Here is a 267,384-nt window from a genome sequence, read left to right on the forward strand (position 1 = left end):
GTTTGTTTGTTTGTTTTTGCTTTTTCGTTTTAAATTGACATGCTAAAAAGGAACGAAAAGGTCTACTCAGAGATGGGAGCGCGCAGTTGGCTTAAATCATTTTTCAAGGGCAACAGGGAACAATGGAGAGTGGAAGGCGATGGAATACCACAGCAGGAAAAGAGATTTGAAAGCAGCTTTATTTCTAATGTTACGCGAAGGTTTTAAAAGAATGAGGATAAAGGAAGATGGAAAAGTAAGTGGAGACCAGAGCCCTGAGAGAGCCTCTGAAAATCAGGGTGCACTGGAGGCCCCAGCAGATTTCACACTGTGTAGCAAGGTTTAAAAATCACCCTTTTGGTGTATAACTTAGGAAGTGTCAACTTGACGGTGCCAACTCAAACTACTGGTTTAGCAAGGTCAGCATCCAGAGGCCAATATTCACTTCTTCAGAAGAACACCTGGAGTGCCTTTGACCTCTTGTGCAATGCTCCACAGGCAGGGAGGTACAGCAGCATGGCCTACTGGAGAAAGACCCCGGGGGGGGGCCAGGACTCCTGGGTTCTTTTCCCAGCTCTGACATAGACATGCTGTGCAACATGAGGCTTAACCTCTCTATGTTTGTGTCCCCATCTGTCAGAGGGATGAATGATCCTAACCAACCTTTGGAAAGCGCTTTCAAATCTACAGAAGGAAAAGTGATGAGAATTATTAGGGGAGGAGGGAATTCCTTCTTGACCTCTCTGGGTGATTATTTGATGCTCTGAAGCATGAAAGCTGATTCTTCCTATTTTAATGCATAACAAAATACATTACTGTTGGCCATACAATTTCCTACCCCTTTAAAACCTCAGTCCCATAGTATGTTGCAGCAGAGCGTTCCACCTGTTTTGTGAGGATGTGTGTGTAGGCTGTCAATTTCATCCACCCTCTCCTAATTCTTGGATTACGTACTAGTGTAAAAAGTGGGGAGTCATTGTTTAAAAATGTTTAGTAGATCCTTAAAATAATCTGAAATCTATCAGGCCCAATCATTGATCCCCTGCAGCTGGGATTTCATCAGATTTCACCTACCAAACAGAGTCTGGCCTGGTTGTTACTTGGATGGGAAGACCCAAAGGAAAGCCCCAGCTGCTGTAGCACATGGTGTTGGTGACTGATTTTCCTCTGAATCAGCACTGAACCCACTTCCTCAGGATGATGCAAGGAGCTCTGTGTTGCTGATTGTACCATCTGATTGTTGCTGATTGTACCCAATGCACAGCTACAGACTCAGGACCGAATGGCTAGGCAGCAGTTCCGCGGAAAAGGACCTAGGGGTTACAGTGGACGAGAAGCTGGATATGAGTCAGCAGTGTGCCCTTGTTGCCAAGAAGGCCAATGACATTTTGGGATGTATAAGTAGGGGCATAGCGAGCAGATCGAGGGATGTGATCGTTCCCCTCTATTCGACATTGGTGAGGCCTCATCTGGAGTACTGTGTCCAGTTTTGGGCCCCACACTACAAGAAGGAGGTGGATAAATTGGAGAGAGTCCAGCGAAGGGCAACAAAAATGATTAGGGGTCTGGAACACATGACTTATGAGGAGAGGCTGAGGGAACTGGGATTGTTTAGTCTGCAGAAGAGAAGAATGAGGGGGGATTTGATAGCTGCTTTCAACTACCTGAGAGGTGGTTCCAGAGAGGATGGTTCTAGACTATTCTCAGTGGTAGAAGAGGACAGGACAAGGAGTAATGGTCTCAAGTTGCAGTGGGGGAGGTTTAGGTTGGATATTAGGAAAAACTTTTTCACTAGGAGGGTGGTGAAACACTGGAATGCGTTACCTAGGGAGGTGGTAGAATCTCCTTCCTTAGAAGTTTTTAAGGTCAGGCTTGACAAAGCCCTGGCTGGGATGATTTGATTGGGGATTGGTCCTGCTTTGAGCAGGGGGTTGGACTAGATGACCTCCTCAGGTCCCTTCCAACCCTAATATTCTATGATCTTTCCGATAAGGCCTAAAACTCAGGTTCTGACCTCTTGTGGCCAATAAAGAACCTGTGGCAGTTTTCAGCCTTGGTGTCCTGATCATATTCCAAAGTGGGTGACTATGTTGTGTTGATCTAAACGTGCCCGGAAATTTCACCTGAATACAGTATTCTTCACTTCCCCCCCTAAAGGGTTATCGCATTGCTGTGTGATGGTAAATGTGCTCCTGTCCCAAAGGTGGCTGCATTTCCTTGGCAAGGGAAGCAATTCCGTATACATGCCCTGTAAGGTGCTTGGCTTTTGGAAAGCACTCTGAGACGCACTGATGAAAAGTGCCATAGAAGAGTAGGTAGTGTTACTTGGTTATACTTTGTAGCAGTGCCCGATGGGGACATCGGGAAGGGGTTTGACGGAGACTGGCTGCCGTCTCTCCCATGTAAGCTATTCAGTACCGTGTCTGGCACCGCACTCCGCAACTTGAGTGCAGATGCATTTTATTAAATAAAAAATATATTTAATTAAATTAAGCTTTGATGCTGGCTGGATGCCAAAGGCAGGCCAGCGACTGCCTGCCCCCTCCCTGTTTTTCTTTCGGCTCCTTAAACCCCAGTGCTTCTCAAGTACTTTTGTTTACTTTTTCTTTTTTAATTGAGAGGATGCTCCTGGAGCCAGCAGATTTGAACTGCAAAGAGCCAGAGCTTTGACTAGCCTGTGGTGATGCCTTATTGGATCTACTCCTACACTAACAGCCCCCCCGCCATGTGGGTGGGGAGAGAGGGAATGGGACGACAGATGGGGATTGTGCCAAGGAAGGGGGAACCCAACTGAAATTGAACAGGTGTTGGCCAGGGGATGTCCCTGGCCCCTTTGCTGGCAAGAGCTGTGATGACAGAGAGCCACTTCTTGGAGAGATGCTGTTAGGGAGCATGCATGCCCCACTCCATGTAACTGGGGGTCACATGTTTAGTCATCTTAAAATGCCACCCTTGGAATATGGGAGCCTAGGAAACAAGGGTCTAGCTACAGGAGCTCGGCTCCTCCAGCTGCACTGGACCTCCGGACCACCCCTTCGTGCCGCACTGGACCACCGGTGTCAATATTGATTCAGAAAGATACGAGTCATCCATGTCTGTTCCCTGCATCTCAGTGCCCCCCACAGCACTGATTTTGAAGAAAGACCATAGCCGATGTTACTTCCTGCAGCCCCTAGGTTTTCCCATCCCACCCCCACCAGCAAGGCACTTATCCCAATATCCCTGTGTCAGCATGGCTCTGTGTCCCCCATAGGGAGGAGTAGGGAGGGCACCCATGTTGTGGGGCGTCATGTAGTTCAGTCCGTTAGAAATGAGGGAGAACTCCAGCGAGTATCCAAAGGGACAGCAGAGTCCCCAGAGCAGGTCAGGTTTGGCTCTGAGCATCTTCTCTATGTGAGCCAAAAAGGAGACTGCTCCTGGATGGACACTGGCTCCAGCACAGTTCCCCCCTTCCTCCTCAGTTAGTTTGCCATATCCCCATCTCAGGGCTGCATGCATTTCCACTCACGCGTCACGTGGGATGATCAGTCCTGAGTTCCTGTCTACCCAAATTATAACACTGCGGCTATGTAACTGCTTACTCAATGGAGGAGGTGGAAACCTGCAAGGAAGAGAGCAATGCTGTCCTTACCAAGGCGGGCAGACTGGAGGGCCTGACAGAGTTCCCCTTCCCTAATAATAGCCATGGTTCTTGTTGTGTCTTTTGCTCTTTGCCTAACAGGAAGGAACAAAAGAGGCTCAGTGGGGTGTTTACTGACTATACACAACATGCAAAGCTTAGCTATGTACGCACACTTGCTCTGGCAGGGTTCTGGTGGCTTCTGGAACATAAAAGACAATGAAGTCCATTGGAGGGCTCACAAACTATTTAAAGGATACGACCCATTGTTGCGCAGTACATATGCCTTCCCCCTTAATGTGTAAGGGCATAATTTTAAAGAAGAGTTACCAATGCCTTACTGCCATTAAATAGACAAGGTGCTCCACTTCAAATCTGAGAGCTGGATTATGACTTCTCTCTGGAAAACGTCTCATCGGCATCACACCAGTGTCTGGAGCCATGTCTGCACTTTGTGGTGTAGCTATATCAACAGCATCTTCCTGCTCTGTAGTATTAGGGTCACTTTTAGGAGAAACAGGGACCTGAGGCTCACTGGTGCTATCACAAGGCACCAGCTGCGGCTTTATTATCGGCTTATTTTCACTAGGCCTCCCTGGGATAGATCATCAGCTTGTAAGCACGCATTCAACAGGGCGTGCATGTCTTCTGCATGACATATTTGGTGCCACTTCTGCCTGCTAAGACAGGGGTCTCATCTGCGATGTAATTGCTCCAGGTTCCTATGAATTATCTTGAAAGTATCTTCATTTTCTCCAACATGAAAACTGAACTCTCGGATGTGACTACTTGTGGCAATTCAATCAGGCTATTTCTGTGAATGTTCCCTTCTAGATCAGCCTTTAACGAGTTCAGGTGAGACCTTAAATTACAGCCGTAACCAACAGAACTGGAGTGTAATTTGTAGTAGCATGTGCCGCATTCCTAGAGGTGAAATAAAAATCTGTACTCTTACGTTGTATACTACTTTTATCCGAAGCCAGAGCATGAATCGCTGGCTTGAATGTGTGGATAAACCTTTCCGCTAATCCATTTGTGGCTGGATGGGAAGGTGCTGATGTGACGTTCGATACCGTTTCTTTTGACAAACAATTGAAACTCTTCAGACGTGAACTGAGCTTCATTGTCGCTTACAATCTGTTCGGGAACTCCCATCCATGAAAATAATAGTCTTAAGCACTTCCACTGTCTGTGCTGAATTAGCTGAACTCATACCGAATACTTCAGGCTATCTAGAATGGGCATCTACTACAATCAAAAATATATGTCCTATTAATGGTCCAGTGCAGTCTATGTGGATTTGCTGGCACAGAGCAGTTGGTTGCTCTCAAGGATTCCAAGGAACATGTGTGGGCATGTGTTGTGTTTTGTTGATGACCTTAACATTGTTTTGTCCTTTCCTCTATTTGTGTATCAATCTGTGGCCACCACACAAAACTCCTGGCAAAGACTTTCATTTTTACAATTCCCAAATGGCCTTCATGTAATTCTTGGAGTACACATGACCTGAGCTCCATAGGAATAACCAGGCTTGGGTCACACCGTGATATATACTCTACTGTGCTTTACAGGCAGAGAAAGCTGGAAACTGTTGTTTGTGTACATAAATCCATCCATTCATCGTAAGGTAGAACTGAGTGACCATCTCTGATTTCACTTCCATAGCCTTACCTGCCACTTCCAATGGCAAGTGTAACAAGCAATCTGCATTCACTCGTTGGTTGGTGCTTTTGAACTCAGCACTAACAGAGAGTTCCCAGGAATATTGCCCATCCCCATAATTGTGCTGCAGCCATTACTTGTACTGTCTTTGGGTTAAAAATTGCAACCAGAGGTGGTTGATGTGTAGCCAAGAGTAAACGGTTTCTGTGGCCTGGTGGGGTGGTTGTGCTTTTTGCACTGACCTGCATGTGAAAATTTCTGTGTGTTTCTACAGGGCTTGTCCTTGAATCGACCATTATTTGCATGGTGCGACTCTGTCTCACAATGAAAGCATTTAGTCTTTGAGGGTTGTCCGTGCTGTGCTTTCTGCTTGACCCCAGTTAATTTGTTGCACAGATTACATGATGTCGTTATAGTTCCCTGGCATCGTTAGTAGCTGTTTCTATTGATACAGCAATTTTTAGAGCATGTTTGGGTGTCAAATGAGCCTCAGTCGATAGTTTTGGGTTGTTTCATTTTGAATACCACACACTGGCTGGTTCCTTAATGCATCATTTAAACACTTTCCATACTGGCAATGCTCTGTTAATTTCTTTAATCCAGCCACATATTCAGAACTTGTTTCATTTTCTTATTGATTCCATTTCTAAAAGCAGAAGGGCTCTGCAATCACCAGTGGCTTTGGGGAGAGGTGATTTTGTAAAATTTCCAGCAAACAATCTCAGCAAATGTTTTGTCTGCAGGTTTAATAGAAGCTGTTAGGTTACGTGGTGGGTTATAAATCTTAGCCCCCATTACGCTCAGTAAAACCACCACCATTTTCTCATCAGTTATACTATTAGCTATTACTATATACTGTTCCAGTCTCTCAATAGAACTGGGCCAGTCCTCTACTGAGCAATCAAACAAGGCCATTTCCCTCCCCAAAACAGACAATTTTAGTCCTTTTTAAAATTATTTTTCTGTAAATGAGCAGGTTACTCACAGTCCCAGAGGCTGCAGACTAGAGTTTCCTTTCCATGTCCCCTTGGCTTCAGGAATCACTGTCTAATTCACTGTGTTCCTGGCTCAGGAGCTCATCCTCCTCGCCAAGGAGTGTGTCTTTTGCTTTTTTCACAGCAAACGTCACAGGAAGGAACCAGAGGGCAGAGTGGAGTCTAAAGCCCAACTCCAGTTGAAATCAGTGGGAGTTAGGCACCTGCATACCATGAGCATCTGGGCCCAAATAACCTATACACCACATGCAAGACCTAGCTACCTATAGGCACCGCTGCTGCGGCAGGGTTCTGGTGGCATCTCAAACGCAGAAGGCTCTGAAGGACACTAGAGGGATCACAAACTATTTAAAAGGGAGCTCCAATTCCTGTACAAGGAGACTGGGGGCTTTGCAGAGAGCTGCACCAGAAGGGGCTGTGATGCTTCGCTCCCTATGGACTTAGAAGTATCAATGTGGTGCCCCGTCAATCATGTGGTCCCGAGTGGTGTTATGTGATGAACATCCCCCACATGGCACTAAGGCCTGGAGCGCCTCAAGCACTTGCAGATGTTAGTGGCATTGCGTGCCTGAGCCTGCTTGGTCTCCTTGCCCATCCCATGCCCCTCGCTCCCCACATTAGCAGCAGGCAGGAAGGGAAGAGATTCTCATAGAGACGGGGAGGGCAGCAGTAATGTAACCTCACTAGAAAGAAATGAAATCCTTGGCGGAGTTCCCAAGACGGGTGGGAGGAGCTTGACTGTGCAGCCCCTTAAGGGCTTGGTCTAAATGTGTGTCAGTGGCCACCTGGCAACAAATCAAAGCTGCTGCACTTGTCACGGGGCTGCCATGCTGTAATGTCCCGCTGAGGCAGGCAGTGCAGCCACCAAGGGGCCCAGGCTGTCTGCGAGCTGAGCTGCTACGGGCACAGAATGACACAGGCCTAGTCCCCCTCTTCTGGGATTGCAGATCATTAAACTGCTACGGATGCTGCTTCTCCGCCCTGGAGCACGGTGCTTGCTCCCAGGGGTTCGGGGCAATCCTTCTGTAGGCAGTGCCCAGGCGTGCGACCACACTCGCACTTCAAAGTGCTGCCGTGGGAGTGCTTTGAAGTTTCCAGTGTAGCCATGCCCTGAGTCTCAGAGCCTAGGTCAATTGACTCGGCTTGTGGGCCTCGGGCGGTGGGGCTAAAAATAGCAGCGTAGACATTCCTGGTCAGGCTGGAGCCTGGGCTCCAGGACCCTCCCCCATCGCCAGATTTCAGAGCCTGGGCTCCAGCCCGAGGGGGAATGTCTACACTGCTATTTTTAGCCCTGTGAGCCCAAATCAATTGACCTGGGCTCTGAGACTCGGTGCTGTGGGTTTTTCTTTGCAGAGTAGACATACCCTAAGTGGCCTAACCACCGCCAGGGAGAGACAGGGTGCCACACGGCATGGGCATGACTCACACACCCATAACACACCCTCTCGCTCCATACCACCGAGACCTCCATTGCATCCCAGCCAGGAAGTTAGGATCAGAAGAAACACAAGAAGTGATAAGAGCAAAACTTGCACCAACCCTATTCCTGGAGATGAGAATGAATTAGTCTCTGTATCTTCAGAGAGAGGTGGGTTGCCAGAAACAAGAGCTCAGCGCTGGGGCTGGGGCAGACCAGGTTTGGACTAGGTGAGACAACCTCATTGGACCTAATTCACCACTGCATTGCTCCAATTTTACGTCTGAGTAACACAACATTGAATCAGGCCCCTTTCCCTTTAAATTCACCTTGAATAATCTTTTGAGTTATTAGAAGAGTCCTTGTGACACAGACTTAAAAGCCCAGCATTTGTTCTGGAGGCTCCAGGATTTCCACAACAATAGAGACTCGCTTTATTGAAAGAAAAACATTGATTAGCTGGAATGGGCCTGGTAGCACTTGCCAGACCTCTCAGAGACGTTATCACTGCATGCGGAGATCATTTTTAGAAATTGAAGAAGGACAGACCTGAGTCACAAAGGTCAGATTGGGAGCCAAAAGTTCCCAAAGTTCAGTGGGGTTCTGGTCTGGGGGGTTGGATCAGCTCCATCTTTGCTAATAACTGAAAAAATTTGCTCTTCAATTTGTCAGACATCACCCTGGGCAGCAGGTCTCAGTGAGGGCTAGTGCATAAACACATGGGAAGGTCGTCTCTGCAGTTGCTTTGGAGTTTTGGATGAGCAAATAAAAGCTAGTTTTCATCCTTTCCAAACTCTCAAAATGGCTTGTCCCATTAACCGCAAATTTTCTAGACACCCACGCAATCCACCTGTCTTATGGACAGGAGAAAGCACAGGGAAAGGAGCTTTTAAGATAGTTCCGGGGAGAGTGTGCAATTCTTGGTTTATAATTGAAACCACCTACAGACTTAGCTGCAGAGTGACTGTCATGCGTTCAGAACATCCACCAGGCAGTTTTTTGTTCAGGGATATTGAACCAAACCACTTTCTGGCTGGTCTGAACCTTTCTTATGCTAGAATCCTGCCAAAAGAGGGAGTCTTGTCTCTGGTGTCAAATGAAATGGCTCCCTCTTGATTTGTGGATGGTCCCAGTTTAGGAGTGGGGAGAAAAGATTTGCACTTCAACAAAATTCACTCTTTTCTGTGTTCCTCTCTCCCTGTGATTTAGAATGCAGAGGTCCCCCTAAGGGTTTCACTGGGGAGATGGGCTCATCAAATATCCAACCCTTCAGTTTTGCAGTGTGATAGCTCATGGGACTGGAGCTGTTCATAAAATGCCCTCCCCTCCTCCGGACTCTGAGGTTTCTGTATAAGCGAGGCTGTACTAACACACAAGCTGACAGCTGCAGGTTCCTCTGGCTAGTGGCTCCAGCACCAAGCAATTTCTATTAATTTACCAGGGAAGATACAGCTGGTACCAGTAGATGCTAGGGATTAGGGTCCAGATTTTTATGTTTCTATCATGTAAATCTAGATGTACATTTGATGCAGTCCAGAGAGTCATAAGGCACAGAATTCGATATCCCTGGTGCTAATATCGCATAACACACTAGCTTAATGCATGCAGTCGTGCCTCTCTCTAGACACTGGCTGGCCTCAGTGATTATAGCAGGCTGCTAGTTATTCACATTTAATGGAGTTACTCTTTCAGCTCAAGTGGCAGGTGCCAGTGCCGAAGGTCTGAGGTTTGATACCTGCTGATGATGAATGTGTGGCCACAGTTTGATACAATTGCATAAAATAATGTAAAGCTAGGGGCTTTTAATGGAACGCAGTTAGCAGATTCTGCTGTTCTGTAGGAAGTTGGATGCAGCTAAAGCTATTAGTGATGCAAGCTTCTGCTAGCATAATCCTGCCAAAGCTGCCAATTCTGGATGCTGCTGCTTCTGATACCAACCTGATCAGATTGCAAACACCACTCGATGGACGATATGAAAGGGGCTGCTCTGATAGAATGGCTGGGGTTGGCTTAGCTTTTCTGATCATCCTCCTCCCATGACCTTCTACTCCTCAACAGATATTCCTTCTGTTCATGGAAGCAGGTGCTGTTGTTGATTTTTCCCCACTGACATGTGAGATAAAAAGACGCCAAATGAGAAATGCAGAAACAAGGAAAGAAGAAATTACTTTTTTTTATCATATTTAAATCCTGAAGCAGATTTAGTTTGTGGCCAACATTAAAAACAACATTTTCATTATGTAGAAAAATTAATCTCATCAGATTCTCAGCTTAATCTCCTCTGAATATTCATGTAATGGTCAATCTGTGTGCCTTCTGATATTGACATGCCAGCAGCCCACAGCTGAACTCATCAACCCCTAGGATTAGGAGCAGAGGTGCAGAGAACAATCCTGCACTCTCTGTGTGGGAGGGACAGATGCCCCAGTAGCTGGACTCTTTTACGTAACCCTCAGCATTTCTAATATAGCCCATGGGCACCATCTTTAACTTCTCTGATTCTATGACTGTAGCTCATCTAGTCTGGTATCCTATCTCCAGCTGTATGCTGGAGGAAAGGGTAAAACCCACAATATTCCTTGATTATGCCATCTCAAGGCTCTCTGCTGGGTCTGTCCGGGACAGAAGGACTTCAGCAGAGAGTGCAGGATAATGCTCTTTGGTTCTCTGCCTGCCGGTTAGTACAAGGCTGACACGAGGTCACCTTGTGATTGAATCACCAGACATCAGGACATGCCATTTGGTATTGACCAGGGCTGGGTGAATGGCAGAAATATAAGCCTGGGTGCCTGAGCAAGGTGTCTTCCCCCCAGCTTGGGGGACTCCAGATTCGGCAGGCACAGCATCTGCCAAGGGTTCTGCCCTCAGGATCTGCAGTCAATGCGTGGTCTTCTGATGTAATCCTTTTCCCTGGGGGTTGGCTGGTTGTGTTGTCACACAGTGTCCCTCTGCAGTACTTTGAGCTGGTTTCTCTGGCTCAGAGAGAGCACCTACCATCTTGCTCCTGGAGTTGAATTACATTTCTATTCCAGTTAGTATCCGGACTCAGAAATAGTAAGCTCCAACCACAGCAGTGAGAGAAAGCAGCAGCTCAGTGCAAATGCCCTTACAGTCCTATGCCAGCCCACAACTGACTAGTGCTCTGGGAGCCTGTTCGGGAGCATGCAGAGGAGTTACAGATTACATTTGTCAGTCACCCAGTTCCCTTAGGTTTAGATGAGCAAATAATCCTCACTTCATTCTATTGAGAGCCTCAGAAGCTGTCATCACAGGCGTGAGGTGGAATATGTCCTCCTTGTCTCACTCCAATGAATTGTGATTGGCTGTCTGGTGTGTGTCCCACTGCCCCCTACTGGGTAGATCCCACCAGAACTGCTCAAAGTGTTTCTCCACTCCGCGTAGCGGCAGAACTAGCTGACTTTCCGCACAGGTCAGTGTGTTTTGGAGGTGAGGGTTGGGAGTTCCGTTCTCTGCAGCGACATGTCTGCAGTTCTAGGGACCATTCTGTCCATGCAGCTTTTCAAAGAGGCAGTGCTGTCTACTGGCGAGGGCACTGGGCTGGGAATCAAGAGAGCTGGGTTGTAGTCCTGGCTCCGCCACTGCCCAGGAGCATGAGTTTGTCACCTTTGTTTCCCCTCATACCCTTTTTCTGACCTGTCTACTTACAATGTAAGCTCTTCCTAGCAGGGACCGTCTCTGGCTGTGTGTTTGTACAGCACCGCTGGGACTCTGATCTCAGCTGGGGCATCTAGTCACCGTAATACAAACGATTAATAAACCGTTTGCAGCCCCAGGTGATGCGCTATAACTAATCACACATGGAACGGCTGAGAAGACTTTGATTCTGGTTTTGTTTTAACTGGGGCATCTCAGATCTCCCCTTCAAAAGGCTGGGTGCCTGCAAACCAAGGTTGGTCTCACCCACCCCACAGGGGGCAGTGGATATTAACCTCTTCCTCACCCCTTTTGGCACAAGGGAAGGAAATGGGATTCTTAAAGTTCCTTCCACATGGCTGAGCCAAAGCGCCGTGTGAATCTGGCTGCGCTGTAAGTCTTGCTCTCTCCAGCTGGGATCATGCTTTGGGCTCAGAGTTTACTATCTGAAAGCTTCCTTTTATGCCAGCCCTCTGGTCTGAGCAGGGGCCTTTGATCCTTCAGCCAAGTAGATCAAGCGTCTAGGAAAGCAGTCCGTCCATGTCCCATGTTGCTTTCCCCTGCACTTTCTTTCATAGACGGATTTCCCTGCCAGCTTGCTTTCCTCCCACTCCTTCCTCTTTGTGCAGCCTGTAACTATTTCACTGGGGGGAGGGTGAGAGAGAGAAGTCTGAATGGAGGGGCCCTGGCTGCAAGATGCAGACCTGACTGGCTCAGATAGGTAGTGGAGCCCATGTAGGACTGAAATCCCACGCCAGTCAGTTGCCCTAGCCCCAGTGCTGCAGTTGCCCTATGGTGGTGCCCTGTGCAAAAGGGCCTGTCACTCCAGAGGCATGATGGGTTGGGAGGAGAATTCCCTCACCTCAGGAGCAGTGTAGCCCAACATGAGCAAGAAGCAGGGACTCTCTGAGGTGAGTCTCTTGAGGTTCACCAGTCTTTTGTCTCTGGTAATGTTCTGCCAGGTAAATACAGGTAGGGGTCCCATGTCCTGCCTATGCCGTCAGGTCTAGGTCCCCTCCCAAACCTGCACTAGAATAGCCCACTCTCTGCTGTGCCAGCCCCGCAAGCCAGAGAACTGTATGGAGAGAGAATGAGGCAGAGCACAAATGAGTTGCTGGAGGCCCTGTATCTGTAATGCAGCTGAGTAGGGAGCCAGCCACAAAAGCTGCTGAATGTTTTATGGTGTATTTAAGACCAGTGCAAAGTCTGGACACTGCTCGGTATATCTCGTTTACTAGAAAATAACTCTTAAGGGAGAGCTGCTATGGTGAGGCACTAGCCGGGGAGTGCCAAGGGAAGGTGTGTGGGGGCGAAAGGGTGGAGATAGATGAGGTGGAGCTCGGTCCTCGGCAGGATGTGGTGAGCAGGGATGTGAAAGTGGTGCTCGTGGCCCAGAGGGGACTCAACAGTTGGCAGGGTTGAGGGATTTCGAGACACTGTGGCCAAGCGTCACATCAAATGAGGATGTCGTATCGATGTGGGGGATATTGAGGCTCTCTCTTCGCTGCCCCAAACCACATATATTTACAGCGGGATGGTTCACACTGCAAATAAACACCTTTTCTGCACTGAAGACAAAACCTCAGTCAGTTTGTAGAAGGGGTGGTAAGGGTCTGTATTAGCCAGTTGGGGGACCATGTCACTGGGAGGGGTCCTGCACTGGCATGTGTAGGGGCATGCAGGACCACACTGTGTATATGGGGAGGCTTTTGGTGTTCCAGGAGCTGCAGTTGAGGGGTTAGGTGGTGTTGGTATTACAGCAGTGCCCGTAGTGTGCTCGGCCTTCTACAGCTACATAGGGGGAGACAGCACCTGCCCTGAGAAGCTCACTGTCTATGAAGACAAGTAGAAGAGGAAGGGTTTGGGGGGGGAAGGATAAAAGAGGGCAAAGTTGTACCAGACAAGGCCAATATCCATCTAGCTCCTTCTCTCATCCCCAACAGTAGCTTGTGTCTGATGCTGCAGAGAAAGGTATAAAAAGATCCATCTGGCCACCTGTGCAATGATTTACCCTGGAGCGAAACTTCTCCGCTGATCAGCTTACACCTGGAGCTCTGAGGATGGAGGACTGTTGTCGGTTGTGTTCCGGCTGGTGCTGCTGCCAATGCAATTCTCGCTAGCAGAACTCTCCAGCCTCAGCTAGACCCTTTTCATTCTGAATCATTCTACACTGAGGTCAGGAGGGTGAGACTCATCTGTGTGTCAGAGGGGCTGCACTGCTAACAGGTTCTCCTTTGGGGCCTACACTTTCATGGCAGGAGGATCTGAGCTCTAGTTCTGTTGTCACTGTGGAGTCACGAGAGGCCGCAGTACCTGTGTGCAGCATGACAGATATGATAGCACAGAGAAGAGGGTGGCATAAGTACCTGTACAGATAAAAATCCAGGGTCCTAGGCGGGCATGGATCTGTTACAATGTACTCACTGTCCTGTCAGCTTTGCATCTAATAAAGGCAGCTGTTACTTTTATGTCCTGCTCCAACAAGGGCCAGATTTCAGGGTCCCAGCAAAACCTCTGCAGAGCTGTGAGCCAGGGTAGCAGAGCGCTCACTCTGTGCGAATCCCTGCATGCTGCAAATAGATCAGCATCTCACAGAAAGAACTGACTGCTCAGTGGATTACAACAGATAACAAAATGTTAATAAAACTCCACTGCAAACAAAAGAGAGAGGCTCGTGGCATGGAGAGGCCTGATCAGAATGCAGAGAGCTGTGAAACCTTATTTGATACTGTCCAAAATGAACACACAGAAGAGGGCTTGATGGCCAATGTTTACTGGGAATAACCCGAGGCTGTATGTTGAGAGACCTGCTCCTACCAAATTCCCCACATACCCGTCTCCCCACAAAGAGGGAGAGGGCTGGATCAGAACATGTCTGATGTGATACACGCCTATATTCCCAAGCGCCTTTCCAGGCCCAGAATGAGAATGCGTCACTTCACCAGTAAGGTTCTCTTGGTTTCATTCAGCGAAGGGCCCTTGCTAGAGCAACTGTACCAAGGTCCAAGGCTGTCAGTCCAGATCAGGACTAGAACTAGGGGGTGGAGAAGAAAAGCGTATCTAGCTAGTCTCCTGTGTGTAACCTGCTAGGCCTAGCTGGTGTGGCAGTGAGCAAGGAACGAGGATCAAAGGGGCTCCATGCCAGCACTCAAGAGTCAGCAGGACAGCTCCGTACGGGCCCCTGCTTGCAGAGAAGGTGCAACCCCCATTGTCCTGGGCCTGTAATAAAATAGTTGTGATGTCACGGTTCTCGGGACAAAAACTGCTGTCTCCATCTGGAACAAACTAATCCTGCTCAAATAAGTGATGCCCTGAACCTTTGCCCCAAACCAGAGCCCCGGGCTTTCCTGAGGTTTGGAAAATGCTAGTTGACTGTTTTATAAAAGATGAGGGGAAAGGTAAATATTTCCCTTTCCTACGTTTTTCCATTTTGCGGGTTGCCGACCTCCAGGTATTTCCAGCATCACTAGAAACAGGACCTCCCGGAGATCTCCCAGCAGAGCTGCAGGCCCCAAATGCTCTGATTGCTTGGGGGTGAGTAACTGAACTTTGAGAGGCTTATCAGACAGAGCCTACAAAGCTTTTGTTCCTGGAACAAATGTCTCAGGCCTGTCTCGCTGATGATATTGTCTGTTTCAAGAGAGCCAGAGGGAACTGCAAAATACTGTGTGTTAGGTCAGTGAGAGAGAAGCAAATGAATTGGTTTTGTACAGTTTCTGTTGATGCTTCTCTTTGTGGTGAAGGTTACCCTCTGTGCAGATGGCCCCTGCAGGCCTGTGCACCACATAAGCCCTGACTGAAGGGGGGAGTTTCACCCTATGACAACTATTTGCTTTCCACATCGGGGTGCTTTGCAATATTGTCCTAGGAAATCTGGTGGCAGATCAGTGGCCCCTGCTTGGTGGGATCAACTTGGGGGGTGGGGGCGGGGTCTCAATCCAGTTCCCAGGGGGCAAGTGTTCCCTTCACAAACGTCCACCACCATTGCTGACCTTCTTGTTGGTTGCCTATGCGGCAAGATGAAGGACTGAATTGGGCTATGTAGACTGAGCTCCCCTCTCACTCTTAAAGGAGAAGGTCCCTCCAGTGATATATGCAAAGCTTATGACCAGCTCTGCAGATAAACTGGACTTCATTCTCCTGGGAAACTAGGCATACATTTTTAACAGGGAAGGTAATTAGCTATTGGGACAACGCACCAAGGGTCATGGTGGATTCTCCATCACTGACAATTTTTACATCAAAATTGGATGTTTTTCTAAAAGATCTGCTCTAGGAATTGTTTTATGGCGGTTGTCTGGCCTGTGCTATCCAGGAGGTCAGACTAGAGGGTTGATCGCCGTGGGCCCTTTCGGCCTTAGATTCGATAAATCTATGACTGTCATTCTAACACTTTTCGTTCGGGATAAATTTCCTTGGTGGTGGGGAAAAAAATTAAAACCATATTTTTAAATTGGAACAAATTGTTTTAAAGCTCAGATGGGGATATGTAACACTTGGAAAGTGCAGAGTATTTCAAACAGATAGAAATAATGCCCTAAATATACCCGCCTAATTAGATGTACTTTCTCTACAAAAACACAATTCTAATGTTCCTCCTCTCTCTGTAATTAAAGAAGCATTTACCATGCATTAGAACTTTTAATTAGGTCTAACATCTAATAAACTTGGAGTAAACTAAACAAATATTTTCTCCATCAGTGGATAGTTTTTAATCAGTGTCTGGGAGCGTTAAATTTGAAATAACAATCATCAGCCAGTGTCCTGAAGGAGCTGATGAATGATTTCAGTGTAGCCTATTAAGTACCTGGGAATTATTAGGATCAAACAGATTTGAAAATAAAAACCACCCCCCTAAGGGCATTAATGGGGTAGTAAGGAGGAAATGCGACCACCCCCTTCACTCCTTGGTAAAGCATCTGCTTTAGTGCTAGTGGGTGAGGCTATTTTGCAGTCTTTATTGGAAAACTCCCATTGATTTCAGTGGGAACAGGACCAAGCTCAAGTACACAGCAGGTAAGCTTCTCCTAGGATGTGAAAATCCAGCTGTGTTCTCCACAGGTGAAATTTGCCCCTGCACAGAGAAGCAGCACAAGCTCTGTTTCTGAGCTGTCAGCATAGAGGGTCATCTTCCAGTGAAGGGGAGGCTGCAGAGGCTGGGAGACGAGAGGTGGGGGCCCGGATTAGAATTCTTGCTGTCTGGACAGAGAGAGAAGGTCACCTCTTAGGGAGGAGGAAGTCAGGAGTAGTGGCAGGATTTGGACACAGCCTGGGTGTGAGTGTTGAGGGAGATGGAAGAGTCAAAGGTGGCTCCCAGGTTACAGGTCTGAGTGAGTGACAGGGAGGAGGATGTGTTCATGGGTGACAGAGAATGGGAGAAGTGGGGAGGGTTGGTAGCAAAGATCAGTTGCTCAGTTTCAGCCAGGTTGAGGTCAAGCTGACAGTGAGACACCCAAGAAGAGATGTCAACGAGGTCAGGTTGCATGATTGGATGGGAGGGACTGGACAGGCAGACTCGTGAGACATAAGGTATGATACTTGTGATCGAAGGTGTATGAGCAGATGAGATTGCCCAAAGAAAGGGTATAGAAGGAGGAAAGGAGGGGGCCCAGGACAGAGTCCTTTGGGATCACCACAGAGAAGGGAAGGGAGGGGGAAAGAGGAGGAACTGCTAAAAGAGACACTGAAGGACCGACCAGAGAAGGCAAGAGACCCAGGAAAGGACATTGTGACAGCCCAGGAAGCACCATATGTTGAGAAGAAGGATGTGACTGAGTGTCAAATGCCATGGAGAAGTCAGGGAGGATAAGGATGGAGTAGAGGGCCTTACAGATGGCCAGAAAGATGATTAGAAACCTTGGTGAGAGCAGTTTTGGTGGAGTGGAGAGGACAGACAGGATCCAACCTGGAGTTGGAGGAGAGAAACCTAAGGCAATGTCTATGAAGAAGGTAGCTCCTCCTTTAGCATGAAGAGCAGGTGCTTGTATTTTTAGAACAAAAGGTCATAAATTGTCTGTGAAATCTCATGTGTCCAGGAAACTATCATCATATGACTTGAAGTTACACTAGAAGCAGACGATAGGAGTGAGTAGATGCCATTTATAATTATAATAATAAACCTTTGCATTTCTATAGCACTCTCTAGCCAAGGATCTCAAAGCACTTTAAAGACATGATTACATTAAGGGTTACCACCCCATCCCCGGGGAGGTAGGGAAGTATAATGGCCATCCATTTTACAGATGGAGAAACTGAGGTTAAGTGACAGAGCTCAGACTAAATCCCAGATCTCCTGACTCCCAGTTCTGGGAACAGCCTTCCCTCCTCTCCTTATACAGCATCAACTTCCTGACTGCATCACTGTCCTGGAAGGTGAAGGGTGTCAGCACCTTACAAGACAGGTTCCTTTGGATTGTAAGTTCTCTGGGGCAGGGGATCTGTCATCTTATATCTTTGTAAATCACATGCTGTATAAATAGGGCATGCACCTATTCATGGTGGTTGGTAGCACTTTCGATGCTGTATATATCCCACGAGTGCTCAAACTTGGAGCTGTGACATATATTCACAAATGTCCTAACCTCTTCTCTGTGTGAAACTCACAAGCCATTAAACAGAGCAATGTCTTTGGTGCCACTATTCCAAACCCTCTCGTGAGGGGCCCATAGGGCGGGAGCCCTTTAAGAGCACTCTGTCAAGCTTAACTGGGATCTGAGAAGTCCTTTCAGGCATGAATCACTATCAATCAATCTGCCACGGAAAAGCGGGTGCCTGGATTTCCCTCCTCCAGTGCTAGCCAGTCCAAGGCCAGGGGACCAGAGACTGAACTGTACAGCCATGCTCCTGCCTGAGGGGGCAGGGCCGTGGGAGAACATGGCAAACTCTATTTCCTTTACACTGGTGCTCCAGGGGGACTGGCCTGGCCAGTTGTCAATGGGTCACAGGTTCACATCTGACCCAGACTGGTGGTGACCACTCCAATCTGATGGCTGTTCAATGACCAGTGTGAAATGTGTTGTTTGGGCCTCAGTCCAATATCCCTATTGCTATCGTCACCCATCTCATTGTGCACTAATGCCCAGGTCCTCGGCGGTATTTAGACTCCTGATTTTCATTGATTTCCATGGAAGTTAGGAGCCTTTAAAGATCAGGACCTAACTGGACACGTTCGTGTTGGCAGTCCTGTCGTTGGTCAGTACTGAAGGGTCCTGGAGACTGAGCGCTCCTCTAGGTACTTACATGGCTCCCATCACTAGAGTATCTGGGCACCTCCCAGACGTTGCTTAATGTCGTTGTCCCCACAACACACTGGTGAGGAATATTATCCCTACTGTACGGCTGGAGAAGTGCGGCAGAAGAGACTTATATTTATATTTCAGTGGGAGCAGGCCCTAAGTGGACAGCACCTAATTCATGACTTCCCCCAGGCCACAGAGGAAGCCCATGGCAGAGTGGCGAATTGAACACAGATCTTCTGGGTCCTAGTCCAGTGCCTCAACAAGACCATCTCTCATCTCCCCTCTTCATCTGTCTTGCTCCCAGCTGTGAGCCCTGAGCATGACATCTGAGCACCCAGAGGTGTTGCCTTTAGGAGAGGGTTTGGAGGCACACCGGGGCGGGGGGGAGGAAACGCTGCTGGGCGGGAAGCTTGCTCTGCCCCTGCCTAGGCTGTACCTGTTCAGCGTGGCTCCGTCTCCAGGGCTGTCCATCCAGCACCTTTCATCCGTGCTAAAAAAATGAAGCTGCACCTCTGGCCGGGGGAGGAGCTGGGGCAGCTGTTGCGACTGAGCTGGGAGTTATTGCTTTGGCAGTCGTGGGGCATGTTGCTGTGAATCAGTATCTCACCGTAATTACCTCATTTGCACGCGTTTTGAATTAGATAACAAGGTTGAATCCTCAACTAAACCATCCTTCATCCTTAGACTTTCCCCCTCTCCGGCAGGGGAGGGGGAGCCCCTGTCTCATTAACTAGCAGGGCTGAAGCGGGTAGGCTGTGTTAATGAAATCTTCCAGCACCTCTGCAGGAATGCCTGGGCATCTTCCCGCTACCCTGGGGCGATGCGGGGTGGGACGGCAGGCTGGGGCTGCCCCTGTCACCCCAGCTCAGCAAGGGTAGGCGGCTGCTGTGTTGGGATCAGAGGCAAAGGAGAATGAGATCACATGCTGTTCAGACAGTGACATTTCCACGGGGCAGGGCTCATTCATCATGAAAGCGCCGCTGATGCTGTTACTGACTCAAGCTGTTAACTGCTTACAGCCTGCTGGCTTGTTTGCTGGCTCACTCGCCTGGCTCATGCTCGCTCCACAAGTGCCAGCCTGGGTCCTCCTGAAGCGGGAATGCCCAAACGGTGCCCGGGAGCAAGGCCCAGCTGAGAGGGGAGGGCCCTCGGGGAACGACACGGGATGGGTCTGAGCGGGAGCGGTTCCAGCTTCATGGCGGCAGGAAGGGCAGGTGCATCTTGGGGTGCTGCTCTCAGCTGGACTCAGACCCCAACCTTTGGAGGCTTGCCCATTGCTCTTGCAGGCACGTCTAAGTTGGTACTTGTGCACGTGGGCTGGGCTGTGTCCGTGGAACACTTGCTCTGCGGGGCTGGGGAGCGTGCACTGATTGCCAGGCAGGCAGGAGATGACACATCTAGCCATTGTTCCAGCTCCACCCCCGAAGGCGCCTGGGCTCAGCAGGCCCAGTAACGTTGTGACAGGGTCGGTGGGGTGTTGTCCCCTCTCAGCACTAGGCAGGTCCCTGCTTCACCTCCACTCTTGAACCCTTGTTTGGCAGCATAGAGAGGCAGTTCCAGGCTTCTGCTTCCTCCACCAAGATGCCCTGGCAGTCACTGACGGGCGGGGCCCAGCACCTCCCAGCACAGGAACGGGTCTCATTGGCAAAGTACTGACGATCCAGAAGTCCAGCTGAGGTCAATGGGAGCTGCAGTGCTCAAAGTCGGGCCCACTTTCAGACCAGACATAATTCTTGCTTCCATCAGACCCCATGGGGATGGGAGGAGGGGAACCTGCCCACACATACCATTAACCCCATTGATGCCACCTTTCTGGGCACTGGGATTCCTTCCCAAGGGCTTGATTCCTTGTTGAAGCTATTAAAGGGCATTAAAAGCAAAGCAAATGCCCCCAATTGAACAGCTCATGGGCTCCTGTTCCTCAGGGACTGGACAGATGTGGGACTTCCCCATTCCCCTCTGTTGCCTTTCCTCCCCACTCCCCCATAGGTGCTGGAACTAGGGGTACTGGGTGGGCTTCAGTACCCCCTGACTTGAAGTGGTTTCCATTCTATACAGGGTTCACAGTTTGGTTCAATGGCTTTCAGCACCCCACTATACAAATTATTCCAGCGTCCCTATGCTCCACCGCTGGGCTCAGCAAAGGCCTGCAGTCTGCCTTTGGGCTCCTGGCAGCACAAGGTGAGACTCGCTTAGGGCCAGGAGGTCAAGTGGCAGTGGGGTTGAGCTGGGGCCCTGGGACTGCAGCGTGGTAGTGGCTGGCATATCACGGACAGCAAAGGGAGCCGCTTAGTGCGGAGCTGGTGACAGTCTCATTTCCCCGCTCGCTGGCAAACATGCAAAGTGCTCTGCCTCTGTGCTGAGGAGCAGAGCTCGGAAAGCAGCAGCTGGGCTCTTCAGAGACTAACTGGACCCCGTCACCCCCTTGCTGCAGCTTCTAAGTGACTTGCTTCACAGTGTAGATGGGAGCAGAGGGGCTAAGCCTGAGGAACAGGCACGAGGGGGGTGGGGAGCCAGCTGGGGCTTAGGGGCATGCTGGAGCGGAGGATGCGGGGAGGGGGAACAGGAGCAGGGAGACTGCTGACAAAATCCTCCCTTCCAAGCCCCCTTCCTGCATTATTGGGAAAAGGTCCTGGGGAGCTTGGGCCGGTGATAGGATGTTTCCTCCTGAGCATGGTGTTGGGGGCAGCCTGGGCATGTATGGAACCTTACACCCTGCCAGCCATGCGCCGGCCTGGGCCGCTGGTGAGGGACGTGGTCTTATCTACCTGTTGCCAACCCAGAAATACATGGTGGTTTGTGATGAGAAGCCATGTGTACAGTCAGCCAGGCCACGAAGCGGTTCCGAATGCCACTAGAAGTTGCAGTCTGGGCAAGGCCTCATTGGCTTAGACTAACCAGGCACCTTCCACTTCCAGCTTCAGGGCCTCGCACAGTTAGCCTCCCACCTCATCTCCACCCAAGCCATGAGACTGGCTGCTCCTCGCATTCACTTCTTCCACACTGGTCCCCTGAAACCCCTTCCTGACCCCATCTGCCTGGCCTCCACACTCTTCTCATCCTAAAGGCCCTTCTGACAGCAAAGGGTCACCTAGTCAGATGGCCCAGTAGTCAAATTAACCCCCAAACCCAAGCTGAGCCTGGTGGTCCTGGGTCCCCTCAACTGCTCCCCACTTCCCCCTGCCCATACACACAGTGTACTTGCCCAGTGTCTGTAAGGAGGGTCTGTGACTGACCATAAGAGGCAGCAGGCCTTCTTCTGGACCCCTGAGATCTCCTAGGGGAGGATGGAGGGGAGGGTGTGGCTGGTGTCTCATGGGCCCATCTTTGGGGGTATGATGGGTGCCCCCAGGAAAGATGCAGAATCCCACTCCCACCAAGGAAGGACATGGAAGATCCATCTTCCAAGCCCAGCAAGAGGGACAGTATGTCCAGAGAGCCCTCCTGGGCAGACGAGTAATGACGGGGTCATTCTGAAGCGATGTTCTGTGCTGCACTGGAGCACGCAACATGATGCATTTGAGTGGCTGGCTCTGAGCCCCGGGGGTGCAGCTGGATTCAGGCTTGGTTATTAACACCATAAATCACAGAGACAGTCATGAAGAAGGCTGATGAGGCTGGTGCAGGCATCTAGGAACGTCGGGAGGGAGAGGTGGTGGGCACTGGAGTTGCACGACTTCTCCGTGCTGCACGTTATTTTAAGAATCTTTCATTTTTACGCCTTTGCTGTCAGCTCCTTCGAAAAAAGGGACCAAATGGTTTCAGGCTCTTTGATTTCCTCACGGCCTGGGTGTGAATTCCTAGCTGAGGGATCTTGATGAAGATTGAGGGACATTTAGCAGAACTGGTGGAGTTGGGGTGGAACTGGAATAGCAGGGGGGCTGCAGGTCAGGGGTGCGGGGCACTGGCAGAGCTGGGTGTGGGGAGCCCAGGGCTGGGATAGTGGTGGGGGGGCTGCAGGTCAGGGGTGCGGGGCACTGGCAGAGTGATGTGTGGGGAGCCCAGGGCTGGGATAGCGGTGGGGGGGCTGCAGGTCAGGGGTGCGGGGCACTGGCAGAGCGATGTGTGGGGAGCCCAGGGCTGGGGTAGCGGCGGGGGGGGGGGCTAGCAGAGCTGTGTGTGGGGAGCCCAGGGCTGGGATAGCGGTGGGGGGGCTGTAGGTCAGGGGTGCGGGGCACTGGCAGAGCGATGTGTGGGGAGCCCAGGGCTGGGGTAGCGGCGGGGGGGGGGGCTAGCAGAGCTGTGTGTGGGGAGCCCAGGGCTGGGATAGCGGTGGGGGGGCTGCAGGTCAGGGGTGCGGGGCACTGGCAGAGCGATGTGTGGGGAGCCCAGGGCTGGGATAGCGGTGGGGGGGCTGCAGGTCAGGGGTGCGGGGCACTGGCAGAGCGATGTGTGGGGAGCCCAGGGCTGGGGTAGCGGCGGGCGGGGGGGCGGGCTAGCAGAGCTGTGTGTGGGGAGCCCAGGGCTGGGATAGCGGGGGGGCTGAAGGTCAGGGGTGAGGGGCATGGGCAGAGCTGTGTGTGTGGCACTGGAATAGCAGGGGTGGGTCTGTGAGTCAGGGTTGAGGTTTTGGCAGAGCCGAGGAGTGCTGATAATAGGAATTGCTCTTTTCAGGCTTTTTTGTTTGTGTGTTTGTTGTTGTTCCTGAAAGCAAGAGGCAGTTTTCACTGGCAGAACAAAGAAAAGATGGATATTAAGAGCGCAGCCCAGAGGATCTGAATATGTGGAGGCTAAAAACGGGGCAATCCCTTCCCAATTCTGGCTGCTAGAGCCTCCTGTGCAGCCCTCTCCGATCACACGCCAGTGTCTCTGTGAAACGCCGCTGGCTAGGGGCTGGACGAGAGTCCTGGGGAACTCCATGCAGACAGAGGCCAGCTGTTTTGGTTTGCTTGCTGTCGCGTCAAGCCTGCCTCTGACCGAGAGGCTCCCGCCCTCTGGCCCCCCATGGCGCCCCGGGTGGCAGGGCAGGGCGCAGTAGTTCACTGTGTTCTGAGGTAAGTGCTCGCGGTGTGAAGACTCTCTCCCTCTGTGGGAGGTGGCTCGCAGCATGAGGGATAGGCCAGAGCAAAGCAGAGCCCTCCTGCCACCTGGGCAGGGCAGGGACCCTACACTGCAAGGAGGTAAATGGGACTCCTTGCCTGGGAGTGCAGGCCTCTGAGGCAGACAGCCGGCACCGCCGAGCTGCACTCTGGCCTCTTCTTTCCTCGCTTGTATGGGGGTAATGGCTGGTCTGATATTTCCTGGGGCCTCTGGAATGACCTTAGGCCATGGTAGGGGAACCACACCCAGTACCACCCCATCAGTACCTACCTTTGGTGCTAATGACCCCTGCTGTAACGCATGCGGCAGCGGAGTGCTCTCAGCCAGGGGACGCTAGCACGAAAGGCAACAGCTGGCAAGGGACTCACGCTCTGCACCTGGGCTTTGAGGGCAGCCTGTGCACCCAGCAGGCGAAGAACTTGAACTGGATTTCCGGCATGAACTCGGGCAGCTCTCACGTTCCGTTGCTCCCCTGTCTGCAGGCTAGGGTCCTGCTCATGGTGACTTATTCCTGTTCATCTTGAGATTGCAACTGAACCCTTTTGGGCCCAGCACTGAGGAAGAGCTTTTGGATCCAATCAGTTACAACAGTGCACACCCCTTAGGATGGAGCTAACCTAGGGGAGCTGTAGTTTGCCAGCTGCTTTTCCTGACAGATGATGCTGCATCTGTTAGTTGTAATGCCTGACTGAAAATAGGCCAGAGAGAATGGTTTCCCTCCTCCTTTTTATTCTCTTCAAAGGCAGCCATAGCTCTAGAGAGGCAGGGAGAGGTGTAGCTGCAGAGAACAGACCTGGGGGTGTGGGGAGGAGGGAGGGTGACAGATGGATATGGCCACCTAAGAAGCTAGTGTCTTTTGCATCCTAAAATTCAGAGGCTGTGGGTGAAAGGACAGAGATGGAGCAGAGTGGCATTAAGGGGACTAAGCCAACTCCCTCTGTTTTAGGAGGTGCTGGTCATTTTCTGATAATCCGTAGGCACCTGTGTAAGTGTAGGATAGTGACTATGTGAGACGGAAGAAAGGTGGAGCCCTAATTTTGGTCTCCTGGCTGGCTGGTTCTATTGGACCCGGCGTCTGTCCTACAATCAACTGACCAGGTGCCTTAGCCCCTGCTGCCCACATGCTTGCCTCTCCCTTCCCTAGGAAAAGTGTTTTGGGGCTTGCTGCCAGATTGGCCCAACGTCCCTTCCTAGAGGTTCGGCTCCCGCCATGGCGTGATCTGTGCTGCACTGCTGCTCCCCTGCAGTCATTGCACAAGGCTCCGAAGGGGAACTTTGCTGGAAAACAGCATGGCGAGCTGAGCTGAGGAAGGAACGTCTGGAACCTGGGGACAGATGGAACCGATGCTGCAGCTGGGAGTCTGAAGCCAGTGCCCGAGAGCAAGGCAAAACACGTCCTACCGCTGGAGTGTTGCACTCATGGCACTATGTGGCCCTACTAGCTCTCCAGGGCTGGGTATGCGGCAGGAGCTCAGGGATGCAGCCGCATTGTTCTGCAGAGAGAGGCTCTGTTGTGTGGCAGACCAGTGACTATAAGGATGTGGGATGATCTTGTGAGAGTCTTTGAAAAGCATGACCACCAAGAAGGGAGAGGCAAGGGGTGGCGTAGGCTAAGACGAATGGGATGAAACCAAGCAAAGGAAACCATGAGCTGCATTAGGATCCACTCCCAAGGGAAGTGGTTGAAGCCCCATGGCTTGCAACAACTAAACCTTGACTAGCCAAAGCTGTGGGTGGTTCATCAGTAATGATTCCATGGTGACTTTTGTAAGAGTCAAGGAGTTAGCCCTGGGTAAATTACTGTGCATTGCTAAATGCATCCCAAAGCTCCAGTTTGATACAATAGTCTGTTTTACTTCCTGTCCTAAACTGTTACGTGGGATCGCTATGCCCCCTTCAAATCATCTACCACTTGCTTCACCCCAGAATTGGCTGCATTGCAGTGGTGGACTGAGGGATTTGCATATCAGTCTAGGAAGTGCTGTGGCAGCCTTTGAACTTGCCAGTACTCTAAGATGCTGGATTGCCAGATGCTTTTGCTTTTGCTAATGCTCCCCTCCGGCCCACCTGCCAGTTTTAGCTGTTGAGCTGCAGAGGTAACATAACTATTACCAGCGGCTGTGTGAGAAATAGCAGCTCACCTCATCGGGGTTTACCCAGGATGCGTGAATTTCTCGCTCTGATTGGAATTGGCATTGCCCTGTGCAGGATATTACTGCACACAGGCATGTGCTCACGGATGAGGCCTAATAGATCGTTGTCAGTGCAAGGAGCCAAGTCCTCTCTGGCAGCGATTTCCCCTGGAGGAGGGACAGGGAGCACAAGCCTGCACCTGGCCGGCACAAAAGTATCTTCAGTCCCTGCCAGGAATTTCCCTAACAAAATGCTGCACATGCCTGAGGACACAGTGTGCAGACAGAGACCACTCCATTCCCCCTCACCGCGGTTGTGCACTGGTGTCCCACAGCCCAGCCCGGATTGTCGCGCTTGCCACGCCTCGCTTGCAACCAGATGAGATGTTGCTGCTCTTGGCTGGGATCAGCGCCCTGGAGTGGGACACAGGAACCTTCCTTAAGTTTCTGTGCCCTGATCCTTTGGGCACATGGCTTCAGTGAGGGTGTACCTGGAGCAGGGGTTCTGCAGTTCAGCCCCACGCATGTGAAGGAGGTTGGGTGAGCCTTTTGTCGAACTTCCCAAGGGCAAATAAGGTTAGGCAAGAATCTGTTTGTCGCAAGGCTGAGCGCTCTTCGCTCTCCCTGTTTGTTCCACACAGGGACTGTGTGATCACCACCCTCTTGCCCTCACACCGGGGACTGAACCAGGGACCCGATGACCAAAAGAGTAAGAGCTTCTCTAGCGTGAGCTCAGGAGCCAGTCCTCCCTGGCTGTCAGCTGTCACAGCTCACATCCTCTGTAATGTACGCTTGCCCATGGGTTACACATGCTCCTCCCTGGCCCTGCTGGCGTCTTGCTTTCTCTCCCCCTTCCTGGTCCCACGGTCCTCACCTACCCACAAGCCTAGCATGGCCCCATTGTATGACAGCAGCCGATGGTGACTCCAGCCTGAGACCTACAGGTTTTGCCTGGGGAAACTCCCTAGTAGAGAAGTTGTGGTTGCACCACCAGTGTCCTGACCTGCGTCTCTGTTGTGGCAGCTTGCAGGCCCCATACGCACACCCCCAAGGCTAGCTGCTGTGTGGGGGATGCTGCTGCCTGGGCCTGCCAGCCAGGCAGAGAATCAGTATTTCTCTTGTATGTTCCAGCTTCAAGGCACCAAGAGTAGCTGATGCAGCCCCCCCACCTCCCGCCCCGTGCATTATCCCCATGTTACAGCTGAGGCACAGGGAGGGGCAGGGACTTGCCCTCAAGGGTGTGCAGTGAATTGGTGGCAGAGTCTGGAGTAGAGCACCCAGGTGTCCTGGTTTCTACTCCTGTGCTGAGTCCCCACCCCTCTAGTCCAACGCACCACCCGAGGAAGGCAGGGCACCTGAAGGGGGTGAGTAGGGTTGCCAGTTTTCTAATGGCAGAAAACCAAACACCCTTGCTCTGCCCTGTCCCTTTTCTGAGGCCCCGCCCCCGCTTTCACCATTCCCCCCTCCTGCCATTGCTTGCTCTCCCCCACCCTCTCTCACTTGTTAATTTTCACTGGGCTGGGGCAGAGGTTTGGGGTGCAGGAGGGGTTTTGAGGTGCATGGTCTGGGCAGCGCTTACCTCAGGCAGCTCCCAGGAAGTGGCTGGCATGTCTCTCTGGCTCCTAGGTGGAAGCGCGGCCAGGAGGCTCTGCAGCTGCCCGTCTGCAGGCGCTGGCCCCGCAGCTCTCACTGGACGTGCTTCACAGCCAATGGGAGCTGCAGAGCCAGTGCTCATGGCAGGAGCAGTGCTCAGAGCCCCTGTGGCTGCCTCTATGCCTAGGAGCTGGAGGGAAATGCTAGCCGCTTCCGGGAGCCATGCAGCGCCTGGTCGGGAGCCTGCCAGCCCAGCGCCAACTGGAATTTTAACGGCTTGGTCAGCAGTGCTGACCGGTGTCACTAGGGTCCCTTTTGGTGTTCTGGTTGAAAACCAGAGTGGGTGTTCTGGTTGAAAACTGGACACCTGGTAACCCTAGGGGTGAGAGATGAGGCACATGCCATACCTTCCCCGCCAGCATCCAGCCGTGATTTGCTTGAAGCAGCTGGAGATATTTTCTCTGGTGAATTCCACACCGCTCCCCCTCCCTCCCACACACCTCCCCCAACTTTTCTTCCACCTACATCGGGGCCGGGGAGAGACGGGCTGAGGCACACGGAGCCCCAGTGAGGCTGACTGAGCAGGGTAGCAGCACTGTAAAATCTGTGCCCATCCTGTGGCACTTGCATGCTCTGCAGAGCCAGGCCTGTTTTTTTGCTGCCCATGCCGCTTAATGCCTGTAATCGGTTTGTTTGACAGCTTGCCTCCCGCTGCAGCCGCCTGCGTTTCACATCCCAGAAGGCACCAGTCCTCTTGAAACACCCCACCTGGGTGCTGGTGTGACAGCCATTGCCTGAAACCCTCTCCAATGCCAGTGGGGGCCTTCTTTACTGTGGAAGAGATTCGGGGAGTGTGAGGGACCCCTGACGTAAAAGAGGCACATGCCATGCTGCTTACAAATAAGAATGGCAGTTGCTCCTCTGATTCAGGGAGCTGGGGTTGCAGGGCTGGGCTTGGCTTTGCAGAAAGGGGCCGAGCACCTGTGGAAATGGCCTCAGCCACCATTCCTTTGGGGCCAGAGCTCGTTTTACCTATTGTGAAGTGCTTTGTGCATCTGTGACACTGGAGCTTTGCCTTGCAGCCAAAAGAAGCTACGTAAAGTGGCAAAATCAAGCACTGGAAAGTTTGGCCAGACCACCTTAATTCAGGCATGTCCTAGCTTAAAGCAGCCCCTGCATGCATATGCATTATGATACACTCTTTAATTACATGATCACCTACTGTTTTTAATACTGGACCGCTCCATTCACATTCAGTGCACAGCATGGATGCTACTCAATTAATGTCTAGTTAGTCAATATTTCTTTTTATCCTCATCGTTCAATGTCTGGCCCCAGGCCTTATTTACATACACCATCCAATCCCTGCCTGGAATAAACACTTAGTAATATCATCATGGACACTTCTCTGGTGCATTCATACTGTTCACAAACTTTAATGAAATTAACATCACAGCAGCTGCTTGGGGGAAGTGATGTTATTAGTATCACCTCCATGTTACACACGCAGACCTGCAGCCCAGCAAGATTAAGGTGAAAACCGTCAGCGTGAGACTCCCAACATGAGACGCGTTGGACATACTGTCTCAGACTTCTTAGCATTACATTGCACTTCAGCTGTTCAAAGCACAGCTCCCACTAACTTCAGTTGCAGGTGGGAGTGCTCAGCACTTCTGCAAATTGAGTTCCAGGTGTCCCAAATTGGCTGCCTCGAAAATGAGGAGCAAACAACTAGTGGCCAACTGTGAAAAGTTTGGTTCAAGTGACTTCACCAGCAACACAGAGGAACTCTGTGGCAGATGTAGAGAGAATCCAGTTCTCTAGGGCAGCAGTCAGCTGTCTTCACCATCCTTTCTCTTCCTGCAATCCCCTGCCTCATTCACTACGCACCTTCCAACTTCTGCAGTGAAGGAGGCAGGGGTCCTACCTACAGCCGTTTCCTTCATTACCCACCCCTGATTCATCCCCAGAGCAGGTCCAGCCTGTGTGCTGAATGAGGCAGAAGTGGTCCATTGGGGAAAAAATAGTGTGTGATCATGTCATTAAAGATTTCAGCTCCCTGTGCCAGAGCATGGAGGGACTAGAGCTTCTCAACTAAGCAGCTGTAAGAATTTTTAAACTGGACAAAACAATGTTTTTTTTCCCTCCTAGCCTCAGTCTCAGAAACAGCTGAACTGTTTGAGTTGAAACTTAAAAAAAAAAAATCCACCTGCCTGAAGCAGACACCGCACGTAAGAAATTTCAGCCTGCGCAATTAACATTTAGTAAAGTTATAACCAACTGAAAACAGGGCCTAAAAATGGAAAGTGTTAGACAACCTTAACTCTAGGCAGCATGACCGGCTCCACCTCTAAAGATGTAAATAGTTGGCATGTGTCTGTGTGTGCATGTGCACACACACCCTGCTGCCCTCTGCTGGATGGAATTAGAACTGCTCAATTGCATTTCATGTGTCCTGTACTGATAAGAGCTAATGAGGATTTTCCTATAGCACACGTGTTAGTGGGGCTGTGCTTTTGAAGCAGGAGGGTCTGAGTTCCATCGGTGCCAGAACTGTCAAATTCCAAGTAGCTGTAGTGTGTACTTTGAGCAGGGGGTTGAACTAGATGACCTCCTGAGGTCCCTGCCAATCCGGATATTCTATGAAACTCCTAGCTGGCATTGAGTTAATGTATTAATAATACAAAGGTAGTCAGCATGGCTATTGCTTAAATAGTCTGCTTGTCCCCAGTTGGAGCAGAGATGCCCCTACTGTTTGCCATTAGTCTTGTGGGTGGGCACCTTGCAGTTAGCAGCTATGGCTTTGTCATCTACTAAGCCCCAGGCCAGTGCATCCAGCTCCCGCTAGCCCAGGGCATGAGAATCTGAGCACAAGCATCAAGCCCAGGTCTCTTGGGTGGCAGAGTGGCGCTCTACCCACAGTGCCCTAATAAAGCAATGCACACAGAGACAGGCCTTTTCCCTGGGTAGGGAACAGTCGTCTCCCCCTGAGAATCCCTCTTGGGTGCTTGGGCCATGGGGATGTAGCACCAGTTCCGTACAGGTAGAACAAGGCCCAGCGCATACGTGACCTGGTCCCTTGGCAGAAGATCCCTGCTGGGGATAGCGCTGCTATAAAGTCAGACAGCCCCATGCTTGTTCCACAGACTAGAATGTTTTCGAGCTGCTGCCCAGTCCCTGGTGGGCGAGGTCTGTGTGCGAGAAAGAAAGAGACCTGCTACTGCTTAGCAACAGCAGCAACCGCACAGCCTCTGGCTGGGCAGCTGGGGCAGGAGCTGGGGCTTTGGAAGAGAAATCTTGTCAGCACCATGTGTTACAAACGTGTCAATGATGTGAGCCCCCCCGCCCCAACATTTCAATGGGGTGACTCGGATCTAAGCAATCCCCCAATAGCAGCTCCCCCAAACCTTTGAGTGCATTCCCAAGAGCTAAGCACCCCCCCATTAGCAACACCCTCACACATTGCAGTGTGGCCCTGGAGCTAACCCCCCTTTGTGTTCCCAGACCCAAGTGCTCCCACGTGTCTGGAGGTATTAAGCTCCATGCACACCCAGCACAGACTGACACACATGCGCGGTCATTTGAATACTGCAGCTTTATTTGAATGAACCAATCCACGCTGAGAATCTATCCGTTACATGGAGGGGAAGAAGGGCGGGGGATTGTTTATAAAACATCTCACCCTGTTTCAAAGGTTCCTCCTTCGGTCCCTTTGTAGTTTGTGCTTTTAGAATTGTGACCTTTGATGTTGCGGTAGGTGCTGGCGACAGGCCACCCCACGAGGAACAGAGTAGGAGCATGGTCTGATGTGGCTATGAGACGAATGGCGGAAAACGAGGCCGTTTTCCCGGGATCCACCCAGGACGCCAATGGGAAAAACAACAGACATCAAAGAACCTCCCCAGTGCCCACAGAAACCCCCAAATACACAGAGTCTGTTTGTGGCATTGTCATGGGTTTCTAATGCTTTGGTCAGGTCAACGTGTTCTTTCTACTGGCCATGATGACCTAGAAGCAGAAGGGTGGGGGCGGCAGAGTCTCCCTGCTCCAAATCCCACTGAAGTGGCTCACAGTTTGGCCTGAGCTGATTCTGTCCATCACTCCTGCAGTCGAGGACAGGATTTTGGTGTGATCCCCTTTGTGGGACGCAGCAGGGAAGTTTTCCCCAATCTCTCCGGACTGGAAATGAAATGGCTGGTGACACAAATTCGGGAGGAGGGAATGTGGAATGCTGGTTGGAACATACCCCCGCGGCAGCCAGTTCCCCATGGGACAATCGCTTGTCGGGGTGACAGCTCTCCGATGCACCCTGCTTTGGTAAATGGGCAAGGTTCTGACTGGAAAAACAAAACTAACCCCACAGGGCCGATCTTCCCGACCTCAGTGGAGACATTTCTCAGATCCAAAAGCAGGTGGTTAATGTTGTCTAAGGATTTTCCATTTTGGCTGCTTCTGCTACAGCACAAGGGTGTAGTCGGGACTCACAATACAAAAAGGCCACATTCCTGACGCATTTCTGGCCTGCACTGCAAATGGCATCAGAGAGCGTGAGTACGTACTGGGGAGAGCTCCAGCTTGGTTTTGCAAACCCCGGGGTTCTAAGAGCAGGGAATATAGGTCAAAAGCTAATCTAATTGAAAACATTTCTGCTAGGCAACCTTAATATCAGTGTTGCTATGGTTCCACCTATAAGGATACACCTAGGAGGTGTAAGAAAAAACATCCAGGTTTTGGGGGACGGGAGGCAGGATTATCCCTGGTGAATGTTTGGAGATTCCTACTACTCCGCTCAGTAACAAACAAAGTATCCATAAGGACAATCAGAAAAATGCATGAGAAGGTTTCGGGACTCCCTGCTGTATGACCATTTCCCCGGCATGAAAGTCCTTCTAACTCCAGCAGCTCAACGTCCCAAGGGAAAATCTCTGCCTTTCTGATCATTTCCGCCTCGGTGGTGTATGCAGAAGATTTACAATATGACAGCTCGCCAGTGTTTGTGGCGTTTAAAAGATACAGAAATTGATCTGCTCTCCCACTAAAATGTGTGCACAGTCTGACGAGAATACTCTGCAGCATTGCCTGGTTTAGTGAGTGCTGCAGTGGGGTCTCAGTGTTGCTCAGTATTTATCAAACAGAAATGGCACTACAGTGGTTTCCTGCCACTGCTCTATGTGCCAGTGTTGGTAGGGCAGCTTTCTGTGACTGGTTCCCTACCCTAGTGCCCAGTCATGCAATGTATTAAGTGCCCCCGGCCGCAGTCTTGCCCGGTAAATTGGCACAGGGGCCTGGAATAGTTGCTGACAATGCTGCCTTTGGATGCATCCTTTCAATCCCCTGCTTGCAGTCCCTCCCCAGTGCAGTGTTAGCAGCAGCTGTCCGTCAGTTCCCAACCCTGACGCCCTCGCATGCTGTCAGCAACTCTTCCATCCCTTTACCTGTCCCGCAGAGGCAATGGCAATACCTGCACCCAGCAGGTACGACACTGCCTGGGTTCCCAAGAGAAAACCAGCCAGAACTGATCAAGGTGAGCCGTGTTTGAGACGCAGGACAGGAAAGAGGCAGACGGTCTGTTCACGGCTGCTTTGAGACCTGGTTGGTTGGCCTGACTAGACATTCATCTTTTCCTTTGAGAGCACAGAAGGCACCCCTCACCGGAAGCGTCCAGACAGGGACAGAAGGTAAGGGCTGCTAATGTCTGGCCCATTGCAGCTCCTACTCAGGGCCTGTTCCCCTAGCTTTGCTGAGCCCCCGGGCAACAGTTCCTGGCTCTAAGCTCCTGGCACCTATGGAAAAATCCCTCTCGTAGCACTTAACGCTGTAACACATCACTGTTCTGCAAATAGCAGCCACAATTACTGACTGAATCACAGCCAGAGCTGGGAGCCAGACTAGAATCCAACTCCGTCAATTAAAGAACTCCTGGTGGCAGAAGGAGGTTTCCTATCTTCTCGGCGGGCCCAGCCATGAAAGGGTGCATCTCTCACACACACAACCCCAGCTGATGCAGCCCTGCCCTCTGCTCATTGCTTAAGTTAAAGATCAGGCAGTTGCCACAGCCAACTAAAGCAAATGATATGAAGGGCTGCAGGCCAGTTCCCTGTCCTGTGCTACCTTCTATGGGCCACACTGTGTCTCAGCCATCCTAGGGGAAGGATTGTGCTATACACGGGCTGGCGGGGAAATCCCCTGTCCTATGACTAGAGCTTATGGCGAAATGAGGTTCCACCTCCTCCCATGGGAACACATGGCTCCTAAGCCAGCCCAAACCTAGCAGAACTGGCTAAGCCCTAGGCCTTCACAGCTCTGCCCTCAGAGCCCCCCCCCCCCGTTTGCCAGGCTCTCCGTTCCTAACAGCCCCGGCCATACCCTGACTCTCGCTCTTCTGTCCCCCACACAGCAAATCTCCACCATGAAAGGAAGCAGGGTTAGCGAGAGCACGCCTGTGGCTGCGAGCTCAGCTCTAACTCCCTCTGCAGTTGCACAGCCTTCCCCGAGGCCTAGTCTGTACAGGCAGTGTGTTGGTGCCACGTGCTCGCAAAGGAAACGCTGCACGGCTCGCTACCCGGCTGAGTGGGGCTCGAGGAGGGGGTGAGGTGGCTTATCCAGCAGGTAAGCCCCTGCTCCCTCCTGGGCACTGCCACCCCAGGGAGTGTGACTACCGAGGTGGCATGGGGCCCCATTTGCTAGTCACTGAAGTGAGGCCTGCGGTTTGATTGGCAGCCAGCTTAGCACTTAACAGCTAGGCCTGAGCTGCAGACTTTGCTCAGAGCTCCTGCAGGGATGTGGAGTTTGGAGCTGGGCATTTGGGCCAGCCCATTTTACCGGGGGCCAGCTGGGAAGTTCAGATTTCCTTACTGTCCATCACCTCTCTAATCTTAGAGCTTCACCATTACAACGCACCTTACCAACGTTCCCTACTCCCGGCACACCCACGGGGGCAGCTACAATCCTCCTTTTACCAGTGGGGAAACTGAGGCACCAAGCTATTAAGTGACTTGCCCAAGGCCACAGCAGGGGTCCAGATTTGAACGGAGGCGTTCCTGGCTACCAGCCCCATCCTCAATCATTAGGTAGTTTAAATGACACCCTCAGGCCAACACAGGCTAAGGCAAGGCTAGGAGGCAAGTGGGAGGGAGAGCTTTTCTAACATGGGGGTCCCACACCAAATGAACGCAGAGCACAACACACGCTGTATGTGGCTGCAAGTTCACTCGGCCACACAGCCTGCGGTAAGGCTGGCAAGCAATCCTTCGCCTGGCTAAACTGCTCTGCCTCTCTCTGGCTTCCCTTCTTTTCTGTAAAGGATCTCTGCTGAAAAGGCACCTGCATGCTCAGGCTCCCTCCAGCCTTAAAGGGCGGGGACTGGGGAGCTGACTTCCTGCCACGCTGCAGCCCATCAGAGCTGGAGGGATGTAACATCCTAGTTTAGGAGGGACCCAAAGGTGAAAGCAGGGTTCACTTGCAAATTAAGCCCGACCCCAGGATTCCATTGCTAAGTATTGGGATCCTCAGAGGCCACACCAAACTAGACCGAAACGGAGCAGATTGCTGCTGCTCTCGAATGGAGGTGCGGCTCACAGAGACAACAGTTCCCAACATGCTACCTTCTTTAGCAGCCTGAGCACATGGCCTACAGTAGCAGTGTTTCTGCAGGCCCCCCCAGTCATGTTAAAGATGAAGGCAGCTCAGGGCTGCCCTATACCTCCAGAGGTCAGATGTGGCCTTGGGGCCACACTTTGCTGCTGCTGGGTTAAAGCAACACTGCCAGGCATTGAGTTGCCATTCACAGCCCCCAGAATCCCACTGCACAGAAACAAAGTGATGGACTGACTCTGGCACATCTCCTTTCTGATGGCTGGGAGCCGACTCACTGCACGCCCTTCAAGGGGGACTCAGCGGCACTCGAAGGCCCTTGCCCTCATCGCAGGCTGCTGAGTGTATTGGTGCTATCAGCTTCCTGCTGCGAACCACCATCTCCTGGCTATTACTGTGGAGCGTAAATTGGGGCCTGTTAAAATGCAATTTCCAAAGCACTGTGGGACTTGTTTCTCTGCAAATGTCTTGCTCATTTATTTAGCATCGTCCAAGGTCGAACAGGGCAAATGCAAAAACAATCGGACAAAGGTAAAACTACAAGGGTTGGCAGCTCCAGCCCTACTGGCACATGCAGGTTTCCAGCTGCAACATGCTCTGTGCTTCTGAGAGGCAGAGAGCGCTGTATGCAGGGGGCACCCAAGAAGAGAATAGTGACAGTGTGATGCAGAGAGGGATTGGAATCATGAAGAGGGGGTTCAAGGAAGCATGTGGAGTGGGGGCAGGGCTGCTGGGTTTCTTGGGGAAGTTGGTGCCTCTCAACACTGCCACCAAAAAGGCAGGGGAAAGCTTCCAGGAACAGATCTCAGTTGCCTGGAGCTGCAATACCACTCCCCACAGAACCCAGCCTCCAGGGGCAGAGCCAGCAGTGACCGGCCTGTCCCGTCCCTGGCCCTGGCGGCATGGGGATACTGCAGTCTGGGGGAAGGATGGGTGTCTCTCATTGGCAGGGCTGCAGCATACAAAGGGGATCAAAATAACACCACTCTGAGCTCCTTGTTCAGCTCTGGCTAATCTCATCTGCAAACACAAATTCAGCTGCCGGGTCCCTGCTCATGATGACCAGATCTACCTCTGCTCCAAAGATGTCTCCTTCTGTCCATGGTAAAATCTTGGCCTCTCCCTTGGACATCTCCTCATGGATGTCTAGCCATCAGCTCAAGCTCAATGTGCGTAAAACACAGTTCTCAGTTCCCCTTCCCAATCTCTCCTTTCTTGATTGCTGTAGGCAGCACCACCATCATGCCCGTCACTCAGGCCTGTGAGGTGGCGTCATGTTTAACTCAGACCTCTCTCCAGGTTCTGACATTCAGGCTACGTCCCAATCTTGCAGATTCCCTCTGCAGATCGCTCTCCAGTCAACCCCTGTACTCTACCCACGACAAGAAGAGTAAGGTAAGTCGACGGGAGAGTTTCTCCCGTCAACCCCCTGTGGTGCGGACCCCATGGTAACTCGACCTAAGGTACGTCGACTCCAGCTATCAGAGTAGCAGCCGTGTTAGTCTGCATCTGCAAAAAGAACAGGAGGACTTGTGGCACCTTAGAGACTAACACATTTATTTGAGCATGAGCTTTCGTGAGCTACAGACATAGCTGGAGTTGTGTACTGCGGTAAGTCAACCTACGCTAATGTAGACATAGCCTAAGATGCGGCTTTTCCTATCCATCCACACAGGTAAAACTCTCACCCAGGCTCTCATCCCCTTGTGTCTCAGTCACTGCATCATTCTTCTCTCTGGCCTTGACAACTGCTGGCTTGCCTGTAGCCATTCAGAATGCTGCTTAGCCCATCATTTCCCTAGCCCATCCCTTTGACCACGTCACCCCTCTTCGCATCCCTCCACTGGCTGCCCCTCCCATATCATAACAAACGTAAGCTGCCTGTTTTCACTTTTAAGGCCCTTCATGGCCTGTCCCACCCTCTCTATCCTCTCTCATTTACTATTGAGACGTCAACTCTTGCCTCTGATCAGCCCATGCTGGCAGCCTCTTCCACCGGCTTGTTCCATTTTCAAACAAGCCAGCACGCCTCCTCTCATGCTGTCCCACATGCTTGGCAGGCCACACACTTTAAACATCCAGAAAGCCACCTCTGTATCCTCCTTCCAAACTCGTTTTTGCCATGAGGCCTGCAAAACACATGTCCGTGGCTACGCTGCAGGTGTGCAGACACCATTGCCTGTCACGCTGATCAATACTGGTTCCTCGTACTCCCCCTGTTGGTCTGTCTGTTTGCAGCCACTGTCTCTTGCCCAATACACAGACTGAAAACTTTCTGGGTATGGACCATCTTTTTGTTCTGTGTTTGTACAGTGCCTAGCACTATGGGGTCCTGGTCCATGGCTGGGGCTCCTAGGGGCTACAGAAAAGGAAATAATAAATAATAATTAAGGCAAAAGCCCCTCTTTGAGTGGGGTGAGGCACAGATCCATTCATGCCCTTCTACAAAGGGTCCTGGGGCCAGTGCTTTGGGCACCTGTCAATGCCACTCTGCACAGGGGGTCACTCAGAGCAGCAGGAGGTGCCATCTTTCCCCCTTCACCAGTGCAGGCTCAACTTGCTGCCTCAACTTTGCTGGGAGCGTGGGAGAAACAGGCACTAGCAACTGGCCCCTGCCAATGACTGAAAACAGGGACTGATTCAAAGTGGAGACTCAGTGCTCAGTAGTGGATTTTCTAGCTATATGGCAACATCCAAATGGACATCTTGGAACAGAACCTGGTCCATAATCACCAGTGCCCATCCCCTCTACAGGCAGGGCCGGATTAACCTTTTGTGGGCCCGGTGCCAAACATATTTGCAGCCACCATAGGGGCAATGGAACATGGTGCGGGGAGATCAGTCCCCGGAGCGAGGGGCTGGCCAGGGGCATGGTACGGCCGGGGCGGCCCCACTCCGCCCAGCGCAAGGGCACTATTTACAAACCGGCAGTTGCCAGTTGCACAGTGTCCCGCCTGGCCCTGTGCTGCCAGCGTGCCCCTTCCCGTCGGGGGCGGGCCCATGCCATGCCACGCAGCCCCCCCACCCGCTCCCGATGACCAGATCCCGCCCAGACTCGCTATGTCTAGCTCCCCTCCTGGGCCCTCCCACAAATGCACAGTGCCCTGCACAACACCACTCCTGCCCAGCGCCCCCCTGCCCACAGCCCCACCACAACTGCCCAGCACCCCAACACACACATCTTCCCAGCACCCTCCCCTGAGAGCCCCCCGAGACCCACTCCCCCACCCCCTGGTCACATTCACCAGCCCTGCTGGGAGGCGACTGTGTCTGCTGGGCTGAGCCAGCAGCGCAGCCAGGGCTGGTCCCGGGGCAGGGAATCGCTCTGGCCCCTCAGGAGTGGCGTGATCATCCAGGCCAGGGACTGCCCCGGGCCAGGGCTCCCTCAGGACCCACTTGCCTGGAGGGGCCCAGCCAGCCCCCCACACTGTCCCCTCCTTTCCCCTCCGACTGCCCGAGACTGGCCAGGCTTCTGTACCAGTCCCAGGAGGCTCAGCTCCGAGGAGACAGGTGGGGTCCCACAGGCGGTGGGAAGGAGAGACTGCCCGGAGCCGGAGGTGCGCTGGAGTCCGGCCAGGGGGCAGAGAGGAGTCCGTGGCGGGCAGGCCAAGAGGATCAAGTGATAGAGTGTGGGGGGAACAACGGGCTGGCAGGGTCTTGGGGCACAGTGCAAGCAGAGCAGGCCGGGGCTCCTTCTGAGCATGGGCCCAGCTCCATGGCACCACTGGCACCATTGTAAACCCGGTACTGGCTGCTGGCTGAGAAGCACAAAACACCAGTCCAGAGATATAGCAGCTTTCCTGGTGCTGCTGGCTTGCAGGGACTAGGAACAGACCAGGCTAGGAGGTGAACTAGAGTGCCTGCTCTCTCACAGATACTGAAGACTCTTTGCAGTGTTTCTGAGTGGGCTGGGGCCCAAAGGGCCTAGTATACTAAGAAGTTAAAATTTCAGTGGCCTTGAATAGCAGCTGGGAACAAAATGCCATTTGTAGCATGGATTATTAATACATATACACACCATCAATCAGCCTTGCAAAACTGTCATGAAATGTACCAGGCTAAACCTGTGAACAAACATTTGTATTGTACTGCTTCCCCAACACTTCCCCCACCCCGATAAAACTGCTTCCCCAAGGGTAACATTTTTTCAAGACTGATACTTAGCTTGTGCGCTGAGAGAAGATAGAGTTAGATTTGCACACGTGTCAAATGTAATGTTTTAAACTTCAGTTGTTTTTGAACTTGTTGTGAGTTAAAAAAAAGTTTGAATAATTTTTTAAATAATGCAAAAAAAGACGTATTTCTTTTCCTGCTCGCTTTCATTCCAAAGTGGCTGGAAAGATTTTCCCTCAGACTTTCCAATGTACTTGCTCATGACCTGAGATCAAATGTAACATGCCAGTTGTGTTGCCTTCTAGTGGCTGAGCTATATAAAAGGATAAAAGTCTACTACTGCACCAGCAAAAGAAGTTTCACCTGCACCAGCAAAAGAAGTTGCACCTGTACGGCCAGGGGTGATAGCGCACGCTTGCAGAGCTGAAAATCCTAGGTTGGTGATCTGTGACTGGGGCTGTTACTCAAATGTGGGAAATTACAATAAAAACGAAATTTTTTCAGAATGCAATGAGCAGCTGCAGAGAGGTTTCAAATAAAACTTCCCTTGCAAGCCTAACTATACAATATCACTCACGACATCTGATACCTGCAATCTATGCCTGTGCATGCACATTTTGTTTCATGTACTGAAAAAAAAAGGGCTGAGTATATATTGGATTACACCCACATAGCAATTGCCCTACTTCATCTCTACACCTACCTACCAAAGATTGCCCTGTAAATAAACACAGTCACGAACATAGATATAAGCACCTTTTCTCCTGCAGGGGTTTCCCAACTATAGCGAGTAATAATCTGAAATGCAGCCACCTCTGGAGTGGAACTTAAGAGTCACACAACAACAGTGAAGGTCAGAAAGTGAAGGATAATGTATCTAATTGAAACTGCATCAGAAACTGAAGGAAGTACACTAATGAAATGTAAGGATTATAATTTGCCCAGGACACTGGGTTTAACACCAGTGTAAAGTGCCAGGCGATCTTTAATGACATGGGATACAGAATATAGTTTTAGACCTCTTCCGAAAGCACAGTGCAGAGGCTGGGGTTAGTACTGACCCCTAACCAAAAATACTATTTCCTGCAGGACCTGGAGGTTCCACGGAGTCTCCCATCTATTTAACACAACCCAGCTTAGCTTGTGAGGTCCCAGGCCAAGGTGGCCAGGCCTCTAAGGAATAACAGCATGTTCCCATTCTCATGTGCAGCCTCCATCCCCCTGAATTTAGGCAGCCTTGCTGCTGAACTGGCTCCTTCCTCTGCTCCGCACACTCACCACTGCTGACAGTGCAATGAATTCCTTCCTTTCATCCTTAATACATCTGACAAGCTGAGGCACTTGGGTTAATGAATCTCTAGTAAACACAACACCAGCTGCTTTCAAGCCACACATAAAGGGGAAAGGAATCTAGGAAGGGAGGGATGAACAGGGGCTCCCTGAGATTTATACAAGGGCAAATTGGCCAAAAAGCAGTGATCATTTGAGCCCAATGGCTGGAGAAGGCAATTGCTGTCTAAAGGAAAATCTACGCTGCTCCAATACCACGGACTGGACGGTGACCTTGAGTGTGGTGGGTCAGCTCAGTGGCTCTGGCACATTCCTGTGTGTGTGGTGAATGGGCCAGATGCTGCAGCAGAGCAGGGACGTAGAGGTCACAGGTTTCCCTTTTTAGAATCAGTCCATTCTCACCTATGTCTGCTTAGGGATAGTTCTTGCTCAAGACCTTGATCCCTCTCCTCCACCTCCCCTGCCAGCTCTGCAGGATGCCTCCCGCTGTTCCTCTTCAGGGGAACGTAATCACAAGAGCTCACCCCACATCCCCCGAAAATGTCAAAAGGTGCAAATTCATGACCTGCCTCCTCCCCACCCCCACATCTAGAAAGAAATATGGGCTCTCATGGCTAGCTCTTTTGGAAGGGAACATACTCCACCCCACTCCAAGGCCTGCTGCAACATGAGAGGGAACTTTTGCAGCTGACCCAAATCATTAGACAGCACTAGGCCCCTGCACTGCCTGGGGAGAGCACCAGCTCTCCTCCAAGGATTAAGATCAGACCCCCTGGAAAGCATACAAGGAGGAAAGAAAGCTGCTTCCTGGAGAGACCACATTCCAGGGCATAGAATTGAAGGAGACTTTCTAAAAAGCTGGGGGCGGGTTGGTTGCATTCCCTGGTGTCTGCTGGCAGTGGGGAGAGGTTACTCTGCAAGGGCCCCACTGCAATACCTGGCCAATGGTACGATGTTCCCTTGCTAAATGTTCACTGCGATGAAGATCTTGGCTCAGGAGATGGAGGGACTAAGCAGATGAAAAGAGCAGAGTCCTCAGTCCTGGAGAGCAGGAAAACCATCAGTTAGCCATAGAGGGAATGGAGTTTTGGAACCCCGTGGCTGGACCCTTTGATATCTTTTGGGAAGTCCTCTGTGAAGGATCTCCTCAACCCAACACCCTTTTTTTTGGCTGAGGATGACTGGATGGGACTCCCTTTGGAGCCCATCAGCACACCTCCTACGCTGGCCACAAGGGTCACTGCAGAATGACTCAAGATGTCATCTCCTAGAGGCCTGGGGAGTGAGCAGTTGGATCCAGTACTGGAGGATGGGTCTCTTGGACAGTAAGGTAGTGCACTGAACACAGGCCTCCCCACTGGGTGTGAGGGGGAAGCCAAGCCTCAGACATTTTGGGAAGCCAAGTACTGCAGAAGGCTTTGGGCAGGTGATACTTTGAGTTGATTTAGTGACACGCTATTGTCCAGAGAAGCCTAAATTTATGATAAAGTCATCAGAGAGGGTGGGATGGGGACATGTGTGCTGTTGACTCTACACCTGAGACAGGTCAGTGTACCTCTGCTGTGCCCTGGGAGTAACATGCAGACTGGGTGTGCCTCAGAGGAAAGCATGTCACCTCGCTGAATCTCCCCAGCATGCACTGATGCACTCCCCCTGAGAGCCATCCACACAGGTACAGCTAACGTTATTCTTCAGAGGGAGGGGTGAGACCAAGATAGGCCCAGAGCTGTTTCCAGCCACAACAAGGTCAGCATGGCTCCTACTTGGCTAGCCTATGGGAGACCTTGCTCCTGGGTTCACATGGTACAGCAGATGCCTACCCACCACGTCATCCCCAGGCTAAGCCATGGCTGCTGTAGGGAGCAGAATGGATCTGGCTGGAACAGGGTCAGAGCCAAGAGGCAACTCTCCTGAGACATTGGCTTTATTCCTTCATGGTGGCAGCATGAACTCCATGACGAAGAAATCCCAACTTTCTCCCTACCTGCACCCTCTTCCCAGCAGCCAACAGAAGTGAAAACCAGAACGATCCCCGCTTTGGGATCCAGCCACCTGCTCTGCCCAGTTACCCAGGAGCTTTAGTGCCCATTCCATCCCCTGGCTCCTCTGTTACTCCGGCGAAGGGAACACAGCTGCCCCCCTGCACATCTGGGGAACCACAAGTCCTGGGAGCTTGAGGCAGCAGCTGCAATTTCAGATCCATTCAGCGGGCACAAGGGTTGGAGACTAGGAGAGGCCTGTGGTTTGGGGTGGGGGGATGTAAAGGGTGCAAATCCATGCCTCTCCCCACAGTCTGAAAGGAAATAGGAGCTTGGGGGCAGGGAAGGCTAACAATGGAATGAAGAAAGAAATAAGTTAGTTAACCAAAAAAAGCTGAGAGGAGATCCTGGCCCCAAGGCTGCTGCAGCTCCCACTCCAATGTCCACTGACTGACAAGTGCTGTCCGCACGTCACCACCCTGCCAGCTGCAGCTTTTGTTTGCAGCCTCGGCTCCATCATCAGAGTTTGCGCACCCAGCGGTGGGAAGTGAGAGATGCAGAGAGAGAAGCACCTGGGAGCGTTCGGTGGTTGGTGCTGCAATTGGATCGACCCAGGGTTTTTCCACCACTCATTACAATCCAGATGATGGGTCCACTCCGCTGTTGTCTTCTTTGGGTTGGAGTCGGGGCGGGAGGACACAGAGAGTGGGGGAAGGAGTGCGGTGTGGATTAAAGCAAATCACACATAGACAGTTGAATACATGGAAGTCTGGAAGATGCAGATGGAGACACTGAAGCACATGCAGCATGGAGCGAGAGGCTATGGCCAACCAGCACTCGGGAGGTGAGCTGCCCCAAATGGAGGCAGGTGGGATGTTACCGTAGGCGCACTGCAGCTGGTACACGGTAGCCAGAGCCAGAAGGATAAAGGTGGAACACGGAGAGCCAAAAGGGGAGCGCTGCGGTACACCGTCTCCTAAGCTGTGGGCTCTGCAGTAAAGAAGGTAACAGTTCTGGTAGAAATTTGTGCTTTAATATATATATATATATATATATTTTGTTTAAAACAAAGTTCCCACTTCCCTGAGGAAGTCCTGTCCGATGTTCCCAAGGAAACACGGGGAGGGGGAGTTTCCTCCTTCATTCGTTCTTTACATTTTTGTCATTCCCATTTTTCTTCATTCCTTCTTGTGTGATTGTTTTTTTTCTTCCTTCCTTCCTTCCTCTCTCTCTCTCGTATTTTCTGTTTTTATTTATTTATTTATTTTTAGACATTATGACTTTCTCGAGGAATCCACCAGGTCCTGAGCAGATCCCTTTGCGTGGTCATGCTTGTCAGTCTTTGGTAACGTATGGACACTTTGGTGTGCCAGTGAGGAGGGGGAGGAAGAGGAGCAGAGGTGGCTGAGTAGGAAAGGAGCAGGAATGTCTTGGCCAGAAGACCGGAGCACTTGCTTGCCATCATCTGAGCAGCACATAAAGGAAAAAAGTCAGTGGCCCACCGAGAGAAGACCTGTGCAGGGTTGGAACGCCGTTCCCTGGAAGGGCGACTGCTGCAGGCCAGAGAGAGAGAGAGATTGGTTATGGAAATGAGACATACCCTGTAGAGCAAGTCAACCAATGTCAGTGCCAGCTGGCCCCACAGGAAACTGCAAGCTCAGCATACACTGGGTACCTGCCATCCTACCCTCATTCTTCTCTTCTTGGGGATCCAGTTGAGACCGTAGCTGGGACTAAGCTCATAGGACACCAGCATTCGTGCTCAGGGACCGAAGTCAAGGCAAAACCAACGTCCCTCTTTCCCAGTGCAACGTGGCATCAAACTGGCTAGTATAGTACAGCCATGGCTGCACATCCTACAGCCAGGAGGGAAGGATCCCTCTTTAGACACCTCTCATGTCAGGAAGATATTGGCAAACTGGAGAGGCTTAGAGAAGAGGACCACAAATGATCATGGGGCTAGAGGGGTTTATTTCTGAGTGAAGATGAAAGACTAAATCTTTCTTGCCAAAACAATGACTGAGGGCGATGTGAGATCCACCTACTTGTATGTGAAAGGTGCATTTTGTAAGTAACAAGAGAGATTGTTCAGAGTGGGATGGGCTGTATGGTGAAATAAAGCCAAGTAAAACATTGGCTGAATATCAGAATATATTTCCTGACCGTAAGATTCATTAGGCTGGGAAACTGTCTCCTCGGGGAAAAGGCACATTGCTAAGGACATTTAGAATGAGACTGAACAAGCAACCCTGGCATATACTCTAGGGAACAGTCCTGCCTGGGCCTCAGAGGTGGACTAAATAGGCCCCAATACAGCTACTTCTGTCCAATCTCAAAATTCTAGGATTCTCGGGTTAGCTGGTACCCTCTGTTCTGGTGCAGTCTGTCCCTCATTGCAGGACTTGAGCCTTAAAGGCTCAAAGAAGATCTACCCCCTCTCCAAGGCTGCTCAAATAACTAGTGTTAACCCGCTCCACTGGTACAGGATCTGTGATACTTCATAAGCCTCTCCAGAAACTGCCCAAAACCCTGGCCAAGACCGTGGCATATTAATACAGAGTTCAGTGCCCGGTTGCAGGCTTCTGACCAGCTAGCAGGTCCAGCAACACCATCCATATGGATTCTGCATCATTCTTTAAGGTCACGTTGACCCTGGGCTGTTACTTGCCAGTTCAGGGTTTAGAGGTTCTGGAGCAACCCAACAGCAATGTCAAGTTGACCATGAGAGATCTCTGTCCTACCCTATCAGGCAGCTAAACCCTCCTCCCCTTTCCTGTTGGAAGGCTTTGCTTTAATAATGTGTCATCATACACTGAGCAGTAAACCAAATACTTCCCCATAAAACCCTCCACACCCTCCAACTCAACCCTCCCCCACAGACCCAACAGACATCCAACACCCACCCTACACACCACCCACCCAACACAATCCCCCACAGATCCAACCAACACCCAACAGCCACCCTACACACCACCCACCCAAAGCAACCTCCCCCACACCCAACCAACATCCAGTCACCCTACATGCCACCCATCCAACACAACCTTTCTGACACCCAACCAACACCTACCTTACACACTGTCCACCCAACACAAACACCCACACAGATCCAACTGACATCTAACACCCCTCCCAAAACCCATACAGATCTAGTTGATATCCAACACCCCCCAACATACCAGACACCCAATTCTACATACCTCCCATTGCACTAGCATCCACTCAGACCCACTTAACATCCAACACCCACCCTACAAAAACCAACCAACATCCCCTCAACTCGAACACCCACACAGACCCCATTGACAACCAACACCTACCCAACACACCACCTACCTCCCCAGCACACACACCAACCCACCCATGCCAAGCAACACTGACATAAAAACACCACAGCCACAAACATCCCACTAACACTCACTGAGCGACACACACTGTGTACTTATACTTACACATGCTCCCTCTCTGTTCACTGATACATGCTCATATCAACGCATCAGATCCCCCCCCATGCCCTTTCTTCCTCTAGCAGCCCCCCAGGTGCCCACTCACATGCATACTCAAGCCTGGTCACATACTTACCTTTATTTGGGCCAATCGGCTTCCTTGGGCAGTCTCCCGTTTTCAGAGTGACATCATCAATGGCAATATCCCCCTCGTAGCTTGTGCCGCGCACGCCTTCAAAGATGATCTGCCAGACGGAGACAACGAGCAGTGAGGGGGGCTGCCCCGAGACAGGGGAATGGCCTCACTGACGGGCCAGGCCCATGCATACAGAACAGGTAGGACACAGGGTGCCACGTCCACAGACACCAACTGCCCAGCAGAGGTGCCATGACTGTGAGGGGGTCCCACCGCCAGCCCAGGGTCCCAGGCTCCTGTAGCCCACTGGTCACCCCCCTGAACAGTCTCTGTTCCCTACAGCAACAAGGCTGCCCCCCTGGCTGAGCCCCCTGAGCGGGATTTGTTGCTCTCCCAGCCTTCTGGTCACTCCCCCACAGGCCCTTGGCTGTTCCCCATGGGGCCCTCTCCCTCTCCAAGCCCCCGCCCCCCGGCTGCATCCGCGTGGGGTTCCTTGTGCTCATCACCTGACACGCCTGCACTGCGCAGAGGGTCCCTCTCCTAAGTGCCCCTGGGCAGGCCAGTGCGGGACCTAGTGTCACCAAAGCCCTGGGGTGGGAGTAAGTTGAACTGGGGCAGCCCCTGCTCCCCACAGATAGCAGACAGCGATTCCCACTCCACCTTTGGGGCATCTCCATTTGGGGGCTGTAGGGCTCCCCTCCCTATGCCGCCCACCCTGGTCAGGAATCCTGGAGAGACTGGCTCCTTCCTTCTCAGAGCCTGTCATTCATCAGCCTGAGCTCCCTCTTCTGTTCCCATGGTTACCAAACTCTGCCGGCAGCCCAGGGGCAGAGACTCAATCACTACCTGCTGGCGGCAGGGAGGACACAATTGGTGCCAGCTCTCACTCACTGTGCAGAGGGGTAAAACCCAGCTTCGGGCTCGTCTCCTCTTCTGCCCCCACCCGCACTAGTCCTGCACGGCCACTATAATCCCTGCCCAGCTACCCTGGAGAGAGCACACATGCCCTGCTCGCCCCTCAGCACAGAGCTGCACGCAGACTCACGTAGTTACTCTCATGAGTAACTACATTCTTCTTTGTGATTTTATAGCACCCCAAAGTATAGGCCCTTCCTGACTATACAACAAATCAATGCACACAGACTCAGCACTCACAAGTAACCCTACAACACCAACCCAGCATGCAGGGCATTGCATTAAGCACCCTACAACAACTAATGGGTGCATGCCCCTGCACTCAAGCCCCAAAACAGTGCCAAGCCCAGTGCTCACAAGCAACCCTACAACAACAAAGCAGTGTGCGTGGCTCCAGAGCTCACAACCCCATCCCCAACAACAAGCTCACAAGTGCTACAGTAACAGCCCAGTGCGCACAGATCTGGCACTCACAAGCAACCCAGCAGTATCAGACCAGTTCCCAGGCCAGTGTTCAACCACAGATTGATAGTAACAAATCTGTGCTTGTGCATGATGGAATTGGGCAAGAGGTTTGCAGAGGCATGAAACTCCATTCTCTTCCCTCCCTGAAACTGGTTGTGACTTTTAATACACTCCCTCCCCACAACCCTGGGAGTGGGGAACTGCTCTGTGCCCTCCCCTGTACCTTACATACCCTGAGTCCGTTCCCTGTTAGGGCTGTTCAGGTAATGGCTCTTCCTGGACATACCATGCACCCGAGATGGGGGGAAGGGGGGGCATCTCTAGTGCCTGCTTACCTGAAAGGGTCCTGGGGGGTTGATGGGGACGTGTGCTTGTTGCCACTCATTTCCTCTGTTCCCGCTGAGCGACCAGACTTGGGTGTCAATGGCCCGTTTGTTCCGCAAACGAACCAGAAGATTCAAGGAGCCTGCAAGAAAGAAACTGGACACTGGAGGCCTGGGTCAGGCTCCATCAGCTTGCAAGTGTCCCAGAGAGTCCTGCTGACATTAAGGACCCTTTGTCAGTGGCCCAACAGAGCTGCCCAATGATTTCAACAAGGGTCAGTTGCCTATACCTTTGAAGATCTGGGCCACAGAGACCATCCAGGGCAGGACTATGCTCCTAGAGCAAGAGGACAGAAGGGGATGGGAACTGGGGAGGTCTGTAGGACTTGAATAGAATCGTGGCATCTCCAGCCCCCTGCACTGAAGGGCTGGGCTGAAGCCACTGCTGCTCCTGAAGGGCTGGGCTGCTGTGTTCTGACCCGGGTACTTCACTCTCAGAGGCATCAGGCACAGGGCAGGGAGGGAGCAGCCCCCTTCCATACAGCTCTGGTCACACTGCACGTAGGAGCATTTCATTCGTGGCAGCCAAGTCTCAGAGGTAGGCTGGCACATAGCAGCTGATGTCTCGCTCTCTCTCTCTGGTTGTGGAAGGACCCCATCAGGGTGCTGCACTGTCAGAAAGCTATCAAGTTGGAGGATGTTCAGGGATGTGTAATAAAGATGATGAAACGTTTAGACTTGGAGTGGCTGACTCACAAGGAAAGGTTAAAAGCATGAAATATCTGTAACTTGGCTAACACATCACTACAGGCACAGCGGCACTGCAGCCGGGAGCAAGCCTCCCAGCCCAGGTAGACAGACATGCACTAGCTTAGCTTGAGCTAGTGCGCTAAAAATAGCAGCATATATGTTGCAGATCCAGCAAAGATGTGAGCTACCCACCTGAGCTCAGACCCAGAGGTTGGGTGGGCCTGGGAGACTCAGCCGCAACTACAATGTTGCTTTTTTTAGCAAAATAGTGCAAATCTGTCTACTTAGGCTGGGAGGCTAGTTCCCAGGTGCAGTGTAGACATACAGTAAGGGGGAAGGGAGAGAGATTGCCTAGAAATGGCCAAAGAGTGTCAGCATGAATGGGGAAGAGGGATTGGTCAGGGAGGTTCGAGGGACTGGTAGTAGGAGTTATGGGATTATAACAAGCTGAACATCAAGAAAAAGTTCCCAACATGGTGAGACACAAGACTGTGGAACAGTCTCCAAAGAGAAGGAAAGGAAACCCCCATGTCTGGTGTTATTCAAACATCACCTTGGGTTTAAGCCAGGACTGGTGAGGAGGCAGGATGGATCAGCTGATCTAAACATTCCATCTCTAATTCCTAGGAGGAAATTTGAACAAGTGAGGGGAAAAAAAAATCCTTCGAATGGTAAGAGCAGATTCTTTCCCTGGAGGCGCCCATTTTGCACTTGGATTGACACCAGAGCCGAGGTGACATGTGACCCAGCACATCGCTCTCTGGAGAGGTCAGCTGGCATTGCGTGACCTTGGGAAGACTGAAGCTTGGGAAGCTCTCCTCCGTGGAAACACAGAAACTGGAATGAGGAAAGTCACTGTGGGTGTCTCTAGCAAAAGACAGCTTTGAGCCACAGGTGTCCTTATGTCCTCCCTGCCCACTGGCCTCAGAAACTCCCAGTGAAGGAATGTCTGATTGAAGAAGAATGAAGCCTGAATCTCATTGAGGATGTAGGGTGAATTGATGGTCCAAGCAGGAACTAAATAGTCTCATTGACATTGATCTATGGGGTTATGTTGAGCGCAGCTAATTACAGCCACTAGAGCTGGGAAGGTGAGAGGTGCAGAGAGAGAAAAGAATTAGCATGAAGCTGCCAGCGAGGCAGGATTAAAAACAGCCACCCTCTATTCTAACCTCATTCAGTGACTGACGCTAGGATCTGCCATGCAAGAGCCTGGCTGAACAGCCACCGGTGGGACAAATTGTTCAGTAAATGGATTTTGGTGCCCTAGGAAAAAAGAGAAGGCAAAATGGAAAGGGACTAAAAGGAGCACTGGAATGTGAATTGGTGCCAACTAAGCACTGACTGTGAACTCCTGGTCGAGGCCCAAACCAATCCTGAGCACACTCCTGACTGTCAACTCCAAGCCTCTGCTCTGCAGTAACAAGGGAAAAGGAGCAAGGCTATTACCTTTTGCCCAACAAAGATCTCCAGTAATAAAAATAATACTAATAAAATAAATAAATAAAATAATAATAATTAATATGCACTTCCCAGATGATGATCTCGGAACATTTTACAAACATCTGTGAAGCCTCACAACTCCCCTGTGAGATGGGTCAGTATCACTAGCCCTAGTCTACAGAGGAGGAAACTGAGTCACAGAAAAGCTAAGTCACTTGCCCAAGATTACATTATAAATCAGTGTTAGAGCTGCGAAGAGAACCAAGGTCTGCTGACTCCCAGCCCTGTGCTCTAATTACTAACCCACGCTGCCTCCCTGAGCATGCCTGGAAAGACATTCCCCTCGCCGGTCTCGGTGACTATGGCCTTCTGCTCGCTACTCTGATGGATTCATAGGGCCACGTTCAGACATGGCAAAAAGAGTGCAAGCCCTTTGAAATCAACAGGGTTGCAGCTACTTATGCCAGTTCTTGATCTGGCTCAGAGTCATAGAAATGAAAGATTTGGAAGATTTATGAGGCCTTCGAGTCCATTTCTTCGCTCAATCAGTGCTGGTTTGTTTCCTAGAATGCTCTCCAGGTCCAGCCTATCTTAAATGCCTCGTGACGGGAGTACCTCCTCTTGGCAACAAACCCTTGGCTCTGGCCTCCAGATAGGACTATCTGGTATTGTTGGTCCTGGGCTATAAAAAGCAGTACAGCTTCCATTCTAGTGTAACAGCTGGGAATACTTAGCTGGGAAGACAAGTGGTGGAGCTCCACTGAGATGACAGTGGTGCCTCCTGCTCCACCCCACCCCTCGTCTTCTGATGGGGCAGCCGGGGCGGCATGACACACACAGACGCCCTCTGCTGGGATTGTGGGGGACTGAAGGTTCTTTCTTCCCAGACCAGACCCCAGCTTACTTGAAGAGATGGAACAACAGGCTGAGAAGGTAAATCCCAGCCAGCCTGAAGATCAGCAAAGGCAGGTCTGCTCCATGCCACCCCAGCAGATGGGCTGTGAACATATGCGGCCCACTGCCAACAACCTTCTGCCTAGCAGAAGCCTTTGTGTGTATGGGGGTGAGGAAGGCACCAGGAGAGGGCCCTGTGTCGTGAGCCACGCTGATCCTGCCCAGAGTGCTGGATGTGATCAGTGGAGCCCATGGCGCACGGCCTCATGCTTTCCAGGATATTTCTCTGAAAACAAACTCTGCGAGCACGACCCAGCTGAAATCCACAAAGTCCTGACCAGTGACCACGTGCAGCTCTGGTGACTAGGCACCTCTGTGTAACAGGACACTTCTCTCATCCCTTCTAATCCTCCTTACTCCCTGCATAATTTTCAACCCCCTGATAAATACTTCAGATGGGTTCAGGTCAAGCCAAACACCTTACGCTTGTAAGGGGACCAAATGTTCTTCTCCTAGAACAGAGGCTGCATGTCCAACCAGTTGTTTATAAAGGCTGCCTAACAGCTCCAGGTGGGCATTCCTCAGTAGCAGACACTGTACAGTTCCTGGGATAAGGAAGGATACTCTGGTGGTTATAGCACAGGACAGGGAATCAGGACTCCTGGGTTCCATTCCCAGCTCTATCCCTCTATGACTTGCTGTGAGCTCTTGAGCAAGTTACTCCCTCTTGCTCTGTGCTTTAGTTTTCCCCATCTGTGAAATGGGGATAATGATATTAACTCACTTCACAGAGCAGAATTATGAGGATTAATTAATACTTTGCAAATGCTTTGTGATCCTTGGGTGGAAGATGCCAGTGAGTGGGAGAGTAGTAATTATACTGACTTTCCAATGGCTCCACGTAGGAGAAAAATCTAACTGGGAGATGCCTCCAGTCCTCAGCTCACAGGCACCAGAGATGGGCAAGGCCTGTTCTGTTCATTCCCTGGGGGCCAGTGCAGGATGGCTGCCTGCAGTTAGGGCAGGACAGGAAACATTTTTCCTAGCCTATGAGAATTTTTGAAATTTTCCCATCTCAAATTGGGATGCAAAGTTGAAATCTTGAAAATTTTCACAAACAGAAAATCTGAAAAAAAAAAATCGATTCGGGTCAATCGAAACGTTTCGATAATTTTGAAAGGATGTTTCGATTTTGACATTTTTCCTTTTTTTTTTTTTAAAAGTGTAGATTTACTAATATTTCCAAACAAAAAGTTGTTTCAAACTCAAAACCCCCAAACCTTCTGGTTCAACAAGCTCAAACTTATTTTTGTTACCAAAACCGTGTTGAGTCGAGTGCTTCGCGGTCTCTGATCCCGGTTCACAAAGTGTGTTGGTCTTGCCGAATCAGCATTTTTCAGCAAAAAACGTTTTGCCAAAAAAATTCCCGACCATCTGTACTTGCAATCTAGCCACCAACCTCGTTTTATTTTACCGTGATGTAGTTTCTCATTTAGAAATCCACATTCTTACTGGTAGTTTTGTTGCCTCTTTTCATTCCTCCACCTCCTCCCCATCTGTTTGACCTTTCCTCAAAACACCTGCTAGCGATACACAGATAAGGGGAGGCCAGGTGTCTGTTGCTAGAACGTCGCAGCAGGTCGGAGCCCATAGTGACAGAGAGATACAGAGGAAATCCCTGGGCACTGCCAGTCTCATTGGTATCTCCCTCCAATGGGGCGATCTTGGTATTTTATTTGTTATCTGTATTATTTCATCTTTTCTAATCAGAGGGGAAAATAAAGACCTGTAATAAATGAGGAGGAATCAATTACTGTGTGAGTAAGCTGTGCCTTCTGCTGGCTCCTTTTAGCCCAGAGCTGGCATTTCAGAAGAGTGGCGTGTACACAAAAGAGCACCAGCTGGGATGGCAGATACAGTAACCCAAGGGGATGCTGCTAAATGTTACCTGCTTGCAGGATGAAAAGGTCTTATTTCAGTTGCCATGGGATAGAAACTTCACTCTGTCGGAACCGCGACAAAAGTTAGGAACAGCTGGCACGGGTGGGCCAATGAGCCAGGGAATGGGGGTGGGCACAGTACCTGAGGACAGGCTCAACCCCTTGGAAAAATGGCAGCTTAAGCAGCAGTGTGGCATTTTCCACAGCAGTTTTAGGCAACACAGAGCTGTACGGCGAGACTAACATACTAACCAAAGGGATAAATGATCTAAAAAGTATGGTTGGAAGGAAGCAAAGTAACTGAGAGATGAGGTCTAGCTAGGAAAAGGAGGAGGGCACGGCGAGTGGAGGGAGACCCACAGAGTAGTATGCATAATACTGTATCCCTCTAGCTTGATGGAGTGGAGTGTGAAGCCAGGTGGTGTTTGGGATCACAGAGCAGACCCAGATTAGCTGTAGGTGTGGGTACAGTTTCAGATTCAATGGTGCTGAAACTCAGAACAGATGTCCCTGTAATATTCCAGCCCCAAAAGGTGGAAATCTCATGAGATCAGCTGTTCATAGGCGATTTCGGCTGCAGCCAGAAATTAGACTTGGGTCCAACGTCAAACCAATCAAGTCTGGGGATTCAAATCCCAGAAATTCAAAAGGGGGTTGGATTCTATGTTAGAGAAACAGAGATGTAAATAACAGAGTGAGCTACCATACAGTAGATGTACAGGGTAGAGCCAACTGTAAGCCTCACACAAGGGCCACAGACCTTGACCCAGCCCAGAGAGACGAAGCCCTTCCTCCTGTAACCAGGCCTCTGAGTGCATCCCTGGCACTGTTGTTTATTTTAACACAGCTGATCATAAAGCAAGCCCAAAGCTCAGAGCAGGCAAATCCCTGGAGCGAGCTAAAGCCCTCAAAAGGAACCTATTACTGTTCATAATCCCGGGAACAAACACAGGCCTTTCTCTTTCTCATTTAAATGAATGATAATGAAAAGCAATCAGCGGCAGGCTTGCGTTCTCATTATGGTGCTGTGGCGGAAAGTTACCACTCAGAGGTGAGACACAGAGTGGGGAAAACGATCATATTGGTGATGGAGGGAGAGAAATACTATCAAGCTGCACTGAGCTGTAATTTATAGGAATGTAATTTGTCTCTGTGCCATGATAAGAGGTATTTACTCTTCCATTGTCTCTAATGATGCTTTGTATAGCAACATATGTGTAATAAACACAATTACAGGCTCTCAACAGCCTCCCAATCCTGCTTGCTCAATGCTTCATTTCACTCCTATTTTAATACATGGGATTCCATCCAAGCTCTCTCGAGCCCTAGTCCTGTCTGTTGGATCACTCACACCAGACCCAAGGCTCATTTACAAAGCTCAAACAGAGCTAGGTGTAGTGGGAACTAAATCTGTCTTGATAGCAGATTCCCATTTCCTGTCACCAGCTTGGGCCCATCCTTGGATGCCCTCAGAACAGTCGTTTGGGCTTATGAATCTGTCAGTCTCTTCTGGAGCTCCCCTCCCTGACAGGGACAAGGAAGGCAAGAGAGGAGGACAGAGCCAGCCACTTTCTCAGCTGGACACTTGATTATTTACAGCCCAGCAATGTGGAAAATAAAGAGCAACTTGAACTGAATGAGTCTTCAAACACCTGCATTCCCCCAGGCAGCCCGAGGAAGGGTTGGGAGAGCCTCGATTACAGCTCTGTATCTCAGCTGGCGTCATTGGAGACCATACCTGCTCTCTACCTCTCTCAATAGGACTAGCCTCTATCCCTGATGAGTTGGAGGTGCTTCCTTCCCCTGAGATAAGGAATTGAAGCTCAGGGCCCTCAGGTCACTCTCAATGTCATGAAGAGCTGAGCCTCCCCGTACCTTCTCTGTGGGCTGCTCTGTGCTGCCAATGTGCTGACACAGGCAGATTGTGCCTCTGGCCAGAGTTGTCATTCCCTCATGGACCCCACTTCACACCAGCTCCCCCTAGATACTTCCAATCAGCTGACGGCAGGCTCAGGACTGGGTCCCAATTGCAGTGCTGCTGTTCTTTTAGTACTGAGCGTACTGGGAGACAGCATCCCTACTCAGCAGGGCTCTCAATCACCCTACCATGGTATTTTGGATATTGCTAATAGACCTGTTCCTGAAACATGGCTTTCCGCTATACATTGGACATATGATATTGTATAGCACCTATCTACCAAGAGCCCCATCCATGATATCTATTATCCTTTTAGAAATGCCATAGTCAGGGAAGGGACGGCATTTCCATTATAAGGAACTATTGTCCATATACTACAGTAAATAGCCTTTTAGTCTTGCTCGTCTTCAGCCCAAGTCAGTTTCAAGGGTCTAGTTGTCACTCCCAGAGCTCTGATGAGGCTAAGGCCCAGCTACTTCAGGGACCGCCCTCCTTCAGCATCCCTGATCAACAATCTAGAGGAACATTGATTCTGAAAGAGGCCAGGCTGGTATTTGAGCAGAAAGCCCTAGACTGGAACTCCAACTCTAGAGATTAGGAGGAAAGGGCGTCACTGGGTTTAGGGCTTGACACGGCTCCTATTGAAGTCTATGGCAAAGCTCCTCCAGCAGGATGAGGCCCTCACATCACAGAGCAATCTTTCCATACCCCCATCCCGCTCCAAAGCAGGCTACACAAAGCAAGTATGACTGTTCCTGCTCCTTGTGATCTTTCTCCAGTCTAACCCACAGCCATACAACCTATGGGGGGAAGGGGAGGGGAGTAGGGGGCAGAGAAAATGGCCCCTCCCCACACAACGGGAGCTACTTTTCTTAATTACTGTATTGGGTGCCTAGATAGCGCAGTGACAGACAAATTAGGCAGATGGATCAAATTCATCCAAAAAAACATTTTTTTAAGAAAAAAGCCCTGGCGTGGACCCATAGTGAAATAAAATATACACCCGGAGGTGCAGACTGTCATGGGAAGATTGATCATGGTACAGAAGAGAGAAATTGGATTTTTACCATCAAAAAGGACAGACAGCATGCCTGCATGCAGACCCTGATGCCAGTTCCTGACACACCTCCTTTCAAAAGGGCCACACATCCCAACCCACACCAAAGAAAACCCACCCCCCTGCCTCTAGTGCCTGCAATGGCTTCCCCCAACCCTCCACTAGGTTTATCTGTAATGCAGCTGATCATCAAGCACAAGCCCGAAGCTCAGTGCAGGGTCAATCCCAGGAGCGAGCTGCAGCCCTCAAAAGGACTCTATTACTCTTCATAATCCTGAGAACAAACATGGGATATCCTCTGGCTCATTTATATGAGCAATAATGGAAAGCGATCAGCACCAGGCTTGTTCTCAACTGCAGCACCATGGCGAAGGAAGGGAGGAAGAGAAATAATTTCAAAACGCCCTTTGCAGGGCACATATAATGAATCCTGGGGGAGTGGGGCTGGCTGCCAGCACCATGTGCTAGATCCCCACACAGATAGGGAGTATGCCCAGTCCCAGTGGACTCTGCAGGAATTTCTGTAGGGCACCTTAGAAGATTCACAGGGTGGAGATTTGCACCAGACTCCAGTTCTGATCTGCATTTTATTACCTAGCCGGCCACCTTTCCTCGGATCTAAAATGTCTCTCCAATGGCACTGCCATCGAACCAATGTGGAGCTCAGCTTTCACATCCTGTTCAGGGTAGCGGGCCAGAACACCAGGTACTGGTAGACACTACTTTGGTTTTCTCTTCACCCTTAGGCTGTTTTTACCCATGGAGCTGGGGATGTGACTCCCCGCTCAGGTAGACATACTCAGGCTAGCTCTTTCATCCACCTAGCACTCTGAAAAGGGGAGTGTCACTGCAGTAGCATGGGCAGCAGTGAGCAGGATCCAGGCCGGTTTGGACACGGGGCAGCTAGCCTTTGCCACTGCTATTGATTAGTCAACTGGAGTACAGTATTTTAGGATCTCACCTAACTTGCTAGCTTTCTGCTTTTCCAGTTAGGCAGCCCCTCCTTGCCCTGGCCTGGGAAGCGGACTCCAGGCTTGCAGCCAAACTGCCTTGCCTTGCCCATCAGTCCTGGATCAGTCCTTCCCCTGCACTGGGCAGTGTACGATTCCTATTCCAGTCTGCTCACACCTCAGATCTTTGTTTCCAATTCAAATCATGCAGCTTCCACATGTTCTCCTTCCCCTGGCTGCCAGTTGTTAACAGTTAATGGCCAGTCATTGGTCTTCCATTATATCTCCAAGGCAACTCCAGTCATCTGTTGACAGCCCCTGATAGTTCATTCATACCAACCCAGACTGCCTACAGGACCAACACCCATCTCTTACTCTTCCCCCCCACCCCCGCCCCCATCTCAGAGAAGAAATTAACACCTCCAGACCCAGTGGGTAACACCACAAAGTGAGTGAGTAAACAGAGTCACACATTGCTTTATAAAACAAATACAGACACTTCTCACATTCTCCACAATGGGTGATCTGGTTCAGAAATCACAGGGGCCCTAGTTCTAGAACCAGGCCCTCTGGAGGGTTTTGAAAGGTTTATCTTCCCCCACACTTTGCTTGTTCCTGTGTGTGGCACCTCTGGACCAGGAGTGTCCCAGAAGTACTGGATACTAGCAGAGAGGAGAGATGTTGGGGCTGTTTCTGCCAGGAGGGGAAATGGGCAGTACTTGCCAAGAGGGAGCCTGTGCTCAGAGGCTGTCATGCTTTGCAGGCGAAGAGGCTGGGATCGAGCCAGCGGGAACGCGGGCCCTTCTCAGGCCTGCCAGTCACTCGTTCACCCGCTGCTTGCTCCAGGACGTGTTCAGTTGCCTGCAGGAGAATTCTCCTTGGCCGCGCAGCGCAACACAGAGCCCTCCCTCGCTGCTTTGATTGCCGCCCCTTTCATCTCTGCCATAGGAGACAGCCAGGCCCTCGCTCCCTTCATGTTCTCAGCTCCCTTGGCCAGAGCACGGCGCTGGGCTCACTCTCAGTCTGGCTGAAACAGAAGTCTGCTTCATTAAGATACAGAGGGTTCAAAAGAGCAGAGCAGCTGGAGGCAGAGAGAGAGATAGGGGCTTGGATGCTTCACTTTCAGGCACTGCCTTAGCTGGGTCTTTAGTCACAGAGTCAGAGGGTAAAAAGCTTCCTGGAGCCTGCAATGAGCAGGCGGAGATGGAACTGGGAACATACCACAGACCAGGATGAAACTGACTTAAGTTTTACTGGGGAGGATTTGCCCATCCCTGTTCTCTGCCTGTCAGCATCCTTCTCCCGCCATTTCCTCTAGGCCTGGGCTATGGGTCACATACTCGCATGTAGCTCCTGGCACACTCCACCTTGCTTTGTGGAGAGTAGCTCCCTGCACCTTCAGCCACTCAGCCAGCCACTCAGTGGATGCACAATTTACACACTGCTTGGGCTCCCTGTGGTCTCTCAACCCCAAGACCAGAGGCCAAGTGCAGGACAGTTGCTGGGCCCCAGATCTGTAGCAGCTGGTGCATGCCAGACGGCTGGGATGGCTCAGTGCAATGCCCCAGCAGGCAAATAGCGGGGAGGAGCAGGTGAAAGAAGAGCAGGAGGGAGCAATTATCTTTGCTGTGGAACTGAAGGTGCTGCTCCAAGTCCACTCTCTGTCTTCCCACTCACTCCCCACCCTCAGTAGCCAATCAGAGGTAAGCCTCACCAAAGGACAGCATGCAGGAGAGGGTAGCGGCCTCATGGTTCAGTCCAGGGAGGATGTTTTAACATGTTCCAATTTGTTCTACTTCTGGTTTTCTGGCAGGATCAGATTATAGCAAGACAGACCCTTCCCATTCTGGGCTGCGACTGGAAATTCTGCAGGAGACAGGCTGTTCTGATGGGATTCCCACCCTGCTCCTGCAACCTCAAAAGGTTTAGATGTTGGGGTGCCTCCCCAACCTCTTAAAGCCTTTTACTAGCTGGGCAGCCATGACTGGAAGTGATGGTGGTAGCTGCACCTGCATCAACAGGTTCATGTATTTTAGGATTTTTCATGTAAAAAGTGCTAATTCCCAATGCACAATTGTGCCTCCCTAAGGCCTGTTGGAAGATTTTAGCCTCAGCAGCCAAAAGGCAGTATTGTACTTTGATACACCGGGGACATCCAGCTGGTGCAGCAGGAATGAACACTAGCACATCTGGCTGTTCTGCTGAAAGGTACCTAGATCAACTAACTACAGGATAGATGCACTCTTCATTGACATACCTCTATCACTGGGCAGTGGTGAAGCCATTAAAACTCCACTTAGAGAAAAGAAAGGTGGCCTAGAAATACTTAAGGGGAATGCGACTGTGCAGGTAGATCTCCCACGTTCTTGTTATTTCTCTTAAATGCTTAATAAGTTTTGATTAGAGGGTTTGAATAATTGAATAATAAAACACCTCGTGCCCTGGAGAGGTGGTTGGGCTGCAGTTATAAACAGCTGCTCAACCTGGTGCAAAGGTTCTGTAATCCTAAACCAGGGCCATACTTGGAGACGGAGTGGGGTCTCCTCTGAGCAGCTGGGGGTGACTGGGTTAAGCTGCTTCCCCCAGGGACACCCTTCATGGCAACTCGAAGTGGGCGAACAGTGCCAAAGGCAATCTGCAGATATTCACTGGTGTCTGTAGGTGAATCTGCATTGCCTGTTTGTATCCGATGACGATTCATTTCCCACTGATGTTCCTGTAAACAAATTCCCCAGCAGGAATGCTGCCAAAACAGTGAATTGTAAGCAAACATGAGAGCATGTCTGAAGAATACAAATGCTGAACGTGTATTTGTATGTGCACTGGAAACTTGATGCTGTGGGACCACACGTTCAGTGTGGGGGAGCACAGGGGAGTGGGCAGGTAAGGGCAGAGGGATTTATGGTAAAAAGAGGGAGGGGAGAAGGGGTTTTAGTCACAGAATTAAAAATCAAGTGAATCTTTTCTTTGTCCTTGATTAGTTCTTTAGTTTTTAGACTCTAAGCTCTCGGGGCAGGCGACAGTTTTGTTTTACATCTGTAACGTGTCAGGCACACTTTAGGTGCTGTATGCAAATAAACAACAATAAGAATCAAGCTCATCCAATCAGAGGATAGACACATACTAGTTATTGGGCTCAAGTTGGAGTAACTGGATTTCTCAGTCTGTGACATAAAGGAGGTCAGACAAGATGATCTATTGGTCCCTCCTGGCCTTAATAATCTATGGTCCTAATCCAAAACTCATTGAAATCCACAAAAAAACTCATATTGACTTCAATGAGCTTTGGGTCAGCCCCTATGTGTTCAATCAAGAGAGTCTGAACAACATTGTACAAATATCTGGTTATCTTGCCAAGTATTTATAACCCTGCTCCTCATCATGACATTTGAGCAACTTCCAAAAAATAAAATAAACAAGCAACAGCTGCTATCAGAGTACACTGAAGTATAGCAGAGGATTGAATGCTCCTTGCCCACAGCAAGCAACCTGTGAACTGATATTTGTTTGCATAAAATAGTCAAATACATTTTGAACAAACAAATATATCAGGGAAAGGCAGATCCTATTTAGGGATGATTCGTGAACAAAAAAAGGGTTAAATGTATAGAATAAATTATTCATTACAAATTGTTCACTCAGCTCCTACTGCAACTTATTTCCCAAGAGCCTTAAGGGATGTGAATCATGCCCATGTGGAGAAATATGCCTTCTCTAGTTCAGCTCAATGACAGAATCTTACATGAGACAGTGCTGTGACCTCTGGAGATAATTCAACATGTTTCAGAAACGATGTGTTATCTAGTGGGACCCCCTTCACCCACTAGTAAAAAGCAGCCACCTGCAGGGTGGAAAGTAGCAGCTGTTTTTAACCCTGCTCAGTAACACTACACAACGCAGGAAGTGATGAACATACAGGTCTACAGGATGAATTTACCGACCCTGCAGCCTGGTCAGGAGCCTGGAGGCTAACATCCTGAATCTTGCGACAAGTGCCCTGGGATCATTAATGCCTGCAAATATCAGGGCCTCTGTTTCATCTGAAAGCTGACACCTGTCTACCTAGGCACCTCTCTGGCCCCCATCCCTGTACCATTGTTTCAATACTGACCCAAAAAACCCAGCTCCCGCTGAACCACCAGCATCACTTCACGTTTCCCTTAGAGGCGTCCCATCCAGCTAATGGCCAGGCCAGACCCCATTTAACTTGGTGACCAGACTGGATCACAGTCAGAGGTGGATTGGATTAAAAGCACCTTTAATACGGGTCAGCTGATAGGAGGAGGGGTATTTCCCACCCTCCCTCTCTGTGACCACATCCCACCATGAGCTCGGATGCAGACCTCACATGGCAGTGACTAGCACTGGTAAAAATGTAGCAGAAAACCTGAACATTTTGACCCTGGCTAGCAGTGACATCATGAATCCAAAGGCAGGGGAAAAAATCCCTTTCACTGATTGGATGAAAGTAGTCATATGACTGGCTATTCAGCCCAAGCACCTCCAATGTGTGCACAGTTACTGCTTTATGAGAGAGGAAGCATTCTGGGCTGGAGTCTGGGCACTTGATCGTGCTAATGAAGCCACCTACCATGGTGGCCCCACACATTAAGGTGCTATGCCTGAGAGGAGCCAAATCCCCTGCTCTGAGAGACCCCCAAACCATTCACCATCTGGGACTGCAACGGACAACACGAGTAACTGAAGGAGGCATCCCAATCTTCACTGTAAGGTAGAGAGGTGTGTGTGTGTGTGTGTGTCAGGGGAGAAGAGACCTGGTGCTGTCCTGGAACAGTGGATCATTTGCACAGCACTGATCGGAAGCCCAACCACTATTACAGCAAGAAGCACCACAGATAAATAGCTGTGGATCTGGATATGATTAGTCATGGTAAGAGAGACTGTTGCAGCTCCAGCAATTAATCTCTTATGCCAGTATCCTGTAGGGAGGGAGCTTAGTGTAATGGCTGAAGTGGGGAACTGGCAGTCAGGACTCCTGGGTTTTATTCCCAGCTGTGGCACTGACTTTTCGTGATACTTTGGGCAAGACTCTTCTCTGGTTCTCAGCTTCCTCTGCTGTTAAACAGGACTAATGGTACTGAACCCCTTCATGGGGTGTGTGAATTCGTTCATTCATGTGGGTGAAGTGAAATGTAAAGGGATCCTTGAATGAGACACACCAAAGAAGGGCTAAGGATAATTGTTTTCTAGATTTCCTTCTACTGCAAACAAAATGCTTTGCCACCCTGCATTGTAGAAAGGGGATCCCCCACCTCTAGGTTCCTCGGGGCATCTCAAGATCACAGGACACTGGGAACCCTAATTCTGAGGCGTGTGTGTGTGTGTGTGTGTGTGTGTGTAAGAAGCAACAGCCAAATAACTCAAGGGGAATGGGAAGTGCCCCCAGAGAGCTCCCCTCCATCCAGCTCTCAGCTCAGCTGAGAGACAGTCAACATTGCCCTGCTCTGTTAGTCACTGAATATTTTATACCCCGGCTACAAACTCTCCATTTGTATTCGGTTTCTCTCCTTCATCATATCTATTATAAACGAGCAGTGGCTTAGAACTCTCCCAGGGAAGATTTGCATGGATGGCTATGGATATTTTATAGTCAAATTGTGAGAGTAAAGCAGCTTCCAAGTCCTAGTGGTGGGGAATAAAAGGTAATAAACAAGTGATTAAAAAGAAATAAATGTTGACTTTTACCCCTCTTCTTTCCATGGTGGCAGAGGGCTGCATGGCACCGTGGTGCAGGGCCAGCTGCCAGGAGAAGCTGGGGCTCATATGCATGCTGGCCCTGGGCCTGCTGTCATACTTCCGGTCATGCAAATGGGACACAGGCTGGCACTGATATGATGGGCCTGTGCTAGTGCTGGGTCTGGTACAGCTGTGCTGGCCCGGACATAAACACTAGTGTGCACGGTGCACATGGGGACAGCTTAGGGGGAGTGAAAGGAAAGTGGCTCAGATGTGCAGTGACTAAGTCATCGCCATCAGATTGTCAGGTGTGACACATGGCTGGGTGGGAGGTCTCAGTCCAGTTCCTCATTTGGCACAACAGGTCCCAGTGAAGAGACCAATGACTGAATGAACTGGAAAGCTGGAGCCCTGACTGGGCTGGACTTGCTCTGTGGCTGGATGACTTCAGCCTCAAGGGACATCACATTTGGCACCCTTCAGCAGTGCTAAAGCTGCAGGGCCTGGCCGCACTTGATTCCCTGATCGTGCAAGCAAAACTGCTCTTAGAGCAAGAAATACAGACTGGAACTCAAGATTTAACCACAGAGCCTGCTGTCGGGAACACAGTGTGTCCTTAATGGGGGAGATTAGCTACTGCCCAGAGAGCCCTCAGGCTGGAGGGCTGCTGAAGGCAGGGGCATCCAGGGAAGGATCAGGTGCAAAAATGTGGTGGATACTAGTGGAGATCCCCAATGCTGGGTCAGATTCCAGAGGGATGAGAAGAGGAGCTGGTGACATGCCACCACCGGAAGACTGGTCAGCTTCATGCCAGCAGTAGGGAAATTGACCCCAAAGTGTAGGCTTTAGTGGTAGGTCACCTTACAGAACAAGATTTGGTGAGACAGGCAGGGCAGTGTTAGGGTTAGTGGGTGCTCAGATTTATGGGGAACATGCTGATTTTGCCCTGGTGTCCCAGCAAATTATACTGAAGCCAGAATGATTCGAGACTGTAGTGATGAGCACTACCCTAAAACAGAGAGAAGGTAAGTATATGAACTCAGATTTATGGAAGGATGCATTGTTGGGCCACAGCTCCATCAGGCAGAGGGAAAAGAATTCTCCCTCATCCTCTCTCCCCTCTGACTCTATCCAGTCAGTCTGCATTTTAAAGAATCAATTCACCGTCAGCTCAGCAGCACCCACCCTGGGAAATCATCACATACCATTAACATTAACCAATCCAGCCACCTTGCACAAATTTAACAGCCCCTTTGGGGGGCAAGAAGGGAGCGGGGACCAGACAGGAAGGATCATATTAAGTCTGAATGGAGAAATGAACAGAAGCTGAAAGATTCCTGAGGGTGGGGCATGGAAATGGGACCCAGTGGTTTTCCCAAATCTCTGGAGTCACTGAGTCTTTCTGGCTTCTTAGTAGCTGGAGTCAACGCAGAAAGGGTTAAAATGCCCATAGCAAAAGAACTCCAGTGCATCTGTTCCCATCTGCATGCATTTCATCCTCTCTCCAAACCAAACCCAGACCACCGTGTTAAATGTGGGTGCTTCACGGTTCCAATGGGAAGAGGGTCTTTTTCTGTCCTGCAGAAGGGGTTTCTTGTAGTGCCCTGTATGAGGCACAATGCCCTATGCCCAAACTAAGCAAGGCCGGAGGAGCTCTCTTTTTCCCCCTGCCACTCCTCCTTCCGCCACTGGTCTGTCTCACTCTGCGCTGGACTGATGAAGGGGAAAAGCCTTCTAAGGGTTTGTCTGCACTGGTGCTTTACAGCACTGCAACCTTCTCGCTCCGGGGTGTGAACAAACACCCCTCTGAGTGCAGCAAGTTTCAGCGCTGTAAAGCGCCGGTGTAAACAGTGCCCCAGCGCTGAAAGCACGGCAGCACTTTAACATTGCCAGAGGAGACTAGCCCTGTGATGTCTGGAGAAGGGCTGGGTGAAAACATACACTGATCAGTCCGCAGCAAAAGCTCCTGATTCACTCAACAGGCAATTGTGGCTGACCTGATCAGAGGAGGTCAGGATCGTCCATGCACAAAGCCATGCGAGTACCCTGTTATGACCCAATCGCTGTGGAGTGATTGGAGGAGTCCAGCAGGCACAGAAAATCCTGGTGTGAAGTGGGACTGACATGGGTGTAAATTCAGCACAACCTACCCCTGAGAGCACTAGCACAGTCCAGCCCACTCATACAGCAAGTATGAGCATATTGAGATCCCGCTGAATCGTCACGACATTGAGAGTGCAAGGCAAAATCATAGACTCATAGGACTGGAAGGGGCCTCGAGAGGTCATCTAGTCCAGTCCCCTGCACTCCTGGCAGGACTAAGTAATATCCAGATCAGTAGCTCTCAACCTTTCCAGACTACTGGACCTCTTTCAGGAGTCTGATTTGTCTTGCGTAAGCCAAGTTTCACCTTACTTAAAAACTACTTGCTTACAGAATCAGAAAAAATACAGAAGTGTCAAAGCTCACAATTACTGAAACATGGCTTACTTTCTCATTGTTACCATAGAGTTATAAAATAAATTGACTGGAATATAAGTATTGCACTTACATATCAGTGTATAGTATATAGAGCAGTATTAAGTCCCTGTTGGTATGAAATTTTAGTTTGTACTGACTTCACTAGTGCTTTTTATGTAGCCTGTTGTAAAACTAGGCAAATATCTTAGATGAGTTGATGTACCCCCTGAAAGATCTCTGCGTACCCCCAAGGGTATGTGTACCTCTGGTTGAGAGCCACTGATCTAGACCATCCCTGAGTCCTCATTGAAGGTCAAGGGGTGGACACCTTCTAAGTGACTGCTGGGACAACCTTCACCTCCTCATTGCTGGGAAGCAGTTCACAGCCACATAATCATCCAAGTCAGGCAGGAAGTGCCCAGATCCTGCACCCCAGCCTCTTCTGTCTTGCCACACACAGGAGCCATGGTGTAAGGAAGGGACTGGTCCCTGGAGTACGTTCCATGCCATTGACCTCAATAGCGTTGAGGCAGAGCTGTTAATTAACCCCATTTACCAGGAGGCGGACACACTCCTGTCTGGGCTGTGATTTTTCAGTCAGGCTCCAGTCCAGCAGGTGATTAATAACCTGGTGCACTCTGGGAAGAGTGCATCTATTATTCAAATTAATGAAATTATAATCAAGAGGTGACAAATTAGCAATTACTCCATGACTGTATATGGAAACTCATTAGCGTGCCAGGCTCTTCCATGGTGCTTGCTAAGCACATGGGCTCCAACTCAGTAGTCAGAGGAGCAGGGGGGGGAAGATACCCCCTCAGAATAGCTTTGCCTCAGGATACCACCCCCTCCCCGCAGATCTGTCATCCTGCCAGAACTGGCTTCCGCCCCAAAACCACTCCAGCAACCACGGAGCCCCATTCTCCCCTTATGTCCCACAAAGGGACAATACGCCCTTGATACAATTCCCTCTGCACACCTCCAGGCCCACAGTCTCTCCTGTGATATCACACCTCACTGTTACAAAGGGAGAGATGGGAACACCCACAGCTGGCCAAGGAGGGAATGAGGGGGATCGTGGGATGGCTGAGGTGTGGCGAGAGAACGAGAGCTCAGATGCAAGGGTGTGACGTTATGCTCCAGTGCTGGGGATAGAAGAGCAGGGGTGAGGGGCTGCTCTAGGGGATGGTGATGGGGAGCAGGTATTCTACAGCAAGGGGGTGATCAAGGGAGCACAGCACTGTTTCATGCGGGAATGCGGCATGCTGCTGGTGTGGTAGGGAGGGCGAGACTCAGGGGTGGAAGGGCTACTACAAGGTACAGGGTAGGCACTGCAGGGAACTGGTGCCCTTTTCAGAGAAGGCTTTAAATGCAGGGCTCACAGCCCCATTCAGCTCTGCACTGGGGCATTGGAAAAGGACTATTTGTGGATAACAGAGGATCACAGAGCAGACATGGCTGGAAGACCCTCCCCCATGGGGGATTCCCACCCCAGGCCAGTGTTGCCCCTTCTCAGGTGACTCACCAATGTGCTTCCCGTACATGTGGTAGAAGAAGGAGACGCAGAAGTACTTGGCGGTGATGTTGTATAGGGGGCTGATGAGCCGGGCCTTGTCTCCTGTCACCCGGGGCCGGGAGGCCTCAATGAACATGTAATAACCTACAGACCAAGAGGGAAAGGTGGGGAAAGGCAATGCACTGGGTCTCCCTCCTTGCAAAGCAAAGGAGATGCTGACAACTTAGAACCAACATTTAGGGCAGGCTCTGAACTAACTTAACATGGAGAGAAATGCTGGGAGAAGGAGTCAGCCTTGCCCTTCTCGCCCCTGGCTGAGCAGCCTTTGCTTTGAAAGCACCCAGCCATGTTCTTGGCCAGCTGTGCCCTGCTGATCCTGCTCAGGTGGTTTTCACCTGCCACTGGAGTGTACTGAGGAGTGGCAGCAGGACAGTAAACTAGATGGGCCAGCAGTTTGAGCTGGCATAGCAGAGCTCATGCCTTTCAAATTTTGGGATGGGGCAGGGCGGGGAAGAGAGATTAAGTCCTACCCCTGCAGCACTGGGAACCCCAAATCTGACTGCTTTGTGCAGGAGGAGAACTGGGGAGCGAAATGGATGAGAGAGAGGAAAAAGTGAAACTGATCACTCTAATTTCACTGTGCCCAGTTGAGTGAGAAGCTCCAACAAATTTGCCCTGGGTGGCAAGATCTTTAAATAACAATATCAGAGGGGTTCTTAGAACTGGTCTACACTACAGACCTATACTGGTAGAACTCACTCCAGGGTGTGAAAAATCCACACCCCCGAGCAACCCAGTTATACCAACCTAGCCCCCAGTGTAGACAATGCTATGTCAGCAGGAGAGCTTCGCCTGTTGCCATAGCTACCATCTCTCGGCGAGGCGGCTTAGCTAAGCCGAGGGGGGAGCGCTCTCCCGTTTGCACAGAGCGTCTTCATTAAAGCGCTACAGCGATATGGTGTTTTAAGTGTAGGCCTCCTCTTAGTAATGCAGGGAAGAACAACAGCTTTACAATGCAATACAGATTTAGAATCCAGCTGTTTATTTTACCAGTGTCCCTTTCATGCTGGAGAACAATTACAGGACACGCAATTTACTTGGATGGTAAATGGGTGATTCCCATGTGCTCTTGGTTCAGATATTTGTGCTCATTCCCCTTCCTACGGAAGGAGGAATGTAATACTGCTAGGCTAAAACAGCAGAATATGCTCCCTGCCCACCCAGGGGGCTCCGTCCACATCTGCACTGCACCAGAGACTTGGCAATCAGAGGAGACCACAAAGCAGAGATAAGGAGGCTGTTCCAAAGCAGGGTGCTCAGTACTTACCCTCACCATTCACATTTATAATCCCAGCCTTCGAGGGCTCACCCAAACCGCTTCCAAGTGGATGCAGCACAGAGGAGACTTGGTGGGCTGGTGGCCTCACTGGGTTCCCTCCTTAAGATAACATCTGGTTGGAATCAACTTGGACATTCCTAAGTACTAGAGCAGTTTCCTACTTTCTTCTCCCTCTGTGACTTCAAAACAAGCATCAGATAGGACAAGGGCATTTTGCAGCGGGCAATTAGCTGGTAACGAGCTCTCACTATTCCTTTAAACAAAGTTGTGGGCGTTTTAATTGTATATTTAATGCCAATCAGTAGCATGCAAATTAACTGCCTGCTCCCTGCACCCCATGCAGAGCAGACGCGTGTGCCTGGAAAGCAGATCAGCACTCCATCCTCGGGATCCTGGGAATGGGGGTGGAGGGGCAGGGGGCTGAGGCTAAGGAGCCCCTGACAAGGGTTTGGCAAGACACAGTTCAGTGGCTCTCCACCCTCACAATATGCACAGAGCTGAGCAACAGGAAAACTGGAAGCCTGCATACCTTCTTGCGTGCCACTGATATCTGTGGGCGGCCCTGTGTTGACAGTGCGCTTGGGGTTCTGAGTCAAGGCATTCTGACGGGTCCAGTCAAAGTTGTCCATCTTGTCTTGCATGAAGCCACAGATCTTCTCGTCCTCAAAGCGGCAGGTGTTATCTGCGAGCAGAAAAGGGGCTATTCAGTTACTGAGCTTCACCACTCCCCAAACCTGCTGGGTTGGCTTTTTCACTTGGGGGGAGTGCGCAAGTCAGTGTCTGTGACTCTGCACTGTAATGCTGCGTCAGGGCAGAAGGAATCCATGTCACCACAGGGATAGGTGGGCAGGGTACTAACCAGGGAGGAAAGCTTAATCAGCTTAAACACATATAGCTTGGGTAGAGGATGCAACCGTCTACAACAGTGGAATAAGGGTATTAAGACCAAGGAGAAAGGAGAATCAGTAGGTGCTCCACAGGGGAAGAGCTATAGAAGGGTAAAAGGAGCATGTAAGCTAAATATACCAGAAAAGTTTCCTGAAAGCGATATCTGCTAGGTTGTGGAATCATCTCCCAGTAGAAGCCACATCGCCAGGGTATTTGAAACCAGACTGGACCAAACACGAGCAAATGTACCATAGGGAAGAATCTTAAGCCAGGTCTACTCTAGAAGAGGTTTGCAGGCATAGCTATAACAGCAAAGCCCCCTCGTGGAGACACAACTTGTATTGGCAAAGAAGTTCCTTTGCTTGTGAAGTTAAACCACTTCCCCGAATGACATAAAAGCTACATCGGCCAAAGGGCTCTTTTGCTGATATAAGCTGCATCTACACAGGGGATTTTGCCAGCACAGTTGTGTTGATTGGAGAATGATTTTTTCTCGTCACTCTGTTATGGCAGCAAATCTTTGTAGAGCAGATCTGGTGTGAAACAAGCTATACAAGCAAAAGCACTTTTATGCTAATGTAACTGCCTGGACACTTTTGCTGGTACAGAAATGTTTTTTTAAAAAGTCACCCTCCTCCCGCAACTGACAACACTACTCCACAAAAGCTTCTAGCATAGACCTGACGTTACATTGGTTCCCACAGAGTGGACCAAATGGGACCTGACAAGGCTTCGCCACCTTTAACTTTTATGATAAAGGACTAGTCCCAGGTCAAGGAGATCAAGGCCCAACCACTGACGTTGGATGCCTGCACTGGGATTCTGTTGAAGCCAATGGGAGCTGTATGTAGGAAAGAAATAGAGCAGAAATAGAACAGGGTCCAGTGATGGCAGGTGAAATGATTAGAGGCTGGAGAGAGAGATCCATAAGTCAGGAAATTGGATAAGACTGCAACTGCTCAGTTTAGAGAGGAAGCAAATTGGAGGGAACACAAGTGAGGTATAAAAACTAGTGAATGGTGCAGCAAAGGTAAATCAGGATTGTGACCCTGACAGACCAGGTGCCAGCTCATGCCAAGGTCATGTTTCCACTGAACACTGACAAATACATTGCTAGAATCAGTCTGCCTCACTTGTGTCTTAGTATTGTTAAAATAGGTATTAGAATTAGAAGGATGTGTTTAGTGTTTCAACATGATCTCACTTATAACATCAGTATCCCATATTGCAAGGTAATATTTGAGCATTTGCATTGTAAGCCTCTGTAACTGTGTAAATACCAGACAGGACAGAGACATAAACTAGTGTGAAACACAAAGCATCCAACAGAAGCTGTTATGTCCTGACTGTCAAGGAAGGCCCATCAACACCAGAAGGACTAGAGTGGAACATTAAAGAGGACAAAAGATGTTGTTGTTTACTCTCCCCTGCCCACCCCACAAAGATGAGTCATGTAAGTGAATTCCTCTCATGAGCTGAGTTTGCAGCTCAAAGCAGATAGGGGTGGGGGAAAGGGAATAAAACCCCCTAACAAGGAGGAATGATGTCTCTGCTGCTTCGACTTGGGGGGTGGGGGAGAAGGTTTCTAGGCATAAGCAAGGGATCCCCAGCTGCTTAGCTTCGGTTAGACCTAAAGGACATATAGAACTTGCTTATTATAGAAGCTTCTATTACCTTTTGAATTTTAAGATTGTAACTCATTTGTGTACGTATGTTCACCTGCTTTAATCTTGTAAATAACTCATTTCCTTTCCCTAGTTAATAAATCTTTAGATAGTTTAGTATAGGATTGGCTACAAACATTGTCTCTGGTATGCGAGCTGAAGTGCAACTGACCTGGAGTAAGTGACTGATTCTTTGGGACTGTGAGTAACCTGAATATTCCTGTGATTCATGGTGTATCTATCACAAAGGCAGGCTTACCTGGAGTACTGAAGGGGACTGTTTGGGACTCCATGTTAAGTTATAGTGCCTGAGGTGTTTACACTTGATAATTGGCTGGTGAAATCGAAGTATAGCACTCACAGCCAATGGGGGGTTTGTGTCCTGGTTCTTGACAGTCTGCCCTGAGCTACTGCAGGAGAGCTCCACCAGGAGCTCCTCTCTACAAGGGGCACCCAATGAAATTGGGAAGCAACACGTTTAAAAGGAGAAAATGACAGGGGCTAGCAATCCTCCTGCTTTGGGACACAAGCTGAGCACTAAGCACCAGCAACACATTTCCCCTATGGGTATGTAAATGAGAGTTGTGCTCTGACATCAGTTCCTATGTTTCCAAATTCCTGTATCCCCAGCAAGTGTGATTCCAGATGTGGCTTGCTTCAGGAACTGGCTGGGAGAGAGCCCGGGGTCGTGTGGATTTCAGTGGCTCAGTCAGTGTCTCTGGAGACCTCATCTGGAGTATAGAACTTGGGGCTCTAAACTGTTGTCCCCTCTTTCTACTGTATGCCTGTCTCTCCTTGATGGCACATCACTATGGGGACTGGATAGCACCGACCTTGTTAGACTTGGGAGGGTTAAAAGGAAGAAAAATTGACCTCTTCTGAGATCCACTGGGATCCACACATGGTCCTTACTACCACCTGAGCCATATGCTCTGTCCATGAGGGACTCAACCACAGTGGTTCACTGACCAGGGCAGCTGGGTTTTGCTGCTGAATGCAGGCCCCTGGAGCTCAGCAGGAAACTGCCAAATGCAGTCATAGGGAGCTCGGCTGCCCATTTAACTTCTGATTAACCCTGGCTAAGTGTTCTCCGTTCAGTCCATTCATTTCTAATTAGCATCCTAATCCAAATTAGCTATTGCTTTGTAGTGCTGAGCGCAGGGGGCTGCTCTGCAGCTGAAGCTGGAAGAGGAGGAGGGAGAAGTGGGGACTGGACCTGGCAAGAGCCTGGGAGATTGGAGGCATGGGGATCACTGTCATATGTTCTCCATGGCTGGTTTATCTCCAGCGCCAAAAGGCAGGGGAAGAAGCGAGACAGCCACTGCTTCGTGTCCTTTCCAGGGGGTTATGTGAATAAGATGGCTGAGATCCAGACCTGCTGTGCTGCTGGATGCGCTGAGACCTTCAGATCATGACAGGGGAGGCTGGTACCCACCAGTATCCAATGTGCTTAGGTTGTACCAACATGCCTGGCTTCACCTCCAGCAGGCCCAGCTCCCAAACCAGCACAATCAGTCCTGCCAGAGTGAACTACTTGCCATGGTTTAGCCCCTGGCTAATCCCAACTACAGTTCACGGGTTGCTGGTTGTGGTTCGCTGAATGCAAGGTGTGCTCATTTGTGTGTCATTACCCAAAACATACTTCCCCACTCAGAATGACTAAGCAGGCAGGCTGGTGTGTGACACAGTGAAAACATGGAAACGAACAGCATCTGCATTGTGGGGGACACCCTTAAGGGCTTGGGGGTGCTGGTGAGGACTCAGCTCCATGTCCACCTGTGCCTTGTGGCTGTCTGGGCACAGAGTTCGCTTTACAACGGCATTGCCTTACATGGTGGCATCCACTGAAGTTACATCTTTGTAAATGACTGTGTCAAGGAACAGCTCCATGGAGAAGCACATTGGCAGGGGCAGGGCATGCTAGGAGATCGGGAAGCCCGTCCTAGGAATGGGCAGAGCAATTCCGTCTCTGGGGTGACAGGCTGCACTTTTCACCAGCACAAAATTCACTGAACTTGAACATGGGGACCCCCCCCCCAAAACCCCTCAAGATGGCAGAGGGGTGGGAGGAGAGAGCAGAAAGGCAGATACTGCACTGTGACTTGTCAGGGCCCAGGGAACACTCAAGACCAGGTGCGGCTAGTACAGATGTATGTGGAGTCACCTTTCTGGGTGGCTCTTAGAGCTAGCTGGGCCTCTGACGGTGAACAACAGGGAGTGCCCAGGAGCCTGTGAGACCAGGGTCGATGGTGAGGAGGGACAGAATTGCTGTGAAAACAGCCATGTGAATGGAGTCCCTGTGAGATGAAGCCCCTCACAGAATGGGACAGAAAACTTGAGCAGTTAACATCAGAAACTACTATTACTGTTCCACGGGGACCACCTGCCACAGCCCAAGACATGGATTCCTGGGCATGAAACAGAACTATGGCCTGTAACTCCTTTAATATTAAAATACCCCCAGGCTGGAATCCCTTCCCCTTCACTGAAATGTAGCCAGTTCTCAGGTTGAAGGAAGCACCTCTCACACCGGGGCAGGGCAGGAAGTGAAGAACCATCCCATAGCCAATAGATACCAGAACCTGACAATGCTTGTGAGGCATGCATACGCAGGCTGCTGAGAATCTGTGGTGGGGACCTTAATATGCGTAATACTTTGCCAGTCTCTAGCACGTCTCACCTGAGGCTCAAAGCATTTTTCAATTATTAACGAACTAGGCCTTTCAGTCCCTCTCTGAGGTAGGGAAATATAATGATCTCCATGTTATGAATGGAGAAACCAAGGCGCAAAAATAGGATGGGACTCATCCAAGGTTACAGACAGTCAGAGGCAGAGCTGAAAATAGGACCCAGGAGTCCTGACTCCTAGTCCTGTGCTTTAAAATAGAAGACCATGCTTCCACTCCATCCAAGCCAAACAGCAAAACCGAGGAACCTCTGAAGAGGTCAACATTTCTCTGGGCTCTGAGACAGTTCTCTGAAAACATCTGCTCCATGGGCAGCAAGAGTCAAAAAAGCTAATGGAATGTTAGGAACCATTAGGAAAGGGACAGATAATAAGACAGAAAATACCATAATGCCACAAAATAAATCCACATCTTCAATACAGTGTGCAGTTCTGGTCACCCCGTCTCAAAAAGGATATAGTAGAAGTGGTTTGATGGCTAAGACATGGAACTGTCTGGAGCTGGGTTCTATCCCCACTCTACCACTGACTTCCTGTGTGACTATAGACAAGTCACTTCCCCTCGGTGTGTCAGTTTCCCCAGCTGTACAGTGAGGACAGTGATGCTTAATCGCCTTTTGTAAAGTGCTTTGGGACGCCAGGATGAAGAGCACTATATAAGAGTGTTCAGTATTATTAGACCCATAATGCATTCCACTTAAGGATCTCAAAGTGCTTTATAAACATTCATTCAGTGAGCTTCAGAACACCCCGGAGAGATACGTAACCATTATCTCCATATTACAGGTGGGGAAATTAAGACCGAGCACGATGTACAGCCTGATTTGCACTCATTGCACAAAGAGCCAATGACAGAGCAGGGAATAGAAACAGGAGTCTCCAACTTCAGTCTAGTGCTCGAGCCACTAGGCACACATACTCCTTTCCCAGGGCTGGGCACAGAACTCGAGAAACCTGAATCTCAGACCCATGCTCTAACCACTCAACTCATTTCTTACTCCCGCACATTCACAGTATGGGAGGAGGTTCAACTTTCTCCAGAGCATCTGCCATTGGCCATTGTCAGAGGCAGGGCTAGAAGCACTAGGTGTAAACAATGGCCTGGATGACTCAATCTCCTTAGGTCTATTCAGGCACGGTAAATCCTATGGGCTAATCACCCTCTATTGCGTGCAATAGACGACAGATCGCATTAGCACAAAGTGCATTGAGACTGGAACACTGCTCCTGCTCAGGAAGGGGATGACCTGTGGCAGAGAAAACAATAGTCTCTTATATTTCACTAGGAATAATTTCCAAGGATGTCAGAATGCTGGACTGGACATACGAGGAAATCATTTCACCAACCACTTCTGGAGTGGAACATGGCAGCTGTTTGACTGCACACACAAGCTCTGCACAAGAGTAAGAAGAGTTTAGACTAGGAAGTGAAGATTGTAACCAACTGAACCAGCAGGAGGAGTTCTGGGAGAAAGAACAGACTCACCCGAGCTAGAATTTGGCCCTGGGTTAACACTCTTAGTCTTACAGTAAGTGCCAAGAGATCTTTACTGACCACAGGGAGTTAGGGATCCAGTAAAACAACAGAAGGTATCACTTAACTTCTTAGAGTTGGATGTATTTTTATTGGTTATGGTCACTCCTGTCTCTAACCTCAAAGTGCATGAAACTTAAGTATCCCATCCCCTCCCTTTGAATCGCTGATGCTGTATAACCCCAGCACCTGTAACCATGCCACATGCATGCATGGCCCAACATCATTAACATCTTATTAGGCCAGAAGAGAACATGCATGAAGAAATAATTATATTAAGTGACACTCCAAGTCTGTACATTAATCACCATTATGTGCGCCCTAGATCAGGCTGCTGTGGGCATTAATCATCTCATCTTTGCCTTTTGCTCCAGACAGCTGGGCATTCGGGAGGGAATTCAAAGTGGAAGGAAGGAGAATTAAGGGCAAAGAGGCACACTCTGCTGATCTGTGGAGCCAGCAGCTCCAAAGGGTGGGGTACCATTCTGGGTTATCATCTTTGCAGCATGGACACAAAGCTAGCAGCCTTCGTGACCATATTTCGCTGGTCAGCAGGTCTGAAGAGAAGGGGCGTTGTTATAAAGTGGGGATGGCCAAAGCAACGACAATGCAGTTGTTCTCACATCTTTCATGCGGTGGGCAGGACCCAAAAGGAGCAGCACATAGCTCCCAGCATTCAGTGCAGCTTGCCTCAAGATGGAGCACACCAGTGGGACCTGCGACTGTTCTCCTGTATTGAAATATAAGGGGGGCTGTAACCGTACCCATTTGCATCAGGTCTGTTTTAGTCTTGTGGCCCTTGTCAAGCAGCCAAAATGGCAGATTTTGGAGGCCCCACTTCTCAAGTGCCCAAGGACATGGTCACTCTTGAGATAGAGGTCCCCACAGGATTTCCCGAGAGTTGTGTATACATGAAAAGAAGTGGCAGAAGGAAAGATTTCCCCCATTCACTGAGATGGGATCTCTCTCCAGGCCAGGTGCAGAAGGGAACATGTTCTGGATGCACAGAATACAGGACCCTGGCAATTTGTTTAATGTTTCCCAGTGCGTCTTCACCAGAGACGGCAAAGAGCTGGGAGAAGGGGCAAAGTTGCAGCCCTCACTCAAGAGATGTGGGAATTGGAGGCACATGAGACACTTGAGGTGCCACGCTGCAGCGTGTGGGAAGGGACATGCTAGTAGGAGGGAAGTTCCAGAATCATACGAATTACAGACAGAAAAGCCTATGACTAGATAGGAAGCTATTGCCCCTAGCTAGGGCAGAACCCTTTCCTACAGAAAACTCCCTAGCGCAGGGGCTCAAAAACCTCTTCAGAGTGTGGACCACACCTTGTTTCATTCATTTCATTTCATTCAATTTGGCAGCTAGAAACAAGGAGGAGGCGCCACCACTACGGGACCAGCCTGCTCTCTGTGGACCACCAGTCAGTGCTCTGTCAACCTGGGAACTTCTCCCCAGTTTACCTTGCCAAGTTCCCTGTGATTCAGCCAGTGGGGCATCCCCTCCTCCACCCGGAGGAGATGATTCCACCATTAGTTCTAACTTTCTGGGACCACCCTAAACAATCCTCTCTCAAGAACTCTGGGCACCGTCCTATTCCTGTTAAACATCCAGGGCCCGATTATCCAGAGATGCTGAGGACTCTCAGCTCAAAGTCAACGGGAACTATGGGTGCTCAGTACCTAAGAAAAATCAGGCCCTGCAGCCAGCTCTTAAAGCTTTGGGCTGGAAGTGTATCCCCCAGAGGGCATAACTGGAAGAGCAATTGCTGGGCAAAAGAACAATGCTAGGAAAGGAGAATAAGGAACAGGGGTGTGGGTGTTTGCAGGGGAAGAAGATCCATGCTGGAAAACATTCTCCAACATCCCGCAGGGGTATCAGGCAGCTCCCTTCCCAGTTCAGACCAGACGGGTTATTCCGAAAAAGCCAGACATTGTTGGGACAATGCCGAGTTGCTGATGCCCCTCTTGATAGGAGCATGTGCCGTATTTCTCCTGTCGACATGAAGGGTTACAACAAAGAGCACTTGTTGGTGGACGAAATTTTCAGTGCTTGTAAATTTCATGCTGTTTTAGGGGAACGGAACTGGCAAAGCCACCTGTGCCACACAGCACCCCAGGCATGGCTGCAACCTCCCCATTCTTTCTGGCAAGTCTGGTAGTTGCCCATGGCTGCCCCAGCAGGTATTGCTCAGTATAGTCAAAAATAAAACTGGAGGCCTCGTTGCTTACCTGCCGGGTTGGGATAGTTAATCGCTGGGAAAGGAAACAGAAAACAAGAGGGTTTAGAACAGCATGTGTTTCCCCAAGGGGAAAAAAAAAAATCAAAACTGAGAAATGTGACTAATGCCCAAAGCACCCACAGCCCCTAAGCTGCAAATGAGAGAATCCCTGTGTTTGGGACACACCAAGGTCCTGAGTTTGTGGGTTCACAGTTCTATTTTCAAAATGCAGACAGAACCCCAGACGCAAAACTTTTGTTCAGCGTAACATTGCTTAACACCCGGTGGAAAACTGAGGTTGCTCTTAGAATAGGGTCTGCCACCCTGCAGGAAATCAATAGGGCCTAGGTGCTGGTGTGCAACTAAAGGGGACTGGAATCCCTAGGGAAACTAAGGCACAATAGTACCCCATGGAAATGGAAAGTTGTGCAAAATCACATGGAACTGAAATAGGTGGGTTTTGCATGCTGAACTGATGGGGCCCAAACTCCTGAGTGAAACTGAGAGGGCAACTATCTGACAGCATATCAAAGCAGCTTGGTGTCCTGCAGGAATGTGGTGTGGGAGCGGAGTGTATGTCCAGTGATCTGCAGGATCAGGGAGAGGGCCCTGCGCTCCACAGGAGTTAGAACACAGCTACAACACATTGGCTTAGCTACGAAAAGAGTTGTGGAACAAACTGCTCCAAGGCCCCCCAGATCCTCTCTCCTTTGTGGTCAGTCCGGCTACAACACAATGCCCATGGCTTCTGCCCTAACATGAACGGAGGAGCCTAATATCATCCACCAGCAAAGGGGCCATGTAGCCTGACTGGGAACAGGCTGGAAGTCAAAGAACATAACATTATGTAAAATGAATTCGGCCCCCTACCCCAAAGTCTTTGCATGGGGTCCCATGGTGAGGAAGGCTGCAGAGCCACGGTCAAAGGGCAGCGATGGCACTGCGTCACCACAACATTGCATCACCCTGAGACTCCCTCCCGTAATCATAACCCAACGCTGAAAGGGACCCTGACCCTGCTCTGTTGGGTGGGATGTAGGGGGAAGATACCTACGTTCCATGTATCGGATGATGCGGGCAGCCATATCACCAGCCCCAAAGTCGGTGATGGGCGTCAGGCGAACCTCATAGCTTTGGGGAACCTTCAGGTTGCGCAGGATGTGCTCCAGCAGCAGGCCTTTCTCCATCTTCTTCACAGGAATTAATGTTTGGACAGTGTTCCTCTGATTCAGCTACAAGGAAAAAAATTAGAACTCATGGAATCAATGTTAGTGTCCTGCCAATGAGAGTCTGAAAGGCTCTGTGGGCCATCCAGCCCAAGCCTCCGTTCCCTCACAGTCAAGGCCCTGTGTAATCTACGGCCATAAAATTGGCTGTAGAAATCACTTCTTGCCACCGAACTGTGCTCCAGAATCTCAGCTTTCATTTAAAAGAAAAGAAACTTCTAGCCCTTACAGGTGGGAAGATAACCTCAAAAATGCGACAGAAAACCTGAAACACTGGTTCCGAGGAGAATTGCCCCATTTTTCTCAGTCAGGGCCCATGGACTCCATAACTCCATGCGCATGGAATATGGCCTTTCCACAACGTAGCACAGAACTCAGCATTTCTGCTGCGCATTCTATTAAATTGCTGCAACCAGGCGCACCGGGCATCAGTTCCCGCAAGCATATCTACTGGACAAGCAGTACAGGTCAGCTGTTCAAGCCCCACACCCTGGGTTTGAAATAAGAGTTTACAACTTCTTCCTCCTTTATGGAGGGGAAAAGGGAGAGACATGTAGGAAACTGAAAAAGGAGAAAGCACCTGGACCAGATGAAGTCTGAATGTGCTGAAGTCACTGGGAAGGGACGGCATCAAGGATTTTACAAGTCCGTTCCATGATATTCTTAAGAAAAAGAAAATGCTGAATGAATGATGTAAAACCTTTGTGGTGCTCATGTTTAAAAAGAAAGGAGATATTACACTGTGTATTAATTATCGCCCACTTAAGTGGACGTCACCTGCTATGAAGGTGTGGGAGACGATTACTGAAAAGTATCCATGAGGAAGAGTTGAAATTTGGAAGGGTCAGCACTGCTTTATGATGGAAAGGAGCATAGTTGATGCCATATTTGCTTTATGGATTGCCATGGAGAAGGTCAGAGAAAAGAGACGGCAACTGGGCCTGGTCTGTGTGGACTTGGAGAAGGGGTATGGTCATACTCTAAAAGAATTAGTTTGTGATGGAGAGGTGTACTGGAAGGATATGTCCATCTTATCCAGGATACGTATGATGGAGCGAGTACTGTAGTCAAAAACCAAATGGGGCGACGGGAGAGAATTTCCAGTAAATGTTGGACTGCACCAGGGTCTGCGCTGAGTCCGTTTTTGTTTGCAGCTCTCCTGGCTGTGATAAGTGAGAATCCCGGAAGGGAACTGCCTTGAAAAATGCGATTCGCTGATAACTTAGTGATATGTGCAGAAGATTATGAGACCCTGCAAACCAACACTTAACAGTGACAATACAGTTTTCAGTAGGCAGGACTTAGTGTGAGCATTGGTAAGGCTGAGGAAGGAGGACCTACCATAAAGGATAGCACAGGCAGAGAGCTTAGAAGAGTGGAAGAACTGAAATAGCTAGGATCAATGGTTGTGGACAATGGTGTTCTCCTGAGTGATGCCTGGCATCGTACCAAAGCTGCTGGGTGCAAAATGCAGGAGCTGACCCCAGTTCTCAGTGATACAAAGATACCAGTAAAGTTAAAAGGCAGAGAGTACAAAACTGTAATTCGACCCATTCGAATACATGGAACAGAGACCTGGCCAGCCACAAGACATGAAATCAGTGTGCTCTCAACCATGGAAATGAAGATGTTGAGATGGTCAAATAGTTGGATGCTCTGTGATAAGAAATGAAATAAGGTTGGGAGGGGTCTAATCCAGGTTGGCCCAACTGAAGATAAGTTGGGTGAGGCTAGGCTGCATTGGTATGGACATGTCCAGCAGAGACCTGAGAGTCATATTGGTAGGATGGTTCCTGCAATGATCATGGATGGGAGACTAAATCAGGCTGCCTAGATAACATCATGATGCCTGAAGGCAGCCCAGAGTGCTGGGACCTGTGGAGAAATGAGCAACAAAATCCATTGTCAAAAATGCCTGTTGCTGAAAACGATCCCTGGTGAATGATCTATCATATGAGTGTTTTAAATGATGACGCATAACGGTGTGTGTTTGGGTGTCAGAGGGGTGGGAATGGAGTGTATGTCATGGAAATACATTAAATTCACTAACGTTGCTGAGCAATGTAGGGATTCTTGATGCAGAATTTAGGGGGGCCCTTGGTCACAAAATTTGGTCCCATTGTGCTGCAGAGAACATGGGGCCCTGCTTATAGTCTCTTCAACACTGCCTTGCCCACTCCGGTGTTCAATGTCCCAAGCAACGGGGCTTCCTCCACTTCCTTTGATTGACTATCCCACAACCTGATATTCAGCCTACCTGTTCAGTTTTAATTTTGAATTGATTGGACTGGAATAGCAGAGGGGTGGAGGTGGGTAGGGTAGGCTGGGGCCGAAATATATGGGCAAAGTTGTGTGTGCCGCACCCAGACTTGGAAGGTCAGGGGAGAGAATGGGGAGCCATAGGTCAGGATTGAGAGGCAGGACAAGATTAACACGTAGGCAAACGAGGCACATGCTTAAGGCCCCGATTTTTTTTAAAAACCGATGTGGGTTTGCCCCTGACCTGAAAGAACTTCATATACTTGAGTTAATGGTATAGCGAGCTGGAACACAGTGTCACGCCACCACTCAAATTTGGCCCGGACATTCCTCCACCATGACAAGGGGTTAACCAGGCCAAAGCTGAGCGGCATTGTGACCCCGTGCTTCAGGCTGCAACGCCGCTCACTCGAGTAAGTGAAGTTCTTTCAGCGTGTGCACAAATCGGCCCCAGTGGCTGGGCTGGCAGAGGAAGTCCTAACACCCAGCTGAGCCACACTGTGCCATGCCCAACAGAGCCAAGGGCACTGAGTAAACAAACTGCTCTTTCTCCAACATGGTAGGGGCCCAGAAGTGAATGTTTGCCTAGGCCTCAGGAATGGGTTACTCTGGCTTTGGTGAGGGGCCGCAGCAGAGCTGTGTGTCTGGGATCCAGCACTGGGGGCTGCTGGTGAGGATTGCAGTGCAGTAGCACAGCTGTTGGGAGAGAAGGCCTACACACTCTCTTCTCTATCAGGTTCCAGCCCCTCACCGACAGACACTGAATGCACTCATAGAATTCAAAACAGTGGCTACCACCACAGTGTCCTTATGCCAGAGCCCGGTGCACTCCTGGGGTAGCTAAGACCTAGTTCCTTCACCCCAGGTTGTTTGGCCACAGCTCCCAAATGAACATTTGGAAGACTGGTCATTGCATAATCCTGCTCAGCTGCTGGAATTGTTGCAGGTACAAGCCCCATTTCGATTCCCTCGTGTGTAAGGCTCCTCTTGTGTAAGAGGCAGGACCGGGGTAGCCTCTCTTGGAATAGAGCGTGACCTGGATGCTGTCAGGATCCATTTTGCATTAGTAGTGGCGCATCTGCACACGAGCACACTGGGGGCTGATCTAGCTGGCATCCCTACAGCTCAGCCCGCCCAGCTGTCAGCACCTCTCCCGCGTGCTCTGCCAGGCTGGAGAGTACCCAGCTCCCAGTGGCAGTGACCCCACATGCACTGGCTAGTGCCACACCAGCAATTCCATGGAAGCAATGGCAGCTCATGAGCCAGAGGCAGGGGGATGTATGATGCCAAAATGGAAAGATAAATACAGTCATGAGCTGGGGCTCTTTGATAAGGGGAGCCTGATCCAAAGGCTAGGGCCAGCTCCTCCTTTAAGGCTGTTGTGTTCACCTGCCTCAGTCCCTGGGCAGACACAGCCAGCCAGGAGACGGTGGTCAGGAGCCAGGGATCATTTCCCTGTTCTAGCCATTCCCTTTAGTAGAGAAACAAATAGAAAGGTAGGACTAGAGAGAAGCCAAAAGACATGAAAATACCAGGGCACTTTGGCTGGTCAGGGGGTGGGGGTGGGGTGGTCCGGTCCGAACTGCATGGCTCTCTACTGGGTTGGGCATTGACTTGCAGTAGAGCCCACCCCCTACTAAATCACCAGCACTACTTCCTGCAGCACCCAGGCTGTCCTTCAAGGGTTCCTATCCAAGGGCAGAACTGGTCCGGCCTTACTCAGTTTGTGAGGCCTGGTACGATCAAAGCACAGTGGATGTCAGCCAGTGACATCTGGGGTGTTTGGAGATCTTAGCTTTTCCCTAGACATGAGAGGGAGGGGAGGAAAACAGCACACAGGGGCCCGCTTGCTTTACTCAGTTGTTTGAAATGCACTTAAAAATACTTTGTTTCCCCACACTGCCCCACCAACATTCCCTTGCCCTGGAGGGGCCCTTGCCAGGGGTGCTGGAACAATTTGTATAGTGGGGGTGCTGAGAGCCATTGAACCAAAGTGTAAACCCTGTATAGGATGGAAACTGCTTCAAGCCAGGGGTTGCAGCAGCCCCCTCAGCATCCATAGTTCCAGCTCCTATGGCCCTCGCTAGGCGTGAGAGGGAAACTCACTCTCCATGGCCCATTCAGACTTTGGTTCCTCTGCTGAGACTGTCCACAGTGGGGCCAACAAGTGCCATTGTGTGGCGGCAGTTCTCAGGCTGTGGACCCCTGTTCCTTGGGAACTGGGCTGACCCAGCAGCAGGGTCCTATAGTCTTTTAATAGAATACCCTGGGAGACATCTACAGAATGCTTCAAAATTCCTACAGCCAGGAGGTCACAGGCAGTTCTGTCGGCATTTAGAGCAACTGATATAGAGCCCTGGTCATTTCATCAACATTATCAGTTTCACAGGCATCAACCAGCACATTTCACACAGGTGACATAAGTGTTACAAGGGTAGATCAAAGAGAGCAGCCCAGAGCTGCTGCAGCTTGCTAGGATTGTCCGGAGGTGCTCTGGGTGGAGGCAGGTGCCACTATCTTCCCTGCCAATGATCCTGAGTTTTCAAACACCCACCCTGGCAAGAGACATCCCCCTCTATGTCCTGGGGTGACTGGCAGGAATGGGCAGAGCAATTACTCAGCAGCTCTCCTTTCAGCCTCCTGCTGGCCCTCATGCAGCCGGGGATCAGTGGAGCCCACTTCTGCCAGGGATCGCCTCCTACCTCCTGCAGCCCCAGAACTCACTAAGCACCCGCTCTGCAGTCCCCACGGCCTGGGATCTTTGCAGAATTGACCTGGCACAGTTTTTGGAAATACGGGTGTCTATGCGTCAGTGGCAGCACAAACCCAAACTTGCTACGAAGGAGGGGAGGGGCCATGGCCACTGGTAAAAGGCACCGTCCAAAGTGCAAAACTGCAGCATGAGCGAGACCAAGGGCTGGTTCCAGGCAGCCTCAGCCACCCATTTGCTCTGTAAGCCTGGAGCAGGTGCTTGGTAATGATGACCAGCTCAGGCCCAGCGGACAACAATAGCAGGGCGGAGGCCGGATCCAGCTCTCCGGAGTGCTTCCACCCAGGACTGACAGCAGCAGTTCTGTGCAGAGCAGGTTGCAGCTGCGCACAGCAATCTGGGAGTAGTTTCTGTTATTCTTGCATTGGAATGCCATGCTGCCAGCTCCATTCTCCCCTAAATCTGTACTCCACTGCATGCTGCTCTGTCTCGCTCTCTCCCTTCCACTCTCTTTTCTCCTCCTGCTCATGCTGCCCCAGTGCTGTGAGCTAATATCACTCTGTGCCGTTAACAACGCACGCGCACCAGCATTGAGGCTGGCCCCCTTATTAGAAATTCCCAAGCCGCGGCGGAGAGGAGCACATAAGACTCAGCAACGAGCTCATTCATCACAGGGCACGGGAAGCTGCCAGGGGAGCCAGAGCAATGCACAGTCTCATCTCTGCCTTCACCTCCTTCCATTTACAATAAGGAGAGGGAGGAAAAAACATACCATTCCCATCAGCCTCCAAGTGCCTGCTGCAGACATTATGCAGGCTGATGTGGGGGGAGGGGAGAGCACATGTGGAGAATGGTGCACCAAAGTGCTTGGGAAGGGTGAAGTCACCCATACAATCAACATGTGTGTACTCACAAACAGGTGCACACACTTGCACACATTCCTGCATTCATATACACGTGGACAGATACACAGTCATGAATATCCCACAAGCATATAAATGCCCTGTGATGCTGGCTCATGCCAAGGTCCCCCTGTCTCCACTGAACACGGACAAATACATTGCTGGAAGCAGTCCAGCTCACCTGTGTCTTAGTATTGTTAAAAGAGATATGAGAAGGAGAAGAATGTGTTTAGTCTTTATACTTTACTGAATGCTTGCGAGTTGATGCATGAATTAATCTTACTTCTAACGTCTCCATCTCATATTGTAAGGTAATATTTGAGCAGTTGTGTTGTGAGGTGCTGTGACTGTGTAAATCACCAGACAAGAGTGTGACACCAACAACAGGAAGTGTTAGACATTTCCTGTTGGGCAGGATATATCAACACCAGACAGATGATTGTGGGACGTGAAAGAGGACAAAAGATGTTGGTTGTTCTGCCCTCCCCGCTTTGAAGACAAGTCATGCAAGAGGATTCCTCCCATCAGCTGAATTCACAGCTCAGAGCACAAGGGAGGAGGGAATAAAAACCCTTAACAAGAAGGAACTGTATCTCTGTGCTGATTGAATTTGGGGGGTGGCAGGGGAGTGCAAGGTTTACTGTGCATAAACAAGAGATCCTCAGTGCTAACTCAGGCGAAGCACTAAGGGATATATAGAACTGGCTTATTACAGAAGCTTCTATTACTTTTTGAAACTTAAGACTCTGTGTGTGTGTGTGTGTGTGTGTGTGTGTGCGCGCGCGCTTTCACCTTATACATAACTCTCTGGTTTCTTTTCCTACTTGGCACTCATGCTCTTGAGCCATTGCAGGAAGCTTTACATACCCAAACCCCACAAACTGACAGCTGCCTGCACAAGAGCATCCAGGACTGTGTCTCCTAGTTCTAATCCTTCACCATCACACACTGCCAGCAGGTCCTCCAGGCTTGTCCCCTGCTAAAGAACCAGTCCTGTCCCTTGACTTAGTACCTTTGGCATTTACAAGGTGCAGATTCCAGCATGGCCATTGGGCAGGCTGACTGAGAGGACAGACTCCATGTTCAGGGGCTTCAAATTGAGATGCATGGAGTTCGGCTGGTTTAGCTTATCGCTCCCAGCTGCTTAAAAAAAAAAATCACACAGGGACATGTTGAATGCAAGAGGCCCATTCCTTGCCATTTCTTCTGCTTGCAAAGCCCATGGCATTGTGGAGTAGGGGCTTTTCTTTTCAAATCAAATTATGTTTTACTCACACATAAATAAATAAAATGTCTGTCAATAGCTAAGTGCTACAAATGATCCTACAACAAGAAAACGGCGTTCCTGGCCAACGCTAGCAGCCCTACAATAATAAACCCGTTTCTGTGCAGCACGGCACTTCTGAAGAACCTTGCCAAAACACAAGAGTACATTCAGCCTAGCAGTCACAAGCAACCCTATCTCAAGTCAGTGAGTCATCCCGATATTCTTGCACGGCTCTGTAATAACAAACGCAAGAGCACACCGGACAGCCATCATGAGCAACCCTACAACAACAAATCTGCATTTGTGTGGGTTTGGGATTCACGAGCAACCCTACACAAACAAACCAGGGTGTGCACCAATACAGTAAGCCATACAACACGCAGTGTGTGCATTCAACCCTACAATAACGTAGCCATAACTAGTGCTGGCGAGTCTCCCTACAGCAGTATATGCAGCCTCACAAGCAATCTTCTATTAACAAACCAGCAGTGTGTGTGTGTGATGGAGAAGCAAGCAAGCAGTAAGGAAACCAGTTTCAGTCCCAAGCCTCAGAGGGATTATCAAAACCGACGAGAAAAAAAAAAGTATATTAAAATTTTGCTGAATACACGACAAGCAGATTAGAGCAAAGGGACACAAACAACCACAAACATCATGATTCCCAGAGTCATTACTCATTCCTGCCACACTCTGTCCTTATTTGTCCCAGCTCCCTGCTACGTCTCAGCTTGGAGCGTGAGCCCTAGCCCTCCTCTCCTATATCTCCTCTCGCAACTCTTTATCTCTTGCCTCTGTTCTTGAAATCATTCTAATTCTCCTGGACATTCCTTCCTAGGCAGCAAATGAGGAGAGGGTGGCTGAATGCACACGATCATCAGCTGAGCACATAGCTAGGGTATTGGGAAAAGAACTCCCAACTCCCATCTCCAATCACACGGGCCCCTGTGCAGGGAACGAAGGGAGAGAAGATAGATGCATAAACACAAGCTGGTGCAAAACCACAGGCACACAGACACCATTCAGTCTCGTTCCCTCCCCCACCCAGTCTCTCTCTCTCTCTCTCTCTCTCTCTCTCTCACACACAGCTCTGTAGACAAACCGTCTCTCTCAGGCATACACACACGTGCAATGTGGTAAGATGCCCATCTCTCTCCACTGGACTGTTAGGAGCCAGCTGCCTTTGGAGCTGCCCTGCTGGCAGTGATCCTGTTACGAGTAAGCAGCTGGGCTCTCCTGAGCTGATCTCAATCGAGCACAGACAGGAGTGATAACAGAGCTGGGGCCAGGAGAGTGCGAGGCCTGTAATTACTCCTGCCTGCTGGGGAACAGGCTGCTCAAAGGGGCTTGGAAAAAAAACCCCCATCAGCAACAGAGCTGAGTAAATAACACCCAGCAACCAGTGCTGCCTCTGCAACAGCCTCTTTGCAACGGTAGGCAATTAAGAACTGCTTCAAATGCAACGATGCTGGCAGCGATGGGTCCGGTTTGTCTCTCCTGCATGCCCACTAGCGCCTCACAGCCTCAGCCAAGCAGCCTATTTATGTCCAGTCCAGGAGTAGCCATGCAGGTGCTTGGGCTGTGATTGAGAACAAGGTGATGGCAGCAAAGAGGGACTTTTACTCTGAAAGGCTGCACAAATCAGGATGCGAAACAGCCTCCCCCTTCCAGTTCAGCCTGTCTGAGTGGAGCAGGAGAAGGACCCATGATACCAAGTGAGCTCCTTCCCCTAGGGCTGTGATCTCACAGGCATTCCTGCAAACCTTTCCTTTGGCTGGGAGCTTAACAGAACAAGCGCCAGCTCAGACAAACCCAGTGAGTTCCAAGTGGTTCCCCATATATAAAACCAACAACGCTGTAATGAACTGCATCACGGCCTTCTACAGGAGGGACTCAGACCCACCCAGCCATGCGTCATCAACCCTTTGCTGCTAACAGCTGATGGAGAGTCTCCTTTGGCTTGTGGTAGAGTCGCTTCTGTTTTGGGATGTGGAGGATGCAAATGCCATTATTAATCATGTTTATTATAGTAGTGCCTAGGAACCAGTGAAGGACAGGGCTCCATTGCCAAGGCATTGTACAGACACAGAGTAGACAGGCCCTGCCCTGAAGTTCTATTCCGGCTGCTGCTGTGAAGCTGAAAGGAGCCCTGTAGAGGGAACTGTGAAGCTCCCAGGTGTTCATGGCCTTGTTAAAATTAAAATAAGGAATTTGTATAGCTTTACATCTTCAAAGACTTGTTCACACTAATTAAGTCTCAGCATTCTTTACGACAAGGGCACGCATCCATATTTCCTAGATGGGGAAACTGAGGCACAGAGTGGGTAAGCAACTCGCCTACAACCACATACAGAGTTTAAGTGATTATTGCTACTTATTAATGGTAGGGCCCATAATGTGCTGGCCACTCTCCAGACATTTCTATATAAATCAACTAGATTCATTGTAGGCAGCACAGCAGCAGTGGGATTTTAAGGGACTTAAGCATGGACAGGTGAGGGGCTTTGCTGAGGAGCTCGGAGAAGTTGTACCATGCATAAGGGACCATGTGGAAAAAGGCCAGGAGGCACTGTGCAAGAAGATGACAAGCAGGCTGAGGAAGATGGGAACGCTGGTGGAGTAGGGGGTGACAAGCTCAGCAAGAGAAGATACGTATTTGGGGTAGAGTTCTCTAGAGCTTTGAAGGGGACAACAAGAAGCTTAAATATGGCAGATGGGGAGCCAGTGTAGGGATTCAAAGAGCGGAGAGACATGATCAAATTGATGGGCTAAGAGGAGGAGTTTGGGCAGCTGCATTCTGTATGGACTGACTTGTTAAAGAAGGCACACAGTGAATCAATGGCAAAGCTGGGAATAGCAGTTTTGCTCCAGACCGAGCCTTGATTCACCTGAAAGGTTCACGAATCTCAGAAAACATTCTGACTGGAGATGGGAGCTAGAACTCCCCAAATTCTCAGTCCTGACGCTATTTTCCCATATCTTTAGAACTTATCCAGTCCCCCATTACAGCAGTATCTAAGCACCTCATAATCTTTACTGTATTTATCCTCAGTACCCCTGTGAGATAGTAACATTGCCCTATCTCCATTTTACAGATGAGCAACTATGACCCAGAGAGATTAAATTATTTACCCAAGGTCACAGAGGAAGTCTGTGTAGGGTAAGGAACTGACCCTGGGTCTCCCAAGTCCCAAGCTAGCGCCTAACAACTGTGTCATCCTTTCTGCTTGTCCCAGACTAGAACAAGTCATTGTGTGGCTCAGTTTCCCCACCTGTAAAATTCCCTCTACGTTGTGAGCATCTAGTTAATGCTTTTAAAATATTCTGAAGACAAAGTTATAGGAGTATAAACACTACATCAAGGGGGAAAATAAGGAACATTACAAATGGAACACATGAGGTACATTTAAAAACTGCTTCCTATGGAAGTTGTAACATGTTACAACACTTGGAAGACCACAAACAAAAAAAGTGTTATTCTTGTTTGGTTTAGAGCTACAAAATGCATGAGAGAAGCTTAAACACAAAAAGCTATACTTACGTATTTAAGTAGTGTTATTTTGTGTAATATATTTTATATTGGCCATAAATACAGTTGAAGTAATCTAGGTAACACTGTGAAGTTAAACTGCAGCAGATAGCACAGCTTCATAAAGCAAACAGATTTAGGCCCCAATCCTACAAAAAAATACCCACATACTTGAAGCCAATGGGACTACGCACAATGCATAAAGTTAAGAATATGCTTTAAGTCTGCAGAATGAGTGTTAATTCACTGCCATGCTGTCCTCTTGGATGGACATATGTCAAGAGAAGAGGTCCCAGGACTGGAGGAAATTTCCCAACTGGTTTGGTTTCCATTTCCCCCACTGGATAAGCATGATTCAAATTATAGGCTTTAGGGGGAAAATAATCATTGCTTACAGATATAAAATCCACTTTGCACAGACATGCACATGGGTGAACTAAAAATTCATGTCTTTCTGTTTTGTGAGCTCTTGATCTAGTCAAATACGATGGTTCGAATGTTGCTGGTAAGCGAGCACGACATCCAAAGCAAATTCATTATCAAAGCCAAATGAATGGTCCCGAAACATATTTCAGCTGGCAGTAAACTGTTATTAGGAGAGTTATTCCCCTCCTGGGCTGAGTAGAAAAGAAATCCCAGTTCCAAATGGAAAAGCCATTGTGATCTTCAGCTGGGCTGCAGGGGAAGGACTGAGCCAGTGAAGGCAGGAGACAGTCTCTCTCCTGCTCTCTCACCCACACAATCAGCTGCCCATCCTCATTAGGTGCCAAGAGCAGCAGTTTACAGCTTCCCAGAGAAGCCAAATTGGTGCTGTCATGAATTACTGTAACGGCTTGTTCCACACTCTTCAATGATGTCTTTCATTAGGGACTGATGAGAAAGCAATATGTATTTTATTAACATATGTCCCCCATGTAAGAAAAACAGACCTAATCTTCACTTCTTCAGGAAGAGAATCAAGTGAAATGTTCAGCCAAGCTAAAGGATGCCTGGCAGCTGTCTGAGCTCTGGGCCTTACAGAGACTGCACCACACCACCGATCCCGAGGTGAGCGGGAGCCTTGGGCTGGGATAAAGGTATCTGGGCAGACATCAGGACAGGAAAGGAGGGAAAACCACGGACTCCTGCTCCTTCTCCCCTTGAATTTAAATGAATTTAGTGCTAGTGAAAGCCAGGTGTGATCCAAGCATGAGTGGGACCTAGCTCAACCAGAATGTTGGTGCCCCCAAACTACCCCACCTCCCCATCACAGAAACACTTCTTTTCAGATTGATCCTCCTACCCCTGCGCTCCAACAGGCTCTTCCTCCTCATTTCTCCCTATGCTCCATTATCTTTCTCTCTCAGTGGGCCCTGCTGTTTGGGCTAGGGCCTCTCAGACCACAAGGCCAAGATCACAAGATCCTGTCTTCATCTACCCATGCTGGGAGGTGCCCGAATTCACACCACACAGCCTGAAGTTCTCACTTTATCCCCAGCAGAGGCAGAGCCCGGGTCAGGGCCACCGCTGCACCAACGGGCTCCGCTCCTGCCAAAGAGACACGACATCTAGGAGTCAGAGGGGAATGCCATTGGCACAGCCTGCCTACTTGGCCTCCCTGCCGATGACAGAATCCATTGTGGGAGGGTTGGCAAGGAGACTTATTTTAAAACAAAACAAAGTGCAGAACTGTTTATTATTCAAGCCCAGCGTGCCTTAAATGGAACCTGCTGGCACACCACCCGGCCTAATGAAACCACTTACCCAAGTCAATCCTACAGCAGGGCATGCTGGCAAATGGCTGGGTCCCCAAGGGCCATCCCTAATTTAGTTGCAATTGCCCTCACCTTTAGTACAAAGGGAGAATACAGAGTCCGGCACAAAATCCTTCTTGATCCAAGCCACCTGCCCAATTGGCTCAAGATGGAGCTTTACAGGCTGGGATTGTCGTCCCCATGGGCCTAACCTGGATATGAAAGGTGGCTAGCCAGAGGTCTCATTATTGAGTTCTGTGAGCCGCACTTTGGGAACCCCTGGGCTATGAAGATTTTTAGTGTTTTATTTGATGGGAAAAGGTCATTGTACATAATTGCAAACAGTTACAGAAAGCAATTTCTAGCAGTGATTATAACCCTGCTTCCGGGCTGTGAAAATCCAGCTACCCAGCCTGCAACCGTTTCATAGTCCAGCTCTAGAGAGGAGGATTTTTTTCCTCTTTTTGACAAGATAATGTACTCTTCCACCAAAGCATAGCCACAGAGTATGTTCCTCCCCCAAGGCACTCACCTCGCTCTCTTACAAAGAAACACCTCTATGCACCGTGGGGAGTATGCACCTGGCTAGCTGATACTTGCTACGGGAGAGATTGCAAACCCCAACGTGCACTCCCCCTGCTTTGGCTCCTCTCTCTCCTCCACAGCCACACACAGCCAGCTTTCATGAATCAACCAGAGGAGAGAAAAAGAGAACAAAAAGAAAAGGAAAGAAAGTGAGGGGAGGAGAGGGCAAATATAGATGAAAAAGGCCAAGAAGGGTGGGCGAACAGTGGAGGAAGCTATTGAAAATGGTAAATGAAGTAAAGAAAGGAAGCATCCCCAAGCAGCGTCCCAACCTTCCAATAGGGACTCTCAGAAAGACTCAGTAACTAGCGTGTACTCCTTAAAAGCACCAAAGGGAGGGGGACAGGGGGATAAGAGATAGGCGTGAAAGGCTCTCTTGCTTTTCTCTTTGATGCCTGGCTTGCATTTCTCTTCCTGTGCTCAGCTCTGTACAATACAGACCGACTATGTGAACAGCCAGCTGGACAGGAACAGCCAAGGTGGACTCAACATCTCACACCTGTAAGGCTGGCATAGGGATACAGTGCGGGTGCTCTTCGCTCCCCGCCGTTCCTGAATTAGCACTGTGCCAAAGCCCCAGCAAGGAAAGAACATAAGAATGGCCATGCTGGGGCACACCAAAGGTCCATCTAGCCCAGTATCCTGTCTTCCGACAGTAGCCAGTGCCAGGTGCTTCAGAGAGAATGAACAGAACAGGCAATCGAGTGATCCATCCCCTCATCCACTCCCAGCTTCTGGCACTTGGAGGTGCTGTGCTGCTGAAGATAGACAGGTAGACAAGGCCCTGCAATTAGCAGTCACTGGAGAGCATATGGCCCTTTTATAAAAGTTGGAGCATTAGTTCTATTGTCCTAGTCAAACTCTGATAATAACCCAAATTAGAGTGGAGCTAATGATGGAAAAAAATTATCCATAATTATTTGTTTGTATTAGAAAGTTAACCCACTTTCTGTGTTCTCTCTCGGACAATCAAGCACTTCAGTTTTACTAGCACAAATACTCATGAAAAGTGAATTTTAAGATCAAATTTTCACTGAAAAGTAAATTCTGAATTGCTAAATAACACCCACAAGTTACTCTCTGGGCTGTGTAGATTAGTTATAGAAATCAGCCAGTCAGAGAACAGAAACGCCACAGAACTGCTGTAACTAACCTGCACAGCTGAAATTGCCAGTGTTCCCAACTAAGCACTTGCAAACGAGCTGCAGACCCAGGATTATTGGCTGCATACCTTCCTGAATCACATTCAATAACGAATAAATCTGACCGTTTAATGATTGTTCATGAGCAATTTGTGAATAAAACAAGTCAAAATTAATCAAATTATTTGTTGTGAATAAATTTGCTGAACTCCTCCTAGGTGCACTAAAACAGAATCTCACTAGCAGAGCTGACAGATGTCAGGCTGGTCTAATGTCGGATTTACCTCCCCTGGCCCATCCAACAGGAACCAAGCTGAACCGGTATCAGCTTGGAGATGCTGCTGGCATACAGGATTCTGCAGTAAACTGCTAAGCTTGCAGGTATCACTCTGAGCCTCTCCCTGGCAGAGCCCTTTGGAACCATAATGCATTATTTAGCAAACACCCTCCTACCCTCATCGCGTGGCTGCAGTGAGCCAGCCCCAGGTGGGAGTCACCTCCCCTGGCCCCACTGTGCTAGTCCCAAGTGGAAGCAAACCTTTGTGGAGTTAGCTAGCACAGAAATTGGTCCGCATAGCATATATATTTGAAACTAGACAGGAGCTCCCTCCTCTCCCAGCCCCAAAATACGCAACTAGTTTGGAGTCTTTCCAACCCTTCAGATCTAGCAGAGAAGCCCGCATGCTAGCAGCTGCCCTCACACACACAACCCACTGACAGACATCCCGAGTGGAAAGCAGAGAAGACTAAACACTTGTCAGCAGACGCGACTGCAGCTGCGTGCCCAGTACTGAGCAGTGGTGGGAGCAGATAGAGCATGATCCTGCCCCCTCTGTTCCCAAATATCAATGGGGATGCTGCTGCTTTTCCCGGGGCCTGACACAGAAATCTTATTATGCTTCAGGAGGAGTCTTGTCCATCATGCGCTATTGATCTCTGCCTACAGGTCCCCTTTCGCCCAGCACAGCTGTCACTCAATTCTACTGAGCATCCCAAACCACTTTTCCTCTCGCGGACCTTAAAGACGCAGTCATCTCCTTCCTGCTTTTTCTGCCTCATGGCCGTGTGAACCAAGAACTTCAAACCACCCCCACCTGCTGTTTACCCTCCTCCAATGGCCTCTGCCTCATTAAGGGCTTTGTCCGGCACACCCTTAATGTAGTCTCAAGAAGGCAATGGTGCTAGAAAGTGAAACTGACCAATCTAGTGTCACTGACTGAGCAAAAAGTAAACAAATTGCATCAATGGTGGAAAGTAAATTAGATCTGAGAACCTTCTCCAGGTGTTACTCACTGCAGGGGAGGACATTTTTGCAGCCAATGCAATTTTTACTTTGATGGTGTCCTATTATAGCAGCACTTCATGAGCAGATACCAGCCTGGTGGCTAGGGAAGGCAAAAAGGAAGTTGATAAAAAAACCTTTCCAGAGTCATAAGCCATCCCATATATGAGACGTCTTTATGAAACTCAATCTCGTGCCTGCACTTGGCACTTTGTGGCCAGGTATCTGCAGTTCCCAGTCCTCACCACAGCTGTATGGGCAAGGGAGGTACTGGCAAGCTGATGAAACTGACTCTCAATCTCGCTTGTTGGAGTTACTCCACTTTGTATAAATGAATATTCATTGTACGTGAGAGAAGTCTAACTCTATAATCCAGTGGTTAGGGCACTCCGCTGGGGTGTGGGAGGAGACCCAGGTTAATATCCTTGCTCGGCCTGATTCAGAGCAAGAATATGCATCTGGGTCTTCCACATCGCAGGTGAGCATTGGCAATTCTGGGGCTAGTCTGGGTCTCTCGCTCTCTGGTTTTGACCAGAAAGTCTACCCTGGATCTGAGATACCTAGATGAAAATTCTGTCAAAACTTAAATTTAAACGTTTTGACAGAAAATTGTTTCATTGAAATTTTTTTGATCAGCTCTAGAAATGACCTTCTCAACCCACAAAGCAATGAATTTATGCCCTGAGCTGTGATTACCTCATAACTACAATTACTGGTCACAAAGGGTACGGCTGCACTGCAGCGACAGGTGTGATTGCAGTACGTCTAGACACACCCAAGCTAGCTAGCTCAAAAGGTAGCAGTGAAGCCAAAGCAGCAGCATGGGCTGTATAAGCCTGCCTGGGAGTGTACTCAAGTGGCTAGCCTGTGCAGCCTCAGCTTCACGGCTAATTATTATTGGCGCTAGCCAGATCAAAGTTCGCTCGGGTGTGTTTACATGTGCTGTGATCATACCTCTGACTGCAGTGTAGACATACCCAAAGCTATGTAGCTTTTCGGTGTGGGACTCAACCACTTCCAGAAGTAACTCTACAGGCAGACGACCTACCGTGGGCCATACCCATTCCATGTATAACTCTAAGTCGGCTTAATTCATTCTTAGGTGTAGAACTTTTACTTGTGTCTTTGTAAATTTACCAGCCACTGGTAAATTCTCTGACCTCTTGTTCTAACATTATAGGATACTACTAGGCAAAAGGGACTGATCGATTTTCACTAAATCCTACTTAAATTTAAGAACTTGAACTAGGTTCCTCTGACTGTGCTCCGTTCCGTTCCAGTCCTGCAGGGACTCCTGAGATGAAAATCCTGTCAGACACCAATGTGTGGGAGAGCAGACTGTGGCCCAATATGTGCACAAGCAATGAACCTCAGGATAATTATGTTATGGACACAGGCCTATCATTATAGCCTCATGTGGTGTCGTTTCCTTGGTGATGATCATGGTGTTGCCTAGACAGCGCATAATCCCCAGGAGCTGGCAAAATGTTAGCCTGTTTTTATAAAGCGAGTTCAGACACCTGAGTCCGTCTTAGGACGAGTTTCAGTTTTTGTAGCCCCAAGGTAACCCTTCCCCCTCTCCCCTGCAAGACATCTCGGTACCATTTCCAGAGCAGTTTCACCCGAAGCGGCGACCATGTCTGGAAAAGGGGCCTGGTTCATCTCCTGGCCTTGAGGGCCAAATGCTAGGAGAGGCACCCACCACCGTGTTTTCCTTCTTTACTGGTTCAGAACCCTTCCTAAAGCATGAGCTCTGAACCGAGCCCTGGTTTATTACTGTTTGTGAGTGCTGGGCTGGGCCCATGGGGTTGTTATTGAAGGGTTGTCTGTACCTGCTGGGACGCACACATTAGCTGGTGAGTGCCGGGACATTTATGTTTGTTAGGGTTCAGTTGCTCATGAGCACGGGGTTGCGTACATGAGCTTGTCACTCTGAGGTTGCTCCTGAATGGGGAAATACATACACTGGTGGGTTACTACAGGCTGGCTTGTGTGCTGAGCTGAGAACTCTGGTTCTTAAAATGAAAGCAAACAGCATGGAGGGCTGGTGACACCACACTTTGGAGCTCCAATACCACGGCTTCAGTCAGCCAGCAGGAGGAACTAGAGAGCACAGTTAAGGGATCCCCTCCTGCCCCTGTCCTGTCTGCCCCTGCAGGGGCTTTTGGCTTTCTGCACTAACGAGACAGAAAAACATCTAAAGAGACACTGATCGCGTGGGGTTGGAGGAGGGTAAAAACACATTGGAGGCAAGAAAGAAAGAGACCATGTTACAGTAAACAGAACTCAGTATACACCTCCTGCTGCGCTGCAATGGTCATCAGCAGAGTTAACCTTCCACTCTAATCTCCATCATTAAATCCCTGCTAACGCCCCTGTCCTACGTATGGCTTAGCGGCTGTCTGTCTGTCACCTCCAACGTGGTGAGCCTGGCTCCCCACCACCTTAGCTCTCATTAACACCCTCTGGCTGGCTGATGGTGTGAGCAGCAGCTGGCTCCCAAGCCCTCCTTAGTTTTGTAGACAACTGAGGAGGTTTATCAAACAGGGAGAGGATGAAAGCACCAACAAAGAGAGAGTCACTCCCCCCCCCCCCCACTCCATCCACTCTGATGTTGCACAGGGCTGCTCTCATTAAAGCCAGACTGGGCTTCCTGGCAGGAATTAATTGGAGATGGCCACCTGGTTAGCTACTTTAGTGTGTGGGTCTAGGAGGGGAGCGCTCTTTGGAGTTAATGGGGAAGCAAGCAGCCTACATTGCAGATGGTTGGCTGGCACAGGCTGCTGAGGGGATCCGAGGAACACTTTGCCAGGCAAATCTGAGGCTGTTCTAATCAGAGGAATAGCAGAAATGTGTTAAACTTCCCCGCTTTTGGTCTGAGGCCATGCATCAGAATTTAAGGAGAAAACGTTAGCCTCAGGTCCCCCTGAGGGGCTGCATGAAGATTAAATGCTCCTTCTGCGCTGGTACCTTCTCCTGCCTCTTTCTCCCTCGACCCTCCCTCTCATTGAGCGCACAGTAATTCTGCCATTGTCCCCTGTAACCACCAGCTCAGCTCCTTCCTCCAGAATGCAACCTGCACGCAATATTAGAAGGCTTTTCATTTCCCTTTAATATTAGAGCAGAGCTGTGGGAGGGTATAAACCACACAGAGAAACAAGCAACTGAAAGGGTTGGTTTTTTTTTTTTTTTTAAATATTTTTTAAGCCAGGGTTTGGTTTGAGTGGGCTGCTCCAAATCCCCAAGTGATGCAGGAAGCTTTCAGAGAGAGCCTGGTGCCTTTCCATGCTATAGGAACATATCTATGCTTGGAAGAAAAATAACCCTAGGCCTTACAGTCTGCCCATAGTCAAGCCACCTGAGGCTGCAACTCACTAGACTTCATAAGCAGGATCGACCTTGGTCAGCACTGAGAGGGGATACCTCCTGGAGCAAGAAATAAAAAAAGAATCCCCCAACAGAACACTGTAGGGGTTTGCAGAGTCTTTGGTACAGAATGAGCTTCCCTCCAAAGCACTAATGAGGCCAGTGCTGCTGCATGGTGCAGTTGCGTGGTGTGCTGCTGGAGGAGTGGTTGTTCAAGTGAGAGAAAGAATTGAGGCTTTTCAAGAGGCTTGAACTGCTACTACTGGTGCTGTCCCTGGGGGTGGCTCCAAGCTCTCAGGCTATTTTTTAAGTTTAGGTTAATTTGTATCCAAATTGAACTGGTTTGCCTGTCATTATAATCATCATCAGCAGCGCCCTGAATGATTAAATCCCATCTAAAATGCACAGGCCTCCTGCGTTGGGAGTCCCCGTGCAGTAAACGCCAGCATCTCTGAAGTACTTGATTCTCTTAGATCCGTCACCCTGGAATGCGCAGCCCCATCGAACCCTACTGTCTGTCCAAAGCTGCTGCACAGGAAGAGACAGAAGGCTAGGAGCCACTTTGCCAGTTGAACAATAAGCAACGCTTCTACTCCCACCCAACAGAGTTTAACAACAACTGCAGTAGGCAATTTCAATTCAAGGGGTCCCCGGGGCACTGTAGAGCATGCTGCTGTTTAGGGATCTTCGCATTATATATTACACTCACCCCCCGCCCCAAGAGCCCTTAAACCAAACTGAGGTGACTGAAATGAGACCCAGCAATGATGATTACAATTTACTCCTTCTGCACCTCCTGTAATTCCAGCTCAGCAAGAGTTAGTCATCGCCTGGCTGCCCCTCACCAGTCAGCACCCAAAAATCCCCTCTCTTGGCTCAGACGTGTTCAGGGTGTGTCATGGTGCTGAGGAATGAATTCTGACAGGCCAGTGAACCCAAGCAGCTCCCAGGATGCTGAGGAATTGATGAATTCCAGCTGGCTGGTAAATTAGGATCTCTAATTAGGAATAGCTGACTGATGAGTACCTTTTTCTTAGGCCTGAAGAAGAGCTCTGTGAAGCTCAAAAGCGTGTCTTTCACCAACAGAAGTGGGTCCAATAGAAGATATTACCCCACCCACCTTGTCTCTCACGCCCTAGGACCGACACTGCACATGACTGATCAGAAGGCATATTTTCTCCAAGCAGAATGTTCCATCACAATGGGGGAGGAGGGAAATCCTTACTCTCAGACTTCCCATAATAGAACTTTCATTCCACCATAGGTAGCACCTTGAAGCTAGGTAGTATCCAGGGAGAAGAGTTCACAGACAAAACACACTCTTATAATTTATCCACACAAATTTTCTTCCCTTAAGGGCTCTTCAGGGGAAGCACCTTTTTTGCTTTTCACAGTTGTATTCACCAGCATCCTCATGTTCTCCACTAGGTGAGGAACCCAGGAGATTACATCAACATCTTTTTGCCTTGTTGTTTACCCTGCCATCCCCCCTTGGGGAAAACAGCATAAACAAGTAAGGAGTTGAAGATGGGACTCCCTCCTGACAGGCCCAAGTGACAGGGAGCAGCATGGCGTTGCAGTGACATAAGAACTGGAAGATGGGCAGGGCTTCAGAGGACAGATCGGAAGCTCTGTTTTGGCCATGTTTAGTGTTAGCTGATGATGAGAGATCCGGGGAAAGGTCAGAGAGACAGGCTGAGATGCATGGACTGGATGCAGAGAAACAAGTCGGGAGTGCAGAGAGAGATCTGAGAGTCACCAGCATGAAGATGAGAGTTAAGAACATGAGAGTGGATGAGATCACCCAGAAAGAGGGTGGAAAGCGAGGGGAGGAACAGAAAGGTGAACCCCACTATGGAAAGTGGAGGAGGAACACACCCACTGAGCGAGAACACTGATCAGCATTGTGGGAGAAGAAGAACCAGACCAGTGCAGTATCGTGGAAACTTATTGCCTTCCACTCTGTCTGCATGTGTCCAAGCACTGCCTTGAGTGGGGAATGAACAGTCTATCTTTTACTCTCCCCCCGGCCCCCAAATGTTCAGTGCCTACTCCTTCTCCCCCCCATGGGAGCTTTAGCTATTGATGCAGCATTCAACCAGTAATAAAATGTATGCAAACGTGTTTAGATTGCAAATGCAGGAAAATATTCATTATAAGAATGTAATGATGCCAAAAAAGAGAAACATAATGCTAACAGCGATATATTGTGAAATGCAGACAAAGACAATAGCACTAATTCTCCTTTCCACAAAGGCCTTCCTACCACTCCAGTAGAGTAAATGTCATTTTCCTCCTCTTCCAGGCAAAGGTGTAAAGGGGCCTCAGTGTAAATGTAGTCTCAGATCTGAGACTACATGTTCTCACCTTATAGGTGGAGAGGAACTTGGTTGAGGATGAAAAAGAATGAAAATCCTAAATTATTTCAGAGAGTTGCAAAGGCGGAAATGGCAACTCTGGTTACAGTGAATCTCATTTTACAGTGAAACTGTTCAGTGATAAAGTGACTTCATTATAAGAAGGCCCCCTGTGTCCTGTATTGTGGTGATTATTTGCTAAGCATGGAAAATGTGCTCTGCGCTGTACGAGAAACAAATATAAGAAGTCCCTTCCCTGGAGAGCTCACAATCAAACAGAGACATAAAGATGAGACTCGCTATGTGACCCAAAGGAGGGAGGCACTTGGATTCTTTAATTATTTTGTTTTGTATGTACAGTAAATAATCTTTTACTCCCAAACATCACGCAAACACATTTACTACCAGACCCCAAGAAGCACCAATCTTAAAAACCTGGGATTTGTAAAACACTGGAGAGATCTGGGCATTTTGCCCCAAATAAGGCGGCGAAGCCTGGATGGAAGCGTCCTGTGATACTTGGTTAGCTTCCCACACTCTTAAAAGTGTCAAGCTGTGATCCTTTCTAGCCAGTGCCCTCTCATATCTTCCCCTGATCCTCTCTGGCCCTCCACAATTGCCCTTGAGCCTGTACAGAACTAGAAACCAAAACCCCTGCTGAGTTTATATAATTCCAATGACTTCATTACTTTGACTGTATGAAAGTCCTTCTGTAACACAAAGAATGGCTTTTCCCTGCAGTTCCAGCCTGGAGAGCTCGCCACTTTATTCCCTTTATTTTAACTAGTGAAGAGGCTGAAATTCCACTTGCCTGAGTCTCCAACCTATATAATCTACACTACTTTACTGATGACTGGGGAGGGGGAGGGAGGGTATTCATATTAAAACCCCATTCAGAAGATAGAGCATGAAAAGACCAAGAAGTGGGACCTTTTAGCTCTCAATCCTTCCCTACAACAGACTTGAACGTAAACACTGACCTCACAATTGACTTTCCTTTTCTATTTCTTAGAGGAAAGAATGGCTACTTCTGGCTATTCTGCTAAGAGCAGCTCCCAATCTGCAGGTAGTATCGGAGGTGAGCTCCTCACAGCTCTCACTGAAAGCTGGTCTTCCCAAGTACGAGCATGGTGCTGGAGAAGAGCGATTAGGGATCTTACCTGCCGGACATCCAGCCGGTACTTGAGAATGGGATCCACTGCGTCGGGTTCTTTCTGTGTCCACTGCAAGACATAAGAGTAGTTCTTGGATTGCTTCTGGCTGTGGGTGGGGTTGGGAGTGTCGTAGTAAAACTCTGGGTTGTAAGCTTTTGCTGGGAAAGAAAAAGAAAGAAGAGAAAGGGGATGGGTGTGGGGGTGGGAACTTAAAAGTTACAAAGTGAGATGGCAAGGGTGGTGAGACTTCACTGACCAACTCATCAGCCCAACTGCAGCTCAGGAGGTCCTCTGTGCCCAGGGGCACAGGCTGGCATCATGCCAAACACCTCATTTACATTTTAAAAGCCATTCAAACCATATGTTTCTATGCTTCCATTTCCACTGGCTAAGGTACTGGGGGGAAGGTAACAACCCAGTGAGCCCCAGCACACCATGACACCGCACCAGTGAAGGTGGTAATGGGTTTAGTTCTGTGGTTGAACTAACTCTGATCTCCGATTGAGGCAACTTTAAAGTAGTATTTTTGTAACTCCTGTTTCATCGGCTGCTTCAGAGAGCCTCCTGCTAACAATTCTTGGGAAAATACCCGTTGGCCAATAGATCATATTTATACTTTAAGTGGGAAAGATAGTGTTTCTGAGCCAATGACTCCTCCTAGAAAATGAAGAGCTGCACCAGAAGAGAGAGAGAGAGAGAGGGGAAGGAAAATATGCACTAGAAAGAAGCTAGATAGTTGGTAACAGAAGGATTTTCCATGGGGGCAGCAGCAGCCCTTTATCTGCCTCTGCTTCCACAGATAAGATCAAAGTGAGCTGGCTTTGTGGTAGGAACTGGGTTGGGTCAAAGACCCAACCCAAAACCTTCCTCAAGATTGCCCCTGAACCCCTTTCCTCTGTGCTCCTGGTGACAATCACCAAAATACCACATGGAAAGCTGCTTTCAGCTGCTCTCCAGCCTTGAAGAGTTTGAATAGGATTCAGGGAAGTGTCCAAACTTTCAAGGTCTTAATTGAATGGAATCCTGTGCCTCATGAGGTTCAGCCATCACGGGAGAGCGCTGCCCATCCTTAGATGCCAATCAAGGCACCAGGGCCAGAATGTGATTTTGAACATACAGATTCCAAGGCCAGAAAGGACCATTGTGATCATCTAGTCTGACCTCCTGTATAACAGGCCAGAGAACTTCCCCAGAGTAATTCCTAGAGCAGATCTGTTATAAGAACATCCAGTCTCAATTTATAAAAAATGTCAGTGATGGAGAATCCACCAGAACCCTTAGTAAATTGTTCCAATAGTTACAAATATACACCTTATTTCCAGTCTGAATTTGTCTAGCTTCAACTTCCAGCCATTAGATCATTTTACACTTTTCTTTGTTAGACTGAAGACCCCATTGTTAAACATCTGTTCCACACATAGGTATTCATAGACTGGAATCAAGTCATCATTTAACCTTCTCTTTGCTAAGCTACATAGATTAAGCTCCTCGAGTCTATCACTATGAGGCACGTTTTTGAATCCTTAATCATTCTCATGGCTCTTCTCTGAACCCACTCCAATTTATCAACTTCCTTCTTGAATTGTGGGCACCAACTTTTCCTGGCGCCAGCGGTGCTGGCGTCTCTCTGCCCCAGCCCTGCCCCTACTCCATCCTTTCCCCACCCCTGCCCTGCCCCCATTCCAACCCCTTCCCCAAAGTCCCTGCCCTAACTCCACCCCCTCCCCGCCCCTATTGGACCCCTTCCTCAAATCCCTGCTCTGGCCCCGCCTCTTCCCCGAGCGCGCGCTGCATTCCCCCTCCTTCCCGCTCCCAGTGCTTGCTGCGCAAAACAGCTGTTTCACAGCACAAGCGCTGGGAGCTAGGGGGAAAAAGTGGGCACGCAGCGCGCTCCAGGGAGGAGGCGGAGGAGAGTTGGGGGGCAGGGCAGGGAACTGCCAGTGGGTGCAGAGCACCTACCAATTTTTCCCCATGGGTGCTCCAGCCCTGGAGCACCCACGGAGTCGGTGCCTATGCTGAACACAGTAGTCCAGCAGTGGTTGCACCTGTGCCAAATACAGAGTTAAAATAACCACTCTGCACCTATTCAAGATCCCCCTGTTTGTGTATCCCAGGATTGCATTTGTTCTTTTGGCCATGGTGTCGCACCAGGAGCTCGTGTTCAGCTGATTATCCATCACAACCCCCAAATCTTTCCAGGGTCATTGCTTCCCAGGATAGATTCCCCCATTCTCTAAGGATGCCCTCCATTCTTTGTTCCTAGAAGACGACATTTAGCCACATTAAAACACACATTGTTTGCTTGCGCCCAGGTTACCATGCTATCCAGATCACACTGAATCAGTGACCCGTCCTCTTCATTATTTACCAATCCCTCCATTTGTGTCATCTGCAAACTTTTTCCAATGATGATTTTACGTTTTCTTCCAAGTCATTGATAAAATTATTAATAGAGTCACTGCACCCAGCTTAATGGAGTAGCTCCAGATTTACACTGTCGTGACTGAGCTCAAAATCTGGCCCCAAGAGTGAAAAGGGGCAAGGCAAGAGATGGCCTTGAATCAGAACTCTCCCTGGACTTTGGGGGAGTCCAGATGCCGGTGTGAATTTCCCAGACTTGGGCCATCTCTAAATAGCATAGACTGCTGGGAGTGCAGAGCATAAATATCACCCCCCAAACACTCCCATTGGCAGAGCACACTCCTGTCACTTTACACTCAAAGCATGGGTCCCTGTCATTCTGTGGAGGTGTAATCAGACTTAGAAGGATTCCGTGTTTTCTGTTAAACATTCATATTATCCATCAGAGTTATGTCCAAGTCTTTTTTTCTTATTATTTTTATCAACAAATTTTGCACAAGCAAGAAGTTCAGAGATTAATTACTGCATATTCAACTTTGTATTGACTGTGGAAGTCACGTTTCATAATGGATCCCGAAATGATAATTACCATCTTGCATAACATTAATTCCTTATTAATTGACTCTGAGATGGAAGTGGCAGCAAAGAGGGAGGAAAAAAGAAGCCCTTTAATAATGACTGCAGCATATCAGATACTTTTAAAACTTCACTTCTGGAAAGTTGAACTGTTGGTGGATTTTTTTCCAACTGTTTTTGGGTGAAAGGAGAACCAGACCAGATACACATTCAGATCATATTTTTGGGCCTTATATGTAGGTGAAGCTGGAGAGTGGATTAGCACTGACCAGATCACAGGAGTGTGATGGTAGTGCTGCTCGCCTATACAAAGGTGTGGGGGGAAGGGAGGAGGCATGGAATGGGTGCGGGACAGCCTAGAAGTCACATTGTACCTGTAAAACTTTGTAACAAAGCTAAATTTCTTAGCTGTGGAAGAAGCTAACACCCCCATACACCCATCCATTTTAGGTACTTACATGGCCCCCATGACCACAGTATCTGAGCACCTCACAATCTTTAATGAATCACAACACCCCGTAAAGTAGAACAGTATTATCCTCATTTTACAGATGGGGAACTGAAGCACAGAAGGGCTAAGTGATTTGCCCAAGGTCACGCTAGAAGTTCGTGGCAGAGCAGGGAATAGACCCCCAAGTGGCCCAAGACCTAGACTCATGCCCTAATCACTGGGCTATCCTTCTCAGATATATGTGCTAAGAAAGAATTCAAAAGTTTCAGGCAGCTGTATGAGTGCCGAGGTTTTCCCTTGGACCTGTAGATGTTTGGTCATAAGAATGGGCAAAGAAGTTTGGAATCCGAAAGCTAGCACTAGAAAGCTATGCCCTGGCTGTTGAGAAAGGCTGGAGAAGAAGGAACACGCTGGCTGCTAAGGGGATCCTGTCTCATGGGACCGAGCACCACAAACTGAATGGCATTAATCCATTAAGTACCAGCTCCAGAAAGGAATCCATGTGCCGGAAGCATTTCCAAGTCCCCTAGGAATGAGTAAGCTTTCTAGAGTCAGAGTTCTGTTTGACAGAGCACAATGGATTTCATTTCGCAGTGATAGCATAAGTGCTGGCTGCAGGCTAGTGAAGAAAGGGGCATAAGTTACGGAAAGAAACCTAATGCCACACAAATGTGCAGAGGTCTGAAAGGATAGGGGAGGGGTCACTGGAGAAGGGGATGTAGCTGGTCAAAATAGGATGTTCTGGGAGCGTGTCAAGGGAAAAGACTAAGGCCAGCATGGTACCAGTGCCTGAGAAATGACTAAGTGGAAGGTGTGAAATAAAATAGATCCCACCAACCTTCCAACCGCTCCCTGCCAGCACACACACACACACACACACACACACACACAGGGCTTGTCGGTACAAATACTTAATCTGCCGCAAGATGGGGTGTAAATCTACCTCTGTAGAAACTGAGGCCCAAGTCAAACCTCAGGTCAAGGGAAAAACAGCTTTAACAATCAGCAGAAGTGGCTGGATCAGACGTGTGGTTTGAACTCAAGCGCCACTCCCCCTTTTTGCTGCCCATGGAGTCGGAAAGGATTTCACTCACTGTACATGCTGGATTTGCACAAATCCCAGCAGCAAATCCACCGAGTAACAGCATTAGACCCTGCCTAGTTTTTATCTAAGCAGATGTCGCTGCACAAAACTTGGGGGAAACACACTAAAAGAAGGGTTTTGTTTTAAAAGAAAAGGACTGGAGGGTGATGGGATGCCGAGTCTTACACGCCTGCCTGGTCAACATTTAAATCTGATTCAGGTTGTCTTTAGCTGAGAGTAGATACCAACAGATAGCTGTACAGTGGCCTACGTGAAATGAGTTTGGTGTTTGTCACTCCTGTTCCTTTCGAGCAAGTGTTCACACCACAAAAATGCTCCAACCCAATTGGCACTAACTAGCCCCTTTCTAGGCAGTGGCAGCAGAGGCACCAAGGACTGCATGAGCCGTGGAGGCCGAGCTCCCTACTCAGTCCTAGAGGGAGTCCTCCCAGAACACAACTGAAGCACTCTGGTGGGGAGAGTGCATGGTGGAAGCTTGCCTGTACTGTATCCAGTCTACAGAGAGAGGGCGTCTGTCTCCAGGGCTCGCCAGCCACCAAACTCGCTATAAGCAAGTCAATTAAAAACATAAGGAGGAGTCAATCTGTGAGGCTTACCAGACACCTGGAAGAGGCAGGTGGAGACCCCCACATCGTTGGAGATGCTGCACTCGTAGCTACCACTGGTCTCCCGGTTCACGCTGTCCACCTTCAGCTCCGAGTAGTCCTGCTGCTCTGTGGGGAGCAGTGTCAAGAGGTTCCCATTGAAGCGCCAGACGGCTGTGGCTACCTTCATGGGGCTCCCCTTCAGCATGGTACACCGCAGGGTGACGCTGCGGCCCATGCCCTGGCGGATGTCCTGAGAAGTTGGTTCCACAACTGGGGGGACTGAAATCATAATGACAAGAACAGGAAGAAAACCCGTCATTGGAGCAGCAGTCTGTCTCCTAAGCTAGACCCTCACCGGCTGCCATATCATCTCCCGGTACACATGCCCCTGCTACTCTTGACTGCATATTGCTCCCCTTTGCTAGGGTGTGCCCAAGCAACAGCTGCAGTTGCCATTTCCCAGCAACTTGTGACTGGGCTGGAACAGGTTGTAGCCACCCTCATATACAATATGTAGGGGCGGCCCATGGAGAGCACAGGTCCTAGGATACAATTCTTCATCTACATCCACTCTGCCAAGGTGGGACATTGTATGCCGAGTCCTGGGCTATCAGCAGGCTGCACCTTCGTATTAAATGTACAGCCCACATTGTTAAGCTCCACAGCCGGCATTTGCCCTGCAAGCCCTAAATCAGAACAAGAGCAGCAGTAATTCCTCCAAGCCAGTGTGATCTGCAATCACAAAGCATAGTGAAGTAGCTCCTAAACACTGAAATCGGTTTTCTCCTGTGCAACTTAATACAGAGGAGGGTTAAAAAAAAATATATCAGCTATATAAAATCCCTGTCCCTAGTTAGGATAAAACCTGTCCACCCTCACAGAACACAGAGCCCTTGGGAGGGCTGTGGGGCATTAGAAGGCTAAAATGGATGCAAGAAGCCAGAGCTATGCATGACAGCGCAGTCTAGTGGTTAGATCAGGGGACTGGCTGTCAGGACTTCAGGTTCTGTTTTCATGTTTACCATTGACTGACTGACCTTGAAAGGCAAATCACTTCCCCTCTCCATGCCTCAGTCTCCTTATCAGTCACAAGGGACTAACAACATATATTTGCCTTCCTGGGGTAAGAAGGCTATGAAAATCCATTAGTGTCTGTAACACTCGGAGACCTCTGGAATGTAGGAGTGAGGCATGCAGATGGGACATGGCATAGGGGTAGTGTGAATCACCATTGCGTGGGCTGTACCTATTTTATGTATTAACAGAGGACTTCAGTCGCCAGGGCTATCAATCCAGCACCTTCCACCAGCATGAAACTTTTGATTAAGAATAAGAGAAAACACAAAAGCTCTCTTGCTAAAATGAGTGGGGCTGCCCCAGTGTAAGTGAGGGCAGAATCTGGCTCTGGGACGGCCTGAGCTCCAATAGAGAAAGCAGAGATGTCTTTATGTACATCTAGTACAATAACTACTCTTCCTCCATGAGCCTGGTATCCTCTACAGTCCTGTGGGCAACATAGACCCCCTAGATGTCTAACGTGAAAAGATCTCCTCTGCCAAGCGGGGCAAGAGCGTCTCCAGGTCTGGTACAACAGCACCTCCTCTGCCAGGTCACTCTTGCTTGACAGTAACCATCTTATTTTCCAGGTACCTGGCCCAACTCTCAGCTGTTTGGTCCTTCTCTGCAATTAAATGGATTAAAAACAGCCCTGGATGGAGCGTACCTTGCCTTGTTGAGTGGCATGGTCAGCTCATTACAGATGGCTTGCTAGTGGCGTGTCTCAGCAGGCGCTCTGAGCACTGACTTGCCTTTGGCTTGCCAGTCTCCCACCTCAGAGTTATAATGTGAGATGTTGTTTGATTTGACCTAGTGTCATCTTCATCCCCAGCTGCTCTCCCATTTCTTGGGTCACATCTGCTCCTCAGTTGAAGCCAGCAGGGCCTCATGTTCTAATCGAGACCGGCTGGGGAAGCGAAAAAGAGAAGGCTTCAAAAGTGACGTGGCCGCAACAGACACTCAGCCAAAGCAAGTGAGCTAGCAGGGGGAGCCGCCATTTCATAGCACTAAGGAGGCTATGGAGGTCTGTGAGATCTGTGGAAGCAGTGGAGGTCATTATGCTGGAGAGGGGGGCTAGGAGCTAAACAAAAGGTCCCCTTCCTGGCTCCAGGGACACCCTGTGCCCTAGTAAAGAGGGACTGTACGAGGGCAGAAGAAGGACAAGGGAGCAGGGGCAGGGCTGGTAGAATCCAGCTCTTTCCTCAGGGCCCAGGAGCTGCAGGGGCTACTACAGCTCTGAATGTGCAGAGGATGCTCTGGGTCTCTGCCACCATTCTGCAGCGTGGGGGAGGGAATGAAGATTCCCTACTCAGACTGCAAGGCAACCAGAATCTGTGACCATCACTCTCTCGTGTGCGCGCGCAGGGGTAAAATAAGCTGCTGCCTCTAATCACTTTTTCCCCTGGATGGAGATGCCCACCTCCTCAAACACAAAGCAGCACCTCACAAACTTTAATGCATGGGGCTGTGGGAGCTGTCCTGCTAGAAGTACCATAAAGCCAACGTCCTGGCTGCTTGTGGCCATTCAGCTCAGCTTACATGCTTTAGGGAGTTAGAGAGCTAGCCCTGGTTTCCTGGCCAAATTCCAACATGGGCAACTACATACAGGTTCCCTAAACTCCCTTCCATTTCTCCCCTAAACCTGCTTGTGTAGTGCTGGTGTGCGCTGTAAAGCGCGGGCTATGTTCCACCCCAGGGGTGGCTGCATTCAGCACTGGGTGAGCACTCTCTCCATACGCAGCATTCCAGGATACGTTTGCATGAAACGCGCTATGCAAATGTACAAGGACTATTGGTTTCCTCTGGCGCCAAATAAATGGGAGAACAGCAACGTGGTGAGAAGTATTATGAAACGGGTGAAGAGGGCAGAGCATTGCCCTGCCAGCCAGCATTAAAGCAGCAATACTTCTCCAGCAGGCTTGTTCAGATGCTGCTGCTGCGAAAACACAGGGCAAGGCAGCCCGCCTTAGCCACAAAATTATCGTGCAACAGTCAAAGCCATAGTCACTCACCTGCTCGTTAGGAACAAATAAAACCAAAGTAAAGTGGCTTCACTCAGTCATCCCAGGGATTTGAAAGCCAAGAGAGACCCCAGCCAACATCCTCACAGCAGCCAGTCTGGGAGCTTTGCAGCAAATGGGGCTGCTGGGGTGGCAGGGCTATTTTTAGAAGACGTCCCAGGGCGCTCATGGCAAAAAAGAGCAGAAGTCAGGGAAGCAGAGTGAAGAAATGTCAAGTGTTCAGGGTGGAGTGTATTAAGCAACACAAAGTAAGAAGCAACTAAGACTCTTCAGATCTCAAAGCACTTTACTAACACAAATGAATTCTCTACAGGGCTGCCTCAGAGCTGGTATTCTCACTATTTTACAGATAGGGAAACTGAAGCACAGGGCAGGGAACTGACTTGCCTGAAGTCACACAGTCAGCAGCAGAGCTGGGAACAGAGCCCTGAAGTCCTGCTATCTAGTTCTGTGCTTTAACCACCACACTAGGCTTCATCCCCTCTCACAGAATACCCATTTGGAGCCTCTTGAGGTATGTCTACACTGCAATAAAACATCCACAGCTGGCCCATTTCAGCTGACTTGGTGTCATGGAGCTATAAAACTGCAGTATAGATGTTTGGGCTCAGGCTGGAGCCCGGGCTCTGAGATCCTTCCCTTTGGGGGGTCCCAGAGCCCCAGCTCTAGCCCAAACCCAAACATCTACACCGCTATTTTACAGCCCTGCAGCCTGAGCCCAGTGAGCCTGAATGAGCTGAAACAGGACAGCCCTGACTGTTTTATTGCCTTGTAGTCATGCGTTTAGAAAATTCTTAGTTCTTATTCAAAACGTACAAAAATAAATTCCAACTGCAAGTGATAGAAATAGCAAAGTCTCTCTTGATTAGGGAGCAGTTTTATTCTCCACAGCCCTCAGACGGCTCTGCTGCACAACTCTCCCTCCAAACTTAGGCCCAAACTTAAAATGCGAGCTGTAACCATCTACCCTAGACGCTTACAGCCAATAGGAACAAAGCAACTCCTGCAGATTCCATATTATCCCACGTGCCTGAGCTGAGATAATCCAGGAACTAAGGGGTCAGTTAACACTGCAAAAGAACAAACCTAACCAGGAGCGGAATTACCATTAAACACACTGTGTGGTGGCACGGAGCCCCCCAGTGACAGGGACCCCCCAAAATGCAGCAGTGCAGCAGGGCTCAAGCAGGCAGGCTGCCTGCATGCCGTGACTGATGGCCCTGCGCCGCTCCCGGAAGTGGCCAGCTGCTGGCATGTCTCTGCGCGCCTCTGATGGAGGTGGCTCCATGCACTGCCCCCGCCCTGGGCAGCGCTCGGAGACCCGCTGCCCCCTCCCCCACAAGGGGCGCGCAGAGACGTGCAAGCAGCAGGGCTAAGGCGGTTCCCTGCCCCCTCTGCCTCCCTCCCTCCGTGCCACTCCCGGAAGCGGCCGGCTTGTCCCTGCTGTCCCGGGGGGAGGTGGGGGAGGGGGAGGGGTGATGTCTCTGCATGTTGCCCCTGCCCCGAGCGCCGACTCCACAGCTCCCATTGGCCAGGAACTGCCCCGCCTAGGAGCTGCTGCTGGAGGGGTGTGCGTGCCGGTCGCTTAGGGAGCTGCACCGCCCCTCTGCCCCCCTTCCACATCCCATCCCCCTACCCCGGCCCAGAGCCCGCACCTTGCCCCTAAACTCCCTCCCAGAGCCTGCATGCCTCACCCCAGCCCCCTGCCCCAATCAAGCTACCACACTTTATTTTCGTTTACTTCCTATTACTTATAATATAGGAGGAGGATGAAGAAAAAAAGAATGAAAAACGGGGGGGGAGGGGGGAGGGGGCCGACGAAAATGAAGCTGCGTACAGGGCCCCACTAACTCTAAATCCGCCACTGAACCTAACACCCAAACTCCTGTGAGAAAGATTGCCCTTTCTGGAAAGGGATGGTTATGAACTGGGTTTTGTATTACACAAGTTATCCCAAGTGCTTGCAAAAAAAAAATCTATGAATGGAACTTCTAACCGTGGCAGGGAAACCAGCATGTGCCCATCTCAGGGCCTTATTAGACACACCTGACCCCATCCATTTCTCTCCTAACTTGTGAGAGGGAGCTGCCAACTGCCTGGCACTCATTACATACACACAGTGGCTGCCTCCTCATTTTCTGTTTGCTGATGTTCAGTATTAACACCACCACCCAGTTTAAGGTTGCTGGGGCCTACCAGCTGACCTGCAGCACAGCATACCAAGTAGTGAAATCAAGCAGGAATCCTCACTTCTATCTGTAGCACCAGATCACAGGAAGGCAGAGAGGCCAGGGGAAGGTGGAAGGGAGTCTATGATGATCCTACTCCTGTTGCTGTGGCTACTGCTATATGTGCATACTGGGCCCTAGGATACATGGAGCTCTATGTAACTGCTCATAGCTGTCCTATCCCATGCAATATTGTAACAAATCCATGGCCATCACAACACTGTACACTGGGGAGCAGCAGAGATAGAACTCATTCTCCTGTTCCAAAAGCACAGACCCTTACCCTCCTGAGCTAAACAGGACTTTGGTTCTGTACTGCTGTGACACAGAGCTGAGCCGTTTGGCTGCCATCCAGTAGCGCACACATGCATCTAAGCTAATGCTAGTAAGGCACACAAGGTCCCAACCAAAGCAGTTTTCCATATGGAAACAAATGCTAGATTGAACGTGCAAATGTCCCTCACATGCTTGTTTAGTAAACTAGGAAATGGTACTGCCTACTGGTTAGAGCAGGGGAGCATCAATAAAGCTCTCTCAGTTCTAATCTCAGCTCCAACACAGATGCTCTCTGTCGTTTTGCAAAAGGACACAAATCAGATGTCAAGAATTATAACATTCAAAAACCCAGTTGGAGAACACTTCAATCTCTTTGGTCACTCGATTAGAGACCTAAAAGTGGCAGTTTTTCAACAAAAAAAACTTCAAAAACCAGACTCCAACAAGAGACTGCTGAATTGGAATTAATTTGCAAAGTGGATACAATTAATTTAGGTTTGAATAAAGACTGGGAGTGGATGGGTCATTACACAAAGCAAAACTATTTCCCCATGTTTATCCCCCCCTCCCACCCCCCACACTGTTCCTCACACGTTCTTGTCAACTGCTGGAAATGGCCCACCTTGATTATCACTACAAAAGGTCCCCCGCCCCCCCCGCCACGCTCTCCTGCTGGTAATAGCTCACCTTATCTGATCACTCTTGTTACAGTGTGTATGGTAACACCCATTGTTTCATGTTCTCTGTGTATATATATATATATATATATATATCTCCCCCCACTGTATTTTCCACTGCATGCATCGGATGAAGTGAGCTGTAGCTCACAGAAGTTTATGCTCAAATAAATTTGTTAGTCTCTAAGGTGCCACAAGTACTCCTTTTCTTTTTGCTGATACAGACTAACAAGGCTGCTACTCTGAAACCTGTTCCCCGCTCTGTGACTCAGTTTCCCCATCTGTAAAATGGGGATGATAATAATAATGCTCACACAGTGGAGTCCTAAGGATTGTGTGTCCGTAAAATGCTTTGAAGCCAAGCTCTAAGAATTGCCATTCTTACTAACACAACAAATCTGTCTAAGCACACTCTCTGTTTGGAGCGGGGGGGAGGGGGGGAGGCTGGAATTCAGAGGAGAGCAGGGTTGTCCTAATGCCAGTCACGTGCTTCTCTTTTAAAAACATAAGCAAGTTAAAACGTAGGCACACGCAGGCGGAATCTCAGCTTTCCAGCTCTCTTCTTCTACAAACTGCCAAAGCCAATTAACTCAACTAGTCAAATCTTATTGTAATAAAGATTTTCTTTAGTGATTTACTCTGCAATTAGCTGCAGTGCTTAGTATATTACACTGTTTCCCACAGCAGGTGTTGGAATAGAGTCCATTCTGGGTGGGAATCTCCAGGCCTTTTGCCCCACATACGCTCCTCCTAAAAGGAGACCTAGTCCAGACATTCTGGAACTCTGCTTAGAATGAGTGTCCAATTAATTCATGGTAACGAGACACTACACAAACAAGTACTCCCCTGCAGTGTAAAGCCACATCATTCCCATGGCTCTGTTACCTTGAAGTGCTAGGTTTCACCACACTTGGTTTCCTTAATTGAAAAAAAGTGAGTCAAAAAAGATCGAGCAGGCACGCGCACACACACAAATGTATACAAATAACTCCCACCATCACCAGATCAGAAAGGGCATGTATGCAAGAGAGAAAGATTAAAATAATGAATATACCCATTTTAGAACAAGACGCAGAATGCTAGTGTCTTAGTTACTAGGACATCAATGGCATAGAGCAAACAGAGGATTTTAGCACAAATTTAGAGAGAAATACTGTAACCAAACCACAGTCAATTAGGGCTTCGCTATTTTGCTAAATGCAGCTACATGGAACTTCATGGCAACAGCTGGGATAGAACTCTGATTCACCTACCCTGAAAAACACCCACGTTTGCAACTTTAGCAAAAGAATCTCATTTGGCTGTTAGCAATATAGGACCTATGACACACAGTCAAGGTTCTGTTTCCATTCTCTAGGAGACATTTGTGTACATGCACACACAGGCATGCAAATTCATTGTAATACCTTTCTAATGTCACATCAGGATGGTGATAACCTTCAACTCCCAACAGTCTATGTGGTGTTTCTACCCAACTACTCATTAAACATCAACCAATTATATTCTACCCAAAATGTTTTCCGAATGTGTCTCTCTCTCTCTCTAGATTAGGACAGGAAACACTTCATCCTGCTTTTTAATGGTGCATAGGAAAGCTACATGACCAGCTAGGGTCAGGAAGTAAAGAATCCCAGTCCCAGCTGAAACTGCAGGATTGAATTCAGGGAGGCAAATGGGATCACCCAGACTAGAATTTGGCAAGATGCCAGGCCTGACATGCCTATGAAAGTGTCCCAATGTTAGCATCCAGTCTTCTGCACAGCAAGAAGTTCCAAAGGCCAGTGCCCTCCACACAGCATGGATGAACACCTCTGTACCCCAGCAAACCCAGGCTGGCAGGCAGTGCGGTTCCTATGGAAGAACTGAAAAGCAGCAGCCCCAGCTGCATTCACAAGAAGCACCCGGAGAAGCTCTCGGCCACATTTCACTCTGACTATCCAAGCCCTTGACAAGGTCACTCTGGCATTTATTCTAACTCTTTACATTTCCTCTTTCCCTCCTCCTCCCCCTCTGATCGTCACCAACCAGGAGCACAGCTTTATTTTATATTCCGGCTTAATTCTCCCTGGGGACATACATGGCCTCGGAGTTTTAAATGCCAAGAGTCACATACAAGGGAAAAAGAGAAAAGAAAGAAAATTGAATGTGCTGCTCTATCTGACTCTTCTGAGCATCACAGAGGGCTGCAGGGAGCCAGCACTCAATGGCTGCCAGAGATTGATGCACAAGACCCAGCAATAAGGGCAACGGTTGAGGGTAGCTGATACCATTTCCACCCTGTGAGAAGAATCACAGACAGGGAGTATTTTATGCTGAAAGTGGGGAAACTAAGCCCCCAGCACTAATGTGAAGAGAAGGTGAAAGTAGACCCTTTAATGTCTAGTGTGTCAGATCCAGGGACAAGCCCCACCAGATTTCCAAGCAGGACTTTGGAACAATGGGAGAAGAGACTGGTAATCTTCCCAGGTTTTATACTGAGCCCATTGCTTGCTGAGACAGGACTTTGGGCAATTAGCGAATGATGCTGGGATACCCATGCAACACAGACCTGATCAATAAAGCTCATACTTATGCACCTCCCTGTGGAGTTTCAGCACCTCGATTTAAGGAATTCCCCAGTAAAACGGGACATAACTTGAGTCTGAACCTCAGGCAATGCTTCCTGCTGTTGGGAACCATAGGAGCAGCCCTTCTGTATGCTAGTCTCCTTGCACACAAGACATCACCTTTCATCCAAACCAAATGACAAATCTTGAGCAGACCGTGGAAGCCAAACAATCAGCCAATTAGCACCATCTGTGGGTTTGATTTCTGTGGTGTATTGCTGCCTACTAGGAACTGGGCTGAGACCGCCTGGTCCCCCACTACTGAATTCCCAAGGACCTCAGAACAGCCATTAGCTAGGAATGGCTCTTGGTCATTGCTGGCTGGATTCAAAGTAGCAATGTGGAAGGGAAAGGTTCTGTATCCCATTACCAGCCACCGGGCATTCCAATCCCCTGTATGTTTGGGCCTTTTAATAAAAATCACTGAAAGTTAAAAGCAGTGAAACTGCAGGTAAACTGCTGCTGAAAAGAGCAAACCTGTCATAAGGGAGGAGAAGAATTACTGCTGTAAAATACAATGATCCTCAAAGCTATAAGTGGTCAGAGCCTTTTGCTTATAACTGGGCTATAGCTTTACCTTGCTTTCTGTTTTGAGTCTGCATGCTAAGTTGGGAGCACTAGACACTCCCTAGCTGCTCCCAAAACAGACAGAGGAAGTGAGGGGAAAGCAACCAGCAACACAAAGTTATTAAAAACCAGAGTTGTGTCAACTCAAAGGGTGGGGCCTAAAGTATGAAGGGGCGAGGTCCCAACCCAGGAAAAGTCTGGTGGGGAAGGAAAGCAGTTTAAGACAATTATAATAGCATAATATTGACTATTAATCATTAATATGTTGCAACAAAGTTCCTCCTCTGCCTCGGTGGGTCCTGCACTTATTGGCAGATTTGCTTGCCTCAGAGATTCACAGCAGCCCTCAGTTTGGCCACTTTTGCTAGTGGCTCAAGCCTGCCATTCACGCAGCTAACCTCATTACTGGCCAGTATGGGGAAAGGGAGGAGAACAATCCCTGCAGTCTCTGCTGACCCACCTAGTGGGTCAGGGGATAGGCCAGGGACCTTCCCCTCTGGTGGGACCCACAGTCCACGTCACCTCCTCTTGTCTCAGATAGGGAGTTGAGGGGGATAGGGGGGCAGGGGGGGAACCCAGGCCCACCCTCTACTCCAGGTTCCAGCCCAGGACTCTGTGGATTGCAGCTGTCTACAGTGTCTCTTGTAACAGCTGCATGACAGCTACAACTCCCTGGGCTACTTCCCCATGGCCTCCTCCCACCACCTTCTTTATCCTCACCGCAGGATCTTCCTCCTGAAGCCTGATCACACTTGTACTCCTCAGTCCTCCAGCAGCACACCTTCTCGCTCCTTGCACACGCTCCCCTAACTGATGGGAGGTCCTTTTTAAACCAGGTTCCTGATTGCTCTAGTGCAGCCCCTGCTCTGGTCACTAAGGGAACAGAAAACTGTTCATCCAGTGGCCAGTATATTTGCCTTCGACCAGACTCCTGTATTCCACTGGTCTGGGTCTGTCACAATGTTTAATTTGAATTCTTAGCCATTACCTTTTATACAGATAAGATGTAGAGGCCAGGTGCTAAGGGTTAACAACAACAGTCCCATTTATCTACAGAACAGGGACAGAGCAAGCTTCCGCCATACCCCACCTCTCTCCTCAGATTGGGTTTCAGCCCCTCGTCTGGATCTTGGGGCAATAGGGAAGTTCAGTCTCCATGACCCTTTCAGTCCTTGGGCTCTTTGTTGAGGCTTCCAGGAAAAGAAGCTAATCAATGTCAGCCCTGGAAGTGGTGTTTGTCTCGTGGATCTGTCTTCATGGAAATTTTCAACTTGGTTCTCATCAGGCATTAGATGGTAACACCTTTTGGACATTACTAATGTGGGAAGAATTGTCAACTGGGGTATTACCAGCACCACTTAGGTGGGTACAGAGAGGCAGACGGATTACATGATTTAAGGTCACACAAGGAGTCAGTGGCAGAATTTGGAATAGAATCCAGGAGCCCTGACTCCAGGTCTAATTGCCTGACCCTACTTTCTGGGCTTTCAGCAGGAGTCAGTGTCACTGCTGGCATTAGAACTCAGGAGATTCCTGGCCCTCAGTCTTGTGCTCAGACTACTAGCAAATGCTGCCTGTCTCAGAGAGGAGCAATGAGCCTTGTGATGGGGACTCTCTTGCCAAAGCTGTGACACTTGACATATTCTCTCCCTATAACCGCTCTTGGACACGGTTTCTACAGGGGAGGAACATCCCAAGCCCACTAGCGAAACTCTGAAGCACCTTACAGCAACTGGCTTTAGCTGCATTATTCAGAGCTCTGTGGCTTCTGACAGCTGCAGGCATTGTGCACTCATAGAAATCATTCTTATTCAGGGTTGTCATAAATATAAAGGGAAGGGTAAACACCTTTAAAATCCCTCCTGGCCAGAGGAAAAACCCTTTCACCTGTAAAGAGTTAAGAAGCTAGGATAACCTCGCTGGCACCTGACCAAAATGACCAATGAGGAGACAAGATACTTTCAAAAGCTGGGGGGAGGGAGAAACAAAGCCTCTCTCTCTGTCTGTGTGATGCTTTTGCCGGGGACAGAACAGGAATGGAGTCTTAGAATTTAGTAAGTAATCTAGCTAGATATGCGTTAGATTCTGATTTTTTTAAATGGCTGAGAAAATAAGCTGTGCTGAATGGAATGGATATTCCTGTTTTTGTGTCTTTTTGTAACTTAAGGTTTTGCCTAGAGGGATTCTCTATATTTTGAATCTAATTACCCTGTAAGGTCTTTACCATCCTGATTTTACAGAGGTGATTCTTTTTACTTTTTCTTCTATTAAAATTCTTCTTTTAAGAAACTGAATGCTTTTTCATTGTTCTTAAGATCCAAGGGTTTGGGTCTGTGGTCACCTATGCAAATTGGTGAGGATTTTTATCAAACCTTCCGCAGGAAACGGGGTGTAAGATTTAGGAGGATTTTGGGGGGAAGATGTTTCCAAACGGACTCATTCCCAGGAACCGGTGTTAGACGTTTGGTGGTGGCAGCGAAAGTCCAAGGGCAACAGGTAAAATAGTTTGTACTTTGGGGAAGTTTTAACCTAAGCTGGTAAAAGTAAGCTTAGGAGGTTTTCATACAGGTCCCTAGAGTTCAGAGTGGGGAAGGAACCTTGACAAGGGTGCTTTCTGCAGCAGAGGGCAACGGAAGGAGACCAGTGACAGAACTGGCATCCACTTAAGGACCGCTGTCTGCTGCCCACTCCCGGTGCCTGCTTCCCTCATCCTCCCCATCTGGTCAACAGCTCTGTCTCATTTCATCTGGACTCAGACCCAGAGAGAGATTTGTTAGCCCACTCACCAGATAAACACGTTTTGACATTTGATTTGCCAGACTCCTTCAGTGACAGACTTCAAACTGGGCTGGCATCAAAGGAACATCTCAGAGGAGCTGAGTCCACTTATCGCAGAGGCAGCAGCACCTCACACAGTCATCCTTTTAATATCAAGTGGAAGGGATTTAATCTGCAGCAGAGGGGAGCTTGCAAGGCAAGGGGCAGGAAGTACATTTCCCAGTGACAGACTGGAGCGCTCTCGTGTTGCTTTTCTTTCCATATTCCATCAGGGCATGATGGATTTTATTCCCGGGAGGCAATGATGGGGGTCCATGCTACAAAGCATCAATCACTCCCATTCCTGGCTCTTCTGATTACACCAACAAGAATTGCCATACATCCCCCATTCTCACCCCGGACACCAAAACTCAGGATTAGGTTCCAGATTTGAACCAGTTCTTCAGCAGTTCTTATCTGGACGGCTGCAGTTATCATGCATTCTGTAATATGGCATCCAGCTTTTTGAAACCTCTTTGTGATGCCCCTCATTGACTGGGGCACCTCTAGCACTCAAAGCACTCAGCAGTGACGATGGCATTTTTATGAGTTTGGGTAACATATGTCGATTGCCAAGCCATCCCATCAGGGAAGGGCTAAACCTGTCTGGGGAGAACCCACCTGGGATACTGCACTCAGATCTGGGAACCTTGGTCTCAGAGGAATCATGTCCCAGATCAGAGTGTGGAGAGCCTTCACTCTACAGCTCTCGGGGAAACTCCAGCTCTCTGTTCTGAGCACTTCATTACTATAACGATAGTGAAAGTGATGCGAGTTTAGAAAAGAGCAGAAAAATGATCAAAGAGGTGGAGGGACTTACTTACGGGAAAAGATTAAGAGATTTAAATATATTTAGCCTGGCTAAGCTACAGCTGGGGGAAGGGAGGGATAAGTTGACGTCGTTTGCAAATATCTGAAGGATATAAACACTAAGGATAGAGAGTAATTTAGCATGGACCAACGGAGGGTAACCAGGACTAATAGGGTCAACTTAAGAAAATAAAAATTTAGGCTGAATGTCAGGAAATCTTTTAACTCTTTACTGATTTAGGCAGAATTATGGAAAGACCAATATGGGATGCAGTTAGTAAAGAATTTAAAGATGGCAGCATAATTAATGCCAAACTTGGTTTTCTGGAAAAATCACTCTTGTCAAATACATTTTATATTGGTTTTTGAAAAGATCACAAATTTGCTTGAGAAAAGTGAAGTTGTTGACATAACACCCTTAGATTTCTGTAAGACAGTTGACCTAGTCCCGCAGGACATTCTGATTTAAAAAACATTAGCACTATAGAAAAATCTATATAGCCCATGTTAAATGGATTAAAAAGTGGTTAACTAATAGAATGCAAAAAGTAATAGTAAATGAGAATGTTACTAGTGCAGTCCCACAGGGATCTCTTCTCAGCCCAATGCTATTCAATAATGCTATCAATATCTTTGCAAATTTTAACGACAATGATTTTATATTATCTTCCAGTTAATTGGTAGAATAAAATAGTGGCATGGTAAATAATGATGTGGACAGGTCAGTAATACAGACGAACCTGGATTGCTTGGCAAGGTGGGTTCATTTGAACAATGTCTTTTAAACACAGCCAAATGCAAGGTCATGTGTCTCAGAACAAAGACTATAAAGTCACACATAAAAGAGCTATCCTGGAAATCTGTCTCTGAGAACGACTTAGGGGTCATGATAACTAACTGAACATAAGGTCTCAATGCAATGCTGTAGCTAAGAAGGCAAATGCAATCCTTGGCTCTATAAGCAAGGGAATATCAAGTAGGGAGGTGGTATTACATCTGTATTGGAGACTATTAGTGGAATACTGTGTCCAGTAACGGTGTTCACACTTCCAAAAGGCTGTTGACAAATTGGACAGGATTCAGAAGAAATACAAAAATGATTAGAGGCCTGGAAAACCTGCATTATAGTGAGAAACTAAAGCAGCTCAATCTATTTACTGTGTTAAAGAGAATGTTAGATGATTTGATCACAGTCTAGAAGACCTACATGGGAAAGAGATTTCTAATAGAAAATGGCTCTTTAATCTAGCAGAAAAAGAGATAATGAGCTCCAATGATTGGAAGCTGAAGCTAGACAAATTTAGATTAGAAATAAATCACAAAATTTTAAGGGGGAGGGTAATAAATCACTGGAACAACTTACCTTTGAGGATCTGGACCCATGTCCTGAGGTATTTGGGTGCCTAGCTCCTAGGCCATTGTGGATTCCCCCTCATTTGCAGTCTAAGTCAAGACTGGGTGTCTTTCTAAAAGATACACAACAGCCCCTGGCTGCACAGTGCCATTTCAAATGAGGGGAACCTCACAAGGGGGCGTCCTGCCCCTGCAGAGGCACTAGAGAACAAGCCTGCACCACTACTTACCCCACAGTGGTTCCTGTCCTGGCTCCTTGTTTTGCCTCATTGGCTCTCACCACGGCTTGCAGGCAGGGCTGTCCCCCGTGATGCCCTGACCTGCCCCTTTCCTGGTCCTTGCATCACTGGGTCACCTGCCCCAAGCTGGGTTGCTGTGGGCCAAAAAGTGATTGGGCAATGGCCTATGTGCCCCCCCCACCTCTGTGTCCTATGGCTATATTTCAAACAGAAGTGATGGCTTTGATGCAGCGATTCCTGGGTGAGGGTCTTTAGCTTGAGCTATGTAGGTGGTCAGATTAGAACATAATGGTCCCTCCTGACATTAAAAATTTTTTTTTTGAATCTATTAGATCCGTTAGTGAAGAAAAAGTTATTCTTGGCAATTAAATAATTTTTCCACCTGTGCAGACAGCAGAAAAACCTCAAGGTGAGAATAAACAATCTTTTGCTTTCTCACAATTCTGCGGAAGGTGGGCTTCCACCCCACTATTTGCCTGTGAGGAGAATTTGGGAGGCACAACTTTAGCCATAAGGAAGCCCAAATTTCTAATGGGTTTCCAACAAAATAGCTTCATTTGTGTGCACAAAATACTTTTCATGTGCACATGCAAAGTCACTGATGGGTGCCTATGCACCAAACTAAAATGCACAACTGCTTGTGTCTATATACAAATGCAGATTTTGCATGCACAAACAAGTGCAAAGCAAAAAATGTGGCAAATCACTACTGGAGGCCTAATGAAAATTGGCCCCCGCGTGTCCCGGTATTTTCCTCAGACCCAACTAGCGATTGCTATTGTCTCATCTCTTCAAATTCTCCTTTATCCTGTCATCAGCAAAACATCTTACACCGAGTGCCACTTCCTCTCTCTTCTTTGCCAGAGCCCCAGTCTCCCATTTCACAGCACAGCAAGTAATTGGCCAGGAGGCCATGTACTATGCATGTGCTATGAACTATTAAGGAAATCCCAGCAGGGCCATCACTTTTGAACCCATTTATATTGCATTAAACTGCTATTAGCTACTATATTCTGGCTCACAATTAGGATGGTAAAGTGTCTTCACTATACACACTAAGTACGGAAATCCCTGATCAGTGCAAATGCCGTTTTCATTTATTGTCCCTTGAGCTAGCCCTCAGCCACTCTCTGGAACCAGCATTAGTTTTGGCATGACAGCCAACTCCTGCTATCAGTTGCACCCAGAAGACTTGGGCCCACGTTTCAGCACATTTGCAAGGGGTGAGATTTATGGAGCTCATCAGATCTGAAGCAGAAATAGGTTGCAGCAACCTTCCTTGGACTATCGATGACTGGCTGGAATGGTCGTCAGAATGACTCACCATTGCCACGCAATGTTCAGCCACATAGGTCACTGTGAAGCAATGCAAGATTTTCCCATCCCCTTCTGAGCAGAGTTTTCAACCCTCCCTGACTACCTTCCCTCCCCGCACCCCAGGAGCTCAGAAGAGAAGAATCCAGGCTTAGAGACAGGATTCCACCCAGTCAGTTGCAATGAGAGGTTTCCTAAGGTCGGTTGTGACCAGAGCTGTGTGAAAGTCTCAAAGTCAAGCGTGAAACCATATGAAATACAGTGGGTCTGCATAGAAACATAAGACTCAGGCCCTGGCTGTCAATCCCTGCGTCCAATGCGGGTTCTGCTGTGAACTGATGCAAGATATGCAGCCTCACTTGGGGCTCACCAAGTTACTTGCCAACTTTATCTGATTTTTGGAGACCAATTAAACCCAAAAATCACAGCTGAAATTTGAGGATAGGAAGAAGAGGAGACTGTGCGGCAGGGAAGTGGGGGTAGGGGTGGAAATTAGAACCCACGTGAGCAGAAACAGGAAAATGCCCTAAGATACAGCCTGCAGCTAGGACAAGGACAAAGCTACAGACATACCCAAACTGGTGAACTCCAGCAACAAGCAGTTACTGCTCCTCCCTCAGGGAAACGTAGGTGTTCAGGCTAGCTGGGTTTCAGCTCTCAATGTCAAAGTCCCAGTGGCCCTTCTTCCTAGTTTAGCGCCTAAGGGCTTGGGTAGGGAGTATCTGCACTGTGCCTGAGGCACTTCGGCAGAGCTTGATGGTTAGTATTGGGAGGGGACTTCTTTTGGAGACTCCCACATTTTCCTTTTATCTCCCCCAATGACCTCCTCTTCCTCTGCTCCCACAACATTTCCTGAATTGTCGTGGCTCTCCTTCCAGACTCAGCATGGCTCTCTCCAGGGCGTTGAGAATTAGCTGGGGTGCATGCAGCATTCAGCAATAGAAAGACATACCCCTCTTTCCCCTGCCTTGCTCCCAGCCCTAGAGAATGAGGGCCAAAGAGCAGCCTCCCAACTCTCTTCTCTGGCATCCAAGTGATGTTAGCGCTACAGATCAGGCCACAACACAGGAGATGGCCCGAGCCCAGACAGGCCCTGAGACCTGGGCAAAATGGTGGTTCCTTCTGTGGGGGAGCTCATCAGAGGGCTGAGTATGCTACAAAAATGGGCCAGGGAGCCTTTCCATCCTGGGAACATTCACATAGATTAGAGATGGGTGCCAGCTGTGTAGTTTCTATTTAGACCAGAACTGAACATCCACAAACCCCAGGGGAGCTGATTTCAGATTCCAGTTTGGGGGCAAAGCTTCAAGGAGGATCCGGGGGCTTATTTTAAACACAGCTGGCTCAGCCACAGCCCAGGGAAGAGAGCTACTGGAGCATGAATCCCCACAGGGCTATCTGACACGACGGAGAACTGTGAGCATTATGGCAGCACCTAGAGACCTCCACTACATGAGGGCCCTGTTGTACTAGGCACAGTATGAACAGAGACAATGACAGTCACCGGCCCAACCCAATATCTGCAGGGTGCTCTCTCTCTCTCGCTCTCTCTCTCATATAAAATTAAATCCTTTTTTGCAGGAGAGTCTGGCCAAAAATTAGGATCGAGGCAGTCTATAGAAAAGTGTATTTGTCCCCCTGCCCCATAACCAAGAAATAGAACAACAGATTTAAACCAGTTCTCATCTGGAACCGAACAAATATAATCTCTCAGCGCTGGGAATTTATACACCAAGTTTTGCCTCAGTCCCTCATTACAACCACAACGATATTTAGGGGCTGAACAACAGTCTGCATAAGGGTTTGAACGAAAGCACTGGCAGGATGCTAGCCGAGGAGCAGTCATGTGTCCTATTCCAGGGACATTTCCCCCTGCCCTTCCTGCTGGCATCCAGATATAGATACAGGGCTGCCATATGGTGTCTTGTACCCACCCCGACTAGGGTATGTGGGCAGGGGCAGCACTAATCTACCCAGAGCCGTGACTTGGGTATCAGGAGCAACTAAGAAACTCCTTCCCTCGCAGCTGCCAATCAGCCACTCAGCCAAGAGCAGCAGTGACAGTCCCTTTACCTCTCTGAGTATAATGTATCTGATGCTAAGCTTGGAACATGCCAGCTTTGCCAAACTGCTTTCAGAGGCTCCCTCTCTCCACTGCTCGTGTGTGCCCCCTTTAGGCCATTTGGATGCCCCTTTCTTCGCCTTGCCCCACGTCCAGTAACCCCCAGCCATAGCACTGTCCAGACAAGCTTTGCTGGGTCAATTTCAATCACATAAAGAAAACCAAAAGAGAGCTCACTGCACAAAGGAGGTTTCCCAAGAAAATTCCCATTAATGGTAGGGTGCGTGAACCTTTCCATGAAGCAACAAGCAGAGAAGAAAGAGACTGAAATGCCCCTCAGAGAGTTCTAACGATTACACACCAAAGAAAAACATAATTAAATGAGTCTAAATCCTCCCAGTTCTTATGCTGCAAAACTCATAACAAACTGCCTCCAAAGAGCAACTCCCTGGCACAGCTCAGCACAGCACTGAATGCCAGAGACCGGGAACTGGCTACTCTGGGGATCCTGTGGTTTAGACCTGCAAAGGCTATGACTGCAAACACCATAGATCTCAGGGACGGAGCTTCTTTCTTTGCAGAAAGGGCTACAGGGTGTGGAGTGCAGTGCGCCGGACTAATGGAACACCTCTCCAATGCCATGAGGCTGGCAGGAGGGTAAGGCTGACGATGCCTTATAGTCAGCAGGAGTTACATCCACCAACTCCCAGATTTGACACAATCCATTTCTAAAAGTCAATCCAAAATGCCAATGGAGCAGCTGTCAAGATCTCGGTCACCTACACCACAGGGCTGCTGGACAGTACATACCTTCCCTGACTAGCATAGCAAACCCACGGTCACCTAAGTTTTCATGGGTGTCACTATGCTTTGCACCGTGGCCATCCGGAACACCACTGCAATAGCAGGGATGGAACTGAACCCTACCCCAGCAGGGCAAGCCACTACAACTAGAGCTAAAGGAGAATCTCCGTAAGCTACTAACAACATATGGCCCACGGCACACAGCTGTGCAGTCCTAATACTATTCAAAGGGCAGTGGTACGTGCATTTGCACGCACATACACAGACTCTGGGCAGTGTATTCCCAGGCACAGAAACTGGGTGTTGATCACGGCATGTTTAGTCAGAAGCATAGGGAGTAACTAAACTCTCGCTTAGGAGAGGCATTTACATATATCACTCTCGAGAACAGTCTGCTCACTAAAACCATGTAACTCACCACTGTAGAGTGTGGCCAGGGGATGAACATGGGGAGGTGTTCATCACAAAGTGGGACTGGATCACAGAATCAGACTTTACATCTGCTGTGAGTAGCTGCCATTCTATTTAAAGAGTACCAGTCCAAGGGCATGCATGTGAGCATAATTAATTTCTCCTTTGCACTAAGAAAGTCCCCTGGGGTTGCAAACACTTTGGAGGCATATGAGGCACGATTTCCTCATGGCTTTGAGGAAAGAACTTACTTCCCAGAACCTCAGCTGGTCTTTAATCATGTGGATGCTAAAAAAACAACCCCAGAGTTTTGGGCAGGGGTCGGGGGCTCTCAGACCCTCAGGGTCTCTCTTGTGGAGCAGGTATAGAAAGGTGGGGAGGAGGGCCATCTTCCGACCCTCGTTATCAACATACACATCACAGCTTCCGGCGGTATAAGTTATCTCGCTCAGGGTGTGAAGAAGCCACCTCCCTGAGTGAGGTAAGTTACACTAACATAAACACCAGTGTGGACAGCGCTACATCCGCGGGAGACCTTCCCCCGCCAGCATAGCTACCGCTGCTCATGGGGCTGGAGTAGTTAAGTCGACAAGAGAGCTCTCTCCCATTAACTTAGAGAGTCTGCACTAGGTGCGCAAGAGTGGCACCAGTGCAGCTGCGCCACCGTAAGGTCTGTAGTGTAGCCATAGCCCCATGGGAACGGTCACCAGGAGAACTGCTTTGCTGCAGCAGACTACAGACAAAGAGAATTAAAAGGATAATACAACAAATAAAACAGCCCAAGGCTAAAATTCTTAGCAGGTGGTTCCAAACTCCAGCTCAGATGGCCAAATCGAGTAAGATGGAGAAGGCAGCTCTGAGTTGGAGATATGGGTCACCTCACCAGCAGTCATGCATCCCAGATCTGGGACATGGATTCATGTCTCTGCAACTAGCTGCACATAAACTATCACAAAAAGCTGTTGGAAGTTTATGGGAGCCAACAGCCCAGTTCTAGCCAACCCCCAGGATAGGCTCCATGCCAGGAAGTCTTGAGAGCATTTTAATGGAGCAATGAATAGCCACGCTTGTGGTTTAGTGGAGGAAGGGCACCAGCAAAAAGCTCCGACATTGAGGGATTGCTTCCAAAGCTGATCGAAGCAGAGTTTAATGCATTTCCATTTTCAGTTGTGTTTATCTACTGATGCTTTTTTACTTATTTACGGTTTTGCCCCTTTCTTCCCCTTGTGTGCTTCTGTTAGTACCACAGATAACAGGTCACATTGATGCAGGCTATTACTTGCCTGATGTACAGCACTGCAAACTGCTTAGCAGGATTCCAAAAAGGGATGAAGCAACTGTGTGTCACCAGGAATAACATTTGAAGGTGCGTGAGCTAGAACAGGAAAACGTATCTGTGCTTACTTGAAAATTTCCTTTGAGTAATAAGATCCACAGACAGTTACAATGGGCACTTCAGCCTGCTTGCAGGTTGGGGGCAGAACCAGACCTATGTATCATAGGTACTTATCTGGCCCCACTGTAGTAGCCGAGTGCTGCAAAACCTTTAATGTATGTATCCTCACACCACCACTAGGGAGGTAGGGCAGTGCTATTTGGGAACTGAGGCACAGAGAAGTTAAATGACTTGCTCAAGGTCACACTAAGTATGTTGCAGAGCAGGGACTCAAACCTGGGTCTCCCAAGTCCTAAGCGATTATCCTAACCACCAACTAATCCTTCTTTCTTGTTGCTAGTATTAGGGAAATGCCCTGCCTCTCTTCTAGTTGCGATAACTTCTACCACCAGGCTAATTCAAATCTTCTTTAAGTTACAGATTGGGTTTGATTTGGGTTGAGGATAAATTCTCCCCAACAAACCCAAACCCTTTGGATGTTACTTTCCATCTCTATTCTCGATGACCCATCTGTCTCCCAGATGGGCCAGATCTCTGGACCTTATTACTCAAAGAAAGGAAATTCTCAAGTAATCATGGATAAATGTTTTTGTTCTCCCTCATACTAAGCGCCACAAATCCATTATAATGGGATTTTCATAGCAGTGTGCCTCTAGGGTGGGAAGCAGGATTATTCTTTAACTATGGACATCCAAAATGAGGGAGATTTATACATAATTATTCCACCTTCCTCTGGGCACTAAGGCATGAAGAAGAATTCTGCCAAAAGAAAGGAAAGGCATCGGCTAAGGCTGGATGACCAATATGCAAAATGTGGTGAACTAATGGCCATCTAATAGGTCTCAATGCAGCAGACACGACTGCTCTGCCCTGAGACTGTCAGCGTTCCTTATGACTGGACTTCGATGCTTAACTGAAGGAGGAGTATTTCTTGAATTTACTTCAGGAATGAATGCTGTGACAGCTGAAAGGACTACCTGCCTGAATTCAAAGTACAACTCTGAGGTGAGTTTTAAGGAGAAGCTCCCAACGTGGCAGCCTGCTCTACTGTAGGGGTTCCATCTGGGTAGTGCTGCATAGAGGTTCCAACGTCGGTCTCTATGAGTACGCAGGGTTGGGAATAAGGTGGATGCACTAATGGAGCATTTAATGGAGAGATTTGCACAAACTGTCCTCTCTTGAGTACGTTGAGAGTATTATACTAGGGAGACTTGACCTTTTCGCTTGGACGCTATTATACACCCACAAAGCCCTCTTGGGCTACGGCCACACAAGGCTTTGCTTCACTGGTTTAACAATGGATGTTTCACCAGCCAGTAAAGTAAGTTCTATTTGCTGATTTATTTTTGATAGTCCACGAGACCAATAATCAGTGCATCCAAGTTTTCATTTTCAATCCTTCCTACTTCCTTTCCTGCTGGGGTCAGGGGAGGGGACAAGACAACCCCCACCCAGTCAGTGCTGCATCTTGTCCGGCAGAGCGGGCCTCTCCGGTTTAGCCTGGCTCCTCTTCTGCTGGGGAAGGGGCCATGGTAGGAAAACTGTGGCCTGCCCAGAAAGCGGGCCACGCTCCCTAACGGGACAGTCAATAAAGGAGTGAAGCAGGAGACACAGCCCCTTCCCCTCTGGCTTTTCTCAGCTCGCTCCAGCCACTGCAGATGCTTCCGAGGGGAATCGGAGCTGAGGGGACAATCCCCCCAAAATGCAGCCCTGGGACACAGCTGGGAACTAGACACATTATTGAGCCAAACTGTTCATCTAAACACTGGATATAAAGTTTGGCATTTCCCTCAGAAAAGTGCTGCAACAGGGAGGCCTGGCTGAGCCACCAGCTGCTGTAAAGGCAGAAAAAAATGGAGGGAACTTCAGGGAATGGGGTGTTTCCCTGCTGCCAGGGACTGAGTGGTCTGGTTCTGCCCCCAAGTTGTAAGTAGGCTGAAGAACCCATTGTAACAGATCTGTGAACCTCAGCATGAAAAAGAATGACAATTTAGAGTATAAAGGTCAATAGTTCTCCTGCATAAGCTATTGACTTGTGGGGTCCAGAAGGGAATCCCCAAACACATGGTCAGTTGTATTGTAGGGTGTGATGGGGCATCCACCCACTCTGGCATGCAAGGGAGGGCCCTAGGGAAGCTGCACAAGAAGCAGCCAATAGTAGAAGGGCTGTGAGGAACAGCCAATCAGAGCTCAACAGGGCAGTATAAGACTGTGACCTGTCGGGAGGGCTGTGTCATGAAGAGGATGCCATGGACCTTGGAGTGATGGGGGTCTGGGAGCAGAAGTGACGGCGGGTAAAGCATTACCAGAAATAGGCATACCAACCTGCGCAGCTAATCCTCAAGACAACCAGAAGGTGGCACCAGCATGGTAAGTGAAGCCCCGTCACATAGGGCAATATATCTTGCTCTGAAGTGCCAAGTGTAGGCCACTACCAGGGGCAGTTGAATTAGATGGACAACTGATCTTATCCAGTGTATTAGCTGGACACATTCTGGAATAGATGTTCTGGTGTCATGTGGCATGTGGGTGGAAACTGGAATAGGTGGATTCAGATTGTGACAGAGCTGTCCTACATCTTACAAACTAGGCATGGCTTTCAGGACCGGAAAATCTTTCGGATTAACTTAATATTATCCCGGCAGACACCGCACCCAGGATATAACATCATACAGTTTGCTTTGTTACATCTTGGTGCACCACCACAATGCAAATATCTAACAAAATGTCATGTCTGTGGACATAGGACAATAATTTCAAAGAGGTTAGAACTTAAATCAACCTCTGCCATTTTTGGAAACTGTAAAGACTCTTTGTCTTACTTTTAGGATACTTAAAATCCAGAGGTCAAATAGTTTTCATGATTAGTTACTTTTATGTTATTGCTGGCTTTGGGATGCGTGGTTGAGACCAGATTCTAGTTACTGCTGCTCTCTGTTTGAGATGGCCCGAATCACACTTTGGATTCTAAACACAGCTGAACTTTGCAGAGGTACTAACCCAGGCCCACAATCTGTGGATCAGCCCTATCTCTATCTGAACCTGGTTGTCTGTCCCTAATTTTAATATGCATCTATGACATATACTGTGCTTAACTGTGCTTCTTCAGAAAGTGACTACCGAGCCTTGAAACAAGCCGCTAAACAGTTTTATATTTATTATAATAATACTTGGTCCTTCTATAGCCCCTTTTATTTAAGGATCTTAAAGTGCTTTGTGGCATTAACTCTCACCTGGTGCGGTAGGTCACTTTCATCCCCTTTTCAAAGAGATGGGAAGTGACTTAGTCACACCAAGCTGTGACCCAAACCCTGGAAGTCTTGACTCTCCTACTCCCTTGCTCTCACCACTATAGCATATTTTCTCAGCCTAGCCTTAGAGATGAAAGCCAGAAAGCACTCTTGTAAACCTATTATTCCACTAGAGCTGCTGAGTCCAGGGAACAGACTGTGTGGCCTGTCACAGAGCTGCCCTTAGCCAATTCCAGCATGCACCATGAAAGGAGAACCACTTTTCCCACTTTCACAATATATAAATAAAAAAAGGAATCAAAACACCACTTTTTTGGCAGCAGATTGGTTTGTTCCCATCTCTTTTTCCTCTCTCCCATATTGCAGCACTGCTAGCAAAGCTCATTTCTGGGCTGTTCGTCTCAATACGGAACTATATGGGTAAAAAAAAAAGAAAAAAGAAACAGAGAAACAGGTTCTGACATCTAATCAGATCTGCCGTATTGATTTTGCAACTTTAGCTTTGGAACAAATCAGCAAAACAACCACATTATCACCCAGAATTCACTCTCCCCTGTGTAAGCTGGTTCAAAAGGAGCTCACACAAACAAACACCCCCCCCACCCCAAGTGGATTCTCAGATGGAAGGAGCAGGCTCGGCGGGAGGGAGGGGGGGAACACGCTCATCATAGAGGCTTCAGAAGCCACACGATTCCCATTTCCAACAAGATTAGAATTCCAGAGCAAGCCACAAAACTAATGAGCTGCCCGCACTGGAGAACAGCATTTCAATTAACCAGAGCAAGCCCCTGCTGGGGCACCCGGCTCTTTCCACAAAAAGGGAGCTGGATAAACAGATGGGTCGTTTGTTTAGCTGGGAGGCAGGGGTGACTCTGGGCCTTGCTCCACTTTCACTAAAAACAAACCTCAACAACTGGAATTTCATGCTGGTAAAAGGAGCCAGATGGACAGCACCGGAGACTGAAGTCCACTGCTTAGGCACAAAATGGACAGGCAGGCAGTGGCATTGCAAACTTCTGCCATGCTGCTCTGCCTCGGAGAAACCAAGCTATGAGTGGGACTGGTGAGTTCAGTCCCTGTGACCCATTCACTATTTAGCCAAGACTGCAGTCTTGAAGAAGTGGAGGGGGTGGGGTTAATTTCTAGGCTCATGCATGGCTTCCAGTGGGATTTGGGTCAAACCCGAATCCAAATAAAATTCACTGTTGCTTGTCCTTACATGGAGCTGACGGGAGATGCCGACAGCAAGAAACTGAATGTGTGTGTCTGCTCAGCTTCGTCCAGGTTATTGGAGTAGGTTTCACCCCTTCTCGAGCCATGACAGAGGGAGGATGGGGGAAAAGGGGTTGGTGTTTGATGAATGACTATGCTAAGCACTTAGGCGCTTTAGTCACAGCCCATGGATGGTGCAGGCTAGCGCAAATTAACATTCGCTCCACCAATCCCATGCTTGCCACATCATCAAGAGGACTTCACAGGAGTTCAGTACTGAATCTTTCCTGATGAGACTAGCTCTATGGTCAGGGTTACCACCCTGGCCTCAGCCCTCCAACCCACTCACTATTATTCAGCACAGTCTTCACTTTAATCTGGAAAGTGAAAGGAGCTAGGCTTGGATTCTCCTTATCTGAATTCTACCCAGTGCAGCACTTGACTGATGAAGATACTATTACTAAGAGAGGAGCACAGATTATCCCAGACCCCTACCTGCTCCACACATCAGAACATTGCCAATACCTTCTAAACACTCCAGTCTGGGATTTGAACAGCCTCACTTGTCTGCCGACGGAGGTATCACTGAGCAACAAGGCAGCTAAATAGAATGGCATGACATGGGCACCAGCAAGGATGGCAGTACAGGGCAACATCCCTATCACCACTCAGTACTCTCCTGCTGCCTGTTTATGTGTGTGTATATATATATATATATATATATATATATTTTATAGGTAGGGTTGATAGCATGGTCCATTATTATTACCTGAACTTTCCTATTTTCAGTTGCTTGCAACTTTGCCAAACTTTAACGATCTAAGTTGAAATTTTCCATACCAGTGCCCTGCCTCAGACTGATTTGGCGGGGGTGGGGGGAGGGGGGAAGGGAAAGAGAATTCCAGCCAAAATGGATCTGCCACATCCAAGAACCAGGCTTGGAATAATTCATTGTTTTGCCCATGTTAAGTTCTGGCAACCTCTCTTTGAGACGCTTTAGCACCCCCTATGCTTTGGAGCAGGGACTTCAAATTTGGCCTTTTTAAATCAAAGATGTGCCTTCCACTATCCCCATGAAAATCTGCCCAAATTTGGCCAAGATATAAGCCTGGGTCGGGGTCACAGTCTGCACATGCTCAGTAAAGACAGAGTTTTGGCAGCTACATTTCCTGAAGATTCCATCTGCACCGTGCATGTTCATTGCAGGTCTTAGTAGGACTTTTCCTGCAGCTGCAGCTCTGGGCAGCTGTGGGCCATACCAGGTCCAGGCATCTGAACGAAGAAATCAGGGAGCCTCTATCTCATCTGCTCTCAGTGGTCCCCCTGCTAGGCCCAGGCAGTCTGGAGGAGCAAACTGTCTGATTCCAATGCAGAGTAAATAAGAGCTGGATCTGGGAGGGCAGGGGAGAACATTAGGACAAGAGGACAGGGTGGGGGTGGAATTTGGGACTAGAGGCTGGTGGGGGCAAGAGGGAAAACTGGAAGATGAGATGGGGGAGACTGGGACTGGCTGGGCAAGGGGACTAGGAGCCAGCAGGTTGGGGAAAACAGATACTGGCTGAGGAACCAGGATCGGGGAGGGACTGGCTAAGCCAGGAGACTGGGACTGAGAATTAGTAGGGTTGAGGGGAAGAATTAAAGGGTGGGGCATACAGATCTGACGAGGTTCTACGGTTTTGGGGGAGAGCTGGGACTGGCTGGGCAAGGAGACAGGGATGAGGGGTGGAGATTGGAACTGGAAAGGTGAGGACAATGGGGACTGGGACAAGGAGTGGAAGAGATAGGACTGGTACAGAAATAGGTTGAATAGGATGGAGCAGAAGGGTGTCATGCTTGGAGGGAATGGGGGAAAGAGGACTCTGTGTTCAGTCGAGCACACTCCCTTCTACAGAACTCAAGATTCCGGAGTCTCACCATTCCTCTGCTGTCAACAAATATCTGTGAAACCCTCTGGCAATGTTCACCATCCTCCTCTCATGCTGGTCCACAGAGAGGATGACAACCAACTACTGCTGTCAGTTATTCTATTAGCTCATGTGGCAAAGGCCTGTATGGTGGATCTAAAGGTTAAAACCCCGCTGATGACCCATGTGGGTGTCAATATGATGCCACACGATGGAATTTCTTCCCTCCGCCCTTTTTTTAAAAGGTTTCTCTTTTAAAAGCTAGGAAATTACACACACAAAAAGCGAGGTTAAAAGAACAGTATTAAGGTCGCAAAGTCAAGCACTCAAAATTTGAAAATGCCAGAATTAAGACTGCCTGTGCAAGCTTAATTTGACCCTCTTGTCCACATGGGTTATGCTACAGTCTTTAATTACACGACCACATGCTTTTTCCCCCCCCCACAGGATCCCTGCCTCATTCAGTGTGCAGAACAGACAGTGCTCACTTCATGAGTAAGTATTCAAGGTTTTGTTTTCTCCTTGTTGTTCAGTGTGTGGTCCCAGACCTCATTTACTGCACACTATTCAGACCCTGCTCTGAAGACAAATTTCCTCATTGGTTTTCCTATGGGGCTCATCACTGTAGTAACCAAGTGCTTCACAGATATGAATGAATTTATTTTCACAACACCCCTGTGAGGCAAGTGGGTGGCATTAACCCCATTTTAGAGAGGGAACTGGGTCAGCAAGATTAAGGACAAAAGTATTCACTAATTTTGGGTGCCCAAATTGAGACACCTAGGACCTGATTTTTAGGAGTACCTAGCATTATATAGCAGTTTATATGTTCAAATCACAATTCCCATTGACTTCAGCTGCAGCTGTGCATGTTCAGCACTTTTGCAAATCACACCACAAGATGTCAAGTCAGGCACCTGGAAAATGAGGAACAAACCATTAGTGACCACCTCTGAAAAGTCTGGTTTAAGTGACTTGACTAGCATCACATAGTAACCCTGTGGCAGAGCCAGGGATAGAATCCAGTTCTCCAGAGCAGCATTCAACTGTCTTAAACAAAAGACTATCCTTTCTCTTCTTGCAGTCCTCTGCCTCGTTCACTATGCACGTTCCAACTTCTGCACGAAAGGACGCAGGGGACCTACCTACAACAATTTCCCTCATTACACAACCCTGATTCATCCCCAGAACAGGTCCATCCTGAATGGGGCAGGAAGGGTCCTATAGAAGTAGTAATATATGATCATGTAATTAAAGACTGTATCATAATGCAGATGTACAAGAGGGCTGAATCAAGGTTGAACAGGCAACCTTAATTCTGGCATTTCCTAGCTTCTGAGTGCTTGTCTTTGCAACCCTAATAACGGTCTTTTAATGTAATTTTTGTGTGGGTAACATATATGCACACACACACAGGCAAGTGCTACGTTAACAAGTGAGGTAACCCAACCAACAGTGGATCAACAGGCCCCCACGGTTGGCTGGCATATGTTGTTGGTTGGCTAGCATATCTCCTCGTGTGTGGACGTCAGGTAAATAAACCCTTCAAAGTCCACAAGATGAAACACACTCAATCCAAAAAAGAGACGTCAACCCTATTGGAGAGCAGCGCCATAAGCGTCATCTGCCCAGACTTTAGCAAGATGCCAGTGCATGCTGGCACAGAGGTAGGAGCTACAGAATCATGCGGTTATACTCACACTGCACGTTGAGCTGTACCAAGGCTTCCCGGGGTCTGATGTTAAAGCCATTGTACCTGGCTGTCTGACACTTATAGGTCCCGCTCATTTCTCGGCTAACACTCTCCAGGCGCAGCTTCCCATCGTAAGTCTCCACTGTCATGGCACCTGAGGGCATGGGGGCCTCCTTGTCTACCCGGGACCAGATGATGGGTGGCTTGGGCTTCCCTCGAACCTCGCACTGCAGCTCGGCCCTGGAGCCCTCCCGAACGGTGATGGTGGACTGGCCTTTGGGGACACTGATGGTTGGAGGCACTAAAAAGAAGATAAAAAGGGACTGTTTGTCAAGGTAACATCCTTCCAGCAGAGCATGAGGGAAACCTTTGAAGGATGGTTGCACTTGTGGGGAAGGATGTTATACTGGCAGCTCTGGAGACTGCAGCCCTCCAATCAAGAATGGCACTGGTAGTGCCAGAGCAAAGCTCCCCATGCTCTGCCCCAGCCAATGTCAGCCATCCCTTGGAGGTTCCACCTCTAGGTGGAGAGTAGTGTTTCATCCCCATGACCTCTGAGAGTGCCAGCACCAACAAAAAGTGCCAGCTGTGACAGGACACCTCAACTCACTTCACGTACATCAGTGAACTACTATCAAACACTTCCAGTCACTATCAGCCTAAAGCAGGCCAGAACCGATAATCTAGAGCTGGAAGACTCCACATCCTAGTCTCAATCTTGTTAGCCATTTAATTCCCCATCTGTACCCAGAAGCGGGAGGCCAAATCCAATCTCTTTATACGGGCTGGATTGGAGACAGTGGCCTACAGGCGCATGCTTCATATATTCCACTCCCAGCCACCATAGACATGCTTCATATATTCCACTCCCAGCCTCCAGGGCCACCTCAATCCAAACTGGCCACTATTTCTCAATTTACCCTCTGCCCACGAGAGAGCACTGGGACGATTTTCAGACACATACAACACATAACTGTATTAAGAGCATATTTAAGGTGGCTCTGGCATCAGTCTCCTTTGGTAGCGACCTCTCTATGCAACAGAGAAGTTGAGTTTTCAATTTACAGGTCCCCTGTGGGCCATGGAATCTCATCAGATGCTCTCCTGTTTGGTGTGAAGAGAGCGCTGCCCCCCCCCGCCAGTCAGCACCGCCAGCAAATGCTCACCTGGCGAGAGGCAATTTTCACCACAGGGAAAAACTGCAAATTGTATTTGGAAATTTTTTTTAATTAAAGCCCTCTCTTCTGAGCCTCCCACTGCAGACGGCCATCTCAGCGAATGGGGGCCTTTTTTGCTGGGTGGCAGCAGATGGCCAGGGAATGCAGAGCAGTTTCCACCTTGCTGCTTAAATACCATGGCTCTGGGGAAAAACTCAACGGGTTCAAGCCAAACACGAAGGGGAGGAGGGTCTTTATTGCTCCTTAAATGCACACAGAGGGCCAGATACCCCAGCGTGAACAAACACCCCCCATTACCCAGTGTGTGCAGAACAGGGGGGATTCAGTCTGAAGGGAGGCAGGTGATGGTGCTGCTGCCTGCCCTCACTTGGGGTTCTGGCTGGGGACAGCAGCTTTACTTTCCCTGGCTCCAGAGGAGCCCAGCTGGCAGTGACTATCGATGGGATTCCTCAATCAGCCTCACCATGTTCTCTTACCAGTCAACCCCCATGTGCTCTGCTGGCCCTTTCTGCTCCTGCTGGTGGAAGCAGGGTTGTAGCAACTTTGGGCTACCACAGCCACCTTCTTGTAGATTTTTTAACTCTTGAGCTGGTGCCTACATATGGGCCAGCAGATATTGTCCAGCCCTTGTAGTGGGGACAGACTATGATCATACAGACCTTTGCCATCTTACTCCTACAACCTTATAGCTATTACATTGTAAAGGAGTGGACTCACCCCTGTGGTGCCTCCTGCTGGTCATTGGGGAATTAGCACTTATCAGCATAGAGCGCCCTCTGCAGGCCAGTGATCCGCACAGCTCTGGCCCCCATGTCCCTCACAGACTCTGGTGCTCCCTTCTCTGGGTTCTGCCCCCTGGCAGGACCCCCACACTCTGCCTCTGGGTCTCCCCTTCCTGGGGCACCCCCAACCCACTATCCCCACCTTGCCTCAGTCTGGGCTACTGCCACTTATCACCAAGCCCCCGCTCCCTAGGTCAGACTGCAGTGTAAAGGCCACTCATCATAGGCAAGGGGGTTCGGACCTGCTGCCTTCCTCTGCCGCCCAGTACCTCTATGGGCCTTGGACCAGGCCCTACAGCCTGGAAAGTTGCCAGCCTGGAGTGCCCCGCTCAGCCTGCTCCTTCCCCAGCCCTGCTTCATTCCCAGTACCCTGGCAGGCAAGCCCTGCTCTCTCCCAACCTGGAGAGAGACTCCTTGGGCCTCTGGCTCACAGCCTTTTTATACGGACAGCTGGGGCCTGATTGGAGCGTGGCCCAGTTGCAGCTGCTTCCCCAATCAGCCATCCCCAGCCACAGCCCTCTCCAGGGCTGCTTTTAACCCCTTCTATTTTAGGAGCAGGGTAGCCACCCCGCTACACACATTCTATTAGCTCTTGGGGGTTGGTTTTTTTGGAGAAGTATTCTCTAAACTCCACTGCTACAGCCAGATCTGGCTTACATTCCCAGCTCTGTCACTAACTCACCATGGGATCTGAAGCAAGTCATATCGTTTTGTGCCTCAGTTTCCCCAACTGTAAAAAGAAGAGAAGCAGCATTCCCCTGCCTTCCAGAGCTGTTAGGAGGATGAATTAATTAACTTCTTTGATGCTGAAATGCCCAGTATCTCATTATCACAAAGCATCAGGGGGCATTCTCTTTGGAGCAGATTGCTAAGGATTTTTGCGGAGTAGAGAGGCTGTCAGAAAAACAAGAGCCAATTCCAACACTTTCTGCTAAGGGCACAGACAAGGCAGGGAATCAGATAGGTCAAGGACAGGACTCGGACCAGCCAAAGCTGGTTAACATCCCTATGAAAAAGGAAACTTTCTGGAGCAGTTTGGAAAAATCAGGACAGATTCTGCAGCCAGTTGACTTCCCTCAGGCTCTCTCACCATTTAGCTACAGGTAGGTGCAGCGTTGCTCTCAGTCACACTTGAGCAATCCCAGGGAAGGCAATGGGACTGCACGGGTGTATCTGAGAACAGAATCTGACCTGATGTTTTGCTAGCACAACCGAAAGAGTCTTGATCTGTACGTTCCAGCTCTAAAGAAATGACTGACAGATTTGGGGCTCCCACTGAAACCAGTAAGAAAGTTCTGCCATTGACTCTACTGGGAGAAGGGAAAAGAGGGCGAGATTTATAGTGTCTGGGCTCCTGCAGAAAATATTCAAGAGATGTCCTGAGGATTAGAGTTAGGACACTAAACATTAAAGCTGTTCATGGGATGAAGGTTTATGAGACCCACCACACTGCTCCCACCGTACACTCCCATGGACACAAGCCAGGTCCTTCCATCTCAGTCTCTGGAAAAATATCAGCGGGAGTGTCTCTTCTAAGCCATGCAAAGAGGTGAAAGACCACTACCTCCTTCCCCACAACCATCAGCGTTGGGACATTTGGTAAAATCCCATTCCCTCGCTGTTCCTTCATGATAAGCCCTTGGCCAGGGCTTCTTCAAAACCATCTCCTTCCAAGGTTGGTTTGGGCTGCAGTCTGGGCCTTCCCAATCCATAATCAGACATCCTCAGTCATGTTGTGCCTTAGGTCACTAGAAGCCTGAAACTAACCCATTGAGACTCCATATTAAAGGAAGGAACTAGCTACTTTAGAACACACCTATCCCAGCTGGGTCACTGGCCACTCAAGAGACATGCCCACAGCATCCAGCCCAGCACACACTGGCTCCCGCATAAAATGTGGCATGCTGGGGCTGCTCTCTTTGGTTTAGTCCAGCCTCCTCATCAGGAACATGAGAGGGATCATCTGAGGATACTACAAGTCACACAGCATAGCTGTCATCCCAAATGGAAGGAACAAGAGCTCTTACACTTGCAGTCAAGGCTCATTTGAGGGCCTTCGAGAGCTCAGGCTGGAAAGAATATGTTGGTTTCATGATTCTAATCCATATTGTGACCCCCGACCCGACTCCCTCAAAGCCCCAGGCCTCCATGGAGGAGGCTCACCTGTTTCTGAAGAGATGTTCACCTCAACACTGAGGTCTGGAATGGGGGCCCCCTGGAAGGATGCAATGCACAGATATGTGCCATAATCACTGAAGCGCAGGTCAATGATCTCCAGGCTGCTGGTCACTGGTGGGAGCTCAGGGTCATTCCTAGAAACAAGCAGTCGGTCCGAGACCCTGGCTGGTTTCCCATTCTTGTACCAGAAGTAGACGACCTTCTCTTGGGGGACGGCATCCACGTGGCACGAGAGCTTCAGGTCCTGCCCTAGCTGGATGCTCTCACTCTCTTTGATCACGTCAGGGGTGATTTGGAAGGTGGCGTTCTTCATGGCTGGGATGAACACAGGTGCAAAGCCAGTTAGTGAAGACAAAATGCCCTGTGCCCAAAGGGGATTCCCATGTGAGATATCTACCCTTTGTCCGATGGGAGGCAATGGCTCCACACGCTCTGGGCAAAGGGATGCCCCAGGCCTATGCCCAAATGAGATCCCCATGTGAAGCAATGGCCCCACGCCCCCAAGGCCTGCTGTGGTGTTGCATGTCAGGACCAGGAAGCATCAGCAGAGCTGTGAAAGGACAGGACTGGAATAATCATGGGTGCTGTGAGTCAGGAGTGAGGTGCATCAGCAGAGCCGTAGGTGGGGAAGCTTGCACAGTGCCTTCTCCAGTCAGTGCTACCAGTCCCTTGCTGGAGTAGCACATTTACCCCCTATTTAAATGAACAATGACGTTTGCTGGTAACCCAGAGTCTCGCCCTAACAGTGCATGCAGTGGAAGGACGTACATCGCACCAGCAGATTCACTGTCTTCTTAGCTGGGTTCCCCACATTGTTGATGGCCGTGCAATTGTAGTAGCCTGAATCTTCCATGCGGATCCCCCAGATGGTGAGGTTACCCTCTTGAATAAGGCTGTTGTGAGGCATAGGGTTGGGTGAGTGAGACCAGGCCACGTCAGGCAGTGGGTCGCCACCTGTCAGTGAGCACTGCATAGTGACATTATCTCCTGGGTTCACCACCAGGGTCTCATTGACAGACAGCTTCAGAGCGGGTGGAGCTGGAAGAGAAAAATGGGAACACTAGTGAGCTCTGAGGAGACTCACACCAGCCTGGGCTTCGCTCAATTCTATCTGAATGGAGAGACTCTCCGTTTGTTCTTGGGAAAGAGTGGACCAGGCTGGATGAGTGTGGGCTGGACATGAGTTCATTAAAAACATGATGTGTATGAATCTAGGACCCCATCAACACTGCATCTCTAACCAAGTCAGGGGACCAGGCCATAACAGGGTTAAAAGGCATAGCGTAGACAGGACCTCATGGAGACCCAAAACTGAGGACACATCATGGGGTGTGACTGCAGCTGGGGTAGACATACCCGAGCTAGCTTGAATCTAGCTAGCTCATGGTCCCAGAGCAGTGAAGCTGCAGCAGTGCATGCTTCAGCATGGGCTAGCTCCATGAATAATTACCCAGAGTTCCAGTGGACTGAAGCACGCACTGCTACAGCTTCCCTGCTCCAGGACTGAGCTAGTGAGATTAACAACTTGCTTGGGTATGTCTACATGAGCTGCAATGACACCTTGTGATTGCAGCGTAGACCCTGAACAGTCCAAGCTTTAGGAGTGTGGTTAGGTCCCATCTACACTGAACATTGTAACAGCATGTTAACTAGGTGCTCTGGCTCTGTTATAGATGTAGGGCCCAATTCTCCACTCCAAATCAGAACAGTAGTATTTTACACCCATTTTGCATAAGTACAATTGGCAACACAGAAGCAGTGGAGAATCTGGACCTAAGGCTTGTTGATTTTTGCTCCCAGTTCAAGTAACTGTGGCTTCAGATGGACATTACCAGCCAAGATGACAAAGAAATGGGGAACCAATGCCAAGTTTATTTTCACAACAACAATATCAAAATCCCCAGCACACAGGTTAATTTATTTTGCTCTTTCTGTATCAGTTTCCCCCATCTTTAAATGGGGCCTGCAGACGCTGAGATGGAATAAAAGCTCAGCTACTTGCATTGTGGCTCCTATCTAAGCTTCTGCATACCCCCTGCTGAAAATGTTGTGTAAGTCACTGCAAATATCTCTATGCCGCCTACAGAAACAGCACACCGGAGACTGAGTGGAAGTAGTGGTGGTGGGGAAAGATATGAAAATAAGAGATTCATTGAAATAGGTCATATTAACCTTGAGGCAAGCACTCAACCTTCCTTCTGATTGCTATGGGCCTGCCAGCTCAGCCCCAAGGGATGGAAGAACAGAACTTGTCCGGATCATGAGTTCCCCAACTGTGGTACATGTGCCACTGGTGGTACGGGAGCTTGTCGAAAGTGGTATGCTGTAAAAGGGTGGTCTGTCCCCTTTAAAGGGGAGTGGGTCCCAGGACCAGCCAAGCCCTGTTTCACAATATGGCCCCTTTAAGGAAGCAGGTATTCAAGGGAGCAGCAGAATGGGGGCAGGTGTCAAGGAAGCAGCTTAAGAGATTAGCAAAAAGAAAAGGAGGACTTGTGGCACCTTAGAGACTAACAAATTTATTTGAGCATAAGCTTTCGTGAGCTACAGGTGACTCCCAGGAGTAGTAGAGGGCAGAAAGCCTAGACAGAAGAATTGCAGGGGAGCACTGAGTTAAGAGAGGTTTCAGAGTAGCAGCCGTGTTAGTCTGTATTCGCAAAAAGAAAAGGAGGACTTGTGGCACCTTAGAGACTAACCAATTTATTTGAGCACAAACATAACATGCATCCAATGAAGTGAGCTGTAGCTCACCAAAGCTTATGCTCAAATAAATGTTAGTCTCTAAGGTGCCACAAGTCCTCCTTTTCCTTTTGAGTTAAGAGAGGCTCACCAGAATGAGAACCAGAAGGGAGATTGGTGGACTGGGAAAGCCTGCCTAAATCAGAACCCAGCCCTAAGGAGGAGGGCTGCGGGGAGGCCTGAAGCAAGGGGAAGAAGTGTGTGAGTCCAAGGACCAAGGGAGGCTCTGTGGAATGAGGCTGGAATCTGGATACTGGTGGGCTGGAGAAGCCTGCTTGAATCATGGCACAGCCCCATGAAGGAAGGCTGTGTTGTTCCTTACAAAGGGAGCAAGAGTTGGGTCCAGGGACCAGAGAAGGAGGAAATCTGTGTGAAAGGTTCTTCAGAGAGGCCAAAGGCTGCAGTGAGACTGGCAGAGTTCCCTGGTTCAGGAGGAACTGAAGGGGAGCTGGGAACCTGAAGCATTGGAACCAGAGTGAATTCCACTCTGCTGGGAGCTGCCTGGTGTCCAGGTGAGGTTCAGGGACCTATTGTCAATGGAAGACGACACCTTTGTATTATCTTCCACAATAATCCAAGTAAGAATTAGCAGAAACTTTGAATTTAAATGAGACAGATTAAAACGTGAAGCCACCGGCTTCGTTTAGCAGCATACCAAAATATATCAGGTCATTTGACAAATGTTTTGTGTTACTTAGATTACAAGGAAGACATAATAATTGATTATTCTTTTTTATTCGCGGTCTAAAAACCTGAGATGTTTAAAAAAATGCTGTAATCTAACACTTCAGACTTCTGTAGGAATCTATTTTACTATGACTCCAGAAACGCTTATGCCTATTAAGGCCTAAAAGAAGTGGGCACTAAAAGAAGAAATTTGCTCGTGATATTTCAAATATCACTAAAGAAGGCTGCACGTAAGCCAATTAAGTTTGGGAACTGCTGGTCTAGATCATTCATGGTCCTGTATCCCAACCACCAGCTGGTGCTAAACACTGTGGCTCCCCTCCTGGTTCTCTGCATGTATCAAATACATGGTTCTACACACTTGGGGTACAACCCAGATGGCCTCCCCTTTATGGCACAGGTGAACACGTTGGGCCAATTCAAAGTGCACGCGCAGCTCCTCGTCTTCTGGATGCTCACATCCTTCTGTTTGGTTTCTTTCATTCCTGCTCTCCCCAGGAACTGATCTCAAAAGCTTTCCTCTGCCTTCTCCACTTCATCTCAAGAAAGGCCCTTTAACGCCCCTTGTCAGCTCCATCGCTGGCTCCAGACAGAGCTCAGAAAGCAACCGGCGACAGCACAAAGGCTGAGAGTGCTTTTTAAGTAACGGCCATAATAATGCAAAATAAGATGTTGTTACATATTCATGAAGCCTGATTTAACAGCATCATTATTTCTGCCTCTCCTCTCCCCGGACTCTGCGTTAATGAGCTGTGCTGGATCTCTGAATTACGGCTCATACAAACAAGGCTAGGAGGGCTGCTCTCCCCTCCGTGCAGGCGGCATAACTTAGCAGCATAACTACGGCCAGAAAGCTCAGAGCACTGCAGCCTGGTGTCCTGTCTCTAACAGTGGCCAACGTCCCTCTTGTCACATGCACAGGGAGCAGCTGGCTAACTGTGCAAGTGCTATATGTTTGTATGGGGGGAGGGGGGATTGTCATCTTTTGTGGCCAGCCATAAGGATCAGTTTGAGGCACAGGGTTTAATTCCTTTGATTTCTCAGGGCCATGGCTGAAGGTCAGGTCCCTTGAAGGTCTCTCAACATGGAGTTTTGGAAAATAAATATCAAATCCAGTGTATAATAGGGAGCAAAAATGATTTGTGTATTTGCCAGTGGCGACTTTAGGCTCTGAGGGGGCTTCACACATCCAAAGAGGCCCCTAATAGGGTGACCTGGCTCATCCTGGATGGACAAACCGCCACAATCTATGCAGACATGACACAGAGTACAAGATCATCCGTAAGGCTGCCCTGAGCCAAGAGACCTTTGGTCTTGTCCAGCTGATACTGAATAGTAGTCACCTCCCCTGACACTGAACTGGTCTTGGCTGGAAGTTGCTTCTCCTTGGCCAAGCTGGTAGAAACTGCACTCATGGTCTTGGTAGAGAGTATCTCCCCCTGAGCAGACCTGGAAGGTGGCAGAGATCAATTTCTTGAAGGAGGGGTTTTTTGGGGAGGAGGGGGAGGGGAGGAAAGGGAGGCAGCAGTGAAGCATGAGTCAGATCTCATTCGGGTTCTGGTAAAGATTTTGGGCTATTCTTTTAGTTTACCTGAACTTATCTGACCAGCCCTAACTGCTAGAATCCTGTAGGGTGAGGACATTTTCTGTGCAGGGTAACTCAGAAAATATGACCTCGTGGGGCAGCTGCTTCCTCAGGGCAGCTTGTTGGTGTGTGTAACCAGGAGAGGAGGAACCTTTGAAATGGCCATCTGCACGTTTCAAGGCAATGCTTCTCCAGCATGAACCCAGCCCCAGCTCTGGGAGCTGAGATTGGATCACATCCTCCTCTAGTCAGCGGATGGACGATAACAATATGCAACCATTGTTATGCAGGAGATGAATCTCATTTATTTGTAACCCGTGGCGATTCCTTTTGTTCTCGGCTCAGAAAACCTGCTGGCAGAGTCTGCTGTGGAGCAAGGGGACCATTAAAAACAAAGAGTCGCTTTCAATTCCCTTTGAAGTCCAATTTGCTGCAGTAAAACTGCAGGAGAATTAACCAGCTGGGCTGCTTAACTTTTCAGAAATCAAAAGAGAAAATGTCAGCCATTCCCCAATCACAGCTGGATCCCAACACACAGGCTGCAATAAACCGGCCCTGAGACAGGACTGAGTTCTGCAGCCAGACCCACTGGGTCAGCCTCAGAGCTCTAGAATCTAAAAGCATCATCAGGAAGGAGGAGGAAGAGGAGGCAGAAAACTCCTGCAAGGGGAGGATGCACGTAGAGAACAGGAATTGAAACTGGTGCTGCAGACATTTGTGCTGCAACCACAACACTCAGCTGCTGCCCAAGGGAACTATCGAAGAGCCAAGCCAGGAAAAAAAAAAAAAAAAAGATTCCTAACCCTCAGGGCCAAGTGCAGGACTCTCTGGCAGGGAGAAGTACAGATCTGCACCACAGACAACCAGTGGCAAGGGGCCCCGATGAATCATAGGAGCCACTTTTATAGCCAAACGGCAAAGGAGCAGCAAACAAGACGGGGAAGGAAGATTCTCTGACCTGACCCATCACTTCCCCTCAAAGGTCCATATTATTTGGATCTATAGATACTTAAAAACTGATTTCCACGCACCTCTGTGCTCCCTGAGTTTTTCTCTAGGTGCAGAAGCAAAGACATCATGAATAAGGCTGTTCAGAATTCTGGACACAGCCAATGCTACAAGGAAGTTACTAATGCATGAGCAGAAGAGGGGAGGAAGAGATTTATGCAAGATCAGAGAGAATCTAAAAAATTATTCACACATATACAGAGAAAGACTTTATATTTGTGTGTGTATAAATATGAATACATATCTATATATAGGAAGAGAGCTACACACATCTACTGCGTGGGCCAAATGTTGATGTGGTGCAAGTAGCTAAAAAGTTGAGTCAATATAGCCATGTACTGCACATGTACTGGTACCAGATCTGATCAGCTTGAAAACCCTGCTTTCTTGTTCACTCAATAAAGGGGCTGAAATGAGAAGAAGGATGCTTTCTTTGCATTTATCTGGGGACCGTGGTTCTGAAGAGGAATGAGATTCTATAAATCTATAAACATATCGTCTCAGAAGTCAGAGCTAGAAAAGCTGTATGAGACCCCATTCCCCTTGACTAGGGCTGGATTGTGTCTTATAATGAATGCTCTACTGTTCTGTCCACTCTAGTTTGAAAGGACTCAAGTGATGGGGCTTCCACCTTTTGAGACAGTTGTAGAGATCTCACTGTTAGGAGCATTTTCCCCTAATATTTAACCTAGGTTTTTCTTTTCTTAAGGTATTTAATTATTTATCCATAAAAACATTTCATTGTCTCAGCCCCTAGGCTCAGTTAGATCAATAAGCATATTTTTCTACAGTATTAACTATTTCTCATCAACAGTTGGCACCATCAAGAGTTCTGCCTTCATTGTACAGAGATGACACAAGGGATGTAAACTACTTTGTATTATATTAGAGCTCGGTGAATAGTACATTACATGACATTACAGAAATTAGTTCAGCCTCTTCTTTGATCACAGAATATCCCAAAGCAAAAAAAAGCAATTTTCTCATATTTATTCATTATTTAAAATATTTGACAATTTTTTGCTTTTTAGTTTTTTATTAATCTGTTGGTTGTGACCAGCTATCTGCAAGGATTTGATATACGATATTCTGTTGTTAATTAGTCAGGACCTCTCTGAATGATCACATGATATTTTTTCTGTTCCTTGACTGGATGATCACTCAAACATTCCTGTCATGAACATTTGTGCATGTGGTTGTGAAATTTGTTTTGATATCTGCTTTCCACAGACATCCCTGCCAGTAGAACTTGATGGCTTGAGTGGTTCTGGAAAGCAGCCGCACAAGGGGTGTGAATCAGGGTGGAGCAAAATCATTCAAATATTGTACGGAGTATTTTTGGGAAAGTTCACGCAGCATTTTCCCAGGTATCAACTGTACAAAAAGCAAATCAGGAAAGTTGCTTTTATTTTTGTTGGCTAGTTAAAAATCTACATAGTTCCCTCAACACCCAAATGGAGACTGTTCTCATGACATCCCACCAGCCATGGCAGCTGAGAGCTCACAAGAATTCCAAGGACTGCTGGACACCTCCTGCTCCAACTCTTTGTTTGGCTCATGCTAAGTTTTGTATTGTGGACTTGATCCCATGCCTACTGAAGTCAGTGGGAGTCTATCCACTAACTTTAATAGGTATTGGATTGGATCCCACTTCACCAGACCCTGGAAGGAGGACAGCTGATCAGCAAGCAAGAGGTGCTCAGGACCCAGAGGCATTTCTGTTGCTGCTCTCTTACCTGTTGTGTTAGTGAGCTGGAAAGTGATTGACTTGTCAAGGATGCCGCAGACATTCCGGACGGACACCTGACACGTGTAACTGGCATAATCCTGTGGCCTCAGGTTTTTCAGCTTCAGAACTTTGGTTTCACCCTGGGAATTTGGAAAGAAGGGGAACAGAATAACTGAATGATAGATGTACAACGAACAGCTTTCGGCTACAAATCTGTGATCTGATTCTGAGAAGTGCTGATCAATGGGAGTTGAGACCGCCCAGGACCTCTCTGTATCAGCCCCTCATTCCTTTGTAAAAGAAGCAATAAAATGTTCATGCTGATAATTCCAACACTAGTCATTGTCTAAATAAATAAATAGAATCAGCAGCACTACCATGTAACGTGGAAGCATTACTGAGCAGCTTTATAGATAATCTCTTGTCAATTGCTGTCAGGATCATCTTGCAGGATTGAAAGGATCTTAACTACTTAGAGCTAGATTCTGATCTCACACTGGGATATCCAGCAATAGCTCTAGTCAGTGGAGTCACAATGTCATAAAACCAGGGTAACCAAGATCAGATTCCAGCCCTTAGTCTTTTAATACTTGGCTAAATATATGCTCAACAGTTAAACTGTAAAAATTTGCAGTAGAGGAAAGAAAGGGTAATTAAGAGAAATATTAAAAGAAATGATCAAACCTTTATTTTCTCTTTGCTCAAGATTTGAATCTCATTTACACTGGTATATTTCCAGAGTAATGACACTGTCTTTAATGGAGTTGCCCTGGATTTTTCATACAAGTTTAACTAAAATCAGATTCTGGCACTGTCAGTCACTGGCACAAAGCAGAAACAGAATAACTCCGTTAAATGCACATGATATGGGTTCTGTATATTTACAATTATGAGACACGCTTATGGGAAGTTCTGAGATGCACCCCATGGTTTGTACCCTCTAACTCGTATGCCTTTATGACAGTTCGCCTTTGTCCTTTTATTTGTGTAAATCTTTTTACAGATTTTTTAAATAAAAATCTGTAAACGTGAAAAGATATCAGCTTGACAAATCCTCCCGAGATGACTGCATGGGACAGGACATGGAGCTCACAAACATTAATATACATTGAACATGTAGTATCTGACCTGAGTGAATTAGAAGATAAATTCCTAGGAGACCAATACCCAAGTGAAAAACACTTCCCTGGAGATCCGTTGCTATGCTGCATGAACAAGGGCATTTACAATGTGCATGTCAACTAGTGATTTACACATGGTTCATATGCATCCAGTTTATTGATCAGTAGATATAGGGTCGGGTAAATGTGTATAAACCTAGATTGTAAATCAGTTTACAAAAGCATAAACTGTTAAGCCTTTAGCTCATTTGTAAAATGTCAGCCATCTAAACCTTATACTGACACCCGTGTATGTGGCCTGACTGGCTGAGAATACAACAGTACAAGTGTAACTGAACTGTGATTTGTTAAACATGAGGCTTCTGAGTGACAAGACTGATTCTGCTATCACACCAGTTTTATATCCATGTAACTTTGCTAACTTCAATTTCTGGCTTAAGCCAGTAGAAAGAAGAGGAGAATCAGGGCACCTCTGCCTAAACAGGGCAATCCTACACCACTTTCCCTCTAGCTGGCATTTGTAGGAATGACCCATGCTGGCAGGGACATCCGTTGACAGGAAACCACAGATGCAACACAGAAGAGAATTTCTTTGACCTGTACTGTTGCGGAGGGCACTATTCCACAGCCTAAGATCTCACCATTATCCAGTTTCTCCTGATAGTCAGCCTCAGACTCCCTGAAAAGGGAAAGCCAGAGGAGGAGGTGATGTTCTAAGGCCTGGAAATTCCTTACTGGACATTAGACAGCACTGGACTAGATGGAAAATCCCCTCAAGACCAAAGTAGCAGCACTGACCTACAATATATTTTTTAAAAAAATCTATCACAGACCCACAGTGCTGTGCTCTCTCTGTCCCAATCTCTCTTTCGGTTTTTCTTCCAACTGCCCATTTCCATGGCATGCAGGGAAGGCTTGTTACAATAAACTATGAACAATGCCTCAATAACTGACAGCTTGCCTGGGACATGGCTCAAAAAAAAAAAAAAAAAAAATCAAACCTGGCCAGAATCTGCTCCAGGCCCAGTTGCAGGGGCCTTGGGTTGGCAGCGAGATGTGAGGGATGAAGCTGTCCCCTCAAGAACTACCCTTTGGCCCCATCTCCTCCTCATTGCCTCATGGCGTCGTTTTGCCTCATTAAGCAACTTCAGCAGTGTCAGCAAGGCAGTCACTGAGGGGTGTTGAAATCCATAGCAGATTTTAGGGCACCATTTCCCAGAATGCTTTGGATGGCAGACTACCCAAGAGCATTCCCTTCCACCACCACTACAGTTGCAGAGAAGAAAAACACTGGAACTTAAGGAGCAATGTGTGGAGGGGGGAGGAAACAAGCATAAGAAAGCGTGAGGAATTTGACTTGCATATTAAGGTGGGGGGAGAGGGGGAAAGAGAGAAACAGAGAGGAAGAGTACATGTGTATTTGGGCTGCACATGCTGCCATTCGGAAAAGCTCTTCATTATTAGCACCGTCAGTTCCAGCAATTACAAACACCCATGCTTATTTCCAGACAAGAAACACTCTTCATAAATAGGAGACGTAGGGTATCCAATCAGGAACAGAAACAGTGCCACATGACTTAGGGAACCAATCACATGGCCCGCTCAGTGAATCATCTCAACCATTCAAATTAATTTCCACAAACTCTTCATTTAATGTTAGGAGTAACTGACACAAACATGAAAACCTTGGCCTGCTCGCAGGCAGTTTGCCAAAAGGGAAAAGGGCTAAAAATCTGTTGGCTGTGAACAGTGCACGCGGCTCTCGGAGCGCATCAGCACGCGTGCAGCAATGGGAGGCTAGGGGACGTGCAGTTGGAGAGATGGGAGGACAGGGGAAGAGTACCGGGGGCCTATGGACTGGATTCCATTTCTCTCTTTAAGGAACAGAACCAAACAGAATAACCTGGCCTCGATTCCTGAGGTTTCCTGCCTAGCCATCCCTGGCTCCATCCCCAAAGAGGCCGCAGTGCCCCTTGGGCACAGGCATCATTCTGATGGTGGGACAGGAAATTACCAGCTATGATCCTCCCTCGTGCTCCACTCCTCTCCCTTTGTCTACACTAAACACTTTAGGGGAAGCTCTGCAGGCGGAGGAGTCCTCTTGACCCATCACCGACTTCTGTATTGGGAGTGCTCCTTGCAATCCACACTTCTCCTACCACCCTCTCCTTAGTATATGCAACAAGCCAAGAGGGGAGAGAGAAGCATCACCCACAGACAAACTCTGCAGGGATCCTGGATTATTGGGGAACTATGGTGGGTGCCAGGAGGACGACAACATTTCCCCTCCAGGCATGGTAGGGATGGACCCATGATGATCTTCAGGTCCTGGTGGGTGATTTGCCAACACAAGCCAGTGGTGAGGTTTGGGGGTGGGTGATGTCTCTCTCACCTGTGTGTAGAGTGGCTCATAGATATCCACTCCATTATCCTGGCTGTGGGAGAGTGTCTCAGCACCCCGTTTCCAGATGAAGCGAGCAGGAGGGTTAGAGTTGACGGTGCACCGGAGGAAGACCGTCTTCTCCTGGTAGAAGCTGCCACGTACATCGCTGATGGTCTGGTGGACGGTGAGAATGGGCTCATCTAGATCTGGAAGGGAGGGGGGGGAAGGTCCGTGGGGGCCATTAGCAAGGTTCAGGCCAGGGTATGCGCAGCCTGGTGAGCAGACAAAGCTCCAGGAGAGAGGAGAAGAGGGGAGACCCCACATACACACACTCAGTCAGCCAGTGAAAACACTAAGCTAGAAGTGGACCTGACTCAAAACCTGGCACCTGAAGGGAACTGATGGGAGAAACCAACCTTCTCCAGTCCACTCCACAACATTCCAGGAGCAGGAAATAAGCTCCGATTTGCAGCCTCCAGCTGGCAGTAAGATGAACTGATTAGCTATCTGGCAGGACCCGAATGACATCATTCATGCTCCCAGATCACCTCCCCCCACTCCAGTCTCAATCCTCTGTTCTAGCTGACAGGCAAAGGGCGCCAAACCCCAGGAACTCTCCTCTCCCACCCTTGTTCCCGTCTGCTCCCACCCTTTACTTCCATGGCCTCTGTCCCTGAACGGGAAGGGATTTCTCCTGGGAAGTTGGGGCTATGCGTTCTCTTGGACATGGCCAGACAATGCAAAACAACATGAAAAACCCTAAAGCTGAAGAGCAAATGGGAACAGACAGACAGACAGAGATGGAGATTCATCTCACAGACAGGAAAGAGTCTGGCAGGATGTCCACCATGGGAACATGGGATGTAAGAACAGAGAAACATCTGGATGCAGCCTCTTCTCTCCCATTAAAAGTGTACCCCAACCCCTTCTTCCTATTACCATGTGCACAGATCCTATCTCCCCTCCACCATCCCCTCCTCCCCTTATTAAAAAAGCACTGTAAATATCTTCCTTCCCTACCCCAAAACTATCCCTTAGACTGTCCTCTTCTCTCTCCCCTCCCTAGAAAAAAACACCCTCCCAAGTCCTCTGTCACTTCCCCTGCACCAAAATCATGTGAATCCCAGCCCTCTCAGCGATGGGATTAACCTTTAATTTAAGAGGATCTGAAGAAGAATCCTGCAGAGAGTCCCATTTGGGGAGCTCGCCATGCTGGCAGGCTTTGCCCACTGCAACCTTCCTGCTAGAAAGGGGCTTCTCAAACTGTGCCCCTGCGCTGTGAGGGTCTGGTGGGGGAGCAGAAAGGGAAGATGGGTCTCCCTCAGACAAAGGGGCTCCCAGACTCCAGCAGCTGGAGAACCCCTGGACTGGAACATCAGACAGCATCACCGTTGAGATTAATTGACATTCAGACCCCATTTAAAGTTGTACTAATTTGGAGAGATGGGACCAAACTGGACCCCTGAATCTGACATGCCCCCAACCCCTCTCACACACACCCCACATTTTGAGGGGAGGGTGGCCACTGAGCTTAGTGGAGTGACTCTGGATACCCCCCCATCACCAAGCTCAGAATCAGGTCCCAACTTGACTGTGAATGCTACATCTGAGGTAACTATCAGGTAAAACTCATGCACACTGCCTTCATTTGTGCCTCTCTGTGACTCCCTCCACCCCAGAGTCCATGAAGGGAAAGGATGCATTCCCATCACTCCTTGTTCTTACATGTCTCTGCATCTTAAAATATTGGTTCAGATGTTTGCAACTTTGGAAATCTGGCTACAGAGGGAAAAGGTTAATCGCTGTTAATGCGCTCTCTGACTAGCATGCCTTCCCCACAGAGATGTGTGCATGGACCATTCTATTTACATATTTTAATGAGGCGTGTGTTCTGAAGACAGCATTTATAATGGGAGCCAAGATTTGTTAGCCTGACAGCACCATGGCTCAGGGACATGAGCAGAACTGCTGAATGACAGAAAGAGAGAGAAGAAAAACAGAGAGACGAGACCCTTCTCTACACATGTTGTTAACAGGAGAGCTAACTGAATTTTATACTATCCTTCCCCTTCATTCATGACCCTGGGCAGAGCCTACCACCACCCCACTCCTCCATTTCCTTCCTTTATCCCTCAAGACATTAGAAGACTTGAGTTACAGCTAACATCCTTCCAGCCTTCTAATGCTTAGTCAACGGGAAGCAAGAGGGTCATTATTACAATAGGAGATGTTCCTCCAACCCCCATGGACAGAGCACACCAACTCCCCAAAACTCCCAGCCCCCGTCCAGTTGCGCTCTCCCCATGGTAGTGCAGAGCGTTATCTTCCTTTATATTCCTAGATTTCCTCCTTCAAACCCTCTTTTAATAGCTGCCAGCCCTTGGTCCAGCCCTCCTGAGAGAAGCTACAATAAGTACCAAGGAAACACATACGTCCCTGGTGTACAGTAACTCCGCTGAAGTCAATGGAGTTGCACTAGGGATACATTTAGCACTGACCCAACCGCATGGAATGCTTCAATAACAGCATCTCCCTCTTTCCATTTGTCTTCCCTTTCCCCAGCATGGAACCGCTCCAGGAAGCAGCATCCCTGCCTAGTGCAGTGAGACCTAGGAACTTTCTGCTGGCAACTGCAGCTTCCTAGATCCCCCTGCCCAGATGGCTGGTTGGCAGCCGTTGATACTCAGCTGCACACTGCCTTGCTTTCTCCTCAAAGGAAGACTTATTTCAGTGAAAGTCAAAAGGATCGGGAGCTCTGGAAGATCTGGGTGCATAAATGACAACCTACGCCCTCCATCCATGAGACTCGGCCTCTTTAGGGCTTCAGTCTCCAGGTCAGTTTAGAGCTTCCTTCTCATGAAAGCAAAATGCCTTCCGAACCAGGACTGGCACATACTAAGCATGACAAGGCCAAATCCATGCCTGGTGCAACTCCCTTCAGGAGAGTGACACTAAGGGTGGATGTGGCCAAAAGTGTGCTTGTGTTTTGCTCTTCCCATAAACCACTTGATCTTGACCCAAGAGAGACTGACACACCCCAGCCCTCACCAAACCAGGACAGGGAGCAGCTAGCCTCCTGATTCTGGCCCAAGGCAGTGGGATCATTCACTGAAGGCTACTGTACCCTCCTTGGAACCATCTGCATGTGCCTAATGGCACTCCCTGGGCAATCTGCAATACACCCTACTGAATGTTCCAGAGTGCACCAGTGAGCACCAGGGCTGGTCACTGAGGACACTAAAACCAAGAGCAGCATTGAGATTATGGGGACTATTTCCAATTATGTATTAGGAGGGAGGGAAAGAAGGGTATGGTTTGAAATTCTGGCTCAGCTGACTAAAGGCTGGCCCTGGTGATCCCTCAACTGACTACCTGATCTTTCCTAACTGCTCCCTTTTATACATAGCAAATAGTGAAAGAAAGCGGACTCTTCTCCCAGAAAACACACAAACAAGAGATGCATTACCAAGTCCATGTGCAGAGTAGATGTTAGTATCAGAAAGCCCTTGGCCACCCCATTGGCCCCACAGTTCTAAAGGTCAGAGATGCATGACGAACCATAGGACTCTACATCACCCTACTTCCAAACTGCACCCCAGATGCAAAGGGACCTCCCACAATTTACAATGCCCATATCAAGAGTCTTCCCACAATCCCATTCCTAAAGACACAGAGCCCAGACTAGCTGCTGTGCCAGGGGCTCAGAAAACCAAAGTTCCCTTTGTAGGGGAGCAATTAAATGCCTGAACTGTATACATGAAAGGGGAAGGGTGGACAAGCCAAGAGTTCCGAGATGGTTTGGGAACTTCTCAGAGCAAAGGCAGCTAGAATCCATGGAGAAACAGTGACCCCACCCACAGCAGGATTAGCTGCAGGAAGAGTTACATATGTCCGCTGCCTAAGTAGTAGGATGGTACTCACCCAACACTGCCCAGTGGGGTAAAGCAATGGGGCAAGGTGAGGGAGGAGAGAAACTCAAACCAAAGCAGAAGGCAACAGTCAAAGCTGATTTAAAATAGGAACCTGCCCAGGCTGCAAGATACAGTTCTGGGTCCTAATTCACCCAAAGTTGTGGGGGTGCTCAGGCCCATCTCTAATGTAAAACTTTACTTAATGTTTAATTAGAACCTCAGAACTGAGGTCAGCGAGGACCTTGGTTTGGTGCCACCAGGATTTGAAGGGAACTGCATCAGTTGATGGCCCCACGCAATGAGCAGAATTCCCACCACACAAGGCAGCAGCTTGATGGGAGTCTGTGCTGTACTGTGCCTGCCTATTCGCCGCAAAGCAGAAAGTGTCTACCTAGTAAAGTTCCCTCAAAATTGTGCTGGATTCCAGGTCTTTGGTCTCTCCCACAAGGGGGTACCCACCCAACAGCAGCACAACCCCATTCTAACCTTCCTCATAACTGGCCACAACAGCCCATGTATAAGTGTTGCCCCCTACAAGGGGTAATAACTGGAATCTCAAAGGTGAGAAAGACCCAGGTAGAGTAGTAAAAGCCCAGAGGAATTTCAGATTATATCTCTTCCTTTATGGCTTAAATTGAGGGATTCTTGGCTTCCCTCCTATGCTCACCCCTTATTTAGCCATTCACAATTCAGCCTCCTCAGGGGCATCCCAGAATCCTTTGCTCTGTTCTGACAGTGCTTCAGATGAGGCACAGTGGGAATCAGTGCAATGGTTTCTGAGGTGTTCCAGGCATCTGAGGTGGATCCAGTTTGGAGAGGAAAGCAAGTCAATGTCAAAAAGGAGAAAAATGAAAGGGAACAGAAGCCAAACACCCTCACCACCCCAGACAACCACTGGGGACCCTTGGGGGGATCATGGTCCCTCGGCTGAGAGGGGTTGGCTTAGACAGGCAGTCATCTTGCCCCACAAAGGGTATAACATCCCAGGGGGAAGTGTGTTCCAGAGGTACCACTTTGGTCCCTTTGTCCCTAAGGGGGTGAGCATGGTTCTAGGTTCATGTAGAGTCCTGCTGGTCACGCAGTTAGTTATAGACACACAATAGAGCTGTGGGATGCTCTGGGCTGCCGCTAAATGACTTACACTGCACATCTACTCGAATGGACTTGATGGCAGGGACCCCAACCCCATTCTCTGCTTTACAGTAATAGCGGCCTCCCTGCAGCCTCTGGATCTTCTCAATCCGAAGGGTCTCGTTAAACACCGATGTCTCCTGGAATTTGTCCGAGGCACTGCCAGCAGTTTTGGTCCACCTCACCTGCAGGGGAATAGGAGAGGGAGGGAGGCAAACACAGCAAAAGGCCACACAGATGGACTCAGAGCTGTGGACACAGCTCTAAGACCTCAGATTACAGCAGCACTCACCTTTGTGCCCCTCATCTGAGAAGGCAACACTCCCCACCCTTTGCCCACACAGTCAGGCACAGCTATGTTCACTGGAACCTAGGCAGGTCTAGCAACTGATCCCAAAATGTCCCTGCCAGATGGCTGCACCTGCCCATCACCAACCCCCAACACACTTGTGCCCTGCAGTGACCCCCAAATGTAACAGCTCCTCCCATCTTGCTGTGTGTTCCCCTGCCATTAAACTCCCTCTACTATTCTCAAACGTGCATTGCATTTGCTCACTCCTGCACAAAACCTTTGCCAAACCCGGTTTGCTTGGTGCTCGCACTCACAGGGCTTTCTGTGCCAATCCTTGGAGGGCAGAAACTGGCTTGCAAGCCAAGCGTACGTGGCCAGGAAGGGGGGGGCCTTTCAGGCAACTAGCTCATGGCTACAAAGCTATTATCACCACTTCACTTGGCACCTTTTCATCATTCTCCAGATAATGGAGAACAAATAAACATACAGAACATATAGCAAATCTCCAGAACACAAAGACCTCGTAGTAATGGCGGACTTTCACTACCCAGACATCCCTTGGAAAAGTAATATAGCAGAACACATTTCCAGTAACTTTTTGGAACGTACTGGGGACAACCATTTGTTTCAGAAAGTGGAGGAAGTAACCAGGGGGACGGCCAGTTTAGACTTGATGCACACTAACAGGGAAGAATTGGTTGCGAATCTGAAGGCAATTTGAATGAAAGTGATCATGGAATGACTGATTGCATGACTAACAAAAGAAAGGAGTGAACAAAACAATGGACTTCAAAAAAGCAAATTTTAACACACTCAAAGAACTGGTAGGTAAGGTCCCATTGGCAGAAAATCTAGGGGATAAAGGAATTCAGGAGATCTGGTAGTTTCTCAAGGAGACAATATTAAAAGGCACAACTGCAAACTATTCTGATGCAAAGGAAAGATGAGAAGAATAGTAGTAGGCCAATATGGCTCCATCAGAAGCTCTTTAAAAAGTACCTGAAAAATTATAAAGGAATCCTACAAAAAGTGGAAACATAGATGAACGGCTAAGGAGGAATGCAAAAGGACAGCGCAAGCAGGTAGGGACAAAATCAGAAAAGCTAAAGGGCTTGTCTACGCTTGAAACGCTGCAACTGTGCCATTGTAACAGCAATGCTGTTTAAGCGCTTCCATGCGGACACTACCTAATTCTTCCATCGAACTAGCACTGTCTACACTGGGGTTAGTTCAGCTTAACTATGTAGCTCACGAGTGTGGATTTTTCACACCCCTGAGCGATGTAGCTGGGTCACCCTAACTTTTTAGTGCAGACCAGGCGTCAGGCACAAAATGAGTTACACCTGGCAATGGACATAAAAGGCAATATGAAGAGGTCCTTTAAATAGATTAAAAGCAAGAGAAAGACTTAGGAAAGTGTAGGTCCTCTACTTGGCTGGGAAAAAGAGCTAATAACTGATGACATCAAGAAGGCTGAGTTATCTAATGCCTATTTTGCTTCAGTCTTCACTAATGGTGACCAGATACTCCATACAATTAAATATTAACAACAAGGGGAAAGGAACACAAGGCAAAACAGGGAAAGAACAGGTTAAAGAATATCAGGATAAGTTAGAAGTACTGTATTCAAGTCGATAGGGCCTGATGAAATTCATCCTAAGGTATTTAAGGAACTAGCTGAAGCAATCTCAGAACTGTTAGCAATGATTTTCAAGAATTCATCAGGGATGGGTGAATGCCAGAGGACTGGAGAAAAGCAAACATAGTTAACCATCTTTAAAAAGAGGAACTAAGGGGACCAGGGCATTATAGACTAGTTAGCCTAACTTCTATACCTGGAAATTTACTGGAACAAATTATTAATCAATCTATCAATTTATAAGCACCTAGAGGATAATAGGGTTATAAGGAATAGCTATGTCAAGAACAAATCATGCCAAACCAGCTTGATTTACTTCTTTGACAGGGTTACTGGCTTAGTGATTGGGGGAAAGCAGTAGACATGGTATATCTTGATTTTAGTAAGGCTTTTGATGCAGTTCCACATGACATTCTAATAAGCAACGTAGGGAAATGTTGTCTAGATGAAACTAATATAAGGCAGGTGCACAGCTGGTTGGAAGACCATACTCAAAGAGTAGTTATCAATGGTTTGCTGTCAAACTGGGAGAGCGAATCTACTGGGGTTCTGCAGGGGTCAGTCTTGGTCCAAATACTATTCAATATTTTCATTAAAAAACTTGAATAATGGAGTGGAGAATATGCTTATAAAATTTGAGGAGGACACAAAGTTGGGAGGGGTTGCAAGCACTTTAGAAGACAGGATTAGAATTTAAAATGAGCTTGACAAATGAGAGAATTGGTCAGAATTCAACAAGATGAAACTCGTAAAAGATAAGTACAAAGTACTACATCTAGGAAGGGGAAAAAACCAAATGCACAACTACAAAATGGGGAGTAGCTGGCTAGGCAGCAGTACTGCTGAAAAGGGGTTATTGTGGATCACAGATTGAATAGATGAGTTAACAATGTGATGCAGTTGAGAAAAAGGATACATATTTTGAGATGTATTAACAGAAGTGTCATATGGAAGACATGGAAGGTAATGATTTCACTCTCCTTGGCACTGGTGGGGCCTGGAATACTGTGCCTATTCTGTGTGCCATACTCTAGGAAAGCATGAGGAAAAACTGGAGAGAATCCAGAGAAGAGCAAAAAGAATTATTAATAAATATAGAAAACTTGACCTTCGAGGAAAGGTTAAAAAACTGGGCATGTTTAGTCTCAGGATGACATGATGGGGGACCTAACTGTCTTCAAACATTAAGGACTTTTATAAAGAGGACAGTGATCAATTGTTCTCCATGTCTACTGAAGGTAGGACAAGAAGTAATGGGCTCAATCTGCAGCCTGAGAGATGTAGGTTAGATACTAGGAAAAGCTTTCTAACTATAAGGGTAGTTAAGTGCTGGAATAGGCTTCCAAGGGAGGTTGTGCAATCCCCATCATTGGAGGTTTTTAAGAAAAGGTTAGACACACACGTGTCAGGGATATTCTAGGTTTACTTGTTCCTGCCTCAGCACAGGGGGCTGGACTTGATGACCTCTCAAGATCCTTCCAGCCCTACATTTCAGTGATTCTATGAATGGGGATATTTCATCTGTTTGGCTTCCAAAGTGAGAAGTGCAGCTACTGCTGTTAGCCTGTTGTCTCCCTCTCTGGAGGGGGCCCCACCAGTGGTTATTTTTGAATAGTCTCTCTTTTGTAGTAAACACACTTTAATAAAAGAAAAAGAGCCCTTCAGAATTCAAACTATTTTCCATTTTGTTACATGTTTAGTCTTCAAACACCACCTGCAGATTTGTCGGTCATTTCACAATGAACGGAGGGGCTGGAGAAACGTGCCCCAAGAGGCTGAAGTCATATCTGTGTATCCCATAAAAGGTACAGCACAGGCAGCAGCGGTGCAAGCTTCCCCCTACCCCAACCCAGAGAGCACGAAAGGAGGTCACTGCCCAGGGCCCGCTTGTTCATTTGCCTCTCAGTCTCCTTTGGTGGCTGCCTCTGCTCTCAGGGTATAGCTACACTGCAGCCAGAGGCGTGACTGCAGCACTTGTACACATACCTGAGACAGCTTTGACCTAGGTAGCTTAAACAACAATATTTGTGAAGGCATGGCCGCACATTCAGTACAAGCCCACCCAGGACTCCGGGTATGTACCTGAGTGACTAGCCTGAGCTGCCACGCATGCTGCTGCAGATTCATTCCTATTGCTTTTCAAGCTAGCTAGGGTATATCTACACACGGCACAGTCACACCTTTGACCAGGGGTGCTGGAACAATTTGTACAGTGAGGGTTCTGAGAGCCATTGAACCAACCTGTAAACCCTGTATAGGATGGAAACTACTTCACACCAGGGGGTGTGGCACAACCCCCAGCACCCCTACTTCCAGCACCTATGGAAAAGTTATTTACTTGTTCCCATAATATAAGAACTAGGGGCCACCAAATGAAATTAATGGGCAGCAGGTTTAACACAAATAAAAGGAAGTTCTTCTTCACTCAGCGCACAGTCAACCTGTGGAACTCCTTGCCTGAGGAGGTTGTGAAGGCTAGGACTATAACAGGGTTTAAAAGTGAACTGGATACATTCGTGGAGGTTAAGTCCATTAATGGCTATTAGCCAGGATGGGTAAGGAATGGTGTCCCTAGCCTCTGTCTGTCAGAGGGTGGAGATGGATGGCAGGAGAGAGATCACTTGATCATTACCTGTTAGGTTCATTCCCTCTGGGGCACCTGGTATTGGCCACTGTCGGCAGGCAGGATATTGAGCTGGATGGACCTTTGGTCTGACCCAGTATGGCCATTCTTATGTTCTTTTGCCTTTGACTGCAATACTGTAATCCCCGAAGCACCAGTTGCTATGGTAGCTTCCGGCAATCTGGACACCTAACCCCTAGCAGCTGGGTTGAGATCCACCAGATCATTTTGCACTGAACACAAAGCAGACGGTAAAAGGACATTCATTCACGACTGACCTCACGCTAGGCAGAGCTGCTGGAGGGGAGCGGGCACCTTGGTCCATGCCCACCACCAGTAGACATGGGGCTGAACTGGAGCCATTGCTCTAGAGATGGCAGGATTCTACAGCCCACTCCTCTGCTGGGCAGATTTGCTCAGCTAATGGCCGTCTGTGATGGATTCATTTAGCCTTGGTAGGCTTATGCTGAGATCGATTTAGGGCCCCAAATCTCAGAGGCTCTTGTTTGCACAGCCGCTTCAGTCAGCTCTTTAATCTTTCCCCAGCCTTTTCATTTCAACCTCGTTTAAATATCCGGACTACACGTTAAAGCTTTAGTGAGTAACTGGAAGAAAGGGAGGGAAAAGATTAGACAAAGGCTAAGAGAAGAGCTTTGATCTGGAGTAGTGGGGGAAATGGGGGAGAGCATGCGTGGGAGTGGGGTTAAGAGAGAGCTGGGATGTGGGCATAGCTCCGTGTAAGCCAGTGTTCCATGTCTGCCTGCCCTCTTTGGACACACACGCCAGTGTCCCGTGTGCACACCTGGGCTCTGCACGTGCTAGTGTTACACACAAACAGGTTCTGGGGATGCCACAGCTTCTTGTGCAGCAGTGTTCTGTGTGCACCAATGGTACATCATTGTTCTCAGTCCTGCCCGGCTCAGAGCGCCCATGAGCTGCACAAAGCCTGCAAGCTCTACATGCTCCCAGGCAGAATGGGCACCAGTTCTCGCCATGCCTCTATTCTGCACACCCAGGATCTGACCACTGTGCACGTGATCAGTGTGCCCAAGTGCCTAGGCTAGGTGATCCTCCACAATGACACTTGAGAGGCTCTGTTGAGTGGCCCGGCTGCCCGACATCCTGGCTCAGATTGTCTCCATCTTTTTGTTTTTTAAAAGACATTTTGTTGGCTAATTCTAACTTGAATTCCTTGGCTGAGCTGCTCTCTCCCCTTTCCTTTCCTAGCAGCCAAGGCCCTAGAGACATGTAGCACCTCGTCAGTTAGTGCAGGGAAGGGGTGACTGGCACACACAGAACTACAGCTTATCAGCATCAGTGCCTACGGCTGGCAAGGCTGCTGCAGGGGCATCAGGAACCGCTGAAGTTCTCACTAACCCTCTTATAACCCTCCCCTGGAGAGCTTCATTCCCAGTGTAGCTCACTCCCCAGGGTTGATTCTGGCCCCGAAGGCCCAAGTTTAGCCACAGTTTTACCCATGCTCTGGGGTCATTTACACACACCAGCTGCTACGTAAGAATTTCCCTGCAGTCCTCTCACCTCTACGGCATGGGTCTGAATCCAGCTCTGGACAGCGGCAATCAAAAATTACCACCACTGGCAGCTGCTTGGCGTCCACCGTATGAAATGAGTTGATGGGTCCCAGTCCAGGTCATCATGGACAAGTGTCCACATCAGAAAAATACCCCTCCCGCAATGTTACCCAAACTGAATGATCCCCTTTGCTGGCCTGGTCCAAGAGGCCAAGGCTGAACAGGCCATAAAGGTTCGATTCCACTCCTACGTTGGTGAGGTGTGAAGGGGAAGCTTGCGCTACCCCTGTCCAAGCTGTGCCTGTCCTGTGGAGAGAAGATTGGAGTCTCTAGTGTTACCTACACCGCACTGAATTCAACACAGCCCATGTTTTTAGTTCATTCTGGCCCATTAGAATGGTAGGCGCTCTGGAGAGAGCCTTGTGCTACCAATATACAGAAACACAGGCAGAACTGGGCAATATTTCACCTCAAGTCCTGTTGCTCCCAAAACACAGTTCCCATGAGTACTCGAGCCACAGGGGAATCTCCATATGCTGCACAGTGGTAGGACTTCTAGCCTCGTTGTAGGCTGCAGCCCTAGCTCCAGAGGACACCAACTCATCCAGTGTCTCTGCTGCTCAGCCCTTCCTTTCTTTTGTTACAGCTGCTGCCCAGGAAGCCAGGAGAGAAAGAGAGGAGAGGAACCTACCTCCAAAAATGTAGAAGAGTGAAGGTCGTGGGGAATGGTGTCCTCCAACCACCCCCAATGTCTCCTCTACGAGGCAAGATTAGAGTGAACCCAACAGAGAACCACAGGGGTGAGGGTGACTGGCATTACAGAAAGGTTACCTGTGGCCGTGGGTGTCCGGTGACCAGACACTGCAAGACCAGAGTGTCGCCCTCCCGGATAGTGTACACTCGTTCACTGATGTTATCTTCCTTCACAACACAGGCCTGCCCAGCATGGATGATCTGGGCCTGAGCTGGAGCTGGGAAAGAGAGAACTAATTAGAAAAAGGAATGCCAGCAAAGTATAGGTGGAATCCAAGTCCTCACAAAGCTGTTGGACTTGCCACACCTCGCCTCAGGAGCAACGCAACTTCTGCTGGGCTGCAGAAGGTGAAAGCAAGACTGGAGAGGCAAGGGCATCATTGCTCTGAAAACTGGGGAATTTCCTCCCTCCCCTGGCAACAGTGAATTTAATCTGGGGGAAGAAACTAGGATTAGCAGCTCTGGAGACTGAAGACTAGAGTACACTGCCCCTCTCCAAGAGATAATGTAAGCTAGGGATCCATAGGAACCAGGAACTTCTGAACTATATTCCTAGCTCTGAGAAGGAGTGTTGTCTGGGACTGGCTGTGTGACCTGGTCAAATCAGGAGCGCTCTGTGCCTGTAGAAGAGGGATTATGATTGTGATTTACCTTGCAGTGAGGTTATGGGAGTTAATCAGCCAGTCACTCCAAAGGGCTCTGCATTGCTGTATAAGCACTGGCTATTAGTACTTATCCCCAGAACAGGTTACAGCACAGGCCACGGTAGGTACAAGTCTCCCCCATGCTGTCCCATCAACATGCCTTAGCCCTGTTCTAGAGGGATCCTCCTCTAGGGGTGAGAGAGGACTTCATTTTTTGTGGCTCCTTAAATCCCTGAGATTTCTGCTGAGACTCCAACAAGGGCCAATTAGCGACAACACTAGGAACTGAACCGAGACCACCAATGCTTTTCATGGAGGCCAATGCAGCAGCATCTGAAAGGAAAGATTTTTGGTCCCCAACCCCCCACAAAGAGGGAAGTGGAGGTGAAAGGTTCCATATCCCATTACCAATTCCTTAAACAAACCAATGCCTCACCCCAAACCCTAACAGTCAGTCCTGATCAACAAGAACAGGAGCCATTTCTACAAGTAGTAAGGGGGAATATATAAAAAATCTGGCTTGAGAGGACCTGCATCAACAACCATCTGGTCCACATGCTGAGAGCGCTCATGATCACTGCAGCAGCTGGGGAGTGTTGTATGTGACTGTGCGCATGCCCATGGGATACCAGTTCTTGGCCAGGGAGAAAACTGCAGCCTAACTTTAAGGCATAAATAAACCTGCCGATGTTACTAGTTCAGTGGGGGCATGTCTCCTTCCTGCTGCAGCACTTCCCTGTGAATTCAGCTCCTCAGCCCTACCACCCCCAGTGTAATTCAATACAGGACAACTTTGAGAGGGAAACGAAGAAAGGGCTTAAAGCAAAGAATTTTATAAAAACTCTCCAAACCAAGCACAGGGTTTGCAAGGAAACCCCGTTACAGAGGCAGAGTTAAATACCAGCTTTGGCACAAAGTTTGCTGAGGTGCAGGGACTTTTTGAGTAAGCCACAGATCCCGTCACCATGCAGCCACCAGGGTTGAAAAATCAAAATATTGTTAGCCAGTGCGAAATGAAAGCACTGCTTTGTGCAGCTCTAAACAGCCAGCTCCATATTCACTAGCAGCAGAGGCCCAGGCCAGGTTGGGCTTGGAGAGTGGAAAAGCGGGGTTGCAGTTGTGTTACTGAGACCAAAGTTGGTGTAAGTTGGGGCAACTCCATTGCCGTTAGCCCAACTATGCTAATTTATAATAGCGGAGGCTCTCACCCCCAACTGGGAAGGAGGGTTGCATTTCAATGACTGGCTACCGTGTTCCAACAGGTGACCATTTATAAAACACATCAAAGGTGAAGGCTGCAGTGCTGGACAGGGTCTGCATGCTGGGTGATCATGCCCCCTCTATCATCTTCTCTCCTCTCTCAGTCCAGTTCAATGGCAATTTATTTGCAGGATCATCAGATAAGTATTGTCCAAACAACTGTGAGCTAATAGAATCAATGCATTTATTGGAATGATATTACAGCAAATATATGGACACTCATCTCTGCCACTCCTTCCCCCTCCTACATATAGCGTCTGGAGAGATCTCCTGGGATAGCTCTCACAAGAGTCTTATCATTAAAAACTAAAACACTGAAACCAGGATACAAAGCTACATTGATATGACTGAGCAGATGAGAGACTTGCCTTTCCTGAAAGGTTGGAGGATTATTATTCGCTAACCATGTCGGGAGAGGGGAGAAAGTGGAAGCACTTTAAGAAACAGAAAGGGCTTGGTATCTGTAAGGGTAAGCTAGCACTATGGCTAGTGAGGGGTAAGAAAAGGTGGTGCAATCTTCTCACACACAGCTCTGCCATGTCCCCTCCGTGCTGACCAGAAGTCCTTTGCTCTGCTATTCCAGTCCTGGGCCCCCATCCCCAGCTCCAGACTTGCCAGGGCACCTCAATCCTGACTCTGCAGCACCGACTATCAGTCACACTGATTGCGCCCAATTCTGGATTCGGGAGGAATCTCCACTGCTGATTAAAACAGAGACACCCCTCCAGCCCCAATCTCATCCTGAGTTCTCTCCTTGAAGCTGGGCTGCCTGCATTCCCACAGACTCTTCCCGTCTCGGAGCTCTTTAGCTTGTGGTAACAGCTCAGCTTCTGTCTCGTTAACTCAAATGTTTCCCTAAATTCCTCTGTGCACCCTGCTTACTGTATAGTCCAGCTCGCTTTAGATCTTCTAATTTCTGTGGCTGTCTTCTCTGTGGTTAATGCCCCACTGAAGTCTCCGCTTTTTTTTGCTCCTCTCTGATTAACCATTTCCCTCCTGCCAGCCCTATCTCCAAGACAGCCTCCATGGGCTAGTCTACGTGGAGAATTTTATCAGCACAGTTATACCGGTATAACTTCCCATGTGGAAACACCTACTCTGGGATAAAAGTGCCTTTTTCAGGTTAGTTTATGTTGCTCTGGAAGTGGTATAAGATAAATTAGAAAAAAGCACTCATTCTGGAACAGAGTGCCCACGGGGGAGTTATACTGGTAACTATAGTGATAAAATTATGTTGGTACATTTCCATGTGTACACGGTCCCTAAGACATGTTCCCTGTCCTCTGTCACTCCACAGAGCTCTCTCTAGTCCAGTGGGTTTCCATAGAGCTCAGAAGCAAGACTATATTTTTAGCTTTATTGGTAAGAATCAGTAACTTGGTTGAGCCAAGGGGTGCTGGAGCAGCGGGCCATGGTTCTCCCACTTTTTACCGGCCATAAGGACAAGACACGGGGAGGAAAGAGGGGCAGGGCCTCAGGGAGAAGGGGCAGCATGGGAGGGGCACTGTTGAGCACCAGTGCACCCCCCCCCCTCGCACTGTTAGGAAGCTTCTGCTGCCCCTGGTTGAGCCTCTTTGCAGCAGGACCCCTTCCCCTGATCACAGAGAAGGGCCCTTGGGAGAGTGAACCACTGCTGCTGATAAACCCTGGTCCAAACAAAGCAGTAGACTCTCTCCTGCAGTAACAGCACTGAGTCTCCAGCAACAACAGTCATTTCATCTGTCCTCTAAACCCAGTTTGAGCCCAGATCTCTGAAAAGAGAGTTCAGAAAACCAGCTGTACCATCTGCAGACGGCTTGTGAAAGCACTTGGCTACCACATAATGGGAATCTGATCAGAGAAAAAACTTTGCCATCAGTTATGTCTTGACTTCAGTGAGACAGCAGGGAGATAGCCAAGGACAAACTCTACTCTCAGTGTTTTGCAGGAAAGATATCCTAGTGGTTAAATCACAGAATTAGAAGCTGTGAGATCTGGGTTCTGATCTCAACTCTGCTGGGATGTGCTGTATGGTCTTGGGAAAGTCACTTTGTCCCTCTGTAAAATGGTCTGATGAGGATTAATTACATTTGCAAGGTGCACACATGGAAGGAATATTATTATTTCACATCATCCTGGGTCCCAAGGTGTTTTTAGCACACAGAAAGGTTACAGGTCCCCAGTACAGTAGACAGGATTACCTCCCTCCTCAGGTGGTGGGACTGCATCTGTCACAATAAACAAGGCTTTGTGGAAGCCACTTTCTCCTGGGAGGAACAGGAAGATCAGACTGTGAGGCAAGGGGGCTGGTGCTTGGGACTGAAGCAGTCATCCCTGTGAGAGTCCCATAAAGTATGAGCCCTGGGGAGACACAATCTATTTTGGTGGATTTCCCTAAACCTGGATGCCTCTTTGAGTGTGCAAAATGCAAAGAACCACACGAGACAGAAAAGGAAGTGCTCCAATGCGTGCTGGAGGCGGGGGCAGGATTGTGTCCCTAGTCTTTTCTCCAAGGCTTTCAGTCCACTTTTCAATGACCGAAGCAAAGCACATCCTAATATTTCCCACTCTTGAAAGGCCTGGCCCACAGGGCGCTTGGTCTCTGCACTGAGATTTCAAACTAGCCTTTCACTTGATATATTCACACATTAAAGTGAAAGGAAATTCGAGAGGATAAAATAACTTTATGCCAGTGCAATGTACTGTACAATGTTGTCACCATAATGTGGGAAGTTTACGAGACACCTGCTCTTTAGAGGTCAATAGTGTTAATAATAAGTAGCAGAGGAGAGAGAAATGGTCTTGTGGGGAAGGCAGCAGCCTGGGACTCAGGAGATCTGGGTCCGGTTCTCTGCTCTGCCACACTACTTGTGTAACTTTGGGCAAGGGATTTAATCTCTCAGTGCCCTGGTTCCCCAGCTATAAAAAGGGGATGACATTGCTTCCTTATTTCACAGAGGGGGTTGTGGGGATCAATCCATTTATGTTTACGAGGCTCAGATAGTACAATGATGGAGGCAACAGAGTAGTGAGGGCTGGGGCAGCAAAAGAAAGACACCCAGCGTGCACTCAAGGCTATGTACTACTCAGACCATACAACTTAATGGGAAGAACGCCACACTTCCTCATATTAGGTCAACATTTTTCCTCCAGACTCTATTTCATGACAGGGCCCTAAAACCAACCTGGAGGAGAGAACCTACTGGGTCAGCTGGCTGGGGTCCGGACACTGAAGAGGCTGAAGTTTTATCCAAGTCCCTCATCTTGTACCAGACAACTGAGTGGGGCCCCACAGCTTAAGCTCCAAAAAGAAATCGGAGCTGGGTCCAAGCCCAGCAGTTCTGTCAGCTGTACTAAAAGGAAGCCTCCCCCAGCAGGAGCTTCTTTGAGCTGGGAGTCTTCTCCCGCTGGGCTGAGTTTATAACAATGCCAGCACAGCCTGCCAGGAGATGACTCTCAGCTAAGACCTGCTCAGAATGGCTCCTACTGGTTTGGCCCAAGGCAGTTCAGTGCAGTGTCGGCTTGGAGTCAGCTCCCTTGGGGCTGAGTTTGTCAGGTCTGCTGTGCTCTGAGCGAGGCTTATGTTATAAGCTGTTCTTCACAGATTTTACACAAAATCCCCTCAGGCTCTTAGTTACATCAGCCAGGTGAGCAAATGTGACCTGCCCTTTTGTTTTCTCATCTCCATGGGCTATTGTGGGGGCACTTCCCTCTGCAGTCTGCTCCTCAGCCCAGATGTTCGATATTCTTGTTCTAAAAAGGATAGAAAAATCCACACAAGCAGCCTTAGGCTCAGGAGCAAGCCTAACAGCAGCAAACCTGCATCCATCCACCCTGGATTGCCGTTCAGGCCAGAGAAAATGGATAGGTTACACACTCCATTGTCTCTGAGTAGGAGACCACAAGTGTCATCAGCTCAGCTCCTCTGCAGCACACATTCCACTCCTAAACACAGATCCCAGGAAAGATCTGAGGGTGCTTCACAGGGGGACTGGGGGGACAACTCATCCTTACACACTGTGCTGCCCTGCCCCCACCTTCGCTGTACCTGTCCTGGGGTTACCTCCTTGGATAAAGAACTTCAGCCCCCAAAGCTGTTAATTCAGCACCAAAAATCCACACGTCAGGTACAGCTTCCAGTCCCGTCCCCCTCTGGTGTGAAGTGGGTTGTTTTGCTCCTCCCTGCTGCCCCCTGTAGACTAGAGCCTCCTGCTCCTCATTGACACAGTTCTTCAGAACTACTCAAGACACCAGTTTTGCCAGTCACATGACTCTCTATGTACCCTGTGCGATTATAAAGCATCCTCTTTTGCAAGTAGGTCAAACTATGAAGGCAGAGCCCTTTCCCTGCCTTGTTGATCTGTCTGGGTCAATCTCCCTGGAGTTAAAGCAAACATGGGAGTGGGGAGAGGGCAGTGTTGAACACTCACTTCTAGTCTGATTGGCACCATCTGCTCAAGCCCTGAAGAGCCAGGCAGCTGGCTGCCAACCAGATTCTCTCACATCTCCTGTCTCGCACAAGAGGCAGCTAGTGGATGAGCTTTGCAGTTGGTGCCAAGAAAGAAGCAGAAAAATCCTAAAACATGTTGCATCAAATGGAGGGTGTAGGGGTTTATTGGAATTAACTTATAAATCATTCCATTTTTCTTGCTGAGATAGTATTGTAATCAGCTACCCAGAGTCTAAGTATCACCATCCTCTCCGGGATGGAATCACAACTGATCCACTGTGTGTCATAAGCCTTATACTGCTAACAGCTAAGGAAGATTCTCAAGTGGTATGAGCCTCTGCTTTGGCAGCAATAGACAGAGTCTTACCCCAATTTTGCTACAGAGTTCAGAGCAACCACAGAGACCTTTGCACACATGGCACAGTGACATACACAAAGACCTAGGTAACATGCTGTGGTGTTACTGTGGCTTTGATTGTATCTAATTAAAGGGTGTGGGAGAGGACAGTGGGAAAAGACTGTTGGTTTTAGGTTAGACTGATACATACAGAGCATCTTAATTCAACTCAATCTATGTTAATTATGTATCTAATAAAGATTTGTTAAATTACTAGCTATGCATTATTATTATTAAGAAGAAGACTAGTGGATTACTTGAACATAAAACAATACATGGTAACAGGAGTGAAGGAAATGATAAAAAGCTGGAAGAAATTTAAAAAAACGGAGGTAAGAGTTACTCAGAACTGAAAACAAATTTGAACGAAATAAGATGGATCAATTAAGAGTTCTCACATTTCTCAAAATGTCAAGAAACGCTGCAGAAAAATTGGAAAATGTTTACACAAGAATTTGATTTATTTTTGAGGGCATCCAGATCTACTCATAAGGAAGATGAACAAAAGATTGCCATCTTTTTGACTATTGCAGCTACAAAAGCAATTTCATTATCTAATTCATTTGAGCTTAACATTAGAGAATGAGCCAACTAGGATTTTGTCTTAAAAATATTTGAGGAATACTGTTTACCAAAAAGAAATGAAACATTTGAAAGATTTCAGTTTCACTCAAGGAATCAAAGGGAGGAAGAGACTTTTGAATAATTTTTAAACAGATCTAAAGATAAGAAGTAATTTTCAGAATCCGAAAAAAATGATAAGGAATCAAATGATGATGGGTATAAAAAGGTATCTGTGTAACAAAAGAGACTGTTAGAGTCAGATCTAAATCTAGAAAAAAGCAGCGAGAATTTGCCAAACTGCTGAACTTAATTAGCGATTGCAGATTTTAGAAAGAAAACAAATTGATGTGAATATAGACTTGTTAAGGAAAAGGAAACAAACAAGTCTATAGCGTGTTAAAGTTAAAACATATGAGCATATGAAAGAATGTTCTAGATGTGGAAGGAGGCACTAACCTAGACAATGTCCAGCATATGGTCAGACCTGTCATAGCTGCAAGAAACAGAATCATTTCACAGAAGTTTGTAAACAGAGAAGTCTGAAAAAATATAGATATTTACATTTAGTTCAAAATTCAAAAAAGTGTCAGAGAAGACATCAAGTAAGGAATACAGAACTAACATTACAAATGAAGAAAACTGGTTTCTGGGTATTTTGAAACCAAGTCACTGTATAAATTACAAGAAGAATTGGGCACTTACACCATCTTCTAATGGAATATTTATTTTGTATGCAATAGATACAGGTGCACAAGCTACTGTAATTTCAGAAGAAATTATAGGAGGTCTAAAGTAATACCTGTAGAAAGAACAAATACATATTAATTTATAATCTTTCAGTGGTGAAAAAAAATCAAGTTATGGGTATTAGTGAATTACAGGCCTTAGTTAAAGGCAATTGAGAAAACATAAGATCTGTAGTAGTTAAGGGACAAGATATTTCTAGAAACACATTTCTCTCTAGATCTAACTGGTAGAATTCAGACTATTCAAAATTCTGAAACACTGGAAATTGAACATCAATTTACAGAACTATGTTTTGGAATTGGTAAATTGAATACAGTGTATAAAATAGAGTTAAATGAAACAAAAAAAACAGTTATACATGCAACTAGAAAAATATCCTTAGCTTTAAGAAGTAGGGTACAAAAGGAATTGGAAAGGTCAGGTAATTTAGATATAATTAAAAGAATGGAAGAGCCAACTGAGTGGGTGAATTCATTAGTAACAGTAGAAAAGAAAGATGGATACTTACATTTATATTTAGATCCAGAAGACTTAACTAAGTATGCTAAAAGGGAACATTTTAAAATACCTACCAGGAAGAAATATTTGGACAAGTGTAAGAAGCAAAATACTTTTCTTTTTTAGATGCTTCAAATGGATTTTGGCAAATATCACTGGAGCAAGAAAGCCAATTGCTATGTACATTTAACACACCTTTTTGGACATTACTGTTTTAAAAGATTACCTTCTGGCTTATGTTCAGCTCCAGACATATTTCATAGAGCAATAAAAAGATTTTTGAAAACATAGGTAGCAGACAAGGGCACATAGAGGACATAAGAATATGGGGAAGAACTTTAAAAGAGCACGATAGAAGATTAACTAAAGCATTATCTAGAGCAAAAGAAGCAGGATTGAAGCTTAACAAAAATAAATGTAAATTTAGAGTGCAAGAATAAATGCTTCTAGGAGACACACTGACTCATAATTCATAAAGATTCATAAAGAATACAAGCCCTTGATAATATCAAAATATAGATGTGCCCAGTCTAAACAACCTATGACATTTATTCAAGAAAACTTAAGACCCTGGTCTAAAGTAGATTTAGATCTATTTGAATATAAAGGATATGCATACATTATAGCTCGATTATTTTTCACATTTTCCTGAAATATCTACACTAGAAAACACATGTGCCAAATAAGTCATTAATAAAATTAAAATCAATTTTTGCAATGCATGGCATTCCCAATAGGGCAATAACTGAAAATTGATCTCAATTTCACAGTCAAGAGTTTAAAAGTTTTGCATAGCATATATTTCAGACATATTACATCAAGTCCACATTACCCACAATATAATGGACAAGTTGAAAATGGTGTTAAAATAATAAAAAGATTACTAACAAAAGCTGAAGAAATCAGTACTGATTTATGTTAAATTATAGAACACTGCCATTATGACAAGGTTTAGCACCTGCACAGTTGTTACGTAACAGGAAATGTAGAAACAGATTACCTATGCTTTTTCAAAAGGGATATAAGGAAAGGAATAAGTATAAATATTAGTCAAGTTTGTATCAAAACAATGATTATGATAGAGGATCACATAAACTACCTTATTTGAAACCAAATGATTGAGCACATATCTAGAATGGTAGAAATTGGGCTCAGAAAGCCACTGTAACAAAAGATGTCGCACCTCAATCTTATGATGTCATGACTAATAATGGCCAAGCATATAGATGAAATCGGAGACATTTGCAATTGTTACCTGCAAGATCAGACTTGGCTGAAGGAAAAAATGATACAGGGCAGCAACAAGAGCAGCAAGAACATGAAAATGACTTCATTCCTCTAAGTGATAAGAGCCAGCGAAGATAGAAGTTAGATGGCCATTGGCTCAAGGGAGACCTGATAAATGACCTCTAGAAAGCAGTTAAGATCATTCTGATATACACATTCAAATAAATTTGTGCTAAAAAAATTTTAAAAAGACAGGAGAGGTGGTGGTACTCTGGCTTTAATAAAGTGAATAGAAACACCACACAGGATTTGCGCTAATATTGTAGGAAATGCAAGTATTTCAGGATAGCAAGCAGAGACGAACATGGAGCAGGGGCGTCTAGCACAAAGGGACAGTTTTGTATAGTCATGAAAATGCACCTTCAAGATGAAGCCCTGGATAAAACTTGCTCTGGGAAGGGATGGCAAATGCTGTGAAGGAAGGTTTGGGGTTTTTCGGGTGGAGGGGCAGTGGGGGGACCAGGGAGGCATTCTCTCATTATTCAGCAGGTGTCATTGATTAAGCGATTAATGATAGAAACCAGAGGCTCCACTGAAACTTTAAACAAAACAAATCAGGCTGGCTCCTTCCCCAGAAGGCCAGAAAGCTGGGCACAATATCGATAGAGAATTTGCAAAGGAAAATTCACTCCGACTTGAGGCTGATTATGGAAATAATAATACACTATCAGTATCCATTAACGCTGTCATGAGTGCTGTGAATCAATAGCATATTAATGGCTGGAGAAAGACAGGGCTGTGTCTGTCAGAATTAACTCTGCAACACAAATAGAAGAAAGGGAGGAGGCAGCAGATGATATCTAATTGAAGCCAGGTGGTGGATGTCTTCATGTCACCTCTTAAAGGAGGAGTCTGATTGGTCAGCACTACCACCACTGCCTCGTGAACAAGTCCTGGGTGCCTGGTGCCTCCTCTGCAGCTCTGCTCCAGTGACACCCTTAGGAGGAGATCCCTGCCAAACCAGACAGTGAGTTAAATCCTAATGGGGGTGTGACGTTGCACTCCATATGTTTATGGAAATATGCTCCATGTTTGTCTCTGCTTGCTATCCTGAAATACTTGCATTTCCTACAATATTAGTGCAAACCCTGTGTGGTGTTTCTATTCACTTTATTAAAGCCAGAGTACCACCACATCTCCTGTCTTTTTAAAATTTTTTTAGCACAAATTTATTTGAATGTGTATATCAGAATGATCTTAACTGCTTTCTAGAGGTCATTTATCAGGTCTCCCTTGAGCCAATGAGTGTAAATATAATGTAACTGGAATATGCTTTATGCAAAAGGCCTCTTGTAAGGTATCATTACAAAGCTTATAATCTACCGAGTGTGTTCATCCTATTTGTATGAATGTATCATTCTTATATCTGAAGCTAGAAATATGAACTATTACTCTGAAGTCCTATTGTAACTATGCAAAGTGTGGGCCATTAATGGTGGTTTAGAATCTTGATGGCTCCCATTAACCAGGACAATGGGTTGTAAATGGCTCTGTTTACTTGCAAGCCTTCCTGTGTTCATGTGAGTCAGGCCAGAAAGAATGGAGGCTTGGGGTCTCACAGGACATGTGATCATGTCACCTGGTACTGGAATCCATCTTAAACCTGGTGCTTTTCCATTTATAAGGATGGGTGGGGATCCAGAGAGATAAAAGATTCCCGCTTTGTGCCAAAGCTATAAAAGGGGGTGGAACAGAACAAAGGGGGTTGCCAGTCATGAGAAATCTTCTAGTTACCACCTGAGCTGGAACAAACAAGAACTGTACCTGGGGAAAGGATTGGGCCCAGACTAAGAAGAAGTCTAGTCTGTGAAAGAAGCTTATTGGAACATCTCTGAGGGTGAGATTTACCCTGTATTCCATTTCTTAAATGTATTAGGCTTAGACTGGTGTGTTTTGTTTTATTTTGCTTGGTAACTTACTTTGTTCTGTGTGTTATTACTTAAAACCACTTAAATCTTACTTTTTATACTTAATAAAATCACTTTTGTTTACTAATTAACCCAGACAAAGTGATTAGTACCTGGGGGAGCAAATAGCTGTGAATATCTCTCTATCAGTGTTCTAGAGGGTGGAAAATTTATGAGTTTACCCTGTATAAGCTTTATACAGAGTAAAACGGATTTATTTGGGGTTTGGATCCCACAGGGAGCTGGGTGTCTGGGTGCTGGAGATGGGTGACGTGCTGAGCAGTTTCTGGTTAAAGGCTGCAGGTTTGGGGTCATGAACCAGACCTGGGTCTGTGTTGCAGCAGGCTAGTGTGTCTGGCTCAACAAGGCAGGGTTCTGCAGTCCCAAGCTGGCAGGGCAAATGGGCTCAGAAGTAATTCCAGCATGTCAGGTGACAGCCTCAAGAGGGTCTCTGTGTCCGAACCCATCACAGGGGGTTTTCAGAGTCCCAGCCAGGAGTAGCCTTGAGTTGAGGCAGTCGGGTACTTCTGAGTCTAGTTGGTCTCAGACCCTTAACACCAAGAGAGCTGGGTTACTCAGGAAGGGGGTGGGTGGGTGGGGGGGGGAAGAGGCTCACTAACCAGATGCCAAGAGAGGGAGTTCTGGAGATATAAGAGTTTCAGGGTCTTCATGCTCCCTCCCACTCCACCCACTCATTGCCCTGGACCTTTTTTCACATCTCCCCCTCTGCCTGGAAAACCACTGCCTCTGGGGGGCCTAGTGACCTTGCTCTCCTCTGTGTAAAGTGTGCCACAACAGCTGGCAGACTTGCAAATAAAATTTCTCCTGGGTCACTGAGGAGCACATTTCAGACTTGCCTGGGGGAAAACTTCCTCTGATTGGCCACTTTCCATCCACCAGAGGTGTAAACAGCCAACCAGAGCTGCTGAAAGAAACAGGCAATGTTTTCTACTCCTCCCCACAGGAGCTGTTCTCAGGACAGAGGGAGGAGGGAACAGAAAGAGTCCAGCTACTTAGAGCAGCTCCGTGTCCTCCTCCCCTCCTGTGCGCAACAGGGACCATTCCGCTGCTCCCCTCCCTGCAACACCCAGGCTGGCAAGGGGCAGGGCAGGGCTGCCATCTGGCCAGTTTTTGTCCTGGCTTGGCAGTTGCTGGCAAAAATATTTCATGTGTCAAGTTCTTCCCCACTTGGGACCAACCTTCCCTGAAATTTGTGTGCACATGCAGCGATCTTGTAACTGCCCTGCAGCTGGCACCTGCTGTGCACACCAGGCCCTCAACCCATTGAAACCACGGTGGCTCCTCTCAGGGGCCAGGAAGTGGGATAGACACGAGGCTCACCAGCGGGGAGGGGTGAGAAGAAGGGTGGGGGAGGCAGGGGCTCATGACTGGGGGTGGGGGGAGGGAAGAGAATCAGCTGTAGTTAGCACTGGGACCCTTTCTATGGGTGGGTGAGTAGCCAGTGGCTGGTTTTTTTTCCTGCATCTCAGAGGTGGACAACCCTAGCAGAAGGGATAAAGAGCCCCTGGAGCTGCTCCCCTGTCTTGGAGGGGGAGAAAGACACCCCCCCCCATTGCAGCCTCCCCATCCTGGTAGAGGGGATGAAGAGCCCCTGGAGTTGCAAGAGGAGCAGAGGTGAGGCTGGGGATGGGGGGGGGTGTGGAACAGATGTGGAGGGGCAGCATTGATGTGGAAGAGAACAGATCAGGGCTGGGGGGACAGGCAGATGTGGTGTCACTCATTTCTGTAGAAAATGAGAGACCCTCCACTTTTTCCACTTCTTTAAGCACTGACCAAGCCACTCCTCTAAACTCCTTTTAAACTACCCTTCCAGCACTACCCTGACTCTGATGCTCTGCACAGCTGGCTCCACTCAGGAGAGGATCACAAAACAAAGCCACCATGATGCTAATCTAACATGATAATGCTAAGGATTGCAACCCAAAGAGTGTGCAAAACAAAGCCAAGCTCTGCTAAGCACGTCTCTTTTCCCAGCGTGCCAGCCATCTTATCCCACCCTGAACCCCAAGTGCTCGTGCCAGCTTTGCTCATTGGATTGTCTGCTTATATTCAATTACAAATACAGTACTTTGGGGGCAGGGAACTTGCTTTACTTCATCTGGAAAGTGCCAGATGCCTCTGTGGCATTTACATAAATATACAGGAATCATTCCACCCACCACAGAAACTTAGCTGTCGCGGAGGTGCACAAAGCAACATCTGCCTGACACTCCAGAACACTACACAACAAGTGAAGAATATTGTTTCTGATGGAAACTGCATGGAGGAATTTCAGGGATGTAGAATGGAATCAGCCAGGAGGCAAGCTAGCCACTTATAATATGGGCTCTTTAAGACTCAGAAGTGGTCAGAACCTTAGCTTTACATCTCCAAGCAATGGCACCTCCAGCAAAACGTCGCCCCAGCAGCATGCTGGGAGAACCCTCCGCTGAAACACCAGTGACTCTTCCGGCAACATTGCTCTTTTTTAAAAACAAACAAAGCAAACAAACAGGAAAAAAAAACCAGCAGGAGTCACAGAACGTATCACCCAGAGAGTGTGACCCAGAAGGCTTGGCTTGGTTTTGGGGCAACGGCATTAGATTCGTTTTATAAGGAAGGATATTGTGGGCTTCAATGAAACATTTAACCGTCCAAGCAGGACACATCCCTTCCCTTTGGCCTGCAGCAGCTCAATATTTATATCCCTAGTGCAATTCTCTAGGTGGGGAAAATGACTTGCTTTCGCTTGCATTAAGTACTGTTTGTAGAGGTTAGCTATATTCGGATCCTGTTGTGCAGCCACATTATACTCAGACTCCAAACAACGAGTCTGAAGAATGTCTCCTCCTCTGAGCCCAGCCATGGAAAGGATTCAATCCTCCTTCACTACCTGGGCCTTGCTTCCCTGCCTGCAGAAGCAAAGCTTTGCCATATCCCTGTATCTCGCTGTAGCATCCACAAAGTAAAAGGGATGCAGCAGAGGATATGCCGTGGCCCAGTTGGGTTCCACTCCAGCTGCAATTACAAACCAATTTTTTTTAACTTTTTAAAACATTTCAATTAGATGCAGCACTGGTGAAGGGTTGGAGCCAGCACAGACAGTGGAGCACTCCCTTGCTCATCCATCCATCTTATTTATAGAATCATAGAATATCAGGGTTGGAAGGGACCTCAGGAGGTCATCTAGTCCAACCCCCTGCTCAAAGCAGGACCAACCCCAACTAAATCATCCCAGCCAGGGCTATGTCAAGCCTGACCTTAAAAACTTCTAAGGAGCTTCATCCCCTGCAGGAATCTCCTCTAGCAAGGAAAGGGGAGTCCAGCCTCCATGTCCTATTCAATCCTTAGCTTCTCTATGGAGACTGCCAATGTGGGGGGAGGGATTAATGCTAGTAGTGATGGTGGTTAGTGATGGGCACCAGTGCCCAGTAGGAGCTGGGTTGAGACCCGACTATTCATTTCACACAGGCACCTCCATACAACCACCGAATGATAACAGTCAGAAAACCTCTCAAAGATCCTTCATTTCATGAGCCATCCTGCTCTTAGGCTGCTGTCTGCATCTTAACATACTGCCATTGTATCCCATGGCAAGCAACCAGGTCCATTCTGCTCCCATTGACCACCATGCTGCAAATGATCTGACAGCAACAGTTGTGCCTGGGGAGCCGGAAGGGCTAAACCCACAGGACCTGAACAGGACTCAGCTAGAAGCCAGCTACTCTGTGCAAATCTCATGCCCTCTGCTTTCCTGTCTTTCTTCTCCTTCCCCTCCCAATGGCGGTGACTGAGACACCTGCAAGTCTTGAGAGTCAGCCAGGTGCACAGTAACTGGACAATGCAGGTAGTGGAGTTTAATAGATGAATGTCCTAAGGAAAACTGTCACTTGATGCTAATAACCTTTGTAAGAAAGTGTGTTTTGCTCTAACCATCCCAAGGGTTTTGCCTCTCTCCTGTCATCCCTGCATTTGAGATCAGCTCACTCCCAAGGTCACTGCTAGCATCGTTTGTTTTATTTCCTCTCTTCTTTTTTCCCTTTTTTTTTAAAAAAAAAAAAAACAAAAAACCCACACACTTTGGCACAACAACTGCAATGTTTCAACAAAGACATCTGCGGCTATGGATCCAGAAAGCAGAGCACTTTGAAACTCCGGCTGCTGTTTTATTGCTAGACCATGTAACAGAGATGAAAGGCAAGCTCATACATGCAGCCTTCAGCCCTTCAAAAGGGAAAGGAAAATATCAATTTGCTAATCATCTGTCGACTGGATTAGCAGCGAAGGTGCATGTGACCTGATCGATGAGGGAGTTTGGGCTCCTTTTCATATAAAAAGTCATCGGGCAACAGCTGTGACTTCCAAGTTGGAAAGAGAACAAAAAGGCAGAGAGAGAACAGTACCATACATGGTTCCCTGACAGGCAGCACTGAGAACATTTGGGGACAAGTGCAAACTTTCACCACCACAATCACATGTCCACCCCCAAAACACAGAGACACACAGGTACAGACTCAACTAGCAGGTTTATTTTTAAAAAGAACAAGGTCCAAATAAAGGAGACCCAAACCATACATTTTTTTTACGAATGAGGAAAGGAGGCTTCGAAAAACAAATCAAGATTTGATGGGTTTCTAAAAGATATGCTCTAGTTCAAACAGAAATTAATTCCGGAAAACCCTACAGCCTCTTTTATACAGGAGGTCAGACTAGATTATCACAGTGGTCCATCTGGCATTTTAAATCTATGAATTCCCTACACTGAATAGGAATACGAAAGTTTTCACGCAAATCAAGCCACGTCCTTCAAAGTGAGAGATAATAAAGGACCAATCTCTTTCAGCTCGGTGGAGCTTGGGATCCAGAAGAAATGTAAGAAGTGGATAGGAGACGGAAGGGAGGAGAGAAGGAGAAGGGAATTGTCAGAAGAAAGCGAGGGACCTTCTGCAGAGAGAGCTGGAGGACACTCATTTTCTACATCTCCTAGTATATTCAGCGTCAGCTCTAAGACAGTGTGACTGTCTCAGAAGGAGAGGTACAGATAAACGAGGTATGGGAAGGGGGAGACTCCTAGGTATTGAATGTGTGCCACACAGGTTCACCTGCAAAGTACAGCTGAAAGGGAAAGATTCAACATGTGGCCTGTTTACCCACCACTGGACCATACCTTATCTGAAAGTCAGAAGCCATTTAAACCCCTGTAATGGAGGGCAGGGGACGGGGGAGAAGGAGATTCCAACCAGAATATGTTTAAACCCTCCTTTTTTCATCTCACTAGGGCCTGAAATAGCTGAAACTAAAAATGTTCCCTTAAATTCAAGTATTTCCAATCGGGGTTTTCTGCTGCAGAACAGTATGCGGCAGGGACAGAGCATTTCACTCTGTCCGGCGCGGTGTTTACAGAGGATCTAAGCACACTGGTACCTAGGTCTGAATTCAGCCCAGATCAATAGTGACTGAATTGTTGCTATCTGATTAGTGTTTTGCGGCTTGCGTGAGGGAAGCTGGTTGATCTCAAACCAGCTCCCAAGGGACTGGTGTTCACATCACAAACCCAACACAACTGGCATTAACCAGTCCTCTTGCTGGCAGCACTAGTGGAAAAGTGAAGAATGGAGTCAGCGAAAGAGACTGAACTCCCTCTGACATCTAGACACTGTCCCTTCAGGGCAGGATTGCCGAGGCACATTTAGGGATGGTGCAGGGAAAGCCTGCTCTGCCTCTGCCCATGCTTTACCCATTCTATGGAAACAGAATGATCTATCTACTCAGACAGCCCCTGTGCCTGTACTATCCGAGCACCTCACAAAACCTGGGATTATCCTGAGATTGCTGCTGTCAGGTTGGGAAGTATCACCACCACCCTTTGCCAGATGGGGAAACTGTGGTACAAAGAGATTAAATGACTTGCACAAGGTCACACTGAAAGTCTGTGACAGAGCAGGGAATTGAATACACCTCTCCCAATTCCAGTCCAATGTTTTAATGGCGAAACCTGCCTTAAGTCTCCAGGGCTGTTTAATCCAGCACTAAACTCAGTCACAAACAGAAAAATGTTGTCATGCAGTTTCAGGATTTTTTTTTATTATTAAACAAAAACTGGTGTTTTCACTGGGTTTTCCCCACCCACCCTTCCGGCACATGGAACTCCAACCCAAAAGCAACTATCAGCAGTGAAATTGACAGAAAACAGAGACACACACCACAGCCCAGTTTCACCATGTAAATAGAGTGGAATTGCAGAAAGGAATTTTCCAGAGGTGCTGAGGGGGCTGTGGATGCTCAGCACCCCTGGAAACCAAGCCAAATAGTTTTCATCTTGATAGCATCCCTTTAAATCCCTGCAAAGCCTTTGGTGTGAAGAGTCCTGTGCAGTCCTTAATTCCTTCCCTCTCCTGTGCCAATAATGAATAACCACAGCCCGACAGGCAGGGGAGAGATTCCCTCCAGCTCCGATAAGAGGAGCTGACATCTCCCTAACCTCAGCCAAGTCCATTGTTTTATTCTCTTTGTTTATTGATCCTTTTATGCACATAATACAAATTGACATTTAATAATTCAGCCAAGTTAATGGTGCTTAAATATTAAAAGGCTTTTCTCTTTTAAATAGCTGTAGCAAAAAAGTCAAAGGAGTGCTAGAGAGATATCTGTTTAAAGGGCTCTCGTCTGAGTTCTTTTGGGCCTTTTTGCCAAGAGGGGTGAAGTTGAAACTGTACAAGTCTCCTGCTGCCTTAAAAAGACAGAGGCATTTCCAGAGGCTTTGATTCACAATCTCAGGAGTTTATTTATCTTTGTCCGTTATTTATTTTCTCCCCACTTCCCCTTTTCTCTAAATAAAGATGGAGGGAGGAGGAGAGAAAACTTCCCTTGTAAGAGTTGCCTCCTGTGCGAGGGGGGATTTGGGATGCCCACAATGCAACGCGGTGCAGTCAGCTTCACGACAAGAACCAGTGTTTAAAAGGTGTTAAACTTGAAAGTACGCAAGTAAATTAAGGGTTAAAGTACAGGACTGCCTTAATTATCCCTAAAGCAAACATTACACACCCAGGAAATTCAGTTACACTTAAAGAAAGTCAATCATGTCAGGGTACAGAAATGCACACTTAAGTCTGCCCTATAGTGATGCCATGAGTCAAGAAACATATGGAAGAGAAATAGCATCTTTAAAAATCAATTTTAATCTAATCTGGGACAACAAGCACAAATATCCCTCAAATCATAATGGCAAGGTTATGATATGACAGTAAGAGAGGGCAGAGCTAAGGCTGTTTGGGCATTTTAACTGTGCATATACATAGTCTAACTAGTTTGGATTTCTTTTCATTGTAATCTTAACTTTGAATTTCCTGGTTTTGTAATGCTTCGTTTTGGAAATTACAACATCCCTGAGCTATTGACCTGACCCTGCCTGTATCCCATATACTCAGAACAATTAGATAAACTAAGTTATTAACAATTATTGTAATTATAACCTACTTTCTTCAAATATAATCCAGGCAGAAGATTTAATGAATTTTAATTATATGTAACATTTGAATAGTCTGTGCTTTTCCATTATTAAGATAATTCAGGACAAAGACAAGACTGACAAATGTTAAATTTCTTAAAAGGATCGTTTTAAAATGAATCTTAACTCAAATTAATGGATTTACTTGTAAGTGTTCAGTAAATTCATTCTTAGCTCAAAGAGTAGTGCTGTAATTCTGGAAAGGGTATGCTGCATTTCTCATACATAACAAAGCGATTAAATCCCTGTTTTAAGTGTAAAGTCAAACTCAACCTTAACGACAGAGCTGCAACCAGCATCTCCATAATGCACACAAGTCAATGCAACTAATATGTCCCTGGCCACCACAATGCCACACCATAACAGGGTGGCTTTTCACAGCCAAGATGCCCAGATCTAGCCCACCCTGTTTCATTAGCCCCACCCTGACACACCTGTGCTGCTCTGGATATAGGACTTAAAAGAGATGAAGCCCAGCAGTTCTGGACGGGCTGTAGAGGAGACCAGTTGAGCTGGGTTGTGGCTGAAGAGCTAAGCCACAAGAGTGGAGGGTCAGCTTCTGTGGTGGCCCCTAGAACAAGGGGCCAGACTCCAGGGAGGAAGTCCTGGGGCCAATGTACTTTGAAATTCCAACGAGGCGTGGCAGGGAGAAGCCCTGGAACCTGCTGCTCTGTGAAAGGCTGATGTGATTCTCTTTGCTTTGGAAGGACTTTGCTGCTGGCCCAGGAGAAGCTGGATGAAGAGAATCTAAAGAGGTCTACTGGGAGAAGCCAGCCTGAGGTCTGTCCAGTTACAGCTGGACTTGGATGCCCTGGAAGAGGATTGAACTTTTAAGTAACCTGGCTGGAGGGCTAGGCCATGGAAGACCCAGACAGAGGCAACAACCAAGGAGAAGGCCCAGCAACACCACACCCACAAGGAAGCACCAGCCAGCGAGATGTTTCTGTGGCATATGAGGCTCGCTTGGGACGGGACCTACAAACATACATGCTATGGACATTCAGGGACTTATGATCATTAGTGGGGACAGAACTCAGGTCCTTCTGCTCCAAAAGCATAGCCCCTTCCCTGTGTCACTAATGGAGAGTGTCCCTTTAAGTGGAGCAGCAAACGGTTTATGAGACAGACTTGTGCATGTCTAGCATTTCACCCAGTAGAGGAGCAGGGATGCATGCCTAAAAGCTAGCATGTTACAACTTAAAGTTGAGATTTTATATTTCACAAGAATCACAAATTCAGAGCTGAGGCTCCTACCTTAATCTCCCCTTTGCCCCCTTTTGTACAATTGTAGGAATGGGATGTTTCTTTACCTGATCACAAACTCTGGGCATCGTTCCATACCATTCAGCATGATGTAAGCAGAGTCAGGATGGGCTCCACCCTGACATCTGGTGGTGAGGTGTGGCAAGTAGTGGAAAAGAACTTCAGGGGCTGATCTCAATTTGCATAGGCACACCCACCCCGCCTAGAATGAGGCCATAACTGCCCAAATGGTCACTTTGGCTGTTGTGGGATCCCCAGTGTCTCTGTTATTGGGGCGGGAAGAGTAAATTGTTATTACCCTGATTATGGGAACTGTGCTTGGAACTGTACTTGGCCTTTTGTTATGATGGAGGGACTCACCATCAACTGAGTAGCACTTGCTAGGCAAGGGACATGGGTTCCAAAACTCTGTGAAGGGAGAGAGACTTGAGACAGGTATTAGTACCTGGTGGTGTGGGCCCCTTTGTGAGGGCCTGAAGCACCAATTGCACCTCTGTCTCTCTCCACTGTGGAATGTCAGAGCTAATTTTGGGTCTATTAAGAGTCTTGCTACAGGTACTGTGCTGCATTCACTTTGGCCTTATGGTGCACCAGCACTAAGGCCCCCACTACTATGAGCTGAAATCACTAAGAGCTGAAATCACTGAGCACTGTGTCAAGTAGTGGGGAGCCGGAAGATCTAGAGTGCAGTGGTGCTGTTCGTGAGACGGCGAGCTGTGCAGAGCGGAGCCGTTCGCGAGACGGCTAGCTGAGCAGAGCTGTTCGTGGGACGGCGAGCTGTGCAGAGTGGAGTCGTTCGTGAGACAGCGGTGTGTTCGCGAGACGGCGAGCTGAGCAGAGCTGTTTGTGAGATGGCGAGCTGTGCCGAGCGGAGCCGGTTGTGGTGGAGCGGAGCCGTTCGTGAGACGGCGAGCTGAGCGGAGCCATTCGTGAGACAGCGGTGTGTTCGTGAGACGGCGAGCTGAGCCGAGCTGTTCGTGAGACAGCGAGCTGTGCCGAGCGGAGCCGGTCGTGGTGGAGCGGAGCCGTTCGTGAGACAGCGAGCTGAGCAGAGCTGTTTGTGAGACGGCGAGCTGTGCAGAGCGGAGCCGGTCGTGGTGGAGCGGAGCCGGTCGTGGTGGAGCGGAGCCGGTCGCGAGACGGCAAGCTGAGCAGAGCTGTTCGTGAGACGGCGAGCTGTGCAGAGTGGAGCCGGTCGTGGTGGAGCGGAGCCGTTCGTGAGACAGCGTAGCAGAGCAGAGCCCTGTGGGGCAGTCAGCTTCAGGACACGTAAGGTACCCCTTACCTCTTTCCCCCACACACAGGCACATTTTAGCCAGACTGGGGAGTAACACTCTGCAGATGAACTTTTGAACTCTGGGGCTGGACTTTTTGGATTTTGGGTGATTTGAGGATTGCTGGACTCAAGAGACATTTGGGGTTCTGGGACTCAAGAACCCGAGGGAAAGGATGTGGCCCAATTTTCTGGGGTGGGTCTTTGCTCATGGTTTGGTTAATGAACACTAGTTGTGGTGTTTTCCCAATTTAATGCTGATGTCGTTTACCTCATGTAATTAAAGATTCTCTACTACACCGAGACTCCGTGCTTGCGAGAGGGGAAGTATTGCCTCTTCGAGGCGCCCAGGGGGTGTGTAAGATTTTCCCAGGTCACTGGGTGGGGGCTCGAGCCAGTTTTGTATTTGCTTTGATGAGAGGGAACCCCTGTGTACTGAACCCGGCCCTTGCTGCTATCAACTTGGCCTGGCAGAAGGGTTACATTTTTGGGGGCTCGTCCGGGATAAGACTGGGTCAGTACCCCTCGCAAGCACATCTTAGGTGAGTCATTAAATTGGGAAAACCCAGCATCTGGTTGTTGTTGTATTGATCTGTTATATTTGGGAAAGAAATTACAGTTTGTATAATGGCTCTACATTTGCTAGAGGATTGGTGCAGGGGGATGAATATTAACCCTAGGAACTGTGTCCTGGTGACTGGGGTGCCGGAGGCGTTCGATGAAGGCTCGATAGAGCCTACCTTAAGGGCATCCACTGAGTACCTGAGTAAGTGTAAAATGCGTGGGCGCATGTTTGTGAGGGAGGACGGAGATTTTGCGGTACTGTGTGAGCTGCCGTCGGCTGTGGACCCTCTACAGGTTCCAGGCACGATAGCAGTGGAAGATGGTGAGTGGAAGGTAATAACTACTGGGAGCCAGCCCTCACCAGCCCCTGCCTCTGACGTGGAGTTTTTTAAAGAAAATGTCAGCCTTTTTGGGGAAAGAGGGGAAGACCCTGGCTGATATGCCGGGTCTGTTGGGCCTTGACCCAGGAGTCCCACCCCGGGAGGCTGCTCCATCACCTGATGAGTGGGTGAAGGCTTTGGGGCAAGCATTAGAGAAGGTTGTGCCACCCCACCCTGAGGCAAACCCCTATCGTAAACTAAGGTTGTTTTCTGGGGGTCCCACCCCAATACCTGGGGAGGAAGCATTTGAACCCTGGCTGGAACACACCACTGAAATGCTGCAGGAGTGGCAGTACCTGATGCTGAAAAGAGAAGGCGACTAGTAGAGTGCCTCAGGGGGCCAGCCCTAGATGTGATTCGCACCCTGAAGCTCAGTAACCCTGGGGTCAAGGTAAAGGACTGCCTAGAGGCCCTTGATCATGCCTTTGGGAGAACCGAGGGCTCAGAGGATGTTTATTGCAAGTTCCTCAATGCCAGGCAACAAAAGGGAGAGAAAGTTTCTGCCTATATACAGAGGTTGGAGAAATTATTACAGAGAGCCATCATGAGGGGAGCAGTAGCGGTTGAGCAAATGGACCGGACTAGATTGGCTCAGATTGTGAGAGGAATTCAATATCAGAACCCAATCCTTCTCCACCTTCGATTAAGGGAGCGCCAAGACAATCCACCAGGTTACTCTCGACTGATAAAAGAGGTCCGAGAGGAGGAAGAGAGGCAGGCAGCTGGTGAGGTTTGGGAGGTTCAGCCACCCCAGGCAACTGCCACAACATCCATACGAATGCCCAAGGCGCTGATGGTGAATCCTCAAGAGGAACTTACCCAACGAGTGCAGGTCCTGACACAGAAAGTGGCTGAACTAGAGAATACTATCGATTCAGCAAAGACTTCGGGGTACAAGGAACCCCCCGTTACTACGGTCCAGAAGACTACATTTAGAACCTCTGCCCCACCCCGGCAACACGGGAAAGGGCAATCCTTCTTCTGCTACCGGTGTGGCCAGGATGGGCACATTGCTGCCAGGTGTCAGAATGCAGAGAATCCCCCGCTAGTATACCAAAAGCTGAGGACCACCTGGGGAAAGTCGGGAAACGGCCCCAGGGCCTGGGAAGGGAGCCGCCTAGGCCTGCAGGGTTTGGAGGCTCCCCTGCGAAGAACCATGCCACCCGAATCCCCCCAGGATTGATAGGACCTCGAGCAGAGGTCACTGTAAAGGTTGAAGGGACAGAATGTAGAGCAGTGCTTGACACGGGATCCCAAGTGACTATCATATTCCAGTCTTTCTACCAGCAGATACTTATGCATCTGCCTATACAGCCCTTGACAGGGCTTGGCCTATGTGGTCTCAGCATGGATGAATACCCATATCAGGGGTATGTCATCGTACACCTGGAATTCCCAGAAGAGATCGCTGGGGTAAGACAGGAGGTGGACACTGCAGCTTTAATATGCCCCGACCCTAAAGGTGTCTCTGATGTGTCCGTGCTAATAGGGACCAACTCCAGCCTCTTTAAGGTACTTGCAGATTACTGCAGACAACGAGCAGGGGACCAATACCTGAATACCTTGGTGATACACACACATTGTGCCGCAGCCTACAGAAAAATTGAGGACGCAAAAAGAGTGATGCCTGATTTGCCGGTGGGAGCACTGAGGTACGCAGGCCCGGTCCCCTTAGTGGTGCCTGCAATGACAGAAAAGGAGGTGATTGTCATGAGTACCTGCCTGAAAGGCAGTAAGAGAACATTAGCAGTGGTAGAGCAGCCGACCGAGGGAGGGCTCCCTGAAGGAGTGCTGGTTCTTAGTGGAGTCATAACCCTACCTGCTGAAGCCCAGGAAGAGGTGACTATACTGATTGCTAATGAAACGAGTCGTGATATTTTTGTGAAGTAAGGACAAAAGATAGCAGACCTCTTTGAGCCCGAGTCAATTGTAACCCCCCAGTGGGAAACTCAAGTTCCAACGATAGACCCAGCAAAGTTTGACTTTGGAGATTCACCAGTGTCTGAGGAGTGGAAAGATCGCCTGAGGAAGAAACTTTGTGAAAGATCCAAGGTGTTCTCACTGCATGAGTGGGATGTGGGATGTGCAAAAGGAGTAGAACACAATATCAGACTACATGACTCTCGACCTTTCAGGGAGAGATCTAGGAAGATTGCACTCTCTGAGATGGAAGATGTGCGACATCATCTTCAGGAGCTGGCTGCGAATGGCATCATTACAGAGTCCCGCAGCCCATACGCCTCACCCATTGTGGTAGTCCGTAAAAAGAATGGGAAAATCCGGATGTGTATTGACTACCGCACCCTAAACAGCCGTACTGTGGTCGACCAGTACACTATGCCTCGAGTGCAAGATGCCTTAGACTGTTTGCTGGGAAGCCAGTGGTTCTCTGTGTTGGATCTTCGAAGTGGGTACTACCAGATCCCTCTGGGAGAGGAAGATAAGGAGAAGACAGCCTTCATCTGCCCATTAGGGTTTTATCAGTTCGAACGCATGCCCCAAGGGATTTCTGGAGTACCTGCCACCTTTCAACGTCTCATGGAGAGAGTTGTGGGAGACATGAATTTACTGCAAGTGTTAGTTTATTTGGATGACCTGATTGTGTTTGGAAGAACCTTAGAGGAGCATGAAGAAAGACTTCTTAAAGTGCTTGATAGGTTGGAGGATTATGGTCTGAAGCTTTCAATTGACAAATGCCAGTTCTGCAGAACCTCAGTGAAGTATGTGGGTCACATCGTGTCCCAAGAGGGTGTGAGTACTGATCCTGATAAAATAGAAGCACTCACTACATGGCCACGTCCAAGTAACTACAGAGAACTCAAGACCTTTCTCGGATTTAGTGGCTACTACCGCAGATTTGTGAAAAACTATGCTACAATTGTAAAGCCTCTGAATGATCTTACCAGGGGACATCAGTCCAGCAAGAACAAATCTAAGTCCAAGAATAAGGGGAGGTCCCCAAAGCCCCCCGTGCAGAGACACTATGGCCCATTTGAACCATTTGGGCCACGGTGGGATGAGAGATGTGAAAGGGCTTTTCGAGAAATCATTATTTGTCTAACTCATGCTCCAGTCCTAGTTTTTGCTGACCCAAGCAAACCATTTATCCTGCATACTGATGCCAGTTTGGAGGGTCTGGGAGCAGTCCTGTACCAGGAAGTGGAAGGCAAACGTAAACCTGTAGCCTTTGCCAGCCGAGGATTGTCTGATAGTGAAACTCGCTATCCCACCCACAAGCTGGAATTTTTGGCCCTGAAATGGGCCGTCACTGAGAAATTTCGAGACTACTTGTATGGTGCTCAGTTCCAGGTGTGGACAGACAACAATCCACTGACTTATGTGTTAACAAGTGCTAAGCTGGATGCTACAGGGCAGAGATGGGTGGCCGCCTTGGCTAGCTATGAGTTCAGCATTCAGTACCGATCAGGGAGAAGCAATGTAGATGCAGATGCATTGTCCAGGCGTCCGCAGGCTCCAGAAGTTGCTGTGATACCCACAGATGGAGTGAGAGCTATTTGCAGTGTGAGTCGCCGAGAGCCAGAGGACCGTGAGAGCCTTCAAGGATGTGTTGCAGAAGCTTTGGGCCTGCCCCCTGAATGCATGCCTTCTGCTTCAGTGAACTATATTGCATTGGACCAATCTCCTTTGCCCATGCTCAATGCGGCTGACTGGCAAGAAGCCCAGCGGCAAGATATTGACATTCGTGATACACTACTTGCAAAAAGGGAGGGGCGAAGCCCAGCTGCGGTTGTCCCACCTAACCCAGAGGGTAAACTACTATTGAGAGAATGGACCAAACTACAACTGATTCAGGGAGTGCTACACCGAATGACCACCGACTCTTTACAAAAACAACGAGCACAACTAGTGCTGCCAAAAAAGTACAGAGCCCTGGCCATGAGGGCCCTGCATGATGACTTTGGGCATTTAGGGATGGAGAGGACCCTGGAACTTATTCGTAGTAGGTTCTATTGGCCCCGAATGGCTGAAGATGTTCGCAGGAAATGTGAGACTTGCGCTCGATGTGTTCAAAGGAAAACTCTGCCCACGAGGGCTGCATATCTCAAGAACATCACCAGCAACAAACCTTTGGAATTGGTATGCATTGATTTCTTGTCTGTAGAGGTAGACAAGAGGAATGTTGGGAACATTCTAGTAGTGACTGACCATTTTACGCGGTATGCACAGGCATATCCCACACGTGATCAGAGGGCCACCACCGTCGCTCGAGTATTGTGGGACAAATATTTCTCAGTCTATGGATTCCCGGCTCGGATACACTCTGATCAGGGGCGGGATTTTGAGAGTCACCTTCTGAAGGAGGTGCTGAAGATAGCAGGAATTAAAAAGTCTAGGACAACGCCTTATCACCCCCAAGGTGATCCTCAGCCAGAGAGGTTCAACCGAACCCTATTAGATATGTTGGGAACTTTGCGACCAGAGCAGAAGGCAACCTGGAGCCAGCATGTCGCATTTCTGGTGCATGCCTACAATGCCACAAAGAACGATGCTACGGGAGTCACCCCATATCTGTTGATGTTTGGGCGAGAACCAAGATTACCCATAGACTTGTGCTTTGGTGTATCAGAGGATGGAGATAGCTATGAAACTCACCAGCAATATGTATCCCAACTAAGAGAAAAGCTGCGGGATGCTTATCGCTTAGCTACCGCTGCAGCTCGGAAAAACGCAGACCGCAACAAACATCGATATGATGCTAGAGTGCGTTCGCAGGAGCTCCAGCCGGGGGACAGAGTCCTGCTGCGAAATTTGGGTATTGCTGGCAAACACAAGATAGCTGACAGATGGAAGGCAATACCTTACCTGGTGATGGAAAAGCTGGGAGATCTGCCGGTCTACAAGATCAAACCTGAAGACGGTCCAGGGCAAATAAAGACGGTGCATAGAAACCTTTTGCTCCCTGTGGGGGAATTGGTAAGCATCCCTTATGAGACGGGCCACGACAGGGCAGCCGGGCAGAACAGAGGTGCTAGACCAAAGCCGCCATCCAACACAGACAGCGGGCCCCGTGCAGCTAACTTACCCCTATTCTGCACATCTGAGAGTGAGTCTGAGGCGGAAGACACAACCCTGGTGTATCCTGGGATGGAGACAAGATTTCAGTCTCGATCAGCTGAACCAAACGAGAGTTTTCCCTCTTCCGCCCTAAACCCCATGGCGGAATTATTTAGGCCCATTTCTGACACCCCTGTGCCGCTGATGAGACCCCCGTGTGATGACACACACAGGTTATTGGCCAGTGGAGACACACAGGTAGAGGATGCCCTGGGCACCTTGGACCCTCCCGCGTTAGAACTAGGAGTGCAGGGGCCTACGCCAGTAGCCAAGGGACCCTCAAAGGAAGCCTCTCCATCCGTCAATCAAGAGGATGTTCCCCCTACCTCGGCAACAGAGATTCTCAATAGACGAGACAGGGTGATAAGACCAGTAAAACGGTTGATTTATGATGCACCTGGGGTGACTAGTGAGGAGCCAATACATTTAGCACACAGGATTGTGGAAGCCAAAGTGGGCTTCCTGAGGCCCTTTGGAGGAAACCAATGAGTTGGTATAAAGGGAGTATGATTTGTCGGGACGCCAAATTCTCGGCTGGGGGGAGGATGTAAGCAGAGTCAGGATGGGCTCCACCCTGACATCTGGTGGTGAGGTGTGGCAAGTAGTGGAAAAGAACTTCAGGGGCTGATCTCAATTTGCATAGGCACACCCACCCCGCCTAGAATGAGGCCATAACTGCCCAAATGGTCACTTTGGCTGTTGTGGGATCCCCAGTGTCTCTGTTATTGGGGCGGGAAGAGTAAATTGTTATTACCCTGATTATGGGAACTGTGCTTGGAACTGTACTTGGCCTTTTGTTATGATGGAGGGACTCACCATCAACTGAGTAGCACTCGCTAGGCAAGGGACATGGGTTCCAAAACTCTGTGAAGGGAGAGAGACTTGAGACAGGTATTAGTACCTGGTGGTGTGGGCCCCTTTGTGAGGGCCTGAAGCACCAATTGCACCTCTGTCTCTCTCCACTGTGGAATGTCAGAGCTAATTTTGGGTCTATTAAGAGTCTTGCTACAGGTACTGTGCTGCATTCACTTTGGCCTTATGGTGCACCAGCACTAAGGCCCCCACTACTATGAGCTGAAATCACTAAGAGCTGAAATCACTGAGCACTGTGTCAAGTAGTGGGGAGCCGGAAGATCTAGAGTGCAGTGGTGCTGTTCGTGAGACGGCGAGCTGTGCAGAGCGGAGCCGTTCGCGAGACGGCTAGCTGAGCAGAGCTGTTCGTGGGACGGCGAGCTGTGCAGAGTGGAGCCGTTCGTGAGACAGCGGTGTGTTCGCGAGACGGCGAGCTGAGCAGAGCTGTTCGTGAGATGGCGAGCTGTGCCGAGCGGAGCCGGTCGTGGTGGAGCGGAGCCGTTCGTGAGACGGCGAGCTGAGCGGAGCCGTTCGTGAGACAGCGGTGTGTTCGTGAGACGGCGAGCTGAGCCGAGCTGTTCGTGAGACAGCGAGCTGTGCCGAGCGGAGCCGGTCGTGGTGGAGCGGAGCCGTTCGTGAGACAGCGAGCTGAGCAGAGCTGTTCGTGAGACGGCGAGCTGTGCAGAGCGGAGCCGGTCGTGGTGGAGCGGAGCCGGTCGTGGTGGAGCGGAGCCGGTCGCGAGACGGCAAGCTGAGCAGAGCTGTTCGTGAGACGGCGAGCTGTGCAGAGTGGAGCCGGTCGTGGTGGAGCGGAGCCGTTCGTGAGACAGCGTAGCAGAGCAGAGCCCTGTGGGGCAGTCAGCTTCAGGACACGTAAGGTACCCCTTACCTCTTTCCCCCACACACAGGCACATTTTAGCCAGACTGGGGAGTAACACTCTGCAGATGAACTTTTGAACTCTGGGGCTGGACTTTTTGGATTTTGGGTGATTTGAGGATTGCTGGACTCAAGAGACATTTGGGGTTCTGGGACTCAAGAACCCGAGGGAAAGGATGTGGCCCAATTTTCTGGGGTGGGTCTTTGCTCATGGTTTGGTTAATGAACACTAGTTGTGGTGTTTTCCCAATTTAATGCTGATGTCGTTTACCTCATGTAATTAAAGATTCTCTACTACACCGAGACTCCGTGCTTGCGAGAGGGGAAGTATTGCCTCTTCGAGGCGCCCAGGGGGTGTGTAAGATTTTCCCAGGTCACTGGGTGGGGGCTCGAGCCAGTTTTGTATTTGCTTTGATGAGAGGGAACCCCTGTGTACTGAACCCGGCCCTTGCTGCTATCAACTTGGCCTGGCAGAAGGGTTACATATTATAAGAGAATAAAGAGCTGATTTCCCCCCTGGCCCGTCCAGCTATCTGTACATATGTAGCATTTTGCATCACTTCACATCTGCTGTGTGATTGTGCAATGAAATATCCTTGACACCATAACAAACTGCTTGTATTGTGTCCCGACTCCAATTAATAGATTTTCCATACGTTCTCATGCAGCTGTGCAGAACAGCTGGCCATGCTGCTTTCACTGTGCAGATGCCAGTCATGCCTGTATTTCTGCTTGTCATTGCTCAGCCCTAGGGGAGGAAGGAATGCTCTGTGGGCGAGCAGCTCTCCCAAGAGATGTCAGAAGTGATGAAACCCTGGCCAGTTTTTGGTTTCTTAAAGACCCATTTATCTGCTTTGGCCTTCTGCAGTCATCACGGTACCTGGGGCTATTGCTCAGTACAACTGGAGCCACAGTCTGTGTATATTCTGTTAACTTTCAAAATATTGCAGTATTTGTTCTGTCCCTGGGAATGGCTTTGGGCCACTGTCGGTTGTGAAGAGCTCTCTCCAAACTGAATTTCCAGCTGGTGCTTTCTGTAGCTCACCAAACTCCTGCAACACATGAGCTGTCGGCAATTCTAAGAGAGCACATCAGCTCCACCCCAAATCTGAGCCTCTCCCATCACTGTTCATTGGTGTGTCCAGCTGTAACTGTCCATCATGAAACATTTGATACATACTAAAAAATGGGGAATTGTGGGAAAACGTAACACCTTTACAACGGAGACCGAAAAGGAATTGCATACTAGTTGACACAGCCTCCCACACCCCCCATTCCCCCCAGTGGGAGACCCATGCAAATGGGATTTGGAGCAAGAGATATACAAAGCAAAGTTATGAATTTATTACTTGATAACTGTGCAGAGCAAAAAGACCATTTGAAACGCTAGGGCCTCCAGGAGGAAACTGGGAAAGGTGTAACGTGTGCATGGGGCGTTTAAAAACAAGAGTATTTGTCAACTGGCTTATTGCACTGGGAAGAGGGGCAGAAATTAATTTGCTTCCCAAGATACCGTTTCCACAAGCTCACCGTTGTCAAGTGGCTCATACAACAGATGACTCTGGGACTCACCTGGTGGCATCAAAGAAGCCAGAGGATAGATGACAAGTCATCAAAGTTAGCAAGATGATCTCTGACACCGAGGAAATGGAGCTCAGCGAGACTGAAATGCTGACAGGCAGAGCCTTGAGAGGCAAGCAATGGAAACACAGGATTTCTTAAGACAAAGGCTTTTAGTCTTCTACTCTCGTGTCTGTAACTGAAAAGGCTTCACCCTAGTTAGCAAGTCCAGGGGCAGGCTAAGACCTAGGGATATTTTAATACCATTTTTCTTGAGTTTCATTGGATATTCTCATACATTTGGGATTTTTAAAAACACTTCTGGGTCTGTGGCTGTCGGTGAGCTAATCTAATACAGTCCATAGGAAGCAAAACAACAGGCCTTTGGCCTGCGAGGAGAAGCAAGAAGAAGATCTAGTCCCAAATCCAGCCTTTGTTCCTAGTTCAAGGCCTACACAAGGAGCCCTCCTGAAGGGCTCTCTGCGCTCTGGCAGCGGCTGACCCAAAGAACAGGAAAAGCCTAAAGACTACAGGTGAGCCACGAGTCTGAAAGAAGGAAAAAGTTGATAAGGTCCCAAAACGTGTGCTTAGTTGAATCTCTTGGTATGCAAAATTGGGCTACAAGTCTACAGAGAACAGGCTCTCTCATGAAATAGATGATCCATTGGTCAGTTATTTCAGCACTTCAAGTTCTGGCTAAGGACAGAGTGCAGGAGATTTAAAAATATTTTTAAAAGGGAATCCAATTATTTGAACCCCAAAGAGTTGGTTTTGGCCAGTTCTTATTTCACCATAACTAGTTCTCCTAGTCTCATCAATGAGAGCATAATTTTATTCATATCTACTTCCTCCTGCTGCTTCAGTCTGACCATCTCTGCTGCCCAGTGAAGGCATTGGTGTTGGCCAGAGCTGGAGGAAGCCTAGCTCCTTTCCTCCCTGCTAACAGAATTCACTCTCCAGTACTTGTTCTATGAGTAATCAGATACCGCACAGATCATTCAAGCACCAATCAGCCTGCTCCTCTGAGATGGGGCATATTTGGTTGTCTACCTTATTTTCAGAATAGCATAGTTAAAGTGCAGGAAAGGTTCATTAGTAGCACTATTACAGCAGCACCTAGAGGCCCCAGCCAAGATCGGGGACACCTTGTGTGAGGCACATAGTAAGAGACAGCCCCTGCTCTGAAGAGATTACACTCCACATAGACAAAGCCTGGGAAGAAAGGTAGGTTTGGCCTTGTTGCAGCCACAGGTGAGACAGAGGTTGGGCTTCTTCATAATGCAATGATAATACGCAGCATGCTGACTGCCTGGGAAAGGAATTCACTGACCCATGCATTGCAATGACTGACCTTTCACCCTTCTACCCTTGTATGATCATAACCCACAATCCCCCCCATCCTTTTTTTTTTTTTTTTTAAAGGAGATAAAAATGTAGTCATTGGTCAACTTTTCTACCTTGCTTTTAATTTTGATCTCAAATGCTAATAGGAAAACAATTGGGAAACCCAGTAAATTAAAAGTTAAATGGATTCATGTTGTCTTGAAATGGCAAAAATATTCCAACTAAGTCACCCTTTGATACCATCTATCACCAAGGACAATCGATTACCCAGATGAAGGATCTTTTATTGGCCCAGGAGCTGGATATACCAAACTACTCAACAAAAAGTTCAGAAGAAGTGGAATCCAGTATTATGCTCAATTACAGATTGTGTTCTGCTAGTGAATTGTAGTTGCCATAATCTATGCCACCCTGAGACTTCATCATTCAGACCCAACTCAAGGAATGGTGTGCAGCCTTGTAACTAAAGCCAGGAATTTAGAGTCACGCTCCCTGGGCTCTATTTCTGACCATCACTGACTTGATGCATTACCCTGGCCAAGATACTTCACCTCTTTGTGTCTCAGTTTTCTCTTGTGTGTAATAAGAATGACAATAATTACTACCTGCATTCAATTTTAAAGCTTATTGTTTGTACAGTGTTTTGTACATCCAAAGCCTGTGTAAATGCTAAGTATTATTGCAGTTATTACCTTCCTCAGAAGGAGATCATGCAGTTTCATAATTAATGTTTGTAAAACAATCCTAGATCACCAGATGAAATGTGCTAGAGATACGCAAAAGATTAAAATGCTCCATAATCTAATCTAGGCTTTATTGTTCTGTGCAACACTTGATTTAATAAAACTGAAAGTTGAAAAGCAAGTCTCAGCTGTTGCCAATAAGAAGGATGTGTGGATGGCTAGCTCAGCACGAGGTGTTAAGGCAGATACCATCAATTTATAAGATCGTACAAAGTACTTGCTGGCTTCTGCAATGAACATGCATTAACCCTCAAACTGATTTTGGGTAACTGGAACATGCAAGTGCCCTAAACAGAATCACTTCACAATTAAGAACAAGGCTCAGGAAGAACAGCTCTGAGCCTCACACCCTATTAAACAGCAAACATTGCCTGAGGAACTAAACAGAGGGAGACAAAGCTGTATCTCAGGGCTCCTAGTTGTCTCAGATCTGGAAGACACCGAAGACTCAGAGCAACCTGTGCTACTTTCACCAGTGCTCCAAGTTCCCAGTCTCCAACTGCCAGCCCATTGGCGTGGAGTAGTGTAAGGACAGCAAAGAAAGCTCACTCACGCTGCAGAATGTGACCCAAGTCTCCTGTGTGGAATGAAGCTCCGTGTCCTCGAGTGCAGCAGCTGCTATCTTTTTAGCTTAATATAATGCATGAAACCAACTTTAGAGACGTATATTTACTACGTGAGACAACTACCCAGCCTACTGCCCAGTACTGTCTCATTGTTTTGTTCTGTTCCCTCCTGTCTGTCTGCTGTATCTACTGGTTGCCTCTTGTCGTATGCTTAAGATTATAAACAGGGCCCATCTTGTTCTGTTTTTGTACAGCACCTTGCACAATGGGGTACTGGTCCACCATTGCAGTTCTTAGACGCTATAGCAATACAAATAATAAATATCTATATTTAAGCAAAAGGCACTCAGTGAATCCTCTGAGTGACTCAAAGGATTGAAAATGAGCAATGGAGGCATTTCATTTCTAGGACACTGTCTCCAATCCAGACCTAGGGCAGGTCAATTCGCTCGCTCAAGGGATTGGAATTAGGAGTCTGTCATCCCAAGGTTGGTGGTTCAAATATGGCCAAGATCAACAGTCACCAAAAGCTGTCATGATCTGATAGCTCTTCTTGAATGCTTTGTGTGCAAAGCAAGTTGGCAGACATGGTGCCTGTGTGTTTGGAATATCACGATTATTGCTTCTTTCATGGAAGGTCTGAGTAGAGAGGCCAATGGTTACCCGTCTAGATCGAGACATGAGGAGTGTAGATAGAGAGAGAACTCCCCAGACTGCTCCCTGGGGACACTGCTGAAAGGAACAGGGGTATAATTAAAGTGCTGCTGACTTGACAGACCCCAAACCCCAGCATGAACCATTCCAGGCTGTCACCATTCCAGCTTTCCGCTAATTCCCACAGAGGTGGAGGCAGAAAGTGCTGCGCAGCCAAGCCAACAGCTTACAAACGGTGCGGGGAGACAGGAGCCTTCAGAGATCTTCTTGGAGAATTATTCTCACCAGAAAAGGGAGATCAGTGGCAATTTCACTAGCTGCTTGAGTACCAGCTGCCTCCTGAACACAGCAGATGCTGAAAGGCTGAGAGGCCCCAGAACACACACTAAACAAAATAGCCCTCTGGATGCTCAGTGCTGCAATTTATTTCCCATTTCTGGGTGGAAGGGGATATGCACACTGTTCCCTGTCTGCGACTCCAAGTGTAGCAATGACAACTTCCCAGGCACAGCCATGAATCCACATGCCAATGAATCCACAGGACAGCCAAATGAAGCCATTTTAAAAATGAGTATTAATCACTGTTTCACGGGAGTTCCATTGGGTCACATGGGGCTTTCTGGTGCCAGCTGTCTCTGGTTAGCCACCAGGGAGATCAAACTGAGACCAAGGTTGGTGGGTGGGTGTTTCAATGGGTTAACCGGTGAAGCTCAGATAGGTTAGAGGGACAGTTCTGAGAAGGAGCCACACAGGCCTTTTTACACCTACCCATCTCCACAGATTGTTTCCCGACAGCATGCTGTCTAGTATTTTGTCCAGACTAGTTTTAAATGTTGCAGACAAGGGGACTCCCAGCTTCCCTTGGGGAGACAGTTCTACAGCTTCATAGAGCTCAGCAACTGGAAGCTATCCCCTGATACTCAGCCTGAACTGCCCTCGTTGCTTGGATGTACAAAACGAGGAAGGAGAGCAAATGCAAAGAGCTTCCATCTTGTGCAAGGTTTATTTCTCGTCTCCGGGGTGGGCATTGTTTCTTCAGCTGCTGTCATAAAACACCCAGCAATGGGGTCCCAACCATGGTTGAGGCTTTCAGATACGACCCTTATAGACATGATTACGCAAAAAAAAAAAAAAAACCCCAACAAACAAAAAACACACTCCTATTTCTAGCTTATGGAACTTTTTCCATAAATGCTGATTTGCATAAGTCGGGTCTTGTGTAACCCGGGGAGCGTCTGTAATACTAAATGATTATTCCAGCTTCTGGTTGTGCTAAAAATGCCAACAAAACAGGACTGTGCATTTAACAGGACTCTGAACACTGGCCAGCAACATGATAAAAAAACCACAATGAAAGTGACATAGACCCTTGAGGAGTCCACAAGGGGCCATGCAAAACTAAATGAGCATCCTTAAATGTAACAGGCACCGTTTGACACTCACTTCTCAGTCAGAAGAGACATTATTCCTTACAGTAACTTCCATTCAAGAGAAATACCCAGGCAACATCCCACCTGTTTGCAATCTAGTTCCCAGCCCAGACTACATGGTCCAACCAAAACCATTCCCCCAGGACACAAGAACCTCTGCCATCTGCACTTCCCAGACCCCTCCTCTTTGGGGGAAAATGCTTCCTTAGAGGACACACTTATAATCACTGTTACGTGAGCCTGATAAGGGCAAAGGATTAGCATCACCAGCTGCTGTGCGGAGAAGTACAGCTTGGAGAATTTGATGCATATATGCAGTGATGGAGCCATTAGGCAGAATCATACTCCCCTCCTGCCCTCTCCCCATATCACAGATCATAATTTTTAACTGTCACACCTGCTGCACTCCCCTTCCCAACACAGCCCTTATCTCTTTCCTTCTTTGCAGCCTGTTACTCCAAGCAGCACTCACACTGCTGAAATACAAGAGACTCCCCTTCTCTGTATGCACTTTTGTCAGTCTTGTGACTGTTAACAGAAGCATCCAGGGTGGCTGGTGCATGTTCTGGGAAGGGTGGCATATTTGGCCCCTTCAGCACATCTCCCTTAACAGAGAATTTAGAAACCAAATAGCCCAAAACTAGAGAAATAATGCGGCCTCACACTTCTATAGCATCTTTCATGCCAAAAGAGCTTTACAAGCTACACCCAGGGATCACTTCAAGTCAGCACTGAAATGCTGCTGCCTCTGGGGTGGTACACTGCATCTGTTTCACAGTACACAACAACATTATCCGATAGTTTAGGACGTAAAGGGAAGGAGGAGCCTGGATTTGAAGGAACACAGGGAATTATGGAGGCAAAATGTAATTACCCAAGTTGGAATTTGGCCAGTACTCTTGCAAAAAGAGCCACTGGCCCTTTAGTGCCCAAAAGTGATCAAGATCTCAGTTGTGCATTTCATCCAAAAGACACCGGGCCAGATCCTGATCTCATCTACACAATGTATATCTTTAACTTGCATCCTTCAAGTCAATACTGGATTTACACATGTGATCAGGTCATTAAAGGCTGTATCAATAATGCACATGCAGATGGAGTCGAATTAAAGTTGCACTGGCCCCTTTAATTGTGGCATTTCCTAACTTTTGGGTGCTTGACTTTGCAACCTTAACACACTCCTTAGTGTAGGATTTTTATTGTGATATTTATATACATTTTGTGGGTGGAAGGGGATTTTAATAAAATAAATGCTCATTCAGCTACACCCAAGTGACTCTCAGCCAGTCCTTAATCAGTTAGTTCTGGAGGCCTTTTGTAAAGCACTAGTGAGGGGACATTCGCTCTTCTACAGCCTCTCTTGCTCTCCATGGCCTTAGAACTAAATCTGCTGAAGCATGCGCATGCCAGGTCTCACAGCCCTCTGCAGTCTAGGGTGCCCAATTCCCATTGTACGTCACTGGGATCTGCCTGAACAGTCTATAACCACCCGCCTCAGGTGTCCACTCATCCTCTGGAGGTCTCTCCTTCTCTCCCTTATTCCTGATGAACATATGTGACTGGCTGGGAAATGCTGGCTTTTGGGACCAATAGGTGACAGATTATAGAATGGGAAGGGACCTCAATAGGTCATTTAGGCCAGTCTCCTGCCTTTTCACCTCTGACCCTGTACATTAACTACTTCAGTGCTGGTCCAGGAGCAGGCTTCGTCCAGCAAAGATGCCTGCTACATGCTGCTTTTTATTCATGGGAACATCACTGTACAGGGGGTGAGCGTTGGTATGGGGAGGCAGCCCTGCAGCGTGACTGCATGCAGCGGGTGCGGGGGAGCTTGCAGAGGGGGGGCATGCACAAGTGGGTGCACAAGTGAATGACTGAGAATGAGGGGGAGGGAGTGCAAGTGTGTGTAAATATAGGTGCCTACACACAACAGGGCATAGATCTGCCAAGATATGCAAGTGCGTGCACAGAGAGGTGTATGCATGGGTAAGGGTTGCAAGCGTATATGGAGCATTTGTGCACCCAGATTTGTATTGTGCAAGCACAGTGGGCGTGCCCAGGAACATGGACCTTTGTGCAAGTGCCGGTGGTGTAGGTGTGTAATTACATGGGCAGCCTGTGTGTTCATAGGGAGAAGGGAAGTGCTACAGAGGGCAGCGATAGAGTATTTAGCAGAGAGAAAAGAGGCACTGCTCCAACTCCCTCCAGGCCACCTGCCTCTTTATTCAACAGCTATTTACAATCAGGGCACATGGTGAGGGTTCCTGGAAACATCAGTCTGCTGAGCTTTCTAGGGAGTCAGGCAGTATGGGGAGAAGAGCCACTGTGACTGAGAGCAGATCCGGGAAAGCGGCTATCTGAGCTCTGAAAATCAATAGGGTAAGGAGCAGGAGGGCTGTTTTCACAGCCTAGGTGGAAAGAGTTCCACCTTCTCAGTTGCACACCTGACATCTCCCACTCTGCCTGTAATGGTGTCTCCTACAGTTACAGCCCATTCTAATGGATCCACAGTGGAGTTCAATCGCATGGTATCGCCAAAATTTCCATTTGAAAAAGTCTGCAGTACGTGGTGGATGGAAAATTCCCCGGATATTCCATGTGCTGTGTCCCTGCTGGACCCAAAGGATCAGCAAAATGCACAAAAGGCTGTGAGTCAAAAGAGAATAACACAAGAACCAACTCATCTGCTGCTCACCGGCTTCACCAGCAGAACAGTCGCATACACATTTGGGGACTCTGTTGTAGGCAGTTACCCGGACCGGCTGAGTATGGACCATGTTGCTGCAGTGTATGGTGACAGGTAGGAAAGGATTCTGCTCCACCCAGCGTCATGTACGCTTATGCCCACACATTCATAGATGCATTGTGTCAGCATGGCCAGAACGAACCATTGTGATCATCTAGTCTGACCTCCTATATAACACAGGCCAGAGAACTGCCCCAAAATAATTCCTAGAGCAGAACTTTTAGAAAAACACCTAATCCTGATGGAGAATCCACCAAGCCCCTCGTTAAGTTGTTCCAATGGTTAATTTTTCTTACTGTTATTTCCAGCCTGAATTTGTCTAGCTTCTATTTCCAGCCCCGGGATCAAATCAGTACCTTTCTCTGCTAGATTGAAGAGCCTATTTAAACTATTTGTTCCCCATCTAGATACGTATAGACTGGCATCAAGTTATCCCTGAACCTTCTCTTTGTTAAGCTAAACAGATTGAGCTCTTTGAATCTATCACTATAAAGCCTGTTTTGAATCCTTTAATTATTCTCGTGGCTCTTCCCCTAGCTCTCTCCAATTTATCTACATCCTTCTTGAACTATGGGGACCAGAACCGGACACACAGTGTGCCAGCAGCAGCCACACCAGTGCCAAATACAGAGGTAAAATAACCTCTCCACTTCTACTCGAGATTCCCCTGTTTATGCATCCAAGGATCACATTAGTCCTTTTGGCCACAGCATCACACTGGGAGTTCACATTCAGCTGATTATCCACCATCACCCCCAAATCTTTTTCAGAGTTACTGCTTCCCTGGATAGAGTCCTCCATCCGGTAAGTATGACCTGCATTCTTTGTGCATCAGCACATTCAAACATGTCACATACATGACACTCAAACAGTTTTCATCTGCATGCAAACAGAGCCATGCTCAGACACTCCAGTGAGGGACACATTATAAGTAGCCAGCCAGACACATCCAGACCCTTTAGTTTTGTGCTGGATGGGGGATTAAATGTTTCCACCTCCCCTTTGAGCACTGGCTCAGGGACATGGTGGTGGGGGGGGATCAAAGGGCTTAGATCTTTCCCTGCTCTCAGCATTAGACTCTTCTGCACCCTGTTGTCTCATACATGGAGATCAGGCTCTCTACCCAATCACAGCCCAGCAGCGTGAGTGAGAGATATAGTTCTGATTGGGGAACCAGACCAGGGGGAAGGGACTCCGCCATCAGACCTCCTGGAAGATATGGGCCTGCCATTTGAAACAGACCAGTTGGCAGGGCACCAATATCATCACAGTGAGTCTGACTAATACCCTAGAGGCCAGGCTATCCCCCTTATCCCTACTGCCCTGTGGTGATATACAGTTTGTGAGTACAGACAGCACGTATCATTACAACAGCTGTAGTGCCTCCTCCGGCCCCCCAATCATTGCTGGAGAGCTTGTCAGCAAACATCTCTATTCCTTCCTTCCTATCCCTTCTCTAGATGCAGGCGAGGTACTGCATTGCTGGGGCTCCACACCATGCCACCTAAACCATGTTGTGCTTCTGAGACTGTCCCAGCGCACCCCTCCCCCAAGGATGGGAGCTTTCAGGTGGACCATTCCAGGATAAGGGGCACCCTACAGCTTATTAACTGCTCATTTGGATTCTCCAGCGGCAGCCCAGTCCCATTACAGAAGGTGATTTGACCAGAACGAAGGCAGCACTGCCCAGCAAACTCTTGGGAACAGCAAATAGGGATAATAACCTCACACAGGGGTTGAGGAGCAATACCTTAAAAGATGTTGAAGCGGTTTGAGATCTACTGCTGGTAAGTGCTATACAGGAAATACTATTTGAATTATTATTAGTCACCCAGCCCCAGTTCAGCAAGGTACATGAGTAACTTTAAGCAGATGCTTCAGTGCTTTGCTGAACTGGGGCCTGAAGGAGCTGATGGATGGGAGATTCCCTCCTCCTATAAGGAATTATATACTGGAGAAGACACATAAATAAATCACTGACTGTTATTTGGTAAAAATCATTCACTCGGCTCCAGTTAATAATATTGTTGCTCTGTTTTGTAATTAGGAGTGTGGGTGGAGAGAGGGGGCTGAAGGACTTTTAGTGAGGCCTGGGGATGTCTTTTACTAGGAAATGCAACGAAAGTACTCAGGATCTCGTGCAATCTGTTGCAGTTTAAAAGGCAAAAAGTCAAGCTGTTCCCAAATATTTTTATGAGCCGGGGATAAGTCATTTAGGAGCAGCCAGAGAGAAGAAGCAGTGACCTCGCCCCAAACTTTGCTGCTGTTTGATTTCAGAATTTAGGAAGGGGCTCTCTAGAACACATCATGGAGCGTGAGGGAGAGCGCGCTAGGTCAGACAAGACTGGATAAAGCCCTGTCAACAGACACTAGGGAAGAGTCTCCCAATGGTCTTGGAGAGAGGGATCACAGGAGACCTACAATGAGTTTTCTGTTGCTGATACATATGGATCCAATTCTGCCCTCGGATACACAATCTTAGCTCTCACAAAGGAGGATGTGAATTACACCTATTTAACAGAGGGCAGAATCAATGTTATGATTGTGCAAGTCTGATCCGACAGGATTTCCAGCACACAACTTTAGATAAAGATCCAACCTACACTGAGCTAATGAGTGAGATTCCCCTACCACCACCTACTTGGCAAGGATCCACGGTGGCCATAGCTCAGTGCAGGTGAGATCTTTCAGACCTCATTGTGGGTTGGAAATTTTGTAGATCAGGAGATTTCCGGACTCTTCTGGTTCCAGCCAGGACAGAAATGCCATGAGAACAGCTGCCTGGCGGACCGTAGTGGGGCAGCTACCCCACTCCAGGAGAGCAGGGGTTAAAAGCAGCCCTTTGAGAGGGCTGTGGCTGGGACCCAATTAGAAAAGAGATTAAGAGCAGCTGAGGGAGGCTGGTTGGTCCCAGGTGTGGCTAGCTCAATCAGGGCACAGCTGGCCCTGATAAAAGGGCGGTGAGCCAGGAGACAGGGTCTCATTCTAGCTCTGGAGTGGGAAGGGCTAGCTGCCTGGGAGGAAGGTACCTGAAGCAGAGCTGGGGAGCGCCAACCTGGTAAACTCCCAGGCTGCAGGCCTTGGTGAAGTCCTACAAAGGTACTGGGGCTACAGAGGTGCAGCTTGGGAATAGGCAGAGGCAGCTGGTCCTAACCCCCTGGCTGATGATGAGTGGCCACTACAGACTGCAGTCTGCCCCAGTGAAAGGGGGCTAGATGATGACTCACAGTAGCCACTGAGGCAAGGTGGAGATAGAGGGATGGGGGTTCCCCTGGGAGGGGAGACCCAGAGAGTAGGGGTACTGCTGAGGCAGAACCCTGATGTAAAGGGGCACCAGGGTCTGGGAGGGACATGGGGCCTGAGGCAGGCAAGCCACTGGCCAGCAGAGGGTGCTCTGAGGCAAAACAAGAGCTAATTCCTATGACAACCAGCAGGAGGCACCATCTGGTGAGCGTTGATTTGCTTCAAGGATATTTCTCCTGGCCAAAATAGAAAACTGGTGAGGTAAGTGGAATAGACACACACACACACACACCATACAAAGGGGTTTTAAACCAACCTTGCCTGACCTCTGAGAGACTCAGATCTGAGCTGGGATACAAGTAATTTCTTATTCTATTCAGAATGGGTCACTTGTCACAGTGCAAACCCAATGATATGTTTAAAGAGATACGATTAGCAGTGAGTAAGTGAGAAACACAGCGGGAGTGGCTGCCTCCTGCTGAGACAGGACTCTGAGTCTAGTCAGGGCCATGCAGAGGCCCAGACAATTCCTGACATAAGCAATAAAGGTCAGAGTTACACACCTTACTATCAAGTCTTAGCACCATGATCTGAGGAGTCTCTGGTAACTGGGGACGCTACCCATGGCTGCACTTTTTCCTTCCTGTTAACTAAACCACTGAGTGGATCATACAGGTCAAAGAGCAGTAGACTAGGTATTCAGAGTGTCTGTGGGGTGGAGGAAGGAATGGGGGTCAAGATCTGACACAAGTGGGGCTCAGTAGCTCTGAAGCCTTTTGCAAGGGCTATTTGCAGAAAACTGATCTTTTTCAGCAGCAGCTCAGGCACTCCTGAGAACTGGGCCCGGTCCTATTGCCCCAGAGCAGCCGTGAGGAGGGGAAATGGAGTTGAGAAATAAGGTGGGAGCTGCAGAACAATCAGCTGTAATGAAGCCGAGTCACCTCGCTAAGCATCCTCTACAGCCAGGCAGACCCTGGAGCACCAAGTTGCCCAAGAATTCAGGAGATGAATTAAGCGAGATTCTACATGTAATTCATGTCCCTCCTTACAGGACTCAGCCTCTGCTCCCCCTCTCCCCGGAGAGTGCTGAGTGAATGTTATTGCATTCAATTCAGCATCCCTTCTCTGCTGACTAACAGTAACTCAATATCACTGGGCCCTGCGGACCCACATGATGCATTGTTCTCACTGTGCACAGATTACATTGTTTAGTGGACACGTTAGCCACAAACAGCATAATTTTATTAGCTGTCAGCAACGATGATGGCAGTCTGTCAGGAGCTGGGAGAAGATTTTCAGAGCAATGCCCATGCATTGATGCACTGAATGTCTCTCTATGCAAGGGCAGTTAGGGGTACCCAGATGGAAGGAGGCTCTCTGGAGGCTTAGATAATAGGATGCCTCTTCTCCTTAATTCTCATTATCCCCTTACTCTTGCTTTCTGCATAAATCGCATCTACTCTCGTCTGGTGTGGGGTCCCCTCTGGGAATTGGCTCCATACCAAGTGTAAAGAAAGCGATCACATCTGTTTCCCCAGGAGAAAGGGCCCTGGCCTGTTCTTTCTGCTACAGAAAGAGAATGGGCACACACATAACACCCATAATCACACACTAGAGATGGGCCTGAGACACAAAGGCCAGCTCTATATTTGAGCCAATCTGCAGTTTAGGGAGAGATCGGAGGGTGGGGCTTGGATCCAGGTTTTGGTCCAATCCCTCTCCACTCAGCAGTGATGCAGGCCTTTGATCTGCAAAGGACTGGGCTGTTCAAAAAGTGGATTACACGTCATGTCCCTCCTTGGTGGTAGGTCAGTATCGGTATCCACATTTTACCGATGGGGAACTGGGGCACAGAGAGATTAAGGAATTGCCCAAGGCACAGAAGGAGTTGGTGTCAGAGTCAGGAGGCTCTTGGTGTTCAACCCATAGCTTTCTGTCCTTGTCTCATCCTGAAGATAGTTCTAGCTATTAGTGGTGGAGGGAGGGGGAATAGTCTCCAGTGGTCTGACTCTGTTGTTTATGTTCCAGCAGCTCGGCCACATGTCTACCAATCTGTCCTCAGATGGAATCAGCCTGGCAGAGAGAGCAAGTGCCTTCTGCTGTAGAGTAGCCAGGCTGCATTAACATCAGCTGCCTGGCATTTGTGATAAGGTGCATGTCCCACACTGACAAGTAGAGGGTTAATAGGGCATCTGAGGGCCCATCCCGTGGCACCTGGAGGGGAGACAACTAATGAAGGATTAGACCCAGCTGAGGGGAAACCAGACTGGGTGGTTCCTATACAGGAAGGACTGCAGGGCCAGTGAGGGAGAACGGAGAGGAGAGCTCATACCATGAGATTGGCCTTAAAGGGAGAAACCAGCAAAAGTGATGGATTCCAGGCAGCTGTCAGAGAAACTAGGAGCCACCCAGGGAAAACTGCTTAGCAACAGCCTGGGAAATGCTGCAATGGAGGAACAAAACTGCAGGGAGAGCAGCCTGGTGAGTGCAGCTCAATAAATACCTGCAAGCAGGCAAAGGCAGGAAGCTGCTCAGGGAACCAGCAAGGGATCATAAGGACCAGACCATAGCTGCTGATCAAAAAGGCCCTAGGCTGAGAGCCAGAGAAGAGAGTGGGCTTGGGATCCCTACCACTTCTTTGCAGGAGGGGCAGTGTAAGCCTCAGGAGAAGGGCAAGGACTATTGACCCCAGACAGGGGCTGAAGGCCTGCTACCTGCTCACTAAGGGTTTCGATTTTCATTTGGAGAGCTTGGTTACTCTGGGGAAACTGAGCTGAAAGGTGGCCTGGCCAGAGGGCTCAGGCTGAGAAGACCTAGAGTGCTGCAGAACTAGAATGGTGGGAATAGGGGCGCTAGAGGCAAAGGACCGCTGCAACATCATGACCTGACAGCAGGGGGCACTATGGCTATTGGAGCAACCGCTTACAGCCCGAGTCCTCCACACACACACACACCCCTGGTACTGCAGGACACGGAGCTCTCTGGAAGAAAGGTGTTGCAAGTGCCAGGCAATCTTTTCCATCTCTAACCACCCTCTTTGGTGGTGGACAGATATGGCCCTAGTGGAATAACAGGTAGAAGAAGAGAGCCACACAAGCAATAATGGAGCAAGCCTTCTTAGGAACTGTTAACACAGGCAGTCACTCCTTCTCGCAGTCTGAGGTCACGGTAGCACTCAGGCTATAAAACAGCACCTACAGGCAGGAGCCTGCACCACAGCTATTGAATCTTTCAGGAGAAAAGTATTAGTGCCGAGTTAGGCACACAAGCAGTATGTGACTTGTCTCACAGGGGCCTCTGATCATGCTCCCGTCTGGCTATCTCTTTGCTGCAGACGGTTCCCTTCCCAGCTGTGGGCCTTTTGTTTCCAATCTGTTGCCTTGCATGAGCACGCTCCTTAGGAATCGCTGACCTCCTCCTGGAGATCCAGCCATGCACACAGCAGGCTCTGCCCCTCAGGCACTAGCTAGGCAGGCTGCAGTATCTACCAGAAAGGCACAATTTCACTTTCCAGCTAAAGGAGCATCCATATAGATGAGGGGGTCAGTTTGGGGGAAATGCAAGATACAGGAGGCAGAGCTGTAGCATTCATCTATTAGCAGTAAAATCACATCAGCTGCTAGAAGTGGCCAGCTTGGATCATGGGAGTCAGCTGGAAACTGGGGAAGCTGTGTCCCAAAACCCAACCACCTGTGCAGCCTTCCCTGTTATCCCATCAACATAGTTCAGAGTTGACCCAGGCTGCATCCTGCCCTGGGAAAGGCACAAGGTCCGTTTCAACAAGAAGTGACCAGCTATTAAGCACGTACCTGATATCAGGCCTGGGTTCCTGGTGTAGCCCAGAGCCCCTCAGTGTGAGAGGCTGTGGTGCCTCTCATTTATATCCTCCTTCATAACCAGAAATGCAGAGACAGTTTTGTGGGCCATCATCACAAATTGTTTCAAGTACCCATCCCAACACCCCCATGGATATGCATTCATATCAGGGCAGAGCACAGCCACTGTTTAATGGTGCACTGCACCATTAGACAGTACTTGATTAGGACAGTGTGACAGGGTCGGGCTGGATGGCTACAGGAGAGTAATAGAAGGCAGATATTAGCCCCAGGTTAAGTAGGTCCCTTTTCCCTGGGTAAGGTAACAGGGAAGGTTCCAGAACAATCAGGAACCTTCTGGAGACAAATAAGAGACTGGCTGCAGGTGTTCTAATCAGCTTATCAAGAAGCTGCTAGAATCAATTAAGGCAGGCTAATCAGGGCACCTGGGTTTAAAAAAGAGCTCACTTCAGTTTGTGGTGCGTGAGAGGAGCTGGGAGCAAGAGGTGCTAGGAGCTGACAGTGAGAACGTGGACTGTTGGAGGACTGAGGAGTACAAGCATTATCAGACACCAGGAAGAAGGTCCTACGGTGAGGATAAAGAAGGTGTTGGTAGGAGGCCATGGGGAAGTAGCCCAGGGAGTTGTAGCTGTCGCACAGCTGTTCCAGGAGGCACTCTAGACAGCTGCATTCCACAGGGCCCTGGGCTGGAACCCAGAGTAGAGGGCGGGCCCGGCTTCCCCCAAACCTCCCAACTCCTAGTCAGACACAGCAGTCGTCGACCTGGACTGTGGGTTCACAAAAACGGCCAAACTGAGGGCTGCCGTGAAGCTCCAAGGCGAGCAAATCCACCAATAAGCGCAAGACCCACCAAGGTAGACGAGGAACTTTGTTACAACTGGAAGTGGGGAAAAAAAATACCTCACCTATTGTTTAATGGGATCGGTACCAAAAATGGAGCTCCTCCATTCTCCAGTAAGGTTAAAATCAAGCAAAGGTTTCTTCCTGTCCTGTTACATCTCCTTTGTGCAGTGGCCCCAGATGACAGGACACCAAGACCATCAATCAAGAGATACCTGGGGTTTCTCTAGCGCTTGTCATAGTCTCAGGGTCAGCAAGTGCTCTACAAAGTCACGAGTCAGACACCAGCAGCAACTGTGCAAGGCAATATAGCAACTGTACTGCACTCAGCAGCCCTCACACACAGACTGGGGCAGCATAAGGGGGTGCCATCAGCTCTATAAGTAAAGAGCCCTTCCATCATGACAGCCTATTAGAGATGGGCAGAAACTGACTCCTCAGCTGAAGAATAGAAGCCAGAGCAATAACCCACCAGTGTAATGGAGCTATCACACAGTATCCAGGTGAGTCGGTCCATTAGTGTAATGGAGAGAGCCTGCAGCTTTCCAGGTGCACCACACTACCAGGCAAGCATGTACACTGCACATCTCCTTGGCTGAATGCTCCTTCCACTCCTGGAGAAGCTCCAGTTGCTGAGTAGAAGAGTTCTCAGAAACTATATATCCGGTGCTTCTGCACATCAGAGCTCAGCGAGACTTCCCAGAAGTACACAGCTGCGTGCAGTCTGTGGCGGCTACAGGAGATGGGGTTAAAGACGGGCAGATGGAATGGCACATGAGCAAAGCACACTTAGCATGCACAGGGCTGGTGGGAAGTGTATTATTCCCACTCCCAGATAAAAGATGTGAATGATAGAATACCTGTAACAGGCAGCTTTCAAGCAACTGCAAAAAACAGTGTCCTGCCCTCCATTTGTGCTGATGAGGTCAGGCTCGTATTTCATGGTTGAGCATGCTGATATGCAATACCTACAGGAGTGGGTAGACGGGCTCTCCATAAAATAGCCCAGAACTACCTCCAGTGTCATGCTCTTCCATTAACCTTCTGGAAACAGGCTAATCCTACCATGAATGCACATAGGTGACCACCCAAAGTATACTGGTACCCGAGACTGGCTAGTCCTTAAGGGTTTTGAATGGCCACCAATGGCATCATGGCAGGGAGGGTTTCCAGCCTTAAGCAGGCAAAGTCAGACTGGAACTCTAAAGTCCTGCTGAGACCACCACCCACACATACTTGCTCTTCTCTCTCAGCACTCACCGCCTCCCCATTGCTGCTGGTGGCCAAACTCAGCCTCAAGCCAGAAACTGGTGAGGGTTCACTCTGACAATACAGAGTGGAATGGCTGCTTGCAGGGAAGTGGGGTTGTTGTCGGAGAGGAAGCAGGGGGCTTTAGGCCTGCCTGGGGGAGGGGATTTCTTACACTTGGCTGGGGGCCAGGAGAGCAGTTATTTTGTTCAGAGGAGGGAGACAGAGGGATCAGTGATGGGGAGAGAGCAGAGCTTCTGTTGTGGGGAGCTAGAGGGGCTGATTTCATTCTAGAGTGAAACTCTGCCTCAGGTTTCTTTGGTTTTTGGCTATTTTTCTAGATTACCTCCAGAATCTCCACCTGACTATGGCTGCAAACACAATACCAGTCATGGATCAGGGAGCAGACAAGTTTGTAGCCCAAGAGATTCAACCTCTTGCAATATAGAGTGACCTTGAGGGCAGAGCCTCAGAGGAGTTTGGAGATGGGCCTGAATGCTCCTGCTTGGCTAAGTTGCTTTCCCTTTGCCTCCCAGTGTTCTTTCCTTCTCTACTTTATACACAAATTCAGGACATAACCCAGAGAGGCTCTCAGTCAGCCCAGAACAGTCATTATGCTCTCAGGGCCAGTGGGAAAGTCAACTGGTGGCTCTCAGTCTAGTGTCCAGATGTCTACAGTACCAACTGCCCCCATTCCTATTGCCCCTCTTGGTGGGGATCGCTGCACCATAGCATGGAATCTGAACTCCCTCACATTCCTAGAGGTCCACATCTTGGGTGACAAGGGAGAGACAATGGAAAGGGGGAGTGTAGAAAGCTTGCCTTGCTGTTGGTTGTGCTGAGCTTGTCCAGGGGACATCAGTGTCTGGCACCTGACTGTGCCCACACTTATGAAGCATATGATTTTGAATGGGCAGAGACTTAGGATCAAGTTGCTCATTCCCTTCTGATGCAGCCTGATTTCCTCTACAGTGTGGTTGGGCAGACACGTGTAAACAGGAATCTGGAAGCGAAAGCCTGTGAAGAACAGGCTTTCTTTGACCTTTCAGGGAATCTAACCCCTCTGCCAGCCCTGTTACCTCACAATAATATATTGTACAAAATGTGTGTTTTTTTTTTTTTTAGGAAATACATTGGAATGGGTGAGTCCACAGAAGCCATGGAAAGAAATGGGGGCTGCTGTCCTTGGTTCTGAACTAGATGGGACATGGAACAGTACTGAGAAGAAATGGGATGATTATTCACTAACCCTGAGCTCTTACCAAGCCACATGGAGCCCAGAGGCTAATATTCTACAGAACTTCCCCAGGCTCTGATACGTAACTTATTAGGTTTTCTAAAGATAACCCATATGTTTTTCCAGAGGGCTTATACAGAAAATGTTCTATAACAAAGTTACAATTTGCTGTGGGTTTCAGACTCTTCAGCAGAGGAAGCCATTGGACTTGTCCATGTGAGGATCTGAGGAGACTATCACCTCAAGTCTTTTCTTTCCAAAGGAAATCAGCTCAACACCCTTAACTTTTCACTAAGATTAGTTCTCAAGACAGTGCATCTTGGTTGCCTCCTGGTACCCTCTCACCAAGGCACTTTCTTGTCTGTGGAATGGTCCTCTGACCTGCCCACAGAATCCCAGATGGGAATCACACTAGGGCATTATGCAGTCATAGCAGCATCTTCTCCAAGATAACAACCTGCTTCCTGTGTTGCGGGACTGGCACTGCAGCCAGTAGTCAAAGTGTTAAGAACCCAGTGAAAACCTGTTCAGTTCTCCCTCTTGGGGCCAGTCTCACAACCAAAGAACAAAAAGACAATGGAATTAAAGGGCAGCAGGTTCAGTGCAATGAAGAGGCTAGGGGAGGATGTAAAATAACAAATGTACTGCATTACATGAGTCAGTCCACCTTCCTCTAAAGCCTCAGGGCCTGGCCATGCCCAAAGCAAGATGCTAGAATTACTAGACCAATTATCTGGTGTGAAACTCTTAAGCGCCTGCTCCTGATGGGACCTAATCTTCAGTGTACATCAAGCATCACCTTGGATTTTAATTTCCTTCCTTTGCTTTAACTGTGTAGTACCCATGCTGCCTACTGCCCTGAAGCCATGTACTCAGCTGATGGGATCAGGATCTCCCTCAAATGTAGGGAACAGGCAGATAACAAGAGCTGGTTCTGGTTCTTTGCACTCAACATCCCTCCTGGCTGGACAGAAGGGATGTAGCCTCTTTTGGTAATTCTCTCTCCCTCTCCCCAGCACATTAATGAGCATTCTACTCCCTATAAAAAAAGCAGGTCCCAGCCTGCCCCTGACACTGTTAAATAATCTCCTAAATATTACAACACACTGACTCCCCCATTCCCCTAATGTCAGCTCCTACAGAGACCTCTGCTTGACTGCTTTAAAAAGCTCATAAACTTGCACACTCTTTCTTGAAGCTGGAGTTACAGCTCTCCCTGGAATCCAGGCTGGTTCCCTGAAAGTTATGGCCAAGTCAAAAATAAACTTGTGGTTTAAAAATTGAATGGATTTAAGATTTAAGGCTCTGATTTATTTTCTCCTCCCCACTCTACCCCTTCTCGCTCTCTTGCTTTCTCTCTCTACATAAGTCCAGGTGTCTCAATGACTGGCACTAAACTAAAGCCAAAAGCAGCAAAGGCCAAGCAAAGCCCTAGTCAATTTCCAAAATCTGAAAAATTAATGGGAGTGTCAATCCAACCCTCCCGTCTCCCCTATTCCCCTTGCCTGTTCTTCCACCCCTCTCCTCTTCCTCCACTTTAAATACAGGATGCCAAAGAACTTTCCACGCTGAAATCCCAGAACAAGTCTCCCACCTGGGCCACAAGCAGCTGAGATGTACTAGTTGTTGTCACCAGTCCACACTAAAGCCTAATGGCCTACTAAGAATTAGGGATTTATTCAATTTAGAACATACAGGCAGCCTCAAAAGATGCCCTCCAATTCCCAGTGCCCCCTAGCATTTGGGAGGTTATCAGATCACTGGAGAGTCCAAGCCTTTTGGGGATTCCTTGAGTCACTCTTCTCCCCACCACACCCACCCCCTCTGTACAAACAGGGAGCTTTTTGGGCCACCTCTCAGCCTTTCGTATCATGATCCCACATTTAACCAGTCCATCCAATACATCCCAGACACCTCTGGACTAATTTCTAGACAGGGACAGTCACAGCAATCCACACAATGGGTTGCAGTGAGCTTCTGGCACCCGATCTAGTCAGTCCAGTTCAGTAGGAGACCGAAGACAGAACTGGAGCTGCTTGTGACCTCTCCTGCCAGCAGCTGCGCACCCCAGGCTCTCCCATGATATTTTCCACTGCTCTAGGGCTTTCCCTCTGAGGATCTCAAAGTGCTCTACAAAATACCCCCAAGAATAAGACTAAAGGCTGCCAAGGAAACGATCTCTCGCCCAGGTTACCCCTGAAGAAGTACCTTCACTGGAAACCAGTAGCTCAGGGGAATAAGAGGGGGAACTTTTCATCCTTAGGACACCGGTTCAAATCCATCCCAGGAGGACAGGGACTGAAATTTACCAGATGGCTGTTTGGCACCCTCCATGAAAGGGGTCAGTGGGTTTCAGTTGAGCTCCTAATAGAAAAGGGCCCGCAACACAAGAACTCATTACAATTAGCACCCTTGTGTGCACTGTCAAACAGAAAAAGCAAGGATCTAACCAGCAGAGAGCCTGAACTGAAGCATATTGGTAGCAGGCTCTGGGTGCCTTCAAGGGAAGTTTAAACTACCACTGCTCATGCTGGGTGGGAGGGGGTATGTATGTATGCACAGGAAGCTTGTACTGCTGGTATTTGTACAGTCCTGGCTACTTAAAAGGCAGGAAGGGAAGCACTTCAATGTTCTTCAATTTAATTCGGTCTTCAGGGCAGGTAGATTCGAGTGGCCAGGACCACAATATAGATGACTTAAATCTTCAGGGCTGCTGTCAAACTGACACCTTAGACCAGCACTAAATTCAGCAAGAAGTGGCGGAGTGTCTGTGCATGTCCCCTTAACAACACAACTATTCCTCTTTGATAAACAGTTCTCTTTGGAGGTGCCTCCTCGCCCCTCGCAGGCAGCGTTGACAGGATGCAGCCCTACATTCTCCCAGTGCTGCCTGGGCACAAAGGGCCAGGATGCTCCCCTGGGAGACAGATGCTCACCGGTTACAGGGGCAGATACTGAGGATGGATAATGAAGAGAGAGACAGACAGGTGGAGGGTGGCTCTGGGTATTAACCAGGCTTTCTTCAGCTGGCTGGAGCCTGACTCCCACTTGACAAGCACCGTCCGGCAAACCCCCAGGAAGGGGCCCCCTCTGTACATGGTGCAAATTGGAATACAAATCAGAGGGAAAAGCTTTCCTCTGTTTGAACAAATTGCTATAGATTCACCCCCGTCTCAGGTCAGAGCCCCCAGTGGGAAATATTTTCACTGGCTGACTGCTAATAGACTCCAGAGCAGCCACTAGATCAATAGCTGAATAAGAAAATTAGCCAAAGCGCACAATCTGATTTTGCCTTGCTTTGAATTACAGCAGGCTCGTGTGTTTATTTCGCTCCCGCGCCCCTCTCCCCTCCTTGTTCCCTGTTTACCCATCTATCAAACCTAGTCATGTTTGTGGGAATGTAACAAAGTACATGCAGAAAGAGGTAATGCCTTTTGAAAAATGTTTACACGCATTAATATTTGCCCGTGAAATGGCAGGGCTGCCATTTCCCTGAGAGGAGAGAGTTCTGGAGTAGCAGTGGGATACACTCACTCACTCTCTTACCCACAGAGAGTCAGTGTAGCTGCTCCACAGCACACAACAGGAGCAGGAATTGGATTCCCATTAGCCTGTCACAAAACTCAGGGGTACAGCAATGAGAAGGTTTCAAACATCACAATAAAACAGGTCAGTTGGCTTAGCCAAATGTAATGCTGTGTCGTTATACGTGGGCTGGATTTCAGAGAGACACTTGGGGTACGTCTACACAGCAATTAAACATCTGCCAGCTGACTCGGGCTCATGAAACTCCAGCTGCAGGGCTGTAAAACTGCAGTGTAGACATTCAGGCTCAGGCTGAAGCCCGGGCTCTGAGACCCCGGGAGGGGGGAGGGATAGAAATAAGAGACTATCCCTTTCCTTTAAAAGATCATTACAACACATAAGAAAGTGGCAGAGTGGAAGTGAAGAGGGAGAAATTATGAACAGTTTCTCACTGGCTCTTGATTAGGAGACCAAAAGGGTCTTCCATCAGACCCCTGAGTCTTGCCACCCCTTCCTCACAACCCAGACATCTGCATGCAAGTTCTGCCTCATTTTAATCTGGAGCTGTCCGTGATCAAAAGCCTTAAAGCACCTTTTTAAAATATTGTTTAAAAAGTGCTCAAATTTCCCAAATAAATCTGAGGATGGGAGTAAAATAACCCCCTCAAATCCGTCCTCCAGCATCCCACAAAATCCCCCTCCTCCCCGCAGCAACACCCTCGCCACATACAACCAGACCAACATAAAGCGAGGCGAGTTACTGAGCCTCAGACTCCGACACTTCACACTATAGTGCAAAGCTGCCAACTGGGTGTGTATAGAGAACTTGAAACTTAAAGCAGGCCCAGCACACACCACATGAGTCTGGGCCTTTTTTGCTTATTAACCACACTGAAAGCTGCTGAGACCTCATGAGGCTGAGCAGCCCCTGATGCTCCCTCTGCAGTGTGTCCCCCGCAGAAACTGAGCTAAAGATCCACAACATGCCCATTCCATTGCCCCCAAGCTACCATCTACCGCTCCATAGAGAGGGCTTGGCCGCTTTCTGTTAGTCGGTGTATCGTTCAGGGCTCCTGTAGGACCCCTGGCTGATTTCTGATGCATGAAGTGCAGTCATAGCCAGGAGTCCTCTCCCCACATTTCCCACCTGCTCCTGGCCAGGAGGCTGCAACCTTTTCTCTAGGATTTGGCATCTCACCACCCTCATCCAGCCTTCTGCAAAAGGCAGCTGCCCACTTAGGGGTATTCCTTGCAGGGAGCACATTCCGCTGGTAGTTCACTTAGCACACTGGCTTCTCATTCATAGCTCAGTGCAACTCAGTGTGCTGTCCTTGACTTACCGTGGTCTCTAGGGTTTGAGTCCTCTCTGCCTTAGAGCAAGAGGAGAGAGGCCTACCTCTAGCCTAACACCACCACTTGTATTAATAATGACAGTCTCTAGATTTCCATACCGGTGGGTTGCTGGCAGGGCATTTTCAATGAAAGGCTTGATCCAAACCTTGTTCACACTTTGGTTTGGAGGATCCCAAATCCTCCGACACCTTTGTTGAAAATCCATCTATTTACACAGGCCCTTGCCTGGGGGAGCGTGCAATGAATAGGAATTTCACTCAGCCCATCCATTGGGTTCCTGGTTGAATCTGTATATGGACTTTAGTTCTATTTATTATAATCCCCAAGCCCTGGGATCCCAGAGACTGAGGCTCACAGATGGACCAAGCACCACCGTTTTCAGCAAAATTCAACTCTGAGGAAACAAAATATTTTTTCTCTAAAAGGCATTGATTTTCAAAATTACCCAGTAGCAACACTGTTTCCCCTGGGAGGGCTGTAGAGGAAAAGGCCAAAATACACACACAACAATCCAGAAGCAGCTACTTTTCCCAGGCAAATCTTCCAATGGACTCCAACAGATTATTAGGAGAGAAAAATCCTCCCAAAACTTCTCCAAACTGCAGCCTTATTATTACACATACTCACGCTTTGGCACCTAACTGCTGTAGTGTGTGGGCACTGATACTTCAAGGAGCCATACTAGGGAGCAATGGAGAAAAATCAGTCACAGGAGAGGATAGGAGAGACTATCCACTGCAGCGAAGGGGATGCCCCCCTCCTCTGAGGCTGGGAAGGAAGTTGGTTTGCCACACTTGAAGGAGGATTTCATTTAATTAATTATTTTTAAAAACTTGGGGAGAGGGGTTGCACTTGTCCCTGGGGCTGGTTAGTCTGAATAGGGTCATGACAAGTAATTCTACTGGAGCAACCTCTGAAGTTATAGGGCCCAATTTGGTGTGAAGAGAAAGGACACTTCAACAACAGGAAGGACGAGTTATCCAAAATATCTCACCCCTTCAAACCAGAGCCCTCTTCATCCAAGCAGTCAGATGACAGCCTCTACACCAGACAGCTTCAGGATGAACCCACAGCTTCTGGCCACATAAAATTCTGCCACCTGGCCAAATCCCACCTGTAAACCTTCATTTATTCCAGCCTTATTCTAGGAGGTAACTGAGGGCACAATCCAGTCCAGAGACTCAATAAGAAACCTTCTCTTATACATACATGGGTGTAAGTCAGGAGTAAGTCTGCAGCATAAAACCAATGTAAGCCAGATCAGACTGCCACAGAAAGCCCTTCGACTAAGTAGGATTCAAGACTGTCTGTCCTGCCAAACCTGTTGGAGAGTGAGAGGCAAACAGAAGCAAGATGCAAGTCAAAAGCAAGAATAAAGGAGAGGAGGATAAAATTGGAGCTTGGAAAGGGAGGAGAGAGAGAGAGCGAGCCAGTGAGAGATCCTGCTCAATACTGACAAATCTGCTTTTCAGGAATCTAGGGAGAACCTAGGCAAAGAAGTCTGAGTAAGTTTGTGTGCAGGAAGGGTGAAGAAGGAGGTGGAAACTGAGAGAATGGCCAGAAGAAGGAACAGAAAGCAAAGCAGAGTCAGCCAGGATGGGAGGCAGAAGAGGCTGTTTGAGAAGAGAGACAAAGCTGTTTAGAACCAAGGCACAGCTGAGAGAACACGACTTGCCCCACAAGTGCTCAGCAGTGAAAGGACATGAGCAGAAGTAACGAGTGTGTTTGTGAGAGAAGCCAAGGTTTATATTATAAAAACAGATGGTCAAGTCATTTTGCCTGAGTTTACCTACGGTCTCACACAAAATCATTGACAGACCTAGGAAGAGCTGACTCCCAGTTCCCCTGCTAACCACCACACCTCATTCTCCTCCTAAAGAGAGAATATTTTGGAAGACTCTGATAGTGATTTTGACCTACTCCGATTTGTGTGAACCGATGCAGGTGGACTGACAGGGAAAGGGAGAGAGGGAGGCACAGCCAGAAAGTATGTGTGTTCAGAATAATTAGCAGCAGAGTTTGGAGATACAGCGTCCCCAAGCTCTTCTCAATCAGAAGTGGCTCTTTTTTTAGTCTCTGCATCTTCTTGTTCCTTTACCTGGGATAATTGCAGGCCTATTTGTAGAAGACAGAGCAGCCCAGATCGCCAAGCCAGCAGCAACATTCCCTGTGCATCTTACCCGGCATGCTGAGTGCTCAGAAAATGCAGGACAAAACAAAGAAGCAACCTGTGCCCCCGGAAGCTGTGGCACATCTGCCAGGGCCACCATGAACAAACAGGAGGCGGAGCTGGTTCTGCTTCCCTTACGGTAATCCCTGGGAAGAGAAGGAGAAGAGCAGACAGCCTCCTCAGATGGGAGACAGACTCAGGGACGGTCTCTTGGGGGTTCCCTCTCAAGCCATCACTCACTAGCAGTTTGTGACCAACCTTTTGAAAACAACTGTCCAGATAAAAATCATACAGTTCAGCCTAGCAAGGTGCTGAGCTCCCATGGAGCCAGCAGGACTGGAAGATGATCCCCCGTACTTCCACTTATCTTTATGCTTCTTACTGTACCTTATAACCCCACCCCAAGGAGGGCAGGGAGCAGTTCAAGGTGATCCAGAGACATGCAGGGAGTGGATATAGCTAAGAGTAATAATGTAATAAAACAAAGAAAAGGAAATTCTCCTAATACTCCAGCACTGCACAGCAGCAGTATAAGTGGTCATGCAAGAAAGCAAAGGTTGGAGAGCAAACTCCTGCCCCCTCCCCAGGCTGCGTACCATGGCAATTACAGTCCCATGGGCTCCGGGAAGAGGTGGGTACTGCCACCAGCAGCAACACAGCACCAGCTCCTTCTGCTGTGGGGCAGAGGTTCTCAAACTGGGGGGTGCGGAATGTATTCGGCGGAGGTGGGGGGGGGCGCACTGCCTTCAGAGCTGGGCACCCAGCCAGCAGCCGCTGCTTTCTGGCCACACAGTTCTGAAGGCAGCGCTGCCGCCGGCAGCAGCGGAGAAATAAGGGTGGCATGGTATGGCCTTGCCAACCCTGGTTGCAATTGCTCTGCTCCAAAAACCAGGCGCACTCATCGCACTAGTAACTAGTGTGATGCCAATAAGCAACATCTCACTTAAAATTTGCATTATTATAGTCTTAAATGGCTCTGTTTGAACCAATGCTGTACTATTTTTAATATTTAGTGAGAGTTGCATCTTGATTTTTTTTTAATTGGTATATGTTCTTGTGTGGCAGGATGGGGCCGTAATCTACTACAGACACAAAGGAGGAGGGTGCGATCAAATAAATTTGGGAACCGCTGCTGGTTCAGAGAAAGAGACAGAGACAGAGAGACCCCTAGCCCCACTATTCCAGCCTGGCCACAGATAATGGTGTGGGTGGGAGAGCGGGAAAAGGAAGAGAAACCACCCACAATTAGGGACCAATTGAATCCTGAAGCCAGAGCGGTCACTGGATCTTTAGTACCTAGGGAAACGAAGAAACCCCTTCCAGACCATCATCTTCAGGCAACAGATTCTGAAAAGCAAAGTGCAGAGCTTGGCATTTCTAGAAGCATTACCCAGATCATCAGAACTCCTCAATAACTGTGCCCCAGACCCAGGCATCGGATTCAGTCCCAACAGGGCATCTGCTCTATTGTGACCATGCGCAGTCACTGCTCTACTCAACTGGCATGCAGAAAAGAGCAATTCTCAAGCTAAGGTACACGTACCATTGGGTGTACGCGGGCTGCAATCAAGCTGATACATGGATTGGTTCAAAGTATGGAACCAGGATAAGAATCCATTATAACTGCACTGATTAAAAACTACAGAGATTTTTTCCTCAAGACTCTGAGTTTCATATGTGGCACAGCAGATGTTAAAGAACTGGCTGAGAACTGGTTTCCCAGAACCTGTGGCTACAGACTTCTAAATGTATTCTGGCTCACTTTTCCTCTAATGTTAAAAAAAAAAAAAAACCACACACACACACACACACACACCCCCCTCCACCCCCTTGCTTCTGGATAACAGGAGGTGGTTACAGTAGCTTCTGGAAAAACAGACGCTTCCAGAAGAGTCTCAATGAACCAACACCTAACAGCTACTGAAGTCTCTGTCACCCAAGTCAAACATCTTTCCATAAAACCCCTAAGGCTGTGACATGCCCCCCCCCCCATCCAAAATCCAAGCTTGCCTGTCTGTGTACTTACATTGTTCCCATCACAATAGCATCTGAGTCAAACACATTGAGGGATTTATCTACTACCCATCCTACCCCATTCTTGGACTCAGCCTACAACTGCTTCCAAATGACAGCTTTTCTACCTATGTCATACGCCGTTCCAGACCTTAAAAAAAATAAAAATTAAAAAAAAAATGCAGGAACCACATGGTTCATATTCTTAAGAACTGCAGACTCCTCCTGTGTAATATTCACGTTACAAAGATCATCTTTTGGAAGCTCTGAGATTCTGCTTTGGCAAGACTTGCATGTCAGGGACAGCTGTTGTCACTTGCTCTTCCAGTTCCTTGTTTTCAACCATAACAATGCCATTGGTATCATCACCAGGCCAGTGAGAGAGAGAAACAAACGTTCTCATTTTTAGAAAAGGAACTGAGGTTGCCGGTGACCATGTAATTACTATTTTTTAATCTAGTAACAGCTAGACAACATGTTTCTTCATCATCCATTCTCTATATACCTCCCCAAGTGTGTCACTAGCCCTCATGCTTTTCTTCAGCACCTTTCCCTGGTTTGGTCTTCCCCTGTAATTTAAAACTGATGCTCTTTGGTTTACACATAAAAGCCTGGGAGGCTTGTATTATGGGTTTCTTCCTCTGCGTTGTTTATTCCTCTCCTTTCTTTTGCTAGATTTGCTTCAACAAATTTAATTCTTACCTGATGTTTATTAGTAGTTAGCACTGCCGGAATTTCCTGGGCTGGGGTCTGTAGTGCTGAGCTATACAACCAGTCAAAGATGCATTGCAGAACTCTACCTTCCTTTCTCTCTATTGCCCTTTTAAGCGTCCACACAAAACACCTCACTGACCCCCTTGAAGCCAAGAGAAAAAACTGATTACGTGTGATTTACCGAATGTCTCATCTTTTTAGACAAACCATATGATGCCAACATAGTCGGCAATGGCTCAATAGTCTGCACAGCCAAAGCATTTGCAATATAGTACATGTAACTGCCAACCACCTGGAAAATGCATCAGCTACAAGTACATACATATGCTTACTCTGATCTGGGGAAAAATAAATCAATGCGTTGTCTTCGCCAAGGCCTAATACCCCACTGCCATGAAGCAATTTCTGGCATATTTCAGAGTTCACACTGGCTAATTTCTTCTGCTATGTCTTGGTTTAAGTCTGACCACCACACTTCTCATTTTCGCTTTGCCTTGGTGACGTTCATGTAATTTTAGCATGTATGCTTTATGGTATTAATCTTATAACCAATAGTAAACAATAATTCCCTGCTGTCAACTCCATTTTTCTACAGGAATAAGGATGAAATTTCTCACCTGCTATATGATTTGGCCAACCAGAAAAACTACACCACATTATCTTATCAAACGAAAGATCTTATTTCTATGGGTAGCATTTTCAAAAGCATCTAAGTCCCACTTTCAAAAGTGACATAGGCACCTAAATCTCTTTGAAAGTTTATGGGAATTAGGAGCCTACGTTCCAGGTCCTCAAAAGGTAGTTAGGCATCTAATTCTTATAACTTAGGTCCCTAACTACCTTTGAGGATCTGTACCTCCAACCACTTCTCAAAGTAGGATTACGGTCTTGTCTACACGAATATTTAGTTTGTGGCAAGCTGGGGTATGGATTTGCTCTGCGCTAGCCTGCTGGACCCCGCTGATGTGAGCTAACAGTACACTTTGCTTTAACCTGCTTTGAAATGGGACTAGATCAAAGCACACTAAACTGTTAGTACATGTCAGCAGGGTGCACACAGACAGTTAGTGCACAGCAGGCTAGGGTGAGGTAGATTCACACCCCTGCTTGCTGCAAACTAAGTATTTGTGTAGACAAGCCCTTAGGCTCCTAAGCCATTTAGATGTTTGAGAAAAATGTAACCACTTTCTCAAGCAGTAATGGGAAAAGTCTATATCCTGATTCTACTTCCAGTTGTGTCCCTACTTCTAGAGGCAACTGAGAGAGCAAGTTTCACTCAGGCTTGTGCTGGGTAGAACATGGATATGCAGCTAAGATTATAGCCCACCTCTGAATCCTAGCTGTTGCGATAGGTGGAATACTTTCTTTGCGGTCTTTTTCACTCAAGGTGTTGATCAGTGATCAAGGTAGATTTATTTTTTTAATTGTTCCAAAAATACCTCAGTTGAGAAGGCAGCACAGGGTGTAATTCACTGCAGCCTTTGTTAACCATTTGTGAAGTAAAAGTTATGGCTTTCTCTTTTCCATCTTTACACACATAAACAATTACAGCTCCTGCACATAATGAAGAGCGTCACCTGCTCATAATAATAAACTCTGGACTAAAATGTACCCAGATGGTGGAATTCCTCAGATTTTCTTTTCCTTTTCAAAACTTTTGCCTTTCTTTTCCATCCAAACCTATTTTACATTCATCACCCCCAGTCTCAATTCCTGTGAGCTCCTCACCCCTGGCTTCCCCGACACTCACATTGTCACCCTCTGGTCTGTGCAGAACATTGCTCCCAAGATGCTCCGCCTTGTTCATCTTCTGACCAAGTCACCCCCCCCCAACTCTGAATCCTTCCCCTTCCCACTGGCTTCCGCTCCTCTATAGCATCAAATTCAAGTTTCTTGTCTTTGCTTTCTGGGCCTTGCAAAACTCTGCTTTCCCCCTTTATCTGTCTGTCTCTTTTATCACACCTTGCAATGCCAGCTCTTCATAGCATAAACAGTCCTTCCTTGTTTGCTTTGACCATCAGTGAAACAGTTAACACTGAAATAGTTAACAACACTGCTATCATCAAGGGCTTTAGAATGAACACCCCATTGTGATGAACAGGGCCATCTACACATTTCGCAGAGCTATATTTCAGGCTGTCTGCAGACTCAGGCAGACACTACTGCATCAGTTTGCACATGATTCATATTTGGAGGGGTTACTTATCCATAAAGGCTGCTACAGACTTCAATTGTTCGTTGTAAAGGAAAGCTCAGACTCTGGACCACTGCCAGAAGGCAGCTTCCAAAATAAATGCCAATTTGCTGAGCCATCAGGAGCCAGCTGAATTCAACCCTTGGCTTTATTAGTGGAGACAAATTTGGAATGAATCTTCCATAGTAGTTTAACATTGCTTTAAAAAGTTATCTTAAAGCTGAAATATTTTTGGTTTACAGTCAGAGTCTCAATGGCCTTTTCTTCCTATGAAAGGATGGATCCACTCAGAATCTGTGCTATGCCCTAAACAAGCTACTTAGTTCTGGAAGAAAGCACATTTCTCTCTCAATCCTCATTCTAGATTTTTGTAACCATTTTAGAACCTCTTCAAGGTTTCTCCACAGTTTCCCTAAATTAACACTGTTTTAAAAATTTCCTCTAAACTAGCAGACAAAATTTAAACTTTGGAGAATTCAATCAATTATTCATTGGGATATTAATTATGCCATGCGGTAGTCTTTCAAAAATTGGAAAGATGGTTAAGGCATTAGACCTGACTAAGACTTGGTAGATTTGAGTTCAATTCCCAACTCTGCCATAGATTCATGGTGGGCCTGTGGGCAAAATTCACTTGATCTCTCTCTCAAGTCCCGAACTTCAAAATGGGGTAACACTACCAAAGGCGGGGCTCTATAAAGATAGCTCTGCTAAAGATGTGTGAAATGATCAAACCCTACAGTGATGGAGGCCATATAAGTCCTTAAATAGCCAAAGTTGTACACTCAGTGACAGAGCCAGATCCTTTTTAAAAAAAACCCCAAAACCCTCTTTACACAACCAGTGGAAGTGCTTGGGCCAGATCACGTTTTGTAAACTTCACTCCTCCTGGCAAATACAGCTGATGGGTTTGGAACTAGTCACTGAACTATCTCAAGCAGGAGTCTGATGATGACTTTATAGGCATCACAAAATCTTTATCCTGCCATCAGTTTTAGGAAAACACGCCCCCTCCCTCCCTCCCTGTCTCTCACATACACACACACCCAGTGCAGCCCGTTCACTAAACTCAACAGCAAAAATCATTCTTTGCTTCTGTAATTCCTCAAACTGCTTTCCTGCAGGTTCTTGAAAAAACACAACACACAGAGTGAGTATTAAAAATGTCATTCCACATTCTCTTAAGTCCAAGTCATTTTGCCATTATGCTTTCTCGCTGAGCCTTTGCCTGAATCAAAAACAGATTCTGGGTTTTTGAATTTTATCACCAGACCATACAAGTGATGCACTGTATTCCAATCCAGATTTATCTTGTTAAACCAATCTCTGCCAATTAGCAAAGGCCCATTTCTTCAGTAATAAATAGTAACAGCAAACAACTATCCATGTATTTTATACTCACCCACAGACATCCAAAACCTTTATCCTGCAGCTTGACTTTAATGTTCAATACTATGTCAGTTTCTCTCAGTGTAACATTTGCAAAATTTCTCTACAGAAATTACAGAGATTGTAACACTTGGGATGATTTCTATCCTCATCCTGACATTCTATTTACAGTACCCCAACAGGAGCACTTCAATCCCGATTACCCTATACTATAAATAGTTCCAAAGAGTGGTTTAAATCACAAGCCATTTTACCCTGGCTAGATGCAGATTTTCACACATACAATGGTCACCGAGTGAGCTCTGTGGGACCTTCCATATGCAAGATGATAGTCTATGGGATAGACTACCAAGGGCAGCAAGACACACTGCATCTCTGAGTGTATTGCAAAATGAGAGAGAAGCACAAGGAAACATAACAATGGCCAGATCCATACAGGCCACTTAGGTAATATTTCAGAGCACAAGGAAACCATCTGTTGTCTGGAGCTTTGCATTCCAATGCTACAGAGCAGTGACCTGGCCATCTGGGGACTTCAGCCACTCTAAGGGGAATTTTACTCTTAGCAAAGGCAAGTATGGGATCATTATAAGACAGGCCTCTCAGGATCCACTGTAGTTCCCTGATGGTCCACCTCCCCTTACACCTAGAAGCCAGTAAAATGATATCACCACATGTCTACAGCCTTTTATTATTAACACCAAGAATGTGCATGGTACTTCACAGACAAGCACAAAGGTCCCCGCTCAGAGGAATTTAAAAGTTCCTGAAATCCCCAGAGAGATTTACAGATAAATGATATATCCCCTCACAAAACACTGTTGTTAAAGTTGCTAGACCGCATATCCCACTAAGGCAAAGTGGGAAAGGCATGGAAATAAGTAGCTCGGTTTTCAACTCCCATTTACACTCCATTCATCCATTCCCCTGCTCAACCTTAACTACTTCTCTTCTCCAGCCACAGCCCAAGTTTAAAAGCTAATGGTGGTAAAGCAGGGGCCTGGAATGAAGTGGATCCAATGCACTTTGGCACAAAGGCCTCCCCTGGCACGTTAAGGTGGCAGTAGAGCTATGGGAAGCACACGATGCCCTGGTACAGAGCCACTCAGCCTCAGCGGATGGTGTTCCCGAGAGCCCAGGTAGCAGCACCAAATTAGCCAAGTGTCTCTGTGCTGACGCACTGGCACATGAAAGTCTGTCCATGGCACCGCTGCCCCAGTGCACCAGAGACACTGGGCAAAGACACTAGGCTTCCTGTCCAATCAGGGTCCCTACCACAACCACTCCCTCCCGTAGGGCAGCCTCTTCTCCCAAAAAGACCACATGTCCTTGCTTAAAATCCCTCCTCCCCTCATCTCTGCTCACCTCCCAGAGCCCACCTCCATATTCCCCGCTGCTCAGCCTGCCTGCCTGACCAGGGATCTGTGCAGAGGAAAGGAAGGATGGTCCACTGGTTCAGGCACTAACCTAGGCCTTGGTAGACCTACGTTCAAGTCCTTGCTCTACCAGACTTCCTACCTGGGTAGGTCACTCAGGGTATGTCGACACTGCAATTAAAAACCCATGGCTGGCCCTCACCAGCTGACTCTGGCTCACAGGCCTTGGACTAAGGGGCTGTTTACTTGTGGTGCAGACATTTGCGCACCACAATTTGCCTGGGCTCCAGGACCCTGCAAGGTGGAAGGGTCCCAGAAAGACAAAATGTCTACACCAAAATTAAACAGCCCCTTAGCCCAAGCCCTGCAATCCCGAGTCTGCTGGTGAGGGCCAGCCATGGGTGTCTAATTGCAGCATAGACATAGTCTTAGTCTCTTTGTGCCTTAGTTCCCCATCTGTTAAATGGGGGTAATAACATCTCTGTGGGGTAGGACAGTACTAGAAGGATAAATATGCTGGAGAAGGTGCTCAGATACTATGCTAACTGGGGCCATATAAGTATCTAAAGCAGGGGTGGCCAACCTGTGGCTCCGGAGCTGCATGCGGCTCTTCAGAAGTTAATATACGGCTCCTTGTATAGGCACCGATTCTGGGGCTGGAGCTACAGGTACCAATTTTCCAATGTGCTGGGGGGTGCTCACTGCTCAACCCCTGGCTCTGCCATGGACCCTACCCCCTCTCCACCCCTTTCTGCCCCCTCCCCTGAGCCTGCCGTGCCCTTGCTCCTCCCCCTCACCCCCCTAGAGCCTCCTGCACGCCACGAAACAGCTGATCGGGAGGTGCGGGGAGGGAGGGGGAGGCGCTGATCGGCGGAGCCACTGGCGGGCGGGAGGTGCTGGGAGCGGGGTGGGGGAGCTGCTGAGGTATTACTGTGGCTCTTTGGCAATGTACATTGGTAAATTCTGGCTCCTTCTCAGGCTCAGGTTGGCCACCCCTGATCTAAAGTTGAGACAGACAGATAGTCAAGAGGCAACCACCACTGGGCAGCCAGCATTGGAAAATGGAAGTAGCTGCTGGATCTGAGCAACTCCTTTGGCTAATCTCGGTGTAGCTTTATTAGTTTAACCTGAATATGGGGAATAACTTGATGGGCCCGATTTTCCACTGCCCCGCAGTCCACTCAGGCACTTTGGAGGAGGGAGCTAACACAGGGGGAATTCTCCAGCAGCAATCTCTAGCTGCTTTAAGTTCACTTTGTACTGCGTACCTAGCACAACAGGAAAGGGACAGAAGTGGCCTATCAGAACAGGACTTTGTGAAATTTGGAGGTTGTGGGAGTTGGGCCAGAGGAACCCGAAGAAACAGGAGAACAGAGCAAGCTTTTTCAAAGGAGCTATTTTAAAATTATTCTTTTCACAAAATTAGTAAACTACTTGCTAAGGAGGTTACGTAGAAAATTCAGTTGGTCCTCAGAGGCCAGTACTGGGCCAAACATGGAGGCTAAGTTCAATCATTCAAATATGAAACAGATTTTAGTCTTGCTTCAAGTGCACGTTTCAGTGCAACCTTAGCTCCAAACACAGAGGACAACTTAAAGGGCCTCCCCACACATACACACAAACACATGCACCAGCTTCCCCATAAGTAGAGAGTCACTGTCACTAAAAGCACCATTTGCATTCTGCAGTGAAATAAAACAAATAGCTTTTCATCATTTTTCACCGAGTTCACTATCATCAGTTTTACAAGCGTATCTACACATGCACGCTCACAAGTGCGTGTGTATGAGTGGGAACGTGGCACAAGTGACAACGATTCAGATGACCTCTACTAGAATGGAAAACAGCAATTGCAAGTTCATCTGATCCCTGGGGAACTCAGGTTTTAGGACAGATACACAGACACACAACTTTCGAAACTACAGATAAGGAATGCTGTAGGCAAGAGCTCCCCCTGCTGGTCAGATGTGAATCAACAACACTGACTCCCTAGCCCGCTGTGCACCCACCCACCTGTGGCCAGTGAAAAACCTGAGTGGACGGAGGTGAGACAGGCCAGACCAGAACAAGGGTTGGAAAAGCTCAGGGAAGCAGGATCCATAGCAGATGTTCATACAGAACCATATACTGCAATGGAATTGATGCTGATGGACACTTCTCCGCTCTACAGATGGAGCAGAACAGCAGTGGCTGCAGCTCATTTGTAGCCTTATTCAACTTTCACGCACACTGGTGTAAAATCAACAGTAACACAACTGATGTCAATGGAATTGCAGCAGTATAAAACTGAAGTGAGCAAAAGGAGAATCAGGGCCCTTGTTTCTTGGAACACACACTGCAAGGCAAGGAAAGTCACTGCCTCACAACAAGTCCTGCCAGGCTGTGCTCAGCAGGACTCCCAAGTAACCCATTACCTCTTTGGTAGTGGTCCTTCTCTAACTTAACTCTTTTACTGAGCCAGGACTAGCGTGTTCCCCTTCCCTTGCTCCAACTATTGATCCCTTTCATTATTAATGTATGCTGTGGTTTTGATCTCCTCCATGGAGTAACAAGCATTTTTAGAAGCGTTTTTATTGCTAAGCTAATTATTGGCTCGAAAGCAAACCTTTGAGTCTCTTAAATGAAAGGGAGGATTAAAGCAGTTTTAAAAAATTAAACAAACACTTTAGAGCCTGACTGGGTAGATCTCTCTAATTAAACACCGGTGCACACACACACAAAAACCCACCAGTATTCTCCCTTTCTCCCCGCACTCCTTACCATGTCTCATTCTCTCCTGGTGGATCCGCCAGATCTGCATTCTGCTACCTGGTGTCAGCTCCACATCCCCCAAGCCTGGAGGATATTGGCTCGGTTCAGAATGAAACAACTTGCTAATGCAGCACTGGCAGCCACCACCTGGACAAGGGTGACTGGGTCAGGGGCTCTTGCACTCCGGGCCTAGAACACTCTGGAGCGGAAAGTTTGGAAGGCTCTTCTCAGTAAGCCTAGTCTCAGCTTTGGTGAACATGCTAAACACTCAATAGAGAGACGATAGGCACGCCAAGGTATTTTTAGGTGAATGCACCTGCTGTGTTTCTAACAAAAAATAACATTGTACAATGCCTTTCATCTGGAAAGAGAAAAGCACATTACAAACAGTATACTCATTCACCTGGAACTGATAAGCCGTCACATCTGGGGATGGCTCCCAGCAACCATTTTGCACCAGTAACACTAAGGCCTTGTCCACACTAGAAAGTCTTTGCTGGTAGAACTGGGTAAAATTGGAGATAAATAGTTTATTTGCCAAAAAAGGCAGTTTCAGCCCACCCAAAACCATTAGGGGATTTGACCCAAATTCACCAAATAGTTTCAGCCAAAACATTTTTGCAGGACTTAGGCACCAGTCACAAAACTGGGGGAGGGGAAAGCTGGCTCCTTTATAACCTTTAGTCTAGTTACTAAGGCACTCACCTGGGTTGTGGGAAACCGAAGTTCAATTCCCCCCTCTGCCTAACATGGAGGCGGGTTTTGAACATGAGCCTCCCACATGCCAACAAAGCGTCCTAGCCATTGGACTATTGGGTAGCATCAGGCAGGTCTCTCGCAATCCTGCCTCTCGACACTGGTCCATGGGGTATAAATTATAAAATAGCCATCGGATCAGGGATTTGAACTTTTGGTTCAAACCCTCCTAGTTGAGATGAAGCTTATACCAGTAAAAGAATCCTTTTGTTGTTATAGCTTATACCAGTTCCCTGAACAAACTGCATCTATGCTGAGGTTTTTGTTGGCACAGGTACGAAGGTTCCCCCCCCCCCCCCGCCATAGCTGTGCTGGCAAAACTTGTAAGTGTAGCCCAGGCCCAGCTAATTAGAGTGGTGTGGAAGGTTTTTTGTTGTTGTTGGGGTTTGAAATTCTTTTGGGGGGGGGAAATAGAAGGTGCAGCGTGGGGCAGACAGAGATAAAAGAATGACAAATAATTTCTATAATTGAAATTGCAGAATGAATTTAGGAAAGTGAAATGGAATTACGCAAAATGAGATCTGTGCAGGGCACGAGGGCCAGTGCTCTGGCTTACAGGAAGTGTCATAGGATCGTTAATAGCTACGTAGCAGTCTGACTTCATACTCGAAAGAGAACGGCCCCAGCAGTGCCGTGCCCAGTCACCACTGCTGATGTACCTCTTTGGTAGAAGAGACTCATAGGGAAGAGCACCACCTACTGAACCACCTGGGCCTTTGCCTGCAGCACCTTGGGTTTTCCTTTGGAGCTGCTTACTGTATCCACACACCCTTCTGTCATACTCTTTTCAAGTCATCTGAAATATGTATTTCCACAAAATCCGACAAAAACCTGACATGGTGATAATTTTATAAACTATGTTGCTCATGTCAAATTATTCAACATCTGTCTTCGAGTTCCCACAAAAATTAGCATAGGATAGTGGTTTCTGATGACACCTACAGTGAAATATTTTGACTTCTACCAGTAAGTTGCAAACAACCTGTCAGGAGGATAATGTCAGTTTCCAAGTACTGCATATTAAAATAATCCCAGGGTTTGTTTGGAGCACAGTTCCACTGACCTAAAACAGGGCTCTGGTTATGCAAAGGGAAGGAACCAGCATGCTGTACAACAGGAGGAGGGCAGGATGAGTCAAGCTGGATTGGTAGAGTGGTGCTGAGAATACTTAGCTCACTGATATTAAGGAGTTGCTGGAGAGGCTCAGGAAGAGTTGGCCCAACCTGCATGCTGTGGGAGATTATGTTTATACAGCACCACAGGCATAAATGGCAATTTATAGATATAAGACAAAGGGTATTTTTGACCTAAATCCAATGGCTAACAAGGAAGACTGACTGACCACAGGGGAAGGGACACATTGAGTAGAGCCAAGAGAGACGCTGTATTTATACAAACTACCTACAACACACCTTCTAAAATAAAAATCAGACAAGAAGCAGCTTACAGACGCAACCCTGCTGCCAGTTAAGTCAACGTTCAAACTCATCAACTTCAATGTAAGCAGGATTGGGCCCTAAAGAAGCAGCCCCGAAGGATGGGATGGGCGGAATGGCAAAGAGGCTGCAAAGCATGCCATCTGGCACTGTGGCTCAGCTGGTAGAACATCTGGACAAAGGAAGGGGAGGGAAAGGAGCTGTTGGTTCAGATCAGCTGGCTAGAGATTAATATTACAGTGTAGCTGTGTGCACTCACAGCCCAACACTGAAGCACACAGAGCTTGCAAGAGATGAGGAGTCATCCTGCTTGGGTGAAGGTGATGTAGAAGCTGTAGGCCTGGCCTAAGAGACAAGGGGTCAGGAACCAGGAAACAAACACAAAGCATTGAAATGAAACAGATTAAATGAAAGAGATTGAGGGTTTGTGTGCTAGCCTAGGACATGTTTCCCCAAAGCACTCGTATGACAGAAGCAAGGAAAGATTCTCCCATAGATTTTTATGCTGCCTGCAGCCCACCCCATCAGACTGAGAAATCTACAGCTGACTCACAGGGTCATATCTTCAGAGAGAGAGATTTACTGGTCATTTAGATCCATCCTCAGAGGCCGAGACAGGATTGCTCCATATTGCAAGCACTATGCCCAGTCAGATTTATATATCCCAAATGACAGGTCTCTTCCAGCCCCTCCTGTTAAGAGGCCATCACATCTTACTTTCAGGACATTTGCCCTGATATCCAGGCTAAAAATCTTCCTTTTCATCCCATTAGCATGTTGCTAGAGCCCTTATCTCTACCCTAAGACATTCCTGAAAGGTAGTTCTCTTGTTTTCTACAGCTGGAGGGCTTTGGGTGGAATGGACAGCAACCCACCATCTTTGACTCAGCTCAAAAGCAGTATGTTAACATTGGGAAGCTGACAGCGTATCAATAAAAACACTCCATCAATGCTTGTGAACTGCTGTACATAGAGTAAGCGGAGCAGCAGCCTAAGACAAAGCTGGAGAAGATTTTGAAGTCCTCGGGGCCAACTTTAAATAAAGTGATGGGAAAAGGGCATGTCCCCGTCCCGTCCCGTCCCCCCGCCCACCCCATCTCACTTCAAAAACTCCAATGCGTTATTTGTAGAGGAACAGCCAGAGAGACTCCTCCCTGCTCCACGTTTTGGTTCTTTTGCTCTAAACGTTCAGAGCTTCCCAGCCAGGGGATGCATTTCCTCCTGTCTGTTTTTCTGCATTTTGGAGCATCATTTGGTAAGTGTATCACTACCTGCTGCTTGCCTCAGCGTGTGGCTTGGAGGCATGAGCATGGCTAGCTGTCTGGAAACACACACACCATTTGGGGTTTGGGTCTATCACACAGTCAGCAGTGGGCTAGTAAGCATTGTCTCTTGGCCACTGAACTGCCACACTACACTATATGAACTGATTTGACTAGCCTCACTGTGCCCTTTTAGCAAACAGGGTTGAACAGATGGAATCAGCTAACAAGGAGAGGGAAGATTATTGGGTTTCAGACATGCTTCAGTCATTATAACAAACACCAATTTATGTAACAAGCCTCTTCAGGTAACAGGATAAAAGTACCTTGACTCCTAATTCAATTTAGTCTCCTTTGTAGGCACTTCTTCCCCTACAATGCCTCACATACATTTTATTTATACTATCAATCTCAATAAACCTCTCCAACAACTCAGCTCTCCTAGACAGAAGTCTTTTGTGCACACCCATGGGGGGGGGTGTATTATTTAAAGGGTACATCACATGGCTATTTTATCTGGTTTAATCTGATTTAAATCACACTAGATTTACTCTAATAAAATATATTTATAATCCTCCTACAAATGCCTCTCTTCCGCTCCCATCTCCGCCATTAGAATATTTCAAAAGAAGGAAGATGTTCTGAAACAAGATTCTTGAATTCCCAATATTCCCACATTGAGTGCCACATGAGACAAGCATTTCAACCACAAAATACTCCGACTATATTTAGCTTGGGGCTATAGCTGGAGATTAAGATGTAGGACAAAAGTAAGGGAAGTGTGCGTCTCTAATCCAGTTTTAGACATTCTTGCAAATACAATGGCCTCACTCGAGCACCGGGTGAGCCAGCAATAACAGCAATTTCACATCTAAACAAACAGCTCTGGCTGGAGAGTGCACAGAGCAAGTGTTAGGAAAGAGACTGGAGGAAGGATTGGAAAAGAGGATCTGAAACTATTAGTCACCATAAAAGTTTGTGGTGTGCTGACTTCAGCATCCAATGTTCTGAGTTGTACTCACAGAGACAGCTCTATATTAAAATCCCTGATTCTCTTGACAGATAGCTTAAGGGGTAGGGGGGGTGGGGGGGAGGAGGCGGCTGGATTTTTCCTTTATTTGTGCAGTTGAAATAGCAAAATAAATATTGGCAGTGCACCATTCTGACTTTAAAGGATGCCTTCATCTCAGTGTATCTGTCTCTTTCTTTCTGAAAAAAATAAAACATCAGAAAGATATTCTGAAGATCTAGTTTTGCAGCATCTCTGCTAAAATATGAATTCCCTGGCATGGGTGGCTGGATGAACAGCATAATAAACCACATTTGAAGGAAGGTGTAAACAGAACAGGAGTGAGACAAGCGTGAGAGCGCTTAAAACTCATTGAAGAGGCCTTTTAAAGCAAAGAAAACTAGTTACAGTTGGACGGCAGCACTCGTAGTAATTAAAAATAAAAGTCTGTCCCGGAGCACAATACCCATCCTCAGGGATTAAAAAACCTGCACATACCATCTTTCTGTTGCCGTAAATACATTAGACTCCCCATCTCACTGCTCTTGGGTGCTTCCGCCAATTTCCCCCTGAACCTGCAATCCCTCCTCTACCCACACACATTCCAAAAAAAAAAAAAAAAAGAGTAAAGCTTCTACTTAAAGTAGTTATTGTACAAAACAGATGTAAACTCAAATTAACATCCCAGCCCTGAGGGGGAGAGGAAGACTCGTTTCTCATCAGAGAAATACATCATTAAAAAAAAGTGACCTACAAAGACTTAGCCACAGTCAGTGAGACTGGACTCTGCATTACCAGAGCTCAAACAAGAGGTTAGCTAAAACCTTCCAACACACACACAGGGATTGGGAGCCCTCTCACTGAAGGTCTATGCTCAGAGCGCTTTCTTTGTTAGAGGAAAAGGCACATCTTCAAGAGGAACTTTATAGCAAGGCACAATGGAGTTGTAAGCCAAGATAAAGCAGGCTTGTTGTCAGAGGCATGTCCGAGGGGGTGAGGGGGGGAAGAGTAGTTTATTTGCTGGAAATGCAGCTCTCCTTGTAAAGCAAAAAACTGTGAGAGTCAGTAGGGGGGCAGGGAGGCTGTATTTTGGAACTGCAGTGCTTGCCAAAGCAAATCCTGGGTGTACTGTTAACTTGGAGCCTGTCTTCAGGACAGAGGACTGTTCTCATCAGCATGTGTTGCTGGTCATCCCTGCTGCCCTCCTGGAAGCTGAAGGGATAAATAATCTATGTCTGTGGGAACCGTACTACGCTGGGTGTCATCTGCGCTTGCCGTTTGCTCGCTGCCTGCATTCATTTGCAAATGGGCAACAACAAAAAGCAGCTAAACCTGAGCCCTGCCAAGGAAATAATTTTAAAGAATGACAGCAAAGTAACACAGCTCAGTAGGATTTAAAGGCAAAGTCACCCCCACCGCCCCTTTCAGTTAGATCTGAGCACTGTACCATCCTTGGGGATTGGGCGAGATGCTTTCTTAACCCAGCCAGGCGCATCCAGTCTACACCTCGATCACGGCTCCCTGAGCATCTCTCTTATCTAGCTCCTAATAGCCTCCCTGCACGTGCGCTGACTCTTGCAGCAATTACCTGGGACCCGCTTGCTTTCAAAACCCCCAGCGCTGAGTGGACTGACATCCATCCCCCCCCCCGCCCCCACAAGCACTTTTATGTTATTTGTCTTGTACTACTTTCCCTGCAGCAGGTGATAGCGGGGGCTCCTAGTGCAGCGGCCCTTTGTCAGATCAGCAGGATAATAAAAGCCAGACCGGTTAGAAGAGTATTCAACACCAAACACGCACACACCAACCGAGCTTTTCTCCCATACGGCCTCAGCTAGGAAGATTAAAGGCAAAGGAAGCCCAGCAGCAAAGAGCCAACAGACGTGGTGTCCTCGGACGAGGGAAACAAGGCAGCACAGAGGCAAACAAAACCAAGAGGAAAGATTGCAACTTTCAGCTCTTGTTGCAAACGTCAGTACAAGAGTGACACCGAGTTTTGCAGCCAAATCTCTGCTCTAGAACGTCTCTTCCTTGAGCAAGGGGGGCGTGGGGTGGAAGAGACCCAGGGCTGATCCATGGGACACAACTTGCTGCTTTTCCCCTTAAACAGCATCCACCCAGAGAGACTCGGAAAGGGTTACACGGTGCAATCTCCCCGCTCTCGTACATTTCAGGCGGCCAGGGCAGGGTTCCAGGCAGGAATTAGGAAGTGGCGACAGGGTCTGGAAGCCCTATTGCTGCATCAGTCTCCTCCCCCGGTCTGCCACCAGCATCATTGACTTTCTCCTGCAGGTGCTTTTTAACTTGGATCCGATAGCCTTGTCCGCCCCCCGCCCCTCCCAAACCGGGATAGAACAATAACGTCTCTTACCGTAAACCCCGTCTCCCCGGATAGACACCGGCACCACCGCCAGCAAGAAAAAACAAATCATCTCCATCTTCAAAGCAGATCCCTCATAGCCGGCGAAGAAAGGCAGCCCCCAAAAAGCCAGGCAGCATCCGGCGGCGGGAAACGAGAAACAGGCGAAAGCTACTTCATCCACAGCCTCTGAGCAGGGAGGGATCCAGGAGAGGCTTGCCCGGGCTCAGAGCGCCTCAGCCCGGCCAGCGAAGTCAGCCAGCGCCGCCTGGAAGTCGCCGATCTCTGCACAGTCAACTTGGACGAAGGGGGAAAAAATAGCCCAAAATAGGAGCAGTAGTTAAAAATAAACCGGGGGTGGGGGAAGAGAAGAGAGGAGGGAAGGTGGAAAAACCAAAACCAGGGCCCCTCTTTCCTCCCAGGCTCCTTAGGAGCTCCAGAAAAATAAACCCAACCTCGCACTCACACACACACACGCACGATCACACCGTGCCCAGAAGACACGGCTCCAAGTGGGGAGCAGAACCCAGACAAACTCCAGCCGCGGCTCTGCCCCGCTCCTGTCACAGGGGGCGGCGGTGGGGGCTCACAAAGAAACGCCAAGCGCTTCCTGAACTCCCGGGCTTCCCAAACTGGCTGCCAACTGGGGCCAACTTGAGAGTCCTCTCCCTGCCACTAAGGAGGCGCTGGCTGAAGCCCCAGGAAGGAACAAGGGGAAGTGAGGGAGGAGGAGGAGAAAGCGGTGGGGGGAGGCTGCGATCCAGCTGGTGGAGGGAGGGAGGGGAGGGGGCGGAATAGGTGACTCTCTCTTTTAGTCTCCAGCTCTTTCAGGGAAGGGGCGGTGTTGTAATTCATTACAGCCAGGGAGGGTTGTTTTTTTAACAGCAGCTCCCAGTAGCTTCCCGCAGCTGCTGAGCTTCGATCCCCAGCCCGGCGTCGCCCAGGTGCATCACATCAGCCCCGCTAGCCCGGGGTGGGGGGGAGGAATCGCTACAACACAGGCCCCCTGCTTAGTGCTTTGCTGTTCCGCTCGGCTCTTCTCCCCTCCCCCTCTCTCTCCCTTCCCCCAGCCAACCTGGCAGATCTTTCTGGCTCCCGAAGTTTCCCTGAGGTCGTGTTGACTGGTTTTGATGGGGGCTTTTTAATGGTTTTGTCCCCCCCCTCCCCGCCCTTCTCCCCCTTTCCTAGCAGTTGGTGGCTACGAGCTGCCAAGCCAGCGGCGGCTTGAGGAGGCTGGAGAAAGTTGGATTCTTCTTGCAGGAGGTTTTGGAGACACCGCTTGACAGGTCCTGGCCCCGCCCCTTCCTCCCACAGTGTGACAGTCCGGGCGGGGGGGCGGGGGGGTTGATTCTTTTCTTCCTTCGCCCCAAGATATTGGACCCGCAGTTTCAAGCCAGTTGCGGCCTCTGAGGCTCACTCTGCGTGCCCCTGTACCATCGAGTGCCTGGATCCGGCTTCACTTGGCCCCTTTGAATGCCGCTCGCCCTGGCAGGGACTCGGCCACCCCTGCGAGCTGGGCGCCTCTGGCCGCCGGCTTCTCTAGCCTCTTCGCTCCCGCCTCGGGCTGACCTGCGGAGTGAGGTGTCCTGGGCCCCTGCGCAGATCGGGAGTGACTGTGGCTCCTCTGTTCGCGGCGCCTCTCCCCCGAATTGAATCTATAATCCTTCAAGCCCCGGCTGCAAGTTCTGCCTCTCCCCCCGCCCCACTCCGTCCCCCCTTTGGGCTTTTCAGTTTTTGACTCCTCTCCACTATTTGGTTCCCCCCTCCAGTTAAAGAGGGGGGGAGCCAATTAAATCGGCTGTGCTTGAAGACAGCCCTGCCTCCTGCCCAATTCCCCGGCCTCCCCGAGGACAAATTAGAGAAAAGAAAACAGGGCTGGGGGGAAAAAAAAACAAAAACCCGCATCTGCGCGGCTTTTTCCTCCTTTTCTTTCGCATTCTTTCTCCTTTTTTTCCCCCTTCCCCTGCAGAGAAATGTCAGAAACCAGGCAAGGATCCATTCATCCTGGGGACACACACGGCTTCGAGGCCCCGGGCAGAGGAGACGGGAGGAGCTGGTGGTGCACACGCTTGGTGCAATGAGCGTGGGGATGTGTGCGACACAGACAGCTTGGACCGTGTCCGTAGTGTAGCATTGGGGTACGTGGCCGTGATGTGCAGTAAGCATGTGTGCAGGCAGGGTGCCTAGGTGGGTAACGCACGGGGTGTGGCTGTTGGTGCACCGGGGTGTTGGGTGTGTTGCACGGCCTGCACGCTTATAGTTCCTGGGAGGCAAGGGGGTGTGCGTGTGTAGTGTATATGTTTCTGCACACGTATCCGTGCATGGTTGTGTTCCACGGCTGCGCATTTGCATGTGGTGCAAGCGCGCCTGGATGCTTGAGCACAGGTGGGGTTGTGTGGGATGTGTCTGCACTGCACGTCTGCTGGCGTCGCGGGGCGTGCATGTGCACATTGTCCAGGTGTGTGTCAGGCTGCTGGCGCGCCAGGCTCCCTTTACCCATCCTTCATGTCTGCAGGCGCGCTGGGGCTCGGCCGCGAAGGCAGCCGTGTGGAGGAGCGGGTGAGTCTACACCAGGCTGCCTTCTGCTCCTTAATGCTTTCGCTGCAATCAGCCAGCCGCCTGGTGCGTTCGTGCTCCTCGCAGGGCAACGGGAAAGACAACCTCCCGCGGCCGAGTTTGCAGCCCGGCGGAGAGCAATCCGGAGGGGTGGGGGGAAAATACACCAACCCCCTCGAATAATAAATAATAATAATAATAATTAATAATCCAATTGCTGCAGGTCCCTGTAGAGCCTCGGTGGCAGAACTCCGCCTTTCTTGTCAACGTCTCTGCCTGGTTTCGCGGAAAGAAGGCGCTTCTCCTCGGCCCCAGTGAATGAGATGCTCCAGCTGTCCCCTCTGCTCCTAGGTGGTGGAGCAAAAGTCTTACTTCTGTTCAGTAGGTCAGGAAGCTTCTTTTCCCTCCATGAACACCATGTGAAAGACAAACACCCCCCTCCCCCTTCACATCCTTGTAGGGGGAGTATTAAATCAAAGTTGCTCCTAGAATCAAATCTATTCCCACCCCAGTGTTGTTAAAAACGATTGGTTCGGGGGCTGGAGGGAAGATGGAGCCAGGATGTAGGAGAAGCGGTTGCAATATTAAACAGGGAGGGTATAGGAGCTGCTGGGAGAGGAGTTCTGCTGAGTTTTGCTTCCAATCGAAGCCAAATCTGCCTCATGAAATATCGAGCCCCCTGGCCCGAGTTCCCGTGGAAGGACGCCGCTCTTTATTCCTCGCAACCTGCCTGTGCAGGAAGCAGATTAGACAGCGCGACTCAGGGTGGGGGATGTGTTAGCAGGGAACCTGTGGGGGATACTGCAAGTGCCCTGACGTTTTTCAGGAGAGAAACCCATTCAGATTATTCTCACCGCGCACACGGCTGAGGTTTCGGAGGAGCTGTATTCCAGATAGTAGCAGACTGTATCAGCTCTCTTTGCGGTGGGTTTGTAAACATGCGAAGACGAATCAGGAATTCCAAGATATCTGGATTATTGGGGGAGGCAGGGAAGGGAAGGTTAGAGATCCCGCCCCCCCCCCCCCCCGGGTATGTCTCGTTATCCCTGCGTTATCCTGTCACTGTTATTTATCTCTGCGTGTGGGCACGGCTTGGATAGCCATACCGGTAGGATCTTTCAGGACTGGGAAGGGGGCGGTTAACTACACTCTAACAAGGGAGGGGATTTAAGCCTCTCTGCGTGTCTCCAGCCTCTCCCCTTTCCCTTGGCGCAGGGAATCAGCAAATGCCGAACGGAGAAGCCGCCAGCAAAGTTATCCCTGGCAAGCCGAAATAGGGGAGTTTCCATTTTCCCGAGGTCTCTCGCGCAGCCGGCTGTTTCCTTCTAGAGCTGTAAAGCCAGATCTCTAGAAACCTCTCTGAGTGGGTACGATTGTTCCGCTAGGAATATTTTCTAGGAGGATCATTCAACTCTCGAGCCCTATTTAAAAAAAAAAACAAAGTGACCCACTCAAGAGTCCGCCTGAAGGTAAGGTATTTAGACATATCCAGTCTTCTCCAAGGCAGGAGATTTCCTAGTGCCTTGGCCCCAAATATGCTTCTAGACCAGCATCATCGGTGCCGTAGTTATCCGCGATTTTAGAAGACACTTTGTAATAGAGCATTAAGGAAAGTAGCTGCCTTTGCTAATCACACACTTTGGTACAGTGAACCCCCGGCGGAGGTGTTACTCAGCCCTCTGTCCCTGGGATCGCTGATGGGAACCTGTGCCGCCGCCAGACAGAGAGAGAGGTGTTACACCCAAAGGAAAAACTGCACTTGCAAAAGGCGCACTGGCAGGGATTGATTCATCGTGTGAACAAGAATCATACCCAAGGTTAAACACACACACACACGAAAGAAAGAGTGATCGCCCAGAGAACGGCTGCTTACTAATTCATGCTCTAACAAATAAGCAATTAACAGATAGAGTCGCTAATTAGTAAGCAGGTATTTCTATTATAAACTGTATTCAACCATGGAGAGGAGCAATAATGTACAGCAGCGACAGAGACAGCACGAGCAGCTGGACTAGCTGGATTATAAGGACCAGTTTCCTATTAATGGGGCAGAGAAGGCTGATAGGGTTTATAATAGGCCCATATTCTTCCCCCAAGCAGGATCAGGAGTTTTGTAAAGATGGGTTAAAGGAACACTCGTCAAGTACTTGTAGGTTTCTACCCTATAGGTTTACGACAGCTTGGAGTGGAGGAGATTCCAAACTTCCATACGAGTAGAAATGTCTTCTTGACTTTTAAGAAGTTTCAATAAACCTTGTTTTGGGAGGAATTTAAATCCAGCTGCTTGCACCCGGCTGCTTAAAGAGGGCCGCATGAGACAGCTGCAGAGAGACCCAAAAAGTCAAAGTGAGCAACTTTGCCTCTTACAGTTTGTATGACAACTTCCACCTACTCTGTATGTGTATACATCTTCTTACTATATGTTTCATTCTATGCATCCGATGAAGTGGGCTGTAGCCCATGAAAGCTTATGCTCTAATAAATGTGTTAGTCTCTAAGGTGCCACAAGTACTCCTGTTCTTTTTGCGGATACAAACTAACAGGCCCCTACTCTGAAACTTTAAGGTAGTGCAGGCCCAGAGCAGGGAAGTGAAACCGCCTCGAGACAGAAGGTGGAATTGATCAAAACTGTGAAGCACAAAAAGGAAACAAACAGTGAGAAGTGTCAGATGTTTACAGGGTTTCAGCTTTAAATACACTTTAATACATTTTTAAATGATTATTGGGATAAGCATAAGTATGGGGTAGTTTGTAACCTATGAAACCCTTTGCAGGGTTTTTAATTTAGTTATTAACCCATATTAAGGATTTGTACCAGCAACGACTTATAGAGCTATCTGAATGGTGCACAAATCCAGCAATATTCACTCCGAGTTTTACATTAATTTGCTTCCGCTATAGTCATACCCCTTTTATGTTAGCTCTCTGCGAACATTCACATGCTCCTGTTTCACTGAGCAAGTGGTCATGGAAAATGCGTTTCTAAAGCAAGCCACCAAAGTATGTACAGCCACCAAATTTTAAATCAGCACACGCAAGTCTTTGTGCCAGAAGTACCTGTGAAGTCATCCAATTAGGGACCAGGAAGAAATATCACAATTAACTGACTAATCAGAGCTCGAACAATGCGGCTTGAATAGCAAATACGGTATACTTGCAGCCAACAGGCTGAGGTCAGTCGACGGAGTTAAGAGAAGTAATTGAATCAGGAGTCATGAGAAGAAACAGCTCTGTTCGTGGGGTATTCTGGGAGCAATAAGAGACGACAGTTGCTGAATTATTTATGAATGATCTGCTCAGGTCTACCCAAGTAACATTTTTAAAAATATTAATTGTCAGTGTTTCCAGTGGGAAGCGTAAGGCAAAAACCTCCTACCGCTCCCCAGCACTGTTTATCTGCCATAGAACTACAAGGGAACCAAGAACCTCCGGGGTTTCCACTTGTCAGAAAGATAGATAAGGGTCGGTGCCCCCCTCCCCAAATCGTTTATAGAGAACACATTTGTCCCATCCTCTCAAGGAAGTGCCTTTCGCCTCTGTGTCAGTCCCCGCTTGTCAAACAAGCCCTGCCCGTCTGAAATATTCATACACGCTCCAGCGCATATTCCAGGGAGACCCGCAGAGGCAGGCAGCCGCTGGAAGAGATGTGGTGTCCCCAGCGAGGCGGTCAGGGCCGTAGCACAGCGGTCCCGTGCTAGAGACGAAGGATGAAGTGGGCGAGGCCACGGCCCAGTTACAAAGGCCTCCATTCTCCCGGGGTCAGGGCTTGCACGCGGCCGCCCGCCCGGCGCACTCCATCCGGCCGCCCCTTTCCTGCGGGGCCGCTCGGCGGAAGCCGCTCTCCCTGGGCACCAGACAGCTCCTGCTTCTGGTGTCCGGCATTTCCGTCCCCTCCCTGCCCCGGGTCTACCACGTAACCCAGAGGGCTGGTTTGTGTTTATTCCCACTGCCCCCTGGGGGGCGGGGTGAGCACAAGCACAGTAGGGTCCCGCTGTTAGGGCTTAAAATGAGAAATCAAAAAAAAAAAAAAAAAAAAAAAAAAGGGGTGGGGCGGGGGAGGGAAACAGGGCAGCGCGGGTCTGGAGCAGGCAGGTGGGGACAGAGGGCGACTCCTACCGCTGCAGCGCGGGTGTGAGCGGAGATACCTAGGCAAGGAGGCGGCCGGACGCCTGTAACTCTGCAGCAGTGGGGAGCTGGGAAAGCAGGGGGGACACCTGTCAGGTGGCAGCACATAAGCCAGTACCCCCAACACCCTCCTGTGCTTCAGTTCCTAGGAGCTCCCCCTCCCTCTGAATGCTATGTGAGGGGGGGGGGGGGATGCCTGCCCCATCGGAGCACGCTGCTCCCCCTGCCAAGGCGGCACAGTGGGCTAATGCACGTGAGGAGCTCTGCTTCGCTCTCAGCAGGTATCAGGCCTCCTCTGGGGGACACACCCCTAGGCTGTGTTTGCTTCCTTCCCAGATTCATTTTACAGCATTACTAGTGCCTCCGAACCCCTCGAGTATTCCCTGCCCTTTTGATTAGCTTCCTTCCTTACAGCGAATGATCGGTACAGAAAGAAACGAGAAGCGAATCCAGTTCTGTTTCTCACCCTTAATATTCATCCCCCCAAGTCTGAGGCAGCTGCTCTGTGACAGGCTGGTAGTTGTTGCAGGTGGTCACTATTCTGTTGGGTTTGCGTTTTCCTGCTTTCACCTGCTTTCTACTTGGTGGGCGGGAGGGATGCTTACATTTCATTGATAAGGTTTTTGGGAGACCTCCTATTGCCATTGTGAGCCCTCAGCTCTTTGGTCAGTGCATTCAGCTGCTCTTCTACCCTGTGCACCTGCCCTCTACCCTGCCCCACCCCTGGTGCTCTAAAACTGGAGACTTTGGGCTCTACCTCTCTCCCCCCCCCCCCCATCTGGCACTGCTTTTACCTTAGGGTTTGTCATACATGCTGCTGATCTGTTGCTTCTCTGCTTCAGCTCAGCGGAGGGCTGAAGTCAATATGCAAAGTGTGGGTATCCAACCACTGCCATGTAGCATCTTCCTCTCTGTTTTCTTCCTCCCTTCTCCTTTCTCTCTGCCTCCTTCTGTATCCATGCTTTCTTCCTCTCTCCTCCCCTCCCCCATAGAACAAACCAAAAAAAAACCCACACAAACTGGTGCTAGTTAAAGAAATTCATGCTCCCTTTGTCTCTCTCTCCCCCCACTCATCACCCCAGCCACCTATTTTAACACACACCTCTCTGACTGCTAAGTCAAAGTGATGCAAAAAAGAAAAAAAAAAAAAGGAAAAAAAAAGCCTCATATAAAGGGAACCAGAACTATCCAGGTCTCAATTCTCCCCTTCTCCTCTGCTCCACCATAATCAGTAAATGGCGTCGACTGCTAATCCTTTTGGTGCCAATGAATGATCTGAAACCACTGAGCTCTGCCTTGGGAATGGTACAACACCGCTGGAAAGGGTAAGAGAGCGGCTCCAGAAACAGATGGCGTCAGCCTGAGGTGTAAGCTCTAGCTGGTATTGTCACTGCAAGGAGACTGCGCAGTTTGAGCTGCTTGTTGTAAAGCATTTAAAATCCACCTCACCACAGGAAACAGGTTGGCATAAGTCCATGTAAAATCTGCAAAGAGTCATTCCCAGTGGAGGCCAGTTTAGCACAGCCCCTACCTGCTCAGCCCCCGGGGGGAGGCAACTCCCAGCCAGGACCAGCTTAGGATGGCTTCCAGCAGCTTTGCCTGGGAGAGCATCCCCTTGGATTCACCTTGTAGGCCCATCTTTTTATGGATCCGTTTGAGACTAGGCTGCAATAGTGTGCCAGATGCACACACACCCTAAGATTAGCTGCTGGAGAGGAGACTGTCCTCATTGGTTACATCCCTCTGAGTGTGGGGTCACTAGAATCTGGTTTTGGGGATCCTCTTTAAATACACAGAAAGCTGATCTGTCAACATTGCATGGGTTTGAAAGTGAGCATGTGAGGGCCCACAGTCCCTGTATGCCCCCAGAAAAGAAGGTCCTTATGTGACAAGGAAGAGCAGCTATCATTAGGACATGGAAGAGGGGAACATGCAAGTCAAACACTCTAGAATCTCCCCCGCTATTGATCATAGACTGCAAATAGCCATGAGAAGCAGCTATACAGAGGAGCCATTCCAACAACAATGCAGAGTTATTGCAGTGATACCATGAAATTCTGTGACAAAACTGATCCAGATCTGTATCTAATCTAAGTATCTATACTGTGCTTATCAGTGGGGTATCTGATTGCATCTCCAGGCAGGATTTCTATAACATCAAGAGTGAAGAGACCCCCGAGGAGTTTTAAACAGAAGAGTGAATAGGGCCTATGTGCACTGCCCCACACAGATAACAATAATCACGACACACACAGTAGGAGCTCCACCCCACGGTGAGGGGTTGACCATAGGCCTATGCACTCACACCTAGGTCAATCATCCATCCATCCACCCACCTCGACTACCAGCTGCTTTAATTCAGTGCCAGCACAATTCCTCAGGAGCATGACAGACCTTCACCTCTGCTCTCTAACAGGCTGTTCACCATTTCCCACATTGCCAGCAGAGTCAGGCATTTGTGGTAGGACGTGGTTGTTCACCTATATAATTTTAAAATGCTACTTTTGCCCAGGTTTTCAAAAGACAGCAACACCCAGCGTGCTGAGCAATTTTGAATGTCTGCTTTTATTCAGGTGTCTAAATGGGAGTCGAGCGCCCCTGAGATGTAGAGGGTTTTCAGAGCCAGAGAGGGAGATAGGTTGCTGCTTTATTGGACACGACAAATTTCCATGTTACTGGGCTTTTCTTGCTTTTGGTTTGCAATCGTCTCGCCTGCTAGTGGTCACAGGCCTGAAGGGATAATGTAAGGTGCTACAACTGCTACCAGTTAAGGGATATTCTCCTTGAGCTCATGTACCAGAGCTGCTTTTTGTGTCTCAAAGTCCATATTTCCATTTCCCAGCAGTTTCCTCAAACAAGTGCCACATGTGTGTACTTACTGCTTCTTTCAGCTAATCTGATTGCTTATAGCTTGGCATATATTGGACATTAAGAGTCAAAATGTCCAAGAGAAGCATGGAAGATACCACTAGGGGTTCTTGAGACCTCTTACTTATACTATATGTAGATGCCATTGTCCAGCTGTTTCCCAAATCCAGGCACTGCATGCAACCAGCTCACAACGTGTTCAGCCCAAATGATTTAGATTCTTCAGGCAGGGCAAGACTCAGGTCAACCGTAGAGCCTTGGAAGGGTCACACACAGAATGACCTTTGTCAGATGCTGTAAATAGGCTGCACCTACCTTTGAAGTGAGTTTAGGCTATTTACTTTCAGATTCCATTGGCCTTCATGGGAGGTCCCTGGGCTCAAGGGCCTAATGACCTATGCCTTTACACAGAGATATGCACTCACACCTTCCCCTCCTGTCCAGAAAAAAGTTAAAAGTACACTTAAAATTAATCACATTGGCCAAGCCAGTGAATATTTTAATGTATTTTATAGATGTACACAAAGCCACGAATGCAAAGAAATACGGAAGTGAATAAAATTTTTGGAACTACTTCCATTTAAACTACAGAACCCCAGAAGGATTACAGCACCTTCCACATCTTTTGGGAGAGCTGTCAGCTGAATTCCACAAGCTTGTCCCTTACATGCTTTAAGTGTATTGTTGTCCCTTATGGTGGACACTCACCACCAGAGCACCCGGTTGGTTCAGGACACAGCATTGCAGGGATTCCTCCACTCCAGCACCCCTTGTTCCGAGTGATCTGCTACTTCCATCGTCTAGCCCTTCAGCTAGGTCACCTGTCAGTCCAGTTCCCTTCTGGGGTTAACATCTAAAACAGAAGAGACCAAAGCCTAGTGCCCTCTATGCCAGGACCTCAACCCTATCTGGGAATTCCCATTCTCAGCCTCTCATTCTTGAAACTTGTATTTCCCTTCTTGGTCTGGGGGAAGAGATAGGGGAACCCAGCCCCCCCCCTCACCTGGGTTCCAGCCCAGGAACCCTGCTTTAGGTAGCTAAGGACTCTTCCTTCAATCTCTTGTCTGGGCTTATTCTACTTTGCCCAGTTTGCCAGGGTCTTCATCAGGTCTGCAGACTGCTATTCCTACACTGGATTTGTGGCTTCTCACAGCCTCTTCCCTGCTGTCTACTGAGAAGCTTCCACAAAGCTCTCTGGCAGCTGAGCTCTATTTTGAACAGTCTCTCTGGTTTTCCACTTTAAGACAGGAAGGCCCTCCCGCCCAGTTCTCCTCCACGGAGCTGATGTTGCAGTTTAGGCCAGCTGTAGGGCCTTAACCAGCTTCTCCTTCAACTACCCCTCTTCCCCAAGTATTGCCTCAGCAAACCAGCCTTTTCCTGCTTATGTCTATCCTACTACAAGGGAGGAAGCAGCATATATGCTGGTCCCCTTCCTAAAGCTCATCCCAGTTGGCTGGTGCAGAGGGGAGCCTTGTCCCTCCCACTCTGCAAGGCTCCTGGTCCCAGGACCTTAAAGAAACAGCAGCAGGATTTCCTCCCAGCACTGCTTACTTTCTCCCAATATATCCTAGGTCCTTGTATACATCAGACCTCCCAAAATCTTAAAGGGCCATGCCACATTACAGGGTGGACCAATCCCTAGGCAGCACTGCCCTTACAGGGACAGGCCACTCCGTCACATAATACAATAGAAAAGCCCTACATCCTTGAAGCCTAGTGGAAGCAGACTATGCAGTTTTTCACCCCAAAACTGTTAGAGTGTAAAACTTTAGAAAACAAGCTGACCCGATTTACATAGTACATTTCTATACAGATTCAGTTTAAAAAGAGTAAGGCATTATTGTAAATCCAGGTAATGTTAGATTGTGCCTAAAACAAACCAAAGTGAGAAATTCGAGTGTGAGGAGATTACAGAAATAACAATCACATTTGTGCTTTTTTCATTCCTCTGAGGGTCTCTAAGCACTTTATCCACATAAATTCTTTAGCCCCTCTTGTGAGATAGGGAAAAATGAGAGACGTGTTCAGAAAGCAAATCAGAGTCAAAGTCAGAGCTACAATCCAGGACTCCAGGGGCCTAGTCCCCTGCCCTAATAATTAGGCAGCCCTCCCACATTCCCGACTGCAAGTGCAGCCAAACCCCTTTATCACTGGCCAGTTACTTTACCACTGTATAGTTACTTGCTGTATTAGCTGTACATCATACCAATCTTCTTAGCATACATGCAACATGCCTTAGATGGCACGTGACCAGGATTCATCACCCAGTTTGGTCTGCCGGTTGGATCATTAGCTTCCCCAGCTTGGGCCGGGTACTGACGGGGAGTGCCCCGTGAACGTTGATCCATGCTCCCTAGTGAAGTTAGTGAAAATGCAAAGGAGACGCACCTCTTCTTTCCCTGCACTTCCTCCCATTCCCTGGAATAAACATACCAACCCTCCCCAATGGAAGCTTCAACCTTCTCCACTTCTCACAGCCTCCAAAGGGTTGAAGTTTGATCTTTCAGTTGCAAACAAAAATAGCATGATCACGCTAGCTGATACTAGAGCACACCACTTGAATCATGTCACTGTGTACTACAGTGATCATGGAGGTTATCATCTTCAGAACGAAGTGTAAGACTTGTGTTTCTGCATTAGTGTCCCTACAATAAGTCCCCTGGAGACAACGAAACAAACCAACTTTATGACGCACACTTTCTCAGCATTTGTAGCCAGACAGCCAGCCCCCCCCCCTCAGACCAGCATTGCTGGAAACACACGGGAGCCAAAACACCAGGGCACTCCAGCACAGCCTTTGAAGCTGTGAGAAGCACAGGTGTGCTGCGACAATGTGCCTCTGGGAACATATACAACAATTGGGCTCACAGCAGGCAGAGGCGCTGTGACAGACATGGCTCTTAGCCCCTACTAAAACAGCATGATGCACACACACCAACATCCTAGGTGGGAAAATATTTACCCTGATAAAAGAAGTGTCCAGTAGTCGAAACTTATTGTTTCTCCCTTGCAAGTGTGAACTACTCTTGCGAGAGCTGGCGTCACCCCGACAGACCAGCCCCAATTTAGCATAGAAAGGAGAAAGAGAATGAAGGAGTACAGAGGTATAAGTAGGGGACCTACAGCACCATGATTTTTGAGTGCTTTTCACTATCTATCTGCTGGTCAGATAAGTGACAGCCTCCCAAGGCTTCTGCAGCTAAGAGGGTCCCTAAGCCTTGTCCCTTATTCGTCTTTCCGCGGAATTGAGTGACCGATCCTGGCTTGGCACCGCTGGAATCGAGAGATGCAAGGAGGGTAAGAAGCACCCACACCTGATCTCCTATCTTTAGTGTACACATATTTTGAAATAGAGCTCTATACTTTGTTTTCTTTCTTTGGGATTGTAGCTTCAGTTTTGTAACTTGTTTGTGTGTGTAACATCTCTACACTTAAATAAGTAGGCACTAGCAATTTTGTAACCACATGATTAGAATCTAGTTTAATAAATTTTGGTAACCATTTATGCATAAGCCTGACTTGTTTCTCTGGTTTACTGTAAAGCAGCCAACACAATTAAAGAACCTCAGCCATTTTGGCTATAAAGCCTGGCCATTAGGTGAGAGTACTAACAGCCTAGCGTTGAGTTGTGCCGCCTCCAGGGGGCAAACTCTTGGGGCACCTGTCAGTCAATCCTGACTGCCCGCTGCGAAGGAGCTCTGAGCTCTAGCAGTTAAAGTCACGGGTGTGGAGAGGCTCTTAGTGCTGCCATTGGGGCACCTGTCAGTCAGTGTTGACTGCCCGCTGCGAAGGAGCTCTGAGCTCTAGCAGTTAAAGTCACGGGTGGTTAGGACCTTGGGGCATCCGTCAGCCTAGCCCGGGCTGCCCGCCGCGAAGGGACAGTGTGTCCTAGCGGTTAAAGTCACGGATGGTATAAAACGGGCATAGCTGGCACCTCACCAAACATCCCTGGCCATCGGCTAACAGCATTGCACAAGGCAAAGGGGATGGTGGGAAGAATATAGACCGCTTGAGAGGATAGTGGCTCCACCATGCATCTCTGTCATCTGGCTTCCAAGATGGGCCTCAGTTTACTTGTTGTATGTGAGGCTTTTTCTAGCTTGAACATGTCATGTGATCTGCTCTAGTCTCTCTGGAAGGTCTGTTGTTCACATACTACAGATTTGTTTTTCTAGCTGGTAATTGCCTTCTGTACACAGTGTAGCTGTCTTCCTGGATGGCAATCCTGTGAGACACTGAAATAAGCTATTTCACAATAATCATAATATCTTCATAACAGGAGCATGCATTTCCCCCAAACACTCTCAGGTTTCCCCAGGGAACAACAACATTATCCCTGGTGCCCACTGTGCTGAGCAAAATTCCTCCGGTAGTTTCCAGCAGCTGAAGTATTTTTCATTCGCTTCCCATCCTGTCCTAAACTCTTGCATATTGTGGCAACGTGTTTTTAAACAGTGGCTCCATCCTACCGCAAAGGTGGCTGCGTTTCAGTGGTGGATGAAGTGATTCCTACGGCAAAACCAGACAAATCTTCACTTCGAAATCCAATTATGGTTGCTGAGTGACAACAGCGACTTCCCTAGTGTATCATTTACCAATCTCAAGCACTTAAAGGCAAGGAAATGAATAGTTAAAAGATACTGTAAATTTTACACCACCCACATAATAAACCAATTATTCTTATCAACCATAAAGTAATGCATATTGCTCCACAACACAATAACCTGATCGCTAAGAGAAGGGTATTCAGCTGGGATCAGAGTTAAGGCTGTTGTGTTGCGATGAACTGTACAGATAAGCACAGAAATGTGCATTGCTGCCAAGTTTCTGCAGCTCCGTGAGTGACATTTCTCAATGGTGAGAAAAAGTCTCTGATTTCTCCCTCTGAGTCCCCTCAATCAGGGGCAGTAGGTGTGTGTTGGGGGAGGGGAGGAAACCTACTCCCCCACATCCCAGAAGCAAGGCAGGTTTGGAGAGAACCAAGGGCAACCAGGAGCGATGGGGACAAGGGGATGGGAAGGAGTCAGAGGTCACATGGGGGCAAGGGGAGGTTGGTGGGGGGAAAGGTCTGGAATAAAGATGTCAGGGGCAGGGGGAAGAGGCTGAAGGGTGACTGGGGTGGGGCAGGGCAGCTAGGAGGTCAGTAGGAGCATGGGGCCGGGGATGACGTTGGGGATGTGGATAACCCTGGGCCTCCTCCTGCCCCTCTCCTCGCTAGCCTCCCCAATCTTCCCCCACTTCTCCTCCTCCCTCCCCTCTTCCCCTCCCCCCATTGCTCCCTTCATCTGCCTACCAGCTGCCCCAGGCACCACCTCCTCCCTAGAGGCACCACACACCTGATGCCAGCAGGGGGAGCACAGAGAAGAGATGCAGAAAGGCCAGCTGGCTGCCTGAACCCAATGCTACAGGGGCCCCCAGCAGCCAGGAGAAGCAACTGCAGCTGTACTCCCAAAACCCAGCCAAATGTTAGGCTATAGCAGATGGGACAGGGCAAAGTGGGACAGGGTTGCCGAATGTTCAAGTGTTATATCAAATGCATGGCACTTGGCTGCATGGAGTTGGAGCAATTGGCATAAGAGGCTATGAGGTTTAGTGGATAAAATATAGCTCTCCCAACTCAGAGAGCAGGTTCTGTTTCCACCTCTGCCCTAAAATGTCTTATTAACCTTTCTCAAGTTAAGCTTTCTGTCCCTCATTTGCCATCTCTTGAAAAATGGAACTCTGAACTTTGTCCTAGATCAAGAGGGCATATTAGTGGGAAACGCGAGAGAAAGAATCATTTTATGAGAGCCTAGAGTTTCCTCTCTCTTTTGAAAAGGAGTTTGGGCGAGTTCGGATACCAACAACAAAAATATTTGCCATTAATACTTGACTCTCCTTTGGCTTTATTGATGAAGAATAGTGTCTAATTTTCAAATAACGGAAATTTATTAAACATTTACTATTCCTGACCTTGTAAATTGCCTCTTGCAGAAGCCATTGTAAAAATCTACCTATCTTGTACGTTGTGCGATATAATGCGGTTTAACTGGGCAGGGAGAAATAGTATGCACTTTGCACACATTTTTAAAAGGAGACCATTTAAAGTATTTTAATTTCAAAATGTATCTATTCAATTCATTTAAAATTTTCAAAAAATATTCTTTTGCCAATGTAACTTAATTGTAGAAATGTGCAAGTGTGAGGAATTTTATTTTCTTTCTTCTTTTTCTTACAAAGAGGATCAAAAGCAACCTCATAATGACCCCCTAGCTGTAATCTTAACTCTGAGGAGGTTGCTACCTTGCTATGACAAGCCATATATACACTTGAGAAACTGGATCTACAATTCTTATCCTACAGCGGCAAGTAGACAGAATATATCTCTCAAAGCAGGGGTGGGCAGACTACGGCCCAGGGGCCGCATCCAGCCCTCCAGATGTTTTAATCTGGCCCTCGAACTTCTGTCAGGGAGCGGGGAACCACAGCCAATGGGAGCTGCAGGGGTGCTGCCTGCGGACAGGGCAGTGTGCAGAGACGCCTGGCCATGCCTCTGCATAGGAGCCGGAGAGGGGACATGCCACTGCTTCTGGGAGCTGCTTGAGGTATGCACTGCCCAGAGCCTGCACCTCTGGCCCCCTCCCATGCCCCAACCCCCTACCCCAGCCCTGATCCCCCCTCCCACCCTCCAAACCCCTCGGTCCCAGCCTGGAGCACCCTCCTGCACCCCCAACCCCTCATCCCCAGCCCCACCCCAGAGCCCACACCTCCAGCCAGAGCCCTCATCCCCTTCCTCTGCATCCCAATCCACTGCCCCAGCCCGGAGCCCCCTCCTGCACCCTGAACTCTTCATTTCTGGCCACACCCCAAAGCCCACATCCCCAGCCAGAGCCCGCTCCCCAACCCCCAGTTTTGTGAGCATTCATGGCCCGCCATACAATTTCCATACCCAGATGTGGCCCTTGGGCCAAAAAGTTTGCCCACCCCTGTCTCAAAGCTAAAGGAGGTGTGTAATTTCACTATCTCATACAGAACAGACCTTTATGTCCTTTCTCACCAACAACCCACCAGCCAAAAGTGGTTTGGAACAAAAGGTGAGTGCTCACTGCACCTGTCAAGAGGGAAGGGTGCCGTGGAGGAACGTTGCTTACCCAAGCCACAGAGAGGACGGGTAGCACTCCCTTTGCTTTTAGTTTAAATCCTATAGTTAACCAGCTGAATAGAGGGCAATATGTTCACACAAACATAATGCCCACTCATGCTACCTCTGAAATCAATGGCAAACTTCTATTGACAACAGTGGGAATAGGATCAGGCGATTTCCACTGAAATCAATGGGAGCAATATAGGGCACCAACAAAATCATTAATAACGTTGCTTATTTACAATCTATTTTCTTCATTTATAGCTAGTTCATGAGCTTCCAACAAGATTTAACTGTATGGAAAATTTGAAGACTAATAAGATATTTGTGAGCTTGAAGGGTCTATGCAAAAGGGGAAATGTCAGAGGTTACACTTTTAATTAACTGTAACTCACAAATCTTTGGAAACTTTTCTTCAAATAGTGCATACACACACACACTATATATATATATATATATATATATATATATATATATATATAGACACACACACTCTCCCTTGGTTTCAGAGTCAATCTGGTCATTTTCAAGCCAAAATTTCCCAAGACAAAAGTTCAAAGGTGTCCCATAAATTGAGCTTCCTCATAAATTAAAAAAAAATATATGTAAGATTGTAAATTCCTCAGGGCAGGGACCTTGTCCACTCCTTATACAGCACCAAGCGCCTTGTATTAGTATGTTGAGTGTTCACACACACAAGTTAGTGTTGATTTAAAAATATTTTGTATTGCACAAGGAGCACAAAAATATTGTCAGCAGAGTTGTTGGAAGTCAGTAAAATTTAATGGAACATTCATGGCCTCAGGCATATTAGGGCAGAATTTAATCTGCACTAATCTGCCGAAGCCTGAGGAAACACTATGTGCGGCATTTACTCATTTTATGGTCATTTATCAAGCGCTTGGGGATGAGAAGTGCTACAGCCCATACATGTATAAGAGATTATTAAACATTATAGATAAAAATGTATGTTAAAAAAGCATATTTGCAAAGTCAAGAGATAGATGTGTCTTCTGAGAGTACGCTGAGGCCCAATTTCACATCTCTGGGACACTGTTCGTTAGCTTTAGACTTGCCAAGAGTGAATGAAAATGCAGAATTCTAATCCCCCCACAAGACTCAGAGACCATCAATCACCAGTGAAGGGGAAATACTGAACTTCCAGCATCTTGCCTTCTCCAGGAAAACCCGACGGCTGTGTTTGCACACTAATCTCTTCCGAGACTCTGCATTTTGTCCCCTGCCCCCAACTCACTCTCTGACACGCAGCCCACATCCATACATATGGATGGCTATTTGTGGAAAATAGCTGATGTGGAGATTAAGCCTGGGAATTGGCAGGGAGGGGGTAGTTTTTGATTCTCTTTGTAAACCGCAGTTGAGATTGGACCAGAACTGCCAGAAATAAAACAATACACAAATAATACAACCCAGGGCATGGTTTTAATTGGCTAGGAGGCAAAATAGCTGTGAATTGTGGCAGAGAGGAGTAGATGAAAGCTCATGAAGAGGACAAGGTGCTGCAGCTGCTACTGTATCCTCTGCTGTAACTGTCACAGCTCAGCTCTTTCCATCTGACAGAAGAGCCTCTTGGCAGCTGGAGATGAGTCAGTTTCATGTGCATTGCCTGGGAGTCTCTGGAGAACCCCAGTTGCTCCCTTTGTGTGTCTGTCATGCTGCCTGTGGGTTTGAAGCAAGCAGCACAACTCCATAGACCACTAGTTCCAGCTGCAGCTCACAAGCACTCCTCCCACTCTCCCCACATCTTCCACAGCAGCTGAGTTGCAGATGGAAGCCAGAAGAAGTCAGTGCAACTTCAAACTCTTTACCGTAAGGAAGGGGGTGCCCAACTGTCCAGCTGAGGGTTGCACTAGCCACCTGCCAGAGGTCTGAGGGCTGCATCAAACATGCATAAACTAGAACCAGGTGAAGGGTGGCTTGTAGAGACAACAGGTCCCAGCAGGCAATGCACACCATGCTCTATCTTGAGCCAAGAGAGGCCTACATTTCACAGAGACAGTCTGTGGGCCACACCTCCATATTAAATATTAGGGAGGCAACCAGCCATATTGTAAAACTCCATGAACTACCTTTAGCTAGTAGACCTATTGGAAACTCCAGGAGACTTAACAAGGATCCTTCAGCTGGTCTCTATTGGTTTTTATTGGAGTCTCAGGAACTGGAAGACCAATACACTAGTTGCTCATGTTCCAAACCCTAGTTGCTAGCTGGAACCAACTGGTAATTTTAAACTGGGATTTGCAATGGGGTGGCAGGTTGCCTACCCCTCTTACAAGGGAAGCCACTGAGAGTCTGTAAAAAACAGACCAGGGTCAACTGTTAAATATGGTCACAAAAAGAAAAGTCTGCCTTAAAATTGTTGTGATGGCAGCCGTGATCAGGAATTTGGCTTTGTGGAGAAGGACTTGCTGCTGACCTGCAGCTGGTGAGCAGTTTCTTATTCCTGAAAGAGCTGTTTTAAAGTTCCAGATGAAGATGGGTAAACAGGTTCTGTAGATACCAAAGAGCAACCGACAATCCAATCACCCCTTTCCCCCAGTCTCTTTACATAAAGGCATATGGAGAAGAAAGTTCTCAGAAGTAAAATCACAGACATTTCCTCTGCTGTCAAGCCCATCTAAGATCTGAGATTCTCCATTGTGGGCAGCACGCAAAGGGGTGAGGAAGAAGGACTGGCAAAGAAGGAAGGCATGGTGGCCGAGTGCAAATGCTATGCCTGACTACACAGAAGACCACAGGTTAACATGCACATTGGAGATGGGGAGACAGTGTGGGAGAAGTGTCCAGTTCAAAATGGTGGCAACCTTCTGGGAATCCATAGTTATTCCCCAGGGAGAAATATAACCTAGGAACTCAATCATATTCTGATCAAATTCACACTTTTCTAATTCCACGCAGAGTCAATTCAGGCAAAGCCTTTCCAGGATTCTGTGCAAACACTGATCACAAAGAGTCTGGACTTCAGAAAAGATGAGGATATTGTCAAAGTATATCACCACAAACTGCTTTAGCATGTCCCTAGAGATATTGGTTATAAAACGTTGTAAGGTCACTGGGGCATTGCACAGCCCGAAGGGCATCACCAGATATTCAAAATAGCCATACCGGGTGCAGAAAGCTGCCTTTCCCATGACCCCTTTCTGAATCCTAACCAACTTATAGGCCTAGTTTGATAAAGACCCTGGGAGAGCGAAGCCTCACAAAGAGTTCATTCATAAGCAACAGCGGGTACTGATTCTGGATGGTTATTTTATTCAGCACCCGCTAATCTAGGCAGGGGTGCAGAGAGCCATCTTTCTTAGCCCAGCTGGGGACATGGAAGGGTGGATGAAACCCTTTACCAAGTTCTCTGGGAAATAGTCTGAGTGCCTGCTATTACAGTTCAGTGAGAGAGTAGATACACCCAAAGGAAAGCTGGGCTTCATGTTGGAGGCCTATAGGGCAATCATAGAATGGTGAGGGGGCAAGATGTTAAGCCTTCTTCCTGTCAAAGACCTGGTATTTGGCTGGTACCCAAAAAGGCTGCTACGATGGTTGTTGGGGCCAGTAGGGATCCCTTCAAACTGGGTCCCCATGTTCTGAAGTCATAAGAACATAAGAATGGCCATACTGGGTCAGACCAAAGGTCCATCGAGCCCAGTATCCTGTCTTCCGGCAGTGGCCAATGCCAGGTGCCCCAGAGGGAATAAACTGAACAGGTAATCATCAACTGATCCATCCCCTGTCACTCATTCCCAGCTTCTGGTAAACAGAGGCTAGGGACACCATTCCTGCCTGTCCTGGCTAATAGCCATTGATGGACCTATCCTCCATGAAGTTAGCTAGTTCTTTTTTGAACCCTGTTATAGTCTTGGCCTTCACAACATCCTCTGGCAAATTGTTCCACAAGTTGATTGTGCATTGTGAAAAAATACTTCTTTTGTTTGTTTTATACCCACTGCCTATTAATTTCACTGGGTGACCCCTAGTTCTTGTGTTATGAGAAGGAGAAAATAACACTTCTTATTTACTTTTTCCACACCGGTCATGATTTTATAGACCTCTATCATATCCCCCCTTAGTCGTCTTTTTTTCTAAGCTCAAAAGTCCCAGTCTTATTAATCTCTTCTCATATGGCAGCCGTTCCATACCCCTAATCATTTTTGTTGCCCTTTTCTGAACCTTTTCCAATTCCAATATATCTTTTTTGAGATGGGATGGCCACATCTGCACGCAGTATTCAAGATGTGGGCATACCATGGACTTAAATAGAGGTAATACGATATTTTCTGCCTTATTATCTATCCCTTTCTTAATGATTCCCAACATTCTGTTCGCTTTTTTGACTGCTGCACATTGAGTGGATGTTTTCAGAGAACTATCCACAATGACTCCAAGATCTCTTTCTTGAGTGTTAACAGCTAATTTAGACCCCATCATTTTATATGTATGGTTGGGATTATGTTTTCCAATGTGCTTTACTTTGCATTTATCAGCATTGAATTTCATCTGCGATTTCATTACCCACTTCTGAAAGATCCTTTTGTCGCTCTTCACAGTCTGCCTAGGACTTAAGTATCTTGAGTAGTTTTGTATCATCTTCAAATTTTGCCACCTCATTGTTTACCCCTTTTCCCAGATCAGTTATAAATATGTTGAGTAGGACTGGGCCCAGTACAGACTCCTGGGGGCACCACTATTTACCTCTCTCCATTCTGAAAACTGACCCTTTATTCCTACCCTTTGTTTCCTGTCTTTTAACCAGTTACCAATCCATGAGAGGACCTTCCCTCTTATCCCAGGACAGCTTACTTTGCTTAAGAGCCTTTGGTGAGGGACCTAGTCAAAGGTTTTCTGAAAATCTAAATACACTATATCCACTTAATCCCCCTAGTCCACATGCTTGTTGGCCCCTTCAAAGAATTCTAGTAGATTGGTGATGCATGATTTCTCTTTACAAAAACCATGCTGACTCTTCCCCAACAAATTATGTTCATCTATGTGTCTGACAATTTTGTTCTTTGTTCTTGTCCTCAGGGGGGCTGGGCTAGGCTCACTTGGAGTCACACTAGGGAGAAGCACTAAACTGCAACTGGGCTCAGAAAAAACAGGACTGCTGGCAGTACAGGGAATTAAAATGCACTGTGCTTGAATCCGAAAGGATGTGGGGGTCAGACATGACAGCCCATGTGATGCCAAGAATGATCAGAAAGTGCAGGGAATGTACCAACCAAACTGTCGGGACTCATGATGACCCCGAAGAGTGGTGACCTCCAAGGGTGCAGTTTCTTGTGTGACCAGGCCTGAAGATAGGAGAGCACTGCCAACAGCTTCTATTAGATCAAGAATAGACTTATGCTGTGTCAGGATCTTATGTTTTAGGGCAAATTCTACGTCCAGAAAGTTACTGGACGCACCGGACTCCATCAATGCTCCCAGGCTGACTCTGTCATTGGGGGTGTCATGGACAAAGCAGGAGCCAAAGGTGTGCTGGGTGCTCATTAGATGTTGTCAAGGTACCTGAGGACAAGTACAGGGGTGATGGACAGGAGTGAGGAGGAATGGAGGCAGGGGGTAATGCCAGCCCTGCCTAGACCCATATATTGGGGCTGGAACCTGGCATTCTCTCACCCAAGAAACAGATCAGCCCTTTGCCAGACAAGTCAAAGCAAAATATTCTGCATCTCCACAGTAAAGGTCTAGACCCAATGCCCATAACTGATGTTTCTCTGCATCAGAGAGAGATGGGGTCATGTCATATCCAGCTCATGGGCTCAGGCTGGATATGGCAGGTTTTCTGACTACTGCTGAGAAGCCAGGTAGAAGCTGGGGAACTGCCCTCTTTTTCTGTTGGCATTCCCACAGGCAATTGTCTGTCTTAGGCATAGGTCGATAAGGGCATCCGAATCAGTCAGAGCTTCCACCTCTAACAGCTCATCTTTGATCTCGTTGTTCAGACGGAGCCAAAAATGATACCACTGCACAGCTTTGTTCCACTCAGTATCAGTTATCAGGCACCAAAAGTCTGTGGTGTAGCTGGTAACCAGTCGGCATCCCTGTCTCAGGGCCTGGAGCGCAGCTTCCACCACGTGCGCTTGATTTGGGTGGTTGAAAATTACCTCCACGGCACAGACAAAATTCTTGAACTGGCCCAGGAAGGAGCTAGATTTCTCCAGTATTGGAAAGGCCCAGGCCAGCAGCTTGATGGTCAGCAAGCTGATGATGAGCCCCACCCTGGACAACCCTGGTTTATAGGTATAATAGGAACAGGCGCAGACACTAGTTCAGGAAGCCATGGATCTTTCTGTGATCCCTGTCAAACTTGCCCAGTAAAGGGAACTTCGGTTCTCCATAGACCTGGGGCACAGCTTGGGTCTGGAAAGCAGAGTTCTGCACCTGCAGGGCACTAATCTGGGTTTGTAAATTCTGCAGGGGTCTCCCAACCACAACAAGGGGATGTTAGGCTGCATAGGATCCATCCTGGAAGCTACCCCCTTTTATTTGGGCTGCTCAAACTGTCACGGACCAAGGCCTGGGCAGCCAGGCCTAGTGGTTGAGCAGTAGTGGTCAAGCCTCGTGGTCAAAGCTAGAGTCAGGAACCAGGAGTCAGGAACTGAGCAGGGGAGTAAGGCTGGAGCAGGACAGGAGCCAGGATTTGGACTGGTCCAAGCCTGGGAAAAAGGCAGGAGCAGGAGCGATCACAGCTGTGGGTGTAAACTGAGCCTAATGCTTCTGGTGGGCTTAAGAGCATATCTGTTGGTTCCTACAGCCAGTCAAGTGGTCTGGTCAATCAGGTGATTCTGCTACAAGCCGGTTGTGATTCAGCTGCAAGTCCTCTGTTGCTTAGTTGGGAGGCGAAGCTAGCTGGTCCCAGGCTCATTTGCAAGCCCTAATTTCTGACAGCACCTATGGTTATTACCTTCAGGGGAAAAAATAGGGATGCTTAATTGCTGGCATGCAAATATTGTATGCAAATTACTTGATTAGCATAATTTGCATATTAGTGAATAAAGAGCAGATGACGATACACTTTCATTTTAATTTTTTTCTTGTAGAGTTAATGCTAGTGAAATATGTCAGATTGACAGCCGTGGTGAATGAAGGCCGGCAGCAGGGCCAGCTTCCCACACACACGGAGGCATGCTGGCAGGGCATCCATGGACAGATGTGAGGAGAGCAGTCTTTGGCCTCCACTGCATCTGCCAGTTAGTGCAAAGCATGATGGTGACTTTGTGATGTGGAAGCCAGAACTGAGGCCCACCAAATTCATCTCCTATATGGGCCACTAAAAATCCATTTAATAGGAACAACTTTGAGGTCCTACTGTAGCGGGCTGGATTCAAACTGGTGACTTACAGGTGTATGGCTCTAATACCTATGAGCAATGCTCGGAGGTCTCCACTCTCCCAATTAGCACTACTGATGAGGAGGGCATGTATTTTGTTTCTCCCCACCACAGGGGCCATCAGCGCGTTTTGACTCTAGGCCCTTCAAGCACCCAGTAGAGAACTCTACCACTTGTGCTCAAGGAGTAACTGGTAGCAGTGACAAGTTTTGATTCTCTGTGGAGCAGCCACTGAAGAGGTACATGACACACACTTTGCCAATGGGTTACACAGGTATTTGCTCAAGACCAGCAGAATGTTGGGAATCAGGATTCCTGGCTCTGGGAAGGGAATGTGCTGCACTGGTTAGTGCAATTACAGTCAGGGGACCAGATCCGTAGCTGGTGTAAATCAGTATAACTCCACTGAAGTTAATCATTAGACACCGTTTTACTCCAGCTGAGGATTTGGCTTATGATACTCAAATACACAGAGTTGTTAGATACTTTCTCAAAGACATGGTGGCTAAGTGGATGATACCTGGGTCGTATTCCTAGGTCTGCAACATGCCTTGTGCACGCAGCTTCACCATTACCTCACCTGTAACATGGAGGATACTTTCTTGCCTACTAGGGTAGGGGGCAGGAGGCTTTGATCAATATGAGACCTCGTGAAGTGCCCAGAAATATTAACATTAGTAATAGGAAGAGCTGAGACTTCAACTCATGGCATCCTAGCTCAATGTGCATTCCATTAAGCCAGAGGCAATTTTGAGAGGGCAGGTTTCAGTCCTGGTCTCTTTCTGGACTTTAGCAGTCACAGTACTGCGGGATGTGGGACAGTCCTCTAGATTTCAGGATGCAACACAACCCTAGCTATATTTTCCTCTGGTATGTTAAGCCAGAACCTGTAACAGCTGCTCTCCTAAGAGTTCAGGTAAAGATTAGTACCACAGACTTATTGCTCTTTATATAGGCTACATGGCCTGACCCATGTGCACCCACAAATCATTCCTGCTCAGTATCTATAGGATAGTCAAGGAGATGCTCTTTCACTGAACACCATTGCTGTTGCATAAGGACAACAGTTGTGTGATCCCACCACAGGAATTTTAAAAAGTGGTGCTAACTAGGGGCATGGCTACACTTGCAGATGTAGAGTGCCGAGAGTTAAACCAGCCCACGGAGACCGCAGCAAGTAAAGCGCTGCCGTGTGGTCACACTGTCAGCTGCAAGCGCAGTGGCGTGGCCACATTACAGCTCTTGCAACGCCACAGAGAGCAGTGCATTGTGGTAGCTATCCCAGCGTGCAAGTGGCTGCAGTGTGCTTTTCAAATTGGGGGTGGTGGTATGCAGAGTGTGACAGTGTGTCTTGTGTATGTGGGGGGAGAGACTGTGTTTTGGGGGGCAGAGAGTGTGTCAGCAAGCTGTCTTGTAAGTTCAGACAGCGGCAGAGGGAAGGGGGAAACCCTGACATCAGCCCCCACTGCCACCTCTCTCTCTCTCTCTCACCCACTCTCCGCAAGCAGCATTCCACAGTAATGGTTTGCTTTGTCCCAGAGCAGACAAGCAGCCGGCTGTCAGAAACAGAGCTTTGAAAGGGGATATCCGCATTCCTGCAGCTGAGTTCAGAACAATGAGAAGAGTGGCCACTTGACTTCAAGGGATTATGGGATATTTCCGGAGGCCAATCACAGCGCAGTAATGCAACATGTCATCCACACTGACACCCGGCTGTTTCAGCCAGGGCAGAGCAAGCTTTATGCTTCTCATGGAGGTGGATTACCAGGAGCGCTCCAGCTGCAGAGTCCATGCTCTACATGCCTTGCCAGTGTGGACACCTCAGGAGATATGGCGCCCGGGGCTGACTTAATGCGCTCTAACTTGAAAGTGTAGCTAAGACCTAGGAGTGGGAACTAGTTGATTGAGAACTTTGGGCCTGACCTGGGGGGTAGCTGAGCACCATTAAAGCCATGTGAATTCAACAAGGGCACTCAGCACGTTGCAGGATCAGCCCCTTTGCTTTGTGGTTGGGCGAGACTGAATAGGGGTGATTTCCCTTGGGTGAAAATACCCCTCTTCATCCCTGTGCCTATTGTTTGCTCGTGCGCCTCTCTCATCTCATCTCTCCCCCTCTCTGCAAAGCCAGTTCTGGGTTGAAGAGGCAAGGGTGTGTGCTAGGGAAATAAAGTTTGTTGTTTTCCGTTGAAGTATCAGGGAAGGATCTGAGAACCCGGCTGCAGCTGTTCCCAATAATCTCAACTTTCTGCTCTGTTTCTCTGGTTAACCTTGCTGACTCAAAACAGCAACACACACAGCCTGGAGGAAATAATGCTCAGTGTGGTTTTCCCCCTCCCCGACTTTACAATGGTATTTTATTAGAGTGGGTTTGGGGGTTTTGTTTTTTTAATATCTTTGATACCCATTGCTCTCTCTGTGTGGATTCCCATAAAGACAGAATGGCTCTTACCAGCAAGTTTCCCCAGGTATAGGGTAGAAAGCATGACTGCCTTCCCCTGGCCTGTAATGACAAGGAAGAGGAGGTGACGGGGCTGCCGAGTTGTCAACAGAAAACAAGTCTTTCGATTTTCCTCCTAAGGGAGTGAGTGTTTCTTCCACATCCCTCTTTCTATTCCTAGGCCCCCTATTCCTGCCACCATCCTTCAGCCCAGGAAGGTTGAACAGGTCTCCTTTTTAGATACCATTAATGCTGCTTTGTAGTCAGCTAATGGGGTTGTTACTGAACCTGCAAGATGCTCCCTCCACCTCATCAGACAAGCACTCTGCTTTCATGAGCCTGTTGGCTGAAGCAGCAAGAGATGAAGACTAAGAATCAAATCCAGCCTCCTACCAGGCAGTACTAGGACACCTAGAGGATGACTTTTGCTGATGAGATCACTGTGATGAGGACAAACATTCTCCCTCATGTCCTGCTTCCTACATTACTTTTGGCCAGAAGAGGGAGATTCTCCCACCAGGGCACCTTCACATGCCCAGTGCAGACTCTGGGCTTGCTTGTCTACATGGTGCTTTGGTCAAGACCAGAGATGTGTAAATTTTCACCCACGAAGGCGTGTTGCACACTAACTGGCCTGTGTGACACACACTTAAAAATCCTTAGTGTGCATTAATATAGGACTGTTCAAAACAGGACTATAGTAACACTCAGTAGGGAACTTTTAGTGCAAGCCCGTGGGATCCACACGGGCCAGTTAGTGTGTGACATGCTAGTGAGGACTAAAATTTACACCCTCTCCATGTGAAACTCCCGAAACAGCTCCATAGCGATCAGCTGCCCTGAGATGCCATGCAATACCCAGTGCAGCCTATGGGGCTACCACTCTGCAAGGCTTCCACATTGTCTGGCCTGGGATTCAAACCCAGAACCTAGAGAAAGGACAGGGAAGGGGAATCTGCTGTTCTCCCGAAGTCCATGTCAGTCGGTGTCCACTATACAACCAAATAAAGTAGCAAGACCAAGATGGGGCAGGAGCCAAGGATGGAGCAACTGCCCTCTGAAACTCTTTGCTAAGAGGCTGCCCTGAGATAAGGCTCCTGCGCTCAGCCACTGAACCCCATGCAGAGCCATTATCCACTCCCTCAGTACATGTACCTGGACACAACACACAGGATGCCTCATACCCAAGATAGCCTGGATGGACAAAGAACAGCCTAACTGCAGGCAGGCAGGCGGATTGAGATAGGATCTTTGGGGTCCTGGCTCTGTGCACAGAGGAGCCAAATTCAAGAGGCAGGCAGAGCAAACTCAGCAGTGAGGCAGGCAGAAGAGATTTCACAGCTAATTGCTCTTAGCTACCTGCAGGGGTGAGTTGGGATGCTCTAACTGGAAGCAGCCCCTCACACAGTATTTCCCCTCATGCCCCCTCTCTGTAAGAGCCCCTTCTCAGGTTATTTCCTCTACCTGAGGAAAGCAGAAAGTGCAGAGGCAGGCGGAAACTAGCAGCATTTGAATGGGAATGGTTTTAAACCTCATAAAAGATTACATTTGTGTGCTGAGTAGTTCTTCCCCCATCAGATGCCGTTCATTGCTCCCCAGCACTGTGCAGCCCAGCCCCGTCAGCACAGACATGCCAAACAAGAACCGAGAGGAGCAACTACACAAACAGATCCCGTGGAAATAACTGCAGAACTAAACCGCATTTGGCTTGTCTTTACAAAGGGCCATAGCTGGGCACTAGACTTACCCAACATATAAAGATGAATAATTACATAATGAGGTTAAAATGTTCATTAGGCTAATTGCATGTTAATTAAGTAGAGGATGATATTAATGATCTGTTGAGTTCCATCTGTGTGTGCAAACAGGAGTGAAAATACTGGCACCATAAAGCATGAGAGAGAGAGAGAGCTCTTGAGGCTAGACCATAGGAGTCATTAGTGTAACTGTTGTGACTCCTGTGTTCTAATCACAGTTCTGGGAGGGAGTGTGGTCTAGTGCAGAGAGTGGGGGGGAAGCAGTCAGTGCTTTAAGGTTCTATTCCCAGCTCTGAGTCTCTGCATGAACTTGAGCCTCAGTTTCCCCATATGTAAAATTGACATAATAGTACTTCTGTCCCAGGAATTGAGCGATGCTTAATTAAAGTTTGTAAAGTGCTTTGATATCACCTAAGTGAACGGTGTGTCGGAGAAAAACACAATTCTCACTCTCAGGTTGGGTGCAGCAAGTCAGATACACTTTATTATCTCAAGCAATTGCACAGAGGGAGAGCATGCACGAGGACACAGGGTTTCCCCCACCTAGGCAGGTCTCTCAAAAGATAAACACTTAGAGCAAGCATTTATACCTTTATTACAGACAATAATAAGCAACAGCTGCATATTGTTTATACATGTTCCTTCATGATATCTTATTTTTCTCACCAATTTCTCTTATAGTCTACAGGTGCTAATGCAGGGCAAAGTCTTATTATTGTGGAGAAAAGATGGTCAAAAAGTAAGGACTGAATCTGCCACCTTTAGTCTCTCATGAATAGCCATGGTGATTTCAGTGGATCTTCTTGGAAGGGTAAAGATTAATCACACAAGTAAGGGTTGTATGATCAGGGCCAACAGATTGCAAGGAACTGGAAGAGTCATTTTTTTTTAAAACAGCATAGAACCAAAACGGCTAAAAATAAGGAGGCACAAATTACTATTCCATTTAAATATCCAACATCAGGGCCACAGAGGACGGTTTCTACTAAATACTTCTTCAAAAAAGGAGAAAATTCCATCTGACATAATTATGGCCAGTGCTACATAAGGCAGAACAGGGGAAGTGCCTAAATATTTTATGTTGAAATTCATCAATAATGGAAGACAAAGACTAAATTGCATAACTGCCACCTTGAAGTTAAATAATATTTTCAGCTAAGGGAAAGGAATATGGGACAAGTCCACAACTAATAAATTTATTTCAACACATGAATAATTTAGGCCAACAATACAACAGCATTTAAAGGAGGAGAAGTCTCAATAAGGAGCCAGAGGAGTTTTGGATGAGAAAGAATTTACGCTGCAGTTGGAATCCTGTGGGATTTTTGGAACTGGGAGAATAATTCATAAATTGGTTATTTGATTAATTTCATCTCTTCTGGCTATGTATGGACAAATTGTGCTTTTCTCAGTGTATTTGTTATTGGACTTGTTATTTGAATAAGTCTTGGAAACAATTCTCGGTTAGTGGCTAGTTTGTTGCAAATATTCCCTGTGAAAAATTGAAGCTGTTTTGATGGGGATTATAGGTCACCTGGTGTGTTTGTGGTCTCTGACTAGATGAGTAAACTCTTAGAATATTCACCACTATGAACCTGAAATTTGCTTTTCATGCTCTTTCTCCAATAATCACTTGAAATTCACTGTTTCTGCAAATGGTCCTGCCAGCAAACCCATCCGCGACAACAGTTGGAGAAAGGGGAGGGCAGAGGCAGTGTGAACACAGGTGAAGAAAATTCACTTTAAAAATTCAAACAATTATTCATGAAAAAATGAGTTTGCAGTGTTAGCTTGTCTCCAGCGATGCTGGCGCTGTTCCTAACCATCCTTCTGAGGAGTGGGAAGGAGAAAAGTCTGCTAATCCATAAATAATTCTATAAAGGCGCTGGCAGATGAAGCTTTATTCTGGAGTTGATTATTGTCACGGGTGGAGCTCATAATATTTGTAGGTTCAGTTAAGCACCCAAAAGTGTGTATGCTTCTCTGCCCTATCAGGGTCTCTAGAACACATTCCTGCTTCTGGCTGCAGCCCCAGCCTCTCTTACAAGGTCCCAGATGGAACCACAAGCCATGAAAATTAAAACAGGAGCAAAAGTTAACCAGCCTTCAAGCCACTAGAGAAAGGGTTCAGGGCAGGTCTGGGGACTAAAAGGGATGTTGGATTAATATCAGAGTGCCTGCCTCCCAGGAGCAGTCTTGAGAGTCACCCAAGACACAGCAGAATCCACAATCATGACCAACTCACAGCTATTCAACATCCTGTGAATAATGAGTTTGGCTGGGTGCCAGGAAGACAAATATCTACAAAATGAAAACTGCAGCTATATTTGGTGTTAAATTGCCCACCAAGATGGAAATCTCAGGAGACAGACCAAGGGCTGAATTCAGTCACTGTGGCCCATTCCCTTTTCACCCTGAGAGGTGGTCACTCTACATCAGAAGGAAGGGACAGTGGAGGAGAAGCAGGAACGCTCACTGCATCTGTTGTGTGGATGGACAAGAGCTCCAGTCTCCAAGGATTTTAATGAACCCAGAACTTCATTCAAAGGAAAAAAAATATTAAAAAAAACCCTGGAAATATTTGACATGGTGGAGGAAAATATTTGAGGTGGAGGAAAAAGAAGAGTGTGTCAGAGAGACAGTGACAGCAGCAGTGAGTGGGAGTGTGTTATTTTATCTGAACTGGTGTATGGGCAAAATGGCCTAATAAATCGTTTCCATCTCTAACTTCTCCACTTCACCTGTCCCTAGTTTAACATTAAAGAATCACTTATGTAAATTCAATTAAGTATTTAACATTTTCCTTCCTGTAGCTCTCTGCCTCATCGACTCTCCATCTCATCTCAAATGACATCTCTTACCCCTCTGGCTCTTGTGTTTCTTGCTTCTGCTATTATTTCAGCAACAGTGTAATTTAATTCTCTACAATGGTCTGGGCTTCACTTTGTAGGGGACAGACAAAATAAAGCTGTACTGCATTGTATTGGCACATCCCTTCTCACAGCTGCTTTGCATTCAGCTACATGCTGCCGGGAATTAGTGCTGTGGCCTTTCAACTTGGGAGTCCTGAGTTCAAATCCCACATTTGGTCAACAATGAAAGTGAGATTCTCAAGTATTCTTCATGTTCACTTAGAGGTAATAAGCAAAAATTCTGTTGAGTTTGGCACAATGTGACCATGAGAATCCTAGAACAGGAATAGGAGGGGGACTGCAAGTGCGGAGCATGGGCAGAGCTGTGGGAGGGGAGCCCAGGGCTGGGATAGCGGGGGGCTGCAGGTCAGGAGTGAGGGGCATTGACAGAACTGTGTGTGGGGAGCCCAGGGCTGGGATACCAGGGGGGCTGTAGACCAAGATTGAGGTATAGGGCAGGGCTAGGTGAAGCTTGCACAGTGTCTGGCTATAGCTACTGCTACCCTGGACTTTTACAAGTAAATTCCAACCATTCAGAGCCCCAGATTTTATCCTCAACTGCTCTCTACAATTGGTCATGGCATTTTATATATGTATTTCTCACACACACAGTTGTGTGTAAACATCCCAAGTTGTACAGCAAATGCAACATTCTGGAAAGGGCAGAAGAGCAAATCTCCGCTAAGTGCATAATTATACAGTACTTCGGGTAATTTTCCTTTTCCTCTGAAAATGCACATTGGCTCTGATTTTTCTATCTGCAGATTGTAAGCTCATAATTAGCAGAAAATTACTCACACAAGTGACAAATTTTGTGCTTTCAAGTAAACAGACAAAATACCCGCAGTTCACAAATTGCCTCTTGGTGCTGCAGACACCTGGCTCTTTCTGGTCCCATCCAGCCCACATGTTGGGGGCGGGGAGGAGAGAGAGACAAAGAAGAAAACATCTTTCCTCAGGGAGCTGGGATGGTAATGTTCATTACTGAGTTACCTCAAAATTCTGCAAAGGAGTTCAAGTACTGCAAAGTACATGCCAGAGAGTTCCTCAGAATCACCAGCAAGTCAGATCAGTGCAGCCAGGTCATCTGTTGAGGACTGCTAGTAGAATAGACATGGGAGCAGGAGGGTCCCAATGTGTTCATGCAGCATGGAAAGTACCTCAAGCCCCAGTGCTTGGGACACTTGAAAACTAGACTAGATAAAACCCTGAAAGACCATTTAGAGGACAAATTTGTCCTGGTCAGGAAGTGGCTGGGGGGAATGAGGATGAAATACATGGTCTAACAGCTATTCTTTTATCTCTAATTTCTCTTTTGCCAGAGAGCTCTGGAGTTTTGATGTTCGGGAGTGAAGCAATGGTATAACGTTGCAGCTTTCCACAAGCCTGGAATTCTCTTACTAAAGGCCAGATTCTGAACTCAGTTACAACAGCATACAGTAAATTTGAAGTAATGCCATTGACTTCAATGGGTGTTGTGGATCCTTGCTTCTGAGTACAGTTACACACATTAACTACAGTTTTAAGTTACACTCGTGCAAACACCTACCCAAATGTCCCATTAATGTAAGGCCTAGGCTGAGGGTATGTCTACACAGCAGCTAGGAGATGCTTTCAATCATGGGTACATATATATGGCAGCATGGATGGCGGGCTCAGGCTACCTGCCCAAGTACAACCCTGCCCGACTCTGGCTAGCCTGAGCCACTGCCCATGCTGCAGCAGCCACAGTGCTGTTCGTAGCATGCCAGCTTGAGTAGAGCTAGCACATTAGTCTATCCATGCTGGGAAGCGCCCTCCTCGGAGCAATGTAGACATACCTTCCTAACTCTAGTCACTCAGGGTAGCACAGGCTAACCTATATTATGCAGCTTTGAAAGT

The 267,384-nt window shown here is 48.3% G+C and overlaps 1 protein-coding gene and 1 long non-coding RNA gene across 6 annotated transcripts; one reads left to right on the forward strand and one right to left on the reverse strand.

The window, feature by feature from the left end:
• Positions 1 to 38,267: 38,267 nt before the first annotated feature.
• On the reverse strand, positions 38,268 to 235,034 carry MDGA1 (MAM domain containing glycosylphosphatidylinositol anchor 1). 5 transcript variants are annotated; one of them, XM_074949100.1, is made up of 17 exons: positions 234,393 to 235,031; positions 161,180 to 161,319; positions 154,273 to 154,447; positions 149,230 to 149,426; positions 145,724 to 145,856; positions 138,740 to 139,009; positions 137,957 to 138,286; positions 133,841 to 134,134; positions 105,146 to 105,415; positions 100,063 to 100,214; positions 77,602 to 77,779; positions 76,558 to 76,581; positions 68,083 to 68,235; positions 66,224 to 66,358; positions 47,602 to 47,732; positions 45,887 to 45,995; positions 38,268 to 43,854 (listed from the first exon to the last, which is right to left on the reverse strand). In XM_074949100.1, the coding sequence occupies exons 1-17, from the start codon at positions 234,457 to 234,459 to the stop codon at positions 43,766 to 43,768; spliced, it is 2,847 nt and encodes a 948-aa protein (XP_074805201.1). In that variant the 5' UTR covers positions 234,460 to 235,031; the 3' UTR covers positions 38,268 to 43,765. The 5 variants fall into 5 exon arrangements, with proteins under 5 accessions (XP_074805201.1, XP_074805203.1, XP_074805200.1 ...); XM_074949102.1 differs by having other exon boundaries at positions 38,268 to 43,857; positions 154,333 to 154,447; positions 234,393 to 235,029; XM_074949099.1 differs by having other exon boundaries at positions 38,268 to 43,857; positions 234,393 to 235,029.
• Positions 235,035 to 236,225: 1,191 nt separating this feature from the next.
• On the forward strand, positions 236,226 to 239,375 carry LOC141984141 (uncharacterized). The gene is made up of 3 exons (XR_012638663.1): positions 236,226 to 236,518; positions 237,160 to 237,321; positions 238,152 to 239,375. It is a non-coding gene; the product is annotated as an uncharacterized LOC141984141 (long non-coding RNA).
• The last annotated feature ends 28,009 nt before the right edge of the window (positions 239,376 to 267,384 follow it).

The sequence above is a fragment of the Natator depressus genome, chromosome 3 (assembly GCF_965152275.1).
Source record: "Natator depressus isolate rNatDep1 chromosome 3, rNatDep2.hap1, whole genome shotgun sequence".
Taxonomy (NCBI): domain Eukaryota; kingdom Metazoa; phylum Chordata; order Testudines; family Cheloniidae; genus Natator; species Natator depressus.

Coding starts and splice junctions, on each gene's coding strand:
- MDGA1 (XM_074949099.1), bottom strand. CDS start 234,459: ATGGAGATGATTTGTTTTTTCTTGCTGGCGGTGGTGCCGGTGTCTATC. Junction 100,215..105,145: donor CTGCCTCTTCCAGGTGTCTG/GTAAGCCTCACA, acceptor TTTCTTTCCCAG/CAAAAGCTTACAACCCAGAG. Junction 45,996..47,601: donor ACCCCCCAGGACCCTTTCAG/GTAAGCAGGCAC, acceptor TCCGTCTGGCAG/ATCATCTTTGAAGGCGTGCG.